Source organism: Macrobrachium rosenbergii, chromosome 5 (assembly GCF_040412425.1).
Source record: "Macrobrachium rosenbergii isolate ZJJX-2024 chromosome 5, ASM4041242v1, whole genome shotgun sequence".
In the NCBI taxonomy this organism is placed as follows: domain Eukaryota; kingdom Metazoa; phylum Arthropoda; class Malacostraca; order Decapoda; family Palaemonidae; genus Macrobrachium; species Macrobrachium rosenbergii.
In genome coordinates, this window is record NC_089745.1 from 57,820,917 (window position 1) to 58,109,274 (window position 288,358).

At 39.5% G+C, this 288,358-nt stretch overlaps 5 protein-coding genes across 14 annotated transcripts in view; 4 read left to right on the forward strand and 1 right to left on the reverse strand.

Annotated features, from left to right (window-relative positions):
- mop (myopic) overlaps positions 1–91,907 on the reverse strand; it is a 166,960-nt gene extending 75,053 nt beyond the window's left edge. For both annotated transcript variants that reach the window (XM_067104451.1, XM_067104450.1), the window contains exons 1-13: positions 91,749–91,907; positions 67,121–67,323; positions 66,140–66,317; positions 61,459–61,603; positions 57,633–57,745; positions 49,963–50,139; positions 46,011–46,252; positions 45,655–45,787; positions 45,313–45,444; positions 44,281–44,515; positions 40,751–40,947; positions 28,174–30,708; positions 10,005–10,085 (exon numbers count right to left, since the gene is read on the reverse strand). In XM_067104451.1, coding sequence (XP_066960552.1) covers positions 10,005–10,085; positions 28,174–30,708; positions 40,751–40,947; positions 44,281–44,515; positions 45,313–45,444; positions 45,655–45,787; positions 46,011–46,252; positions 49,963–50,139; positions 57,633–57,745; positions 61,459–61,603; positions 66,140–66,317; positions 67,121–67,323; positions 91,749–91,835 — 4,458 coding nt within the window. In that variant the 5' untranslated portion in view covers positions 91,836–91,907. The remainder of the gene's footprint in view (positions 1–10,004; positions 10,086–28,173; positions 30,709–40,750; positions 40,948–44,280; positions 44,516–45,312; positions 45,445–45,654; positions 45,788–46,010; positions 46,253–49,962; positions 50,140–57,632; positions 57,746–61,458; positions 61,604–66,139; positions 66,318–67,120; positions 67,324–91,748) is intronic.
- Positions 91,908–113,701: 21,794 nt separating this feature from the next.
- On the forward strand, positions 113,702–211,021 carry LOC136838828 (DNA cross-link repair 1A protein-like). 5 transcript variants are annotated; one of them, XM_067104461.1, is made up of 13 exons: positions 113,702–113,835; positions 121,722–122,602; positions 125,820–125,912; positions 129,526–129,629; positions 138,910–138,997; positions 143,038–143,178; positions 162,477–162,588; positions 162,927–163,070; positions 176,334–176,458; positions 179,135–179,310; positions 181,866–182,010; positions 210,330–210,434; positions 210,881–211,021. In XM_067104461.1, exons 2-12 carry the CDS (start codon positions 121,909–121,911, stop codon positions 210,416–210,418), a joined length of 1,911 nt encoding a protein of 636 aa, XP_066960562.1. In that variant the 5' UTR covers positions 113,702–113,835; positions 121,722–121,908; the 3' UTR covers positions 210,419–210,434; positions 210,881–211,021. The 5 variants fall into 5 exon arrangements, with proteins under 5 accessions (XP_066960562.1, XP_066960558.1, XP_066960559.1 ...); XM_067104457.1 differs by lacking the exons at positions 210,330–210,434; positions 210,881–211,021 and adding an exon at positions 182,361–183,445; XM_067104458.1 differs by lacking the exons at positions 210,330–210,434; positions 210,881–211,021 and adding an exon at positions 182,361–183,991 and having other exon boundaries at positions 113,718–113,904.
- Positions 211,022–216,158: 5,137 nt separating this feature from the next.
- Positions 216,159–234,031, forward strand: LOC136838829 (SET domain-containing protein SmydA-8-like). 3 transcript variants are annotated; one of them, XM_067104464.1, is made up of 6 exons: positions 216,159–216,265; positions 226,569–227,925; positions 228,660–228,834; positions 232,734–232,829; positions 232,969–233,057; positions 233,612–234,031. In XM_067104464.1, the coding sequence occupies exons 2-6, from the start codon at positions 226,642–226,644 to the stop codon at positions 233,723–233,725; spliced, it is 1,758 nt and encodes a 585-aa protein (XP_066960565.1). In that variant the 5' UTR covers positions 216,159–216,265; positions 226,569–226,641; the 3' UTR covers positions 233,726–234,031. The 3 variants fall into 3 exon arrangements, with proteins under 3 accessions (XP_066960565.1, XP_066960564.1, XP_066960563.1); XM_067104463.1 differs by lacking the exon at positions 216,159–216,265 and adding an exon at positions 220,503–220,815; XM_067104462.1 differs by lacking the exon at positions 216,159–216,265 and adding an exon at positions 220,807–220,886.
- Positions 234,032–239,962: 5,931 nt separating this feature from the next.
- cass (cassowary) lies at positions 239,963–282,195 on the forward strand. 3 transcript variants are annotated; one of them, XM_067104465.1, is made up of 10 exons: positions 239,963–240,132; positions 245,061–245,222; positions 245,431–245,596; positions 250,828–250,991; positions 251,147–251,347; positions 254,067–254,273; positions 258,670–258,842; positions 259,410–259,590; positions 268,251–268,431; positions 280,060–282,195. In XM_067104465.1, exons 1-10 carry the CDS (start codon positions 240,064–240,066, stop codon positions 280,173–280,175), a joined length of 1,620 nt encoding a protein of 539 aa, XP_066960566.1. In that variant the 5' UTR covers positions 239,963–240,063; the 3' UTR covers positions 280,176–282,195. The 3 variants fall into 3 exon arrangements, with proteins under 3 accessions (XP_066960566.1, XP_066960568.1, XP_066960569.1); XM_067104467.1 differs by having other exon boundaries at positions 268,251–268,422; XM_067104468.1 differs by having other exon boundaries at positions 268,251–268,422; positions 280,063–282,195.
- A 3,535-nt stretch (positions 282,196–285,730) lies between these two features.
- LOC136838939 (uncharacterized) lies at positions 285,731–287,081 on the forward strand. The gene is made up of 2 exons (XM_067104634.1): positions 285,731–286,336; positions 286,746–287,081. Exons 1-2 carry the CDS (start codon positions 285,731–285,733, stop codon positions 287,079–287,081), a joined length of 942 nt encoding a protein of 313 aa, XP_066960735.1.
- Positions 287,082–288,358: the final 1,277 nt, after the last annotated feature.

Below are 288,358 nucleotides of genomic sequence, written 5' to 3' on the forward strand. Positions count from 1 at the left end.
TGCTAACAAAATTGGCTTATTCTATCGCTCCTTGCCCACTATCACTTTGGCTGACAAGAAGAAAAAGTATTTACCTGGTAAAAAACTTTTGAAGCAACTCATGCCTGCTTTGTTAAGAGCAAATGTTTTTGGTGGGTATTGTTGAAAGCCAGTAGTAGTTGGACATGCAAAGCAACCACATGCCCTGCATGGCTTGATGGATAATCTCCCACTGAATTGGTATCACTCAGCAAAGGCTTGGTTCACCTCCAACATCATTTCTGACTGGTTTCATAACCACTTTTGTAAGGAGGTTATTCATCATCAGACACAGGACATTGGAATTGTAGACATAGATTGAAAGCTTTGCTTCTTGTGAACAATTTGCCTGTGCATCCTATCACAACCCAGTCAGTTGGTGACAAAGGCTTTATTAGAGTTGTTTCCCTTCCTAATACTGTACAACTGCACTCATTCAATCAATGGACCACAGCGTTATTGCTGCAAAGACACGGCTATACAAGAGGAAGTTCCTAGAGGATGTGCCGGTAGTGTTTGAAAATGAGGACCACACACAGTTCAGCAAGAGAGAAACAGTTTTGTTTTTATCTTTTAGGTGTATTATGTATTGTATGTAGACAAAATAGGGAAAAAAATCACCCATGTTATACAGTGATGTACTGTACGAACAGTAAACCTACCAACATTATGTATGGGCTAAGAGAGTTAGGAAAAAGTTTGCTATTTTTTTTCAGCTTTCATCATTTAGTTTTTACTTTGTGAAGACATTTTCTACTTTTACAATACAAAATAGGAAAAAAGTACAAACCTTGTTTAACAAAAATAATGTACTGTACAGTTTGTGTACTGTACCATATGTACAGTGCCCACAGTATTGTGTGTTGTGTACAATTGCACTATTATATATTGCATCACTTTATGAAATATATCATTCAGATCATATTTCTTTTTTTATAGTCCATATATCAACCCTTAAACGCCGAGCCTCTATTTATGAAAGTGTCTGCCGTATGCCGGCGGCGTTCAGGAGTTAGCGCCGAAGCGGAAAAAAAGTTTTTTTCAAAAAATCACAGCAAGCTTAGTTTTTAAGATTGAGAGTTCATTTTTGGCTCCTTTTTTGACACTGCCTGAAGTTTAGTATGCAACCATCAGAAACGAAAAAAAATATCATTATCATATATAAATATTGAAATATATGACAGCACGAAAAAAAATTTCATATATAATTGTATATAAATCGCGCTGTGAGCAAAATGGTTAAAGCTAATAAGTTTTTTCTTTGTATTTTACACTAAATTGCGATGATTTTGGTATATAACAAATTGTAAAACGATCAAGCAACACAGAGAAAATATTATCACAAAATGATGCATGAATTCGTAACGCGCGGACATAAAAAAAGTTTTTTCAAAAATTCACCATAAAATGAAATACTGTGCTAGAGACTTCCCGTTTGTTGCAAAATGAAGGTAATTGATTGAATATTACTACACTGTACGTGTTTTAGCTTACAATTGCAGTTTTCGACCATTTCGGTCGAGTTAAAGTTGACCAAAGGTCGAATTTTTTCTATTTATTGTGATTTATATGAAAATATTTCAAAACTGATAAAAGCTATAACCATGAGTTATTTTTTGTTGTATTCTACATGAAATTGCACACATTTTCATACATAAAACTTTATGTAACGACTAATATAAAATGGTGCAAACATTACGACAATGCGATGAAAGAATTTCAGAGATGTTCGGCCGAGTTACCGCGTGTGGATGTAAGGAAAATGTTTTTTTCAAAAATTCACCATAAATCGAAATATTGTGCTAGAGACTTCCAATTTGTTGCAAAATGAAGGTAAATGATTGAATATTACTAGAATGTAAGAGTTTTAGCTCACAATTCTGTTTTTTGACCATTTCAGTCGAGTCAAAGTTGACCGAAGGTTGAAACTTTGGCACTTATCATGATTTATATGAAAATATTTCCAAACTGATAAAACCTAAAACAACCATGGGTTGTTTTTCGTTGTATTTTACATGAAATTGTGCACATTTTCATATATAAAACTTTATGTAACGGCTAATATAAAATGGTGCAAAAATTACGACAAAGTGACGAAAGAATTTCTGAAATTTTCGGCAGAGTTACCGAGCGGATGTAAGGAAAAAGTTTTTTCAAAAATTCACCATAAATTGAAATATTGTGCTAGAGGCTTCCAATTAATTGCAAAATGAAGGTAAATGATTGAATATTACTAGAATGTAAGAGTTTTAGCTTACAATTGCGTTTTTCGACCATTTCAGTCGAGTCAAAGTTGACTGAAGGTTGAAATTTTTTGTAGTCGACGTAAGGTACGTCTGCTCGTCACCCGACAGACAATTTTAGTCGACTTACGATACATCCAGTCAGCATTTAAGGGTTAATTAGTTTGAGATACTTTTTTTAAAACTTGAAAAGAGGAATCAATTAAAGCGAGTAAAAAATAAAACTGCAAGAAAATTCCTCTTCTGATGCTGGTTTTCCAGCATTTTGTCTGAATTATTATGAAATATTCCATTATGTTTAGATAGGAACAGAACTACCAACTGTGATCAGCTTATCATCCTTTTAAAGATTTATCTGTTAACAAAAAATTATTTTCTGCAAATAAAAAAAATTGGGCAGTGTTTGGCATATATGATACAGTATTACCAGATTATTATCTGGTTAGAAATCTCACATGAGCAAATAAGATATAGTAGTTAATAGAAATGTTATATAAGCTATAACTTCCATTCTATGACTAAAATATAGTTCAACTGACTAATATGATTTGGACTGCACTGAAGTAGGCAGTTTGGGTGGCACGCCTGCAATGTCTATTTTGGATGCGCTTTAAGTTATAAATCTTACAGATTGCCAATTTCATTTTTTATATCATTCCAAACGTACAACTGACATATAATCTTTTTACAAAAATGAAGGAGAATTTAAATATATAAAATAAGGAAACTGGGAACATAGGTTTGCAACTGAATGGTTTAATGCAAAATCGCGGGATAAAGAAATTGGTGTGTCGCAGTAAGGAGTGTGACTAAGCATCTATTTCACAAAATGGAAACTTCCGAAGAAAAACGAAGAGCTTTCGTCAGAATGCACAACAACAACGTGAGTGCCAGAGATACAGCCAGTATATTCGGTGTAAACAAAAGCACTGTTACTAGGTGGATTCAGCGTCATAGAGAAACACAGATGCTTAAAGACAAACCGAGGTTAGGACGACCACCCTGCACCACAGCTGACGAGGATAACAAAATAGTTGAAGCAGCTCGACAACAACCAATAATTACAGCTGTAGCTATTAAACACCAAATTGGGTGTGATGCTGGAGTGCAGGTAATAAGGAAAAGACTGCATGCTTCTGGCATACACCATAGAGCACCTGCTATCAAGCCTGGATTACCTCAAGAGCATAAAGATGAGAGGTTGGGTTTTGCTCTAGAATACTATGCTGCTGATGCCGAGTTCTGGAGCAAAGTCATTTTTTATGAAGAAAAAACATTTTCAACAGATACTCATGGAAGAGCACACTGCTGATGCTTGAACAACACAAGGTAATAAATTTTGACTGTTTAGGTGGAAAGAAAAAATTAAAGTCATCCTTATATTACTTACATATAATTATTAAGTAATAGGCCTAGGCCTAGAGTTCAAGAATAATTTCTCAGAACTAAATTTCAGCTACCAGTTATATATATATATCTATATATTACATACACATATATGTGTGTGTATTTATGTATGCATATCCTTTTCCAATGCAGCTATGATGAGAACTGTGTCATGAAGTCAAAGAAGAGTGGACATATTTCAGCGGGACTCTGGGGATGGATGTGTGGCAGTGGGCCAGGTGCCTTAACCAGCATAGATACACGCCTGAATTCCGAACAATACGCTGATATTTTACAGAATGTCATGATTCCATCAGTTCGCTGTTTTTTTAATTCCCGAACCCATTTTCATTGCAATGGATAATTCCTCAGTCCACAACAGTAGCACCGTCAAGAACTGGTTTCGAGAGCAGCCAGAAGTCATAAGGATTAATTGGCCTGCGAAATCCCCAGACCTTAATCCAACTGAAAACCTTTGGTCACTCATGGTCAGGAGTTGGGATGACTGCCAAATTAAGACAAAAGATGCCTTAATATCACATGCCATGGAGATCTGAGAGTCACTTAGGCCTAGAAGGGATGGTAACAACATTTGCAAGAGCCTAGTGAAGTCAATGCCTACCAGAGTTATCGATGCTTCAGGGGGTTATACAAAATATTAGGATGTAACACTGACGATGGCTTGACAACCAATGCTTCAGGGGGTTATACAAAATATTAGGATGTAACACAGACGATGGCTTGACAAGCAATATTAAAGTAAATACTTTTTTTTTAATAAATGGAATATTTATAATCACTGTTGTTCTTTGAATATGTTGTAAAGAATACATTCACATATCATTTAATGATACTCTTTATATATATTCTAAGGGATTTGTTAAAGTTCTATTGTTTATATTTTTACTGTATCAAAAGTTTTTAATGTTACGTTACAGTTCGACTTTCTACCCACTGTCAATTATCTACTAAACCATTGTTGATGTTAATTATATATATAATTATATCATTTAATTTGCATTTTTCTGTTTTACCTTACTACGCAAAGTATAAATATTTCTTGTTTAAGGAACGAATAATTCAGACCAAATGGACAAGTCATTCACCTCATATGATCAATTATATACTTGTATAACTGTTGTAAAAGCAAATATCATTAGTTATGATGCTATAATATCATATAAAAGCCTCTTAACAAAAATATATGTAAATTATCTGATACTCCCTTTTCATGGAGTAGGTGAATATTAGTAGGCCTAGCCACACATTTATAAGTTATTATTCATCTTTCTATATTTTTCATATGATAAATATACAAAAGGTAAGTAATGAATATTTTGTTTATCACTCTACATTTGCAAAACATGCAAATTTTCTGTGATAAAATGAAAATGCTCTCCAGATCCCGCCAAAATTGTGTAGGCTGAGGCACACAAAAATTCCTTTCTTAAAAAAAAAAAAAAAAACCATAACCAATGAAAGAACAATAATCATGTAAATCTCCTTTATATGAGAATAATATATAACTCAGATAAAAATTATTAATATTAATTTGCTAATTACTGAGAAACTGTCACCACGGCACATCAAATGTGCAGTGAATGGCAGTCTGTGCACCTGCGCCACCGGGTGAATAGTCGCCAGATACCTCTAGTTGAATATCCTAGCTATGAACCTTATGTCCGAAATATTAATGCAACTGATGCAATATTTTGTAATGCAACTGTACAAGCATACCATGTATGCATAACTTGTTACAACTACTGTATGGGAAAAAGGGTATTGAGTTATGGATTAACATCCATTTTTCAGTTTGTGTTTGCTATTCTTTAAAGGCATATTTAGTGTATACAATTATTCAGTATTGAATAAGTAGGGGGTTAGGGTACAACATTGCAGTTTTATACCTGTAGTGTTTATCAAATAGGAAATTTCCATTATCCAGCATGGCCTTGGATGTATTAATTCAGGTAAAAGAGAGATTATTGTATTTAATAATACACATTTTTGGTTGAAAAATGGACAGTCACTAAATATATATTTGATTGTAAGTGCTAATTTGCATCTCCTGCATTCTGGGATTGGATCATGTGGGTTATTCACCAAATATTCATGGGGTCAGATGAGTGTGACCAATTTGAAGATTGAATAATATTACTGTGCTTCAATGAGGCATTATTTTTGGAGTGGACACCACCACAAGCAAACAGTTTGTTTTAATTTGTTACTGTCAGATTCAATTTGCCACAATTCCTGCCATTTGTTAAAGATGCCATGTTTTAGAGATAGTAACAAAAACTGACTTGAACAAGTATATCCGATCTAGTCGACATCATGTTTTAGAGATAGTACAAAAACTGACTTGAAGAAGTATATTTGATCTAATCATGGTGATTGCAGTTTTGGCTGCTATACCAATATCCTCATTTCCTTAATGCTGGGACCCACCATATTTCAGCATTTATACCAGCTTCACAAAATTTGTGAAATAACTCAATTTGTTTACGTAATGATTTTGAGAACAATTTGAACAGCTAAAGTACTTACAGTCACTGAAAATGACAATTTCTGTGGTAGCATATTTTTAATAATCTTGACTGTTGACCAATATGAATTGACTTTTAAAATTTTGGCTTTCAAGCCAAACATTGGAGAACTTTTGGCCATTCATTGCTTAAAACAGTAACAAGAAGATATGTAGAGTGGTTGGGTAAAAGATGAAGAAATCCAGTAAATAAATGGGATGTTACCAAATCACAATGTAGAGAGACATAGGAGATTCATCACTTTTAACTTGCAGATTCTGAGTCGTTTGTTGTGAACTGGTTTGAAGTTTTTTGCTCTAGATTCTGATGCCAAGCCATAAATTTGGATTCCATAGTCTCACAGACAGGACAGCTGCTTTGTACAGTAACACTGGTTGATCTGTGAGACAAAGTAGTACAGTATGTGACAGCTTTCTTGCCAGGTTTAATGCTTTCATTTTTTGCTTCTTTGTATGTAATCTGCAGTTTCCAGGTTAAGTGTATCAGAGTTTAAGCTTAAAACTTTACAGGCTGGCAGATAGGTGTCAGGTTGTTTCTTATTTTGAGGTCAATGTTATAAGTGTTTTTCCATGTAATATATCTAAAAAATACGGCTTTAGTTTTTACTACAAAAGCTGAAAGCCTACTCCACAGGTCATGGTATCTACTCTTGTGATGGAATTAAGAATACACTTGGCATGGTGTAAGTACGCAGCACTATAGAATATAGCAAAATCATCCATATACAAAATGTTTATAATTCCAATTGGTAATAATTTTGCAATATTGTTTACTGCAAGGAGGAATAATGTGCAACTCAAACCAGTTCCCTGTGGGATACAATTTTCAAACAAATGTGCAATAGATATTTTTTCCATTCAAACACTTGAAATGTGACTGTCTAAGTGACATAATGGGTCAAGTGGAGATCTATTTTTCTGTGACCCATGCTGGGTTGGTGTGATTATATTATAATTTTTATGTACTGTGTAAACCTTGATTTCACCATTTCATCCAACAACTTATACTGACAGCATGTTACAGGTACTGATCTATAGTTTGATTGACTGCTCAGATCTCTGCCAGGTTTGGTTATTGGTGCAATGATGGCATGCTACCGTTCTTTTGGAAAAGTTTTGTAGTTCAAAGTTGGTAGAAAAACTGGAATACAGGCAGTTCCCGGTTATCAGAGGGCTTGGTTATCAGCGATCCGGCTTTTTGTTGCTTGTCTAGCAAAGAAAATCAGCAATTTTCAGCACCGATATGTGCCGATTTCCAATTATTGGAGCTGATACATACCTACCAGAGGGGCCTATAACTGAAAATCAGCAATTTTCGGCACTTAATGGCGCCGATGAGTGCCAAAAATCACCGATTTTCAGTTACTGGCCATTTTCGCCTATCGTCACACCGTCGGAACAGAACCCCCGTCGATAACCGAGGGGACTGCCTGTACATAACTTCTGGCTATGGTGGCTTGATGTGTGATAAATTCCAAATTGATGCTGCCTTCTCCTGTTACATGAGGAAATAACTAATTCTAGTTCTTTAATCATTGCTGTTACATTGTTGTGTGCCCTTATTTATGATAGTTTTTACACAAAAGGTTTAGGTATTGATGATTTAAGCTCTCTGTTTTGGGTCATAATCTTAATTTCCAAAGTAAGACTTTGCTCTCTGAACTTAAACTTTCCCTCTTTATTGATACTTTGGTTTCTTGCTCGTGAAGTCATAGAATTCTCAGTTTTCTATGTTGGGGTTAGAGTTTCTATGAAGAGAGCGTAAGATGATCTGTTTATCAACAAGTTCCCTTCCTTGTTGGGTAATATAACAGTACCCCTGACACTATTCACTGTGTCATGTTTTGTAACTTTTTGATTACCAGATAGTTTTCAGAATAATTTTTAGAGTTCGTTTCAACCAACCATTCGTTAACCTCAATTTGTTTAAATGACATTTCTTGAGATGGATATTGAGTTGACTGATAATTTTCAAGTTTTAGCTTTAACCTCATCTTATCTGTTTCTAATATCACAAATCTTGACCAATTTTCATTCCCAAAGGGAATCAAAATAAATCATGGATGGGTGTGATTTGAATTTTCTATTTTTCATTTGGTCTCCATATTCAGAAGGGTACAGACTTATATGAAGTGTCCTTGTTTGGATTTGAATTTGGAGAGGGGTTGATGAAGCATCCATTTCTGTGTTTTGGTCATCAGTGTTTAATTTATTTAGTATAATCTTTAAATATCAGTTTTTATAATTCATTAAGTATTTTCCCAAGAGTACCAAGCAGTTACACCTAAAGAATTAATGAACCCCTTTCTTACAGGCCCATCTAACAGCTTCTACCTAGATCTTTGTAAAGCATGTAGTGCCTTGAGGGTGGTCAGTCCACTGAGATCAGACCCAGCACTAAAAGCACAGCTCAGCAATAGATTTTCCCCTTACTCAACCACTTCGGCTATTCAAATTCTATGGGTGAGAAGGTATGCTGTCTAACCTTACCTGCCTCCATGTTTCGCGGGCAATCGAAAATGTAGTCAAAGCTTTTCAGGCATCATTAGTCAAAGATGAGACCTGATAGGAAAGGATGGAAAAATGGAGGGGTTTGGACTTGAAGAAAGGCCTAGCTGATTTGTTTTGAGCAACTACTTAAGATCAAGCAGAGTCAGTCCAAGTAATTGATCCCTGAAGCCCCAAACCAATGGCAGAGTACTAATCTAGGGGCCCCAAATATACACAACTATTCTTAATGACTTAAGAGTAATCAGTCCGTCAAGATCAGACGCAGCACTGGAGCAGACCTGGACGTGAGATTTTCATCTCCCTTGGCCATGTAAGGTACTTGAATTCTACAGTCCTAATTATTCCAAGAGGATAAGCACCTGACATTCTACTCTATGATAATTACTGTATTCTGGTAGAATCTCTGTATTCTTATAAATTGAATCTACTGTCTTGGTTTATAGAATTTTACATGAAGTCACCATACAATTGTGGATACACTGACTACAGTGTTCCAACACCTAGTATAACAGAGAACTCTCAGCTCTTTTGCAGCCTGAAATGCCCTCTAACCTAATAGTAGGATCAATGGTCTCAACGTCATTAAAATGAAGGGTACAATCTCTTTATGTAATGAAATAAGCACATTGAGGTAAAATGATGGTTTGTATATAGTAAATTATATAAGAATTTCTTACCAATGAATCTGTCAAGTTAAAACCACTATGACAAAGATTTTTCAATGATAAAAGTTACAAAACTAAAGCAGTCACTCATCAAATCGGCACCCATGGATTAGCTACTGTACTTCCTTATTAGTGGTCCAGTCACTAACAAACATCAGCTCTTACACAGCCCCTTTCACTCTCTGATTACATGTTCTAAGTGTAATTATTAATTTATATCTTACACACAATCACACAGTATTACACAACAATCATTTGGGGCAACAAAAATTCTGCATATCATATGAACCAGCAAAATTAACAACAAAGTGAAAGCCTCACAGTCTACAGAAGATCAATAACTCAAAACTAAGATAAGCAGTAATTTTTATATAACCAATCACCCCTTTAAGCAAAAATTAAATTAAACAGGCCAGATCTTGAAGAGTAGTATATCCCCAAAAACTTTTTACAAAAAAGATGTTTACATTGAAATAAAAACATCTACATGTCACATAAATGTTATTTTCATTTCAAAAGTTGCAAGCAAAAAAGCTAGTAAAAAGAAAAAAGCTGAAGTGGGCAACGTACTATCTACAAGATCTCTTAAGCCTGTTAGTTTTTGCTTCTTTATCTTAGAGAAAGAGAAAGAAGTACCTTAGCCAAAGCCGTGAGGTCTAAGATGCTGGAGGAGACAGCACCAGATGTTTCTGAGGGAGTGCTTGTGACAGCTGTATTCTGCAATGAAACAAAGCACTTATTGGAAAATGCTCAGAGCTTACTTTATCAAGTCAAATTAACTACAGCGGTCTTAAGGAGGTTAGACAAGCAATATACCTACATAATGTACAGTACTTTTCACAAGAAAGAAACCTTCAGATGTTTAGAGCTATGCTGTAACAAAATTCACTCGTCAAAGGAATGCACATCTTATTCAAGGCTAGCTGGTTACTGGTTATATGAATATGGTAAGAAATAAACATCTACTTGACATAAAAGAAGCTTCAAGTACTTCTATTCCTATCCTATCACAACCACCTAAGGAATACACTACAGTATTATGCCTCCATCAAATGTCATCTACTATTTGTCTATATACATCTCAACAACAGAAAACAAAAAATCAGGTATCATTATTTCATTGAAATGTTAAGCAATGCCCAAGAATACATGAGTTATGGAGTAAATATAATTGTACCAATAGTCCTACCAGACGCACATGAAATTAAAAACCTTTCTTATGAATAATACACTCTTTTCAGTAAATTTTAATGTCTTCATACTACAAAATCATTCACTTTACAACCATACATTCAAAAACTGTAAAAGCCACTCCACTTTCTACATCAGACATACTGTTGGCCATCAATCAATTTTATGCCAATGCATACAAGCATATATTTAAATCATTAATTTGTGTTTGGGGACTTACCCCACATGTATAAACATAACAGTATATTTGCCTTTAGTCATTCAAGGAGAACGATGTTTGAATAAACAATCCAGGAACAATTAAAAGGACTGAATACATTCAAAATAAAGAAATAGGCATTTTGGAAATGTCCTTGTACATATTCATGAATAAAGTACAAGAGCAGTGGAAATTGAAAATAATTTCATGTGGTGTAATTGATACTATTTATTTATACAATTGGCTTAAACACATATATTCATAACTTCATTGAACATATGAATTTCCTAAATCTTTCCAATACAGTACAGGTATTATAAAGCTTAAACTGTGTAAGTAATGAATAAACTTCTGTAGTCATTTCAAATTTTTCATAATAGTACAGTATTAAGTAAAATTAAGTTTAGTTCATTATTAAATGAGTTCATCTAATCCAGCAGCATCTTATTAGAGTATTTTTCATAAAAAAAATATCACACATCAATTGTACCATACTGTAAAATATTATTATGATTAAAAAACAGGAACATGAAATGAGCAACATCAATGAATAATACAGTGTCTGGTCATCAGTTTCTGAATGATTTATCTTGAGACAATACTTGCTGAACATTTCTACTTCTACAATTTTACTTCAACCGTTTTATAATTATGACAGAAATGAATTATAATTGTTTTCACTGCCAGCAGATTATGGTTAGTAAATGGGCATTGAAGTTTCAAAACTAAAATGAAAGTAATCCTCTATGAGGACCCACCCAAAAGAAGGCACAAAAGCCTTTTCAGTAATTTTCTTAACGCATGCAATAAACAATAAACAAAAATATACAAATTAACCACAATGCTTTACTATTTGTCATATAATAGACATGAAAAATCACTTTAGTAATATAGCACTGTCATGAAAACGGGTAAATTGTATGATAATCACAGTTTGATAAGAAAGCAACCAACAATCACTTATGCCAGTTAATATCACTATGCATTTCAAAACTGTCTGGGATAACTGATGCTACTATATACGTGTACATTTCCAAAAGTGAACTCGGCAAAACATTTATGAGATATGCTCTCCAAAGGGCTTTTCATCACATAATTTTTTCTAGTAATTGCATAACCTTTCATGTTTCAAAAACCTGTATCCTAAAATAATACTGATCACCTTTTTAAATGACCAATATGTATTCCTGTCCTCAACTTACAATAACTAATTTACAAGCTCATACATGACTGGTAAGTCTAGGATTCATGGAAATGTAATTGTCTGTTTCTCCATACTTTGCATAAACAATATCTTTTAGGGATTTTAAAAGCTTATACTATAAGAGTTGTAAGTAGACATCTGAATCAAGAACAACAAACCTTCCATAACCAAACTTTTTTTTAAAACCCTGTAAGACTAAACATAATCAATACCAACAAAAGATTCTCCCAGCATTTAAATTTACCTCTGAAATGTATTCCCTGAAACATTGGTCTACTAGACCTCATACAACAAAAAGCACTAAATAAAAGACAAGAAGGTTCTTATGAATGCAGCATTTTAATATAACAGACTACTGTTTGAAGAAAGCTTACTTCAAATCTGAGATAGAAAATCCAACAAGTAATTCAGTTCTCTGTAAATTTTCTGATTAAAAAAATAAAAGTGAAAATTGTCTTTGACGATTTAGAAAAATGCCAAATTTTTAATTTGTATTTTTCCTAACATACAAACCCTCGGTCTTTACATAAGGGATTTACTTTCAGCACAAGCTGGAGCCAGCCGTTTAACTTAAAACAAGGTGGATACTGGTAGCTGGCTACTGACGAAAGGGGAGGTAATCCCCTCCATCTAGCTGGTAAGCATTCTTTACTTTTCAGCTGCGTCGGAGACAGGCATGTCTCTTCAGCTGCCTGCCATTTGACTTAATTCCTTAATATTCTTTTTGCATTTGTTTTGAGATATTTTGCCTGTTTTGAAATAATGCAACAAGTTCTTTTCTGTTACATTTTATTAATTTTCACTCTTTCTTACTGCATAGTTATTTTTCTACACAGTTATGCTACGTAGTTGTTTTCATCTCGTTTTAGCCTATGAGCCTTTCTCTTTAATTCCCTCTCTAACTTGGTTGTGCCTTTCTGATATAATGCAAACCCAGTGCATGAATTTGAGAATATCCCAACAAAATTTCCACTCAACATCTTCAAAAGAAACCAATGCTCAAAAAATACACATTATCAATATATGTATCAATGTGCATTAATGTTTATATTTTCTATATCCTGGTATGACTGAATAGGAAAAGGATACAAAGGTAAAAATCTTAAACATGAGATAAATGGTACAGTAAGGAAAAAAAATAAAAAAATCAAATTCCCAAATAAGAATGGGTTAAAATAGGACACCAAATGTCTGAATGGAGAAAACTTGAATTTGCTCCTAATGTGCAAATACTAGGAAAATCTAATGAAAAGCACTCTTATAGCCCTTACCTTACAATTTTCTGTTAACTGTCTTTTTACCAAGGGCAAAAAGTTAAGATTCACTTCAGCATTTCCTTCTCATTACAGCATGAATAAGAGTCCAACAACCACCAGTGCATCAGTTCCGAATTATTTTTAAAATGTAAAATATGCTTAAGATTAACAAGTGTATTACAAGTATAGCAAACTCCAAGTAGGGGCAATTCCATGCATTAACTTGAATATTACATAGCAACCACAGAGGTACTTAAGCAACCATTTCTTGTATATATACTGGCCTCTTAAATGTTAACAATGTGTGTACTATAACAATAAAATTAAGAATAATAACTGAAGAGTATTGATGCCTTTCCTCCACTTTCCTCTGAAGTACAAAGAGTATATATCCTTTGTGATAAAAATTCAAGGGATGCCAATCTTCTACTTGCTCTACCTCAAGACCCCAAGCCAGCATGAGGCAGTTTAATTTGCGTAACAAGTGCCTCTATTTTAATAACCATTAATCAAACCTGTCCACCAACTACCAAAGTATTTAAAAATGCTAAACTCATTTACAGCCCAACTTACCTACCACCCACTCAACATTACAAAAACTCCTCTTTTATACGATTAAGCAAATAACACCAACCACCAGCTGAGAATAATGGAAACCTCTTCTTCATAAAATTAATAAATAACATCAATCCTTTACCAATCATGAAATGTTACACTCACCCTCTCTGAAATCAAAATACCTAACATTTAGACTTAACCTATTCAGAAAAAGAAAAATTCTCTAAAATACTATTCATCCTTATCTTTTAATAACATTTAAACAGTTTTCAAAGGAAACATTAATCCTTTACCTATTTAAAAAAAAAAAAGCAAAGTCAAGACAAAAAGAATTTTCCTCAGCTTTTCCTATATTCTCAAGTACTGTAATGTTCTCCCTAAAAATTGCTAATTTTGAAAAAAAGAACACCCTCCCTAACCACTGAAAACAAAGAAGAGTAATTTTGCTAATACTGTATTTTTTTCCAGATATTTTGTTAGCTACCATAACTGAAAAGAACATAGTAATAAAAAATTACCACATGCAATACAACACCATGACCCCCCGTATTTGAGGAAATTAAGTATATGCCTAAAATCAGTTTTGGAAACTAGTTTTTCATAAAAAAATCCAACACTATCATCACACACATTTGTGGTCTTGAATGTCCCAAAATACAGTGCTTTGTCTTCTAGAAAGAAAAGAAAATCACAAGTCACTAGTAGGTAATTAGCTAACCTTCTCAGTTTTTTTATGCTGGATGTTAAACAGTAGAAAATTAAGAGATGGGAGGTGGGCACTTGCATATACAATTGATGGATTTGTATGAAAAAAAAAAAATTTTGTTTTAAAACCTTGGTTTATTTCATCACAAGCCCATCGATTATGCCCAAGTCTTACTTTACGAGGAAGATCAAGGATTTGAGTCCAAGATTGTTTAATTAATCCAGAACACTTACGGACTATACGAGTCAGAAGCCAAGGATCATGTAATCAAAAGGGTACTTTAAATAGTCAAAGCTTTAGAACCAAAAAGTCTGATGAATTTAAAATATACACTATATCTCCGGTGGCTGAAGTTGTAAACACCTCATCCTGAAGTAGTTAAGATGAACCAAATTTTTCCCCAAAAATAAGCACACATCATGTCTTCAACATTAGATGTTGTAGACACCTCAACCTGAAGAATCAATATGATGGACCAAATTTTCCCTGAAAAATAAGCACACATCATGTCTTCAACATCTGATGTTGTAGACACCTCAACCTGAGGAATCAATATGATGAACCAACTTTTCCAGAACAAAAAATCACACTATGTCTTCAACAGCTGAAGTTGTAGAAACCTCATCCTGAAGTAGTTATGATGAACCAACTTTCCAAAAAATAAGGACACAACATGTCTTTAAGACCTGAAGTTGCAGATGCCTCAACCTGAAGTAGTTATGATGAACCAACTTTTCAAAAAAAAAAAAAAAAAAAAACCACACTATGTCTTCAACAGCTGAAGTTGTAGAAACCTCATCCTGAAGTAGTTATGATGAACTAACTTTCCATAAAAAAACCACACACCATGTCTTCAACAGCTGCAACCAACTTAAAAAAAAATAGCATACACCATATCTTCAGCTGCTGGGGCTGTAGACACCTCATCCTGAAGTACTCATACAGAAATGACAAATTTTTTAAGCAATTTGTATTGTCTCTAACATACAAACCATTGGTCTTTATATAGGGGATTTACTTTCAGCTCAAGCTAGAGCTGGCCATGTAACTTAAATAAGGTGGATATTGGTAGCTGGCTAGTGACGAAAGGGGAGGAATCCCTCCCATCCAGATGGTACACAATCATTTTTATTTTTGGCTGCGTCTGAGACAAACGTCTCTCTTCTGCTGCCTGCCGTTTGACTTAATTATTCATTATTCTTTTCGTTTTTGAAGATATTTGTTTTGAGATATACTGCCTATACTGAATAATGCAACCAGTTCTATTCTGTTACATTTTTTTTGCTCTTTCTTGCTGCATAGTTATTTCCGTGGATGCAAGATAAACAGTACATGACTGCCACAACTTGGCTGGATGACTCCACTGCCAATTGAACCACTGAATGTTATGTTGGCCAGCAGTCTTCTGATCTCAATTTCTGAAATCTGAATTGTAGATGTCTATGTGTCAATGTCTAAGCCCAGGTTCAAACTCTTCATCAGAGGAACTGGGAAATACCTGAAAATAGATGCTAATAATAATTCACTCCTCACGGCTTTTAACTGCCAACCAACAAAATAGCAGGCCAACCACTATCCACTTCAGAGGACTAGCAACTTCATATAACTTTTTTGTCTGTTTATCTTAAACCACTGAAACTACTACAGTTTGATTTCAAGTCCCATAATCCACAAGTTGAAACATAAGGGGCCTTACTTACAGAGTGGCGAATCATTAACTGACCCTGATACCATTAACTACACACGGTTACCCTCATACGTTCTGCCATGGCTTTAAACATTTCTGGAGAAAGGCCACACTGGTTCAGGAACTGCCAGTGAACAAGCAAAGAAATCATCTACCCACTCTTATCTGGGTATTTGCTGTAAACTGTAACCTTTTCCCTGCATGAAAAGTGGTTGATACCTTTTCACCAAGTTCATCCTGCAGTGGTGGTCAGGTAAGAGCACCTTCAAGACACAGATGGCAATCCCCTAATGTCTTGGTTTCTGGGCTGATGAAGCTGGCGATGAATACTGCCCAGATGAGGACGAGGCATCTAATTTCATATGCCACTTTGCCCTTAGAATAATATCAAAAAACCAAACAGCAAAACCTTGAGGAGCAAGTGGGGCAAGAACAGAAAATTAGACAGGTCCCTGATGACAACATCCTATTTCTTCATCATCAAGATACACTTTCATCTGGATGTGTAAGACTGATGCCTTGCCCTATGAAAGCACCACTGTCCTGGCCTAGTGAGAGGAGCAAACTCTCGGAGAAGTCTCATGGCAATATTACCCTCACCTGGTGAGAGGGTTACATATGGGATGAAGGATGCTGGAGCCTACTTTTCTATTCCCTCTTCAGACAATGATGGGTGACTCATCAGGGATGAACATTTCTGCAACCTGTAAATCCTTCTCAGCCAATGGTCAGTTGGAGAGAAGGAATGCAAAGATGTCACTGTATTGTCAAACACAGAGCTGAACCTCCACCTTCCATACAAAGCTTGACTTCAACTAAAACACCTCTTGTAGCAAGAGTAAGCTCAAGCCTGAATAGCTGGCTGGCTGGGTCATCATCAAGGCTACTCATCCTTAACTCTGCCACAACACTAAATAGCCTAATATCCAAAATAAGTGCCCTTCCCTGCAAGTGGGCTGGGTGATCATCTACCCAACACCTCTGAGGGAGTAGCAACTATCAGGGAGTCAAAACATGAAGGGCTCTTTTGAAAAGCTGGACTTGCTGCTGCAATCATGACTGCTGGACCTGCAATCACGATTGCTGGAAGAAGAAGCATTATCAATTTGTAAGACTGGTGATAGCACTTCACCAGTAGTAGTGAAAACAGGAAGAGTGGCAGACATAGAAGGAGCAGCTGGTGCAACAGACATAGCAGGAGCAACAATTGCCACTAGGGTCACAAGAACAGCTAATACAGCAGGATTAGCAGGCTCAACTGGTTCTGTAGGATTGGCAGGCAGCATGGCTCTCTCTCTCTCTCTCTCTCTCTCTCTCTCTCTCTCTCTCTCTCTCACACACACACACACACACACACACACACACACACACACACACACACACACACACACACACACACACACACACACACACACACACACACACACACACACACACACACACACACACACACACACACACACACACACACACACACACACACACACACACTGCAGTCAAAGCAAAACATTAGTAACAACAGAAATAGAAACACTAAGAGTACAGGGGCAGAGGAGACCCAGCAAAAACCCCAATTAAAGTCTGAGAAATACCAGGAACAGCAAGAGCAGTAAGCAAAGCAGGTGCAGCAGAAACAGTTGGCAGTGAAGGAGGTGAAGGCAGACACAGTTGAGATAATAATTGAAGATGGTCCTGGATCCCCCATAACACAGAGAAAAATATCTCTTGCAACAGCAAACAGAAACTGACACTAGAACATCCAAAGCAGGGGAGGTGGAAGTAAAGCAAAAGGTTGCACTTGTGGCACAGACACAGCAGAAAAATGGCAGACAGGCAAAGATCAGGGTTAAGTTGAGCTGGCAATCTAATCACCGCACACAAAAAGCACAGCAGGATCTGTTACAGAGAGAGAGAGGTGATAAGAAGTTAGCAGACATGCCAAGTATCAAGCAGTTGCACATCACAAGAGGATTATCATTCCTTCACCTTCTGAGAACAAGGACTCTCAAGAAGCCACAAAACTCAGATGCCAAGGAAACCACTGCACTGATGTTTCACAGACAAGGGGTAGGAAAACAACCCTGGTCGTGACAGGTGCTACACAACAGGTGTAGGTTCACCCTCCAACCAAAATATAGTTGGTACCTTTCTGATGCTAATATAAAGAACAATGTCTTTAAAGCTGAATTAAATAATACAGTATACAGATTAATAGTGAATCCAGGCTTGTGAGTTTTGATGTGTTATCATTATTTGCAAAGGTACCTCTTGATGATCTGTTGGAATGTTTATCTGATAACTTAAGAGAGCAGACAGCAGGATATGCCATTTTCCAAAAAGACTTAAAGAGAACTGATTAAAACATGTAAAAGAATGTAAATTTCAATTCAACAAGAAATTTTACTCTCAAAATTTAGTACAGCTTTTTTAAAGAATATTAAACAAAATAATTCCAATAATGAACATAAAGCTAAAAAGATTGTATTAAAATTATGTCTAAAAAACTGACAAACAAAATTCAGTCTAAAAATTATACAGAATTATCCAGTCTCATAGGTACAACTCAAGCTGACAATACCTGTACACAGCAAAGGTGGAAAAGGAAAATTAAATGCAGATGAATGAATACTGTTCAATAATCCTGACCAATAAAAAAATAGGGAAATTCTTGTAGAGCTCCATACAATGCAGACACACCAGCTACAAACAAGGTAGTTATTACGTACCGAAGGCACACTTGTGAATGATCATTTTTTTGTATGGGGGCATTCGAGGCCTTGAATGTGGGCATGATGTGACTGATGAGGTTGTGATGCAACAATAACAATACAGTAACTTACAAATAAATCTCAATAAAAATCAAGATTCTATTAAATAAGAATGTAAAATTACCTAAAATTTACTTTTCATGAAATACTACAAGGCTGATATTCAAGAACAAACAAACTTTTTTTCACTTGCAACTGAAAGTGATAATCCAATATAAAATCAACACAATAAAAGCAGAGTGGCATTTACAAATCAGGTGACTTCAAAAAGGCAAAACTTGACATGAGAACTGCATGCTACTAATTGACTGAGGTAGTACACATGGGTGTAATACATAATTAAGGTACAGTTGAGTCACTTTGGATTAGAAGGTTGGCCAAGACACCAAATTCCCACTCAGACACTACAACTAGAAAAAACACGACCCTTCTAAGACTGACCATACAGTTTGATGTTGGATCCCCTTCTCTAGGTAGAGTACTTTCTGCTTCACCAGACGTGCGCACGCACACACACACAACCCCCCCCCAAATAATCTGGTACTCTACACATTCTAACCTTTCTCTTTGTATCAGATAACACTGAATATACTACATAATTTTTGTTGTCACCAAAATTTCCTGCCTGTGGGTTGTAAAACCAAAATTTCCTGCCTGCAGATTATAACACCAAAATTTCCTGCCTGTGAATTGTAAAAGTCAAAATGAGTTAATGACTCACCAACAGCCAGTCCCAAGCCCAAACAAATTTTGCTGGGCTGAGTCAGGTCAGCATGAACTTTTTTAATTCATAAAAATAAAAGACAGCCCCAATTAAAAAATTAGTACTCAAGATGAATTATCATTATCATCATTACTGATAAGTAGTCTAACCAGACCAATGAGTAAACATTCATAATTCTCACAAGGCTGGTACAAAAGTTTGTTCTCATGAAAGATATATATCATCTTACCTAATAAATTACAACTCTTTACAAAATTACATTGCAATTAAAAATTTAACAACTGGATAAAGTGAAATGAAATAGCCTTGGTGCCAAGCATCCTCTACATAGGTAGGTGTGAAAGAACCTATGGGAAAATATAAATAAAGCAACTGCATTGATAAAGAGCATGATAAATGTAGGCTCAAGAGTAGGAAAAACAAAGAATTGGTGGTTAAGCTGACTAGAAAAAAGGTTGATATATGATGCGTACAGGATGTAGGCTAAAATAAAAAGCAGACACAAAAACAATTTCTAGTGACAGGGAGAAATGCAAGTGCTGCCAGAATGATGGTAAAACTAAGACAAATTAAAGCAGGCTGTCAAAAGGCTCTTCCAAATGATTAATTCTTAAAAGAAGCTAGTCAGTATCTTAATGTAAAAATTAAATACACATTTTTCCAATGGCAAGGTCTGGCATATATCAATGTGAATACTGTATGAAGTATACTTTAGTCAAGGGGGATTTCCCAAAACAAACTGGAGAGTATAATTTGTAGTCTGTCTGTAAAGTTCAATTTGTTACGCTAAATTTTGTTAGAAAAGTACCAACAAAACTTACTATCACCTTTTCCCTAAAGATATTAAAAAAAAAACTCCAAACCTTGATTCAATAAACACTGGAGATCCAGTAACTGACAAGCTGAACAAAATTTACGAAATTGGATAAAGGATTGGATAAGACCACATGAGTGAGGAAAGTTTGATAATAACAGTATAAAAAGGAAAAGGGTACGCAGTACACTATGACATTCAAATATCAGTAAGAGTCCCTAAGCATGCTATAAAAATACTAGAAAAGTGCATGAGGAAATTGTGAAAAATTTTTTTAAACAGACTGTCATTTTGGCTTCATACCAGAGAAGTCAACAACAAAGGCACTTTCTTATAAGGTAACTAACTATTACAAAAAAGTACCTCATACAGGAAGAAAGTTAAAGTGCAAATTTGTGGATCTTGATAAGTTATAAGACAAGAATACCAAGACATGCATTCAGATGGGCAGCACAGCTTAGGGTACTAGAAAGACTGCATTAAGCCAATGACATTGTTGTACCAAAATACAAGATCTCCAGGGAAGATACAGCCAGGTGTATCAGATTTTATATATATTTTGGGATCGATCCACTGAGGGTCACCACTGAATCCTTTGCTGTTTATCGCAGTACTGGAGGAAGCTCCAAAGGTGTGCAAAAAGGGAGGCTTCTGAAAGCTGACATGTGTAAATGATCGCAGTGTTAGCAGGAGAGACAGAGCAGTAGGTTCTACATGTTTAAAAGGTGGATGAGTGGAATGGTGGAGTGAGAGCTGAAATTCAGCAGAGGCAAAACGAAGCTGATGTCAGCTATAAAGTCACCAGAGGATACCGTAGTTATGAAAGTTTTCATGTGGGTGTTGGGGGAAAGATGTGGGGGTGAACTGAGTACCAATAATGAACATGACAAGACAGCATCATAAGAGATACTAAGGATCATCCATTATACATGGAGTTAAGAAATTTTCAGTGTCAAATATATGTAAAATGAGCAAAGTGGGATGACAGGAAGAAAGGGCACAATGTTGTGACAGAAGGCAAGCCTTGCAAGAGGAAGAACATTTGTGTAATATTCTTTAGCACATAGGCAAGGGAACTGAAAAAGAAAAATGTAAGATTGCACAAAGGTGGACTTCAAAGTGCAGTGAATTAGGAAGCTCATATTATAAACGAGGATGTGGAGGAGAAATGTGTTGTCTAGCAGCTGAAAAACAGACTGAAACCTAAAAAATTATAGCAGTTTGAAAATGTGACAAGAGGGGATGGGGGAACAGTTAGTCGGAAAGTAATATATATATATTATGAAGCAGCAATAAAATGACCTGTAGGAATTTCCAAGATATCATGGAAAAATTAGAGAAACGATGGCAAAGACAAGATGTGATTTTGAGCAGAAAATGCGTGAGGCTGAAGAGTGAAAAATAATTTCATATTCGACCTATAATACAAGAAATAGCCAACATAAAAATGTAAATAACAATGATGGGGTGTTTGAATTTTCTGCATTACATTTCAATATGCTTGCAGTTGGGAACTTAAGAGTTTTCACATTTCTGTCAAGTAAATCACTAGTCGTAGTAACATGCAACTTAAAAGTAAAGTTTTACCTTTGTAACTACAGAGTCAAGAATATCAATAACAGATTTATTTTACTTCGTAAATTTTAATCACTCTCTCACTTTCAATATCAGCCAACTTATTCTGCAAATCATCGACTTTGGTATAGTATGTCTAAAATAAGGCCTGAAAACCTAAAAAGTTTTGTATTCAACTGAAGGCTTAAAGAATTAAACTTTTAAACTTATACATTAAACTAAATACCTCAGTGTTGAAGTAAGATGGGAATATTTGAAATATAGTTCAAGAACGGTACGGCCTCCCAAACAAAAACAATGACAGCACTTTAAAAACATCTCAAAAAGATTCTGCAGTTTTAACTTTAATACAAATAATTGAGGTGCATAGGATATCATTACTGGAAGTCTAAAATCAAATAATCCTATGTTTCTCCTTGGCAATGCACCCAGATATTTTTGGAAGGCAGTACTAAAATAAAATACAGTTCTAAAATATCTCATAAATCTAACTTTTGTTCAATAACTAACCTCTTAAAACTACAAGCAAAGAAAAACTACAATAAAGTTTGTCACAAAACTTTTTGAAAATTTGATGACTAACTATCTTTCATTTTTAAATGACTTAGCAAAAATAAAAGCTAACAGATTAATAATTTTTTTAATGCAAGACAAAACTCTGACATTATTTTGCTTTCAGTACAAAATTATTAAATTAATAACTTCCATATGTTAAGTACTTAAAAGTTCATGTAAATATTGTACCATCAATATAGACATTCCCAAAATTTTTACATAATATATTTTAAAATCACCAACAGATAATTACCAACAGCCTGAGCAAAATGCAGCTATTATTATTATTATTATTATTATTATTATTATTATTATTATTATTATTATTATTATTTAGTTGCCAAACCAGGCAAATCTGTAAGTATTTAAAATTTCTTCTATTACCCAACACACAATACTTACAAATACAAGGAATAATCACTTTTAAGGTAAAAATTCCATTACTGTACTTGTACTTAAGGTATGAAGAATTAAACCTTAAAACAAAAAAAAATGTACACCACCTATTCTCATGCATTGTACTGTACAATAAAAACAAAATACTCTATATAAATCAACATCCCAACTTTCTGACCACATATTACATTGCTAAAATCATAATTGCTTTGGTTGCCCATCCATGGGGAAGTTCCCCATAGGAGGGTTCAGCCTTCAGTGTACCTTGCACCATGCACGTCAGGTGGTACAAAACAACTGCATTGGTTTTTCGCACTTTTCATCTGTTCCCTTTAGTATCTTCCAACCAAGCAGTCCTACTTTTTATAAGTTAACCTTGGTTTAATTTTCACTTCTTATTAAAAAACAAATCCTTTGGGCCAGCCTTACCTAGTCTAAATAATATGATTCAACTCTTTGATTAAAATAATAATAATAATAATAATAATAATAATAATAATAATAATAATAGGAAAAGGACCATCTTTAATACAGGTTTTGTTAAACAAAATGGCAGTTTCAACAGTATTTATTTTATATAGTAAACGCTCAATTCGTCTTATCAATTGCTTTTCTTGCGCTGGAATGGTTGCAAGCAATTGACCGATATTCATATCCGGTGGTTTAGTGATGTGTAATAATAATAATAATAATAAATTTATATTTTCAAAACCCCATATTTTTCCAATCTATGCTTATCTCTTGTATTAGAGTCATCACCACCTACATCACACTTCCTCTATTAAATGTATTTTTTTTTAATACTAAAAAACAATCCTTGCCCTGATCTAACCCTTCTTCATAACAACATCCAAGACAACTTAACTGCTGTATTTCCAATAAACTACAATCTAACCCTTCTTCATAACAACATCCAAGACAACTTGACTGCTGTATTTCCAATAAACTACAATCATTTCTAAAGCATAACAGCCTTAGAATCACCTCAAATGCTTTTCTTAATGGGTCTCTTTGCTTATGCACTCAACACTCTTTTTGAAACAAGTAGTTACATCTTTTTTATGGTCATCACATTTTATCATATTCAGTTTTCTTCCACATTATCATTAATACTATAGCAGTCTTTCCCCTTCATGATATATCTGATCCACTCCTATACAGGCAGTCCTCGGTTATCGGCAGGGGTTCCGTTCTGGGGGTGTGATGATAACCGAAAATCGCCACTAGCCGAAAATCGGCGATTTCTGGCGCTTTTTCGGTGATTTTCGGGGCTTATCGGCACTGAAAAGCGCCGATTTTCGGTTATCGATGCCTCTGTTAGGTATGTATCGGCGCCAATACCCAATTATTGGCACCGATAAGCAGAAATCGGCAATTATCAGCGATTTTTGGCACCGAAAATTGCCGATTTTCATCGCTAGGCAAGCGCCGTAAAACCGGATCGCCATTAATCAAGCCCACTATTAACCGGGGACTGCCTGTACCATGTATTTCCTGTTGAGTTTAGAGTCTATTTAGCTTAAGAACACAATGTCTCACTACCTCTCATCAAACATTTGATCCCTTTGTTTCAAACAAACTCCAATATCTCTAATAATTCTAATTTCAGTACAGTGCCATACATCATCGACAAGCACCAAACTTCATTCCTTCCATTTATGGAGTACTGACTAAATTCTTTCGTTGATTCTTAAAACCCAAAGGGTCTACCAGAATTTCTCCAATACTGTTTTAATGGATTTACTCATCATATCACATTCGTTTACCTTGAACTCAGTCTTTGTACTGTGTTACCCCTCTTTTAAATCTATGAATATTTCTAAACAAGTCTTCTGTCTACCAAAGCATCTCTCTATATGGAGATGGCACTTCCAATGTACATTGCCTAGTGCACTGATTATGAGTCTAAAGGTTCTTTTCAGGGTAGCAGCAAGCCAGGGTGCAGTTTTCTACCTCCACTCTTCATTTTAACATTGAATGCTTCCTAATTTACTATCTTACTTCAACTTTATCCTGCTCAAATTTTCACTTTCTCATTGAAGAGCTAACACTTAGAACCAGCCCAGTGAGTCAAGATAACTGAATCACTGGTCCAATTAAAACTTCCCCTCAGTAACACTAATATATTTGTAGTTTTTCAGTTATTTACCCATTTCACTTAGTTAGTATTAAGCTAATATGATTAACTAAAGATGTCCCACCCCTCATTTCTGTAAATGATCAGAAATAACTTAAAAGAGCATACAAAGGAAACTGCTATAAACAGTACTAGTTAACTGTATACATATGTATATTATATATACATGTATATAAATAATATATACATGTATATATATATATATATATATATATATATATATATATATATATATATATATATATATATATATATATATATATATATATATATATATATATATATATATATATATATATATATATATATATATATATATATATATATATATATATATATATATATATACGAGGTAAGTCAAAAAGTTCCAGGAAAAAATGTTGAATGATGTATTTACACAGGAATGAAACAACCCAAATACTTGGTAAACAATTATCTGTGATGTAGTGATCCATATAGACTTGATACCTCAGTCATCCTCTTGCTACCGTGGTGTTAACATCTGCTTCAGAAAAGTAACTTCTTGAACCCATGGAAAATAAAAATTTTGAGATGAGAACTAACATCAAGTTCCTGACCAAGCTTGATTGGAAACCAGGAAAAAATTATTGAAGCTTTGCAACAAGTTTATGGAGATTCTTCTCATCTAAATCAGTTGTTTATGATTGGATAAAGCGATTTAAGGATGGTCGGGAGGACCTCAAAGACAACCCAAGAGAGGGAAGACCATCGACTGCAAAAAATGAAAGAATTGTGACTTTGGTGCAGAATCTAGTGGATGAAGATCGTCGGATTACTATCGATACGATAGCTAATGAAACTGGGATCTCCCATGGTTCCGCATTTTCAATTTTAAATGAAAATCTTGGTTTGAGTAAACTTTCAGCACGTTGGGTCCCAAAAGCGTTGCGTGAAGACCAACTGCATCAAAGAGCTGAACTTTCTCTTGCAGTTTTAACGAAGATTGAATCAAATGAATCAGAGTTTTTTGACCGGATTGTTACTGGAGATGAAACTTGGATCCATCAATATGACACAGAAAGTAAAATTCAATGAAAGCAATGGTTACCAAGAGGTTCAGCTGCACCAGTGAAGTTCAAAGTGGCGAGATCTGCCCAGAAGGTTATGGCAACAGTGTTTTGGGACTCCAAAGGAGTGATTTTGACTGATTTCCTTTGAAGGACAAAAAAACAATCACCGGAAACTACTACAAAAGTCGTTTTGCAAAGTCCTGATCTTGCTCCTTCAGATTTTTCCTGTTCCCAAAACTCAAGGAACACTTAAGAGGAGTCCGGTTTGAATCTTTGGATGCTGCTAAACATGCAGTTTCAACATGGTTTAATAGAAAGGCCCCAAATTTCTACAAAGAAGGGTTGCAGAGGTGGAAACAGCGCTTTGAAAAGTGTATAGAGTTAGATGGTAGATATGTAGAAAAATGATGTTTGAATTTCCTTAAATAAAGAGTATATTGAATTTTTCCTGGAACTTTTGACTTACCCTCATGTATATATATATATATATATATATATATATATATATATATATATATATATATATATATATATATATATATATATATATATATATATATATATATGTGTGTGTGTGTGTGTTGTGTGTGTGTGTGTGCATGTGTGTGTGATTTTTATCATACTGTGATTTATATACACTCATGAAGCTAAAAATGTCCTTTAACATACAATTCACACTACTTCGGGACTATCCCCTCCAGTTACAATTCTCCATAGGGGATATTCCTGAAGTAGTGTGAATTGAATATTAAACAACATTTGTAGCTTCATGATTATATTATAGCAAAATTACTGCATTAGTCCATTTCTCTTTTCTTAAGGGCAAAACACTGCTTATAGCTACAGGCAGTAAATGGCAATTTTGCACATTGTAACACTTCAATAGCTTAGTTGTCAACCATAAAATCCATGAACCATGAATCACTAAATCCTAATCACAGCCAACTTAAATACCCACCAAAAATGCTAACCAAACCCTAAAAATTACCTATTTCTAGCTTTATTGCCACAACAATGCTAATCATATTTTAAAATAACATTAAAAATGAGGCAAAACCAAATCCAGTTTACTAAATACATTTAAAGACTCAAAATGTATTATATAACTAAGAATTACCTCTGAGTTTTTACATTCAAAACAGTGAAGGAAACACATCAAGAGAGACAGTTTATGGAAGATGATTATACTATATATACTGATAATGTGAGTATGTAAATATTTTAAAAGCACAATATTATACCATTATTCAAAAAATTTAGATAAAGCTTTAAAATAGGATTATATGAAATAGATGAGAATAACTAGATAGAGTTACACTAGTCATTATCAGTGTTAAAACTATATGCAACCATAGATAACATGATTAAGTCAGATCAGATTTCTATTACAGTACTGTACATTATCTACTGAACTACTTCAGCATACATACTACGTACACACAACTCCTTTCATTCAGTCATGAAGCAAACATGCCTTATATCTTTTACACTGAAAAAAATTCTCTCCCTTACAAAGTGGTGTACCAAAACTGATTTTACATGAAATAAGAAAGCAGAAATCTTATGGCATTTCTCATAGGCTTCTCACAGTTTTTATTAGTAAATCTCTTTGAACTTTCAACATCTATAAAATTTCATTCAAGGTCAACATCAATCATCATACACTGTACTGTACACAACAAAGCCAATTCATTAAACTTCTACTTGCAATCTTAACATTAGAAACCATTTTGTAAGAGATAACCTTCAAGATACCATACACCATCAAGACTTCTGTCTATAAAAAAAACTGACCATTTTCTAAACCAAATAATAAAAGGCTTCCAAGTGTGTTTATCATAGAGTATCAAATAATTACTTAGTACAGTATCAACAAATTATCTGTTACTACAGTGCAGATACACATGAAATGCCAATTATTCTGCACAAGCATCTAAATCCATGCTCTTATATCTAAGTAAAAACTAGTACTATTCAATAGAAAAGTTAATCCAACAAACTTACACTAGATACAACATTGGGTAGGTTGTTCCCAATATTACACGGCAACTGGTTTGAAGAGGCTGCTGTAGAAGTCACATCAGGGGCAGTGCCAGAATGTGCAGGTAAAGCTGGGCTAGCTTCTCCCCCAGCACTACTACTAGCATCTGACGAGGGTCTCCCTCCACCACTTGCAGGCTGAGGAGTTAAAGGTGACCACTGTGAGCCTGGAGGAGATGTTAACTCGATACCGGAAAGCAGGTCCAGATTTGAGATACCAGTAGACTGCTGTGGTTGCTGTGGCTTTTGCTGTTGGGGCTGCTGAGTATAAGGCTGCTGAACTTGCTGCTGTGGTTGTTGTTGAGGTTGTTGTGGTGGAAGCTGAGGTTGCCGTTGGTGAATCTGCTGTGGTGGGTGTTGAGGTTGCTGCTGAGGCTGTTGTGATGGCTGCTGCAGTTGTTGTGGCTGTGGGTGAGCCTGTGGTAATTGCTGAGGATGTTGCTGCTGAGGTTGGCTACCACCCATCTGTGGCTGCTGATATGCCTGTGGAGTTCTGTATTGAGCCCATTGTTGCTGCTGTGTATAACTCTGATTATACTGTGTTCCTTGGTGGTATTGGACGCCAGCCTGACCTTGGGCCCCTGTAGAGGAGTAGACTCCCTGAGAAGGAACAGTACCACTGCCAGCTGATGTTGCTGTATTGGTAGTAGTGGCGACAGATGATGTATGGCTATATGGATATAAGTAATTGGTCCCATTAGTTCCACCCATTTGACTCGTCTTTGTTCCTGCTGTGCCTGCTTGACTGTTGGTATATGATGTAATACTACTAGGAGAGTATCCACTATATGCATTCCATTGTCCAGTTGTTGATAATGGATGATAAACTGATGACTTAGAGGTTGCAGCTCCTGTAGCCTGGGGAGTTGTTGTGGAAGGCTGTGCCTGGTAAGTAACTCCATTGTAGGTACCCAAGGTCTGATTTGTGTAGGATCCAGAATACCCAGGTGCTAATGGATTTGAATAACCAGGCTGTGTAGTTGGAGTATTTGAAGAATAGAATGATCCTGCTGTATTTGCATATCCAGGTTGCCCCAAATACCCTTCAGCATTCTGACTGGTGTATTCTGTCATACTGGTTGCTGCTTGACTAACAGTAGTAACAGGAGTAGTTGCAACCTGAGTTTGTGGATACTGGTATGAATATTGAGTGTTACTAAGGCTACTTGTGGATGTTGCAGATGATGGATAACTTGGGTGAGTTACAGCAACCTGTGTGGTAGAACTTGTGCTCGCCAGAGTTGTGGGAATATTACTGACAACACTGCTAGCAGTAGATACCTGTTGATAGTAATTATAATATCCTTGGGATAAATTACTTGTGTCTCCTGATGAAGATGACTGAGCTCCACCTGCACCACTTGAAGCTACTGGAGAAGTTATTGATCCATAATTATAATGCAGTTGATAAGGGTTCTGTTGTCCTGTGGTTCCAGCACTATGACTTGGGGAACCTAGTGGTAACTTAAGCTGGGAATTATTGTTACTAGATAAGGTTGATGTTGTATGAGAAGATGCCTGATAACCATAATAGGGGTGATGTGCACCGTACTGACTTGAAGGTTGACTAACAGGGGCTGAAACTGAAGGATAAGATGGTGATGTAGTAGTGCTTGGAGCAGTGGCAGCTACTGTTGAAGGATGGGTGGTGCTTGCAGGTCTGGCAGCTGTTGTAACAGCTGGGTATGCTGTAGAACCCATTTGTTGTGATGCATAGTAATGTGGGGATGCACCGTATGGACCACCTGAAATAGGTACCTTGTGAGGAGAACCTGAGCCCTGTGGTGCTGGGGATGGAGCTGGAGAAGGTGCAGATGGTTGGTAAGCCCCAGTCTGACTTCCATAGCCTGATGAATAAGCTCCAGGCAACTGACCAGCACAAGAGGCAAAAGCATCTCCTTGTTCTGAACCTAACGGAGCAGGTCGCATATTACTAGCATATGGTGCACTTGGATCCGTATAGCCATAACCAGACATTCCCATCTGAGATGGAGTGTTACTGCTAGCAGGCATAACACCTGATGAAATAGCACCTGCAACACTAGCACCACCACCACCTTTCATATGCTGTAAGAAGTCTTTTAATTTGGGTCCGCTTGTGCTGCTGGAACTAGTTGGGTCCATAGCAGAGGGCTGACCAGATGATAACATGGGTGCACCAGGAACTTTGGGTAAAGCTGCACCTCCAGTGAACTTCTTAACGTTTGCTGAAAGGACTTCTTCTCGTTCTTCATCTTGTACACGACACACTGACTTTACCCGGGCTGAAAGTTTGTTAACTTGACCCTCTAACTTGTGATAAAATTCCTGAGCATCCTCAGCTTTCTTTAAAATATTAAGATAAGCATCATAAGAAGCCAAAAGTGAAGATATCACTTCTGTTCGCTGCGCCTGAATCTGATTAGTAAGACGACGAGTTGTGGCATAAGCAGCATTGGCTTCTGACAGCGCTTGAAGTATGTTATTCTGAGCAGCCATGTTTTGCTGAAGAGGAATTACCTGAACAAGAAAAAATTATGAATTATAAATTATTCCTTAAATATAATATAAATTGAACATGGTAAATTCATAAATACATCAGGAAAGTATAAGTATTCTGATACTTCATTTTCTAAAACATTCTAATCTCAATAATTTTGTTTCATAAGCACAAACCTCTTATCCTACCATGTAAAAGGGCTTATCATATATGAAACGCTGAAGGATATTGATATATTATAGTGTTGTTTCTTTTGGGGGGGTTAAGCAGTTTGCTTGGAGACACTCTGGGCAAAGGTAAACTGAAGCTGCACCTACAATTCAGTGAGTCTGTGCTGACAAAGGCCTAGCGTCAGTATGGCTTCCCACAGAGACAAGGGACATCGTACATTGGGCGATGTGCTGGTTATGTCGCCAGGAAGTCGTCAAGATCCAGCAAGTGCGTTCACTAGTTCGCTTTCATGGGCATGTCACACTAAGCATGAACTTACCAATTTAAGTACAGGTTAGACATTTCAGAGTTAGATCTCTTTGTGCTCAGATCTGATTTTTTGGAAGATTTTGTGGCTGCCTGTGAGGTGAGCTGGGACTTTATGTTCAAGAATACCCGAATGGGTTTACAGTAAACCCCCCATACTCACGGGGGATGCGTACCACACCCCCCCGCGAATAGCTAAAACCCGTGAATACTTAGAACCCTCCTAAAAACACTTAGAACTGCCTATTTTGATAGTTCAAACACACACATAACAAACTAAAAATGCTTATACAGGTATTATCCTACTTACGATGGGGTTAGGTTCCAAAAAAAACCATCGTTTGTTGGAAAAAACGTAAGAAATACCAAAACGTATCTCAAACATAACCTAGCATACACTAGGGTATTCGGTGCCTTGTACTGTATACATATATGGTAGCCTAGCCTACACAATAAAATATACTCTTTACATACACGGTATAGTAATTATTAATATCAGCTAATTCTGGAGGTTCATGCAAAGTGACTTATGATAATTCAATACAAAGAGAAATTGAATAACAAACAAGATTTAGCTTAGCCTACACTATGGTATATTGTTTACATACACGGTAGCGTAACCTACATTATACTCTCCTCTATATTCACATATTGTATTATACAAACGTCAACATAACGAATATGCATCTTTTCCATGGATCTTTTAAAATGTTATGCCTTAATACACTTTATCCAATAATATTGTATATTCTTATATTGCTTTTGTATTATAAATTGTGATCATAGGGATCAATGTTTTGGTTTGGAAATGTTTACGTGGCGTTTATTTCGCTGCATTTAACTTAGTTCTGAGCGCTTTTCTTGCTTCTAGTTAGCATAAATGTATCTCTGGTTATTTTTTATTATATGAAGTGTTTTTAGGTCGAAATATGGCTAAAATACGTCTCGTTGTGAAATTAATTCATCTATTATTTTCGTTAGTAGATGACGATGGCCGTTTGGGGGCGTTTTTGTGTAAAAAAAATTCAAGATTCCGTTGGCTATTTTCACTTGATTTCATCATAATACAAGCTTTACGTATTTATCGTTTATCAGAGTAAAAATAACAGCAATGTGTTCTTTCATGCACAGTAGTTTTGATTAAAATACTTTCTCTCCCATTTTAATTATGATCGAGTTTAATCCATGTTGCCGATGCACGATAATTTACAGTAGAGTCATCAGCAGCCTGAACATTGTTTTCTCAGCTTCAGCTACAACTTGCAGCTTGAATTTAGCTGTATATTTCCTTGCCGATCTTTTATCCATACCGAATAAGGGTATAATGTAAAAATATATCGGTCCTATTCTACTTAATGTCAATTGTGCCATAACGTACGGTAATTGTTTATGACCGTACGATGGTCAAAATACCAGGTAAAAGGCTTTTGTTATCCGATTCGGTTATAAGCAAAACAACAGTTTCTTGGTCGGTTGTTTATGACTGCACGCATTTATGCAACAGTATAATGTTGCTAACAGTACTTTTATCATTCTCTTCTACTTTTTTAACTAGAAGATGAGGTAAAGAGATGGAGGAAAAGTTGTCTATTGTAATTTGGTCTCTCTCACTCCCTGATAACGCTGCTGCCTGAGCCAGCGCGAAATTTAAAAATATTTTACATATAATATTGTGGTACAGTATCGGTATTAATTGCTTACCCCATTGCAAAATCGAATTATCGTAAGGTGAATTATCGTAACTCGAGCATTACCTGAGTATTTTAATAGTTTTATCACAAAAAGTGCATTTAGTCATGAAAATGAGATGAAAATACAGTATTTAGTGAATATTTCTCAGTGAAAAAATATCTCGAATTGGCGAATTTTCCCCAAATAATCGGTAGATACGTTCCCAAGAGAAATCCATGAATATGTGAGTCCGCGAATCATGAGAACGCAAATCCGGGGGGTTTACTGTAATTAACTTGGTTTAACATATACTAATCTATTTTACTGATTTATTTTTATCTGCTATGTCTCCTTGATTTTTATTGATGATTTTACCATGTTTAAGATCACTAACAGGCACAACATTTCTTTTCACAGTTGGTATAATAAACTACGTGCCCAGCCTGGCACCCTGCCATATCCAACACACAAAACATACAAAACATTTATTTTTCCACACCAATAGAACACTTACTACCATCAGGCAACACTGCCTATTTTTAAAAAACAACACAAACAGCCCATTGTTACTTTTCCAACACACAGTTTCCTCAGATGTATTGAATACACAAAAAACAAAAAGCAATATAAATGGAGGGAATACTAGGCACCCCCACCCAACATAAGAGTACAGAAACACAGCTAAGATTGGAGAGAGTACACCTGACTCGACTTTCGGTCATCATCACCAATCACTAAACACCTATTTGAAACAGACATTTCCACTGTTGTAAAGATTTAGTAGATTGGTAACTTGACACTGACAACAACACAACATCCACACTACCACAGTTATGGTTCCAGTAAGCGGTGTCCTTACTTGGCATAACAGAGTCTGGGCTAATTGTGTACATTTCTTTGGGGTTGGTAACGAAAACATCCCATTTTATTTTTTTCTATGTGCATTTTTAAAAGTTGTGCTTTTCCCGTTTCCTCAGATGTATTGAACCACTTTTGTCATTTAACTTATTTTGATTTTTTTAAGTTGCAAAGATTTAACTGACACTGATAGCACTAAGTTATGTTCCTTACTTGGTTAATTGGGCTAGCAATTCTGGGTCGTAGATATTCCCATTTTATTTTCATTTCAATTCGAACCACTTGTCATTTTACATTACTGAATAAATTATATTTTTTGGTAGTGAAGTGTTTGCTGTCCAGTTAGTGACATGGATGAGAGAGAGAGAGAGAGAGAGAGAGAGAGAGAGAGAGAGAGAGAGAGAGAGAGAGAGTGTGTGTGTGTGTGTGTGTGTGTGTGTGTGTGTGTGTGTGTGTGTGTGTGTGTGTGTGTGTGTGTGTGCTGACCCAGTTCTTGCCAGAGAATCTTTGAGATATAAGATGATACGACATTGTTCGTAAAACATGTGGAAGGAGGTTATGACCCTATCTTACCTTGTTAATAGGGCATAATATATATGATTCCCTAAAGAAAACATACTTGAGGGCCAGTGGGTGATATTCCTCAGGTAGAATGAGGGTGGTGATGGTCTGACGACGGTGGGCCACAACCCTCATTGCCTGTTAGACCGAGAAGATTTTACATAATTCCAGTTAACGTCCAACGCCTCTAATATCACGAGCACATGGGTGGGGGTCCATCCTCATACACTGCGGAAATGACTCCTCCTAACCAGAAGGGGATACTGTTCCACAATACCACCTCCTTACATTTCCCTATGCACACTAAAAGATGTCAGCACTCTGGATGGAAAGGTCTCACCCTTGTAAGATAATATTTACGGGTGCGAACTCGGCATAGTAACATCTCTTCTGGTTCCTCGCTAAAAAATTCCCTAAGGAAAGGAATCGAAAGAGTAAATCTCAAATCCTGAATTGATGGGCTTTCAGCTTTGGTCACAAACTCTGGGTCAAATGAGGAGACTGATCTCCACCCTAAAGTAAGATGAACTAGGTAAGATAGGCTGTACAACTTCCCTACTCTCTTGGCCAATGGAAGGGCAAAAAGGAGAACCACTTTCAAACTTAAATCTCTGTCTGATCCCCGGGACAAAGGCTTGTATGGGGCAGTCCTCAAACTCCATAGGACCAACATTTGGTCCCACTCAGTTGGTTTTGTCTCTTGGAGGGCAGGACTGTTCAAAGCTCCTTACTAGCCAAGGTATTTCCAAAGAGGTCGAAAGGTCTATACAGTACCTTGTAACTGGAAGAACTGGGTGCAGGCCAACTCATAAGCTATAACTGCAAAGACTGATAGCCCTTTATCTTGGTGAAGAAAAACAAGGAAGGCTGCTACACGTTGAGGAGGCACTGACAGGAAAGTAACCAACCCCATTTATGATGGCCAATTTTCTACGGTAAACATTCACTGACGAGGGGAGGAGGAAGCCAGGCATTTCTTTTGCTCTTCTTTGAGAAAAGCCTTTCTTTTGCAAGAAATTCTGGATAACCTCTACCTATGAAGCTGAAGCAATTGCAATGCTTGATGGTACCTGCAAATGTATGGTTGTGCGATAAGAGTGGGTCATGGGGGAAGAACTCAGAATGTCTATGAGAGACACAATAGATCAGCACACCACTCAACACGAGGCCATGGGGAAGCCATCAGCAGTGTGAAGATTCAGTGTGACAAACAGCCATTTCAGAATTTCCCTAAGGAGATTGAACAGTAGGGATGTATGTTGTCCCACAGATGTTGAAACTTACCTTGCATCGCTGCCCACAGATCCAAAACTGGGGACCAGAAAATGGGAAGTTTGTTTTTAACCTGGTGGCAAATGGGTTGATCATCAGACATCCCCACACCATGAGCAGACTGTCCGCTACCACCTTGATGCTGAGACCACTTTGTCCCAATGACTTGAACCCATTGACTCAATTGGTCAGTGATAATGTTCTTTTTCCTGGGAATATACAGGGCTTTCAATTCTATCAGGCTGAAATCTCTATTGTCAAAAGGCACATATCGGGGAGACCATTCCCCCTTGTTTGTTTATGTAGGCTACTACAGTGGTGTTGTCACTCATGATCACCACCGAATGGCCCTGCAGACAATGTATGAAGGTCTGCAGTGCCAGCCATATTGTCATCATCTCTAAACTGTTGATGTGCAAGGTCTTTAGGCTCAGTGTCCATGTCCCTAAAGTGAGCTCTCCTCCCTGATGAGCTCCCCAACCTTTTTGAAAGGCGTCCGAGAAGAGAAGTGGGTCTGTGGGAAACAACGGTAGAGATCCCCCTCTGGAGACTTCAGAAAAACAACCACCAAGCTACATCCTCCCAAACTTCCAAGTTTACATAAACCAAATGATAAAGCAGTTGTCCAAGAAATATCCATGTCTTTTCAACTGCCATCAGAGGGAACGTAAGTGAGACCTTCCATTCAGAACTACAGTCACTACCCAACTTACAAACGAGTTATGTTCTGGGCAGCTGTTCGTATTCTGAATTGTTCATAAGTTGGTTTTCAATATGTAGTGCATAATTTTTGTTGATGTTTACATTCCTGAGTTAACTCAGGTGTCATAGATTATACTATTTTCACTGTATTTTTAATTCATGCAGTATTATAAAGAATTACTTTGGATGTTAGAAAGGTGAAAAGAAGAAAATAAAATTAGATTCATGCAATATTCAAAATTTAATTTTTTCCATGCTTTGAAAGTTATGAACTTGGAGAGAATTTCGCAGGAGCAGTGTCTGACATTGAAAGTTCATAAAGTAAACTATGCACACCACCATCTATTAACAAAAATACATGCTTAATGTTTCCTACAGGGATAGGAAATATAGAAAATGGGAATCCATCAAAGAACAAGTTAAATCAGGATGACAGAAATTATGAATATATTAAGAGTAGGAACGAGTATTCTTGTGACTGTAAGATGAATACATGGTAGTTAATTGTGAGAATACTTGGGAAAAACAGGGAAGGGATTCAAGGAACAAGTTCCTTTTCTTTCTTGTGTTCTTCTGTTCTTTGCAAAAACTCTTACTAAGCAGAATAGGTGCGCAGAGCAAAATTTGAGCTTACAGGTGGCAAAGGGGAGTGCTCTGAACACAATTCTAACTTGTGACCCTCTCTGTTCTTATCTCTGTATGTTCGTAACATGAATGTTCATAAGTAGGGTGGTGACTGTAGTTTCTCCAGATACGTGAGGTGACCCAAGATCACTTGTCATTGTTGAGCTGATTGTTTATTTTTCCATAGAAAGCCTCCTGCCACTTCCTTGAGGCTGTCCATCCAGTGGGGCACAGAGATGGCCTGAACTTTCCTGGTGTTCAGAATTGTGCCTAGAATATCTGACTGTCTGTTTGGGCACCAAACTGAATTGATGCCAGTTGACAACAATCCCAAGATTCTGGCAAAGAGACACAAGACGTTACTTGTCTCAAAGTAGCGCTGCCTCCATGGAAGCCAGAATCAGCCAGTTGCCCAGGTAATGCATGAGAAGGATTCCCTTGAATTGGGTCCATCTTGAGGAGCAGACCAAAGCAGAACACCTTGAACTATAAGACCTTCCTTTGGCACAAGAATCAAAGATAATTCCTTAAACTGTGGGAAATCGAAATAAATAAGTAATTGCTATGAAAGTCAATCAAGATCATACAGTCTCCATCTCTGACAGACCCCAACACTGAGCAAGCGGTCTTCATCATGAAGGAGGTTTTCTACAAGAAAAAGGTGGCTGTGAAAGCCTGGGGAATGGTATTGGTCATTATCAATTGCTCCCTTCTGGAGCATGGACTTGGCTTCCTCCCACATAGCTTGGGCTTTGGTTGAGTTCAGTTAGTGTATCAGGTATGAGATTGTAACTGGAGAGAGATGAGGTCAACAGTCCTTAAAGGGGAGTCTGTAACCATCCTTCAGAACTGAAACTACCCACTCCTCTCCTCCCTGATGCTGCCACACCATCCAACAGCAAGAGCAGCAACCTCCCCCTGTGGCAGCAGAGGAAGGGGGAGTGCCAATCTCAATGAACCTCCTTTTTTTCTTGTCCCTGCCCCTCTTTTGGATTGACCTTGGAAAGCAGGGTAAAAGGGCCAAGACATATACCTGCCCTTTACTGGTGAAATCAGGGTAGGGTCCTGTCAAGGTTTCTACCGCTGAAGTTTCCTTCTGCCTCTACCTTTGCTCAAGAGGCACCAACATAGACATTAATGTTAGTATGGCATCCCAACTACAAAGGATGGCATCAGCCCATAAATCTGAGGCCTGATGAACAATGAAGGTGAGGATCTTAACCCCTGAAACCAACGTCTGGCCTTGTGCAATTAAACATGAGGCCCTGTTGTCGCAATTTATCCAAAGACACACTATGCACACATTGGTGAAGTGGAACAGTGCACTGTCAAAATGGACAGGTGAGTCACATGCATCTTCAGGCATGCAATGCTCCCACTGTCTGGCCAAAGGTGGAGGGGGAGTAGCTTTCCTGACCTGCTGGTTGCAATGACCTGCAGATCAACGAGTTCACCTCGACCATAACTATGTGGTAATGCTCTGACCAAGGTAGCATTACTCATGGTTTCACCTCTGGATGGATGGATGGATGTATGATATTTAGGGCAAAAGCCCAGGCACTGGGACCAAGAAAGCCATTCAGCGCTTTAATGAAGAGAAAATAAATTTAAGGTAAATGAATTTATGAATTAATGAAGGAAAAGACACTGAGGGTAAAGGTGAAGCAGAGGTTGCCTCCTGAGACCACTGAGCTCACAAATGAACACAATGGCCTCTTGAAAACAATGGTCAAGGTCAGGAGAAGTCATGGGGGTTAGATTGGCAGTGACATGAGAGATAGTTGCCTTCTGCTCCCAGTCTTGGTTCCTCTATCAGTGACCTGGTGTTGGATGGGTCAAATGATGACTACTTCCTAAGGTGTTGCTGAAGAGAGGCCATAGTAGAAACAAGCAGGGAAACAGGGCGATGATGCGGGGGACACGGCATTCCAGTCTTTAGTGTACAAATAGTGGGGCAAGGCAAAGTGTCAGAGGGAAAACAGGAAGGAGTGGTGCTTTCTGCTCCTTCTCTTATGCTCCAAAAAGTGTGAATATCTCCAGCGTGGAAACTATGCAGGTTCACCCTATAAACCCCCTGCAGATGGCTGGGAATGAGGACTTTCCCAATTGCCAGTGTAAAACCAATCTGAGATCGGGTACACAACTAGTGAACTACTAAGCAGGTCATGCAAAGCTCTCTCCATCTCCCCCCGAGGTGTCATGGTGTGCAGAGTTGCACTGCACACCTGTCCACCAAGCTCTTTCCACCATAGAAGACCAAGAGGACCACACATCCTGGTGTTAGCAGTAAATCTGGTCCAGAGACCAGGTACACAACTGGCAAACAGGTCGCACTAAACCACACGAGTGGACTGCGCAAATCCTCTCCATGAACCCCGAGGAGTTGCAGTAGGAGAGATGGTCTGCTCACCTGACCACCACAATTAATTGTCTAACCATGGATGGACTGAGAGGTGAAGATAGCTGTAAACCCATCTGCAGACCAGGTAAGTGATTAGTGTATGGGTCGTGCTAACCCACCCTGGATGGGTCACACAAACCCTCTCTTTACAACCCCAAAGAGTTGTGGTAAGCCCAATCCACACTACCAGGGACATGGCTAGCAAACAGGCCATGCAAACCTGCACCGAATGGGATGAGCAAACCCCTCTGTGCAACCCAGAGGAGTAATGGTGAGAAGACTCACAGTGCTTCCTTATTAAAAAATGGTTGTCCGACCACAAAAGAACCAAGAGAGCAGAATACCCCAAAAGCTAGCATTAAACCCAATCTGGAGATCAGGCATGCAACTAGTGACCGAGCCAAGCAAACCCACACTAAGTGGGTCTCAGAGAGAGGGGGACAATCCATGCAACAGGTAAATGAGCCGAGCAGCCTCGATTTTATGTAAGCCCAAATGCTCACTGAGAGGCAAGACAGGAGCAGACTAGTCTTAAATACGCTCTTCCGCCCTTCCCTAAGGGGAAGAGGAGGAGGGGGAGGAGGTGAATGGGGAATGGAAAGTTCTAGAAGGACCAGGCATCACTTCCAGTGTAGGGGTATGGCTAGAAGAAGAATACTTCTTTGCTTGCTTCTGCCATCTCTCAAAATGCTTCCCAGTGAGAAGACGACCATGAAACATTTAAGGCAGGGAGAAGCACAAGAACACTCTTTCCCCCTGCCAGAAATACAAAAAGAATTCAAATAAACTGTGCCACAGGAGCATAAATGGTTACAAGACCTATCACAGCCTCCAAGGTGCCACTTGTCTTGTTGACTCTCCATGTAAGCACAAAAAACAAAGTAACACCAAACCCTCAAAAATCACACAAAATACACACAAAGCTACACTTCACTAAAAACAAGTGTAGGAAACACTGGAAAGTGAAATGAAGACATAAAACATGAACAGGCACAAAACGGGAGAGGATATGAGTAACTAGATACAATCACAGCCACAAGGACAATGGAGAGAGTTGGTGTGAAGGGGCAAATTTCTGTTACCCCCACCTCCGTGGGTATCACCCTTGTTGGCTAGTACATGGGCCAGTCCAGCGCATGTGCAGGAAAGTATACCCCATATATGAAAGGAAATAGGTTTGTAACCCTGTAGGAACAAATGTTATAGCATACATTATTCACAAACCAAAGCATACGCAACATTCAACAATTATGTACTGGACAACCGTAACACTGCTTGAATATTAATATAATCAGGTCTACTCCAAAGTAGAGGTAGGAAATGGAGTCCTAGCTCAATTCTGAACTAAATACTACCACAATGCAATGTAGGATGCTTTTGACATTCAAGATTGCTTAAATTTAAGTTTAATGATCTTTACTACAGTAAAAGATACACTCAGAACCTGCAGTGTCTCCTGAACAATAACAACAAACTTAAGATATAACATTACTCACAAGTTTATCATGCTTCTTTAACTCATTCTTGAAGAATTCTTCCATGTCCTCTTGGTTTGTGACTAACTGTTTTGTGACATCATCATCATGGAGATCTCTTCTCAGCTGATCTTCCCACCTGGCACGCTGGGCTTGCATTTCACTCACTTTACCAAGCAAACGTTTCACTTCCTGCTTGGCAGCAGGGTCTGCTTGAGCTGAAAAAGAAGCAAAACATACTGTACAGCGTAATGATGTCTACAATGGTGTGAAAGTGCAGCAAAGTTTCACAATTCCGTAAGTGAAGATAATTTTGACCAGCATTCCTAATAAGGTGATGACTGCAAAATAATAAATAAAATGTTTAAAACTGAAACAAACTAGTTTTTAATTTTAAACATTATTGTCTTAAAATACTGTATCAGAAATTACTTAAAACCAACTAATTTCCATTTTCCAAAAGCACTGTAGATTAAAATTTGGTTACTACTTTATAAAGGTAAAATACCCTACAACTAAGACATATATTGAGACTTATATTTAATAGTTATAGAATGGACTTGGGAGAGTACTTGAAAGTTATGTAATAAGAACAAGACTGAGAAAATGCTACAAAATTTTCATGTTATAGCTCCCATATAAATAATGAGAATCTTTTTCTCCACCTATTTGCCAAAGTATTAAAGCATTAAAGTTCCTTTTCATCTAGACTGTAACAAATACTGAGGCACAAATATGAGAGAATAAGCAGCTTTCATAACTTACTCCTTATGCAACAGGCGACTTTATTTCCATCAAATTCAGTTCATTACACTACAGTTTTGCTTCAATCACAGCCAGAATTCTAAAACTGCTACAATTGTCTGGTCTAGCCATGACAGAAGCACCTGAAGCAGCAGTACCAGTGATTTTGTTTCCTTTCACAAACACATCCGCATATTTAAACAGTGAAGGAATCCATAGTCCTACAGCTTGAAAATAATTGTTAGAGGTAGCAGAGATAAGAATTTACACTTTACTGCACATTCTTTATGATGTGTTACATTACATACGCAGGACAGTAAAACCTAAAAGAGGCTGAGATTATTTTGTTATGTAGCTAAGTTTGTCAAATTTCACTCCTAATAAACATTTTCTGCACAAGTCAGGAACATCTTATTGGCGTGAATTTTACCTTTAACTTTCTTGACTAACACAGCACAGGTGCTACTAAATAGTAATTAGACTAAAACAACACCAAATTACAGTAAACATATTAAATGTCCCTGTTCAGAGACACTTCTATACAATACTTGCCTAGCCATAAGAATTATTACAGACTGGTACAGTATATGGATGTCTGTCTTTCTGTCAATCCCTTTCCTCTAAATCTCTCTCTTTTCATGTACCATTACAGTACTTTATATGCTGTCACCATATAAATTTTCAAGCATGTGCTTGCACAATGAAACAACGAAGCATGGCATAGTCACTCAGAAAAATGTCCACGTAAAGAACTGTTTTACATGTCTGATTAATGATCTGCAATACTGTACTGCAATTGCCTATTCTGAAATACAGCTTGTAGATGCAGATGCATGCAATTAAATTTTGACCAAAAAGATCAGAATTTCTGGGCATATGACCAAGATAAACAAAGAGTGATACTACAATAAATAAAACGTTTTAAGTAAATTCCACAATGTACTCCAAACACATTACATTATGTAACTATACCATACAATGTGGTAAGAACTTTTTAACATGATAAAATAACAGCACAAACTTTAGCTGCATAAGTAAAAACACTCGAAGATCATGATGATAACAGGGCATAGATTCTTTATGAGGCAGACAAGACATCAAGTGAACAACTAGTGTGCTAATAGTGGGCCATGATGAGTCACTTACCCTAGAAACCAAGGATCCTTGCTCACAAGTTCAAGCAGAAAAGTGTCAGTCATGTGCATTAGTTCATCATCTGATACCTCTAGCATACTTACTATCTGCTTGAACAAATTTGAGACACCATCCAACAACTCTAGCCTACTTGCTGGATTTATATGAGAAGTATGAAATATTTCTCATATTTTTATTAGACTCAAGTGCACTCGTTAAGTAGTGAAATCTGCCAATCAGAGGTTCATTACACTGAGGTGCTACACTATATAGCAAAGTGCAGTTGTCTTAGCAACATGTGCCACTACAGTGAAATTATAAAATACTAGGAAACAAAAATAAACACAGCTAAAAATTACATTAACAAGTACTACTAATACTCTCCTATGGAATGGCCTGAAATTAAAAAAACCCAGGCCAAGACCTTTAAATGTAGTTACAGTCTTCATATACTGTTTTCTGTTTTGAAAATTTTTAGGGGTAACAATACCAAAAATATTGAATTTTGCTAACCAGGATGAGTTATATTTTATTAACTGACTATAGACTGATTAAATGAGCAGTGGAAATTGGAGCAAAGCAAAGTTAAACAAGTTGGGCAGACAAGTAGGAAGACATCAAATGTCATGGATGAAAAGTGAATACAATACACAAAAAGATACAAATTTCTGCTAACTAGAATGAGTTACTTTTTAATTAAACAATTCCATAGGGGTTAAATGAAAGGTGGAAATCTGACCAAAGCAAAGTTCAACAAGGTGAGCAAGATCAAATGGAACAAATGAAAAGTGAATACACTGAAAACAAGTAAAAAATGCGCCGAAGTTCCTTCGATGCAATCGAGTTTTCTGTACATTGTATAATCAAGGCCACCAATAATAGATCTATCTTTCGGTGGCCTCTGTATAATGCTGTATGAGCAGTTGCCCATGAAACTTTAAGCACGGAACGGTGGTGGCCTGTCCTATATTGTTGCCACATGCACGATTATGGCTAACTTTAACCTTAAATAAAATAAAAACTACCGAGGCTAGAGGGCTGCAATTTGGTATGTTTGATGACTGGAGGGTGGAATGTTTGATGACTGGAGGGTGGACGATCAACATACCTATTTGTTGCCCTCTAGTCTCAGTAGTTTTTAAGATCTGAGGGCAGATGGACAGACAAAACCAACACAATAGTTTTCTTTTACAGAAAACTAAAAAGCCACTGGGGTCAAAGGGATGTAACAAAGTGCCTCAGGTACCAATGCCTTGCAATGCACATTAGATGGTACCCATCCATTACGGATGAGGGTGTTCTCAAGATATGTCTGGCAGCCAAAAGAACAGCAGCCCGTAAAGTTGGAGAACAACTGTTGTAGATGGCTGCCTACTAAAGTAAAATTCAATCACCATCCTCATAACATTAGAGGTGCTTATTACCTCAAAACATGCCTAGCTGAAGACTGGATTTTACTTAGATGATGGTCTACAACCAATATATTTAAAGAACAGATTAACTGAAAATGCTTAGGATTTAGCTGCTTACAATCTATGGTACTGCCTGCCTGTCTAGAAAAAATAATTTCTCTAGACATATATCTAAAATTAATTGCCAAAAGGTAATGCATGGCCAAAATAATCGTTTCCTGGGACCCAAAGTCACATTTGTACACATGGAAAGTAACATACCTTCTACTTCAGCAGTGGATGGGATTGAGGCCACTATTTGATCCAGAGGCTTGGATAGTGTCTGTAGATTTGGCATGTGATTTGTGATGGCCCGATGAAGAGCTGTATTATTATCCTGTGCACTCTGATGTGCCTCTCTATACTTGTTTGCCTCTCGCTTCATCTCTCCAAGAATCATGTTTGGTGCCCTTTTACCCATCATTGTTAGAAACTCTTTTTCCTTGTGTTCCTCCTCCTGGCAATAAAGCATTTAGTATTAAAAGAAAAGCTCTTATAATATAAAAAAAACTCTATTACAAGTACTTCATACATATATTTGATGAGTAAATAATTATAACTTCCTCTTATGCAGAAACAAATAATCAAAATTCAAGCAAACAAATCATATGGAGACATCATGGAAAAAATATATAACACTCACTGTATCTTGCTTCTCTCTTAACCACTTCAAGTTACAGCTCTAATATGTTCCTTATTTTTTTTTACAATATTTAATAATAATGTTTAACCTAGCACTGTTCACATACAAAAATATTAATAAGAAAACACCGAAAAACCAGAAAGAGTTAAAACATAATACAGAAAACATGACAGTGACAAAGTAACTTTATGTCTTATAAGTAATCTTGAAGTTTAACATTTCAAAAGAAGTGCCAAGTCTGCAAGCGAGAGGGTAAAGCAAGCAAAGTGGGTAAGACTGCATTGTGGTGGTTGCAAAAAATAGCCTGGATTCTGTTCAGTTGAACATTTCAGAGTTTATCATGAACTATAAATAGAGTATTTTTTTGTTTTTGTAAACACATTTTTTTAGTTTATAAATAATGACCTGTATTTTTTCCTTCAATTATTCTTATAAATAAAAAGTAAATGGGTCATACTTTACATGGCTAGTATAACAGAAGTTTTTTTTTTTGTAAATATTTTTTTTTAGTTTTCCTTTTGAATATGAACAATTTAGTTCTTATATTTTTCTATGCATTTTACAATAACTAAATAAATAAACACTTTACATACTAGAGGCTACATTTTTACCTCAATTAAACTATGTATAGTTTTCAGTTGGGCATCAATGTCATGGTAGAAATTGGATATCTTATTCATGATATCCGATAATTTCCGGACACCACTGCTGGCACTCAGATCTGCACAGCATTCCACCAGTTCCTGGAAGAATTTAAGCAGTATGAGAAAATATTTAAATCCAGCTGATATTTGGTCCAACATTATTTTATTTGTACTAATTACATTACCATACAAATATTCAGCTATAAAACTGACCAATCACAAAATCTCTTTCAGATCTAAAGAACTGCCTCTCTAACCAAAAGAAACACATTGCACTCCTCCCTATACTCTAATAAAATAATCATTTACCTGAGGTAAAGCATCTGAGTTGTCATCTAGGGACAATGAATCTAACTGCATAGAAGCTAAATAAGTCTCCAACTCTTCATTCTTTTCTTGAATTTCACCACAGATGCGTCTCAAAAGCTTTGCTTTTTCCTCACTGAAACACATATGGGAATTAAGACAAAATTAATCTGTACATTAAAATATGCAACCTTTAATTTTGGTGCTCTATGAATTTATAAGTTAGGTTCATATACTACTATTATTGCATGTAGTCAAACCAGATCGCTATTTTCAAATATGAACAATAGAGGCTACATCAAGGTCCGCTTATCTGATGGATGTAATTTAAATTACATAAGCAACAAAAATAAATTTACCTGTACATAGAAGAATGTTGGTGAGCCTCCATAGGAACTAATTTACTAAAGATGTCTTGACCTGCTACTTCTGGGTCATTCACACTGAAAGGAATTCCCTTCACTAATGAGGCTCCCTTGACCTCAGCTAGAGATGATACTGGAGGTACCTTTTCATGGTATACAAATTCATTTTCTTTCTGGGCAGCAGTAAGTTTTCCACTCATCACATCATTGGAAAATGTCAAACTCTCTGCAATTAGCTGAAAGAAGACATGAAAATATTAAATACCTAAAAAACATTTATATATATACTGCAAGTAACTCAGGTAGGATGCAAATACAAAGAAACCACATCTACCTAAACTAATATGAATTCATGGTATCCAGCATACTTCTCCAAATACTCAGTTATTACTCATTTTCTACCTAATTATCAGAATACACTTAAGCAGTAATGTACAAAACAATGCAGTATTTGTTTAAAATTGCCAACATTTCAAAAAAGAAGTCAATAGAGCTGTAACATTTCAGGATACTGAAACACTGTACAAGAAATCCTTGTAAGCAGCTGTAAACGCTTAATTTCTCATCTCTGCCAACTACCACTACACTGAATATTTTTTTTAATAAACAATTTACATACATGTAGCAAATTACTGAAAAATACAGCAGAAATATAATCTATATAAAAGTTCCCTATCATTACAGTACACAGAGAAAGAGCAAGCTTCCAAGAAGGCAGTTCAGTGAAAAAAAGCAACTTCACTACAAAGGTGAACTACAAAAGAACATGACACCCCCGACCTCAACAGCATCAGTCTCATTCATGCACTGAGCAGCCTTGTTGAGCCTGTTCATCTCATCCTTTGATGTGAGCATATTAAAAAAAAAAATTCCATTACACAACTCATTCCATAAAAAGCACATATGGATTATCATTATCCTGTTCCAATTAAAGCAAAACATCTACAATACATGTTTTTGTAACACAAAACATGTTTATTTTCTCAAACCCATTCATCATAATAGCCTTTAACAATGTAGGACACATCCTGGTGCAAAACTCAGAAAGGTTCAAAGAGAACAGTTCCACTGTATAAGTTCAGCCAACTCTCATTTATTTAAAGTACTTTTCAAAGTTCAGCCAACTCTCATTTATTTAAAGTACTTTTCAAAGCTCCTAATTCTATCATACACCTACTTTGAGTGAAGGACATACTACCTTCCTCTCCATTTCGCCTACATTCTAGGGTAGTTATCTATTACTTTTCCCCTTGATAGTTTCACATTTTATCATCTCGTTTTAAATTCATATTCATAATACAAAGAAATTATGATTCTCCTACCCTCCAAAGGAAACCCACCAAGAGAGAAGCAACACTACTATTTTCCAATACAGTATATAGCTGCCCAGGAGATCCACATGAATGTACACTTTAAACTCAGTGCCTTGGAGGCCATCACTCTGAAAAGATCAGACCTTGCCAACCAATTCAGATACTACAGCTATACAGAGAGAGGCATGGTGTCCAAATCCATCTTCCATCCAAAGACTGTGTAGTCAAAATCTGTGAATTCAACATTGGATCAACAACAAATTGATCATTTCAAGTATACAGAGGAAAAAACGTAGAGGGTTAACACAGGTTCACTTTTTGTCTGGGTGCTCTGAACTAGCCTTGAAGATACAGTTGGGCTTGCCAGCATTGAAAAATTACACCAGCATCATCACCTAATTCTTCCTTGCACCATACAACCCCATAACTCTAACAAGTACTGGGTCCTCAGGGAATCAGGAAGAAACTGTTAGTGTTGACCTGCATTCTCTGCATACAGATTAGGTCTTGTGGACAATTCATCAAATATTCATGAATTAAACAGGTGTGACCAATTTCATTAGATCAAACCAATTCAACATGATGGTCATTGTGATGTACAGAAAGCCATTATCAAACAATAGTTTTATCTGTTAGAAATATTTCATAAAGTATGCTTTTTATTCAAAATTACAGGTTCCAAAAGTTAAAATAGTCACTGATTACGTTATGTTCATATAATTTGCAGAAGGGTTCTCCTCATTCAAAAAGTCAGTTTATATTTAGGCAACAAAATCATCTTAAATTTTTTATGTTTGGTCACTAAACAGTTGAGTATTGATAACCATCCCTTCATCATTCTTGTCCAAGTGTAACTGATTAATCTCGTAAGAAGAGCCAAAAACTACCGGTAACCTGAACACTGTTCACAAAAAAGTAATTGAAACACCTATTATGTGATAATTTTTGGGAGAGAACAATCCATAGTGAATTCCACAGAAATTCATGCTTCTGTCTTGTAGTATTCTCATTCTTTTCCTCTGGAACTCTAAATTACTCTTGCTACTGTTGGTGCAAATGTCCAGCACATTAAAATTACCTTTGGTGGGTTGTCAGAGCTCAAAATGAGGGGGTTTATAGGCACTACCTCTTCATATTTCAGTGTTCCCAGTGTGTTTTTGACAGACCTCTAGTGTCTAAGCTTACGTTCCATTGTAAGTGTCACCAAGTAACTGAGTCTGCTTCAGTGACCAGTATCAAACAAGTGAGTTTTGGTGAACAATAATGGTATCCCACTCCTATGTCTCAGCTCTCATGTCAGGTATCTGTGTCTTGGGTAATTGTATCAACTATCTGAGTCTCAATGGCCTGTATTGGGTGTTTGTACCTCAAGATTCTGACCAGATATAATTGCTCAGGCAACTGACTGAATGTTTGTCAGTTGGCATCTAGTAATGAAAATCTATTTATAACTCCCATGCTGGGAGATACAACTTCTGTTATGTACTATCTCTCCCGTATCTATCAGGGTGACCAGCACTGGCAATCATGCTTCAAACACTTGCATGTCCTCTCTAATCAGTGTGATGTCAGTCACTTTCACGTTCCTAACTTTCAAGTACCACAAGCAACATGCAGATCTTCATTTTGGGGCTAGAAAGCTTACTGCGGAAGTTGCAACACTTGGAACCACTGATTTACAAGCACTGATCAGTCTCCGTCTGGCCTCAAAACTAGGAAGACAAGAAATGGCAATTTACCATTACTCCCCATGGTTTTCAGATCCTTCAGATTCTTCATCCCTACAGGAAATAAAGTTAAGCAATTGCAACAATCAGGCTAAGGAAACCAGTGCAGGACTTAGTAACACAGTAACATATCAGCACCAGCTGTTAAAATTACTAAAAAACTATTCAGAGGCATTGGTCATTATTTTTGACAAAGGAGCAAAATAACCTGAAGCATTTTACAGTTGGCAGGTGTCCAACCCTAACATCAATAACATCTTGCCTCTCTCAGCTAAAATTCAAAGCCAAATGAGGATAACCAACAATACTATCCATACATCCCAGCTATAACAAATAAACAATAAAAAGAAGTTAATAAAAAATCAGTAGCATAAAGGGAGATATAATAGGTACCAAATACCAGCGCCAGATATTGCAGGACTGACTCTTGGGTAGTCACAGTAACTAAAGACAAATCTGTCACTGAGAGTCAAGTGCCCCCTAGTCAGAACACTTAGCTGAAAGGAGGACTCATAACTTTTTCATAACCAATTCAAGACTTTTCTCACTACTACTGCACCATTTTGAGCAATATTACATAAGCAACAAACAGTTTGTATATTGTAGGATTCTTCATGCTTAAATACAAAAATAACAATTACAAATAAATAATTACTGTGTTACTACAACTTAAACAACTTATCTTTGTCTTGTTCATCAACCAGAGTTAACATATCAAAAATTTTAATATATGAAAATCACATCACATCTTCTAAACAATGATAAACAATTCACTCAACAACTCAAACACTTCAAGATATTTTTCAGATTTAAGTAACATTCGTGATGTGAGAAAAAATATAATTACTGATATTTCAAGTACTATTACTGTGTGCTACATGGACCTGTAATTCTACAGTACAGTACCTCCTGCTTTTCCAAATTCTTTGAGAGTTTTGATGCTTCACTCAACATATCCACAGCAGCCTGATAATATGCAAGCCGTTCACCCATCTTCTGCTGCTCTTCAGCCTGCATTCCTTGATATAAAAGTGCAACCGCTCCATAATATGATATCTTGAATTCACAATATTTTCTCCACATCTGTTGAAAATAAAATTTGTGATAAAAACATAGTGTCCAAGGACTTTGGTCTCAGAAAGTTTTTTAATTACAAAATATACGGCACGCATGATAACCTGGAATAAGGTCTTCAATTAATAAGATACCAGCCCAAATACAAGTGCATTTACATGTCACAATATCCAATACCACTCATAAAAGAGTCAAGAAGAAGAGAAGATGAAACTATTCCTAATTTTAGTGATTTATATAGATAAAACAGTCAATATCTGTTGAGTTTGTGTATGCTGCATAATATCATTAGCTGGTGTGTGAATGATAATGATGGTAGTAAGGAAAGAAACAAACTTTAACCATTATAAAATGCTATATTATTCAGATGTTGGCGCACCTAAGTGCCGCAGTTTACTGAAATACAAAAAGATACTTGGCAAAAATTCAAATTTCTTTTACTAAAGCTGACAATCTAATATGTGATAAATTGCTAGAAATATACTTAAAATACTAAAGCTTTATAAGTATTACTGTCCCCAACACCAGAAACTGAGTCAAAATTTTACTAAGACACATGCTTCATTCTAAGTTCCAACTTGATCTTCTGACATTTGACTATCATGGTTTGTTGTCAGTATTCTGTCCATTAATCCTGGGTGTGGGTCATGGACATCAGGTATTTGTCATCAATCTCAACTGCACTGATGAATCTGAAGATTACTTTTCTAAGGACCTGACTATCATTCATCCTGTGTGAAACATCAAAAGATTCAATTCCTGCTACTGTCGGTGAAGTACTGAGGTAATAAGGACCTCTTTCACCACTCTTTAGCACACTTACAACATTACTGTTGTGTAGCCATTTACCTTCCTTAAAATTCTTTCTACTGCATTGTCAAAATTCCAACATGCAAAGTAGTTACATTTTGTCATTTACATTAATGTCTGTGCTCCCTGATGCATTTTCCTATATTTCTTCTGGCCTCCCTAACATAAGCAACATTACAATAGTAACACAACATGTACACTCTAGGTTCATCCTCTTCCTGCTTTCCCATTCTAGTTTTTCAAGAGGATTTTCACATGGTATTATTAAAATGAAATGCAAATTTATGCTGTTTATTCCTCAGGTGAAGAAATAGCAGAAAATTAGCTACTTGTAGAATAGAGGCCTTAACTGAATCATTATATTGTTGTTTACTGCACCAACTATAGATCACTCACTCTTCAAATAGTGCAGCTTCAAAGTTGAGTGCTTGTCTAGATTACAGATGACCTCTGAATAAAAACAGTGCAGAGTGTAGTTCACAACAAAACAATCTGAACTGGAAACTCCTTTTCCAGTATGAAATAAAGAGAGGGTACTTCATTGAGGCCAGGTAAACTGAATGAAAACAAATTATGAAATACTGAATGAATGAACAAATTATGAAATTCTGACTATAAAGCCAAGCACTGGGAGGCACTCTCAGCCATTCAACACTTAAGGCAGTAAAATGAAGGAATTGGAGTGGTTGGGCAGCAAGACAGATAGATCAACAAAATGAAGGAAATAAAACAGAAAACCCTAACTGCACTAAGAAGTAACAGTTAAAAGAGGTTGGACAGCAAAATAGAAGACAAGGAGTGGGTCACAGTGCCATGGGGATGCTACAAACAACCCCTTAATAATGGCTACAATGCACTGCATGACAGCGCCAACTCCCTACAGGGTCACACGAATCAAGACATGAAAGTAGTCACCTCCAAGGTTTACTGAAGCTAGGAAGTCCCGTTTAAGCACCATAATAAAGCAACCATTTCCATCTAGAAAGGGGTCTGCTAAAGCTACATACTCAGCACGCTGAGGTCAATGACAGGACACCGTCCCTTTCCCAATCTCCTTGGCAAACAAGAACAAGTGGCTGTAGAAGCCTTGGGAGTTGATAGCATCAATCTCATCTCACAGCCCAAGGCCAAATTATTCTGTGTCCTTTTAGCAGGCAATGAAGGTAAGTGTTTGTGATGCATGCGGAGGACTGGTCTCCCTAAACAGAAGAGTATACCCCCAACCTCCCCCACTGACATTTGTTACCCATAGGCTCAACTCTTCTCTATTACCATGACCTCAGGAATTTCTGGGAACAAGCCCCTACTGGTGGAAGAAACTTCTGTGGAAGATTTGACACTGAAACGGTTACTTCTACAACAGTGGAAGTGTCCTCACTGAGATGGATGGCTATGGCCTTCTCACCAGCACACCTTGAGTCTTGATTTGTCTACTTCTGAGACAAAGAGACTGGGTCAGTTGATGGCAGTCTCTTCGATTCCTCCTTAACCCTTTCACAGCAGAATTTATTTTGACTCACATTCCCAACTATGAGTAAATTTAGTACCAAAAAGTGAAAATTATATCGTTTCAATAAAAATATTCTTTATAACATCTTCAAGCATTATATTTTTAAAATTGAACATTTTCACTTCGACAGAAGTCATTTTTTTCTAAAAAAAAAAATTATGAAAAGGTGGGAACTAGAAGAAAATGGTGTAAAAATAGGAAAAAATAAAAATAATTTATGCAGGACTATCATGTCTTTGTTAATGACAATAAACAACCTTCTACAACATAATAACAATATATATCAAAATACATCAAAATATAACATAAGTGGTTTCTATATCCATGGCTTAAAAAGAAGGTGGAAAATGAAAAAATACAAAATACAGTAGCTCACAGAGATAACGGATTAAAGCGCCCGAACCTACCCCACTATAAAAGAAACTCCGATATATCATTGTATATATACATGAATGAATGTTTTTACCATAAAGTACAGGTATATTTATACCTGGTATGGTTGTACCCCTTAAACTACTGCAAAATGCTTATAACTGCTTATTTTAAAAGTTCACTGACTAATTTAATTGTTTAAACAAAAGTATACCTTAAATTATCATACCAAAACAATTTAATATCAGTTCAAACAAAAATACACCCCAAACCATAATCAAAATACTGAAAATCATCTTAGATTACCCTCCTAAAACTGTTACTCTTGAGTATATACAACCCTAAAGCACTTAAAAGAATGATTTACTAATTTTAAAATATTAATATGAATGCAAACACAGCAAAATATCTATAAAATGTTTAATACAAATTATAAATCTTTAATACAAATTAAATAAACCTTTAGTACAAATTAAATAAATGTCTTACAGAAGTGTGACAACTAATCGAGTTACATAGTTGTTTTTTCTCATAGTATTCAAGTTGTTCTGTTTTCTTTTTTGCTATAAAGTATATTTATATAAACAAATAGTACCTGTAAATTAAGATAAAAGCCTTATTATTAACCTGTTAAGCATCACCAATGGCATATCTCGGTTGGCCACATCCCATATCACAACACCTTCAATGGAGTAACACATCCTAACCCTTTCAAGGATGGTGCGCTGCTGAAATCAGAGGTGAAATGCTCTTCCATCTTATACAAATTGTAGGAACATCAGTTGGTAACACTATGAGGTAAATTAGTGGTAAATAGCAACTTTTTTTGTAAAGGAAAAGACAGTTTTGTTTAATCCAACTTTTCTTTTTGTTTAATCCCATAATTCCCTACCTGACCTCCAATCTTTTGCCTGAAGAGATATTATCACTACTCGTTGCAGTGAATGATGAGTGATTGATTGATTGATTATGAAATTTAAGTCTTGAAGACCATGCACTGGAACCCATCAGAATTTGTTTGAAATATATAAATTAATTATGTGATTGAGTATGAAAAGGTGAATGATAACATACTGTACAAGTAAGGTTCAGTGTTAAAATATGAACGTAAAAAATGAAGAATATTAAATAAAAACCATAAAAAATAAATACATAAAATTTTATATTTAAAATATACACTTATATAAAATAAATGACAAATTTTTAATAAATATAAAATTATATCTCATTAAAAGATCAGATTTTCCATAATCACCACAAAATCATTTAAAATTTCCTAAAATCTTTCCGCTAATAAGTACTTTACTAAACAGATTCCACAAACTTTCTGTTCAGGATAAGGGCAACCTCTCTCTCTCTAACTCTCTCTCTCTCTTTCTCTTCTCACTAAGGTGTGAAATTCAGTGTCCGGGATAAGGGAAACCCTGTGGAATTTTTTTTTATAAGTTTTTTTGATAACAAAGTCATGGAGCACGTTGTAGCAGTAAAGAACAGAATTTCCATCCAGTTTCTAGATGAAAATTTAGAAAGTTTGCCTACAACATCAAGTGCACTAAAATGGTATGACACAAATGAAAATGAAATGAAACAATTCATTAATCTACTGGTTCTATGTTTCAAGGAATGGCATTCGAAAGAATCATTTTTTTCCTTTTATGTTCATACTTATTATCTTTACAATATAAAAATGCAAAATAAATTCCTTCATCTTTTCTTATTCTACATTATTTATTTAAAAATCAATATCAATGTAAAATAGAAAACACAAATGCATAAAAATTAGCATAGACCAAATGACCTCTCTGCAAGCTAGAAAATGTGATGATACAGGAGTGGCGACGTCTCTCATAAAGGATGCTTAACAGGTTAATATGAACTGCAGGACAGTATATAGTACAGTACTGTAAAGTGAAATTACAGTGCACTGTAAGCATAAACATGTATTCATATACAGGTGATGTGCTTTCTCCCTCACTCAAACTCCCACCATTCCTTTTGGCGCTTGATTTGAAAAAATAGTTCGGCACTCAATCTGGAGGCGAAAACCCTCAAACTGATATTTCCATCTTGCACCGATATACCCGGATATAAAATATGCCACGGTCCGTTATCTCGGTGCGCTACTGTACAGTACTTTTTGATATCTTCAGTAGGGACCCTAAGCATCCTTTTCGTTCACTATCAAAACTTGTGCAGTACTCATATTTCAAACTGACAACACTTCTTGTATACTTTATGAGTGTTGTATGCCCCCGTAACAAGGAATGATACACAAAGGTGGCTTCCCCAAACACTGTTCATAGTAGCATGCTTCCCCAAACGCTGTTCTTAGTAGCAATGTGGTTAGTTTCCTTCTACTATCTCCTTTACCTTTTTTTGAACATTTTTGGGCAGAATGGAACATACTGCACATTGAGGCTTGTGATTTTTGTCCACATATTGTGACAGAAAATGCCTCTCATTTAGTCTTGCATCCATTGGGTTTGAAAGGGTTTGAAAGGGAAAGTTAAAAGGCCAATGATCAGCTGACGAAGGTAAAAAAACAATTGTTCTCTGCATGTAGAACTCCCTTGCTGAGAATAACAATATATGAAAAATAATTGTTTTATATATCAAACATATATATTGTGATAATAAACCTTACATATAAAAAATTACCTTCACATTCCATCAAAAAACAAATCCTGTTGTTTGACAGGTAGGCTAGGCTTTATTATGGCTAACAAATGTAAACAAAACTTCCCTTCAGCAAACAAGCTACCTTGTCAAGAAATATGTTAACCCAACATAAAATTTGGGTTTATATAACAAATAAAGCATCTTATTATCAAAAGACATAGTTATATATCATAATGGCATCTTTGCATAACATGAAAATTATGAAAATATATGGGATTCTTTTGAAGCTAGAGTTAAAGGCAAAGTTAAAAGGTCAGCAATCATCTGATGAACATAAACACTTGATCTTGTAAATGAAACTCACTTGCTTAGAGTAAAGTTAAATTCGAAGTAATTGTTCTGTACATCAAATGTGAATACTACAGTAATGTGATATTTAATCTTAATTATGCATCAAAATATTGAATTCACATTTCATCAAACAACTACAACAGCCTTTTATTTGACAAGGTAAACAAACTTTCCCCTTCAGCAATACAAGTATATTGTCAAAAATTACATTAATTCTACAAAAAATTTGGTTTGATATCGCAAGAAAATCATCTTGCCATCATAAAACATAGTAAATATCAAAACTACATCTATACATAACAGGAAAATGATGAAAATGTGGAATTCTTTGGAGGAAGCAGGTTAGTTTTCAGTCACTTGTTTCTAGTGCATAATTCATAAAATTATCAAAAGATAGCAGCAATATGTCGGCAGCATTGCAGAAAATGGGAATTTTTTTTCATGTGAATTGGAGAAAAGTCACTTTTCGCTGCTAGATAATACATACTCTTCAATAACTATTCACATCCACCACAGTGAAAGAGTTAATATTGTCTTCATCTAGGTCCCTAATAGCCACTCTGGTTACAGCCACAGTCAGCTCATCAGTTCCTCATCATGCCCCCTGGAAACAGGTAAGTCTCCCTTATGTAACCTTGGCATAGGTCCTTAAAATCTTAATATTTGAATATGGAATCAAGGTGGAAAATCCCTCATTACTAGATCCTTCTATTTTAAAAATGATGTTGGGCAATTTGTAAAGGATTAAACATACAGAGAGAATCATAGCTCAATCTAGAGAAGCCACAAGCACTCCACACCTTGACCCCATCCAACGAGAGCACGTTAGTTGCATACAGGACCCATTAGCGCCCACTAGCCTTGGTATCCTGCTATCTGGTCATGGTAAGAAACCCCTTCAACAAAAACTTATTGGTGTCTGCTTCAGATAATGAGAATCTTAAGAGGAAGTGAAAAGGAAATAGAGACAAGGATGCCATGGGCCTGTCATACTCCTTAATAGACCCATTTCCAGCCATTAGGGCTCTGGTATCTAGAATTCTCAAGGGCTGGGCCTGTCTTCGGGGTTTGCTGATGAGATCATCTTCCTGGGATTCTTAAATCTCTCAAGGCTGAAAATGCGGCATACCTTTCAAAGATCTGGGGCAATGGGAGCTTCTGGAATGTCGTCATACTGGCTATGGAATTAACCTTTCTCAGGGTTCTTGTCAAACCTAATTATCTTGACTGTAAAGTCAGCTGCCTTGGTTCCAATGGCAAGGAGTTAATTTCACTCAATCCTGGTCAAAGGTTCTAGTATCTGCATGGAGCCAGTCCTGGTGCTGTTTAGTGCACTTTACAATGGTCCAGCAAGTCCTTAGATGAGGCAGTGTCCAGCTTGGCCTAATGTTGCTTGGTCCCAAGCTCTTAATGGCAGTTCCTGGTGTCCTGCAGATCCTTGGTCTAATGTTCAAGGGAGTGGATCCTAGCAGCTGAACTGTCAATTTGAGGCATGTTGTGTGGCTCTTGTGTCATATACTGACAGAAACTTTTTTTTTATTCAAAAAGACTCTTTCTCAGCTACTTCAGTTATACTTTAAAATAGTGCTCAACTAAAATATGAAGTTTATCATATGAACACATTAGAGGGCATATCAAGGGTTAAATCTTAATTTATCAAAACCGAGACATCCATAATGCATTCCATTCTTCCTTACTACAATGAGTAAAAGTAATCTGAACTTGCAGAACAGAACTAAAGCCTGACAGAAAACTAAAAGTCTGACAACTAGGAGATGTGTTCAGCATAACAGCATATCAGTGAGTAAAAAGAAATAAAAAATGTTAAACTGACACATACCTTGAGTTTTTTGCTGCCAACAATCTCTGTTATGACAGCATCTGTTGACTTTGCAGAACCTAGATTTTTCATGGCAGTTTTCAAATATTCCACAACTTGCATTGCAACCTTAGCTGTAAAACAAATAATGTACAATGTAACTAGAAATAATAAAAATTTTATCCCTATAACCAATATAACACTGGTAAAATACAAGAAAAGCCTCGTTTTCAACACATACATCATAATTTGGTTTAGTAATTACTTATTCAAAATTGGTTAAAATGTTCAAGTGTATATGGTTTTAGTAAGTTTACACACACACACACACTCCAAGAAATTAACTATTTTTGGAATTTTTTTAACTCAAGTGTAGGTTCAACTCTAAGAGGTTATTGAATCTACCTTTTAAACTTTCTAGTTTACGTCCAATTTTACGGTTTTTGGCAAATTAATTCTGGGAATTGTTCTGACCACCATGGACCTCTCTTGTTACTATTACTGGGAGAAGATTTCCATATACACTCATTTGCAGCAACTGTTATGAAATTTATTGTCATTATAATCTAAAAAGGTTGTATGGAGAAAACTGCCTAGGATATGAAGTATGCTTTTCCCAATCTGCTTTACTTACATTACAATGTGGGAAGGAGTTAACTGATGGTGTTTGTGTCACAGAATAATTTGTCTACAACATGCCACTAAGATTTACTAATTATCAGTATTCAGCATAAGGAAATGTCTACTGATGTTACTGTGTTATGGGTGTTTGAAATATAAGTGTAGGTATCTTAATGCAAAACAGCCATACTGCATCTGCATTTTGGCAACTTTAATTCCAAAGAGAACTGTGTGCACTGAAGTTGCTAAGCAACAATAATGGCAGTGATAATGAAGTTACTATCATAAATTACATGTACTATTAATCAAAGCCTGGTTGGTTATATATACTGCATACTGTTATATGGTTATTTCCAGGAACTTGTTATTGCAGAAAATTTGGAATATGTTTTCTGCTAAGGACACATATGGCTGTTCCACGTTCACTGTTAGCTCTCATGGACTGATTATATAAATGGTACTAATTTGTTTATCATGTTGCCAAATGCACGGAAGACAAAAATATGAGATTATATTCTGTTATCAATCAGTGTGCTTCATCTAACCCGATCTTTATTTGAAGTATGATTACATTTCACTGGGTCATATAAGGATTGAAAACCCAAGTGAAAGTTGCCAAGTAACTATGATTAACTACTTTAATATTCTCTAATTTTTAATTCTCAATAAACCTATTCTGTTCAGCTGTAAATGTAGTTAATACTGTAGTACAGGCAGTCCCCAATTATTGGCGGGCTCAGTTATCGGTGATCTGGTTTTACAGGGCTTGTCTAGCAACGAAAATCGGCGATTTTCGGCGCCAAAAATCGCAGATTTCTGCTTTTCGGTGCCCATAATCAGGTGTTGGCGCCAATATATACCTAACAGAGGTGCCGATCTCTGGTTATTGGACAGATAAGCGCCAAAAGTCACTGATTTTCTATTATCGTTGATTTTCGCTTATCGTCACGGTGTCGGAACGGAATCCCTGCTGATAACCAGGGACTGCCTGTATTGGGTTTCTCATTTTTTAGGTGTACTGTATTGTGCATGAGCAGTCTGTACAGTATTGTGCTTCTGGTTTATCCATCAACTACGTTATTCTATTGTTACAGAAGTTTGAGAGAGCACTTAATTCTTCCATAAGAACTTCATGACATCCTCACTAACCCTTGCAGGATGGGCCAAATATAGCCCATATTAAGCACACCCCTAGACTAGGATAAATTTAAGTTTGGCCAATTTAAAAAAAAAAACACATCAATGGTAAGAGGAAGATATGCATATGCACATGGTATAAAAAAAACATTCTAAAAAAACTTTTGTACCCTCCACGGGAAGTTGAAAGTGAACATTTCCAACCCTGTGTGGGGCCTCTTTACCAAGACAGTCGTAAAAAATACACTAATTTTATTGTTATAAATGTTGTTTCTAATAATTTTTTTTTTATTTTGTAAAATTATAATTACAGCTCAAACAGTATCATAAGAGGTAAGAACTAAAATCAATAACAAATTCTGAGTATATTTATGGTAAAATATTTACAAGATGTCCTGGGATGGGGAGGTGCAGCACATTCCCCCATGAAATCTCAAGGCAAACTGATCTCTATCTCCTGTACCAATTCTCTATCAGAGTTGCCAGGCATTATTTATGGCCTGTTGAAGTGATTTGAACATTTTTCCGCAAAATTCGTTCAAACTGTATGACATGAAACATTGATCATGAAGGGATATAACCAGGAAATAACCACAAAGCTATTAATAGACATCAACTCACATAGGCTGCTCACAAAGGGTTAAGATTGAGAGGGATACTTGAGACCTCTCCTTTTGATGTCAACTGAGCAGAATTTATCTGATATTCTTTTGTGGTAATTTTCATCATGTCTGTTTCCTTTTCTTCACTGTTTGATGCTAACAGATCTTGTTTCCAGTCCTGGCTTTAAGATTAAAAGTCTTCTTGTTTACCTGAGACTGGAATTTGTTTTTCTTATCATTTCTTGCTGTTTTGCTCAGTTCTCTTTCCATCTTTTAGATTTTGCTTACTGGAAATTTTTGTGCAATTCCCAATTGGTTCTTAGCCACGTAAAATAAATCTAATCCTTCGGGCCAGCCCTAGGAGAGCTGTATTATAATATGGTATATATCTTCTACTGTTTCAAAATTTTTTATTAATTCTATATTATTTTTCTTTGTTCAAAAGTGTTCATCTAAATTACTATCACTACTGTACTTACATTTGCCTAGTTTTCTCAACTGGCAGTCCCCGGTTAACAGCAATCTGATTTTACGGGGCTTGTCTAGCAACGAAAACCGGCAATTTTCAGCGCTGAAAATCACCGATTTCCACTTATTGGTGCCAATAATTGGGTACTGGCGCCGATATATACCTAACAGAGGGGCCAGTAACCAAAAATTGGCGCTTTTCGGCGCCAATAAGCCCTGAAAATCACAGAAGAGCCGAAAATCAACAAAAGAGAGCCGAAAATCAGGCGATTTTCGGTTATCATCACACCCTCAGAACGGGGACTGCCTGTACTTATTTCTTTTGGATCAAGTGTTCTTTTCCCATCTTTTAATATGGCATGTCTAGGTGGGTACCATTTATTTTTCTGAATTTTTCCTATATTTTTTGCATGGGAGCATTATTAGAAAGTTCTGATACATATTTCCTCCACGAAATGATTCTTCCTTGAATTACTTCTTAAAATTTTGAAGATATTTTGTTATATAGAGGTTTTAATGTATCAATTTCTAATAATAATTTAGTTATTGTAAATTTTCTTCTAATAACGGTAATGTTTTATTTATTTTAGTGAACTTTCTATTCAAATTATCTAATCGTCTTCCAATTTGGTGTTTTATTTTTATTAAAATTCTGTTAGTTTTTCAGACCACCATGGGACTTTGTGTTTTGCTGGATGAGATTTTGATTTGGGTATTGTTCTATCAGCAGCATTTTTAGTGAAATAAACATGAAACCTATTTGTTTCATTATGATCTTGTACATACTCAAATGGTGGGATATCCCTAGTGTGGAATTCATATCGCTCCCAATCTGCTTTATAAACTGAGGGACATGCTACCTTTTGTTTAAAAATGACATACCGTATAGCTTTATAAATGATAATTTGTTTACAATTGTTCTCATTACTCATCTACAAGGTATCTTATATAAAACATCTTAATATTCTACACTCACTTACAGGTAATTAACAACTAATAAATTTGAAACATGAACTTACCTATAATTGTGGGCTTACGATTATCTGTCATACTCTTCTCTAAGATGCACTCCTGTGCCTGAGCCAAGCATACATTATAAAAAAACGTTAGAAGAGTCGGATTCATATCCGATTCCCGCGGTTGAGGGTACGTGTCTCGTAAGTGCTGAAAAAGGGCAAGTCATTATAAAAAGCTAAATATACACACTATTACAGAAGAAAATACAGTATACAAACAAAATTTCTTTAACATAACCTTGCTCATCTTCTAAAATGAGGATTTTAAAATTTGGGCCCCATAAAGATTTATTCATTTACTACCAAAAACATTAAAGAAACCGAGTTCATAATACTAAGCCTGTGTTCATAATACTAAGCCTGAGTTTATAATACTAAGTCATTGCTATCCTGCATATGAATTTTATCAACTGTCTGTTTTATCACACCTCTAGGTTCTGGCAAGTCCCTATGAGAAATAAGTACTTCAGATCTATTCTATGAAGCCCAAAACCAATCAAACATAGCTTTCTGGTTCAGAAGAATAAGGTGAGCCGTACATCTGTAAATTCACTGTAACATCTGTAAATTCACTGTAAAGTCACTGTTTGCCTACCTGGTAATGGGCATAAAGGGTACTTTAAGTCATGTCTGAGCACATGTTAGAGATTTACTATCAACACATGATTAGGGTTCTGCCAAGAAATATCCTCCCCATCTGTCTTCATTGGAGACATTTCCTGTTCTATTCCATGGATGCCCGTCCTGTGCCTTAACAGTTTTTTGAAAAATTAATTTTTACACAAACCTATTACTGTATATACAGTGAGAACTTTACTGTGCAACAAATTCATCTCATAACACAAAGTCCTTGCACAAACAAAAATGGCAGGTAGAATTCTGACAAGAATGTAAACATTCCAACAGCACCCAGTGGGAAACAAATGATTACAGACTGTCCATGCAGATCGGCTAAGCATTACCCTTCTGTTCATTTTGAATGCCAACTGCACCTAACAGCATAAAGCTGTAAGCAAATTTTAAGTCAGTCAGTCAAATTCATCCCAAATACTTTAGGCTGTCAAGCTAAGCACTGGGGTACCTTCACTCATTTCCGTCCTTAATATAGTAAATAAGAGGAGTCAGAGTGCTTGGACAACCTGTACCTCTGAAACTGGGCAGGAGACTAAGAATGATACTCTATGCAGTCAAAAGAAGGCATATTATCCTGTCCTCTGTAGAAAGAACAAAGAGAATGAGCATATACACAAAAACACACACAAATCACATTCAGCACATCGTGTAATGGTTAACACACCATATACTGTATAGGAATCAGGCACCAGGATTCTTAAAACAACCCAACTCATCACCAAAATTAAAGCCTAAGTTCAAAAGGGGAAGAAAAATCTCCAACAGCAGCAGCCATGATCAGTCTTAGGCTGGGTATTCACGATCAGGTTTACCTGTTAGTTCACCCACAACCATTCAATGAATGAGCATCCACACATAAGGAGTAGAACTGTCAATCGGACTGTCAACTCGAGGTCATCACCCTTAGGACTCGCCTAGCCTTCATCGTGGCAACACTATATGGCAGCAACGGAAACTCCGCTGACTGATAAGGAAGTGGAGCTACAAAGACTAGCTACTGCAGTAATTCACTTAAAAATAGGAAAGAAGCAAAAAGGCATAACAGAGTATGGTCTAAATATTGCCCATTAGAGTGAGATGTCTATTCCCATGCAATATTAATGAATAAGGTTAAATTAGACCTGGGGGTTGGACTGTAAAGCCTTCTTGTGCTAATGAAACCTTTCATAAAAAGGCAGGACACTGGCCTAGGCCTATACCAGATTGTATCACATGGAAATATATAATTTTTAAAATTTTTTATCATATGATCTGGACTCACAATGGTCTACAAATAGCGGTCTAACAATGAAAAGAATTAGGCCTATACAAAGTTTATTCATATTCTGGTCCGAGTGGCTGAGATCGTTCCCAAGTGAAATCCAGCGGCAAACTGTCATAAAATCGTTGCTTACCTGTCCACATGTGCAATCACTTGTCAGTCGGTTGGATGAACTTTACGTGATTCCATCAGTTCATCCATTCTGGCGAGTGGACTGACTCCGCCCACAAATTCTCGTCCACATGCAAGTTTTAACGTAGTTTCAACGGACTGATAGATGGACTGACAGGTGAACCTGATCGTGAATACCCAGCCATACAGAGCACACGTTTTTCAACAGCAATGAAGCCAAAGCAGCAGTGACACCAACAATTGGGTTAATGGATGAGTCCCTCATCCCCTTGATCGTCTTTCACTTGTTAACTACCTTGTTATCAAGCTTTGATGACTGGACCAGCTTATCTATATACTGTAATACCAAATTAATTTACTTGGCTGCCTTTCTATCCGTGTGTGTGTGTGTGTGTGTGCGCTTGCGTGTCCCTCCCTCCCCCCTCCCCTTCCCCTCCCCTTCACTTTCCTTCCCCTCCCCTCCACTTCCCGTCCCCTCTCCTCCACTTCCCTTCCCACTCCCTCTTCTGCCTCCCCTCCCCCTTCCCCTCCCCTAATGCAGGTGGTTCATAGTTACCACATGAGGTTAATTAAACACTTCATAAATTCGAAAGGTCAAACAAGTTATATTTATAAGACATCTTCACTACTCCAGGATCCTTTAAAGTCGTCTTCAGCTCCTGAAGCATTCCTGGAGAAATGCCCATTGGATTATAACATCTTCTTGTAGTCTTAAAGACTCCAGGATCATGTAAACTATCTTCAGTTGAGCTGAGAACAGCCCATTGGATTACAAAGGCTTCTTGAAGATGTCTTCACAACTCCAGGATTCTGTGAAGCTGTCTTCAGCTCCTAAGGAACTCCTGGACAAACAACCATTGGATCATCACAGCTTCCTGAAGAAGTCTTCAAGAATGCAGCTGTCTTTGTCTCCTTCTGCTGCAGCCTTGTGAATCTCGAAGTGTGCATTCAAACAAACAAACAAACAGTTTCATGGAGAAATCCAAAACCTGTATCCGGAATCATTCTGCCCAGAAATTCAATGGGCGTTTCTCCAGGAATGCTTCAGGGGCTGAAGACGGCTTCAAAGGATCCTGGAGTAGTGAAGACGTCTTATGAATATAGCTTGCTTGACCTTTAGAATTTATGAAGTGTTTAATTAAACTTATCTAGTAATTACGAACCACCTGCATTATACGGATCACAGTAAATCTACTCCAGTTATACAACATCAATATTAATTACACAAGAACTTTAACAAGAAACTAGCAAATGTGAGCAATAGCAAGCATCTGCTAGTACATAATACAGTACTAAAACTCTGTCTCATTTGCATGTTTGAATGCACACTGGGAATCCCGGAGGCTTCTGGGAATTCTGAAGGCTGCAGCAAGAGGCAAAAACAGCTGGATTCTGGAAGACTTCTTCAAGAGGCCATGATAATCCAAAGGGTGCTACTCCAGGAGTTCTTCAGGAGCTGCAGATGGCTTCACATGATCCTGGAGTCTTTAAGACTTCAAGAAGACATTATAATCCAATGTGCATTTCTCCAGGAATGCTTCAGGACCTGAAGATGGCTTCAAATAATCCTCAAGTCTTTAAGACTTCAAGAAGATATTATAATCCAATGGGCATTTCTCTAGGAATGCTTCAGGAGCTGAAGACAGCTTCAAAGGATCCTCGAGTTGTGAAGACGTCTTCAAGAAGACGTTATAATCCAATGGCCATTTCTACGGGAGTCTTTCAGGAGGTGGAAGAATTCGGGGCGGAATGATTCCAAAGACAGATTCTGGATTTCTCCAGAGATGGGCAGTTCTACAGGAATTCTTTGGGAGCTGAAGATGGCTTCACATGATCCTGGAGTCTTTAAGACTTCAAGAGACATTATAATCCAGTGAGCATTTCTCCCGGAATACTTCAGGAGTTGAAGACAGCTTCAAAGGATCCTGGAGTCATGAAGATGTTATAATCCAATGGGTGTTTCCCCAGGAGTGCTTCAGGAGGTGGAAGACTTTGGGGCGGAATGATTCGGAAGACAGATTCTGGATTTCCCCAGAGATCGGCAGTTCTCCAGGAATGCTTCAAGAGCTGAAGACGGCTTCACATGATCCTGGAGTCTTTAGGATTTCAAGAAGACGTTATTATCCACAGAATCATATATTTCGCATAAGGCAGACACTACAGGCTGACTTCCTCAGTCTTATCTATCTTCTTTCTATATAATAATAAAACTCTGAAATGTTTGTCTGTTTGTTTGTTTGCATACTGGAAGGTAAACGGGGCTGGTGCTGCCTGTAGACTTTTGCTGACTATTATTAGTAGGGTTAATTTAGCAGTAGGTGAGGGTATGGGTATGGTACGGATATGGATATGGGTATGGTATGATGTGGTACAGATATGGGTATGGTATGGGTACGGGTGTGTGTATGTATGGGTATGGGTATAGGTATGGTACAGATATGGATATGGGTATGGGTATGGTATGATGTGGTACAGATATGGGTATGGGTATGGTATGGATATGGGTATGGTACGGGTATGGGTATGGGTATGGGTACGGGTATGGGTTTGGGTATGGTATAGATATGGGCATAGATATGGGTATGGACTTTTTCTTAAAAATGCAGTAAATAAAAAGTAGCCCAACAGGTCACGGGTGGTCTAGAAAAGCAAGCTTACCTGAAATGCCCATGCAGCACACTGAAAATGAGTACAGCTGATCTTCATGCCATCAGGGGTATTTCTGGCATCCATGGCACCTAAATCAGTATGAAGAGCCCCAATATTGTAGAGAATGCAAGCCATTTCATATTTGATGTCAGTTACACTATACGATAGGCTTGAATAAATGTCATACCTGGAATTTTAACCATAAAAACATTAGTTGTCAATTCCATAATCATTCTACTCCCACCATTTACTCTAAATCTATTAAGCAAAGAATTCAGAAATTAGCACTTCCAAAAAGTCTTACAACTGCAAGCTTCACTTGAAACCTCAAGATAGTTCTATATTCTATTGGCCTGCCGATCCCTGTCCTTATCAGAAGCCCTAACTGACATGGACAACTTAATCTGACAATTTAAATCATGAAGCCTACAAGAAAAATGACAATTTTAAATGATAAAGCATTCAAGAATAAATGCGAATGCATTCCTTCTAGAAAGCAAAGATTGCATAATAGCAAATAACACTAAGCTTCATTTGATTCCATAACAGTGGAAGAGCAACAATGCTTTTATCCCAAGTAGTGGCAAGAGAATGTCTAAAAAAAACTCGGACTACAAAAATATTACTTGTCACATGTGACATATCACAAATTAAAATGAGCCCTAATCACTAAGAATTACTAGAGAAATTCTATCTTCAGAAATCCTTTGTATGTTTTAAAATATTAATAAAACTACAACAAAACCATAGTTTGCTAAATGACCTTGATGCATTCACTACAGTGTAACACATGGACCCATTTGATCAATGTAAGAAAAGAAACATGTACTGTACATTTTTGCAATTTCTTTGCCACTCACCCTCAGGATTTGTCTCTAGCATTTGAAAACATAAGGATTTTATAGCAAAATAAAACTTGCTTTCAAACATATCATCAAAGAACGGAATCATGTTGCTCTGTAGGCACACATACTAAGCTTTTCAACTCACCAATTAAATGTTATAGCCAGGGAAGAATTTTCTGTCAGAGGGAAACGTGAGAGTAAGAAATGCAGTTGGCAGTAGTAACGTTTCAAAGTTGAGCAACCAGTAAAATCTCTTGGAGCATGGATGGCTCCTGCACGCAGCCCTTCCAGCTCGTGAATTTCTGTGCTATAGTTGTCAGGGTCTTCATTGTAATGGTCACGAATGTACTGAAATGAAAAAAACTGAATTAATCAACATAAATATTGGGACTTTAGCAAGGAATTACATATGACAACTGTCCTTGCTTCACAAATATATTTCTTAAATAATACTGTAAAACTACCCAAGAGATTAGGCACTATCTCCCCATCTTGCTGGTCGAGCTTACTTTCAAAATCCTAAGCAGTGCAAAATTGGACACTTTATCGAAAAGGTTACTCCTTGTGAGCAATATGGTTCATAAAAATCGCTTTGGTCATTCCAGTGTACAAAATACTGCTCCACAATTTAGCGATCGATTGCACAATCAATTTAAAGCGAGTGTCGATTTTCAACTCCAGACTGGTGATGGTGGTGGGGGTCGGAAACGTGAGAGCCAGGTAAAGGAGACGGTTGCACAAATGGAGGGGATGGAATGGGATTGGAAGAAATTACAGGTGTGATTGCATCCAACTTAGTGGATGAATCCTGACTAAATAAAGCTTTACTAGATTCCTTAGCAATAGCTTTCATCTTCCCATCTCTAGCTACTTTCTGAGATGTGCATCTAAAGTCTTCCACTTCTTAATATCCCAGTCATTACACTCCTCACAATGTAAATCTACTGAACATGTTTGTCCCCTACATGGAACACAAACAGTGTGCGATCGTAAGATTCTCAGTTAGTCTAGTATTGCAGCTTTGCTACAATACCTAATGTTAGGACTACTAGTGCCCGACAACACAGAAACAAACTGAAGCTCTTCGCTATGATGTACCTTCTCTTACACCTGAAAGTGGGCAGGGCATGTCGCCATAACCATAACAAACTAGCGGACCTGCATTTTCAAAATTTTCAGCTGCCGGTTAAAAGAAACTAATAGCTATGTAATTACTGGTAAGGTACTTATATAAAACTGTGCTGTAATGGGTTTGGGCAAAAAAAATTAAAAACTTTGCTTTTTCGGTGTAAGATCATTTTAAAGATTGTATACTGGTAGCCCCTGCTTAGCAGCATCGGTAAATGGCGATCTAGTTTTACGACACTTGTCTAGTGACACCCTTAACTGGATTTTCGGTGCTGATCTCCAGTTAGAGGTGCTGATATCTGGTTAGCAGCACCGATACCAGGTTAACGGCACCGTTAAGTGGGTTATTAGTGCTATTATTTCCGATTTTCGGTTAGCAGCAATTTTTGGCTTGTAACGGAACCCCTGCCGTTATCCGGGGACTGCCTGTACAGGCAGTCCTCAGTTATCGGTGGGGGTTCCATTCTGGTGATGTGATGACAACCGAAAATCGCCACTAACCGAAAATCAGCGATTTCTGGGGCTTTTTCAGCGATTTTCGGGCTTATTGGTGCCGAACAGTGCAGATTTTCAGTTATCGGCGCCTCTGTTAGGTATGTATTGGTGCCAATACCCAATTATCGGCGCTGATAAGCGGAAATTGGCGATTTCTGGCACCGAATATTGCCGATTTTCGTCGCTAGACAAGCACCATAAAACCAGATCACCATTAACCGAGCTGGCTGCTAACTGGGGACTGCCTGTAATGGGTTTGGGCAAAATGAAAAAGAAATTGATACTCATTTTTATCCAGTAGTGTAATCTACCACACTGTGTTGTATACAAGAGAAAAACATGAGCCTGCTTTTTTTATTTTAGTGTATTTATGCAGTAAACAGTACTGTACATCATTTTGTTACAAATAATGGAAAATAAGCTCGCTAATTGTCTTTTGCATGAACATGACATTTTTCTAATAAAAAAAAGTTTTATATATAGCCTATTTACCAAGTAATTACATAGCTATTAGTTTCTATTAACCGGCAGCTAGAATTTTGAAATTTGAGGGAGTGCTGGGTGAGTGACCCCGCCCACTTTCAGGGTAAGAGAGGAACCAGTTTAGCAAACGAGCTCAATATGTTCATGCCTTCCAACCATGCAAGGGGAGAAGGGAGGGCTTTGATCATGTAAATACTTGGTAAGCATATATAAAACTTTGTTTTATTATAAAAATGAAGTTTTTATGATAAAACAAAGTTTTATGAATACTTACCTGGCAGTTATATATATAGCTTAATCCCTGTCGGAACCGGCAGATTTTTCAAAACTTCGCGGCAACCGCCAAAATGGTAGGTGTCCGATAGGTGGTTAACAACCCTTACAGGGTGGTAGTTGGAATCATTCCCGTTTTCAGTTCCTCAGATCATCTCTTGCCCGACCTGTCTCCTGAGGGGAGGAGGGTGGGATTTAAAATATATATATATAACTGCCAGGTAAGTATTCATAAAACTTTGTTTTATCATAAAAACTTCATTTTTACGAATAGAACTTACCTGGCAGTTATATATATATAGGTGATTCACACATTTGGAGGAGGGTGAAAGACAGCCAACATTGTTGGGAAACAACTAAAAGTCGTAGGTAAACACCTTGATTCCTTACCTGCTAAGGTAGCTGACTTCAAAGGTTCCTGCCTCTTGAGCCGCTTTCCTTAGGAGCGCCAGCCAGGTGAAGACCTGTTATACTGAAACAACTCAATCGAGTCTGTCAAACGGGGTGAGACCAACAACGTGACTAGACTTCTGTACTTCCTATTCCCTTCTATTACCTGTAACCTTACTCAATCTAACCACCTAACCTTGCAGACTAGATATACACCTATCTAGTTAGACTGGGGTTGCTGTTCCCACAAGGAAGCTTCCTCAGACAACCATAAAAACACCAGCCCAATTACAGGTATCCCAAACAAAAGCTAAGGTTGAGGGGGAGGCAGTCACTCCTTTACCCAATACCGAAGCTGTAGCTACATATGGGCCCAAGGTGTAACATTTCTCATAATCTACTCTTACCTCTCTGAGGTAATGAGAAGCGAAAACAGAGTCACTTCTCCAAAAGTGGCATCCATAATTTGTTTAACTGACATATTCTTTCTATAAGCCAGAGAAGTTGCAATGGCTCTTATTTCGTGAGCCTCACCTTCAACAAACCAAAGTTCTCCTCTTCACATAAAAGGTGAGCTTCTCTTATTGTCTCCTCAAAAGAATGATAACGCATTCTTGAGAGAGGGGCTTTTGAGATCCTTCACTGAACACCACAAGGAACTGGAAGAACCTCTTACGTCCTTTGTCCTAGAAATATAAGCTTTGAGGGCTCTAACTGGACAGAGTAGTCTCTCCTCCTCTTGGCCCACTAAATCAGTGAGGTTAGGAACCTCAAACGTCCCCGCCAGGGTTTGGAAGGGTTCTCATTCTTAGCAAGGAAGTCGAGCCTAATGCGCAAATTGCTCCATTACGATTGAAGCCTACTTGCTTCTGAATAGCCTGAATCTCGCTGACCCTTTTAGCTGTAGCAAGAGCGAGAAGGAAAGAGTTTTCTTCGTTACGTCTCTCAGGGTTGCTTTATGCAGATGGGTTCGAACTTCCTGCTGCACAAGAACTTCAAAACCACATCCAAATTCCAGGACGGGGTCTCAAAGTCTGCTTCTGTTGTTTGAAAGACTTTAAAAGGTCTCTCAAGTCTCTATCTTGAGACAAATCTATGCCTCTGTGCCTAAAGATTTGTGACAACAAGCTTCTGTATCCTTTTATGGTGGATACGGCCAGCTTAGAATCTTGCCTGAGGGACAAGAGAAAATCAGCTATTTGGCTCACAGAGGTAGTGGTTGAGGAAACCTTTATGCTGCTTACACCAAGATCTAAAGGTTTCCCACTTTGACTGGTAAACTCTCTGTGAAGAGACCCTCCTCGCTCTGGCGATAGCTCTTGCAGCTTGAGCTGAAAATCCTCTCGCTCTGACAAGCTTCTCGAATAGTCTGAATGCAGTCAGTTGATGACTACTAGATTGATAATCTTGAACGGAGGGAACGCATAAGTGTCTATCCCCGTCCAGTCCATCAAGAAGGCGTCCACTGCTATTGCTTCTCTGTCCGGGACTAGAGAGCAGTAGTTGGGGATTCTCTTGTTCTGGCTGGAGGCGAAGAGGTCTGATTGAAGGCCTCCCCATAACCTCCACAGTTTCTGGCAAACTTGAAGATTGAGAGTCCATTCCGTGGGCAGAACTTGCCCTCTTCTGCTGAGCATGTCTGCTCTTACATTCTTCTGCCCTGCACGAATCTCGCCAAGAGCTCCACTCTGTGGTCTTTTGTCCACAGAAGGAGCTCTCTTGCTGTTTCAGAAAGAGGTAAAGAATGAGTCCCTCCTTGTTTGCTGATACAGCCATCAATTCCTTCAACGTTGATGTGCCACTTCGTCTGTTCGAAGTCTGAGCCTGAAACTTCACCATCTCCCAGGAGGGCTCCCCAACATGGGTCTGGCGTGTCTGAATAACATTAGGTTGGGGTTCAGAGGAGAAGTGACTTCCCTTGAGGAAACTTGTCTCTTGGTTCACCGAGCCAGATCTTCTTTTATTTCCTTTGTTATTGGAAAGATGAAGAATCAGACATTTCTTCCTGTTCCAGTTGACTTTCAGGAAGCAGGCTTCTCATGTGAAGCCTTCCTGAGTTCACAAGCTGCTCCATGGGCGAGAGTCCCAACAGGCCTCATCCAACTGTTCGCAGAACAGGACTGAAGCGAGATATTTATTTTCTGAAGGCAGGGTTTATCCTTTGGGGAGGAAAAACCGAAAACCAAAGTTTATCCTCCTCCCCAAATAAGTTATCTCCTGAAAAAGCCAGTTGAGATTTTGGAAAATTCAACAAGGAGCCCAAATCCTGGGTAGAAGAAGGGTCTTGTGAAGGTCCTCACATATTTTCCTTTGACTAGAAAGCGGAATAAGCCAATCGTCGACATACAATGAAATGTTGACTCCCATCCAGATGTAACCATTTTGCCATTGGGGCAAGAACACATGAATACCTGTGGGGCTGTCGACAAACCGAAGCAAAGAGGGCTCCTGAACTGGTACACTTTACAGCTGGAGCCACAAACCTTAAAACTTCTCGAATCCTAATGAATTGGGACATGGGAGTAGGCATCTTTCATGTCTATCAAGATCATCCAATCTTCAGGCGAATGGATGCAAGGGACAGACTGGGACATCTCCATCTTGAACTTGGTTTCTGTACATACAAGTTCAAGGCACACATCCCAGAACTGGCTTCCAGCCAGATGCTTTGGGGGAATACAAACAGTTGATTGTAGAACCCGGAGATGAGGTGTCCTTGACTAAACTCGACTGCTTCTTTTACAAGGAGGCTGTCACTAACTGGGAGAAGGGCACAGAAAACTACCGGAGTTTGCAGTGAGCTGCATCAATAATACAGGCTTGCTGCTCAAGGGGGGTTTTTTTTTCCAGAAATGAGATCGAGTAGCCTTCTCTTAGAGCTTGGACAATCCAACTCTCTGCTCCTCTTGCTTCCCAACGCTCTAAAAAATGTAGGAGCCTTGCCCCCACAGGTGTGTGGAGGACTAGATCTCACTTATGTACAGGTGGTTTGTGAAGGACTTCTTGTGCTCTGGGGGTAGCTTGAGCATTTCCACGAGGTCTGGGGAAGCCTCTTTGTCTGCCTCTACCTGAAAGGGTTGGGGTTGAAGGAAGAAAACTTGTCCTATAGGAAAAGCCGGAACTCTCTAGGCCGTCGTTGATTATTGTGAGGAGGTCTCTGCATCGACTTCTGTTATTGTTGTAGATCAGTTTGCAATCTGTACTTTACAGTCAGGTGGGAAAAGTGGCCCTGGTGAAAAGGAGTGTGACTTCTGGGAGGTGAAACTCCCTTCATGGTGTATAGACGCAAACTCCCTTTTCTTGATAATACCCCATTGCAAAAAGGAGGATAACAAGAGCCATCTCTAATACCCTTATCCAGGTAAGAGACTCCCAAAAATACAAAGGCCTTCAGGGATATGAGGCACTCCTTCACTTCAGAGCAGAGCTCCTGCTGCCCAGTCGAGAAAGCTGAGCACTTTAGACTTTGATCAAATGCTTGATGAATTCCAGTCTGAGGGCGAGAACAAAATCTTGGCTGGTGAGCCGCCAACCATCTGGAGGAGTCCAACTAAACCGGGAGAAGTCTCCCTGGGAGGAGGCAGAGCGCTCCATGTAGAGCCTCTCCGATCGCGCTAAAAAGTTCCTCTTCTCTGCAACGGCAGCCTAGAGCGGAGGGCAAGAAAGGAGGCTCTTCCCTGCTCACCAAAGCCAGTTCTCCACTTCACGGAGACCTTCTTAGCTCAAGGACAGTACCATTTTGAGCAGTTTTGAAGGCATCGGGTTAGCCATTGTATGCGTCGGCCGGGATGCGGAGCTGCAGGAGAGAGTGATCAGGAAAAGTCACCAGCAGGAAATTGAGTAGGGAGGCATATGCCAACGGAGGGGAAGCAGGGTCCGCTACTTCCTCTGAAGAGATTGGCGACAGATCTGCAACGGGCTGGGGTACCAATGGGGCTTTCTGAATTAAGCCCAGGATGTCCAATTTAATTTGGATCGACTGAACAGAAGGATCCAAAACAGAGCACAACTGCCATGTAGGCGAGATGGGAACCGAGAAAGAAATGCTGAAACTGCGAAAATGGATGAAATGTCAGTTGGCAGGCGGAATTAGCAGCAGGTGCCAAGGAGCATCTTGCTGCAAGAGGGGAATGGGTTAACAGGGAGCGATGTTCGGGACCTGATGAGCACTTGAAGAGAGTTGACGGACCTTCGGGAGCCAAAGAGTGCTCAGCAAGCGCTCAGGAGGCGATGGATGCACAACAGATGAATGGGCTCGCGGGTGAAAGCAGAAGAAGCACCATGAACCACTGGAGAGAGTTCTTAGGCGCCACAGGCGACTTCTCCACCAGCGAAGATTCAGGAAAAGCAGATTGTACAGGTGCCACAGAACAGGAGTTGGGCGCATGGATGCTGGAAACAATTAGAGCATACAACCTATCTGGCAAGTCCTCCCACATGCAAAGATGCGCTTAGAAGTAGTTCTCGATGCCAAAGAGAGCACTTCAAGTAGCGTGTAGAAGAGAAGAACGTCCCACTAACACTGGCAGATCTGGAAGAAAGGTTCCAGACTGTCCCACATGCTACAGGAAGGAAGACGTTCTGGAGAAGCCTCTTTGCCTTCTTAATCGAACAGAGAGATGAGAAGCGTACCCAGCGCGATCTCTTCAGAGGATGAATTCGCCTTGCCATTGGCGCTAGGACTGGAGTCACTCTTGGAAATGCCGTTAGAGGACAGGCAGATCAATTCCATGGAGATGCCTTTCCAGTGGCACCTGTGGCCAACACAGGGTCAGCAACAGGTACAACTGAGGGCGACTGCCTGTGGGTAGAACCCACCGACCCTCCTTTGGGCTGCCAGTTTGGCTCTCCAGGTTTAGAGTTTGCCAGGGACAACAGCCTAGGAGACTTGGTGCGACAGACGCCACCTCCTCCAATAACACTTCACTGCTCACTTTTCACATTCACTTTGTCCGTAGGACTTTAACAGAAGCACCAATTTTTCTCCATCCTGTCAATGAGTAATCAAACTTGAAAGATTAATTCAAGGCTGTGTGAGGTCAGAATCAGGAATAAGAGGAGCCAGGGTGTGGGTAATTGGTACAGATTGAAAAATGGGATTAGGGAGGAACAAAGGATAAAGAATCCAGAATTATCAGACAAGATTTTGCAACACCTGACTAGTAGTCTTCATTACTACTAGCTCTGGCTGCTCTTTTCTTCTTTTATCCTGTCAATTTTATTAAGTGTTATTCAAGGTCTTCACTTTTTGGATACCAGAGACACACTCATTACAGGTCAATTCAGGAGGACATAGTTTGACCCCTGCAAAAATTACAGAGTAAGAGGGTCAAAACATACTTTAATCAGTCTCATATTGCAGCCTTTACTGCAATACCTAACACCCTACTTGAGGCCGGTCAGACATGCTGACAAATTAAGTCAAGAGATCAAATAATTGTCAAATTGGTAATACTAGCCTTCAAAAAAAAAAACCTGACACTAACTAATTGTGTGTCAATAAGGCTACCATAAAACCAGTACTTCTACCAATGATCCAAGATCAACAGAAGAGAATTTCAAAAAGCCCGCTGCTGCAATCCTGTAACCACAGCCATCACCGGCAAGAAACATGTCGGCCTGATTGCTAAGCTGGTTCCTCTCTTACCGAAAGTGGGTGGGGTCACTAAGCCTAGCAAAACAAAAGTAGTGCTACTGCGAATTTCAAAATTCTAGCTGCCAGTTAATAGAAACTAATAGCTATGTAATTGCTTGGTAAGTAGCTTATATAAAAAGGGCCACAAAGTCATTCGATCCTCTCATGTGACACCAATTTTTCCAGTACCTGTGTATTATCTTGAAAGAGGAAATGCATACAGTCCAAGTAGGACCAGTCCACCAGGCGTGTCTATGTATATATAGCCCTGGAGAGAGTAAGTGTCAACCTCTTCGTTTTCGCTGTGTGAAGAGATCTATGTCACAGGGCGTCCCAAAGTCCTGATGTGGCGTTCATTCTGTTGAGAGGACTTTTATTTCCTGCTCAGAATGTCTGCCCTCACATTTTTCTCCCCTTGGATAAAGTGGGTTACTAGTTTTACATTCTTCCTTTGCCCAAAGAAGAGGTTCTACTCTTGTTGTCTCATATAGAGACCTGGAGTGAAAACCCCCTTGTTTGCTGATGTGAATGGCAGCTGCCGTGTTGTGGTGTTGACCTGCACCTCTTTGTTCCCCACTGTGTTGAACTCCCTGAGAGCTAGAAGGATTGCAGTTAGTTCCTTCTTCAATTGATGTTTTAACTTCTCCTGCTCTCTGGTACAGGAGACCAGACTTATTATTTCCCTCGATGTTGCTCCCCATACTGAGTCGGCAGCGTCCGGATAACAACACTAGGTCTAAGTTTCCTCTAATATGAAGGGACCTCCACCGGAGTAGCGGGGGCGTTCCATCACTATAAATAAGGTCTTATTGGTTCGAAATGGGAGGATGCACTTGGTCTCCAGTTCTATTTCCTTGTCCCAGTTCGATTTAGATGAAACTGTAGGGCATAGAATTAACCTCTCAAATGGGAACCAAACCGTTCCAGCGAGGAAAGAGGTTCCCCAGCAGACTCATCTATTCCTTTGCCAAGCATGACTATCTCTTTATAAAGTTCTGAAATTTTCTTAAAGCTTGTCCTGTCTTTGCAATAAACAGAAAAGCCCGAAAATCCTGACTCTGAATCTTCATCCTAAGGTATAGAACCTCTTGGGATGGGATCAGCTGAATTTCTATCTGTTTATCAGTAGACCCTAGTTGTTCTTTGTTAGGCAGCAGTCTGCCAGTGCATCTTGCGTCCTGAAGCTAACTCCACGTCTTGGCAATATCTTGAAGCCTGGCGTCCTGGCGATCGGTGCCTTGCTTGGCGTCTTGGGGTTCATTGGCGGCAGCCGTCGCGATTGTTTCACTCCTAGATGCTTGACGCCACTGCGTCCAGCGTCTAGAGTTTCATTCACTACGTTCAGCGTTTTAAACTTCTGGACGTCTAGAAGCTTTAGTTGGACGTCTAATATCCTTCTTCTCTTTGCCTGGTTGTTACTCTTGCACCAGGGAAGACAAAGTCTGCTACATATTTTGTATTAAAGCTATATGCGGGGCTTCCTGCTGTTGGGGACAGGCTGGGGAAGCCTCAACTACGGCAATTATTTCCTCCTCATCGTCAATAATGGACCAGTGGAGGGTTCAGCAGGCAGTACCAATCCGAGGAGGAAGAGGAGGAGGATGTCTGAGGAAGGCAGCACAGTGTCCGCCCGCGCTCTTGCAGCCTGGTATCTTTGAACAGAGACTGTCGTTTGTTCTTAGTAGGAGAAGCTACCCTTGGGGCTGGAAGGGAAAGGAGAAGCTCGGGCTGCTCCAGTGGCTGCAATCTGTAGTCTATGAAGTCTTATCATGTAGCGTCCTCAATATTGGGTAACTTACTCGAGAGGTCGGCTCCAGAGCCAGGCGTCAGCCCTGTCTGTTAGGCGAAAACAGAGGGCAGAAAACTAGAAAACCTTTCTGGAGTAGACGAACTACCAGAAAATTCTTGGAAATTCAGGTGCATGGGGATGTGTCGCATTCTGGAGGTCCAATGAGGCCATCCAGTCATGCTGTCTGACCGCTGCTAGAACCAATTTTATCGTTTCCATAGCGACCTTTGTTGTGCACCAAAAAAGTTGAGTGCAATCCGTCTAGCACCAGTCCTCCTAACCCCCAAGCATTTGGGGATCAGGAATAACCGAATGTAGAATCCTGGGGAATTCGGATCCTGAACTCTCTGTCTGGTCTCCTTTTGCAACATCATAGACACTTGTTGCTGTAAAACCTTTGCCTTGGTTCTGTCGTTGCATTTGGCAGAAAGGTCGAATTGTCTGGTTACCAGAGGGGGCCTACTCAGGCTGGACAGTCTGCAGCTCCCTACACGCAGTCTGCAGGAGGAGAAGGCAGGTCCTCCTTCTTCCTGTGTAGAGCCTCTTTCTCTTTGCCATTCATCTACCCGCCCTAGAGGAACCTCTGTCCCGGAGGGCCCGACCACAAAGACTGAATACCTGAAACACAGTTACTCAGCCTTACTCTTTAGCGATGAAAGTCGTAGGTAGGACTTTTCTTGCTGTTTTAGATATTAAATCTTACGTGGTTTTCTGGGCCAAAGATTGAAGATTGAGAGTCCATTCCGTGGGCAGAACTTGCCTCTCTTCTGCTGAGCATGTCTGCTCTTACATTCTTCTGCCCCTGCACGAGATCTCGTCACAAGAGCTCCACTCTGTGGTCTTTTGTCCACAGAAGGAGCTCTCTTGCTGTTTTAAAGAGGTAAAGAATGAGTCCCTCCTTGTTTGCTGATATACGCAAGAGCCGTGGTGTTGTTGAATTCACTTCTATTACTTTCCCCGCGACAGATTCCTTTGAAGGCTTTTAAACCTAACCAGATGGCCATCAACTCTTTCCTGCTGATGTGCCATCCGATTTGTCCTCTTCCCAAGAGCCTGAAACTTCCTTGTTCTCCAGTGTTGCTCCCCATCCCGACTCAAGCATCTGAGAACAACACTAGGTCTGGGTTCTTTCTGCGTAGGGAGATTCCTTCCCCTAAGATCGACGGATCCAGCCACCAACTCAGATGCTTCTTGATCTCTGCTGGAATGTGGAAGGAAAATGAGTCCTCCTGATTCTTCCTGTCCCAGATTCTTGAAAGGAAGTGTTGCAGAGGTCTGAGGTGCAACCTTCCCAGAGAGACAAATTTCTCGAGCGAGGAGAGGGTGCCCAACAAACTCATCCACTCCCTCGCCGAGCACTTCTGCCTCTCCAGGAAATACTGAACCTTCTCGAGGCACTTGGTTTGCCTTTCTTGTGAGGGAGAAGCCCGAAAACGAGCTGAGTCCAGAACTATCCCCAAATAAAGAATCGTCTGACTCGGTTCGGTCTGAGACTTCTCCTTGTTGAAAATGAGACCCAGATCCTGAGCAATCATAAACGTCTTGTGTAAGTCCTCCAGACACCTGTTCTTCGACTGGGACCTTATCAGCCAGTCGTCTAGGTACAGGGATACTCTTATCCTCATGATGAAGCCATCCTGCCACATTTGACATTACTCTGGTGAACACTTGAGGAGCTGTGCTGAGGCGAAACAAAGAGCTTTGAACTGGAAGCATTTGTCCTGGATCACAAACCTTAAAAACTTCCTTGAAGTCGGGTGGATGGGAATATGAAAGTAAGCGTCCTGCAGGTCCAGGGATACCATCCAGTCCCTGGACGGACTGCTGCCAGCACAGACTGAGACGTCTCCATGGTAAACTTGGTCTTCTCCACAAATCCGTTCAATGTGCTGACATCCAGGACCGGTCTCCATCCACCCGAACTCTTGGGCACTAAAAACAGACGATTGTAGAACCCTGGGGATCCTAGTTCCAAAACTGGTTCTATCGCTCCTTTCTCCAACATCTGGTCTACTAGATTCAGGAGTGCCCCTCGTTTCAATGCGTTCGAGTACTGAGCCACTAGGGCTAGTGGCGTTGTTGAAAGTGGCGGTTTCCCCGTAAAGGGGATCTTTTACCCTTCCTTGATGACTGACTGAGAGACCAGGTGTCCGCCCCTCTTGCTTCCCAAGCCTGCCAAAAGTGACACAGCCTTGCTCCTACTGTTGTCTGGAGGACTTGTTTCTCAATTCCTAGAGCGTGTTCTAAACGTCCTTCTGTTAGTTCTACCCCTGTTTCTTGTCTTCTTCCTCTGAATTCAGTTCTAGAAGGAACTCTGCCCGAAAGGGCTGCTGAACTCTCTTTTCCTCCTTTTTGGCAGCTGGAGGAATTGCCGAAGAAACCTCCTAGCCGAGCGAGTAAGTAAATCTTGCGTAGCTTTATGTGCCAGAGTCTGAGAAATATCCTGACCAAGGACTCCGGAAACAAATGCTCCGAGAGGGGCGTAAAGGAGCTCTGCCTTCTGTGCGACTGTAGTAGATTTGGACGTGAAGGAACATAACAAAGCCCCTCTTCTTCAAAATCCCTGCAAAAAGAGAAGCCATCTCATTTACTCCATCCCTCAGAGCCTTATCCATACAGGCCATAATACTGGAAAGGTCTTCAATTCCTGTTGCCTGAATGGTTTCCATCTTCTTGGATAGAATTCCAACAGACCAGTCTAAAAAACTAAACACTTCAAAAGACCTAAAATTCCTTTAATGAGATGGTCTAGTTCCGTCATCGACCACATCACCTTAGCTGAGTTAAGGGCATGTCTTCTAGAAGAGTCTACTATACCAGAGAAGTCCCCTGGGAGGAGGCAGGTACTCCCAGGCCAAGAGCTTCTCCAGTGTCATACCACATGCCCGCCTTGAGCAAGCAAGCCTAGCTGGAGGAAACGAGAAGGAGGACTTTACTGCTTGTCTACGCTCCTTAAGCCAGTTATCAATCCTGGTCAGAGCCTTCTTTGCAGAAATGGAAAGTTTCATTTTAATAAAGGCTGACTGCTTCCTCGATTTCTTCCTGTTAAACTGGGACTGAGGAGAACGAGAGCAGCAGGCTTAAACTCCTCCCCATACAGCTCCAAAAGAGAGCGAGAAAGAACCTTATAGTCATCAGCCGCATTAGAAGGTTTATCTTCGTCCCTCTGAAACGTCTTCCAAATCATGCATTCCTTCCAACTCTGTCTCTTTCTCTTCTTGCTGTATTGCGCCCGGGAGGACGACGATCGCCGAAAGCGCCCCTGGCGGCGAGAGCTGGTTGCGTCCTGACAAACCGCCCTAGAAGAGTCCTGATGTCGAGCTGGATGCGTCCTGGTATCGAGCTGGGCGTCCTGGCGTCGAGCATTGGATACGTCCTGGCGCCGAGAATTGGATGCGTCCTGGCGTCGAGAGGAGGATGCGTCCTGGCGTCGAGGGAATTCACTGCGTTCTTTCCTTCCTGGGGAACCGAAGTCGTAATCTTGCTGAACAAAGGAAGAATGTTCCCGGTAGAGGAAGAAAATTCCTGTCGTTTATAGCGTGGAGAGGAGAAGAGTCGAGCCTCAGGAGAAGAACCCTGAGGTTTTGCTTGGGAGAAAAGAGAAGATTCTTATGTTCCAAGCCAGAAGTGCGCCACTTGTTGACTCGAATGGGAGAGGGATCCAGTTCTCTCTTATCCCTAGAAGAAACTTCAGCAGGGGACTCCCTTCTAGATCTCTTCACTGGTAACTTGGAGTCCTTACGTCTGACCGACTGGGGGGGAGGACGACTAAAGGCCTGAACAAGAGAAGCCAATTGGCCTTGCATGACGGTCATAAAGGATTTAGCCGCAGCAGCTGCATCTTGAGGTTCCGAGGGAGAAGGTTGTCGAGTCAAGCTGGGAGAAAGAGAAGGATTCCTCGAGAATTCTCCGGAAGCAGAAAGAAGAGAACTCTCCCTCCTCCGTACAACGAGAGGAGAACATTCCGAAAAAGGTCTTGACCTTTTTGCTGGAGAGACGTTCGGTCGTCGTCGGAAGCAAAAGATTCAGGCTAGCCTACTCCACGCACCCGAAAGGAGAGCGAGTCACGAGGTTGATCCTCTTGCTGCAACCATCTTCTTTTGGTCGGTCTCGAATCCTCATACTGCCATCTCGTCTAGGAGAGGGGCTAGGAGAAGACGCAAGCCCTTCCGACACGCCTTTCCTGTGGCGGTCATAAGCAGCCTGGGAAAAGCAACAGGACTGCTTGAGGCGACGGCTGACCGAGGATACGTCCCTCTCACCCCCTTACGATCGTCGACGTACCTTCTCCCTTGGTCCTGGGAGCTTGGTAGAGGTCTAGATCTAGGGGGCATGACAGGTCGATCAGTCGCCACCTCCACTGCACTAGCACAAACACTATCACAAACTTCACTTGTACTCTTACCTTTCTTCAAGGCTTCAAGTTGATCCTTTAATTCTTTCATCTCAGCCGCCATCCTGGCGAACTGAGGGTCCATAACAGCAGATACAGTTCCTGTAGAAGGAGCGGGGTTACCACCTCGGGAGAAGGATCTACTTCTAAGGGTGATTTAGGAATAGAAGGGTTAAAAGAAATGTCTAGGCTAACATCACTCACAGACCTAGATTTAGATTTAGAAGCCCTCCTTAACTTATCCATCTCTAATTTACGCACATAAGCGTTTCATTTCCATCCATTTCTTTTCATCCAAATCCTCGCATTCTTTACATCTTTTATCCAAGGCACACTCAAAACCCCTGCACCTAAACAAACAGTGTGAGGGTCCACCGAAGCTTTCGGCAACCTAACCTTGCATTCCTCATTCACACATACTCGAAAAAAACTTAGGATCAGACATCTTATCCAAGAACAGTCAAAAGAATAAATCAAAACAAGCCACAAAAGCGATTGCCAATCCAAAGGTCAATATCGTCACCAATAAAAGGCCCAAACACAGCGACCTAGGGAAGCGGCGAAAAACCCGACGGAGAACCAACAACGATGTTGTCAGTCCAACCGGCAGAGATGATCTGAGGAACTGAAAACGGGAATGATTCCAACTACCACCCTGTAAGGGTTGTTAACCACCTATCGGACACCTACCATTCGGTGGTTGCCGCGAGTTTTGAAAAATCTGCCGGTTCGACAGGGATTAAGCTATATATATATAACTGCCAGGTAAGTTCTATTCGTAAAAATGTCATTTATATATAAGCTACTTACCAAGTAATTACATAGCTGAATCCCACATCATAGGAGGTGGGATGCATGGGTTATCTATCCTAATACATTAAAATAAGTAAAGTAAAAGAAATAGAATTATTGCTAGCATTAGTTAAAATTGCTTGCTGGTTCCTTACCTGTTGAGAGAGCTGCTACAGGAAAGTACTGTCTCTGAATGGTACTCATCTCAACTCATAGCGACGTGGCGGTGTAGCCAGGAGTCTCCTGCTACGTAGCAGGATTCCTTTGTTGCAAAGGGTGTCCAACTGCACACACAGAATAAAGTCACCCCTGCCCTGGGCACAGTACCAGAAAAACACAACCAGAGAATAAATAAAAATCAAACCACAATCGCCTATAGATAAACATTACGGCATACCATTAGCCAACCATTGTGGATAAAAACTGGTGAGCACTCCAAACACCAAGTACCCCCAGGCTCCCCTACGACTCGATACCATGAATCAAGGCGAAAAAACAGGAAGGATGAAGGAAGCTTCCTACACTCCTTCTCCCAACACCATACCAGCAATCGAATTAGGACCCAAGGCACTGCAATTTTCATAGACAGTTTCAATGTCACATACATAATGAGCTGCAAACACCAATTTCCATTTCCAAAACATTGTTTGTATAATAGATGCAATAGACAAATTATGCCTAAAATCCAGGGATGTGGCAACTGCCCTCACTTCATGCGCTTTGACTTTCACTATGGGTAACATTTTTCGAAAGAGGGCGAGAAGGACCTTAACTGAGCACCAAAGGTTGCTTGATGGGCCACAGATCTTGTCCGTTCTCAGTAAATAGTATCTTAATGCCCTTACAAGGCAAAGGGTTCTCTCCACTTCCTCCGGACCTAAGACATCTATTAAACTCTTAATAACCAATGAGTGAGGCCAGGGGTTGGCAGGGGACTCATTCTTAGCTAAGAATCCTAAGGTAAATGAGCAGATTGCATTACCTTGAGAGAATCCAACCTTTTTATCCAAAGCGTGGAGTTCACTGACTCTCTTGGCAGTCGCCAATGCTACTAGGAACAGAGTTTTCCTAGTAAGGTCGCTTAAGGAGAGAGATTGCAAAGGTTCAAAACATGGTTCCAACAGCCACTTCAGTACCACGTCTAAATTCCAGGCTACTAGCCTATCTTCTTTTTGCTTGGTCGTATCAAAAGACTTGATAAGATCAGAAAGGCCCTTATTAGAGAGATCTAAACCCCTATGTCTAAATACACTGTCTAAAAACAGAGCTCAACATTGCTTTGTAGCATTTAACGGCTGAGGTGGAAAGGTTCCTGGTAGACTTCAAATATAGAAGGAAATCACCGATTTCCGTTATAGATGTCTTAGAAGACGAGATGTTGTTTCTCTGCACCATTCACGGAAGACTGTCCACTTGGCTTGGTAAACTTAGCTCAAGGAAAGTTGTCTACAACCAGCAATAGCGTCTGCAACTGCGTTTGAAAATCCTTTCGTTCGCACCAATCTGTCGACAGTCTGAATGTGGTCAGAGCCAGAGTGGATAGTCCTTGATGGAACCTTCTGAAATGTGGCTGTCTGAGTAGACTGGGTTTTTGAGGCAATAGTCTCGGAAAAATCCACGAGAAGCTCCAGCAAGTCCGGGAACCATTCTCAGGCTGGCCAGAATGGGGCTACTAACATCATCTTTACATTTCGATGATTTCGGAACTTGTTTAATACTTCTCTCACCATCTTGAATGGGGGAAAGGAGTAAAGATCCATGTTCGACCAATCCAAAAGCATCGCGTCTGTCGCCCAAGCTTGTGATCTGGCGTTAGCAAACAATACAAGGGGAGATGGTCATTTTTTGCAGTCGTAAACAGATCTAGAATCAGTCTTCCCCACAGCTTTCACAACTCTATGCAAACTAGAGGGTCTAGAGTCCACTCCATGGGGAGAACTTGTTTTCGACGGCTGAGTTTGTCTGCTAAAATATTGCATTTCCCTTGAATGAATCTGGTTAGGATCTGGGTTCGATTCTGATCTGCCCAAATGAGAAGGGCTCTCGCTACTTGGCAAAGGGAGAAAGAATGAGTTCCCCCTTGTTTCCTTACATAAGATAGAGCCGTGGTGTTGTCCGAGTGGACGGACACTCTTTCCGGACACCTCCGATGCAAACGCTTATAATCCCCAGTGAATTGCCGTCAATTCCTTCACGCTGATGCGCCACTTCATCTGTTCCGAAGTCCGAGAAGTTTTCAGCCCTCTCCCAAGAAGTGACAGCTCTCCTTGAAAAAGAAGCAGTCAAGCTAGTCAAGGACACCTACTCTCCGGGGTTCTACAATCGACTGTTTGTAGTTCCCAAAGCCTCAGGGGGCTGGAGGCCAGTCCTGGATGTAAGTGCCCTGAACTTGTACGTACAGAAAACCAAATTCAAGAAGGAGACATCCCAGTCCATACTTGCATCTATTCATCTGGAAGATTGGATGATCTTGATAGGCATGAAAGACGCCTACTTCCAAGTCCCAATTCATCGGGATTCGAGAAGTTTTTAAGGTTAGTGTTCCAGCGTAAAGTGCACCAGTCAGAGCCCTTTGCTTCGGTCTGTCAACAGCCCCACAGGTATTCACGCGTGTCCTCACCCCAATGGCAAAATGGTTATATCTGATGGGAGTCGTTTCGTTGTATCTTGACGATAGGCTTATTCGCTCCCAGTTGAAGGAGAAATGTGCAGAGGACCTTCACAAGACCCTTCTCACCCAGGATCTGGGCCTCTTGTTAAGTTTCCAAAAATCTCAACTGACTCCTTCTCAGGAGATAGCTTATTTGGGGAGAGGATAAACTCTCAGAGTATTTGGGTTTTTCCCTCACCCCAAAGGATAAACTCCTGCCTACAGAAGATAAACAGATTTCTCGCCCTTCAGTCCTGTTCTGCGAACAGCTGGATGAACCTGTTGGGGACTCTCTCGTCCATGGAGCAGTTCGTGTCCCTAGGAAGGCTTCACATGAGAAACTTAGTTTTCTGAAAGTCAACTGGAACAGGAAGAAACACCAGGATTCTTTTGTTTTTCCAATAACAAAGGAAATAAAAGAAGATCTGACTTGGTGGAATTCAAGGGACAAGCTTTCTCAGTGTTAGGTATTGCAGTAAAGGCTGCAATACAAGAATAACTAAAGCCTGTTATGACCCTCATTCTCTCTGTATTTCTTGCAGGGGTCAGATATGTTCCCCTGATTTGACCTGTAATGAATGTGTCTCTTGGGATCCTAAAATGTGGACGTCGCCTTCTCTTAGAACTTGGACAATCCAACTCTCCACTCCTCTTGCTTCCCAACGCTTCCAAAAGTGGAGGAGCCTTGCCCCACAGGTGTGCAGACTAGATCCTCACTTACGTGCGGGTGGTTTGTAGGAGGGCTTCTTGATAGCTCTGGGGGTGAAACTGGCATTTCCACGAGGTCTGGGGAAGCCTCTTTGTCTGCCTCTACCCCAAAAGGGCTGAGGTTGAACAGGAGAAACTGTCCTAGAGGGAAAGGCAGGAGACCCTCTAGGCCGTCTCGTTGATTGTGTGAGGAGGTCCTGCGTAGACTTCTGTTGCAGATCAGCCGCAACCTGTAGCGCAGTCGATTGAGGGAAAAGGTGCTTCTTGTCCAGCGGCAAGAAGAGGAGTGTGGACTTCTGGGAGGGAGTAACTCCCTTCATGGTTTATGAACACCAAAGCTCCCTCTTCTTGAGGATACCCATTGCAAAAAGGGAGGATAATTCAAATGACCCATCTCTAATACCCTTATCCAGGCAAGAGATGACTCCCAAAAAATCCGAAGAAAAGTCTTCAGGGATATGAGGGCACTCCTTCACTTTACGAGCAAGAGCTCCTACTGCCCAGTCAAGAAAGCTGAACACTTCCAAGACTTCGAATAATTGCTTGATAAGGTGGTCCAATTCCGAGGATGAGAACAAAATCTTGGCTGCATTGAACACAGACCGCCTGGAGGAGTCAACTAAACCAGAGAAGTCTCCCTGGGAGGAGGCAGGCGCTCCCATGGATGGAGCCTCTCCGGTCGCCTACGAAAGATATCTTCTCTGCGACAACCTAGACGGAGGGCAAGAAAAGGAGGCTCTTCCCTGATCCCTCTTGCTCGAGAGCCAGTTCTCCACCTCATGAAGAGCTTTCTCAGCTGAAGAGGACATTACCATTTTAGGAAGTCTTGAAGAAGTCGTCTGATTATCCATCATGTACATCAAAGTCGAAGATGCTGGTGCTGCAGGAGAAAAGTAATCAGGAAAAGTCACCAGTAGAAAACTGAGTAAAGAGGTATACGCTGACGAAGAGGTAACAGGGTCTGCTTCTTCCTCATCCTCCGAAGAGAATGGCGACAGATCCGCAACGGGCTGGGGTACCTATGGGAATTTCTGAATTAAGCACAGGATAATATCCAATTTGTGCTGGATCGACTGAACAGAGGGTGCAACTGTCGCAGCAGGAGCAGGTAGAACCGAAGCAGACATGGGCGCTGATAAAAAAAAAAAACGTATGAAATCAGGCGCTTGGAAGTGGAATTAGCCTCGGGAGCCAAAGAAGCATCTTGCTGCAAAAGGGGAACAGATGCCAATGGGCACTCAGGAGTCGGTGGGCACGTGGGAGCCGATGGGTGCTCGGGACCAGATGAGCGCTCTGGAGCCGACGGTGCTTGGGAACCAAAGAATGCTCGGCAAAGAGGCGCTCAAGAGATGATGGATGCACAAAAGATGAAGGGTGCTCGGAGGGAGCCACATCAGAAGCAGCACCATGAACCACTGGAGAAGGAAGTTCTGGCGTCACTGGGCGCCTTGACGCCAAAGACGACTTCTTCACCAACGAAGATTCAGGTAAAGCAGATTGTACAGGCGCTACAAGAACAGGAGTTGGGCGCATGGGCGCTGTAGAGTGTTCCGACATCACTATCGCTTTCGGCAAGTCCTCCGAAGCAAAAGATGTGCGCTTAGAAGAAGACGAAGTTCTCGATGCCGAAGAGCGCTTCCGAGAAGTAGCGTGCTTAGAAAGTTGAACTTATGCCACTAACACTGGTTGACCCTGGGAGAAAGGTTCCGGACTGTCCCAGAAGCTACAGGAAGGAAGATGTTCAGGAGAAGCCTCTTTAACCTTCTTAACAGGAACTGCAGAAGGTTGAGAAGTATCCGCAGTGCGTCTCTTCAGAGGACAAGATTCGCCTTGCCATTGGCGCCTAGGATTGGAGTCACTGCTGGAAATACTAGATGAAAGACGATCCACTTCCATAGAGACAGCCTTCCAGCGGCGCTCTGTCGTAACCTGGTAATCGGTAACAGGTACGACTGAGGGGGTGACTGCCTGTGGGCAGATCCCACTGACTTCCTTTGGGCTGCTAGTTTGGCTCCTCCCAGGTTTATGGGAGTTTGCCAGGGACCTTGGCCTAGAAGAATCGACACTAACACTTCATTATCACCTTTCACATTCACTGTGTCCAGTAGGACTTTAACAGAAGCACCAATTTTCTCCCTCGTGTCAACGAGTAACCCAAACTCAAGGTTAATTCTCGATTCAAACTGGTAATGACGGGGCCAGGGTGCAGAGTAACTGGTACAGATTGAGACATGGAATCAGGTGGAGCAAAGGATAAAGAATCAGAATTATCAGACAAAGATTTTGCTGACACCTGACTAGCTAAAGTCTTCTTACTACTAGTTCTAGCCGCAGCTTTTCTCTTTTTATTACTGTCTAATTTCGTCAAATGACTATTCAAGGTATTCCACATTTTAGGATCCCAAGAGACACATTCATTACAGCTCAAATCAGGGGAACATATCTGACCCCTGCAAGAGGTGCAGAGAGAATGAGGGTCATAACAGGCTTTAGTCAGTCTCGTATTGCAGCCTTTACTGCAATACCTGACACTTTGAGAGCCCGAGTCGGACATACTGACAAGTCAAGTCAAAGAAAATCCAAATAATTGTCAAAATCAGTAATACTAGTCTTCAGAGAAAAACTGACACTAAGTAATTGTGCCGAAAAGGCTACCATAAAGTGAATATTTCACCAATGCTCCAAGATCAACAGAGAAGAGAAATTTCAAAAAACCGCTGCTGCCAATCACTGTAACCACAGCCATCAGCCGGCAGAAACACATTGAGCTCGTTTGCTAAGCTGGTTCCTCTCTTACCCCAAAAGTGGGCGGGGTCACTCGCCTAGCCAAAACAAAAGTAGCGCTACCACGAATTTCAAAATTCTAGCTGCCAGTTAATGGAAACTAATAGCTACGTAATTACTTGGTAAGTAGCTTATATAAAACAGTATATTCACAAGTCATTAGACCATGATTCACACAGTCTGGGTAGTTGTGAGCAATGCACGTGATAATGGAAACACTAGTGCAGGAGCATGCCCAAGAAGGCTTTCCTATAAAATGGGACCATCCAATGTGCAAGCATCACCTAAGATACCCAGGCTGCTGTCCATACTGTTAGCATCCAATCAAAATACAGTAGCTCACCACAATAACGGACCGTGCTATATCGTACTGTACTTACGGATATATCAGTGCAAAGCGAAGATATCGATTTGAGGGTTTTTGCCTCCAGATCGAGCACAGAACTAATTTCATTCATTTTTATTTATTATTTTACTCAAATATTTTCCATGTTCAATGTACAGCTAGGTAAAATTTATTATTGTTACTGTTTCTTTATTAATTTACAATGCTTTCAACTCTAAAAATTATGCTAAAGCTTTTACTGTCCTGCAGTTTATACTAAAAATAAGGCTATTATCTTACTTTGCGGGTACTGTATTTGTTAATATAAATATACCCTTTATAGCAAAAAAGGACTTTGGGTGTTTTCAGATGATGGTTTGGGGTGTATTTCTGTTTGAAATATTAAATTGTTTTAGTATGATAATTTAAGGTATAATTTCATCTGAACTATTAAATTATGCAGTGAAGTGTTAAAATAGGCAGTTATAAGCATTTTAGTTTAAGGGGTGCAGGGTATAAATATACTTTATAGCAAAAACATGCATTCACATATATATACAATATAGTATTGGAGTTTCTTTTTATATCAGTGTAGGCTTGGACACTTATCTGTTACCTCAGTGAGCTACTGTACTCAAATACTCAGAGCGTTAGATAGCTGATGGTACATCAACTATCTCTCTTGTATAGACCTATAGGTAAAGAACCCTTTGATCCCAACCAATTCCTGCATATCAAGAAAAATCCTCAGAACAGAAGAAGTTGATACATCATCCGGACCTGGACTGTTCTCATAATTGTGGACACTACTGCTTGATGCCATAAGTAGAACCCCAAACCAAGATCCTAGGCAGACTGAAAACAATCTGGGCCATTATCCAGAAGCAGGTTGCAACTGAGACACAAAAATGACTACGACTATTGTTCTAGTATCCCTGACTACTGATCAACCACTACACACCAAAACAACAGATATAATTTCAAGCTTCACATCAAGTCCAGAATGATGACAGTACAGAAAAAAGACACATCTTGACTTTATGACAGCTGGGAAAAGTGGCAGTACCTCACCACTTGCCTACCACCAATTTACAAGCTTTTCACCAAGCTTCCCTGAATATTTTCAGCTCATGCTAGGAATAATCCTATACAAAAGGGTGCTGGGTTGCAATTTCATAACAGCGAACTAAGCTTAGGCCTACATTTGTTAAAGTGCTAATAAAATTAACTGTTATTAATTTACTAGCAGCCCATAACTACTTAAGGAATTTTTGTAATGGTTTCTGTTACTACTCAGTAACAGTAACAACTTTTCTTCTAAAGGATATACCATCATAAATGCAAAGCTACCATGATATTTGTTGCATAAAGATACTTTACTTTGTTTGTTTATATAAGGGATGAATAAGCTTCAAGTTGTAGTTCAGTCTCATGAGCTGCCTTGTCTCTCTTCACTGTAACAACAACAACGACAACATTTGCCAAAGCCAAAAGTTTTGTCAAATGTTTGTTACTTAACAATCAGGTGATTCCTTTCATTTTGTCTACTGGTTGGTGTTACTAATATAGAATTTAGAATCCATAGTTGGTATCTTTACCTCCATTTAAACCTTAAACTTTGAGGTTCTTGCAGCAACTGTTGAGTTTTTTAACACAAACATTACTTCACCACTATGAAAATAGTAAAATCACATTGATCATTAGGTTGATCATCCAAATGAAAATTGGGTACATTACTTAGTGTATGTTTGAGGCATTTTAGCAAAACCAGAGTAACTATATGCTATTTTCGTTTACATTATCAGGTTCAATGGTTCCAGTAAAACTTAATATACCACTGATAACTGAATTTAGAACCGAAATAAACTTTTCCCAAATTTTTTCATGCTTCAAATAATTTGATAGTAGGCCTACATACTACAGACATATATTTGATAGCAACTGAAGATTGGTTAGATTAAAGAGGGTGGGTTACTATGGAACAGGCAAAGCTCCTCCAGCCAGGTTAAGACCCACCACCTTAAGTTAGGTTAGACAGCTTAGTTAGCATACATCTCTAGTTTGCTCAATGACTTGAGGCAACTAGGTCAGGTTAAGGGGGGAGGGAGACAAGGCCACCTGGCAGGTCAAGATCCAGCACCCTATGTTACCTTAGGCATCTCTGTATCTCACTAATATGTTCCCCCTTATCTAACAGACTCCAAAAGCATTCGGGTCGTTTCAGCCGTAAGTCGTTTCGGCCGTAAGCACATTTACGTGCAAAATGGGCACCGTGTTTAGTACCAGCCCCTTGGGGATGTACATAAAACATGAAGTAATAATGGTAAATACCATACACATAACGGCAAATACCATAACCATAACGTCTTACATTGTTTTGGATGTTACCGCCGAAAGTGACTTACGGCCGAAACGACCAGGCCCGCTGCAAAAAACCGTTTTTCATTAGGAGCCCCATTACTGTTGGAGAAAACTATCTGAAAACAACTTTCTTATTCAAATCGATTATGGACATCTTTTAAAATTCTACCAAATAATCCACAGGGTATTAAACACTCGTCATTTCCCCGAGCAAAAATAAACAGGCTGAGGATTCATTACCCTTCGTGTACGGTGTCCTAAGTTGGACTATACCTATATTTAGGTCACAAACGTTAATTATACCACTCAGAGCCAGCGCTTGCTTAAATCATTCTGCCAAATTAACAATGCAGAAAGTTCCTCTGAGTGACATCTCCGTTTTCCAGCAAGAGGAACAGTAATCTAGATTGCTCGAGTAACTTCAGTAGAAGTAGGCTACGCTACGCTGAGCTTGCCTAAGTTTGGACCTCGGGTTTGGTATACTCGTTTATTTCAATAAATGGGAAGCACAATCATCTTTTTCACTGTCAACATGATGTATACGATCTTAGGCTTCGCTAAGCTTACCTGTCTAAGTTTTGGACCAAATTCGACGTTTTCTGCACTTGGTTTAAGCTCAAAGCTTAGCATAGGCAGTCTCGGTACTGCCTCCATTTTTTCAATGTCAACAAGTTCCAAGATTGTGAGACCAAGACATCTCAAAACAGCAATAAAGAACAATATTCGCTGATCATAGAATCTTTATATGCAATAACCACACATAATCAATTATTTTTAATTATAACAGGCCATTTTAATCAAAATAATATATGGCTTCTTTAATTTCTGAACACTTTTGTTTTTTATTTTGAGTAAAAGACGTTTCTTGACAGTCAGGTGACTACACAAACGTCAGAAATTCAATTAATTTTTGCTTTGTCATGTCCCCTTAAGAACTTCATTAATATTCAATGTATTATCATTCAGAGGTAATATAACTATTGATAATAAAAAACCTTTATCGTCAACTACAGGATCGTTCTTTCTTTAATTATGTTTTAATTGTTTCTAAATAATATTCCATAAAGATATATTTTTCTAAAATAACAAATAAGGGAATGACATTTAACTAATAGTTGGCCGTGTTTTTGCTTGTTTATAGACAATTGTGTTAAACAAGAAATGATTAGTTATTAATAGCCACCACAATCATACAAGAAAATTACTAATTTATGGTACTTTGACACTAGATCATTATGCAAAACAGTAGCCTATAAACTATGATCTCATATACTAGAAATTTTTAAATGAAAATCTTCAAGCTGGGAATTTTTATGCCCTCCAATCTTTAATAAATACACTATCAGTTACCATGTAATATAAAAGATATGACATAGGGTACATGTTTTTTCATGTAAAAGATAACTCTGAAGATAAACTGACCAATATAGAAAACATAATGAAGGACTGAAAGAGTTGGAGTAGCATAAAAAAACTGAAACCAAACGAATATCAAACAGAATATTTGTTAATAGGAAAAAGACAAAAAAGAGAATAATATTGAGACAGTAAAAGCAATTAATACAGAAGTGCAAATAGTAAATATAGTAAGGAATTCAAAAGAACTTATTGATAAAATATCTATGTATGACAAATTATTTATCAAACAATCAAATTATACTGGCAGTGCAAGCTGTCGGTTGTGGCCACGCCTCAAACCTCGCAGCAAAATAAACAGAGAATATTTAACCGTGAGGGCTGAATTGTGACTACAGCTGAAAAGTTGCATTGCCAAAACTTGGAGTCCTCTGTAGGTCTAGTTTTATATAAACACTATAAAACATAAGAATAGCTTTGGGCTTTTATATTGAGATTTGGTTTCTCAGTTTATTAAAGTTATTGTGTTACAAACAAAGTTAATTTCTTTAAATGCTGATGCTTTTCACAGAAAAAAACATCCTGGATTTCTTTTGTCATTTTTACCCAATGGCAAAATAGCTGTCTGGGAGATTAGAAAAAATCGAAACATTGTAAAAAATCTCCTGTTTGAATAGGATGAACTATCTGTGAGGAACTTTGACCATCCGTGATTGAAAAGGGTTTGTGGTTCCGCAATGTCAAAAGCAGCATACTAAATACTCATCCTTGACTTGAGGTAGGCGATCGGAGAGGTAGCAACACTTTTTGTTCTCATATTTTCCATTAGAACGAAAAGCGTGGCGCCAATCGTAAAAACGACACTAATCCAGCTCCAGCCCCACACGCTAGAGTACGAGGGTATGGTGAAAATAGGACACTAATTAGCAACTAAGAAAAATAGCCCTCATTAATAAATGTGTAACCGTGGCATAAGGCTGCTACACACAACAGAAAAAGTGTCATAGACACACCTTCGGCCACTTATTGCATGCATATCATAAACAGGAGAAAAACATGTCAACGACTTTGAGTGGGAAACGAATAAATAAGGACTACCAATAAGTCGTTAACTTGTGTACAGCCTGTTTGTGACGAGTGCACATTAAGTTACTGACGCGCTTATACTTAACTATATAATCAAGTTAGTATCTATGATGGCCTACCAAATTATTTATTAAAGAAGAAGTAAGCTTTAATTAATAAAGCAGCCAAACTAAAAAACGAATAGACATGTCATATTACTAAGGTATCCCTTTCTAGATGGTCACACTTTTCCTCATTATATAGGCTACCTTTTTTAAAACAAGAATCGAATTTGAAATGTTTTTTCCGTACGTCATGATAAAAAATAAAATAGGAAAATGATGAAAAAGACTCCATTCAATAATATTATTATACCACTGAAAGTATAAATACAAGCAGAGGCATAGACTAACAGAGCTTGGTGGAGCCAAGATGAAGCAAGGTGCACTGGGTGACTGGGGACCCAGACCTCAATGAGTTGCGTTAAGAAATAAAGAGGTGCTATAACTTCGCGACATTTAAGAAGAAACTGTAAACAAGTTTTAAAGAAATGTTTAAGCTATGACTGAAAGACAAATGGAGCCAACAGGATGGACCAAATGAAGGCGGAAAGGAGGGCCACCAAAAATAAACAAGAGCTTTTATGTTACTGGTGACTGCGAAGGCCTCATGTCAGCACGGTCTCTTGCTCCTGAGCAACCCGTAACTCATTCTGTTGCCCGCAGAAAAAAACAAAACAAAACGATGATGATAATGACAATGATGACGTGGAAGATTTTCCCGGGAGATTAAAAGCTATGTGGGTACTATAAGGCACGCTATAAATTGCATGCGGAAATACGGTGCGCAATGCATTCATACGCGCCTGTATCCATCCAGTTACTGATACACTGAATTTTTTAGTTTGTATGCCAAACACCATAGAGATAACAATAATGAATCATCACTGACTTTTTCCCATGTACATACAGTGATGACCACTAATTAATACACAAAATATACACAGAGATTTCTTATTCTGTGGCATACATCTACAATGTTTGATTCTACCCTCGATTATTTTACATTAAAGCAGTTTCACTGCAAGGATGCAAGCCGCAAAGCGTTGCTGCGGTACTATTACAGTAGGCTACTATAGGTTTATTTTAGAAAATACTAATAAAGAACGTGAAAGCTTCTCTCTCTCTCGATATAATATATATATAATATATATATATATATATATATATATATATATATATATATATATATATATATATATATATATAGTAGTATGTGTGTGTGTGCGTGCGCGCGCGCGTGTGTATTTTATTCTCTGTTTAAGTTTTTAACTCTGAAACTGTGGTACGACAGTTTCCCGAAGCTTTGCTTGCCTTTGCAATAAATGTACTTTGAAAGTTTTGAAGCTTCTGTTTTTAATTGCCTTTAAAGTTGCACATTTATATATACGTATATGCGTGTGTGTGTCTGTGCGTGTGTGTGTGCATATGTACGCATAGACAGACAGAAAAGTTTTCAAGTTTCTTATCAGTTTTTTCTAAGATATATATATATATATATATATATATATATATATATATATATATATATATATATATATGTTACAGTCAACATGCGTAATCAGTCATTACGCGTAATGACTGAAATTTCAGTCATCACGTAATGCACTTAGGGGACATTTGATCCCCAGGAGCTAGTACTAAACATGGCGAAATAGTGAGTCACCTACACTGTTTCGCCGGGTTTAGTACTAGTCCCTGGGGGGTCAAATGTATTTCGCCGTGTTTAGTACTATCTCCTGGGTTATCAAATGTCCCTAAGTGCATTACGCGAAATGACTGAAATTTCAGTCATTACGCGTAATGACTGATTACACATGTTGACTGTAACATATATATATATATATATATATATATATATATATATATATATATATATATATATATATTGTTTGCGTTTGAATAGCTTTGTTTTAAGTGGCTATGTGATTTATGTTCTAGTTTCATTGTTGTCACATTCTGTGTCTATCATGTCATTGCTCATGTTTACACCTTTGATTTCATTTTCAAACTTATTTTATTTTATGTTAATTTTATGTTTACATTGTTTAAACATGATCGAAAGTAGAGTTGGTTTACCGAAACCTTGATTTGCCCTCGAAATAAATGACTGCATATTGAAATGTTGCAGTTTCTGCTTATAATCCTTCCTGTTGCTAGACTGCAAGCTTTCTCCAAGCCAAATGCCGTTATACACACACACACACACACACACACACACACACACACACACACACACACACATATATATATATATATATATATATATATATATATATATATATATATATATATATATATATATATACATACATATATATGTATATACAAAGAGTATTAGATACAAGTCGATTAATATGCGATGAGAAAGAGAAACAGCGATAACAAAGAAATTAAATACTCGGCTTCAGATATATAATATAGTTTTTAATCGTCGTCACCATCTGCATCATTAGCGCTTTCGCATCAGGTTTTTCCTTTACATTGCACGGCGTTCAATGGATAATTCTTTTCACGCCTCTCTTGTGCACTTACCTCTTGCATTCCAAACTGGTCAGGGTCTTCATTTACAGCTTATCGCTGCGATTTTCTAGGCCTTCCCACTTAGGCCACGTTCCTACTGATCTTCGTTCTTCTTCTTCCAAATCTACTACTGTGACTGAATGATCTCAAAGTCTACTCATTACTCATTACATGCACGATCCATCTCCGAGATTGTCTATTTGCCAACCTCTCAACTCCTGCTTTGAATAGATAGTATTGATAATATAATTATAATAACTCAGCATTTTGTAATCACGCCTCTTTGATATATCTTTCATTTCCTTTGCATGTGGCTATGTCTAACCTGTACTGAGAACAGTCATCGTACATCCTTCACGGATTTTGCTTGGTTTATTCATGGAATGCTCTTATAGACACATTCACGCTTTGTCCTTCCTAGTCTTGCACAGCCCGCCATCTCACCTTTATCTCATTAAGTGCCGAAACATCCGATTTACTTCCCTTAAGCTAATGAAATATGAAGCCTTTCTTCTTTTCTGCACCAAATCAACGTCCATTTAAAACCCTAAGGCTTTTTTTTTCATGCCAGTATAAGATACGGGCTTCAAACCTTTTGCCGTCCGCCATTAAGTGATTTTCTCACCCCACAGAGTGGCGAGAGTATATACTATCATCCTACGACGTTCCTTTGCCATCTAGGGGTATTTCCTCCCGCCAAATAAGTGTAAGAGAGGAGGATTATTAACAATCAGCCTGATCGCAATTTTCGTTCACGTCAAACCTGGTCTGTGATGCTAGATACTGTAATCTTCAATCAGTCCACCAAGTTGTGAGTTGAAGTTAATATGTTAGTTAGGTCTAGGATACACATCAAAACGAGACTAGTGGGTTTTACCACACTACAGGGAATCCTGGAAAGCACTGATTATTAGAAGATAATCCGAGACTGAAGATGTTATGTAATTTACCACTCTAATCTTTGTGCATAGAATAATGCTGAAGAATATTTTAAGTCGAAACAACAGTTTTGCTGATAGTAATTTTGTTCAAAGGAGAGGAAAGTAAGATCCTTCAGGGAAATTATATATCCTAGGTTACTTCTCATATGAAATAAAATGATTACTGAATAAAGGAATCACTGAGGTATTTAGAGCTAATCATTACGAGTCACATTCAGATTCACTGTTGTTGATGATTAATCTTACCCTGAGTATAGCAACCACAAAATAAAGTGCACTAAAAAGCAAGTAAAAAATGTGCCGAAGTTTCTTTGGCGTAATCGAGTTTTCTGTACAGCCGCTACAGCGTATAATCAAGGCCACCTAAAATAGATATATCTTTCGGTGGTCTCGGTATAATGCTGTATGAGCCGCGGCCCATGAAACTTTAACCACGGCCCGGTGGTGGCCTGTCCTATATAGTTGCCAGAAGCACGATTATGGCTAACTTTAACCTTAAATAAAATAAAAACTACTGAGGCTAGAGGGCTGCAATTTGGTATGTTTGACGTTTGGAGGGTGGATGGTCAACATACCAATTTGCAACCCTCTAACCTCAGTAGTTTTTAAGATCTGAGGTCGGACAGAAAAGTGCGAACGGACAGAAAAAACCGGCACGATAGTTCTCTTTTACAGAAAACTAAAAAAGGACATTTACTTGATGGTCTGTGCACATCCCATCCACAGCGTAAATTTTCGTGTCCTTGTTGGCAATTAGTCTATGCTGGTGTTACTTTCACTGCGTAGATATTTGAGAAGGAAAGAGCTTGGAGCCTTCAGTGACAGAACTACTGGTTTGTGAAAACATCTCTTCATTAAGGAAGTTGTGAAAAAAATATAAAGCAAAAGTTGTTCGCACATAATTAGAAAGTTTATAGAAAGTTTCTTCCTATTTAGAATTAAGAATTCAAGAGTTATAGTTTAGGGTAAATGAAATTATATAATATTTGTGCCTAACTTTTCTATATCTTCCAACATGCCCATTTTATTTCAATAAGACATTGTAAATATTTTTTTTAATAATGTATATATAGAGTTTAAAGTATTTAATTTTAACGATTGTCAGATTAAAAAAAAATCAGAAATTTTTAAAATTTCGTCTTTCAGTTATAATATGCCTTCTAATCCGGTTTTCAATGATAAACTAAGCTGACACAGGACCAGGTTTATAGGCCACTAAGAAGCATACAGATGTCGCCTCTGAACTACCATTTGCTATCTGGCTGCATTGAAAGCCTTTTATATGAATATATTTCCTCATATAAGTAGCCGTAAAGATACTGGGATCCGAACAATGCTTAAAAAAAAAGAAACTCACTTTGGGGTTACAGCAACTTTTGCCTCGCATCGCTTGCGTTATAGCTCATATTTTTTTTTTTTTAGTCTAACAACTTCGTCACAAGAGTAGTTAACCGGTTAGCTACAATGTTTATTAAAGAAATACTTCCAAAACACTGCTTTTTGTTTAACCTTAAAACACTGTGAGGTTCACAGCGTCCACAAAATAAATGCCAAAGTCGAACAACTAGAAGTTTAAACAAATCTGTACTCACACACATTATTGAGGTTGCTCAAGATAACACTTGAAATGAACAGAATCATGTGACAGTTCCCAGTATGCTTACAAAAATGGCTTTCAGACACAAGACCTAAAATTTAAGTCATTATCAAATAAGAGATTTTTATTCAGCATCAATGGAACCTTAGACAACTCTGGTTGAAAAAGTTGTGGGATTATTGAAACTTTTTTTTCTATATGAACATGCACTGCAGACCAAATCTGTCTGCCTAAAATAGGATGCTGGTTACGGTATTGTACAACAACGTCCTGAAAATGTGAATTTACTCAGGTATTCATTACAGATTCTAAGTTCGTTGGATTTCGTCGGATTGAGTCACTTAAGAATTCGTGCCTGTGTTGAGTTGCTCATTTTGCAGGATGAAGGTTGAAAATTTCTTACACGTACTGTTTAGATCACAGCCATGCAATTTTATCCCCTTTGGTAATATTTTATCCAGAGTTTTCTTTAATACTGATGGTGAGATATTGATCAACCGAGATGTGCGTTAATGATGCTATGTAATATTGGCTCAACTACACGCGAAATATTGGATGAAATGAAATCTAGTGAAACATTCGAAATATGAATAGACTTCCTAATCCACTTCACAACAACAACAACAACAACAACAACAACAACAACAATAATAATAATAATAATAATAATAATAATAATAATAATAATAATAATAATAATAATTCCAGAGCAGATCTACCATCTGAATAGAAAATGATAATCATTTCTAGGACAACACGAAAGTTTTCTCAACCGTTGTGACCTGCTTTATGACGATTCCTCCGATTGAGAAAATCACTGGGTTGGAAATTCCCGAATACAAATCAATGTCTTAAAACACAGTTTATTAAAAAAATGATTTTTTTTTCACCATTAACAAATACATCGAAGGAAAACTAGGTCCTGAAAACTTCCTTCTTCAGAACGAGAAATGGACATGCATCTACTAGAAATCACTCGATGCCAACTGATTATGATTTCAGTTTAAATACAGACTTCGAATTCACTCGACCTTATGTAGATTTGCGTTACATTTTGTTAAAGTATAATGAAGAAGAAAAGGAATAATGAATGTGGCTGTCACTTCAAAAGCATTAAAAACTCCAAACCTGTCCTTCACCGCATCCACAGGTTTCTAGAGGGGAAGACGTCACATCAATTATTATCACCAAAAATCCAAGTAACCAAATCACAGACATCACATTGCAGCTATTATAGTACGAAGATGGTAAAGTACCCAAATGGAGACCAAATTCTAATAAGCCGTTAGAATTAGGCTTCGCAGAGAAACTGCAAGTAACAAGTCGTTTAATATTCGCTGATGCTAGTCAGACATGACTAAATATCACACAAATAGTGAATTCCGGGCATTACATGAGATTGCATTTCCACTGATATGAAATAAACATTCCGATTGCACAACCAGTCACGTAGAGGAGTGATGAGCTGATTCGCGACAGTTCTGACCAAAGCCTTCCCCGAAGATATTGAAAATCCCGCGAGCAGTAAAACGGTGACTCTTTGGATGTGCGTCTCTAAGAATCAACCGCCAAAAAAATGGGGGTATTTAAACCCCGTTCTCCCCTCCAATATCTTTACGGGCTGCTCCAGGAGCAAGAGCCCTGCCAGCACAACAAATACCATTGGAAGTTGGCGTGGGTATTCCAGTGCCATGAGTGATCCCTAGTCCTACAAGGAAAAGGCAGCCAATGACCCTTCCACGATGGGGAAACGCCAAGCCAAAGGGCACTTGAGATGATCCGGCAAGGGGACAGTTTTTTCCGGGGGTCCATAAAGAGCATTTGCGTACCGATGTGTTCCCATACATACGTTTCACGATGCCGTGCGAAAGCGAGTACCCACCTCCGTCAGGGTTTGCCTGTAATAACTAACGTAAACATAATCACAATAAGGGCGTCCTTTGTAGCTTATGAGAATATACTCATGGGCGTCTATTAGGATCTTTGGTTGTTTTATGGGCGTTATGGTAGTTTGTTTGTTTGGCTAATCCTCCCCCCCTCCTCTTATTTTCACAGGAGTGTTTACGTCTGTGTTGGCGTGGCGCCAACCTTTAGTCAGGTTCGGGCAGCAGTAGCGAACAGGTTGTTCTCTTGGGGAAGAGAACTTTTGAGTACCAGCAGCAGTTCGACTTTGAGGACGTTTCTTGGGCAGCCGGTGTTTGGGCCCAGGCTGGAGCAGCGCACCAACGAAGATGGTTGTTTGTTGGCCGCAGGTGAAGACCCTGTCGGCAGTTTTGGCTCGGGTGCAGTGGCCCGTGTCCTTTGTATTTTTGGCGAGACGGCAGCAGGACGTCGTGATAATACTGACCTGTTGTCGTTAGTTGGTGGACTTCGCTGGAGATGGCTTTTTTTTGTATCGACTGCTGCTGGTACTTCTTTTTGATATAAAGTAATATTGCTTTATTTTTGTGTTTCGTGGCCCGGACCTGGCTCATTTGTTATGGCCTTTTTTTTGTTGTTATAGATTTTTATTAAGATTTAATATTAATAAATCTATTTTTATAGCAAACTCCTGTATTTTTGTTATTCCTCCTCCTTTGTGTGTGCGAGCTGTCGATTAGCCAGAGCAGCCCCAATAATATTTCCATCTAGATCCTGTGTTTTTCTTAAGGGCCGAAAATCTCAGTTTCGTAACATTGGCGATCGTGACAGGATTGGCTCTGCTCTGGTTGTCGGAGTTTTCACCACATTGGAGGAGGTTGGTTATTTTGAAAAAAAATTTTTGTAATTTTTTTTTTCTGTCGAGAGGGAAGGTATTAGGATCTTTGGTTGTTTTATGGGCGTTATGGTAGTTTGTTTGTTTGGCTAATCCTCCCCCTCCTCTTATTTTCACAGGAGTGTTTACGTCTGTGTTGGCATGGCGCCAACCTTTAGTCAGGTTCGGGCAGCATAGCGAACAGGTTGTTCTCTTGGGAAGAGAACTTTTGAGTACCAGCAGCAGTTCGACTTTGAGGACGTTTCTTGGGCAGCCGGTGTTTGGGCCCAGGCTGGAGCAGCGCACCAACGAAGATGGTTGTTTGTTGGCCGCAGGTGAAGACCCTGTCGGCAGTTTTGGCTCGGGTGCAGTGGCCCCGTGTCCTTTGTATTTTGGCGAGACGGCAGCAGGACGTCGTGATAATACGGCCTGTTGTCGTTAGTTGGTGGACTTCGCTGGAGATGGCTTTTTTTTTGTATCGACTGCTGCTGGTACTTCTTTTTGATATAAAGTAATATTGCTTTATTTTTTGTGTTTCGTGGCCCGGACCTGGCTCATTTGTTATGGCCTTTTTTTTTTGTTATAGATTTTTATTAAGATTTAATATTAATAAATCTATTTTTATAGCAAACTCCTGTATTTTTGTTATTCCTCCTCCTTTGTGTGTGCGAGCTGTCGATTAGCCAGAGCAGCCCCAATAATATTTCCATCTAGATCCTGTGTTTTTCTTAAGGGCCGAAAATCTCGGTTCGTAACAGCGTCATTTACGGGGGGGCAACTGCCCGGACCCCGACTCCATTTGCCCCCAAGCCTCAACTTGCCCCCTCACCCACCAAAGCCCCAAGAAGTAACTGAAGCTGGTTTTCCATTATTCCTACCGAAATTCAAGTGTGTCATCACATTTGATTTATAAAGTATATATTTTCATTAAAACGTAAAAAAGGGCATGTTTTCTTTTTAAATGTGCAATCATAAATATATGAAATTTCTCGGAAATATTACGTTTCTTGATCCTTGTCTGTCTACTAACTGCCAGTGATGATGAGATAAATAAACAGTAGTGGGAGTATATAATTTTTGCTGAAATACCTTGCTCAGGTGGCTTCAAAAGCACATAAAATAGCTCAAAATAAAAACAAAAACAGCTGATTAGGCTCGTTTCGCTCGCCAAACCGTCTTTGTCACCCCCAACAAAAATCTGAAATGACGCCCCTGTATTTCGGGATATTACATTAAAACAGGGCAAAAGGAATCAGGTTCACTTTATATAATAAACAGCCAGGTAAAACCAAAGCGTTCGGACACCTCAAACATCTGACAACGTTAAGCAATCCAAACACTTGCTCTAACAGGCTCCTTATTCAGATCCAGACCTATCCCAAAATCCAATCACTTGTTAATAGTCATTTCGCCACTTTGGTCAAATTTTCCTCAAAACCTACAGATAACTGACTACGTAATCGTCATAAAACATACACATCTAACTTTCTTGCCAGAGGTAAAAATGAGAGTGCTAATTCAATTTAGCTCAAAAAGTGATAGGCTACAAAGTGATGGCAACCTTCATACGTAATTACCAGCTACTGAAAGTTATAACTAGCTGCAATTAACTAGTGTTTTTTTTTCAGTGCAACTTTTATATTAATAAATAAGATGATGCTTCAAGAATTTATATATATATATATATATATATATATATATATATATATATATATATATATATATATATATATATATATATATATATATATATATATATATATAAAGAATATGGAATATATTGTAAGGGTTACTTAAGAAGGGGTGAACAGCACAGCATATGTATTGGTTATTTGACCAGCTACTGATGTGAAACCACGGCAGTCTATGAAGTTGTTTCAAGGTTTCAACTACAAAGAATAAACTTATTGCAATGTAAACACTAGGAGTAAGTGTTTTATATGTTACTTATGGTTTATGAAGGGTGATTATCATTTTAGAAAAGTTAATATCCAAAAATTACATAGAGACAAAAGTTGGAGATGACTGATGTTGGTGTATGCTCGCTCATCAAAGAACTTGTTCAGTGGCGAGACGATGCCGAGAGGAAATTTCACTTATTGATTGTTAAGTTGACCAAGGTTAAGTAGCCAAATTCTGCCTGGAGGTTCGAAGATTTCTAACCTTAGAGTTTTCATAATGTTAGGTAGCGTATACTGCGAGTATATGTAAACTTCAGACTTTCAAGCGCAGATGCAATGCATTACTACCCTAATACTATTCTCCTTGCATTTTAATGCATTTTTATCTATTTATTAATCTATCAGATTATTCTTTCTTTTTGATAAGTGAGATCCCTTCTTTCTGTATTGCTGTACTTCCTAATGAACACCATATTCTTTGGAAGCTAGAATTCCAAGTCACTGGCCCCTGTGGGCTTGTTCCATATGAATAGGTTTCATCTTCTGAATAATAATAATAATAATAATAATAATAATAATAATAATAATAATAATAATAATAATAATAATAATAATAATAATAATAATAATAATAATAATAATTAGAGATCTCCTCTTTCTGTATTTCTGTACTTCGTCCTAATGATCACAATATTCTTTGGAAGCTAGAATTCCAAGTCAATGGCCCCTGTGGGCATGTTTCATATGAATACGTTACATCTTCTGAATAATAATAATAATAATAATAATAATAATAATAATAATAATAATAATAATAATAATAGGCCTAGACCTTGAAGTAGGTATAGCTTGAGAAAGGAATCTGTTGACCCAGTGCTTTCCTTCTGTCATGCATTGCAGCAGCATACACCATGTATTTCCCTGTATCTTTACCAGAGGCTCTGTCTGATGAAGTAACTACGATCCAGCGTTGCCAGACCATTTTACCAAATCTCTGAACATTTTCATTAAAAGATCTGTAGAAATCTGTAGAGATGAAAATGAAACCTTTACAAAATCTGCAGGATCTCCTGTTTATTCATAAACTCTACAGTCCGCGTATTTACACATAATATGGACAAATCAATACTGCTACTTTTATATGTTGAAAACAGCCGAAATAATACAGGGGATTTCCCAAGTTGCTACAAATAACAAAAATTAAGGGAGCATACAACTAGTTTTACTTCACCAAACATATTCAGAACTACAGAGGTCGCAGGTTATTCCTGTGGACTACAAGTTGGAAAAATTACAGAGGTTGTCACATAAACATCTTTTTTTTTTATCGTAAGTGTGTTGCTATTTTGTTAATAATTATGTTGCGATATTTTGATTTTGTTTTGTTTGTATTTTTTTTGCTTTTAATCTCAGTTTAAATCAATTGTGCGTGTAATTTATCGTCAAATTGTGTTAGTATTTTCAGCTATTAGATCTTATAATCAGCTCTTATTTTATATTAACAAACATTTTGATTTGTAGAATATCCCCGACCGTGTGACGACGACGTTGTCACGAAATAAAACAAATGTGAATCTCTTCGTATTCCCGCCATTATTCTGCTGGACAGTGTGAACAAACGTCTTGCGCGTCTCATCTGTGTGGTGGATATGTATATGTATGAAATTTTTATCACACCGTGATTTTTATACAATCATGAAGCTACAAATGTCGCTTAATATCAAATTCACGCTACCTCGGTATATCTCCGTTGGAGAATTGTCGCGAAGGGAATTTATATAAGTGATAAATGAATTGGAATCGTGGGGACACGAACCCGCGACGAAAGCCTATTCAGCGACTCCAGTTGGCGTAAACCATTGAGCCATCAAAGAGAGGTATAAGTCTTTTGCCGAGATGTCGTACTGCTTTTACCCGTCGTGGCGGGAAAGTGTACTAGCCTCGACAATGACCCACCTCCGCCATGACAGTTCATTGGTGCGTTTGGAACACGCAGCTCTTGTTATGAAATTTTTATCACACCGTGATTTTTATACAATCATGAAGCTACAAATGTCGCTTAATATCGAAATTCACGCTACCTCGGTATATCTCCGTTGGAGAATTGTCGCGAAGGAATTTATATAAGTGATAAATGGTGGAATCGTGGGGACACGAACCCGCGACGAAAGCCTATTCAGCGACTCCAGTTGGCGTAAACCATTGAGCCATCAAAGAGGTATAAGTCTTTTGCCGAGATGTCGTACTGCTTTTACCCGTCGTGGCGGGGAAAGTGTACTAACCTCGACAATGACCCACCTCCGCCATGACAGTTCATTGTATGCGTTTGGAACACGCAGCTCTTGTTATGAAATTTTTATCACACCGTGATTTTTATACAATCATGAAGCTACAAATGTCGCTTAATATCGAAATTCACGCTACCTCGGTATATCTCCGTTGGAGAATTGTCGCGAAGGGAATTTATATAAGTGATAAATGAATTGGAATCGTGGGGACACGAACCCGCGCGAAAGCCTATTCAGCGACTCCAGTTGGCGTAAACCATTGAGCCATCAAGAGGTATAAGTCTTTTGCCGAGATGTCGTACTGCTTTTACCCGTCGTGAGCGGGGAAAGTGTACTAGCCTCGACAATGACCCACCTCCGCCATGACAGTTCATTGATGCGTTTGGAACACGCAGCTCTTGTTATGAAATTTTTATCACACCGTGATTTTTATACAATCATGAAGCTACAAATGTCGCTTAATATCGAAATTCACGCTACCTCGGTATATCTCCGTGTTCCAAACGTACCAATGAACTGTCATGGCGGAGGTGGGTCATTGTCGAGGCTAGTACACTTTTCGCTCACGACGGGTAAAGCAGTACGACATCTCGGCAAAAGACTTATACCTCTCTTGATGGCTCAATGGTTTACGTCAACTGGAGTCGCTGAATAGGCTTTTCGTCACGGGTTCGTGTCCCCACGATTCCAATTCATTTATCACTTATATAAATTCCCCCTTCGCGACAATTCTCCAACGGAGATATACCGAGGTAGCGTGAATTTCGATATTGCGACATTTGTAGCTTCATGATTGTATAAAAATCACGGTGTGATAAAAATTTCATAACAAGAGTTGCGTGTTCCAAACGTACCAATGAACTGTCATGGCGGAGGTGGGTCATTGTCGAGGCTAGTACACTTTCCCGCTCACGACGGGTAAAAGCAGTACGACATCTCGGCAAAAGACTTATACCTCTTGATGGCTCAATGGTTTACGTCAACTGGAGTCGCTGAATAGGCTTTGTCGCGGTTCGTGTCCCCACGATTCCAATTCATTTATCACTTATATAAATTCCCTTCGGCGACAATTCTCCAACGGAGATATACCGAGGTAGCGTGAATTTCGATATTAGCGACATTTGTAGCTTCATGATTGTATAAAAATCACGGTGTGATAAAATTTCATAACAAGAGCTGCGTGTTCCAAAGCGTACCAATGAACTGTCATGGCGGAGGTGGGTCATTGTCGAGGCTAGTACACTTTCCCGCTCACGACGGGTAAAAGCAGTACGACATCTCGGCAAAAGACTTATACCTCTTGATGGCTCAATGGTTTACGTCAACTGGAGTCGCTGAATAGGCTTTCGTCATGGGTTCGTGTCCCCACGATTCCAATTCATTTATCACTTATATAAATTCCCCTTCCGACAATTCTCCAACGGAGATATACCGAGGTAGCGTGAATTTCGATATTAAGCGACATTGTAGCTTCATGATTGTATAAAAATCACGGTGTGATAAAAATTTCATAACAAGAGCTGCGGCGTTCCAAAGCGTACCAATGAACTGTCATGGCGGAGGTGGGTCATTGTCGAGGCTAGTACACTTTCCCCGCTCACGACGGGTAAAAGCAGTACGACATCTCGGCAAAAGACTTATACCTCTCTTGATGGCTCAATGGTTTACGTCAACTGGAGTCGCTGAATAGGCTTTCGTCGCGGGTTCGTGTCCCCACGATTCCAATTCATTTATCACTTATATAAATTCCCCTTCGGCGACAATTCTCCAACGGAGATATACCGAGGTAGCGTGAATTTCGATATTAAGCGACATTTGTAGCTTCATGATTGTATAAAAATCACGGTGTGATAAAAATTTCATAACAAGAGCTGCGTGTTCCAAACGTACCAATGAACTGTCATGGCGGAGGTGGGTCATTGTCGAGGCTAGTACACTTTTCGCTCACGACGGGTAAAAGCAGTACGACATCTCGGCAAAAGACTTATACCTCTCTTGATGGCTCAATGGTTTACGTCAACTGGAGTCGCTGAATAGGCTTTCGTCGCGGGTTCGTGTCCCCACGATTCCAATTCATTTATCACTTATATAAATTCCCCTTCGGCGACAATTCTCCAACGGAGATATACCGAGTAGCGTGAATTTCGATATTAAGCGACATTTGTAGCTTCATGAATGTATATGTATATATATATATATATATATATATATATATATATATATATATATATAATATATATATATACATATGTATGTATGTATGTATGTATGTATGTATGTATGTATGTATGTATGTATGTATGTATGTATGTATACAGTATATATATACATATATACATATCCACCTATGTGTGTGTGTGTATGTTTCTCTCTCTCTCTCTCTATAGGTATATACCTATTATAAATATAAATATATATATATATATATATATATATATATATATATATATATATATATATATATATATATATATATATATATGTGTGTGTGTGTGTGTGTGTGTGTGTGTGATATAATATATATATACATCACACAGGAAGGAGGTTCAACCTCTCCTTTTCAGTCCTTAGCTTCTTTTCCTCTCACTCTCTCTCTCTCTATCTTTCCTCTTTCTTTCTTTCTCTGTCTCTTTCTCTCTCTCCTTCTCTCTGTGAGAGGTAGGAAGAGGAGGAGGGGCGTAGGGCAGGAAGGAGGTTCCACCCTCCCTTTCAGTCCTTAGCCTCTTTATCTTTCTCTCCCTCTCTCTATTTCTCGCCTTTCTTCCTTTCTCTGTCTCTTTCTTTCTCTACTTCTGTCTGTGAGAGGCAGGAAGAGGAGAAGGGGCACATGGCAGGAAGGAAGGTTCCATCCCTACCTTCCAGTCTTTAGCTTCTTTTCCTCTCTCTCTCTCTACCTTTCTCTTTCTTTCTTCCTTTCTCTGTCTCTTTCTCTCTCTACTTCTCTCTGTGAGAGGTAGGAATAGGAGAATTGGCACAGGGCAGGAAGGAAGGTTCCACCCCTCCCTTTCAGCTCTTAGCTTATTTTCCTGTCTCTCTCTCTCTCTCTCTCTCTCTCTCTCTCTCTCTCTCTCTCTATCTTTCTCTTTCTTTCTTCCTTTCTCTCTCTCCGTCTCTCTGTGAGTGGTAGGAAGAGGAGAAGGGACACAGGGTAGGAAGGGATGTCCCACCCCTCCCTTTCAGTACTCAACTTCTTTTCCTCTCTCTCTCTCTCTTTCTTTCTCTACTTTTCTCCGTGAGAGGTAGAAAGTGGAGAAAGGGCACAAGGCAGGAAGGGAGGTCCCACCCCTCTCTTTCAGTCCTTAGATTCTTTCCTCTCTCTCTCTCTCTCTTTCTATCTATCTCTTTCTGTTTCTGCCTTTCTCTGTCTCTTTCTCTCTCTCTCTCCTTCTCTCTGTGAGAGGTAGGAAGAGAAGAAGGGGCACAGGGCAGAAAGGGAGGTCCAACCCCTCCCTTTCAGTAATTAGCTGCTTTTCCTCTCTCTGTCTCTCTCTTTTTTCTTTCTCCCTTTCCATCTCTTTCTCTTTCTCCTTCTCTCTCTGAAGAGAGATAGGAAGAGAAAAGGCACAGGGCAGGAAGGGGGAGGGAATGGGGAAGGGGAAGAGGAAGAGCAGGAGGAAAGGGGAGGGGAGAGGGATGGAGGGGAGATGGGAGGGGGAAGGGGATGGATGCCCCAGAAGCCTCCGGGGTTTCCAGGGTGCATTCTAACGCACTAACAAGTCAGGGTTTTAGTATTGTATGTATATATATATATATATATATATATATATATATATATATATATATATATATATATATATATGTGTGTGTGTGTGTGTGTGTGTGTGTGTGTGTGTGTGTGTGTGTGTTTTGTCACACGCAACACTCAAATAGGTTATTTAAGTCATAAAGAGCAGAGGGAGAAAGAGTGATTACTGTATATAAAGTGAAATTAAATGGTCTTTAGAAGCCATGTCCAGTATTGAAACCAGTTGAAAATATTAGCAAAGTACTTGCACTGATGTATTAAATATTTTATATATATATATATATATATATATATATATATATATATATATATATATATATATATATATAACATTTCAGGTATTGTCAGACTTTGTGCTGGGTATGGTTTCATCATATACTTAAGAGCGAAGGCATCATCTCCAGTTTCGTTTGGCAGTCTTTCAGGGGCAGGCAGGTTGGCTTCATGTCGATCAAGCATTTTGGCGAACTGTGTCTTGGCAAAGCAGACTCGGACCCTATGGCACCTACATCCACGTAAAGGAACTTGTACTCAGCGTCAACAACTCCTAGTAGAATTACAGAGTAGAACTTCTTATAATTAAAATAATGAGTTTCTGCATGGGCTGGGTTCCATATGCGGTTGTGTTTTTCGTCTATTGCTCCAAGGGTGTGTCGGAAATTCCATTGTTGCTCAGACCCACCGGCTACCTCCTTCCATTGCTCTGGGCTGCTGGGTACCTGCATGACCTCATCTCCATAGGCAGCCACAATGGCTCTACAAGTCTCAGGCACAATCAATACTGCTGATTGTGTTGGGAGCTATTCGAGATTGGTAGCACAGGCTCTTGTAGGACTCTCCAGTTGCAAGGAAAGGTAGAGTAACAGCAATGCACAGGCCTGGCTCAATGGGTCTTCTCCAGAATGTGAGTCTTCTTTATGTGGGGCATGACCTGTTCCAAATTTCATTGAAAAGCTCCTCTGTAATCCTGGTAAAATTCCGTACACTCCTGGGGTTTCAGCTGCCAATTCTTTCAAGCTGTCATAGCATCCTTTCTCCTGTCTTCTTTGTAAGTAGGGTCAGACCCAGCATCTTCTTGGTTTTCTTTACTTCTTGCGTTTTCGTTCCTTCAGGCACCTAATAATTCTTAACTGCAACATGGCACCATAATAATTCATGCTCTTGCTCTGTCTGCGACTGCAACAAGAATGATGGGTGCCCAGTTCACCTGGCACTTATATATGGTGGCGTCCATGTTCATGTCACAGTTACAGTTACGACGCCGTTGCGTTTGTCGGCATATGACGTTACTACGTGGCAACTAAATCGTCATGACTTCACGGACGTCGCCGTCCTGTCGCAACCACCAAACGTGGGCGTGGCCTAAATTATAGGCGACATGTGCGTATGACTACGTATGTAATCACATCTCGATGCACGCAATACTGTCGTAATGGTTCATTGCATATGACGTCATGGTGTCGTAATCAGCTGAGTTTTTTTTTTTTTTTTTTCGTGGCCCAAGGACCGCGACTGATGCCGATTGATCGCCAAATCCAGCCATTATGACAGTTGCGGTCTTGAATCGCCAATGTGTGACTCAGGCATTAGCCATCGCTGATCTCAAAGTAATCTTAACATTCATATATACAAACGAGTAATCCGGGAACACGATCATGAAAAACATACGTCAGAGAAAGCCCAACAATATACTAATGTATCAGAAGATTAACTAGATGAATGTTGACTCAACGTGTGATTAAGAAAACGTGATTTCTGGAAACAAAACACAACGGAAGACAGGTCACGAAATAACTTTAAATTCAGGAAGTGCTGAAATAGCGATAGATTTAACCTGATGCAAACACAACTCTTACTCAAATTCTGAGCAAGCAATTCCTTTCAGCCAAGTTCCAAAAATAGATTGTTTTCTGAACCTTTTATCTGACAGTTCGCGCACGAGATTATGGGCTGGCCCAAGGGAACTTTTAAGTTTTTTCTATGGAGGGATTATTGCTTAAAGGATTTGATGCCCTAGTAAAATAAATGCCCAAAGTTACACGTCTTAATCTCTGGGCCTGCACTGAATGTCTCTTCGTTAAGTGTTAAATCTTTTGCTGAACACTAAACAGACGATCCTTGTCCCCAACTGGAAAGAACATGTCTAGTCCTTGACTGAAAATAATAAACAGTACTTGTAATCTTAAATTTCCTTCTTTTACCCTGATGGATAAACATCAATATAAAAAATGCTCATTCAATTGGCATCTTTAAGACTGAATTGAATATAGAGTTTAGGCTAAAGGGCAAGCACTGGGACCTATGAAATCATTCAGAGCTGGAAAGGAAATTGAGTATAGGTAGGTCTAAAAGGTGTAACAGGAGGGAAACCTCGCAATTGCACTATGAAATATTTGTTAAGAGAGGGTGGATGGCGAGATGTAGAAAGATAATATGAATGGAGGTACAATAAAAGGAATGAAAGGAAGGGACGCTGCAAGGAACCTTTAGTAATGTATACAGTATACCGCATGAGGTGCACTGACGGCACTAACCCCCTACGGGATCATCTTGAAGAGATTCACCTATGTTTTGTGATCGGTCATTACTTAACTATTCCTGGTACCCCTTCGTTGGAAAGCCAACAAGATTCTTGAACTTGTGACCTACTAAGTTCATTACAACATTTCTGCTGAAGCTAGACGAAGATCCAAAACCTGTAATCCGTATTTTCATATTCTCTCTAGCATTCTTTGATGAAACCTATCTAAAATCAAGGCTTCAACCCTTCAAAGCCTCTTTCCATTTTCTTCAACCTCTGTATAAAGAAATAAAAAAAAGACCGGCAAACTCTTACCTACCTAAGCAGTTTTCCTTGCTACAGGACTTTGGATTACCCGTCAATAATTTCTTGATATCTAGAAGACATGTGATATCTGTCACATGTCTTCTAGATATCAAGATATCAATAAAGGTTATTATGGCATTATGCTTCCCTTATTTACACTAAAATCTAGTTTTCCACCACCTACGACTTTACTTCCATCTCTTCAACCATCGCACTTCTTTTATCTTTGCTTTCCAACCAACCTCTTCTGCTCACCCTCAGCTCCAAACAACGTTTTTGTTCATGTGTGTACACAGACCTCGAGGAAATGTCTGAATGGGGAACTGCTAAGGAAGATAACCAAAACCTTTATATGTTCTCTGTCAATAAATAGAACTCACATTGCTCTAAGTTGTTTCCAGACCATAATACTCAAAAGTCTCCTCTTCATTTCCGTTATATTACTAAAGGCTAATTTCGCCCTTTAAACAAACGCAGTCTACCACAGTATTTTGTTTTCCATAGTAACGTTTCTTTCACTTGCACTATGATATCCGCTTTCAATCTGCCGGAAGATGGTTCGGTTATTTTCTGCAAGAAGCTTTTGGCCCCTTTTTCGGATAAGTAGAAAGGAATCTGGTCGATACTTAAGCATTAGCAGTTAAGCACCCATCATTTACTCAACCGCATTGATGGTTCGTTAACCAGTCTGTTTCCCTCTAGAGCAGAACTGTTGAATTGTGATTCTCACCAATATTACCAAGACCTACTTTCATTTTTCTTGAAGCCTTCAAGCTAGAGAGACAACTTATTATAACACAATTAGATATCCATAACTACATACCTTCCACAAATTTTTCATTACCAAACCATGATGACTCACTAGTCGAACATGAATAGGATACACTTTATGAGAAGACGTGCCTGTATGATAATGTATTGTGGACACGGTTGCACATATATACTGTGCAGTACCCACACACATACAAACACACGTAGAACCTCATTAATCAGAGTAGGGTGGGGTGGGAAACGGAACATTTGGCCATTTCAGTCTTTTCTTATTTGCAACTGATTAGGCAATATATGATCATATGTTTGACAATAAACTCCTGGTGTTTATTTCGCATACTCATTATCAAACTTTTCCATCGCATTTAATTACTGCATGTAACTTACTCTTCTCGTGTTTCCCTTAGTAATTTGAGCCCACAAATGATCCAAATCGGGTCATTTAAATTTTTTTCACTAACGTCCTATGCTGCTGTAGTTGAGTTTAAGCTGGCTTTATACAAGCACGGGCTCTTGCTAAATGGCAACCTGTTTGAGTCATTCTGATGATATGAAAACGACATGGTTATAAATGAGTCATATTATCATACCTTCCCGAGTTGGTTTATGCGAGACCAACGAAAAGATGAGTCAAATTCTTATCTACAGTAGATAACTACGGCAGCGGGGTCCACCCGTCCTCAGTATCATAATACAAGATCAAATCAAGTTCGGTAGGCAATGAAGCGCAGTATAATGTGCCCTTTGCCAAACTAAACTAAGACTATTTTGCGTGGAATTTAGAGTATTTTCCTCTTTGGAAATTTATTGACGACAAGATATTTGACAACAATTCGTCTTTGATAAGGTGAAGACTTGCAATGATCTTTAGTGAATTTGAAATGCAGAATATAGCAACATCCATTTCAGTTCAGGAGTAGGTATTCTCGTCTTGTTCCGTTATTCCAGTTGTTCCACAGCCTTCGGTCGAGAAAAGTGTCATGGAGAAATTAGTGCTTGAAATATATGGCTTGATTTTCTTAACTCCAATTAACATGTTTCGAAAGGACGAATGTCCTTGGCAAGGTCTCTGGTCTGCGACTCTACGTACGTTGGCTAAACCCTTGTCGTTAGGCTCTGACTGCTGCTAACACCTGACCCAAGGTGACCTATCGTATGGGGGGAAGCTGAAAACAATGGAAACTATTGTTTAAGGCAAATCTAAGATTTCGGACCGTCTCTTGGTTTTTTTGTGCGTAGGTCAAGATATTTAGACTAGTATATAGGTTATGCTGTTCGCAACTCGAAAGGTGGCGTAGGGTTAATTAAGGATACCCAATACCGGTACCCTATTCTTGTTGCCAAGGCTTACTTCATGAAATAGGCTAGGTCTTGCAGAAAGCCTTCAGATATTTATGACGTCCCAGTTGAGTCAATGGCTTTTATCCTATAATTATCAGGCTGTATGAGTTCATTAACGGTTGGGATGTGCCTAGCTATGGTCTTCAGCATCCCGACGGCCTAACCCAATCATGTAACCTTAGTTGACTAATCTAGGTTATTAACTTTTGTGAATCACCGAAACTTACAGTCGTTAGCATACGTAATCCAAGATATACAAATTGCAGTAGTAGTTATAGTTTATATTAATTTTTGTCAAATATAACCAAATGTTTGGTAAAACTGAAGACAAACAGCCGCCTGGTTCCCGCTAGTTGGCGACCGTATTATAATTTACCGCCTTTTGCGTATGCTTTTCTCTATGTTTATGACGTGTCTTTGGGTTTATGGTATTTACGGTCTTTTGTTAATGTTTTTACGTTCATCCCAAGGGCTGGTACTAAACACAACGCCCATTTTGCACATAAACTGATAGTTACTGAACAAGTGGGCCGAAGTAGTAGGCCTAGGCTTCAGTTTTACCACATTTTTCTGACAGCTTTTTATCATTAGCCTAAGTTTGGTGTAAATTGCATATTTTTGTGATTCCCAGGTCAAGTGTACAAGTTGTCTAATATTGAATTCTGTATTATCAGGGGTTTTCCAATAGCTAGTGGATTTATTTCAAGCAACACAGCATTAACATTTATTGCTATAAGAAATGCCTTGCAAACTCATTATCCTTCCCTTTCTTGTAACATTTTGGGGAAACTTCATGGGAAGCCTGTGTTTAGATGGATAAAGATGAACTAGGGGAATGAAATGGAAGAGTTACAGGGGCACTTTCTATCCTAATCTAACATAGAGTGCCATGTCTTACCTATATGGTGTACCCCCCCCACAAGCATACCATATTGTACCATAACTTGTAAGGTGAAATACAGGGCTGCATCTAAATCCAATCTTCCTTAACCTACCAAGGATGCAAATTCCTACTAGAATGGAGGAAGTACAGTATAATGTAAGATATGTGGTATATATATATATATATATATATATATATATATATATATATATATATATATATATATATATATATATATATATATATATATATATATATATTACAGTATAGTATTTGTAGGATACGTTTCAGCTTAACCTTCTCCTTACTGATATTATAAAACAAGCTGCCTCTAATTATTTATATAATCCTACAAACCATTGTCTTTTTTGTAGGAATATTTCATAATTAGAGCTGGAAACAGTTGCTGAAACTCATTAACAAGGTGATAAATTTGAGGTTGGCAGGATCCTCTTTCACTTGCTGTAAGTTGGCACTATTCTTGTCTGCTGCGGTCCAGCTAAAACACCTTACTGCTTTGGCTGACCATTGAGATGAGATGTATTTCATCTTTTTTATTTTATGTATGGTGTTTGTATTTTTTGTTCATTATGGACTTGAACAAGTGAACAATGAAGAATGTGAAGGAGGCAATTGGGTGTTTGGTTGCTTTAGGCTGTGAACAACGAAGGATGTGAAGGAGGTAAGGGTATGTTTGGTTGCTTTAGTCAATGTCTTTGGTGTTGGTGTAACCTGTTTTGCTTTCTCCAGTGATAGGTCCTGCAAATAGTGTGCTGGCAGGCCTCCTTTGCAGTGGGCAGGTTTAGTAGTAGCAGAGGAAAGCCAAAAAATGTTTGCCAGTTTTGAAGGAGATTACAGGCAGTCCCCGGTTTACGATGGGGGTTCCGTTCCTACGCCGCGTTGTAAGCCGAAAAATCTTTGAAAATCTTCAAAAGTCCTAAGAAAACCTTAGTTTTAATGCTTTGGGTATATTGAAAACAGTGGAAACTGCATTTTATTGAGTTTTTCATAAAAGAACCTGCAAATGTTGATTATTCTGCCGTTTTGGAGCCATATTTCTTCCGTCGGATCGGCTTCATAACCCTGGAACATGCGTCGTAAACCAGGAAATAATTTGTGATGAATGTATTTGAAAAGCGTCGTAATCTTGGAATGTGGTAAGCCGGACCCATCGTAACCTGGGGACTGCCTGTACTCTGAGTCTGCCCACAGTAATGCTGGAGCTTTTCAACTCCATTCTCCTGGACTGCCTTCTCTGTCACTCTCTGTCTATCCCTACCATTTACTTGTTCTCAGGTTTCTCAAGGTACATATGATGAACCCACACTCTCTGCCAGGGCTGACCCAGGTGTGCTTGCTGAGCTTGACCCAGGTGGAACTGTGGCACATTTTTGTGCTTTGCTTCCCTTACCCTTGCTTTGTTGCTCACACTGTTGAGTGCTAGTTCCTTAAAGGGAACAGCAGTAGTGGTCATCTTGCCTATGGAGATACCATGGTGTTGAGCACAGGTTTTACTCCTCCAGTGCTAGTGTCTGCCTCAATAGGTCTTTTGCTCTAGCTTAAGGGAATAAGACACATGGACAGATTAACGTGAAAAACCATGTCTTGTCTGCCTGCTCCTCATCATCATCAATGTCGTACTCTTTGTCTTCTTCCTCTTCTTCCTTTTGTGGGATGAAAAAGAACTCTCAGAAGCTGTCTCACAAGTTCTGTCCAATTTTGAGTGAGCACTTTCTGTTTCCAGGATTAGCAATGGCATTGTCACCCCACCTGTGGATTAGATGTTTGTGTAATGTAGGGTTGACTCCAAGTTTTCAGAGCATGCTCATGGACCAGTGTTCCATTTCTTTCATGTACCATACAAGGACGCTCAGGACTCTTCCTCTGTTCTTGCTTCTGCCAAAATGCACAGAGAAGAGTCGTTGCTACCTTCTTGCCTACTTGGCTTGTGCATAATCCCATGATCTTGCACAATTGGACAGATTCACGTGTGACAGGTTGCTGATGTATGACACTGCTGATTATCCTGACAATCTGTATGCACATGATTATACAACCCTAGGATAGTTTCTAGTTCATTCCAGAACTCCTGATTTATGCATTAACAATGTTTGAATCTTGTGTCTGCAGACAGAGGGTTCATGCCTGAAATGTCACTACATCACATTATCACTGGGTACTGTGATTATCTGTTTTCCCATAAGTGCATGAACCCTAAGACAGTGCCTGGTTCATCCAGAACTCCCATTGTATGTGTACAGGATTGTGCAATTGTAGATAGAGGGTTTGTACACAAAAGGACCCTTTATTATGGTAAAGCTGAGGATCATGAACATCATGAACATAATTGTGTAGGCACTGGATGTTCCTGGTTCATCCAAGACTTCTGATGTGCACTTAAAGGGCAAATTAGTTTTCATCTGTAGCTAGGAGAATCTGTTTGGACCTGAGGGTCCTTCTTCAGAACCCCTTCAGCTAGAGCTGGAATGGTTTTTGCAGATCATAGGGCTCATTTGTGAGCTTAATGATCTCAGGGAGCAACCACGGTTCATAAATCAATGCAGTCATTCTCACAGCTGTGTCACTACTTGCTCAGGGTGCTTTTGATCAGGTTACCACTCTGATCTGCAGATCAAGTTTCCTACTGTCCAGCAAATTGAGCAAGTTACTATCCCTGCTATTGACACACCAGAGAAAGTTTTACAGGCCAGAGGATGCCTAGACTATGCCCCTTCAAGTTGTTTTGTCAGTCTGCAGAAGCACAGACAAGCTTCCTCGGTAGAAACTCTGAGGAAGTTCTTGCTTCTTAGTTAAGGAATCAGGACCCATGAAGTTAGAAGCCTTGACTTCCTATTTAAGTTGAACACATTCACTAACTTCCTCATCACAGAGCTCTCATCTTCTAATGAGAGGGTGAATTTCCACATTACTTTCTATGAAGAATCAAGTTTAGACAGCAGAGGAGGAAAGTTCAGGCACCTTGATCCACCATGCAGTCTCCTTCAAGCCCTCCGGGTAGCCAAAGTGTACTGTGGCCAAGTCTTCTGGGACACCTATGCCTTATGTGCCCTGTATTGGAAGGGCTTAGACCTTAGAATCATGACAAAGGATCTCAAGTTTAGGCAGCAATGGGGAAATGTCTGGGTACCTTGATCCACCATGCAGTCTCTTTCAAGCCCTCTTGAGTTGTCAAATTGTGCTGCAGCCAAATCTCTTGGGATGGCTATGCACTGTGTCTCCTGTATTGGGAAGGTTAAAATCATAAAAAGGAGCTCAATTTTCTTCTTCCTCGTGAAAGGGCCAGGAGTCTTCCCAGGCCTGGTTTGGTACCCCTATCCAGCTCTGGCTCGAGAAGAATGTAAATGGGAAGAAGAAGGGAAGGGGATGCTAAGGTAGACAGTTTTCTTCTCTAGCTGTCATGAGTAAGGATCAGTTATGTTCTTCATGATGGCAACATACTACTTTTCAAAAACTACTACTACCCCTCTCAGATGCTGATCCTATTTCAAGCCTATACTTCAGGGTCTGTCAAGCTCTGGTCCTGTTGGAAGAAGTGAGGACGATACTGGAAAAGAATTTGTTAGAAGCTGTAGGTGACCTGTCCCATCGTTTTACAATGGCTTTCTTGGTGAGAATTGAAATCAAGGGTGGAGACCAGTCACAGACTTATCTCTGTTGAGCATATTTTGTGTTGCAGACATGAAGCAGATGGAAACAACTTGTACTATGTTGGATTCCATCAGAGAGGGTAACTTTATGTAGCTGAAAGATGCATATTTTCAGATGCCAATCTATCAGTCATTGAGGAAGCACCTTCATTTTGTCTGCAAAGGAACTGTTTAACAGTTCAAAACTCTGTGCTTTTTGATTGCTTACAACCCCTTGTCACCTTGTTGTTAGCTTGGGCCCATTGTCACAGGATACGGCTTCTGTGTCATTACAATGCCTGGTTCTGGCATCATAGAGATGCAGTTGCTCCAGAACAAAGACTGCCTTCCTGCCTTTTGTAATGATGTGGGTTAGTAGTGTTCCTCAGCGTGATCTGTAATCGGTTTTTGAAACTTGGCAACAAGATAGTTTACTGTTGGTTAAAGGGGATGAGTGGCAAAACACTTGTCATCACGCAGCACTTTTACTTCTGCCGCCAAATGAAAAAGGTTAAGGAGAGAGAGAGGGAATATCCCTCACTCACCTTCAATTACCAAGAACTTTCTGTACAGCTGCTGTTGAGTGAGGATGTCTTGCTGTGCTCCAGCTGACTGCTCACTTGGAATTTGGGTTTGATCATATGGAAGTATAAACTGCTACCTTAATGAGTATCCTTCAGTGCAAGCTAGAAATGGTCATTGAACTTGGTAACAAGATGGTTTACTTGTGGTTTTGGTGGTTGAATGAGGAAATATCCCTCACTCACCTGCCATCTCCAAGTATTTGTTCTTTAATAACTGTAGAGTGAGGACATCTTGCTGCACTTTTTTGGACTAATAAATTGAACTTTTCTTCTTTTCTCCCACTGTTTGTCTGCCCCAGTGGTTGGTCAATTGTGTTTTGATCACTCCAGTGCTAAGACACCCTGACAATTCCTCTCAGACCCCATGTTGAGAGATTTTTATGATCTGATGGCTCTTGGCAATCTGTGGTCCACACCCTTTCAGGAAAAGTGGACCATCTTCTGTGAGAACAAAGAAATATCATTCCGAACAGAACTTCCATTCAGTGGATCTCCTTGACTACCTTCATTTAATCAAGCTCCTCTCAGTCATCATGATGAAAGCCTAACTGAGCATAGATCTCTAAAATTTTGAGTGAACTATCTATGCCATTTAGGAGCTTCAATCAGTCTTGTCAGCTCAGGCCTTTGGTTTCCAGGAAGGTATGTGACTTTGTCCTCCATAGTCTTCTTGGGCTCTGTTGACCTTATGAGTTAGGTCTTGGACTTAGACATCACTCATAGGACTGTCATCCCTCAATGGTATCTTCGCTGTCTTTTCTGGTACTAGGGCATTGGAGTTGCTCTTATGGTTGCTAATCCCTGGATTTGTGGTGAAAACTCAGGAATTATCAGGTTGTGGAGGACGCAAGCTCTTGTCTCCTCTCTGTGGAACTTTCTTATTCAGACAAGAGGCTTCTACGCCCAGTGTTAGCTGTGTATGCTAGGGAGTAGGTCTGACCTCTTACTTTAGGAGTGTTGGGACCTCTTGTCAGTCCCAGCAACACAGAAAATAGGTATTTAGAACTCCTCCCTTCTTTCTGGCTTTGGATGCGTCAACTGAGCTTATGACATTTCTGGCAGTTGTCATTCTTACAGCTCTGGCAAAAACTCACTGAGTCACAGCTCTGGCAAAAACTCATTAAGTCATGCCATGGATCTGCTCTTGGCATTTGGGAGTAGCTTTTGGTACACAGGTGTCTGTAATGTTGGACTACATTTACCTCATCCTACCTAAGTGGCTTAGCCCACAGGTTTCCAGATTTTTCCTCTGGGACCTGTGATGGCTGCTCAGTAGGTTCTGTAACCAACTACCCCTTACGGACACAAAAGCATCTTGCCAAGGGTATTTAAAGAGAGTAAGGCTTTGATTGAATGATGAGGGTGACTTGTTTCTATTTATTCTTTGTTCTTACTCCCTCTTCAGAGCAGCAGCTTGGTCTGAGTATGGTATGTGCTGGACCAGGTGTAGTTGTAGGTGGCTACTCAGTAAAGCAACCAGTTCTAGAGCTTGGCAACTTAGATGTGACTCCCTCTGCTCTTTCTTCTAAGAAGGTCGGTTGGGTTGGCAGTAGGGCTACACAGGGTATTTTGATCCCAAGTTATAGCTGTCTCCTGACTTCTGCAATCTCCCCAGGGTAGCATATAATACCCCAATCTTTTCTTACTTGAGTGAGGCTCTCACCCTCACAGATCTTCACTCTGGCCCAGGGTGCTACTGCTCTGTTAACCATATGCTGGGCCAAGTAGGAGTTTATAGGAGTCATTCCATTCATTGCTTGCTTTAGTTACCAGGATTGAGACATTTCCAGAAGTGTTTTCAACTTCCAGTCAGTTTACAGAGATGACCTCTCACCTAAGGAGTGGGTCTCCTGCGTAAAAGGCAATGATTTGTACTTATTTAGGAACAGATGTCAAATTTTTAGGTAGCAATTTACATATTTTCTAGGTATACAGACAGAGCCTTTTACAGCTCCCACTTCAGCAATCCCTCTTTGGCCCTGAAGCTGAAGGAATAAATGCCTAGAGTTGGTAGATGAGTGAGGAATATTTTCCCACTCACCCCCTGTAACCATCAGTTAACTACTTTGTTACCAAGTTCAACAACTGTCTCCAGCTTGCGCTGAAGTACACTCCTATATCGAAGGATCTGGTTTGTATAAGTAATACATAAAAAAATATAAATTACTTTAAGATGGTATATTTATATTTCATAAATAAGAAGTGCATTTCATCATCACAAATACATCTGTATTGATTGTTCCATATTCAATGTTTTCATTATTTTTTCTTTTTACAGATGGTCCAAATGAGTACAGATATGAAGAGCTGCATCAGTTTCATTGCATCACATAGGATTATCTTGTTAAGAAGACAGTATTTGTAGAGCAAACCATAGATAAAGAATTACTAGCTCTCCCTCAAGGGAAGGATCCTTTGTGACTGAATACTGTGTTGAAATATCCAGTGACAGTAAAAAATAAAAAATGGAAGATAAAAGAGTTGTTAATCAATGGGATAAGAGCTCAAGAGTGCCTGGATTTTATTGGGATTCTAGTGAAGGTTCATATTTGATGGACAGCGTACCTGACATAGTAGAACAGGCCCAGGATTTTAGGCTCAGAATGGTTGAAGACTCGGAAGATATTTTTTCTTTTTATTGGATGTCTTGTAAAACTGAGTTTGATTCAAATTCTCAAGGTTTTGATGGTGCTAATGTTGATGACTCTTTAAAGGATATAAGTAGGCCTACATGCCCTGCAGATCAGAAAAGTGATAAGTTAAATTCTTTACCAGTTTCTTTTGAGAATCTTAGTGAACAGAAGCATTTTATTTTGAATATGTTCTTGAGGAATCTTAGACAATTTGGTGAAAAATCTACATGGTCAGGATCATCCACTAACTGCCCTACACAGAACAGTGGTAACAATGTTGCGAAACCTGAGGCTGATGCCTCAAGTTATGTGAAATGTTCCGAGGAAGAATCTGAACTGGATGGCTCGTCATTGTGCAGCAGCGATTCAAGAACTTTTAATAACCATTTAGATAAGTACAAATATGTGAAGAAATTAGTAGTAAAAAGGGTTAAACAATGTCTGAAAGAACGAGGAATTTTGAAGTCAGGCGTGCATCTGCATTTTGGATGGCATCATGATCTCATACACAGGGAACTAAATAAAGGTGAGACTATGAAAGACTGAAGGTGGTATCAGACAATTAGATTATTATGTTGCAGGTATCCCTTGCTATCTAAAAGTAGAGCATTCATATGAAACTAGTAGTATTTTATTAGTAAACCAAATGTCATAAAGTGATGAAGTACAGTAGAGCCCGGGTCCTCGACGCTAATCTGTTCCAGAAGAAGTGTCGAGATGCAATTTAGTCGAAATCTGAATAAATTTTTCTCAAAAATAACAGAAAATGGGTTAATCCACTCTTGACCACCAGTCATTACCCCAATCTTGCCTTTTTATACAAGACATTACACATAAATTACAATTAAATAAGTCCAGAGTTATCTGTTATCATAAACTTGAGAAAAATTGCCTAAGTCACGTCGGCACTAGGCAGCGTGTGGCATGAGTGGATGTAAACACACCAAAGCTCCATCCTGGTGGCCTATCGTGGTAATAATTACATAAACCTTGTTTACGTTCAGTATTAATTAATGGTAAATTTCATACAGGGTCTACAGGAATAGTGTACAAAATCACTTTAAAACATCTTTCAGTAAATGTTATGATGCCCTAACTTTTTTTTTTTTTCCATAAAGTATCCTTGTAAAATGGGTGCGTCTTCTGTGATGGCAAATATATTATGGTAATCGATTTATATGAGATATTAAAATCTTCTTAATTTCTATACTTATAGAAGTTTTAACATATATATAGTAATAATAATGGTGACAATAACAGCAACACCTCTGAGTTAACCTCAGGCTAGCCTCTTCTTTACTGAGAAGCTTAACAAGGTGTAAACATTGTGTTCACTACCGAATGGCACACATAAACATTGCACTCGCTACAGAAACGCACATGTGCATCTCTGTCTAAAAAAAAATGAGTGTGGGACCCTGGTTGCCATGTAATACTTTCTCATCTATATTTCAGAGAGATTACACTTGTTTCCAAATTAACAGTACGTACAATATGTACTAAATTTCTATCATCTAGTATTTGAGAGAGACTATATGTGTGCATGTATGTATAAATACTGTACACAGTTACGTAATATCCAAATGTCTGAATCTAGATAGCCAGCAATGTTTTGCTTCATCGCACACCTGGCAGTTCAGTAGTGGGCAACCTCCAATACTGTTTGTTTTCCTCTACACCCTTCAAGCCAAAATCTTAAGAGGCCTACCATCATGTACCAGGTACTATGCAATATCAAAGGGGTAAAAAAATGGAGTTTATAAGGAGAGAGGAAGTACCCTACATAGAAAACACAAAATCTTAAGAGGACTACAGTACCACCTTCGTGTACCCAGTACTATGCAATATTAAAGGGGTAAAAAATGGAGTTTTGAGGGAGAGAGGAAGTGCCCTACATAGACAACACAAAAATATAATAATGACTGGTATGTATAGTAGTAAATGAACATCAAAAGGGATAAGTAAGAAAACCTGAAATTAACTCATTTTTCATATTACTAATTGGTATGAAATACTGTGTAATTAGTAAAACTAGTGTACTGTACACAGAAGGTAGGGAATGTTAATATTTTAGACAAATGAAGACATGGAATCCTTAAATACTAGCACAATCATATAAAAACATTATACACACATTGCTACTACCTAAATTAAAGTTATGTCTGGGTTTTGGAGGTGGAGTCTTTGACTTTCTGGATTTAACAAATTGGTATGACTGGAGAGCTGTTTGAATAAATAAGACTATTTTTGGTTTAATGGTTTGCAAGAAAAACATTTTAATTTGTAAAAATATCGTTTTAATCTTCATCAGATACCATTTCTGATGCTTGTGCCATGGTCTAGCAATATTAGTCCTATATACTTTTGCATATTATTGCATCAAGTTTCCCTTTGTCTTTTGTTATTCTATTCCCATCTGGTTTCATCTGTTGCATCAAGTTTCCTTTTGTCTTTGCCATTCCATTCCCATCTGGTTCCAACTGCAGTATTGCATTATCCCTGTAGGGGGTTAGTGCTGTCAGTGCTTCTCGTGGTGCACTTTAGACCTTACTTGGGTCTTTGCAGCGTCCCTTCGGCTCCTAGCTGCAACGTCTCTCATTTCTTTTACTTCACCTCCATTCATATGCTCTTTCCACCCTCTCTAAAAATTGTTTCCTAATGCAACTGCGAGGTTTTCCTCCTGTTACACCTTTCAAACCTTATTACTGTCAATTTCCCTTTCAGTGCTGAATGGTCTCATAGGTCCCAGCTCGTGGCCTTTGTCGTAAATTCTGTGTTCTGCCTTTGTTTTTTTCCATTCCATTCCCATCTGGTTCCATCTGTTGCATTAAGTTTCCCTTTGTCTTATGCCATCCCATTCCCATCTGGTGCCAGGTACGTACTTCATTAAGTATCCCTTTGTCTTTTGCCATTCCATTTCCATCTGTTTTCATCTATTGCATAAGTTACCTTTTGTCCTCTGCCATTCTGTTCCCATCTGGTTCCATTTCATGACCAATGGTTTCTTTTAGTAATTTCAGTGACTAATTATCCATGTTCTTTTAACAAATTTTAGTGCTGTTCTCAGTTCTCTTGGAGCTATATCAGTTTTCCTCATTCTAGTGTCCTGCATTGTCCTGTAGCTGTACCTGTTGTCATCTTCAGGGCTTTTCTAACCTCTTCAGATGTCACTTTAGTGGCCCTCATATCAGTATTCTTTTTATTTGTCTTTGTGAAAGTAGTGCCTGCATTGCTCTGTTATATCTTTCTTTTTAACTTTAATTTCTGCTTTTTCATGTTATAACTTGCCCCTTTCACATCGTGCATCTTCCCTGTTTGTGTACTAAGATTCTGAATGTATTCCTCCCAACTCTGCTTTTCTAAATATGTTTTGATATTCTAACCTTTTTCTTTCTTCCATTGTCAGGCCTAAAGTTTTGAAAACATAATCTCCACATCTTCCTGTTTGCCCATGGTACTTGACTTATTATCCCCCATCTTTTTTCTCTAGACATCCTTATGCTCTTTTTCTCCATGTCCGCTATTAAATCATGAAAGTTCACTCCTTTTTTTAGTTGCTCTCCATTCATATTTATTCCACCATCATATTATTTGACACAATGCTGTCTTGATCTCATTTCTAGGATGTTGGGAGTGTGGACTTCACATAGTGTCTATTACTCAAGTTTTTCAGTTTGTCAAGTGTCATTTATAGGTTCTGGAAAGGATCTTACAAGAAAAAAGTTTCATTTCTTTTTTTTCAGAGCCTGCAAAGACGCTTCGAAAGAAGTTAAGGAAGTCACTGGGTAAAACAATGCCAGATAAGGCCCAAGAGGATTGCTCTAATTCATATCATGGTAAGACTATTAGGAGTTTAAGAAGCGATTTTGAGATAGTTTCATGCGATAGAAAAATTCAAATACAAACACTTTCATTTATGGAAAGACAAATGGCTGTATTGTTAAAATAGGCTGTGTACTTTACGTTACATATCAATAATTCATGATTTTGACACTTGTTCTGTTTGTGGGCATGGTGAGCTTGAATGTGTAGCATGTGGAAGTTTTCATTTGGTACTTGTCAGTCTGTGAGTAAATTTAGCTTAAATGTTCAGGTTGTTGCTAGTACACATGATTGTTATTTCATAGGTCTGTACAGTGACTTCATTGTATGAATTGCTGTCACTTCTGGTTTTGTTATTTCACAGGTCTGTGCAGTGACTTCATTGTATGAATTGCTGTCACTTCTGGTTTTGTTATTTCATAGGTCTGTGCAGTGACTTCATTGTATGAGTTGCTGTCACCTGTGGTTTTGTTATTTCATAGGTCTGTACAGTGACTTCATTGTATGAGTTGCTGTCACCTGTGGTTTTTTATTTTACACCAGCAGTATGCTGATGTAGTACATGCTGTGTGTGTGTGTTTGAATATGCTTGATTTGTATGTTTACTTTATATATGAAGGAACCAATCACATCTGGATGGTTGTGACTTTGACTTTGTTGATCTGTGATTAGGCTAGTTTTTAGTTTATTTAATTTTCACTGGTACATTTTGTGCTTGTCTTGATGCTGATGAAAGGGCTAGATTTTTTCCTTGCTTATCCAATAAAAACTTTAGTAATACATGGTGTCTAGTGTATATATAAGAATGTAATGTGAAGGTGGTCTTTTTTTTTATGGTTTCACTTACCTGCAGTTGGAGAATATTTTGTAATGAAGTATAAAAAATTTAGAAATTACCAATTTCATTTCAAATTTAACTTACATGGCTGCCAACTTCTTAGACAGGATCTCATATGATTCATCCTTGGGTTATTGTTCATTGTTCCACTGATTCTCTGTAAGCACTTAACCTGGTTGATACAACACGAGAGTGCATGAGATAGTGCTAATGCTAGTTATGCCAAACCAAAAGAGTCCTTTGAATCAGAAAATTGAGTTCATGATGTAATATGTAAGAGAAAAAGGATATAACAAAAATGTTCATAATAATCAAGAGGAGTGAGTCATCCTTAAGAGAATTTTGTGAAGCAAGAAGAAATAATTTGTTATGCATTTGCTTCTGCCTCATCATTAGGAAGGTTTAAGTGTTTAAATTTATGGTTAAAAAAACATGAACAGAAAGCTTTGTGTAATGAGCTGCCACATGTCACTTCAGAGAGCAAGAAGCATATACTAGGACTTGAAAAAATCATATGTGGGACGAAGTGATGTAAACCTATTTGTGGAAATTAAAAGATGTCTTAATTTATGTAGCAGTTGGTATGCGTTCAGTGAAGTAAAAATACTGTAATAGGATTTGCTTCTGCTTTGGAAGCTGCTGTTGGATTTCCAGCAAAATTAATGTTGATTGAGGAGGATTTTACCTTCCAGAACTAATAACCAATTTCCACTGGGCAGTATTATTGTCGAACATGCCAAATCGAGTATAAAAGTCCTTTTACCTGTTATAATCACTCCAAAAGAAATTTACTACGAAGATGAAAATGTTTAGGGGTTTATGGAAAGGGCATGGATTTACTGCAGTTCTCTCTTCCTCCTCACATTTATTCATCAGATATTTGCTACCAAGTGTGTTTTTCCTGAATTCACTGCCTTAAGCCCCTTTTGTTAGTTGGAATCTATCTTTGGGCTTTCATCCACTGCAGACTCTTCACTTATAGGAATGCCCAAAGCTGGGACATCCTTCAGTTTGCAGATTTTTAGATACAGAAGCACTCTTTTTGGACCTGCTCTTGCCAGCGCCACTTATTTCCTTCCAGTGGATTTCTGGCTGTGATGTCTTGCCTCTCTAGACTCATCTGCTTTATTCTTCTCCTTAAAATAGCAGTTCAGGCCATGATTGTGTAATAATGCACTGTATTTTCACAGAGAAAAAAGTTTTATACAAAATTAGTTCTCATAAACTGTAATATCCTCCTCCCTTCTCTGCCCTCTCAGATAGAGAAGATTAAGGAGCATCATTAATTATCTCAAGTAATTGGGAGGTTGCTGCGTATGCATGGTGGAATAATTCTTAGGAACTTTGTTTATGCACATGGATATTACTTGTACTGAAAAAGGCTAATTTTTGATGAGTGTGTTGTAAAAGCTTGTCATAAAAACGTAATATTTATCTTGGCTTATGGATACCAGGTAAAGGAAGAAGATATCCTATCTGAAGGAGGTCTACCACCCATGGCTCTGCCCCAAAACTTTGCCACATAGCCCAATGGTTCGCCAGGCATCCCTCCACTGGTGGCAATGAGCGGGGAGGGGTGCCCACTCTATCGTCTACCTCCCCTGGCTCTGCCTCTGTTCCCCCTCCCTGATCTTGAATAGTGGGTCTGAAAGGGACATTGCTGAGGCAGTTTCTTTGGAGAGACGAAGCAAGTTGAGAAGTCTTGTTCAAGGTAGCTGGTCTTATAGGCTTCTTGGAAAGAGACTGCTGATTCTGCCTTGGAATGTTTAGGTGAGAAGGAGCTGTTGATTTACTCACTGCCTGCTGGACAAGATGATCATTATTGTCGGCTCGATGCCTGTCGATAACTGTATCCTGTTGTTCCCTTGGGAAAAGCAGCTGGGATTCCAGGATATCGCCATTCCTCAAGGACAATTAGGAGTCAACATTGACAGACCAAGCTACCTTGGGGAGGGCTGCATCTCTCCTCATCAGCAGGATATTAGCCCGCAAGTTCACACTCAAATGGATAAGGTACGATATGGACTTGGTACCAGATTACAACAATCTGATGTAAGACGCACTGTTGACAATATTTCTTGAAGGAGAAGAAGAAATTCTTGCCACTGCTGTAACCACAAGTCAAGCCAAGAAACAACTTGTAAGGCAGAAGATGCAGTTGACTCCTTGAAAGGTAAGGGAAGGACCCTCTGCTCTAACCTGATCCAATACCAGCCCCGGCTTCAATCGGACAATATCAGAGTTGGCCTGTCTATTCAGAAGAGGCGCGAGAGGAGTTGCATAATATCATCTATGCCGAGGAAGAGAGGGGACAGGGGAGAAACTTGAACAACCTGCTGGAACGAAGAGAGTTATCCTGGCCTGAAATCAAAGAATTTACATGATTCAGGACTGAGTCTGCGTGACTGGAACAAGGTAACTCAAAAGACGTTTTCGAGTCCTTTTTTGGTCCCAGCAAGGCTGCTATACCTGTCGAGGTGATCGTGGACGGAGGAGCAGCCTTTTTAGAAAGATTATTGAATTCATGAATGAGATCAATAACCTCTGCATAAGAAGAAAGAAACTCTTGATTCTCTAAATCTTCTGCCTCCTGAGCACTAGGGTCCTTGTCTGCCTTCATTGGATCTGCAGGGTTTATTACAGGAGCATAGCATCTACCCTAATGTTAAGACTGCAGGTTTGTTAGCTATGAAAAATACAGATTAATTAAAAACTTATCATTTTTTAACCTGAATAGAAGCATTAGGAAGGTCTTCCTGTAATGCAATCATTGCATCTTTTATTTTAAGGATATTCAAAAACTCTGCAGCTGGCCTCAGCAGGAGCTTGCACCTCACAAATGCAGAGAAAAGTTAGCATCGGCACAACTCAAGAGAACTCGGATATTTGCAAGGTAAACCATACTGCATATCTTTTTTTTCTGGTTTAGAATACAGCATAATCTTGCAGTCATTATAATTTGGTCTGCACCTGTTGGTTTGGAAGAAATTGTCTTGAAATAAATTTATGGAGACTGCATAGTTCTTTTTCTCCTAAAATCAGAAATTGTTTGGTTTCATTTACTTTCAGCATCTCATATTTCTAAAGGGACAGTTCTAATAGTTCTAATATTTAAGCTATTACTTTTCATGTAGATGTTCAAAAGTTTTGTAATTCTTTTAAGCATTTGAAAATTTAGATTTGAAAATCATTGATTTCAAAGATCTTTTCTTAATTTTAAGATTTTTAGAATTACGTATTCTTAAAAAATGAAAATAATATTTTCCATGTGTTCTTTTTCTGTCATATGGTTATAACATACACCATTCAGTAGTTATGTACTTTGCCATTATGTACTTTCCTGAGGAAGGGAAAGGAAATACCTTGCTCACAGCAGTCTTCCTTTCTTCTTCCAGTGTCATTGCTAAGTGTACAAGCCTCTGACTAGAAAACTATATTTATTTTTATTATAACTTTCTGTCTCTTAAGTAGTTTAAGTAGTTTTCTGGTAGTGGTCATGTGTTTCATACTGATGTGTTAACCCTTAGTTGTTAGCAGCACTTTCTTTGGGATCATTGCATTGGTAATTATTATATGGGCTATGTACATTTGTTCCTACACGAATACAAACCATCGGTCTTTACATGGAAATTACCTTCAGCGCAAGCTGGAGCAGTCTATTCTACACAACAAGGTTGTTCGGTAGTTGAACTACCGGTGGGAGAAGTGAGGGGTACCCTCACCAGCCTTCGCACAGAGCGGACGTGTTATCGCCCTCGTCTGCCGGAATGTTTGCTGGCTGTTTCTACCTGTACTTCATACTGGTGTTTTTCTTCCTTTTTGTTGTGCTTGAGTATATTTGATATATTGTTGTTATTCATGGGTATCATGCAAACCCAAGAAGAATCATCTAAACCTTGCCTGGGTGTGGTGAGTGATGTTACAATTGCTTTCTTTCACCCTTCAAAGTAGACCCGCACACAGTTTATGCCATATACCGCAAATGTATGTGTTCGGTGACTGATACTTGCTCTGAGTGTTGTAATTGGTCCCTGGAGCAATGGATGAGGTTCGCTGGAAAGAGAATTCCAGGGCTTCTCACCGTCCTCGGAGGGGTATTCTCCTCTGAAGACGTCAGGTAGCTCCTTTTCTCTTCCCAAGCGATTCCTTTCCGCTGCTTCTTCATCAAGGGAGGGAAATTACTCCTCCACATTCCCCTGGTGCTTTGGTAACGGGGCCCTGGTATTGAGGAGTGGTGACCTGTCACAATCTGATGAGGGTTTCCTCAGTTTGCTCAGGAGGCGAGCATTTTTCCCCTGGGCAAAAGGAGGCAGCCTCTTATATTCAGTCTTTTTCAGGTCTTGGGGAGATCGGGAAGACTAGGTCTTCCAGGGAAACCATCGGTGCTGGGCTTGATTACGCACCTTAATGCCTCCAGCCAGCCTCCCGTCCATGCACCCTGTCCCATTAACATCAACGTGCCCCCCAATGTCTCCCAATGCTAAGGATCTGCTCCTGGCCGAGTTAATGGAGAGCCCCCTCGTCATCGTCAGTATCTTCTCCATCTTCTCTCATCTCCCCCCTTCTTTTTCCAAGGACCCTGTTAAGCGGACAGACCTGGAGAAGAAGAAGGCAGTGGCTCTAGACAATGAGAAGACCCCTTCTTCTTAGGGTCATGTTAGGCAGACAGACTGAAGAAGAGAAGGGTGGTAGCTCTGGACCATGAGAAGTGGACCGTGAGAAGGCCGGTCGGCCCTCTCACAATGTGTCTTCATCTACTGAAGAAGCACAAAGATCTCTCTGTGTCTTTGTCCCATGTCAGTGTGGGGAACCCGTGTCTCAGGTGTCCTCGGACATCCAAGGCACGGAATATGACTCTCCCCCCATCCCAGGGCATGGGACCTGCGTCTTGGGTCTCTCTGGGCACCTGAGGCATGGAAGGTGCCTTGCCCCTATCCCAGGAAAGGGGCCTCGTGTCTCAGGTATCTCTGGGCTCCCGAGGCACAGAATGTGCCTTTTCCTCAGTTCCAGGACGGGGGGCCTGCGTCTCAGGGGCCCCCGGACATCCGAGGCTTGAAAGCAACTGCCCTGGGAGCAGCCATGACACGGCTTACACCCAAGGTACAGATACCAGAGGCCCCTGTCCCAGGACGGGGACCCTCGTCCCCGGACATCCGAGGCTTGGAATACAACTCTCCCCTGTCCCAGGATGGGAGACCTGCATCTTGGGTCTCTCTGGACACCCGAGATGCAGAAGTTGTCTTGCCCTTCCCAGGACAGGGATCCATGTCTCAGGTCTCTCTGGGCACCCAAGGTGTGGAATGCACCTTTTCCCCCTGTCCCAGGACAGGGGACCTGCGTCTCAGAGGTCCTCGGACATAAGAGCCATGGAAGCAGTGCACTCTGGGAACAGCTGTGACACGGCTGATAACCCCCGGGGCACCGATACCAGACATCTCGCATGCCTGACAAAGAACCTTCTTGTGTATAAGAGCTCCAAAGTTCCGACCTGGAGGGTCATTCCCATCACGGCAGCAACGTTGTCTGCGGGACATGACTGTGCCCCGGTCAATCCGTGCACACGGATCTGCTCAACCCTTGCCCCCGAAGGTTCTTACCCCTGGGCTCCAACAGGCCAACAGACACGCACTGCTACAATAACCGTTCACGGTCCCTGGACTGAGACGAGGCCTACAGGGAGACTGTGGATGTGCAATGTGCAGACATTGTTCCCTAGCCCAAGTCCCTGACCCGGGGCGTGGCTTCCACGAGCCGTGCCTTGGATGATCGAAGAATTGGGTCCCGAGTCAGTGACACCTACCATAGGGTTTGCACGCCTGACAGAAAAAGTCCTGCACATCATTGGGACAGACCATGCTCTCACTCAACACGGTGCAGTCGTTCTTCCAGGGGCAGCTCCCACTCACGTTCATTGGCTGCCGATGAAGCTGTTCCTCGGTGCTCGAAGCCCGGGACGAGCCCCATAGGGAATCTTTACCCTCAATAGAGCTACCGTGGTTGAAGCTTGCAAAATCAGTCTTGGCTCAGATGAGTTCTCTTGTCTCTGGAAAGGAGAACTCACTTCGCTCCAGCCGCTTGTATAAGCTGCTTCCTCCACTGCTCCCTCGTCAGACGAAATTTTACAAAACCCTCAGAGAGGTCAATCCTGACTGCACAGACCCAGGTCTGTCGGTAGAGCAACTCCGTGCAGAAAACATCATCTCACATCAGGAGTCAGAGGCAAGCAGTCTCTTGGATCGACCATTGGTCTACAACAGTAGGCAAGGTCATCACTTCCTCTTCATCACTTCCCAACGAGGAAATGGCTAGCCTTATCAGACTGTTCCTGTCTGGATGTAAGGTCATTACAGGGAGTCCCCGGTTATTAACGGCCTTGGTTACTGGTGATACGGTTTTACGGCGCTTGTCTAGTGACGACGATAACTGGATTTTCAGCACCAATCCTCAGTTATCGGCGCCGATCCCCACTTATCGGCGGCGCTGATAACCAGGGATCGGTGCTGTTATTGCTGATTTTCGGTTATCGTCACACTGTTGGGAGTGGAACCCCCGCTGATAACCGGGGACTGCCTGTACTTACCTACCCCACCAGACAGCTAACCTATAGACAAACCTGATTCTTAAGAGACAAGACACAACTCTCTATCAAGTTCTGAAGTTTTTAAGTCCCGAATCAGTCTTAATCTTGAGAAATGGACCTTTGCTGGGTTCCACTTCTCTCTTTGACAGAGAGCAAGTGGACGTTGTGGTGGATCATCTAAGGGCTGATCACAACAGCCACCTCGTCTACCGTGCAGTGGCAAAGACCTCGGCCTTGGCGTGCCACTTCATCCTGATCATCAGGCCAGGCTGATCCTTTCTCTGCAGGTCCTAGGAATGCACAAAATCCTAAGGCCCCTTGCAAAAATACCCAGCCTTCTTTGGTCCCCACCAGGAAGGATGCAAAGCAGCAGCCATTTTGGTCCTCATGCCCACCCAGGGTAGGGGGAAGAAGAAGGGAGGAGGACGCTAGGGATGGCATTCCCCTCCACATGCTGCCACTAGTGGGGGCGTTGCCTGTCAAGCCATTGGACAAAATGGCAGCGACACAGAGTAGAGTCTGGATAGTGATTGTCCTCCGGGTGGCTATTTGCTTCCCTTTGAGTCTCCCCCACCCCTCACCATTATTACGGTCCGTCTACAGATGTGAGTTCCCGGCTTGCTGAAGGACCTCGCTCTACAGAACGAGGTGAAGGCAATGCTGATTAAGGTCGCTGTGGAAATTGTGGCAGACAAATCTCCAGGCTTTTACAGCATAAACTTTCTTGTAGAGAAGTGGAAATGACTTTGTCATTGCTGGCAGCCATCAGGGAGTCCAACTTCATGCTTACGATGGATCTGCAGGATGCGTATTTCCAGATACCTATCCATCAGTCCTCCCTCAAGTACCTCTGCTTTATCTGCAACGGGACGGTGTATCAGTTCAGGGCACTTTGTTTCAGACTATCATCCGCTCCCCAGGTGTTCACAAGAGTGTTCACCCTTGTTTCGACATGGGCCATTCTCATGGGATATGTCTTCTGAGATATCTCAACGATTGGCTAGTTCTGACAAACTCTCGCTTGAAGTTGCTCCAGGACAGAAATTGCCTCCTTGAATTTTGTCGCAACCTAGACATTGTGTGAGATTGTGATAAATCTCAAGAAGTCGGACCTCATACCCAAGCAGAGGATAAACCACCTGGGCATGCTGATAGTTACAGCAGCAGTGAGAGTCTTTCCCTGACTTCCACATCAGCAAGTCCAAGGAGATAGTGCAATTATTCCTGTCCCGACAGGAACAACCAGCCCGAATTTGGCAAGTAGTTCTCGGTCACTTGTTGCTTTTTGAGTAACTGATCCCTCGTGAGCAGCTTCACCTTCACTTCTTCCAGTGGAGAATGAAGGAGTTCTGGTCCCAAGCAAGGGATCCACCATCCCTTCCTATTCCTCTCTCGAGAGAAATGAAACAGGACCTAGCTTGGCGGCTAGACGACAGGGACCTCATAATAGGAGTCCAGCTTCACACACCCCTACCCGAGATGCTTCTGTTTTCTGAAGTCTTGAGGGAGGGACAGGGGACACACCTGGAGGAGTTGCTAATTTCGGGTGCATAGAATCAGAATGTCAAACACTTGCACATCAACATCCTGGAGTTCAAGGCACCCTTTCTGGCTCTCCAGGAGTTCCAGGATTGAGTAATGGGGCATTCTGTTGTACTCATGAGCGACAATACCATGATAATGGCATACATCAATAAGTAAGAAAGACTAGTGTCTCTTCAGCTTTATCAGTTGATGGTGCAAGTGCACGAGTGGGCAATAGCACACTCAGTGGAGTTGTCAACCAAATATGTGTTGGGTAAAAGAATGTAATGGCAGACAAATGCGGCCACCAGGGTCAAGTGGTAGGGACAGGATGGTCCCTAAACCCTGATGTCTTGAAAGATTGTTCGATCTTTGAGGATGACCAGTTGTAAACCTATTTGCAACACGGCACTACAGGAAGTTGCCGGTGTTTGCTCAGCCGTCACGGACCCTTGGGCTGCAGCGGATGACGCCTTTCAGCACCCATGGAACAATCTCGGCCCATACACTTTTCTTCCATTCTCTCTCTGTCAAGTGATCAACAGGGTAATGATCACTACAAATCTCAGAATGACCCTGGTGGCTCCCAAATGGCTGCAGGCTGAGTGGTATCCAGACCTGCTGGATCTGCTATCCATTCAGAGCTACCGTTCAGCAGGTAGCGGACTTAGTCCTACGCCTAAAATACGTAGCTCTCTCTTCCTCATGGGAGATGTCCATGCTAATGAGGAGCTTCGAAAAGTCTTGCTCTCCCAGGGAACTCGGGCCCCCTGAATTGAATGGGACTCTTGTCCTTTGAAGCCTGACTTGTGTACCTTACGAGCCTCACGAGAATCATCAGACAGGGATCTGACCTCAAGACTGTATCTCTGCTTACCCTAGCATCAGCAAAGAGAGTAGGATAACTTCTTGGTCTTTTCCATTTAATGTTAAGCGCTCGAGGGGCTGGGGATCTGTTTCGAATTTATAGCAGAATTCATAGCAAGGACTCAGAATCCATCGGTTCCTGATGCCAGATTGGAGTCCTTCTTGATCCCCTCCCTACAGGACTTTGTTGGTAACAAACCAGAAGAGATACTACTTTGTTCACTTAGGGTGCTGTGGCACTGCCTTAAAAGGACTCAGCAATTCAGGCCTGAGTGTTAACGACTTTTTGTTAGCACTGGCAAGACCAAGAAAGAGGTGTCCAAGAACACAGTATCTTTCTGGCTTCATGAGACTATCAAATGGGCATGCTCAGTGTCAAGCGAGGAGGGCTCGAGTACGTTCTCCCCCAGAACTCACGAAGCTAGGGGCATCGTGCCTTTCCTCACGTTCAGGAAGAACCAGTCGTTATATCAGGTGTTGAGAGCAGGAGTGTCGTCACGTCAGATGATGTTCACCTCCTTTTACCTAAAGAACATTGCCCATAGTCCCTTAGACTCCATTTCCTTGGGTTCTGTGGTGGCTGATCAACAAGTGGTGTAGCTCATCCAGTTCCCTTGGCAGGACAGGTAGCATCTGGTCTAAGATGTATGGTAATACAGGCAGTCCCCAGTTATCGGCGGGGTTCCGTTCTGAGGGTGTGATGATAACTGAAATTCGCCGATTTTTGGGGCTTTTTCGGCGATTTTCAGGGCTTATCGGCGCCGAAAAGTCCAATTTTCGGTTATTGGCGCCTCTGTTAGGTATGTATTGGTGCCAGTAAGCTCAAATTGGTGATTTTCGGTGCTGAAAATTGCTGATTTTCATCGCTAGACAAGCGCCATAAAACCGGATCACCATTAACCGAACCTGCTGTTAACCGGGGACTAGAAGTGAAAGTGTGTGTGTGTGTCTGTGTGTGTATGACTGCCCTCCCTCCTTTCTCCTTTTAATACCTTTCCTTTCCTGCGGGCAGAGGATAGGTCGTCAAACCGTCATATGCTGGACAGACAGAGATGCAGGTGAGTGATCAGCCTTTCTATTTTTTCATGGTAATGATCAAATAGAAGCAAATCCTGCCCTCTCTCTAGCAAGGGGAGAGAGGGCTGGGCAATAAAATTAACCCATTACTCATCTAAGCTTTATTGCCTCCTATGCAATATTTTTCCAAGCCTTTTTTGAAGTAATGTTGCTTTCACACCCATTACTTTGAAAAGCCCAGAAGTCTGACAGCCGAGCACACTTTTGTTCCCCTGATCAGAGGCATGGGACTGCTTCCTCTGCTCAACATTGCATAACCAGGAAAAAGTCCTAGATGAGGCAAACCTCCAGTCAGTTAGGAAGTCTGCTCAGATCCTCTCACCAAGCAGTAAGTCTTCCTATGTAAAGACTGATGGTTTGTATTCGTGTAGGAACAAATGACAAATTTTGAAAGTAATTTGTATTTTTCCTAACATACAAACCTGAGGTCTTTACATAAACTGCCCACATCTAGCCACCCCTCCTGCTCACCAGGGCTATAAGGCAAGTGGATATGTGACTCAGCAAAGGGAGGTGGTGAGGGTACCCCTCACCTCTCCCACCGGTAGTTCAACTACCAAACAACCTCGTGTAGAATGGCCTGCTCCAGCTTGTGCTGAAGGTATTTCTTATGTAAAGACCTCAGGTTTGTATGTTAGGAAAAATATAGATTACTTTCAAAATTTTTCAATTTAGAGCAATACAGTAAAAATATGTGATTTATGAGACATTGACAGTTACAAAAAAAAAGGCAAAGTTCATAAGAGTGTATGTACAAATTGTTGATACAGTAGTTGTGGCTGGTGTGATAGAGTGGAAGTACTTGGGTAGTATGAAGTGAAGTATTAGGTAAAGAAGAAAGAAATAAGAAACTGTGTAAATTACTGCATTTCATTACACTATAATTTGCTGTTAAGGAAAGAAAGTATCAGGCAAGGCAACATTATAAATGCTAGGATAGGTTACTAAATATTTGGGGACTATTTCAGAAGCGTGCTAAAGGAACAGTTTTTTTAAGAATGATAGATGAAAGCCATAAAAGAATAAAGATAAATCCTAGACATCATGGTATGTGAGATATTTTAAACAAGTGTAATATAAAATAATATAATGGAGAGGAAATAAGAGTATAAAAAGGTAACACAAAATGTATTAGGTAAAGAAGAATGATCTATGAAACTTTTTAGATGACCACATGTCAGGATTTTATGATTCAGAGTTTTAAGGGATAAAATATCAATGAAAATAGATAAATAAGAAACTGGAGCAAAATTAGCAAGTCAAGATTGGAGTGTATTAGAAAGTTTTGATTACAAATAAAGTTAATGAGAAATGTGGAGTTCAGGGACTAGAAGTTCATCAGAGATCTCAAAGATTAAGATGGCCTGGCTGTGTGATGAGAAAGGAGAGGAGCTGTCAGTCAGAGTAGTAGTAGATATGGAAGTTGGACAAAAGCCAGAAAATCGTGGAGAAAGGGCATGAATGGAAACAGACCTCACAGAAATATAACTAGAAAGTGCACAAAAGAGAATGTGGAGGGAACCCATCATAAATCAGATCCTTTAAAGGGAAAACCAGATGTAAAAATAATGATGAAGTACCACTTAGCACTAACAGTAGCACAAGTGTTTTGCAATGTTCACTAATGAGTGGGATAGTGTAAGGTTTGCTATGTTTATACAGTAGAGTATATTTAGAGACTTCAAAGTGTTGTTAGAAAATTTGTGTATTACTTCCTTTTGGATATTTTTCTGATAGTCAGCAATGCGATCTAGTTGTCATGTAATTGTCTGCAGGTGAGATTAGATCATTCAAAATTCCTTGCATACCACTCTGTACCATCTGTTGTTACTCCTGCATATTAGTGCAGAAAAGTGTTCAAGTGAAAACATGCAAAACAGAAGATGCTAATACAAAAATACTGAAGTTTTCCCAGAAATTATTTTGGAATTTATCATTCTTCTAATATTGAAGTTTTAAATGCAAACATATTTAATAAGTGCATTGTTACGATATGTATAGTTATACCCTTGCTGTGATCACTGTAAAAAGCACAGTTTTAACTTTTAAGTATATTATCAGGTATAAGATTGAATAGTGAAATGGCTTGAATACAAATTGAATTGTTGAATACTTGATTTCTCAGGACAGTGGATTGCAAAATCATTTAAACCAAACATTCAGTGCATCAGTAAAGAAGACAGTAAATCAGTCTCCTGATAAATTTATTCAAGGTAAATGTATAAAATTAAATTTTATTCTTGTTTCTTATCTATCAATATTTCATGTTCCTTTGACATACAGCCATCATTTTGTGTGACAGTGAAGGGATTTTTTATTACAGGAATGAGCCTTGAAGGTTATTCTAAATTGCAAAGTACCATTCTTGAATGGTACTTGTTCTGTATTTTATATCAAGGCCAGCACTGCTCAACAGATTCATGATGATCTTTCTGTGAGTGAATTACAGGTGAATAACTCATTGTTACTTGTTGCTTCTGTAATGTTATGTTTAAAAGAGTCAGTTCCATTAGGGTGAAAAGCATTCAGAATTGCATTTTGTATTAAAGCATATTATATTGACAGACAATATTATACTTCAAACAAGATATATTCAGGCATTTGCCTGGGGTTCCTTACCAACAACTCATGGTGGTAACTGAATATCACTCTTATTTATGGTATATGCTTCCATCTTGACCCACCAAGCCAGACTTGACAGGACACACATTCTTTAATGATTTTAGTATAGACATTTACTCTTGCTCTCAATCCCCCATACCTTTTTAGCATGTATTTTCCAAAGAATTTTTTTACCTGTGTTTTTTCGTGTGCCGTGTTTTGTAGGCATTGTTAAAGGTTCTTTGCAACATCCAGTGGGCCTCGGCTGCCTTTCTTCCTAGGCTATCTGTTACATTCCATCCATTCCCTATTCTCTTTTCCCTCTTGGCTACTTGGATTACTTGAGTTTGGCATGTCCCTATTCCTGATGACTATCCTAATTACTCCCTGTGTTTTGCAACAGCTGTTAGCTTTTGCCTAGTAATTTCTCCATTTTAGTATTGTGTTTTGTGATCTATCCTTGGTGTTGGTGGTTGTGGGTCTGTATGTTTCATAATTACAGCACAGTTCCTCATTGTTCTCTCAAGCAAGTTTGTAGCTTGCTTGAATTGTGGTGATCCATCAGCTTTGTTAATTCCTTGTGTGTTTTTCAGTTTTTTCACTAATTTTGTTATATTACACTGTAATGGATTTGCCATAAGTTAGGCTAATATCTTGACCACTCCCATGAAACAATCTACCCTAATTCTTTTCAGAAAATCCCTCCCTGGTGTTTTCATATAATAGATAAATTCCAATTAATCAGGTTTTAAACATACAGTATATTTAGTGAGTTGACCCTCAGTTTGATATGTAGCAGATTATACTGTACAGTAAAATACCTTAGAATAGAAGCAAAGTAAAATATTGGAAAATATTATTCCTGATGAATTACTATACATTGCACCTATGTGCATAAAAGTATGTGACTTAGGTTTGCCCAAATTTTAATGCAGCTTGTTGGCAAATTCAATAAAATTTTGTTATGCTTTACATAAGGGTTACCACTCTTGTATATGATTCTAAGTAGTTGGTATGTTATGAGCTAGCACCTTTTTCTTTTACGTATCTGACCACCTCATGCTCACTAAGCCCCCATAGGCTAGTGCTGTACTAAGGATAGTACTTGGTTCCCAGCTGTATTTCTGTCCATATTTTACATTACCCACCCAGCTATCAAATTGCTCTTTGTTTGGACTCACTTTTCATCCCTCATTTAAGAACAAATCATTTTGTTCCAGCTTTATTGGAATAGAATTGTAGGTCATTGATCTGATGGAAATACCTCACACTAGAACAGTATTAAAGGCAGTACCTGGGTTACGATAGGCTCAGCGTATGTTTCGAGTTTACGATGCTCTTCAAATATATTCATAAAAAATTATTTTCTGGGTTACAGCTCATGTTCCGGGTTTACGACGCAGATCTGACAGAAGAAATATTGCTCCAAAACAGCAGAATGGTTAAAATTTTTTTTTTTTTTATGAAAAACTCAATAAAATGCAGGTTACATCATTTTCAAGACACCCAAATGATTAAAATAAAATGCAGGTTACGTCATTTTCAAGACACCCAAATGATTAAAAGTAAGGTTTTCTTATGATTTTCGGGTTAACGACGGTTTTTCGCTAACGACGCTGGAGCAGAACCCCTGGTGTAAACTGGGGACTCCCTGTAGTATAATTATAATAATGAACTAATTCCACATTTATTCACAGGTTTTAATTCACTAGCAGCAGCAGTTTAGTATGCTTGTGGTGAGCATGGCTGAAGTAAAGTTTTTTGAAAACACTTTATGTAAAAAATTTCTTGTAAATTTTAGGTTTACCCGACACTGGATGTATCATGAATATCAAAAGTTTAGTACTGTACTAATAGTATAGGTCAAAGTTAAGTGGAGAAGGATAAATATCGTACTACCATTTTTACATTCCATAATTGCAAACCTCAAGTTTTCCAGAGTTTGCTCCCCTCTTGCCCCATCTGAATGCCTGATGTGAAAAATTGTTGAAGTTCACTAAGGAAAATAGGAGAATTGTATTGATAACCCATGAAAAGTAATGACAATTTATTTTTTAAAGGTAAGATTAGTTTGATGTGTCTACTTTTCCTCATGGTGTTTTTTTCATCTAACCCTCCACATTTCTTTTTTCTCCCTTTTCTGAAATTCTATGCCATTCCCATTCAATAAATATACTGTATGCTTTTTTTCAGTCCCTTAATTTGTTGGTCCGCACAGTATAATAAAATGGTCAAGATCAATGCTCCCAGAACACAAGTTTTTAATATTTATTTCAACATCTAGTTTTGTGTATTCTTATTACTTTGCCCTTTCCTTGGAGAGAGAATATATAGTTCTGTTTTTCAGTTCTACTTGAAAGAAATTCATATTTTTTATACCTGTATTGATATTTTATTTTATCTTCCCCATTATTAAAGCTTGTCTGAAATATTCTTATCATAGTTTAGATGCTTTTTTCTTTAATTACCAGGATTAAGGAAAGGCAGTTCATCTTGTGTGGATCCACCATTACTTCTAAGGAGCCTTTTCTTTTTCAGTTGCAAGATGGTCTTAGTGTATTATCCACTGGAACTGTTTTTGTCCTTCTGATTGTGCTGAAAAGGAGGTCATCTGCTTCTCTAAACATTTCCCGCTTCACTATGTGGAAATTGGCAGTCCTCTAATTTCTTGGTTTGGTTATTGTTGCTTTACCTTGATTGCAAAGTTGTGGGGTTTTCTTTCTGCTTCAATTTTTTGCTGACTTCTTATATTATCCATTTTTTCAGTGGCTAAGTTTTTGCTATCTTTGAATTACAGGCAGCCCCAGGTTAACAGCGGGCTCGGTTAATGGCGATTCGGTTTTATGGCGCTTGTCTAGCGACGAAAATTGGCAATGTTCGGTGCCAAAAATCGCCAATTTCCGATAATTGGGTATTGGCGCCAATACATACCTAACAGAGGTGCCGATTACCGAAAATCGGCACTTTTCGGCGCCGATAAGAAAGGAAATCGCCGATTTTCGGTTAGTGGCGATTTTCGGTTATCATCACACCCCCAGAACGGAATCCCCGCCGATAACCAAGGACTGCCTGTAATCCCCATTTTGCTTTCCATCTCTTTCTTTCTTCACTCATGCCTGGGCTCATTAATGCCATTAGGTTGTCCATCCTACCAGCCTCCGTTTTGGGCTTGTGAATTGCTCTTAAATAAAAGGTGGAAAATAGAACAAGATAAATTTAACAGAGTTGGTAGCTAATCAGAAAGAGCTAGAAGAGAACAGATGAAATTTAAGTCAGTAAGTAATGCAGCTGGGATTAAAGGGATGCCACAAAAATTCTTCAGTTCAGTTATGGCTACAGTGACTAGTAAGGCATACTGCTGGCAGTACTCCCGTACATGTTTTGTCTGTCCTAATTTTAGTAAATTTACCTACTTCCATTAGTGATAAGTTAATGTTCAGAACCTCACTGTATGTAACCTCTTCATATCCCAAGTCTGTGCCCATAATTAGCTGTATTTCTTTCTCTTGGAATTAAACTCTCTCTCTCTCTCTCTCTCTCTCTCTCTCTCTCTCTCTCTCTCTCTCTCTCTCTCTCTCTCTCTCTCTCTCTCTCTCTCTCTCTGTATTAAGCTGATGATGTATGTCTAATTTTTTTTTTTTTCTCATCGTAGGAACAAGATTTCTTGTGGATCATTTTGACCATAATGATACTGGCAGAGCTAAAGGATATTTTCTAACAAGTTTTCGTTACAAAAATTACCAAGGACTGGGAAAAAATTTTAGGGATACCCTTTACTGTACTCATATAACTGGTATGTATTTTTTCTGGTTTGTATCATATTCAACTATTATGTAAATGTTTTTCACTTGTGATGTTTTTTAGGTTAATGAAGTGAACTAGGCATAGTGACCACTCAACACCATGGTATAAAATAAAACAGTGTAATGTTGGGAACTGTAAACTCAAAATTCATGATGGTTGGGGAGAATAAGGGTCCAGAAAAATTGTTACACAATTCAGAACATTCTAAGAGTGGCACATAAATTTTCCCTGTGTATGATTTACTGGGTTCTGCAAAATCTCAGATTATCTCACAGTTGCTGGGTGATTCGTCAGCAACCTGTTGGGCAGCCAGAATTTGCATCTTGGCTCTGCTTCTCTCTTCAGCTAGCTGTCGTCAAGTGCAGTTACTATAGATTTTCTCCTGTGCATTACACGTTATGTGCTTACACGAGAGACTTTTAACTCGTGCCTCATTCTCATTAGTGTGTATAGCATTACAGAAGTGCTTACTGTATGTAAAGTGTTACAGTAATGTAGGTGCTGCCCCATATGTTCTAACGCAGTGTATTAGTGCACCTGCAAGTTATGATGATCTGATACTATCCAATAGTGGTGGTGTATTCCCTTGGTGCCCTTCACCAACAGGTAGTTCTGCTGCATATGCAGAATCTAGACAGAGCATGAGATATCAGATGTTTCTGTAAATGTGCTGTGCATGTAATAGTGTAGTCATTAGTTTTTTACACTTTCATAAGTTGCAAAGATGAGAACGTGTAGTGTTGAAATTAAGGTAATTTTAATATGTCACAACAAACCCATTTGCAGTCCTAATTGTTAAAAGTATCTGCAGTAATAATTACATAGATAATTTTTTCATATACATTGTACATATCCAATTAAATAATTAAAATAGTATATGTAATAAACTATCCATTACTGTATATTCACTATTATATTGTAAGCTTCAGGATACAAACTTGACCTTCTAATGTAATAGTAGTAATGGCCATGATGATTAAGGTAGTTATACAATGAAAATAATAATTTACATACAATTAATAAATATACAGGGTATGTAAGAGAGCAGGGAAGTTAAATTTTTTATAGGAAAAATTAATCAGACAAACTAACTTAACATGGAAATTATATTTACTGATAGTACAAAATTTTCTTTTAAAATTTGTTAATTAATTTTTTAACCATTTCACACTGGAAATTTATTTTTATGTATGTAACTTACCCAGTAATTACTTAGCTAAGAGTTTCTAACTAGACAGCAGCTTCAATTTTAAAATTCACGGTAGCGATAGTTTTTCGTTTATGTAGGTGACTAACTCCGCCCACTTTCGGGGTGAAAGAGAGAAGCAACTAAGCCAAGAGCTTTACTTTTGTTTCTGCCGGCTTAACAGCAACAAGTGTTAAGCAGCAGCTTGATTTTGGTTTTCGGCTTGAAAGTCTTACCTTTTGGTGATGTATTTTCGCCTTGGTAGCCTTCGGATTTGTATTGGTTGACCGATTTATATAGTACTTTTCCTGATTTTGACTATTGTTCTCTTAGGAGATTGACTCATTTTTATTTCGACTCTGTTAACTAGTAATTATGTCAGATTCTAGCACATTGAGTATTAGGTATTGTAGCAGAGGTTGCAATACTCGTCTGACCAAGGTATGTTACAATTCACACACCCTTTGTACGACATGCAGAGGACAAATTTGTTCAATTGACTTGACTTGTGAGGAATGCTGTGAATAGGACAAAAGAAAGTGGAAGACATTAACTTCTCACCTAGCAAAATTAGAAGGGGGTCGTAAGAGAAAAGCAGCTGCTAGGGCTGAGGTTAAATTAGCTACTCTAGACGTGACTTGGGAATCTAGTGAGGTTAATGTTCCTTCTCTCCCTTCTCCTGCTAAAGTAATTCCTCCTACTTCCAGCCCTCCTCCTGCACCACCGATCTCCACTCCTGATTCCCTCGTTCCCGACCCAGATCACTACGCCAGTCTCAAATCAAAATTCGATAAGAAGTTTGATGTTCTTGCTAATGCAGAGGCACAGTTGGGTGATTCAATGCATGTCCTCGTGGATAAATTTAGTGCAAAGTGTGCTAGTGGTGTGTTTGTGGAGGAGGTGGCTACCTGTCCCACCGACGCTCCTAGGCAAGGGTCACTGCCATACTCCCCCAGCCCCGGGAGGAGACATACTGGAGGCCCAAGGGAGGTTGGTGGGGTCTGTCCACAGGTAGTCGCCCCCTCAGTCGCACCTGTGTCGTCCTGGGTGTCGATCAAAGGCAGCTGTTGGAAAGGTGTGCCTAGTGTTCATAATCTCTCGTCCAGTTCGGGAGATTCTAGCCCTTCCCACGGGTGCCAGTGGAGATTCTCAGACGAATCTTGCCCATTGAAAAGGCAAGCGCTTCCCAGGGACATGTCCCCTCAGTGTTATGGCAAGAGGTTCAGGGAACGATCCGGTAGTCCGCAGCCATCGTGCAACAAATAGAACAGTCCTGAACGTTTTTCCCAATCAGTAGCTACCAAACCATCATCTGTGTCCAGCAAGAGGGCTAGTCCTTCAGCCAATAGGGAACCTTCTCATGATAGTTCATGCTCATGTTTCGAGTGCCCGTCTGGGATCGAGGACACCTCTTTAGTGACCGAGTGCTCTTTAGTGGCCGAGCGCCCAGTAGAGACCGAGCATTCACTAGTAGCTGAGCGCCCAAAAGATAAGAAGCACCCAGTAGTGCACCCGCATTGCTTGGCGCCAGAAAACCTTTCGGCGCCAACTCACTCTCCTTTGGCCAAGTGGCAGGATTGTTTGACACCCACTCATGTTTTACGAACTTCCTCATCGAAACATCATTTGACCACTGCTTTGTCTACTCCCAGATTGGACCCTTCCATGGCACTGCTGCAGAAGCAGTTAGACAATATTTTGGGTATTCTTAAGAAGTCGACTTCTATTTCCGTAGCGCCTGAAGATCCCTCATTGTCCCCGGTCTCATTGGAGGAGGAAGATATAGGGCAGGACTCCACCCCTTCGGCTTATGCTGCCTTACTGGATAATTTTTCAGATTTCTTTGCTCCGGCAGCCCCTTCTTCTCCGGCTTCCTCATTTATGATGAGTGACTTACCCGGGGATTCATCGAGACTTCCAAAAGGGATTCTATCCTCTTCTAAGGAGGCTATGAGACAAGTGGATCTCTGGCTCTTGAAGAAAAGAAGCCAGGGCAAGGCATGCTTTAGTATTCCGCCTTCCTGCCTTTCAACCAGGAGATATAGGTCATATGTGACCGGAGAGGCCCCCCTCCCTGGGAGTGGCTGCCTCCTCCCAGGGGGATTTCTCTGGTCTCATTGATTTGGCCCTTAGGTCGGCTTTTGCTTCGGCAAAGACCATGGTCTCTGCGTTGGAGATTGATCATTTGCTCTAGAACATGTTCAAGGTGTTTGAAGTGTTTAGTTTTCTAGATTGGGCTGTAGGCTTGGGCAAAGAAGATCAGAGATTTGGATCTGCCTTAGGATATTGCTGCTTACTTGGAGGAGTGTTCTCTCCTGTGCTGATGAAGCAATTCGAGATGGTTCTTTTGAGATTACCTCCCATTATGCTATGGGGATTTTAAGAAGAGGGAACTCTGGATTTCGTTTGTATCTAAGGGCATCACTCCATCGCATAAATCAGCTGTCCTCTTCTCGCCCTTGGATAATACACACCTCTTTCCGCAAGCAACGGTAGAAGAAGTGGCTTCTCACCTTCTTAAGAAGTCTACACAAGACTTCTCTCGCAATCTACGAGGTGTCCGAGAGAGTGGAACACCCCCCCTTTCGAGTCATCGTCTCCTCTTTAGCCCCAACCCTTTCAAGGAGGCAGACAGAGAGCACAATCACGACTGCGGACTTCTGTACGTTTTGCTCCATGTGCAGCCAAGAGACCCTCCACCAGACCAGCCTGCAAGTGAGTCTTCAGCCCTTCATGCACCTGTGGGAGCCAGACCCCAACTTTTATAGGGAAGTTGGAGAATGAGATGAGCAGATCAACGGGTGATAGAAGTATTAAGGGAAGGGTATTCTATCCCCTTCAAAGAGAAACCTCCCTTATCCAGCTCTCCCATCAAATTGACGGCATCCTCTGTAGGATCAATGAAGTACTTAGCCCTCTTGGAAGAAGTGTCGTCTCTCCTCAAGAAGAAGGCGATAGAAATGGTGGAGAATATCAAGTCCAGGGGTTTTTATAACAGGCTTTTTGTAGTACCAAAAGCCACAGGAGGATGGAGACCGGTGCTCGATGCGAACGTTCTGAAAGTTTACGTAGCAAAAACGAATTTTATATGGAAACAGTCCAGTCTGTCCTGTCATCCATTTGTCGAGGGGACCGGATGATTTCTCTTGATATGAAAGATGCTTACTTCCACATTCCCATCCAACAAGACTCAAGGAAGTACCTGAGATTTGCTCATGGAAATCAAGTTTTCCAGTTTTGAGTGCTATGTTTCGGCCTGTCAACAGAACCACAGGTGTTCACCTGAGTTCTCGCCCCATTGGCAATTGGCTTCACTTCCTGGGAGTGAACATTTCCCTATATTTGGACGATTGGTTAATACGCTCGCCCACAAGAGAGAGATGCATGGAGGACCTTCAAAGGACATTTCTTTTGACTCAGGATCTAGGTTTGCTGTTGAACCTTCAAAAATCCCAACTGACTCCTTCTCAACAGATTCTATATTTGGGGATGAAGATTGACTCTCAGAATTTTCAGGCTTCTCCCTCTCCCAAAAAGGATAGAAGACTGCATTAAGAAAGTCAACCTTTTCCTTTCCCTACAGAAGTTGTGGCAGAATTCAAACCCACAAACAACAACACTCACCCTGATCTTCGGTTGCTGGAGATGGAGAAAAGGTCCACGGTCGCCAATCACAGCACACAAAACCACAAAACAAAACTGAGAACAGACCCTCCACCAACAACGAACAAAAAGGAAGAGACACATGCACCATCAAAGTTGGTACCGGTACCCAGAACAAAAAAACCAGACGAACTGCCTGTCCACTTTCAAGGTTGGACCTCAACTACTCAAGACTTCCCCAAAACCGAAAAAACTCCCGACAGACAGACAGACAGACAGCGCCGTAAACGAACTCCAACAACCGAACCACTCACAACAACAATTACACAATAATACTCGCTCTCTCTCTCTCTCTCTCTCTCACAAAACGTTGGGAAATGCTAGATACAAATTTATTCATCCCTCTATAATTCTCCCCCCTTTAGCATTTCCCAACCAACACCTTTCACACTGCATTCAAATTGCCTTACGCAACACCCACGGATGCTCACTAGCAGGTCCTCTAGATCGCGTTCGCGGGCATGCAATCATTCTCTCAGAATCATTCTCTCTTCTAGCAACATTCAAATTCACATCTTCTCCTCCATTCTCTCTCAGATTCACGCTATCTTCTTCACTATTACCACTCTCAATTTCATCCACAATCTCATCTATACCCTCTAACTCGTTCCCAAATACCTCCCCCAATTCTTCAACTAACCCATCCCATTCGCTCATTGACCTTTCCAATTCTTGCAACGATTCATTCATGCTTTCAATCACTCGTATATTACTGCTACGCTCTCTTACTCTTACACTTTTGCTCACCTCCAACCGTTCACTAACCCCTACACGTTCAGTCAACTCAGTTATATCAAACCCGCATATGCTATATGTCCTATTCATACCATCCCATTCATCCGTATTACACGCTTTATCACTCATTTTCACTTTGGCACTCACACCCCTATCACACAACTTACGATCACTCCGTTCACTTACGTTCTTCCCTTTCTTACGTTTCCTACCATACTCTATCAAAACCAATTGCTGATCCTCCTCATGCAACAACCCCTCACGTACATGCATCACACGCACCACTTGCATCCTGGAGGATCCACCCATTTGAACCCCCTTCACACTCAGTTTCCCGAATTCGCTGTCACAGTCACCCTCTTTCGTCTACATACACTTGATACATGCCCTTCCATTCCACATTCGACACACTTCGCTCTCGGTTCTGAACACATTCTTGCATAATGCCCATTCTTACCACAGTTGCCACATATTACATTCACTCGGGTACCCTACAACCATTAGCAATATGACCCACCTGTCCGCACCTGTAGCATTTAACCCCCCTATCTTTCGTACACGCCCTTACCAAATGTCCCGATTGCCCACACCCGAAACACGCTCCTAAAGCCCACCTACACTCATTCTTTGTATGTCCTTCTTTTCCACATCTAAAACACTTCGCTCGACTTCCACTCACCGACCTTCCCCTTTGTACACTACTATCCTTAACCCATCCAACCCGTTGTTCCCTTACAAACCCACCATTCATCCTCACTGGCACCTCCACATTACTTGCTCTTACACTCCTATCTATTACACTATCTGCCATTCTCATTGGGCCCCTCAACACTGCATCCCTAAAGCTTCCAAACTCTGGCACTCTCTCATCTACCCCAGCCCTTACACTTACACTTCTGCTCTCTTTTATAACCCTGTCAAGCTCATAATCTTCTACAATTTCCAAAATTTCTCCCCAAGTCAACCTTTCGCTCATCCATCTTTTCTTCTCCTTCCGCTTCAAGTTCACAAATTCTCTAACTCCATCTGGCACTGTCCCTAACAACTTCTGTACTAACTCCTTACATTCATCTATCCCATCATCCCCAAACTTCTTCCTTGCCAACGTCTCCAGCCTACAAGCATATAGTGACAAGGTTTCCCCAGCTTTCATTCTTGCCTCATCAAATTCATTCTTCCTCTTATCCAGATAACACAATCAATCTTCCTCTTATCACACTCGCTTTCTCGCTTGCTCAACTAGTCTAGCTTTCACCTTGTCATACTCAACATCTCCCCATTCATAATAACCCTATACATATCAAGCAAAAACCCAGTCAAATATTCTCCTAATTCTCGTGCCCACACTCTCTTACTTTCCCCATACTTATCCTGACAAAACCTTTCATACTCCCTAAAGAAATCATGCACATCCCTACTTCCATACTCATTATACCTTTCACACCAGGGTAGCTCCCTCACATACATAGCCTTTCTCACTTCTTTCTCACTTTCACTCTCACTTTCGCTACTTTCACTCTGTCCTTTCATACCCTCTTCCAATACAAAGAGTCCACTTCCGCACTTACATTCATCTTACTCATTACACTCTTCTTCCCCTCTTTTTATCCACTTTTATCCACTCACCTCCATCCACCTCACTATCACTACTGCCTTCACCCTCTCCCTTCTTTCCTGCCCTTCCCACTTCCTTACCCTTCTTACCAGTTTCCTTTCCCTTTCCCTTCTTCCCTTTTCCTTCCCCTGACTTATCCTTACTTTCCCTCTGTTCCTTCCCTTGCTTTTCATTCCCCTTTTCCTTACCCTGCCTTTCATTCTCTCGTTTCTTACTTCCTATTTCCACATCACTTTCATCACTCACGCTTCCATTCACTTCTTCCTCCTTTTCTTTCTCTCTTGCCCCTTCACACGTTCCAGAGGACCTGCCTCCAACAGCAACAGCCCCTTCTCCAAAAACACCCTTGAACATACCTTTCACCATTTCTTCCACACTTTTCATCATTCCCTCCAACTTTTTATCCATCCTCTCTACCATCCTGTCTTCCATTCTCTCTTCTGACTCTTTCATCTCCCCTTTCATTTCTTCTTTTGCACTCCTTAGCATTCCCCCCATCTCCTCCAACTGACTCCTCAACTCCAAATTCTCACTCCTCAGCCTCCCATTCTCCTCCTCCAGCCTACCCTGGAGTTCCCTAGCCACCCGGAGTTCCTCTCTCAGTTTATCTCACTCATCCTGACCTCTTACTCTCACTCTAGCCACCACAAACAATCCTAATAGCAATTATACAACAGCCCCACGTTGGGCGCCAAATTAATGTGGCGGAATTCAAACCCACAAACAACAACACTCACCCTGATCTTCGGTTGCTGGAGATGGAGAAAAGGTCCACGGTCGCCAATCACAGCACACAAAACCACAAAACAAAACTGAGAACAGACCCTCCACCAACAACGAACAAAAAGGAAGAGACACATGCACCATCAAAGTTGGTACCGGTATCCAGAACAAAAAAACCAGACGAACTGCCCGTCCACTTTCAAGGTTGGACCTCAACTACTCAAGACTTCCCCAAAACCGAAAAAACTCCCGACAGACAGACAGACAGCGCCGTAAACGAACTCCAACAACCGAACCACTCACAACGACAATTACACAATTACACTCGCTCTCTCTCTCTCTCTCTCTCTCTCTCTCTCTCTCTCTCTCTCTCTCTCTCTCTCTCTCTCTCTCTCTCTCTCTCACAAAACATTGGGAAATGCTAGATACAAACAAATTTATTCATCCTTCTATAAAGTATTCAGCCACTCATTGGATGAGTCTGCTGGGCACTCGATCGTTGATTGAACAGTTTGTGAGGTTGGGAAGGCTGCATATGAGACCGCTACAATTCATTTTAAGAGTCAGTTGGGATCACAGGATAAATCAGGACTTATGCATTTTCCAAATAATACAAGAGATAAAGGAGGACTTGTGCTGGTGGAACAATGGAAAGTCTCTTTTGGTAGTTAACCCCAAACTAGACTTCTCCGACATGTCGGACATAGGTTGGGGAGCTCTCCTGGAGGGAAAAGACGTTTCGAAAGTTTGGTCCCAACGAGAGAAGACTCTGCATATAAACATCAAAGAACTGAAAGCCATCCATTTGGGACTGCAACATTTCGCAAGGGAAGTACGAGACAAAGTAATTATGGTGCATGCGGACAACACAGCAACCTTAGCATATGTAAGACTCCAAGGGGGAATCACTCATTCTTCCTTAGCGAGACTGCCAGGAGTCTCCTTCTTTGGGTAGAGCAGAACCGAACCCAGCTGTTAACGTGGTTCATTCAGGGGAAGTGCAATGTATTGGCAGACAAACTCAGTCATCACAAACAAATTCTCCTGACAGTGGATCCTGGACCGTCGAGTATGCTCCGACCTGTGGAAGTTGTGGTGGATTTGTTCGTGACACCGAAAAACCACTGTCTTCCCCTGTTCTGCACACCTTTAATGGACCCACGAGCCTGGGGGACAGATGCGATGTTGCAAAATTGGTCAGGACTGGAAGTGTATGCCTTCCCTCTGTTCGGGATGGTGAGGGAGATTCTGAAGCCAGTCGCATCAAAGCACCAGAATGACTTTGATAGCACCCTTCTGGCCAAGGAAAGAGTGGTTCCCAGAGCTTCTCGAACTACTAGTAGACTTCCCACGCCTTCTTCCAACAATCCCAAGTCTACTCAGACAACCCCATTACAGGAAATTTTATCAGGACACATCCACTCTGGCCCTGACAGGGTTTCGACTGTCCGCAAACTCTTGCAAGCGAAAGTCTTTTCAAGAGCTGCGGCAAAAGCTATTTCTAAATGTAGACGACATTCTACTAACAATCTACCAGGCAAAGTGGGCAGTATTTAGACTTTGGTGTAAGAAGAATAACATCTCTTCTTCTAAAACCACTATAACTCAAGTGGTGGACTTTCTTCTTTACTTGAGATCCACCAGGGGCCTTTCTTCGTCTACGATAAAAGATATAGAGCTATGCTTAGTTCAGTCTTTAGGCACAGAGGTTTAGACATTTCTTCCAACCAGGATATCTCAGATCTTATTAAGTCTTTCGATACGTCCAAGGTTGACAAGGAGGAGGTATGCCCTTGGTCATAGATTAGTCCTCAAGTGGCTGTCAGACTCAAGATTCGAACCCATGAGTTCATCATCGTTGAAGGATCTGACTAAGAAGACTATTTTTCTGGTTGTGCTAGCCACTGCGAGAAGAGTGAGTGAACTGCATGCAATAGACAAAAGGATAGGTTTTTATCAAGGTGACGCGGTCGGTTCCCTTAACCTTGGCTTCTTGGGAAAAAACGAGAATCCTTGACAGCCATGACCTCGTTCCTTTGCTATTAAAGGTTTATTGAACATCCTGGGTCCAGAGGAAGAGAGAAGTCTGTGCCCAGTAAGGGCACTTAAACATTAAATCAAGAGGACAGAGAAGATTAGAGGCCCAGCAAGGAATCTTGGGTGTTCGGTTAAGAACCCAGCCAGGCCTATGTCTAAAAACACTTTATCTTTTTTCATTAGAAACCTGATCCTCGAAGCACACACTCAAATCGAAGAGAACGTTCTGCCTGGACTTAGGGGTAAAGCGCACGACATGAGAGCAGTGGCTACAGCAGTTGTTTTTAAGCATAATCCTTCTCTCACTTTGATCTTACAGACTACATTCTGGAAATGTAGATCTGTTTTTGCTATGCATTATTTGCGAGACGTGGAGACAACGTACGAAGATTGCAGTACACTTGGACCGTTGTCCGTGGCTGGCGTAGTGTTCGGGAAGGGAATGTAGGAAGCAACACTTCCTACTTTTTTTTTCGCCTTGTCAAGGTGTTGAGTTCATGGGGAGCCTGGAGGGTCCAAGGTATCTAGAGTGCCCACCAGTTTTTTCTGTGTAGGGTGGTGGTTATTTTTCTTTTCTATATGCACCTTTTATGTGTGGTGTAGGTGACTATTTCTTTGGTTTTGTTTTTATTGTACTGCGCCCGGGGCAGGGGCATTTTAGTATTGACTTTGTTATTGGTTGGAGATTTCTTCGTTGCAAAGTTTGCTTCATACTTCGTTAGCAATCGGAGTACTCCTCCGCTACGAAGTTGCTCACCTTAGTAGAGGCAACCCTGACCATACCGCCACGCCGCTACTCAGTTGAGATGAGTGTCAACCATAGGCAGTATCTACCTGCACAGCTCTCTCACCAGGTAAGAAACAACAAGCATTTTTTCAATGCTAAGCCTTTTTTATTCTGTTCTCATTTCATTACCATTTTTAATGTTAGAGTTAAAGTTGTCCATGAATCCCACCTCCTTCAATGTGGATTCAGCTAAGTAATTACTTGGTAAGTTACATATATAAAAATGAAATTGTTATAATAAAATAACGTTTTATATATACTTACCCAGTAATTACAAATGGAGCCCGCTCTCCTCCCCTCACATGGACTGTAAAGCATAAACAAAAGGGAAGCTCTTGGCTTAGTTGTTTCACCCAGAAAGTGGACAGGGTTAGTCACCTACATAAACAAAAAACTATCGCTACCGCAAATTTCAAAATTGAAGCTGCCATAAGTTAGAAACTCTTAGCTAAGTAATTACTGGGTAAGTATATATAAAACTTTATTTTATTATGAAAATGTCATTTTAGTTTATTAACAAATAATTGACAATTATAACCAAAATCTTCACTTCGGTACTTACGGGTGACGTAATTAGGCTAATTAACGGTAATGGATTTGTGATGAAACAAAACTAGATAATATGTAATGAATAATGATGACTTGTTCCGACATGATATACAAACCGTCAGTCCTTTACGTTAGGAATTACTTTCAGCATAGGCTGGAAATGGCTGTTGAACTTTCGAACAAGGTGGTTAGGCAGTTAACTGAGTACAGCCTGCCTGGATGTAAACATTCCAAATTTGCTTTCGGTCGCTGTGCGCTGCAGACGTGTGTTGCTCGCTCTCTGCCCTGGCTGCCCTTGAGCTTTTTTCCCTGTGGGATCATTTTGTTTTTGTTGATTGAGATGAATGTGGATAAATCCCTTAAGCCCTCCTTCCCCCAGCATGTGTGTCCTGGGGTGGGAGGCAAGAAACGTAGCACTTTTCAATCTAGCAATGATTTTCACCCACTCACCCTCTGCCCTGCCTGCAGAGGACGTGTGTGTTCACGTGCTTCTCCCTGTTCGGAGTGTTGTTCCTGGTCAGCCGAGCAGTGGGTGAAGTTTGAGGGGAGGAGGCAATACCGTAGGAAGGCCACCAAGGTGTCATCCGAGGGTAACACGCCCCGACGACTCCCGTGGTGGCTGATCCATCGGGATCGTTTCTTTCTCCTAGCAAGCTACCCCTTCTTGCTACCTCTCCTTCAGGTGAGGAGTCCCATTCACCCTCCTCATTCATTTCATTGGGTGTGGAAGGCCGCGGGGGAGCGGATGTTCAGGACATCCGCTCTGGGGCCTCTCCTCACTCCAGGGGTGAATTTTTTCCCCCGGAGCAAGTAGAGGCTTCCCTCTTTAACCCGACTTTGTCCTCAGGCTTGGGTGTGGAGGCGTCTGTTGGTGGCCAGGTATCTGATCTTGCCTCTGCCTGGCTGCACCTGGGTCTTCCTGGTGTTCCATCACTGGAGGGCCTGGTATCACATTTGTCAGGCGCTCTGGTGACGACCCATGCAGCCACTGCATCCACCACCACGACCGTCACCATGTCATCATTTGGAAAGCTTCCTGAGACAGTGGCCTCACACCTGGACACCCAGGTATCTGCCGCTCCTGCCACGTTCCACTCCGTGTCGCTGCCTCCTGTTTTCCTGGCCCTGTTATCCCTGCCTGGCCCCTTGCAGATGATGACTTCATCGGTCCCATTTATGTCCATGCCTGCTCTTGTTGCCAACCCATGCTTGTTCCTGACCATGGTTCCGGCTCTTGGCTACCCTGACGCTTGGCTCGGCCTGGCTTCCCATGCGCCACCCATGCCTCTGACCCTGGCTTCATCTACTGGCTATCCTGGCTCCCACGCTGCTGCACCTGCCCCGGTAGCTGCTGGCCTGAGCACCGTCTCAACTACCCGGGTTGCGCCTGCTTCCCTGGCGCCCCTGGCTGTGCCTGTGTCTTCTGCTGCTCGTTCATGGATGGGGGACCTGACTGCCATCCTAAGGAAGATGATGAAGTCGAAGAAGAGATCGAGGAAGGTGTTGTGGTCGTCGTCTGCTACTTCTTCGTCTCCTTCTTCTTCTGAGGCTCGCCAGCCGAAGAAGAAGCCTGCCTCTCTCCCCCCTTCCCACCAGGAAGTCTCGCACTGACAGTTCTAAGGGACTGCCTCCTTCCACAGGGAAGGCAGTGGGATCTCTCGTTAGCTCTTCCTGGTCCACGGACCAGGGAACCAATGCATTGACCCCCAGGTCAGTCATATCGGGAGCCGAGGGCATGCAAACCACGGTTTGCACTCCCCCTGCTGCGCCGAAAAAGCTTGCTTCTAAGGCCAGGGGGACTGTGTTGGACACTCATTCGCGAGCCGCTCTGAGTACTTGGGTCTTTAAGGAGACCCAATAACCCTGGTCCAGTACAGGGGAAACCTCTCTCCGTACGGGCTCGGGCACAGGACAAGAGAAAGAGTCCAGGCATGCAGGTGCCCCAACTCTTTCTGCTGGTACTTGTTTGAGTGCCAAGCCAGGTTTCCGGGAAGGTGCACCGGTCCCTTGGGTCTGGACACCTGGTGAGGTAGAGAAGAGGTCCCTTGCTCAGTCTTCCCGAGAGGTTTCAGCCTCGAAGAAGACTGGGGCACATACAGAAAACAGCGCAAGTTCTTGCCAGCCAGCCACATGCTCAGTTCCTCCCAGCCCCTGACCACGTCAGCCTGGCTTGGGTGAGCCGAGTGCGTGGCTCGACTCGCGTGAGCCTCTCTGTTCTCCTCAAGAGAATGCTTCACCCAGGAGAAAGCGTTCTCCTCGACTCGGGTTGCCGTCACCACCGCGGGTTGGTAACTGCTCCTGGCCCGCTGCTCCTTTTGGTTCTGCCAGCAAGACTAGTGGAAGTGCCCGATCCTCCTCGCCTGTCCCCTCTACCTCCTGGGCTCCTCCCAGGGGGCATGAGTCAGACAGGAAGAACTCTTGGCGATTTGTCTCCCCAGAGTTCTACCTTGGGGGTGTACATGCCTGGCTCGGTCCTTGGTTCAGCCAGGTCGTACGTCCGCCTGGTGCAGGATGGATCGTGGCGGTCTGCCAAGGTTCTCTCTCCTGCAGGGAGAGTAGATCGAGAGGACCGCACCCTGGAGGGACTCTAGGGTCCTCTTCCTCAGTACACGGACACCCCTGAGATACAGAGGACTTTTGCTGAGGTAATTGCGCTGATTCGTCAACACAGCCACCTCGGGGAAGGGACCACGGCCTCGTCTGTGCATTGTCTGTCTCGCCTCGAATCCTTTTGGGGACCCAAGAAGGAACCCAGGCTTCGGTAGGGCTGCCATGGTCCATGCTTGCCGAGGGGGTTCTCAGTCAGGTTAATGATCTTGTGTCTGGGCAGGACAATTCACTACGATCGAACCGCTCAGACAAGCTACTTCCCCCTCCTCTGCCTTGTCAGAAGTGTTTCTATACACCTTGAGAGAGGTCATTGCAGCCTGAACAGGTTGACCTGGACCTGGCTCATCTGGATCCGGGTCTCTCGTTGCAGCAACTTACTGCAGAGAGTGTCTCCCTCTCTCAGCAAGAGGCTGTAACCCTGGAAGCCACCGCCATGGCAGCTTTCCAGGCAGTCTCCTGGTTGAATCTGTGGTCTTTCACAGTATTCAAAGTGGTTGCTTCCTTGGGCGCTATCATACCTGGGGAAGACTCTGTTTTCAGGAGACTGTGCCAGTCAGGAGGTAGAGCCATCTCCTACCTTGCCCACCAGATGGAAAACCTGTGGGCTAACCTGGTCTTGAAGCGGAGGGACGCCGTTGTTTCTCGCTTCTCCAGGTCCGTGGGGCCCGAGTCAGCAGTGACCCTGCGGAACAGACCATTGCTGGGGTCTACCTCTCTTGTCCCTAGAGAGTTGGTGGATGCTGCGGTGGAGAAGCGTCCGTCGGATGACAGCGACGGCCTTGTTCACCAGGCAGTGGCCAAGACCTCCGGGTCTTCGCGTTCCACTGTGGCCAGGCCCTCGGGCCAGAAGGTGGGGGATTGCCTGTCGAGCCATTGGGCAACATGGCAGCGATACGGAGCCGAGACCTGGATAGTGGATGTCCTTCGGGAGGGATATCTACAGGCAGTCCTCGGTTATCGGCAAGGGTTCTGTTCTGGGGGTGTGATGATAACCAAAAATCACCACTAACCGGAAATCGGCAATTTCCGGTGATTTTTGGGGCTTATCGGCACCTCTGTTAGGTATGTATCGGTGCCAATACCCAATTATCGGTGCCAATAAGCGGAAATTGGCGATTTTCGGCTCCGAAAATTGCCAATTTTCGTCGCTAGACAAGTCCCATAAAACCAGATCACCATTAACCAAGCCCGCAGTTAACTGTGAAGCCCCCGTATTCGCGGGGGATGCGTACCACACACTCACTCACACACGAATAGCTAAAATCCACGAATACTTAAAACCCCTCTAAAAACACTTAGAACTGCCCATTTTGATAGTTTAAACACAAGAAAAACCCTGTAAAAATGCTTATACCTGAGTATTTTAATAGTTTTATCACAAAAAGTGCATTTATTCATGAAAATTATATGAAAATACAGTAATTAGTGAATATTTCTCAGTGAAAAATACCGCGAATGGGCGAATTTTCCACGAATAATGGGTAGATATGTTCCACAGAGAAATCTGTGAATACGTGAGTCTGCGAATCATGAGAACGAATACGGGGGGTTGACTGTACTACCCTTCGAGTCTCGGCCACCCCTCACCTACATTCTGATCCGTCTCTGCACTTTCATCCAAGGAACCCGAAGGACTCCGCTCTAGAGCAAGAAGTGAAAGCCATGCTGAGCAAGGGTGCTGTGGAAGTCATGTCGGACCGGTCCTCAGGCTTTTACAGCTGTGTCTTTCTCGTAGAGAAAGCCACAAGGGGATGGAGACCGGTCATAGACCTCTCTCCCCTGAACCGATTCGTTCACCAGACTCGGTTCACGATGGAAATGACGCGTTCCGTGCTCGCTTCCATCAGAGAGAACGACTTCATGCTTACGGTGGACATGAGGGATGTGTATTTCCAAATACCCATTCATCCATCCTATCGCAAGTACCTCCACTTTATCCCTGGGGAGACGGTCTTTCAATTCAGGGCACTCTGCTTCGGGCTCTCAACCGCTCCCCAGGTGTTCACTAGAGTCTTCTCTTTCGTGTCAGCTTGGGCCCATTTGCACGGGATACATCTACTGCGTTATCTTAATGACTAGCTGGTCCTGGCGAGCTCCTGCTTGCAGTTGCTACAGGACAGGGATCGGCTCCTCGAGCTTTGCCGCGATCTTGGGATCATGGTGAACCTTGAGGAGTTGGATCTCACCCCCAAGCAGAGGATAAAGTATACGGGCATGCTGATAGGCACGGTAGCAGCGAAAGTCTTTCCCTTGGACTCTCGTATCAGCAGGTTCAGGCAGGCAACACAGCTGTTCCAGCCAGCCCGACAATAGCAAGTCGTCTTCGGTCACCTGTCGTCGCTGGGCATCTTCACCTGCGGTATCTACAATGGAGACTAAAGGAGTATTGGTCCCAGTCCCGAGACCCCCAGTCCTTTCTCATCTCTCTCTCCGAGGAGGTGAGAGAGAACATTCGCTGGTGGATGGACGACAGGAACCTCTTGATAGGAATATCCCTGCATACTCCCCCTCTGGACATGCTGCTGTTCTCAGATGCATCGACCAAGGGATGGGGCGCACACATGGAGGAGTTGCTGACTTTGGGAGTGTGGCACCGAGACGACAAGCACCTTCACATTAACATCCTGAAACTCGAGGCAGTCTTCCTGGCTCTCCAAGAGTTCCGGGATCAAGTGTTGGGACACTCCGTGGCACTGATGAGCGACAATACTACAGTAGTGGCATACTTCAACAAACAGGGGGGTCTAGTATCCCTCCCGCTCCACCAGTTGACGATGCAGGTGCACGAGTGGGCCATGGGTCACTCAGTAGAGCTGTCAACCAGGTACATTCCAGGCAAGAGGAATGTCGTCACAGACAAGCTCAGCCACCAGAATCAGGTGATCAGACCCGAATGGTCCGTTGACTTGGAAGTCACAAGAAGGCTGTTCGACTTGTGGGGGCGTCCAGTCATCGATCTGTTCACCACCCGACAACAGAAAACTCCAGGTCTTCTGCTCTGTCATGCCAGACTCATGGGCTGCTGCAGAGGACATGTCCAGCACCCGTGGGACAACCTTGACGTCTACACCTTTCCTCCGTTCTGCCCGATTCGCAGAGTGATCAGCCAGGCGATGATCACTCCGAATCTCAGAATGATTCTGGTGGCACCCACCCATTTGGTATCCCAACCTGCTAGCCCTCCTTTCCAAGGTGCCGAGAGAGATACCCCCTGGCCCAACCTGTTGTGTCAACCCCACGTCGAGCAGTATCACCAAGTAGTGCAGTCCCTGTGTCTTTACAGCTGGAGGTTATCCACCATCTCCTGCGAGCGAGAGGCTTTTTGCATCGTGCAGCAACGGAGATGGCCGGGTACCTGAGACGATCCTCCGCAGCGGTATACCAGGGAAGGTGATCCGTCTTCTGTGGTTGGTGTCGTGGATGGGGTATATCTCTGGTCGGAGCTGCTGTTCAGCAGGTCGCGGACTTCCTCGTCTTCCTTCGCCGAGAGAAGCTTCTTTCAATTTCAGCTGTAAAAGGCTAGCGCCGCACTTGGCCTAGTCTTGCAGCTGAAAGGAGTAGATATCTCTTCCTCCTTCGAGATTTCCCTACTGATAAGAAGCCTCGAAAGGTCTTGCCCACCCAGGGACCTCAGGCCCCCTGCGTGAGATGTGACTTGTTCTAAGGAGCCTGATCCGTGCACCGTACAAGCCTTTACGAGAGTCGTCAGACAGGGATCTAACCCTCAAGACCATCTTCTTACTGGCCCTGGCATCGGCGAAGAGAGTTGGCGAACTGCACGGACGTTCCTTCGATGTTAAGCACTCGAGGGGTTGGGGATCAGTTATGCTTGATTTCATCCTGGATTTCGTGGTGAAGACTCAGAATCCTTCGGTCCCTGACGCACAGTTCGAGTCTTTCACGATCCCCTCCCCGGAGGACTTTGTAGGTACTGAACCAGATGAGATGCTACTGTGTCCTGTTAGAGTGCTGTGGTGCTGTCTGAAGAGGACTGGACGTCTCCGGCCTGAGTGTCGACGACTCTTCGTTAGTACTGGCTCGACCAAGAAAGAAGTTTCCAAGAACACGATCTCTTTCTGGCTTCGTGAGACGATAAGGAGAGTGTATTCTGCTGCTGGAGAAGACGACACCGGTACACTTTGTCCGAGAGTTCATGAAGTCTGCAGCATAGGTCCATCCCCCGTATTCCGGAAGAACATGGTTCTTCAGGTGTTGAAGGCAGGTGTGTGGTCCCAACAGACCACCTTCACCTCCTTCTACCTATGGGATGTTGCTCACAAGTCCTTGGGACGCTTTTTCCTTGGGTCCTGTGGTGGCTGCTCGACAAGTGTAGCTCACCCGGCTACTCTAACAGGACAGGTTGCATCTCGCCTAAGATGTATGGTTGTGATTGGGAGAAAGAATGTGGAGTGACTGGACTCTCTTCTTTCTGCTCATCTCGGCTTTCTTCCCACAGGCAGGGAGCGGACGTGCCTCTACATGCTGGATCTGGCGGTCGATGCAGGTAAGCACTCAACGGGAGCTCCCATTCTATTTTCCGTTCAGGTTTATAGGAGCAACCCCACTCCTTCCCCTTGCAAGCGGGTGAAGGAGACCATGACAATAAGACAAACCCAGTGCTTGTGACTGCATTAATGTCACCGACTCCATGATTGTCCTAGCCTACTTTGCATGAACTAACGATTCCTCTTTCATGCAAAGGGACCCAGAAGCCTGACAATGGATCCCGCGTTTCTTACAACCCGATCATTTGTCAGAGGCAGTTTTCCCTTGCTTGCTATATCAACCAGGAAGGGAAGACAAGGTGTGGTGAACTCCAGTCAGTTCATAGAGACTCATGCAGATTCCTCCCTCCAACCAGTGAGTCTTCCTAATGTAAAGGACCGATGGTTTGTATATCGTGTCGGAACAAATCACAATTTTTAAAAGTAAATTTTATTTTTCCTAACTATACAAACCTGAGGTCCTTTACATTACATTTCATACCCACCTCATGCCACCCCTCAATCTGATACCTGGGCCGAAAGGCAAATTGGAATATTTACATCTGGGCAGGTGTTACTCCCGCCTCCCAGATGGCAGTTAACTGCCTAACCACCTTGTTTGAAAGTTCAATGGCCGTTTTCAGCCTACGCTGAAAGTAATTCCTAATGTAAAGAATTTCAGGTTTGTATAGTTAGGAAAAATACAATTTACTTTTAAAAACTGTCTTGTATGTGTTTTAAACATGTCTCAAATTGTCATAGTTATATGTACTAAAATTCACCATGCCAGCTAAAAATGTTATATGGAAAATTTGACTGTTAGATTTTTTGTTTTCTTTTTACTGTACTGTACTTAATGTAGCAGTGGATTTTTTCAACTCATATAATTTTATTTCAGCTAAGCTAGTGAACTTTCATCTTGGTGTTCCAGTTGAATTTATACAGCCTCTTTCATTAAATAAACCTTATTCCATCTGTGATATTGAAGTTACCTTTTTAGATGCCAATCAGTAAGTACTTTGGGGTTAATGTAGAGTCCTTTAGTTATGCTAATTTTTATTATCATGGATTATATTAAATAGTAAAAGTACAGACTTCCATGATTAAGATGGAGGGAAAAATTGCCATTACTGTATATTCTATCAAGCTTGTTAGGTTGAAGTAACTTAGTAATGAAAAACTTTAACTTTAGAGTTTGACTGTGTAACTAGTACACTAAATGTAAATGTATTTGGAAGGGTCATCTATGTCACTCTAAAGTATGTAATAAAAACGTTAATCTCACAATAGAATTTTGAAAATGGATCTCTCAAGCCATTTAGGTAAGTGTTTTCTTTTTCATTTGCAGTTGCCCGGGTGCTGTGATGATCTTATTCAGATTTCCTGACGGAAAGTCCATGTTATATGCTGGTGGTTTCCGAGCACACCCAAAAATGGAATCTTATCCACCTTTCTGGAATTGTGATATTCATACTGTGTACCTTGATACTACGTATGTATAATTATGAGTCTTTAAGGTTGTTTCCTGGAAAAAAAGATTTTTATATAAGTGACTTAGCAAATACGTAATTTCATAGCTACTAGCATTGTACACGGCAGTCTAAGAATTAAAATTTCGCGATGGCGCTGCAAACACTCGTGTAGGTGACAAGGTCCCGCCCACTTTCCAGACTGATAGGTACAACTCAGCAAAGAGCTTCAATACGTTTTCTTCCGGCTCCCAATTAACATCGGTGGTTTCATGCAGTCTCACCATCATTTTTGGATATTTGTCCAGTTTCTTTTGGTGAAGTATTCAGACTTTGCTGTTTTTTTTTGGTGTGTGCTGAAGATATTTTTTCTCTATTTAGTTAATTTGTTAGTTGTGGTTAACTTTATTTTACTTAGCCAGGATGTCTGACTCTAGTTCTTCTAGTGTTCGATACTGCACCGAAGGATGTAAGACTAGATTAGCAAAGATTACTTTTGACTCACACTAAATGTGTAAAATGTAGGGGGCAGGACTGTAATAAAGATCTTACTTGTTCTGAATGTCAGGATTGGGATGACCAAAAGTGGAAAGCTTGGAAATCACACTTAGCGAAATTGGATAGGGATAGAAAGAGGAAGGCAGCCCTTAGAGTCAAAAATAGGGCTAGTTCAGATACTGATCCTTGTCCTTCTGTGGTAGAAGATAGTGCTATTTCTTCTCCTCAAATCCCTCCGTTGTCTCCAATCCTTAGTCCTCCTACTTCTTTGCCTCATACTCTGTTTACCAGGTTCCCGTGCTTCCAATCTCGACACCATTGCCAGCCTCGAATCTAGGTTTGACCAGAAATCTGAATTTTTAGCGAACACAGTTATGGAGTTGGGTGTGTCCTTTAAAGCCTTTATCGAGAGGGCTTCCAGTGTTCCCAGTGTCAGTAGTGCAGTGCAAAATGACATTGTTTTTGTATTGAGGAGGTGGTTGCCCGTCCCACCAGTGCTCCTAAACGAAGGTCCCTGTCCTGCTCCCCCGCACCGGGGAGAAGACATATCGGAGGTCCAAGGGAGGCTGGTGGTGCTTGCCCATGGGTAGTCCCCCCCCTCCGCCGAGCCTGTTGCCCATTCCCAGGCTGCAGCAGAGCGCCACTGGAAAGGCGTCTCAGTTAGTGCTGATCGTCTGTCATCAGACTCTGGTGATTCTTCACCCGACAGGAAGCGTCAGCAGCCTGAATTGTCGCCTTGGCCTCTGAAGAGGTATTCCACCGTTGCAGACAGTTCTCCTCCTCCTGTTAAGAGGTATAAGAAGACAAGTGTCAGTCCTCAGCCTTCATGCAGCTTCGCCGTTCCGTCTCCGCCCGTCTTCAGTGTGTCCTCTCCAATCTTCTTGGGGCAGCCTGAAGTTTCCTGAGGTTTTGAGTGCCCAGTGCTAGTGCCTAAGCGCTCTGATCTTCCTCGTAAGCGTCCATCACCCTCTTTTCTTCATTCTTGTGCTCCCGAGCACCCATCTCCTTCCAGGTGCGTTGCTTGTTTCGGCGCCACACTTGGCTACATCAGCCCATTCAGTGCCAACCTCGCCTCTTCCGCACTTGTCAACTTGGGAGGATTGTTCCTTGGCCCCACTTTGTCTTCTGCTTGAGGACCTTATGGGCTTCTTGAAGAAGAGGTCTTCGTCTTCCAAGAGCAAGGACCCTTTGTCACCAATTTCGTCAGATGAGGAAGGAGCTGAGCAAGACAACGCCCCTTAATCGGCTTATCCCAGTTTGCAAACTTCCCTGACTTCTTTGAGCTTACCTCTCCAGCATCGCCTGCGTCTACCTTCCTCATGAAGAAATGACCTTCGAGAGGTGGATGAGTGGTTGACATCCTTTTAAGCTACTGAGGACGAAGTACTGTTTTTATGCCACTTCCTTGGGAGGTTCTGCCTCCTCCCAAGGGGATTTCTCTGGCTTGGTCAATGCCACGTGTTGGGCTGCGTTCTCCTCGGCCAAGATTATGTTTTCCTCGCCCGGTCTTGATCACCTTTCAAGAATCTCTCTAATGTTTTAGACATTTTCAGTTTCTCGACTGAACCATGAGAGCTTTGGCAAGGAAGATTGAGGACTGTCCAGACATTGCCAAAGATTTTGCTTCTGACTGGCTAGGTGTCTTATCATGCACTGACAAAGCAGTTAGGGATTGTTTTGCCGAACTCGCCTCCCTTTTCTCGATGGGCATCCTTAAGAAATGGGAGTTGTGGTGTTCCTTTACCAAAAGGGAGTAACATCTTCACAGAAGCTGGCGCTCTTGTTCTCTCCTTTAGACAAGACACATCTCTTCCCTCAGGATACAGTTAAAGAAGTGTTGTCGGCCTTGCAGAAGAAATCAACAACAGACTTTTTGGCTCAGTCCACCAAGCATCCTAAAGAAACTCCCTCTGCTTCCAAGCCTTTCTAACCCTTGCAATCTCAACCCTTTTGTGGAGTAAGATCAAAACCTCAACCCAGACCTCGAACTAACCTGCATCCTCCTTCAAGGTCAATCAAGAAGTCAGCCTTCAAGCCCACTGCTAAGAAATGAAGTTTTTGTCCTTTGCTCACCTGTCGAAGCCAGGCTTCATCTCTTTTGGGAGGAGTGGAGTCGCAGAGGGGCGGACCCCTGGGTGGTCCAAGTATTGAGAAGAGGCTACTCATTCCTTTCAAAGAGAAACCTCCCTTGTCCAGGTAGCTGATCACCTCGATGGCCTACTCGGCAGGGTCCGAGAAATTTTTTGCTCTTGCTCAAGAGGTAGAGTCCTTGATTCACAAGGGGCCAGTAGAGGAGGTATTAGATCATTTGTCAGAGGGTTTCTACAGCCGACTCTTCGTAGTCCCCAAATCATCGGGGGACTAGAGCCATTCTAGACGTCAGCGCCCTGAGCTTGTTCGTTGTGAACACGAAGTTTCACTTGGAGACGAACCGCTCTATCATGTCCCTCCTCCATCAAGGCGACTGGATGGTCACCTTGGACATGCAGGATGCCTATTTCCATGTTCCCATCCTTCTGGACTCCAGCAGATTTCTGAGATTTGTATTTCTTGGCAAAATTTTCCAATTTCGGGCCCTTTACTTCAGTCTGTCCACGGCCCCTCAGGTTTTCACCAGGATTGTTGCTCCTCTTGGGAAATGGCTTCACCTTCTCGGAATCAATGTGTCCCTCTACTTGGGTGATTGGCTGCTCCGCTCCACGCCTGAAAAACAGTGCCCGAAGGACTTGAAAAAGACTCTTCACCTAACATAGGAGTTAGGCGTTTTGATAAACCCTCAGAAGTCACAAATGACTTGGACACAGAAGATTCCTATTTAGGGATGATTATGGACTCTCGAGCTTTTCGGGTTTTCTGTCCCCCCAAATGATCGAATCTTGCCTCCAGACGGTTTGAGAGTTCCTCTCTCTCTCTCTCGGAATGCTCAGCAGTCCAATGGATGAGTTTCCTGGATACCTTGGCCTCAGAAGAACAGTTTGTGAGGTTAGGCACACTTCACATGAGGCCTCTGCAATTTTACTTGAAAGCAAGCTGGTGCAGGAAGACCCAGCCGGACTCCTTCATCTTCCCATCTCGCCGGAGATCAAGGAGGATCATCGATGGTGGTTGTCAGAGGAAAAGCTTCAATTAGGGATTTCTCTTCTGCCTCTGAACCCCAACCTAGAGTTTTATTCCAATGGCTCTGATCTAGGTTGGGGAGCTCTTCTAAGAAGTCAAAGGGTTTCAGGAACATGGACATCGGTTCAGAGGTCCTTACACATAAATGTCAAGGAGCTAAAGGCCATTCACCTGGGCCTTCAGGCTTTTGCTCCTCTTGTAACGGGGAAGATTGCAGCAGTGTGTGTACAACACCACAGCCTTGTCTTATGTCTGCAAGTGGGGGGTTGGGGGGGGCACTCACTCCTTCAATCTCTGTGAGACGGCGAAGGACCTCCTTCTCTGGGCCGAGCAGAGTCAGGTCACGATCATTCCTCACTTTGTTCAGGGAAAGCTGAACGTCTTGGCAGATGAATTAAGCCGTTGCCATCAAGTCCTGCCAACAGAGTGGACCTTAACCCCCTAGTCTGCCTCGATCTATGGAAGCTATGAGGTAAACCTTCCATGGACCTCTTCTTGACGCCCAGGAACCACTGTCTTCCCCTCTTTTGCTTCCCGGTTCTGGACCCTCAAGCATGGGCAACGGATGCCATGTTGTTAGATTGTACAGGCCTGGATGTGTATGCCTTCCTACCGTTTGGATTGGTCAGGGAGATGATCAACAAGTTGTCGTCTCACCAGAATGTCATGATGACCCTGGTTGCTCCGTTCTGGCCCAGGAAGGAGTGGTTCCCAGACCTGCTGTGTCTTCTTGTGGACTTCCTGAGGCTTCTACCAGAAAAAACAGTCGCTGCTCAGACAACCCCACCTTCTCAGGTTTCATCAAGGGTTGTCCGCTCTGGCTCTGACAGGCTTCAGACTGTCAGGAGCCTTGTCAGAGCGAAAGGTTTTTCACGACAAGCTGTGCAAGCTAATGCTAGATGCAGGAGAGCTTCTTCCAGCAAGCTCTACCAGTCTAAATAGGCCATTTTCAGAAGATGGTGAAAAAGCAATAGAATCTCTTCTGAGATGACTGTGAGCCAAATGGCAAATTCTTTTTACTCTTCCTGAGGGCCTATAGAAAACTGTCGCCCTCTACGATCAAGGGATATAGGTCAATGCTTGGCCCTGTGTTTAAGCAGAGAGGCTTGGACCTGTCCTCTAATCAGGATCTCAGCAACCTCATTAGATCTTTTGAGACCTCCAAACAAGAGAAGCCTGGTACAGTGTCTTGGAATTTAGATGTGGTTTTTAGTGGATTACTGGTCCCCGTTTTGAGCCACTCTGCTCTGTTTCGCCCAAGAACCTCATGAAAAAGACATTTTTTTTTTTCTTGTGGCATTGGCTACCGCCAAACACATTAGCGAACTTTATGTTTTAGATAAGAGAGTTGGTTTTTCTCAAGGGAACACTGTCTGCTCTCTTTCTCTTGGTTTCCTCACCAAGAATGAGGATGTCTCCAATCCCTGGCCGTTCATTTGCCATTAAGAATTTAATGGACGTTCTTGGTCCAGATGAGGAAGAGAGGTTACTTTGCCGTGCGAGATCCTTGAGGCACTACCTCCACAGGACGGAGAAGATCAGGGGACCCTCGAATAATCTCTGGTGCTCTTTGAGAAACCCATCTCGATCTCTGTAGAGGAATGCCCCTTCGTTCTTCCTGAGGACCCTTATTACTGAAGCTTTTTGTCAGATCCAAGAGGAGGCCTTACCTCCCTTTATAGTAAAGGCTCATGAGTTTGGGCCATTGCCATGTCTCTAGCTTTTCAACACAATCTGTCTTTAGCGTTTATCCTGCAATCAACCTTTTGGAGGTCCAAGTCTATCTTCACGTCACATTATTTCAAGGACGTCAAAACCGTATTCGAAATATTAAAAAATTGCAGTACGTTAGGGCCTTTATCCATGGCTGTCATGGTGTTGGGAGAGGAAGCATAGTGGGTTCTCTGTCCCTTTACCATCCTCTCGCCTTATTGTAAGGTGTTGAGTTCAAGGGAAGTCGAGGGGTACGTTGTGCTTGGAGTACCTGCCAGTTTTGAGTGATTGGGGTGAGGTTTTTTTTTCTAGTGTAGGTGACGGTGTTGTTTTTATTCTGGTCTCCGCTCAGGGCAAGGGCACCCTTTTTTAAAATCTTGGTTAACCATCAGTGAACTTCATGCGGAGCTCTCTTACTGAGAACAACAAGCAGTATTCTAATGCTAGCAATCTTTTCTATTTCTTAGTCATTACTTTCTTAATGTCGTGAAGTAGAATATGTCCATGTTCCCACCTCCAGTCAATATGGAATCGGCTATGTAATTACTTGGTAAGTCACTTATATAAAAATGACATTTTTTAATAAAGTAAAGTTATATATATACTTACCAAGTAATTACGTAATCAGAGCCTTCCCTCCTCCCTCATATGGACTTCAGGACTAAAACGAATTGAAGTTCTGCCGGGTTGCACCTATCAGTCCTGAAAGTGGGCGGGACCTTGTCACCTACACGAGTGTTAGTAGCGCCACCACAAAATTTGAATTCCTAGACTGCCATGTAGAAATCTAGTAGCTATGTAATTACTTGGTAAGTATATATAAAACTTTATTTTATCATAAAAATGTCATATTTAAATTAGTGCTTAATGTAAAGCTTTATTACAGTAATTAAGCAATATATGAATATTCAAAGCACCAGAATAAGCATGCTCAGTCTCATTTACATTAGCGTGCAAGGAGCTATTACTAATGCTTGTACATATATTCCAGAGAGCCAACCCATAAACTGCCATGCAAGGCAAAGCTTTGTTAAAATGTAGAATTTTGACTTAAGAATATACCTTCACTTTGTAAGCATATTTTTATACAGCTTTAATTATGCTTCTATGCTTTTCAGGAGAAGTGCTTGGTTGATATTTTTTGCTTTAATCAGGTTCTTCAGTTTTTTGGTTGTAACTGGCAATTTCTGAATCTTAATTTTTTTGTATTACCTGTCATATGGGTGTAAAGTCACAAAACATTGTACAGCACTTCCAAAAAAAATGTGGCTCTGGTAAATACAGTATGTCACCTGTAATCACGGGAGTTAGGGACCACAACCACCTGCATGCTCATAATTGCCTATTTTAATAGTTCAGACACCAGGGACCCCTCTAAGAATACTTATAACTGCCTGTTTTAATAGCTCACTAACTATTTTAATAGTTCAGACACCAAGTATATCATAAACTATCACCCTGAAACACTTAAATATCCTTAAACATATATTATTGCTTATGGCTACTTGTGAAAACTTATCAAGTTAACCCTATATTCAGGCATAGCCATTTTCTCTAATACAGTGTTGAAGCTGTTCCGTTTTCATTTTACAGATAGGGGAAAACATTGAGAATTCACAAGTAGACAGGTAGGGGAAACATTGGGAATTCACAAGTAGAGTTAAGTATTGTACTTGAATATTTTAAATATGCATTGAAAAAAATACCAAATTATAAATGCAATCAACAGTGATAAAATATTCTGTTGTTTATGTACACGTTACAATGATTTACTCATTTTCAAATATTAATATTAATGTAAAGAGCAAAATATCAGTAAAATGTTATTTCACTTAAAGAATCCATTTACTGTATACAGGTAGTCGTCGACTTACGACGGCATTAGGTTCTGACAGAGTGGTCGGAAGTCGATCTCGTCGTAAGTCGACCAACCACATATGTACATGTATTCTGTACCTACCGTATATTATGACTAGCCTACATATACATTTTATATTATCCAAAAAATTTGCATGTATAGTACCTATTTTTACGTTTAGCATATGAAATCTTATCATGCTTGAACTCCTTGATTAATACTTACTTTTATTACTGTATGTAACATTTTTATTGTAGGCATTCAAACCATCTGTCTGGTCTGTTTACATTTTCTTATCCGCCATTTGCATTGCCAATCGGCTACACGTATGACGTATTATTTACTTTTGTTTATTTATAGGTTTGAATTAAATACATACCGTGTTTTGGCGTATAAGACGCACTTTTTAACAAAAAAATGGCCTAAAAAATCCCCTGCGTCCTATGTACATAATGTAGGCTCAAAATTTAAGAATTTTGGCCGAAATTATACATGAAACGTCACGTAGATGTTGTAGCCTAGCGTAAAATTCGGTGGTATCCTAATAACCTATTAAAAACAAAGTTTATTATAATTATTTATCATTATCACACTTACCATCACCGCAATTACTACTGCTAGTATTATAATCAATATCTACGTTGTTATTATCGACATTTTCATTAAAATGTTAATATCATTATCGTAGTCTACAGCGGATCGCCGCATTCCACATTTATAGATATAAACAGTACGTGTGCTGCCACCTATTGGTGATTATCTCGAGAGCTTTACGGATAACAAGGCTTCATTCAGTTGGTAGTTGGCAATTCCTGCTAACATTCTCTTTACGCACAACAACATGGCTTCGATCAATTGGTGGTTGACAATTCCTGCTACCATTCTCTTTAGGCATAATAACAAAACCCGTTGAGTTGATACTTGTAACTCGTGCTAGCATTCTCTTTTAAGAATAATAACATGGCTTTGTTCAGTTGCTCACGAGACTCGAGCTGTTACATAGGAAACACTTTTATTTATTGAATTTTACCCTTGATTGCATACTTTTATAATATATAATGGATATATATAACATATATTACCGTAGGTAACATCTTTATTAATGTTTTTGTTGATTCTGGCGGTAAGAAACAATGTTTACAAATGAATGTGTTGCGATCTATTGGTAAACCTATGAGGTAGCTTTCAGCAGCAGACGAAACATTCGATCGTAGTAAATGGCTGATTGTATAATACATATTTTGATAAATATAAATATGGTAAATAACTTCTTTATTAATGTTTTTGTTGATTCTGTTGGTAAGAAACAATATGCATATGATAACCTAATACTACAGTTTTTACTTACCAAAATCATATGAGCATAGGCTAAGAAACCTTATTTTTTTCCCTCAGTTTCCTGCTGAAATTGGGGTACGTCCTATGCAGACATGCGTATTATAAGCCATCAAATACGGTAATTTGTTATTACATTTGATTTATTTGCAAAAAATAGAAATACAAAATACATTACAAAAATATGATTCTTTTACCATTTTCGAACGACACAAACACACTATGTTGCCGAAAGCTGAGCATCTCTCGGATATGAGCGCGCTGCCGGTAGCGGGAAAAAGTATCGTACGCGCGCTCGACGTATTTTAGCAAAATATAAAATTAAATATTATATATATTATATTGTCGTAGCCGTCGTAAAGTCGGTCAGTCGTAAGTCGCATAGGTCGTAAGTCGACGACTACCTGTACTGTATGTATTATTATATTGATCTGTTATCGTAATACATATACAATATATAAAAAACCGATCATTCTGACATTTGTAATGTTTACATTCTCAGAATCAGCTGATTGAGCCTACTATCAAAAGAATTAGAAAAATAACTTTTAGTTTATAAATGAAACAAATGTATTAACCCTTAATGGACGGGAATCCTCATATGAGTAATCATATTTTGCATCATACTATTTGAATGAATTTAGTGGGAAAGGTGTTCATAGCACTTCAGTGGTCCATAAATGACTAATGGCATCTATAATAGTTCGCATGGGAGAGACATCGATCAGTATGCCTTGAGATTTCTGAGGAGAATGTGCTCCCTCTCTGCAGCTCTAGGATGTCTTTTTTATTTGTGTGCTTATAAATATACCCAGGGATTGCTGTTGGTTTCAGTTCTTACCTTTTATGATAGTATGTCAGCTATAATTGTAATTTTGCAAGGAAAAGTGCAAAGAAATATTAGAAAAAGCATGTATACCTCACAAAAAGTTACTACATCTCCCCACCCAGTAAATCTTGGAAATATTTTACAGCAAATATACAAGCAGTCCCCAGTTATTGGTGGGGGTTCTTTTCCCAATGGTGTTATGAGATCCGGAAATTGATGAATATCGGTGCTTATCGGCGCCGATAAGGGGGGATTGGCGCCTCTGTTAGATGGGTATCGGTGCCAAAAATCCAGTTGTTGTTGCTAGACAAGGGCCAAAAACCGGGGACTGCCTGTACTCAGTATTCGTTACTGATTTTAGTTCTTATCTGTTATGATATTGTGTGAGCTGTAATTACAATTTTACAAAAAAATCAAATAAATGATTAGAAAGAGCATGCATGACTTGGTAAAATTAACATATTTTTACGAGTGTCTTGTAAAAGAGGCCCCACACAGGGTTGTAAATAGTAACTTTCAACTTCCTGTGGAAGGTAGGGAAAAAATGTTTAGAATTTTTTCTTACACCATGTGCATTTGCATATCTTCCTCTTTCCATTGATGTGTTTTTCTCTTAAACTGGCCAACCTTAAAGTTTGCCCAGTCTGGAGGTGTGCTTGATATATGTTTAGCCCATCCCTTAAGGGTTAATAGAATGATTATTTTTAATTTTGTACATAAAAGTTTATGATACCAGTAATTCATATTTCAGTGAGAGAGAGAGAGAGAAACAAAAATACAAGTCATACACTAGATAGTATGCACACAAAGCATCTGAGTTACAAGCTGTGTAATTGGCTACTTACAACCTTTCCAGCCAATCAGCATTGAGAAAAGTTGATACCCTGCTGTGTGACTGGCTTTTTCAAACCCTTCCAGTCAGTAGCGTGTCGTTATGGGAAGAGAGAGAGAGAGAGGGTGAAGTGATATTATGTGTACATCAGTGAAAAGAATTGCAAGTGTCAGGACAATAATTTTTTTATACATATTACGATGATATTAGATCAGTATAATAATGCAGTATAAATGGATTCTGTAAGTGAAATAACATTTTATTGATATTTTACTGTGTTTTTTCATTAAAGGATATGTATATATACTGAGCGAGAGAGAGAGAGAGAGAGAGTAAAAATACAGCTCATACACCAGACATTAGTACACCAAGTATTCGAGCTACAAGCTGTGTGATAGGCTACTTACAGCCCTTGCAGCCATTCAGCATCAAGAAAAGTTGGTAGTCTGGTGTGTTATTGGCTACTTCAAACCTTTCCATCCAATAGTGAGTCGTCATGGAGAGAGAGAGAGAGAGAGGGGGGGATGAACTGATATTATGTTTACATTGGTAAAAACATTCACAGATGTCGGGATGATCGTTTTTTATACATATTAGATGATAGTAGATCATCCGTATAATAATATAGCATAAATGAGATTCTGTAAGTGAAATAGTGTTTTTTTTTTATATTTTGCTGTGTTTTTTCATTCGAGGATATGCATACACAGAGAGAGAGAGAGAGAGAGAGAGAGAGAGAGAGAGAGAGAGAGAGAGAGAGAGAGAGAGAGAGAGAGAGAGAGAGATTGAACTGAGATGTTGACATTGCTGAGCTGTTTTGTAATTTTACAGAATTTTAATTTAGCATTTTATCGATATTGTGCTGTGTTTACATTAACATTAATATTTGAAAATTAGTAAATAATTATTTTTATGATAAAAAATGTATTTAGTCACGAAAATAAAATGAAAATACAGTAATACCTCAATCTTACTCACTTCGAGTTGTGCAAATTCACAGACACGAACTTTTCATCAGAACCAAACTAATTGGCATACACGATTTTTTCACAAACACATGACGTTTGCAAAATCCTTGAGAAACCCTGCAGAAGTGTTTATTTTTATTTTTTGAAGTAATTTATAAGTTTTCATGCTTTTATGTATAAAATTGGTGTGAAAAATTTTGTATTTTTATTTTTGTACATAAATACTGTATGATACTAGCTTACTTTACATTAAAATACAGTAAAATCAATCAGAATCACAACAGCTGTTGATGTAAACATTCTCTCTCTCTCTCTCTCTGTCTCTCTCTCTCTCTCTCTCTCACTGAGACAAGAGAGAGATTTTTTATGCATATGTAACATGTACGAATGTTTTTTGTTTTGTGTACTGTAGTTTTATAGATAACGTGACATTACTTTGTTATTAATTTTTTCATATTTTCCATGCTATATTTACAACTTTTTGCATTTATATAGTAAATTATTTAAAATTTTAAAAGAATACATATTGGTTCCCAGTCTTTTCTCTGATCCTTTGGAGTGAGGGGTGGTTGTAACCTAACTGACGATTATCTGGACATATTGGCCATGAAAGGGACAAAATGTTGTACACAAATGGTCAAATACCACTACAGAAGGATACTGAAAAATCTCTGTCTCTCTCACTCTCTCTCTCTCTCGCTCTCTCTCTCTCTCCTTCATAAATCATGAATTTCCATCTTTTGATCTCTAATGTAAGAATAGCTTCTCTCTCTTTCTCTCTTTCCAATGTTAGTCTCTCATTGTCTGTCATAAATCATGAATACTGTAATTTCACTCTTTAACGTAAAAAAAAATTCTCTCTCTCTCTCTCTCTCTCTCTCTCTCTCTCTCTCTCTCTCTCTCTCTCTCTCTCTCTCTCTCTCTCTCTCTCTCTCTCTCTCTCTCTCTCTCTCTCTCTCTCTCTCTCTCTCTATAATAATTCATGAATAATTTCACTCTTGATATTTAATGTAAGGACAACCCCTGCTCTCTCTCTCTCTCTCTCTCTCTCTCTCTCTCTCTCTCTCTCTCTCTCTCTCTCTCTCTCTCTCTCTCTCTCGGTACTGTAATGAAATATGAATTACAGTACAGTATTAAGCTAACTTTTAAAATTAAATTTAAGTGCTTTGGTAGCGTGATTTAGTCATATTTAGGGTTTAAACTCTAGAAATAAGCATTTGCTGTATGTATTAGCATCTTTAGTGACCGTATCAAACATACGCGAATCCTTGCCTTACACAAGGGGTTATAGAACCTAACCTTGCGTAAGTTCGAGGTATTACTGTACAGTAATTAGTGAATATTGCTCTACGAAAAAATCCACGAATTAGTGGATTTTTCTGCGATATATTTGGAGATAAGTTCCACAGAAAAACCTGTGATTAACTGAAGGCACAATTGGTGATCCGCAATCTAGCTGTGACTATATACATATGTACAATATATATATATATATTACTTAGTTTTATATACTTGAAGAAACTAAAACAAAATCAGAAATGCCCTCTGGAGGATGAACAATGCTTGTCTTTACACCAGGGAAGTTTGTGGATACAGTACTTATCCGTAGTGGATATATAAAGTATGAAAATGTGTATTTTGCTGTTAATTGTTATTATTATTATTATTATTCATTTGATGAAACCTATTCATACGGAACAAGCCCACAGGGGCCATTGACTTGAAATTCAAGCTTCCAAAGAGTATGGTGTTCATTAGGAAGAAGTAAGAGGAAGTAAAGGGAAATAACTTGAGATTCCTCCCTGTTTGTGCAGGTCATTCATGCCATTAGCATCCAAAGGGTATCCTGTGGACAGTTCACATCAGTTTAGTGTATTTTGTAGTGTTTTCAGCACATCTAAGATAAGAGTTTTTACAGTGAAACACCATTTGCATATATAAGTTATGTGTACCTCTGCAAAATATTTCTGTTTTGTATTTTGATATTTGTAGATTGCATGTCAAAAATTTAAACGACAGTTATATAGTTTACTTATCTTTTGGATGAAGCTTTTTTTTTTAATAATGTTTGCTAAAGTAAAATCAAGTACTACCTAAACTGCATTTTAAGGCTCACAGATTTATCCCTTTTCTTAGGTACTGGAGACCTTTCAATGACTTCCCAAGTCAGGATGAGATTATACAAAATTGTGTCATAATTTCGCTCAGTCATGTGTTGGACAATTCCAGCTCTCTTATTGTCATTGGTTCTGGCAGCATAGGTGAGTTGATAATTTGCTATGTAGAACAAAATGAGCATTTATTTCAGCATTGTTTACTCAGTTCACACTCTTCATATATGTTCTTTTAAATATGCAGATGCTCATACTTAATGGCTTGGGTAACATGGAAGACCTTGTATAAATGTTAAAAAGAGCAGATTAAAGCTTAAGAGTGTAGGAGGTTAGGAAAAGGAAATAAATTAGAAGTGGTGGGATAAGGAAAGAGAGGGTTAGTGAATAAAAAAAAAAGTTTTGAAGTATGCTTACATGTCAGAAGAAACAACCAAGTACAGGATAGGGTTGTCAAGAAGTAAGTGAAAGAGACAGAAAAAATGTAAATATTAAAAATATAGAATAGAAGGTGAGCAACAAAAATGTAATATAGAAGATTAGCAAGAACTTCAGGAAGAATAAGTTGCAGAGAGGAGGGTTAATAAACAAATGGATCTCAGAATGAAAGATGTGAATTTTAAGATGCTGACTTATATGGATGCAGGCTCTTCATTGTTATACTTTGAAGATTTTGAATGTGGAGCACATAAAGAACTCAAGACAAGTGGAAAGGATTATTTTAAGGTTTGGAATGTTTATGAAAGTGACTGCTGATTTTATAGGGATGGTAATAAAGAAATTTAAGGATGGAAAGATACCAGGAGTTGATGGGGCTACAATTAGATACTGCAGTGATGCTGATCATGTTGGATAAGTTATGTCTGAATGAGGAAAATGTTCCAAAGTAATGTCTGAAGGTAAAGGTGATATATGTAGCAAGGAATCATTGGGGCATGATGGTACTTAGTATAACAGGGAAGGAGCATGGTAGGATTTTGATTGAGGAAATAAGACAACACAGAAGGATTGATAGGGCAAGAACAGTGCAAATTGTGACAAGGAAAAGTGACAGTGGATCAAGTGCTTGGTATGAAATACTGTAGTTATGCAAGAAGTTTGAAATTTAAAAGAAAATGGTGTTTCTATTATATATGATGATAGAGAAAAATATGTCAGGTAATGTAGACAGGAAAGTGATTGGTTCGGTGTAAAAAATGTCAGAGACAAAGGGTGTGTATTTTCTGCATGGTTTAATATTTGTAGAGATGGAGCCTTAAAGAATTCGGAGAAAAAGGTATCTTATGATTAATGGGTCTGTGTGAAATAAGGTATCTTATTTTCAACAATTTAATTATTACTAGCAAATAAAAAGCTTACAGTATTTTGTCACATCAAAAGGCCTAGTCATTAAATCATAATTATAAAGTAAATTTTATTAGTTCTCATGGTTGACCCCTCAGATTGACAGTATGCATAAAACCTCATAAATCATTCAATGAGTTTCATTTTAGAATTTTTTTTACTGTTACAGAGTTTAGTTACAAGACCTTTAGAACATAGGTGGATGTAATAAATATTAAGGTTGTTTTTTCTTCAAAAATATCGCTTAAGCTCTTTCTTGAATAGGAGTTTTCTGTCATACAGAAAATACACCAAAGTTATTCCATTTTCCTTCTTCTTAGATAACACTGTGTCATATAGTTTGCTAGTGATTTGAAATATATCCTTTACGATATGCAGACCGTTTGCCGAAAGACAACTGGTCGAAAGACAATTCTTCGAAAACAATTAGTCGAGTGATCAACAGTTGAACTGACAAGTAGTATAACGACTATTCGCGGAAAAGCTATTGAATGTGCCTATAATAGAAACAAATGGAAAGGAAATTTTTTCTTAATGCTCTGTATAGCTGCCAGTTCAAAATCGACATAAATAGAGGAAACAGTGAATTTTAGCTTGTTTTATAAAGTTGAATATTATATCATACGTCTCTTCATCATTCTGGTTTGTGAAGCAGTATATCAACAGTAATGTTTTATTATCGCCTATCAGTGCCGTCACAAAACAAGTACATCTCTGAGCTAAGAGATCTAAATTTTTATCAGTGTCAAACATTCTCACTTTGTCATGTTCGTAAAGTTTAAAATTTTCTCCTCATGTCGAGAAATTTAAATCTCATTTTCTTGCTTAACCCTCGTCCTATTTACTGTGTAAAAGAAAAGATTTTTTTGGCAGTGCTCCTGCAACCCTTAGAGGTAAAGAACTTACAGCCCGTTGTTTTATATGAGCAGTTGCTTTCAAAGCCATATTACACGAATCAATGGATGGATGAGAGTGCTGAGAAGGCTGACCATCAATCACATCATCAATTGTCTTCATTCTCACGTTAAACTCCTTGCATTTTTCACATTAATAAACCTTGCTGCAACACTTTTTATCAACCAAGTACGCAGATCCTTCGTAGAGGAGTTTTCTTGCACCTCTTTCTGTCTTGATGAACTCCATTTTACTGAGGCGATATGGTTTTGCATTTAAAACTTTTAATTTATAAGTATTTTAAAGTAAAGCTTGATAAACTACGAAAATTCTTATTATAGCCGTATCAAGATAATGTATAAAGTTGGTGAGCCAGTTGAAAAAAATTAGCCTTTTTGACTAATTGTCCTTTCCATCAAATGGTCATTCGACCCTTTTGTATTTCAGTCAGTTGTCAGTTGGCCAAACATATTTCGACCAGTTATCCTTTGGCAAATAGTCAGGCTACCATCCTTTACTACATACTTTTGTGGTTTCTTTATGTTTTGTGTGCATTGCTTTGGATATGAACTCACAATGTCTTTGCAGGTAGGGAGAAAGTAATTCTTGCTATTGCTTTGGCATTAGACTGTCATATATGGGCCACCAAGGAAAAGCAGGAAACTCTACAAAGTATTGGTAACAGCAAAATCTTGTCAAGATTAACTAATGATAAATTTTCTGCTAGAGTTCATGTGCTACCAGAGAGATACATTAAACCCAGGGTAAGTTATCAGTGGTTTCAGTTACAGTAGATATTCTTGTATATTTCAAGTCTTGTTTCATACCACAAGTGTTCTAATTAATGCTCACACTCTAATTTAGACATCTTTAGTTGTTTTGTGTCCCTGGATGGTTGGAAAATTTTTTTTATCTATGCTCATGTATCATGAGGCCCTAGTTTTCAAACTCAGGCAAATGGGAGTTGTGGGAGCATTTTGTCTTATTATTATTATTATTGAATTTTCAATTATTATTATTGAATTTTTAACTAATAGACTACATTGAGTAATTGTTGATTGGCACTAAAGTGACCAGTGACCACAGATATGTAGTCTTTGATGTCCCTCAGGGTAGTCTTTGTAGCTAGCTACTATTTATATTACATACATGATATGTGGTTTGATGTAGAAAACAGGCTAATTTTTTGTGTAAAAAGTTATTTTATTTGCATTGATCCCATTTTAAGATTTTAGACAGATTAGTGAATGTTGCAAATTACAAAACCAAGACTATTGTGGGGTGCAAATTATGGGAAATTAAGTTGATACCTCAACAAAGCTCAGAGGTCTAGCACAATAAATCCACACCACCTAGATATTTTCATTGACAGTGCTTCGTTAACTACATGGGACTCATTTAAAGTTATAGCATTTTTTATTGTATATTAGTTTTTAAGAATAATCTGTGGTCTATGTTTTTCAGGTACACAAAAAAGTAATTTAATCTGCAAAGAAATGTTTACAAGAAATTTGGCAATCTCTCTGTTTTGAGGAAATTTTATTCTTTTAATCTGCCCTGTTTTGAGTATTTCTCCTATTTGGTTTTCAGTATCTGACTCATCAGATTAATAGGCAAAACTCTTGAGTTCCACTAAATTTCTTTTTGTTGATCTTTGCACTAATCTGTGGCGCTGTCATTCAATTAAGTAATTGTGCTTGCTTCATAAAAATGTAAATAGAAATTGTCAATGTAAGGTATATACTGTAATTAGCATCAGTAGGGAAACTTATTTTTTGGCTATAGATTCTGTTATCAAATTTTATCTAGCCATTGTTAATACAGAAATTATAGTATATTTGATTTTTGCAGCAACCTATCAACCAGCTGCAGTTCTTTCTGTTTTTCACTTTTTGTCTAGATTGTGCTCTTTTAATCTAGTTGCACAACTTCAACCTCGATCTCATTCTAGGGTTTGTCCACACTGCAGTAAAACATGTCATGAACACACATTGTAACTTCTTGCAAACATGGCAACAGGGTGAATGCAAGTTATGTGTAGCAAACCCTATTTTAAGTCTAAATGTGACTCAGTGGTCTCCTTAAATTACTTTCAAATGAAAATAAATAATTATTTTTGGGTCAAGTTGAGAGTGGATGAGAGTATGATCTAGTGAGAAATATTAGCATCTCTGAAAACGTACAACCTTGAAGGTAAACATGTACTTACTAGCAAATATAGAGGCTCATTGAATTTATGTTGATCATGGTAAAAAAATTTGGTGGAAAGTAAGACAAATTAAATTTAATAATCCAAAGTAGTAATATGTATACCTCAAACATTCGTGAGGTTAGATTCCAGAACCATTGCAGTTCAGGAGGAATGGCGAATGTTTGGTATGAGTTGTTAAAAATGCTAATAAATCCTTATTTGTAGAGTTTAAACCCTAAACGTGACCAGTATCATGCTCCCAAAGCTCTTTAATTTCATTTAAAAGTTAGCTTGATACATTACCCTTAAAAAAAGAAATACTGTAAATGGTTGATGTACAAATAGAGTAGAGTATTGCCTAATGGGTATTTGCCACACTAGTGCATTTACAGTACGGTATACTAATGTTACCTCTATACAGTACTTATTCATTGGCTGCCATTTTCTTTTGCACTCACAGTAAAGTAAGACCAAGTAGCGAATGGGGCTGTCAACTTAATGACTGACGTTTCTTTGTCATTGTCAGGAGTGTAAACTAGGTAAACTTCATATGTCACAGAAGTCATATAACGAAGGTACAGTTCAATAAAATAAAGAAAACATGTATGTACTGTACACAGATCGGTGAAAAAATTGTGGATGCAAATTAGCTAGGTCCCAACGAAAATTTTGCGAATCCAGAAATGCGAATGCATGAGGTATGACTGTACTGTACTGTGAAAAGTTATTTAGAGTATCTATTTTGTCTTAATGGAAGAGGTAGGAAGTACAGTAGTATAAGAATTAAATGGTAAGTGGGGATGAATATATATTCATATGATGACTACCTTTTCTGTGCCCAGATGTCATTTTGAGTAATTTATCTTCCTTAACTGGTTAAATTTTTGTTTTGTACTCTCAGGATATTTTCATTTCCAGTGGCAGTGATAAGAGTACATTATCAGGATATGAGGAGGATCCTTGAAGTGTGTTGATTTTGTACCAAAAATCGTAGCCAATTGAGGTTCACATTTGTAGGGTTATTGAATGACTAGAATTGCATCACTTTTAGTATTACCTGTTTGTGTGATAGCTTTGTACTAAAGTGTAACAGCCTTTTTTTAACTTTGTTTTTTCATGTATTTACAGAGCCTAGCAAATTATTTAAATACCCTAGAGCCTACCTATAAAGTAGTCATTGGCCTTCGCTTGACTGGATGGGAGCATGTTGAAGGCGAGCAGAACTATTCTGCATATTTAAAACCAAAACAACTTGGGAATGTTTACATATATGGTAAGGCTATATTTTTTGCACTATTGTAATTTTGTATTGGATCTGTAGTTTATTGGTAATTTTATGTATTATAAAATTTCATTGATTTCACCTGCCACCTCTTAATAATTTGGAGTAGAGTAGATTTAAATTCAAATTTTTAGTATCTTTAGCATGATTTGTGCACTGAATTGCTCTTTCTGTCTCTCGCTTTTTCAAGTTTTGCACAAGTTGTGATGTTTTTTCAGTTTGAAAAGTTTTTGTTTATGCACAGATTGCAGTATTATCTGTTTATGTTTTATTAGTATTTTGTAGTAGTTGAACAGAATAGTTTTCCTTTTTCAATGGAACATGACATTTAATTTTTTTAGGTATTCCGTATTCAGAACATTCAAGCTATGGAGAGCTCAGGAGATTTGTGCAGTTCCTTCACCCTAAGAAGATTATACCAACAGTTTTTCCTAGGAATAAATGTGCTTTAGAGCAAATGAGATGTACCCTTGTAGAGTGGGAAAAAGCAGGAAATAATATTCATTGCAGAGATATCAGTTAACAGGATGAAATTCAACCTCTAACAAATCGTTTTCCTTGTGAAAGAAGTTTTATTTCACATTATAATGTTGAGTCTTCTGAATTTGGATGCAATACAGGTATGTGATGATAGGAAAGTCCATTCTGTGAGTTGACTGACTATAGGTTTGGAAGGCTCCAAATTTTACCAAAGAAGCAAGAGTGAAAGCTCAGGTAGAGCAAGTCTAGTAGACCCATAGCCAAAGATTTTTAGAGTATTTTGCAAAGTACAGTATAGTTGCTTTATCCATCTCTTATGTAGCCCATATTTGTGGTCTTTGAGTGCCCTCAGACACTGCAAACTGTTGTCCAAGGATCGAAGAAAAATCAAACAATGTACAAATACTAGTTGTATTTAATTTTGCACTGTAATAAGGTTTTTTCTGTTCCCTTTACCAGTTAATGTGATTTGTGTATTACAGGTATACAATCCTTTATCTGAAATCTTTGCAGCCCAATGTGTTTAGGTTTTTGGATTTTTTCGGATTTCGGAACTGTGGGGTCAGGAGTATAATCAAACATCACTACTGCAGCAAAAACATTTTTTTCCTTTTTTCATGTTTTTTCATTATAGTTATTTATTCGTTATAGTTTATTATTATTTATATTAATACAACGTACTGTTAAATAACGTGAGATAATTAAAATCATCACTAATATATAATCAGTAAAAACATTCTATAAAATACAAAAATATACATAATTGAAATAATTGTAATTCGACTTGTGAATTTTAATGATAAGTAAGACTATAAAGTACATTTGTTCATACGCGGAACAAACCTTCGGTCTGAACATTAGGATAAATCTTTAGGCGCCACCTGGAAACAGGTTTAAAAACAATAAAAAATTGCATATGCAAGAAATCTGTGGCATCTGGCATCTGATATGCAGATGAGGTGGAAGCGGGTCAGAGACCCAACTGGAACCTCGTGACGCATTCAGGCTCTCTTCAGCTGCTGTGGAGAGCGGACGTTCGCTTTTGCTCTCCTTTCTCCAAGCCGTTTATTGTCTTTCATCATAACAGTCTTGGAGAGGTTTATTCTTTATTGTCACTAATGTCGTCATCAGTTTGCAGTCATGCATTTGAGGATGGTCCGGGAATGGGATTCGCAAGTGGTGAAACATTACTACGACACAGTGTGTGGGATTTTCCATACCACTATATTAAAGTTAAAATTATTGTTAAATTCTTGCTTTCACAAAGAAATAATTATATAAAGCAAATTATTGAGTAATTTTTGCCATCACCATGGCAACTAGTCAGCCAGTCAGGTTTTAGCTGTATTTTGCCTGAGAAAGAATGTTTTGCTCACGTGAAGCTGACGATGATGTGTGTGTGTTTTGAATACAGGCAGTCCCTGGTTATCGGCAGGGTTCCGTTTCTGAGGGTGTGATGATAACCGAAAATCGCTGCCAACTGAAAATCAGCGATTTTCGGGGGTTATCGGTGCCGAAAAGTGCCGATTTTCGGTTATCGGCGCCTCTGTTAGGTTTGTATTGGCGTCAATACCCAATTATTGGCGCCGATAAGTGGAAATCGGCAATTTTTGGCGCCGAAAATTGCCGATTTTCGTCGATAGACAAGCGCCATAAAACCGGATCGCTGTTAACCGGGGACTGCCTGTACAGTACATAGTTTTTAATAGCCTATGTATTTTACTAATTATGTGAAGAATAGAATGAATTCATTCTCGTTACTCTGAGTGCAACAAAAGAATTTTTTATTGCTTCAGAAGATATTTACTAATGCTGTGTTGACATACCTTCAAAACAAAATTAATCTCTTTAATCTCTCGAGGAATGTTAATCCGTTTCTGTTTATGTGCTGGTCACACCCTTTATAGTCCATGCAACTGACAACAACTAAATTTGTTTGCTTTTTTTATGTCTTCCAAAGATGTATTACCTGTACTAGACATTTTTAAAACATTATGAACATACAATTATTTTAATATCTTGGGATTTTTTTTTATTAATCTTGGGATTTTGTAAGGTCAAATCTTGGGATTTTGTAAGAAAAATAATTTGAGTAGCAGCACACACCAAAGTATGGTGCACCTTACTTATCTGTGTAGGATCTCCATCCTGAGGCCACTGAACAAGCTTGCCCTGTTATCCTTTTTCAGAATGGAAACAGTTGGCTTTGGCATGACATTTTATCAGGATGGGACTTTTGATATCCGTGGACCCCAGAGATTACTACTTCCTTGTATAATACACCCACCTTTGAGAATATATCTTAGGTTTGCTGGGTTGTGGTGTACTAATTTAAGATTGTGTAGTGTAGACTAGTGATTTTTCCCATGTTTTTATTGGGACATTGGCCTCAAATATTCATGTTTTCCAGGAGCTTAGTCTTCCAGTCAATGGGACAATTTGGATCTGGTGCTATTAAGAAATATACATACTTTACTTGAGGATGGACATAGACACATAGATAGTTCAACCAATGGGGGACAGTATCAGGAAATTATTTACATCTGGAGTTCCACCACAGCTTATGTTCCTCATCCAAGGCCTGACAATCCCTGGTCATTTACCTGGTATCTTTGGAAAAACTGTTTCCCTTCAGCTGTTTGAGGTTGATATCACTGCATTGTTCTTACACAAATACAAACCCTTGGTCTTTATACATGGGATTAACTTTCAATGAGCTGGAAATCTGACCATTAAGCTTTCTGCAAGGTGGTTATGGTAACAGTTACCGAAGGTAGGGGTGGAGGTAACACCCACAGTCTGAATGCATTCAGTTCTAGTCAGTTTACTTTTGGCCGCTGTCTCGTTGAGATGCACTGTACTTCTCTGTTCTGCCATTTGGCTTTACTTATGTGTTGTATATTTTTACATATATACTCTGATTATATTGAAACATTGAGTATTTTGATATATTGAAACTACAAAATTTTTTTGTCTTTGTATGATATATTTCTTATTCTTACTGCATAGTCTGCATGAGTATTGGAGTTTTTCTCCATTTATGTATCGTTTTTGTTTTTCCAACACCTTCTGCTTGGTGTTTGTTTGTGTTTCATGTTCTTTTTCAACTACACAGTTTCTTGGAACGTGGTAATGTTTGGTCTTTCAGATGTTGTGTAGAGGGGGAAGATTGAGACGTGAAAGTGCGATGGTCCAGAGTCATTCTCCAGGACCAGTAAGAGGTTTGTGTCTGCTTTCCCTGTCTTTTGGGGGGGTGGGCGGGGTGTGAGTCGTTGGCTCACTCCCTCCCTTTCCTTCAGGATATATTACTGCTAGATACTGCCCTTCTTGTGAGAGAGAAGGCATGTTATCTGGTTCTTTTCAGGCTCGAAGGTTCAGAAGCTGGTTGGTGTCTGGATTTCTCTAGACCTCCTAGTTGTGCAGCAGTTGTCAGCCCTGCTTCTTTCCTTGAAGAGTTGGAGCCCTCTACATCCTCTCGGCTCATCCAGGTAACCACTCGACCAACTTAGTAGTTTTACGGCAGAAATTTTGGCTCCCAGCCAGATTTGACGGCAGCATGTTGTTCTCAGAGCCTGTGAACCACTTGTAAGTGCTGTCTTCTAGCATATATCCCCCTCCCAGGATGGTAGGGGTAACGACATTTTGTTCCTCTGTTCCAGGTTCAGATGCATAGATGATGTCGTCAATTTACAGTAGTACGTGTTGGCCCCTCAGGAGTACCAACATTAGATGGCCTGCTATTTCCAGTGTTGGCTCTCCTCTTCTTTAGGTATCGTTCTATGCCATTTCGTCACGACTGGGTTGGGTTATTTCATCATATGTTGCTCCCCCCCCTGATCTCCTCCATATGATTTCAAGTAGTACCAAAGGCTGTGTAAGAGTTTGTCTCGTCAGTGGTGTCACAGCTGGGATTGTGACGCACGGCTATTTCTGCTATGACGTTATCCACCTCTGATGATAGATTCGATCGTTCGACTAGGTCTGTTGAGAGAAGTATGGATGTATTCTTTGAGAAGAAGGGGACCATTCTGCACCATTTCTTCACGTCGGGGGGCGCGTCACTATTTTTGTCATTTGTTACAAGTTTGGATGCATAATCAATTTGGGTCACTTCTTGTCCTGCTCACAGTGACAACAGCAACCTCCACACGTTTCGTCTGCCTTAGTAATGTCGCTGCCAGACTTCTGTGACGTCACCATCTGCTCGGATTGAAGAGTACCTCATTCAAACAGTGATGGAGAGACTGGACTTAGTCTTTGAAGGGAAGTGCAATAGTGCTAGTAAGAAGAGATGTGCATCATCTTCTTCTACCTCTTCTTCATTATAGTCATCAAAATAGCCATCGACTGCTTCTATTGTATGTTATCCCCTCAGATGATGGAGGATTAGGGATTTTGTTTCTGATCCTAGTGCCAAGAAAAGAAAGGATGTTTCTTCTTATTCCTGGAGCCAGAACAGCCACATCCCAGTCCATATTCATTTTTCGAAGTAAACATCAGCCCATGGCCCTTGCTCTCCCACGAACAGTCAGTTAGTTGTTGGAGGATTAGGGACTTCGTCTCTGATACTTGTGCCAAGAAAAGAAGGATGGTTTCTTCTTCGAGCCAGTACAGTCACATCCCAGTCCATATTCGTGTTACCAAGTTGACATTGGCCCATGGCCGTTGCTCTCCTACGGACAGTCGGATGTTGGAGGTGTAGGGACTACGTTTCTGATCCCAATGTCAAGAAAAGATGGACTGCTTCTTCTTCGAACCAGTACAGTCACATCCCAGTCCATATTCATGTTTCCAAGTCGAAATTGACCCATGGTCGTTGATCTTCCACGGACAGTCGGATGTTGGAGGTGTAGGGACTTCGTTTCTGATCCTAGTGCCAAGAAAAGAAGGACTGTTTCTTCTTATTCTTTGAGCCAGGACAGTTACATCCCAGTTTTTTTTTTGTGCTCCCAAGTTGGCATCGGCTCATGGCCATTGCTATAGTTCATCGTCGTAGGGATTTTAACACAGTGAATGATCATGGCTCCTCCATTATTATCCACGATTGGGATTCTTCTGATGAGGACCACGTTGGGATCTCTTCGGGAAATGTACAAGCCTCAGTAGATGGGCATGACCGTTAAGATGGATTCGACTGAGGTTCTCACTAGATGATGAAAGTTTTAGAAGTGGAGATTTATATGGTCGTGTAGATCAATGTTTTGTGGCCTGCACATTATTCGTTTCTTCAGGCACATCTACACCATAAATTTTGTGGCATACTTTTATAACACTTTCTCCTGCATTGTGTGAAGGATGAATAAAGATTTATTTTATTTTTATTTATGGAATTCACCATTGAAAATTACCAGATTTTTAACACCACAACTGTAACACAACCCCATAACAAACGTGTCAGTTACAATAACTTACCTCAGCAAACTGTTGTTTTTTGATTTTATTGTTTATGGCAGTACTTGCTATTGTTTATGCCAGTGTCTTGCACACAGTAGTAAGTGGTTGTTAATTATAAGTAATAGTAATGAATTCCTACACAAGTCAAAATGTTGGTAAGATTTAATGTACTTAAAAATTCACATTTAACTTAACCCTTAAACACCTACTGGACGTATCATACGTCGACTAAAATTGTCTGTTGGGTGCCAAGTGGACGTACTGTATGTCGACTACAAAAAATTTCAACCTTCGGTCAACTTTGACTTGACCGAAATGGTCGAAAAACGCAATTGTAAGCTAAAACTCTTACATTCTAGTAATATTCAATCATGTACCTTCATTTTACAACAAAGTGGAAGTCTCTAGCACAATATTTCGATTTATGGTGAATTTTTGAAAAAACTTTTTCTTACATATGTGTGTAACTCGGCCGAAAATTTCAGAAATTCTTTCGTCATTTTGTCGCAATTTTTGCACTGTTCTATATTAGCCGTTACATAAAGTTTTATATATGAAAATGTGCGCAATTTCATGTAAAATACAGCAAAATACAACCCATGGTTGTAGCTTTTATCAGTTTGGAAATATTTTCATATAAACCACGATAACTGCCAAAATTTCAACCTTCGGTCAACTTTGACTCGACCGAAATGGTAAAAAAATGCAATTGTAAGCTAAAACTCTTACATTCTAGTAATATTCAATCATTTACCTTCATTTTGCAACCAATTGGAAGTCTCTAGCACAATATTTCGATTTATGGTGAATTTTTGAAAAAACTTTTTTCCTTACATCCACGCCAGAAATTCTTTCGTCACGTTGTCGTAATGTTTGCTTCGTTTTATATTAGTCGTTACATAAAGTTTTATATATGGAAATGTGCGCAATTTCATGTAGAATACAACAGAAAATAACTCATGGTTGTAGCTTTTATCAGTTTTGAAATATTTTCATATAAATCACGATAACTGCCAAAATTTCAACCTTCGGTCAACTTTAACTCGACTGAAATGGTAAAAAAATGCAATTATAAGCTAAAACTCTTACATTCTAGTAATATTCAATCATGTACCTTCATTTTGCAACAAACTGGAAGTCTCTAGCACAATATTTCGATTTATGGTGAATTTCTGAAAAAAAAACTTTTCCCTTATGTCTGCGCACGGTAACTTGGCCAAACATCTCAGAAATTCTTTCGTCACGTTGTCGTAATGTTTGCATCGTTTTACATTAGTCGTTACATAAACTTTTATAAATGAAAATGTGCGCGATTTCATGTAGAATACAACAGAAAATAGCTCATGGTTGTAGCTTTTATCAGTTTTGAAATATTTTCACATAAATCACGATAACTGCCAAAATTTCAACCTTCGGTCAAATTTAACTCGACCGAAATGGTAAAAAAACACAATTGTAAGCTAAAACTCTTACATTCTAGTAATATTCAATCGTTTACCTTCATTTTGCAGTAAATTGAAGTCTCTAGCACAATATTTCGATTTATGGTGAATTTTTGAAAAAAACATTTTCCTTACGTCTGCGCGGTAACTCGGCCGAACATCTCAGAAATTCTTTCGTCACGTTGTCGTAATATTTTCACCGTTTTATATTAGTCGTTACATAAAGATTTATATATGAAAATGTGTGCAATTTCATGTACAATACAACAGAAAATAACTCATGGTTGTAGCTTTTATCAGTTTTGAAATATTTTCATATAAATCACGATAAATAGAAAAAATTCGACTTTCGGTCAACTTTAACTCGACCGAAATGGTAAAAAACTGCAATTGTAAGCTAAAACACTTACAGTCTAGTAATATTCAATCAATTAGCTTCATTTTTCAACAAACGGGAAGTCTCTAGCACAATATTTCGATTTATGGTGAATTTTTAAAAAAACATTTTTTTACGTCCCTGGCGTTACGAATTCATGCATCATTTTGTGATAATATTTTCTCTGTGTTGCTTTGATCGTTTTACAATTTGTTATATACCAAAATCATCACAATTTAGTGTACAATACAAAGAAAAACAAAATAACCCGTTAGCTTTAACAGTTTTGCTCACAGCGCGATTTGTATAAAATTATATATGAAAAATTTTTTTTTGCGCTGTCATATATTTCAATATTTATATATGATAATGATATTTTTTTTAATTTCTGATGGTTGCATACTAAACTTCAGGCAATGACAAAAAAAAGGTGCCAAAAATGAACTCTTAATCCTAAAAACTAAACGTGCTGTGATTTAAAAAAAAAAAACTTTTTTTCCGCTTCGGCGCTAACTCACTGAACGCCGCCGGCATACGGGAGACGTTTTTGTAAATAGAGGCTCGGCGTTTAAGGGTTAATGAACTTTTCCTTCTAAGCCTATTTATTAGTTAAAAGCTAACTCAGGTATAATGTACATTATCAGTGGTATCTATCGAAAATGAGACAGGCATAGAAAGCTTAGCCAAATGAAATTGCTGAAAATACATCTCACACTATACACAATGTACAGTATGTGAAGAATTCATGTTTTTTGATGAAATGTTTATTTTTGAGTTTCACAGAATGTTTTTGTTGGAAATAAAATGTCTGTGTATTTATGGAGCAAGCTTCAGTTCCAAAATCTGAAAAATCCAAAAATTGAAACGACTTGTGCCACCTCCTTTGTAGCCGCATGACAACTAATGGCGGCTAATTCCAAAAAGTCCCGGACTATGGGAGTTGCCAGACTACAGAGTGCTGGATTTAAGGGATCGGACTGTAATTGTAGCTGCACTGTAAAAATTATGCTGCTTTGCCGTGATTTGATCTTATGCACAAGTAGATTTTCTGTTCAGCAGAAGTTTGTTTGGCAAATTAATCGTTATCTGATTTGTGATATATCTGTCACTTAATAAATAATTTGCAACAGTTCATTGTGACTATTGCAGTACATTTGAGACCATCACATTTTTGTATGCCAATAATTTTGTGATAATTGCAGCACTAGTATGAAACTGTTATTGTGTCTTACCTAATTGCAGCATGCTAACTACTAGTTATAAATGTTTTGTTTGGAAAATTGGTAAAGATACTGCACAGTAACAAGAGAACACTTTGATGTACAGTAACTGCATTTAGTTGTTTTCCTAGAAAATTTATAATTTTTTATTATTGCATATTAAAAATTGCTGTCTGCTATTTATTACTCATAAAAATAATTTTCATATTGTAAATATGTCTGGTGCTGTTTATTTCTCATAAAAATAATTTTCATATTGTAAATATGTCTGGGGTAACTTGTCAATGGAGTCATGCTGTGGATGAAAGGAGACATACAGAATAAAAAAACAGGTTAGCATGTGCATAAATGAAGCAGTTGAGAGGTGAGTCAGGAAAGTGAACCACAAAGCATGTTGGTGAACTCAAATACCATTAAAGTGGGATAAGATATAGAATTTTTTCCAGATATTCACTGCTTAATACTTTTAAGAATTTTTTTTGAGAGATGACTCTGGTAGATTATTTGTTGAAGGGATTAGGAACTTTCAGGTATTGGCTTTGGGTTTCATGATGTTTTGTCTAATATTGTTCAATTAATTTGACATTAACATGTTGGCAATGCTGTTTTTTGTTATTGGCTTTACTTCAATATTTTTTAGAGGCAGTATTTTTAATACTATACTTTTTTTTGGCTGTACATAATTATTTTTAAAGTGCAATATTTTTCAAGAGATTTTCAATACTGTATATAGATTAAGTTAAAATATTCTCTTTTACAGATTTTCAATAGTATACTGTTTGATGTTTTAGCTTTGGAAATCATGGTATACTTTATGTGGGTATCTTACATTTATTTGAATATTAAGTAAGTTCAAAGGAGGTTATGTGATTGTGTATTGAATGATATTATTTGCCTTTTGTCCCTACACGATATACAAAACATCGGTCCTTTACATTAGGAATTACTTTCAGCGAAGCTGGAAGTAATTCCTAATGTAAAGGACCTCAGGTTTGTATAGTTAGGAAAAATACAAATTGCTTTAAAAATTTGTGATATTATGAAAAAATATTCTTATACTGTACATGCGGGAAATGGTTATGCATCATGAATATGAACCTCAAACTAGAAAGGTATGAAGCTTTAATATTTAGTCTTGATTTAAATGCATTAATTTCATACTCTTGAAATACTTTTCTGATCACGATTGGAGAGTGAAACAGGGAAAGAATAGGAATACAACAATATCACAGCTGTTGAGGGGCTTGCTGATGCCATAATATCCAATTATAATGTATGTTGGTTCTTTGGCCGTATATTAAAAAAGATTTATGTCAAATTTTTACACATCAGGAAACCAGATAATTCAACCCCTTAAGTTTATGTAATTTCCCTTTTAAAAAATATTATACCATTTTTCAAAATGAATTTATAAAGATGTAGAAGCTCAAAATACTTTTTCCTAACACTAAAATTGACTTCTATTGTTAAAGTTTTATTGAATTTTGTGCAGTTATATCCAAGATTTTTACTTATGTAAATTAAGTCTTGGGAAAATGGCAAAATAAAAAAAAAAAGCATTGCTTATTTTGCAGTGACTTAAAAACTCTGAAAGATGGAAAGCTAATTTTTTTCAGTGAAAGTACTTCTTTGTATATGAAATATACCCGATGAATAACTGAATCACGAAAATATGGAACGTGATGAATATATAAATAAAGGTAAATGCCACATAGGAAAGTGAAACAACAGAATGGTGCTAGGCCTTTCGACTTACTGTCCTTTTCTTAGCAGTCTGCTAAGGAAAGGACAGTAAATCGAAAGGCCTAGCACCACTCCGTTGTTTCACTTTCCTACATGGCATTTAAATTTATTTACACCCTGATGAGTTTATAGTGATTAGAAGAAAAGAAATGTGCTTCCTCTTGTTTGTATATAACCTGAAAATATAGTTAGATTTTCATACTTTGTAAACAGTTGACATAAACAAGAATCATATAAAGACACAATAAAAGTTAATAAAAAAAAAATGGAATTTTATTGCATCAAAAATACCATCCTCAGGGCTTGGTCGAGGCAGAGGAGACCAGAGGACAGAGGATGGCAACAACTGCATTACATCACAAGCTGACTAAATCAAAGGATGACGATCGTCAGTAATTGACACTATTCTTTCCCAAACGAGCATCATTATTGGAAGTTGTTTCCTTTGCCTTTTGAGTTCGTCATACAACTGTTGTAGCAGTGTCATTGCCTCAGGCATCATAAAGGTGACTTTGATACTCCATTACATGGAAGGATTGCAATCCTTTATTCTGTCTTTAGCCATCTGTATAATGCTGAACACTTCGTTCATCTTCTTCAGTGTCCATTTTGGTAGTTCAACTTCACTTTCCAATTCATCTTCATCCTCTGATGTAAATTGGTGATATGTGATGATGTCTTGTAGGAGAAGACTGAAGGTTGCAGGGATGGAGAAATAATATCCCAAGTCATAAGTTGCTTTATTCCATACAGCAAACAGCTATACACAGAGAGGGTACTGCAAGGCATACCACTTGCGCCAAGAGAAGCAGGAAGAATAATCGTGCGCATGTGCAAAGTGCAGATTCATGCGCACGTGTTAGCAAGAGACAATGTTCATGAAATAGAGAATGCATATACATACAGTAATATATACAGTAATCCACACCTCCCCTCACCCTTTTGTGTTCAAAGAGGTATCTTGAACGTACTATGCAAGCTACATACAGTGAACTATCAAGTAATAGTGTGCAAAGCAAATAGTATACAGTGAGTTTATCAAGTAATAATGTGCAAAGCAAATAACATACAGTGAATTTATCAAGTAATTATGTGAAAAACAAATTGCATAAGTGGCACATCTGAGCTTTGTACACTATGTAGGCCTGTTTAATCTTGGAGACCTGTGAGGGGTTTTGGAGGGAAGTGACGACTTTTCCATGTCAGGGCTAAGGACCGCAGGGATTAGAGTTGGGAACTTGACCAGGATCAGGCACTGGATATAGGAAGCGACGGTTCCGATGTAGCACTCGACCACTTGGGAGGCTGACCTTGCACTCCTGTGATTGTGTGCCACCCATGATGATCCTAATCTTGTCCCATTGGTGGGATGTCGGTTCTGGATGTGGACATGTTGGCCCACATTCAACCTGGGCAGGGGCCGGGTGTGGGCGTTGTAGTTGCGCTGCACTTGAGCTGCTCTGGCAGTGGCTTGGCAGTCACAATCATGGGCCTTTTCTTGCCAATCTTCTGTGAACGACTGAGGATGGGCAGGCACACACGTACGGAGAGGGTGACCATACGGTACCTGGGCAGGAGAGCGACCAGAGTGGTTGGGCGTGTTGCGTAACTCGAGGAGACCACGATCAAAGGCTTCGCAGTTGATGTTTCCTGTAGGGCCCATTTTGAGGATCAAGTGCTTGACAGCCTTGACAGTGGCCTTAGTGTGTCCACTAGACTGCGGGTAGTGTGGCAACGAGGTTATATGGTGTACACCCCAACAGCCTGTGAAGTCAGCGAATTCTTTGCTGGCAAACTGGGGTCCTCCATCGGTGCGTAGGCGAAGGGGAACACCCACCTCTCTGAAGTAGCAGCAGAAGTGCCGTATGGTTGAGGCGGTGGTGTTGCCCTTGCAAGGGACGACCACAGGCCAGCCGGAGAGGCAGTCGGCGACCACAAGAAAGGACTTCCCCACTACCTGGAAGAATTCCGCCAACACTGACTCAAAGGGCTTTGATGGGTGGTCATCATTGTGAAGCGGCTTCTGCTGTTGGCTGGGACGCAGGACCTGGCAGGGCTCGCAGCCGGCGATGGTGTTGGCGATGTCCAAGTCTATCCCAGACCAGAGGACGGTTTGTCAAGCCCAACATTTGGTAGCCTCAACACCTTGGTGGCTGTTGTGGAGTCTGGCGAGTGTGTGGTGACGTAGAGCTGCAGGAACCAGTGATCTTGCTCCGTAGAGCATGAGGTCACCATCAGTAGAGAGAACTTCTTGCAGCTTCCAGTACGGTAGTAGGGAGGCGTGCAGGTCGCACCGATTTGTGGGGAACCCAGAACTGATGCAATCACAAAGGCGAACATAAGTGGGGTTGGCCTGTGCTGCTATTGACATATTTGCAGGGTCCAGTCAGCATTGATGGTTGGGGCATCCTTGTCCTGGGAAGCTGTTGCAGTATTGATGACTGACCTGACGAACGCTGTTACCTCAGTGTAGCCAGTCATATCCTCAGAGGTCGGGTAGCTGACTGGTGCACGGGAGAGTGCATCTGGGATGCATAGAGACTTGCCAGCATGCCACATCGCAGTAAATTGGTATTGCGACGTGCTCCTTCATTCGCTGAAGCTGTGGGTTTTCGACCATGTCCAGTGTGTAGCCGTTGATAATGGGCACCAGTGGACGATGATCATTTTGCAGGGTGAAGGTTGGCAGTCCTTTGAGGTATAGGCAGCACTTTGTGAGGGGCCCAAGATACTGCAAGCATCTCCAGCTCAATCGTCGCATACCTTGTCTTGGTGTCTGTGAGAAAGCGGGATCCACATTATTGGACTACTCGGAGACGACGAGAGCCATGGTCCTGGAGGAGGGCGTAGCGTATCCCGTAAAGACGAGATGCGTCGGTCTGGAGAATGGTTGGCAGTGTTGGGTCAAAAGACGCAAGAACAGGTGGGGCTTGAGAGTGCTTGCTGCACTCGTTTGAAGGCCTGGTCATGGTCCGGTGTCCACATAAAAGAGCGCTTGGGGCTCATGAGTGGGCGAATGAGCTGTGCAGCCAGGGCAATATCTGGGGTAAACTCTGCCCACTGGTTTACTAACTCCATGAAGGAACGTAGGTCCGTCAGGTTGGACGGCGGCGTTGGTAAGTCTTGTAGAGCAGCAACTCGTCCTGGATCAGCAGCAATTCCTTCTTCAGAAAGAGTGAAGCCACTGAAATTCACTCAGGTCTCTGCCACTGTGAACTTGTCTCTGTTGAGGGTGATGCCGTGTTTGCGGCAGCAGGTGTTCATGGATCCTGTGGTAGTGTGTCAGTATGTCGTCGTCAAAGATGAGAATGTCATCGACAAACTTGACGCACTTCTTCATGCCCTGGAGAGCCAGGTCACCATGATAGCAATAAGCATCGCCATTGGCAGCAAAGCCTAAGGGTCCCCGGCAATGCTGGAAGCGTCCGTAAGGCGTAATAAAAGTGGTGAGGTGATGGTCCTCTTCTGCTAGCTCCATCTGCCAGTAGCTGTGTAGAGCATCTGTGGTGGCGAAGAACTTGCCGGTGGAGTCGACAGTGTGGACAGCAGCTAAGGGTATGGGTGAAGGGTGGGCTGGTCGGGAGACTTGTGCGTTCAACTTGGTGAGATCCACCGTGATGCGAACTCCCTTGGCCTTTGGGACAACGACTAGAGGGTGGCACCATTCCGATGACTCATCTCCAAAAGGTTTAATGGTTCCGTGCTGGACCGTGGGGTGTGGATGGCAAATGGAACTGCATCCTCGAGGTGAATTTTCATGGGAGTTCCTGCCATCGGCCTTAAGGTCTTCCTTAGACACGAGCACATCCTGGAAGGCTTGTAGGAAATATTCTCGGGCCTCAGCAGGGGTCGTGTTGGCATGGAGGGGTAGCTCCTTACATCAGTTAACGTGGGTGACCTGTAGGATGGGCTGTGGAAAGCCTGGCGGGATGATAGCCAACTCCCTGCAGAGTGCATATGACAGGAGTGGCATCTGAACGCCTTCATGGACTTGAATCGTGGTGAGGCAGGACCGCTTGACCAATGACAGGGTGGCCTTAAAAGTACCTAAAGCTGGTGTCATCTTTGACCCATCTGCTGTGAGGGTCACTGACATGGCAGGAGGCTGTAGCTCAGTCTTGGGAATGTGAAGAAGTTCTAAGTGCTGGGGCCCCATCATTGATATATCAGGTCCTGTGTCAGGCAGCATCATAATCTTGGATGTCTCATCCCTATAGGTGAGAGTGAGGGATATGGGCGACGGACGGTGAGGGGCAAGTTGTGGAAAGGGTCTTGACCTTGCCACAGTTGGAGGACTTGTTAGAAGGGGGCGTGGCATTGGGCAGGCCGCCTTGCTTGGCACTCATCTGCTGCCGGCAACACCTGTCGTAATGGCTCACTCTGCTGCAGTGTCTACATGTGGTCTTGTTGGCAGGGTACTTTGGGGTCCTGCGCCAATGTCCCTTGCCGCTACAATTCCCACATACACTATCAGTGGCTGGGCACTTGTCTGCAGAGCTGTGCTTCCTTGTGCAGGAAAGGCATGAAGTGTCCCTGTTAGGGGTTGGGTGCACGGTAGCACCCTTGCTGCCATGTCTTTTGGTTTTCTTATAAGTAGAGACAGCACACAATTTAGAAGGAGGGGTATGTACGGCATTGGTGGTTGTCCGTGTGGCCTCATAGGAGTGACATTTGTTGACCATGGTGGCCAGTGGAGCTGCAGCATCCAGGGCAATGAGTTTCTGGGTGAACTCCTTGTCCCCGACTCCCATGATGATGATCATCTTTGGCTAAGCCTCTTCGTAAGCAGCAGAATGGCCAGACAGACGTCGATTTCCTTTGTTTCATGCTTCAGTCGGACGTAGAAATCATCGAAGCTTTCCCCTTCCCTCTGTTTGCAGGAAAGCAGGTCCCTGAGTCGTAGAGCTTCATTCCGCAGGTTCTTAATATGTTCCTGGAGAACATTCAAGACCTCATTCACACTCCGATCCGTGTCTGGTGGTATGTTGAGCGTGTGTTCAAGTGTCCTTTGTGTCTCCAGGCTGAGGCACATACGAAGTTGTATTAACTGGTAGGCAATGCTCCTATGTCCACCATCACGATGTAGTCATCCCAGCGTCTACGCCATTCCCTAAACACCTGGTATGTAGCGTCAGGATGTAAGGGTGGCGGGGTCTGCGCGATGGCCTTCTGTGTGGGTGGTGGCTGGGTGGACGTTGGCACTGAGGGTTGTGTAGGAAGTTGTTGGGAGTCCGCTGGTGTTGCTTGCTGTTGGGCAGGGCTGACTGTAAGTAGCTGCAACAGGGCGGTGAAACGTTGAGCTTCCTCCTCTCTTCTTAAGTTGTCCTCTTGGAGGCGTAGATCCTCTTCGTGACAGCGTTGTTCCTCCTCTCTCCAATGTGCAGCCAACTCCGCCTGTCGAGATTCCTCAAGGTATTTGATTAGGAGCCTTAACTTTGCATTTGGAGCTGTGGGAGGCAGCAAAGTCAGGTGTGGTGAGAGCGAAGGTGGGGTTGCTAGTGTTGTAAAACCTGGTGGGATTCGACGGTCTGTTGGTGAGGTTGGGTGTGAAGGCCAGTGGTGGTCCTCAGGGTCCTGGTTGTGTTGTATATCATCAGGTTCGTCTTGATGTGAGGCAGAAGCCATTATGAACCGTTTTCAGCAGTGTCATACACAGTTTAAAAGAAGAGGAGAAAGATGAGGGAGAATTTCTACAGTTTTAATTATAAAAGTTACTGTAAATAATTCCACTGTGTGGCGAGCGAACACTGGCAGACGGGGGAGAGCCGAGCGGGTCTGGTAGGGTTCCTGGGGGATGGGTGGTCGGAAGGGTCCAGCCACACGCCTTGATGGTTGACTTGAATCGAAAAGTCAGCAGTGTGTGCTTAACGATGAATGTGGGTGGATGTGCCTTGGGCTCTGTAGCTGGGTGGGGGTAATGGGGTCCCACTGCGTGGCTGGGGAGGGGCACAAGAGAAATACAACCCACTAAAATCAAAGCACTAATATTACACTGCACTGGCACTTCACAAACACTGAAGGCCCTGCAGAAACAACACACCAACACTGTAAGATCCTCAGGCGATCAAAGAATATCCACAGGTGATCGTAGAATATCCACAGGCAATCGAGGGTAATGGCGGCTCGATTTGAATGCTGGATTCGATGTTCCCTTGAAATGCTGGTTGGTTAACTCTGCTCCATGGTGATATGTGATGATGTCTAGTAGGAGAAGACTGAAGGTTGCAGGGATGGAGAAATAATATCCCGAGTCATAAGTTGCTTTATTCCATACAGCAAACAGTTATACACAGAGAGGGTACTGCAAGGCGTACCACTTGTGCCAAGAGGAGCAGGAAGAATAATCATGCGCTTGTGCAGGGTGCAGATTCATGGGCATGTGTTAGCAAGAGACAATGTTCATGAAATAGAGAATGCATATACATACAGTAATATATACAGTAATCCACATAAATGACTTGATTAGATCTTTCAGCTCCTTGGTCATCAGTTTGACATCCTCTTTGAGATGTTTCCCATTCTGTTCCCACCTACCATCTTGTCTTGGCAAGTCATCCATTGCCCCTTAGAATTCATCTACAATGGTGAATTCTTTCCAGCAGTCCATGATGTTTATGTTGGGTCAGCATCGATAGCTGTGTGGATCATGTCGAAGACCTGCTGAGTCTAGGCAGCCTTGACACAGCGAATGATTCCTTGGTTAAGAGGCTGGAGAAACATGGTCATGTTGGGAGGCAGAAACACAACATGCACGTATGGGTGTTTGATGCCAATCGATTGAGGATGGCTAAGAACATTATCTATTGTCAACTGAATTTTGAAAAGCAGGCCTTCCTTCTCTAAATAACTCTTCAGGGATTAAGCATTGAACTTTTATCTAAACTACACAGTGATCCATGCCTTGATTCTGTATTACATGTAAATGGGAAGAAGCCTCTTACTTTGCTCTTCAGAGTACAGGGATTTTTTGTGTAGTACATGACACTAGGGTTTATCATATGGCCAGCTGCATTGCCACTTAGCATTAGATTCAGCTTGTCCTTCCATGCTTTATACCTTGGAACCTGCTTTGCTCTTTGGTGCATATAGGTTCTGCTACACATTTTTTCCAGTCCCAGTTCATCACAACTATAAACCTGCCTGGGATGGTAGCCTCCGTCTTTGATTATTTTTAGTAATAACTGTGGGAAACATGTTGGCAGTGTCTGTGTCTGCATTGTCAGATGCAGTTTCTCCTGTAATTTTAGTGTTTTTCATGTTAAATCACTTCTTATATCATTTTAGTCATCCCCTACTGGCTGCAAATGACTTGACTCCCTCCTTAATATTGGCCTAAGTACTGAATTGCTCATACAAGGATAAGGCCTTCTGCTATAAAATGTTTTTGTTGATGGTGATCCTCTGTCCACACACTTAATGCTTTTACCATTTTTACCAACACTTCATTCCACAGTGCAGAACTCACTTTTGCACTAGCTAGTTCATTAGCAGGCTTTTCTTGAATGCTTTTCCTATGCCCTTCTATGTCAGAGGATGAAGGTGAACTGGAAAGTGAACTATCAAAATGGACACTGGAGAAGATGGGCAAAGTGTTCAGCATAATTTAGACGGCTGAAGATAGAATAAAGGATTATAATCCTTCCATGGAATGGTAGCGTTAAAGTCACCTTTATGATGTCTGAGGCAATGACACTGCTACAACAGGTGTATGACGAACTCAAAAGACAAAGGAAACAACTGCCAATAATGATGCTCTTCCAAAACAAGGGAAAGCTTAGTGTCAACTACTGACGATCCTCATCCTTTGATTTAGTCAGCTCATGACATCATGCACCTGTCACCATCTTTCCCTTGGTCTCCACTGCTTTGTCCAAGTTCTGAAGATGGCCTTGATAACCCTTCTGCTGTTTCATCAGGTCAGTAGCTCAAATGCAGTTCATACGCCATCATTCATTTTCGTTTCATTAGCATAGGCACTCTATATTATCGTTGTCGTCATATTCATTGTCACCATCATCATCATTATCATCTTGGCCGGAGTACCAAAGCATAAATCAGAAATCAGTCAGTAAGTACCCAGAGTTTTTCACTTTTATTGCTTTTATTTGTGTGAAATAATCTACAGCATTTTCATTCCACCCCACTTATGGTATCTCATTTTTATTTCTTGGTATTTGTCATAATTTCAGTCCATGAAACGATGAAAAACAATAAAAAAGATATTGCTAGATCATCGCTTCCAGTATAGACTAATGTGCATTTAGTGTTATTGTATCTACAGTACATTCAGTATCATAAATTGTTCATTTACTTTTATTTTGAAATATTTTCTCTTAATATTGTAAAAGAAACTCTATACCCGTGAACCTTTTTTCATTGCCTTTTGCTTTGTATAACCAATAATGGGTACAGTATTATGAGAGAGATATAAAAGTTAAAAGTTAAGTATATCTTAGTTTAACCAGACCACTGAGCTGATTAACAGCTCTCCTAGGCTGGCCGAAGGATTAGATTTATTTTACGTGACTAAGAACCAACTGGTTACCTAGCAACAGGACCTACAGCTCATTGTGGGGTCCGAACCACATTATGATGAGAAATGAATTTCTGTCACCAGAAATAAATTCCTCTTAATTCTTCATTAGCCAGTAGGAGAGTCGAACGCTGGGCCAACAGCATGCTAGATATAAAGTATATATATATATATATATATATATATATATATATATATATATATATATATATATATATATATACTGTCACAAAGCATACCAAGTACCTGGTTATTACACAACTGATCACAGAATTCAAAAATTTACCTCACTTCAACCAGATACCTGAACTCTCATAACAATAAAGATTACATTCACCTACTCATTATCAATCATATCATTAATTTATATATTTCACCTTCATTACGGCGCTGAATAATCCTGATGGGTTCCAGCACTTGGTCTTCAAGACCTAAATTTCATAATCAATCAATCAGTCAATAAAGATTACGACTGAGTACTCTAAAGGTAACATTGATCCCTTAAAAAACTTATCACATGAAATATCAAACTAAATTTATCAAAATGAGTGTGAGGTATCAACAATTAAACAAGAAATATATACTAGAGTAAAAGGGCATCACTCCATCAAACAACTTTAACTGTTTCCCTGGTCTTAGTTTACTTCAGCAAAACTAAAGGAACAAAATAGGTTTATCACTTGGCCTTATGCACACAATTAATCCTATTTACTGGTGGTCAACAACTGAAACACTGTTTTTAAAAATACTAAATACAAAAATTTATTTTTAAATTCAAAACTTGTAATTAGAATTCACAATCTGAAAAAATTTACAATTACTTGAAAATAACACAAAAATGTAATTAATTCTTGAGTTAAATTATTAAACAAAACTAATTTACAAAACTTTAATTTATCAAGAAATTAAGTTAATCAGACAAAATTTAAGCTATCAAGACTTACTCAAAATTTTAAAAGAAAATCTTAGTAAATGAAAATTAAATCAAGTACACAATAGCAAATTATCAGGAAATATTTAAAATGTAGTAAATAAATGTTAAATCACCAGTATATAAAATGTGAAAAATCAAGAGACTGCAAACATAATGACACACAAAAATACACAAAAGATTTATCGATAATAATTTCACTAAGGCAAAATTTCCCTAATATACTTTATTATACCATGGTAATAATAAGTAAAATTCACTTTACCTTACACAAGCTTATGAAAACTTTGGCAAAGTCCACAAAACACACTTTTTTGTCAGGTGCCGTTACCAAATACACTTTTCTTACATTCAGATCTCAAAAGCTAAGTTTAATACCAATGACCACACAAATATTCTACGTTAATAACTTTTCTCTTTTGAAGAAAGAGAGAGAGAGAGAGAGAGAGAGAGAGAGAGAGAGAGAGAGAGAGAGAGAGAGAGGGAACCAACACTAATGGTCTCTGAAATCAGAATGAGCAAACTTCAGGATTCTAGTGGGAAATGAAACAATCAGACGACATCAGAACAACATGTGATCAGAGCAACGCAATCCTACAAAACATGACTTAATCGATCGAGATACATGCATCAACTCTCAAAAAGACGTATGTGATTCGAACAAAAATTGGTGTGGGACAAAGCTTTTAATGAAATCTCAACACGATAAAAACAGATGGCAACTGGCCAGCCACAAACGGCACGCTCTCAAAACAGACGAAGAACCAAAGTTGGTTTCCAGAACAGTACATGAAACGTTGTGAAATTATTCCTCTTCTTCTCGTATGGGACAGAGCTTTTAGAGAAGTCTTAACATGACTTGATTGCTATTCCTGACCCGTCAACACATGAATCAAAACAAAGCGCTTGTTTACTCGTCATTTCTCACAACAATAACTGAACCAAAACACGACATATGAAATCACGAGTATAGAACACTTGTTGCTGGGTGACAAAATGTGCGATCACATACTACATTACTATTAAATGCATTACCAATTTTAAATTATGCTCATAAATTACCAAAATCACTAACTCTTTTGAGATCTGACGTTACACTACATATGATATTTAAAATATTATTATTATTACACAACACAGGATAAATAGAAGAGTAAATATATGAAAACTTTAGGATGTTATACATATTACAAGGCAGCATCATGAAATTCCTCCCCCAGAAGATTAGTTATCCCGGGTTGGAATCCAACGATTCACAATGGGATAAATAATTGGCAATTACATTTTTCTTTCCAAAAATGTTGTCTATCTCTACACAGTATGGTTATAAAATCAGTCGGGAGCTAATACGGCTGAGAAATTCGGACAGAATTGACGATAAAATCTGGCCATGCCAAAAAATCTTTGTAGTTGTTTCCTGGTAGTAGGTGGGGTAGCCTTTGGGATACTTTCTACATTAGTGTCAACAGGAGTGAGAAGGCCTTTTCCAACTTCAAATCGTAAATACTGAGCAGATGCCTTTCCAAACTCACTTTTTTGTAAGTTGATTGTTAGTCCTGCTTCCCATAGTTTCTTGAATGCTTTCCTTAAAATCTTCAGATGTTCTTCCCATGTATTAGAATAAATCACAATGCCATCAAGGTAAACACCTACTCCTTCTATGGATCCTAGAGGTTAATCCATCACTTGTTGGAATGTTGCAGGTGCATTCATCAGACCAAACGGCAAAACAGTGTATTGATACAGTCCAAAAGGAGTAATGAAAGCTGACAGCAACTTAGCATCCTCATCTAAGGGAATTTGATATCCTTTCAACAGGTCTATCTTGGAAACAAATTTGGCTTGCCCAATATTATCAAGTAATTGATCAATAAGAGGTAGTGGATAATTATCAGCCACACTGATGGAATTCAGTTTCCTATAATCAGTACACATCCTAAATGAGCTGTCTGGTTTCTTCACTAATACACAAGGAGAATTATAATGACTTGAACTGGGTTCTACTAACCCATGCTGCAGCAAATACTCCACTTCTTTCTTCAAAACATCTTGATGAAAAGGTGGTAAGTGATAAGCTCTCTGTTTAAAAAGGCTTCCATCTTCTCTGAACTTTATCTCTTGCTTTGTCAGATTGGTACACCTAGGTACATCTGCAAAAATTTCATGGAAACTTCGAATCACCTCACTTAATTCACTACTTTGCTCAACACTCAGATGTTGTAGTTTATCCACCAAAATCTTCCAATATGGAAGAATTGTTCATCTTGCTTTCAGCTCCCAATTCGTAGCCATCATCATCCTCTGTAGATGAAGTTGTCTGTGTTATTGATACTGTTTCAGTTTTAGTCTCTGAGAAGCAAGGTTTCAAAAGATTCACATATACTTTCCTCTTTCGTTTCCTTCTTCCTGGTGTTTCAATCACATAAGTTCGATCACTTAACTTTTCTATTATCCTATAAGGACCTTGAAACTTATTGGTAAGGGGAAATCTTTTCACTGGTAAGAACACTAGAACTTGCTGTCCTACACTACAACTTCCTAGCATAGTCTTAGCATCGTATCTCCTTTTCATTTTCTCTTGACATTTTTAGATTTTCTGAAGAGAATTTTCTAATTTCTCTTAACCGTTTCCTCAAGTTCTTCACATATTCTCCTTGGATTGCCTCCTGATCTTTCCAATTTTCTGCAAGAAATCTTGAATGGACCTCTCACGTCTCGACCAAAAATAATTTCATTTGGTGAACATCCCATACTTTCTTGATAAGCATTCCTAACTTCAAACAACATCATGGGCAAACCAGTATTCCATTCTCTTCCTGACTCATAACAATACTTAGTTAATATACTTTTCAATGTTTGGTGGAACCTTTCCAAGGCTCCTTGAGTCTCTGGATGATAAGCAGTTGATAACTGTTGTTTCACTCCTAACAAGTTCATCACATCCTGGAACAGTTTTGAAGTAAACTTTGTTCCTCTATCATTTTGCACAATTTCTGGTATTCCAAACTTGGAGAAAAACTCCTCCAACTTCTCAGCAATTACCTTTGCACTTGTACTTCTGAAGGAATCGCCTCAGGATACCTTGTCACTGGACACATTACGTTAACAGATATTCATTTCCTTTCTTTGTTTTCAGAAGAGGCCCAACCACATCTATAATCATCTTGCTAAAGGGTTCTCCTCTAACTTCTATGGGTTGTAGGGGGGCTTTTTGAATAGTTTCATTTGGTTTTCCAGCTATCTGGCATATGTGACACTCTGCAAAACCTGCTAACATCCTTGTGAAGTCCAGGCCAGAAAAAATACTTCATAATCTTCTCAATGGTCTTCCTGATTCCCACATGCCCAGACTCATGCGCTACTGCTACCACTTGCTTGCTCAATGGATATGGAATCAGAATTTGATGATATTCACCCCACTCAGCATTTCCTGGTATATCTGCAGGTCGATGCTTCCTCATTAGCAATCCTTCCTTTAGATAATAACAGGTATGAGCTTGTTGCATCTCTTCGTGATCAACAACTCTGAAGAACAAATCAGCTAATGCTGTATCCTTCTTCTGCAGTTCCATTAGCTTCTCTCTAGTCACTTGACCAACTTCAAGGGCTGAACTCTCAATATCTGCTAACTCTGCTACTGTAGTTTCACTATTATCTTCAGGAACACTGACTACTCTGAGTCTCTTCAATAACAACAGGATCCTCTTCTTGGGAAATCTCTTCATTACCAACACTAGGGGAAACTTTGCTTTCCTGGAACAGCGCTTCTAAGCTCAAGGATCCTTTGCTTGATCCTTCTTGTGCAGGTAAATCCTCAGTTTCTTCACTTACAGACGTGGTTTTCTTCATACTCCTGGTAGTTACACAACTTGGAAACAGGTGGGGGTTTTTGCTCTCTAAATCTACCATAGGACTAATCCTCAACAGTTTGTCTGTCACTATAGGACAAGGAACAAATGGTGCACCACCAGCTTCATTACCCAGTAAAACATGCACACCTTCAACAGCTAGTGAGTCCTTTACAGCAAAATCAACATTCTCTGTCACCAATTCACACGACAGGTGCAAGCTGCATATGGGAGTTACCTCTGCTCCTCCTATACCCTTCAAAATAAATGAATCTCCGGTGAGATTTTTCTCCAACTGTGGGTGAGCACCACGAACTACCACATTGGTTACTCCCCTTATTACGAATACCTTGACTGGTACCTGCACACTCCCTCCTTGATTTGCCAGCATACCTTCATAGATATATGGCTTAAAAGCCTCCAAGCTGCTCAGTCACTCACTGCTTGAAGTTACATTTCCACTGGTTGCTAAACACTCAGATTGTTTAGTCTCAGTCTTCCCAACTGTCTCAGTCTTCCCCACACTGCTCTTTGTAGTTTGCTTCACCTGGTTACCTTTAACCATTTGACCAACTGGCTTGGTCTGCTGTTGTGTCTGATAACAATCTCGACTGTAGTGTCCTGCTCTTCCACACTTGAAGCAGACAACATTAGTCTTCTGTACCTGTCTTGAGAAACTGGATGACGAGGATTTAATATTCGATTGCTGAGGGGTATTACCTGGCTTTCTACTGGCATTGCCACTAGAAGGATTCCCAGTGGTAATGTTCCTGAAATTTGGATAAGACCTAAAACCTGTGCGTTGTTGGTTCTGGTACTTGACATTATAATTCCTTTTGCTACAAATTATGTTAAAATCTTCACTCAGTGTAGCAGCTTTGTCAAGTTTCTTAACCTCTCTCTCTCCTAAATAGGGTCTTATGTGTTCAGGAATTCCTCTAAGATATTGCTCTAGGACTACTGACTCCTCAAGTTCATCCATAGATTTAACTTTAGCAGCCTCCAACCATCGTTTGAAACATCTTACTTTGTAGGCATAATCCAAGAAAGTCATATTGTCATCCTTTCTCAAAGATCTGAATCTTTCATTGTAAACATGTACTGTTGCACATCATGTTTGAGTACCTTGCACTCTTTACACTGATCAGCTGGTAAGGCTAAATAGGCACTTCTTCCTTTACCAATGAGAACACTCTGTACCAAGACTGACCATTTATCTTTGGCCATCCCATACCTGACGCCACTTTTTCAAAGTGATCAAAAAACTCATCTGGAGCTTCTTCTTTAAACTTTGGAATTAACTTCTGCACTCTTACCACATCAAATACAGGCTCTTGTGTACCTTGGATAGGGTTAGATGGTGTTACAGGTAATGTGGATCAAGCTTTTATTAACTCCATCTCCCTTTCATATCTTGCTTTCTCTCTTTCTTCTTCCACTTTTTCTCTTTTTGCCCTTTCTTCTCTTGCTCTTTCTCTTTCTTCTTCTTCTGCTGCGTTTTCTTCTTCTCTTTCTTTTCTTTCTCTTCTCTCTCTGTCTTCTCTTTCTCTTTCTGCTGTCTCTCTCAGCCTGCATCTTCAGCTTAATCAAACTTTCTTCTGCTTCTATGCACCTAAGCTCTGCTTCTGCATCATTTTTCTCTTTCTTTTGCTCTTGCTTATCTATAAATTCTGCCTCAGCCGCATTCAACAACTCTTGTGCCTCACCTAATTCTTCATCTATTTTACCAGAGTCCATCAGTGCTTGGATTGCAATACATCTGATTTGTACCTTAATCATACCTCTAGACACATTTCCCCCACATGCCACTGCTAAAGCAGTCCACTGTGCCTTAGCCAGGTTGGATGGATGGAGCTGCTAAAAACTTCTGCACATTGAACTGAGCCATTTTCTCTAAGTTACTCAGCTGAATAACTCACAATACAATACAAAAAATAATTATGTGGTCACTCTCCTATCAAAATGTATCCCTAACACCACCAGTATAAAACATAAAGCAAAGTGATATTTTGTTTTGTTCCTGGGTCTGGGCACCAAAATGTCACAAAGCGTACCAAGTACCTGGTTATTACACAACTAATCACAGAATTCAAAAATTTACCTCACTTCAACCAGATACCTGAACTCTCATAACAATAAAGATTACGACTGAGTACTGTAAAGGTAACAGTGGTCCCGTAAAAAACTTATTAATCACATGAAAAATCAAATTAAGTTTATCAAAACAAGTGTGAGATATCAACAATTAAACAAGAAATATACTAGAATAAAAGGGCGTCGCTCCATCAAACAAATTTAACTGTTTCCCTGGTCTTAATTCACTTCAGCAAAACTAAAGGAGCGAAAACAGGTTGTCAACAAATGAAACAGTGTTTTTAAAAACACCAAATAAAAAATTTATTTTTAAACTCAAAATTTATAATTAGACTTCACAATCTGAAAAAATTTACTAGTACTGTACTTGAAAACAACACAAAAATTTAAATTAATTCTTGAGTTAAATAATTAAACAAAACTGATTTATCAAGAAATTAAGTTAATCAGGCAAAATTTAAACTATCAAGAATTACTCAAAATTTTAAAAGAAAATCTTAGTAAATGAAAATTAAATCAGTACGCAATGTTAAATTATCAAGAAATGTTTAAAATGCCAAGTAAATAAATGTTAAATCACCAGTATATAAATTGTGAAAAATCAAGAGATTGCAAACAAAATAACAAAAATACACAAAAGATTTATCAATAATAATTTCACTAAGGCAAAATTTCCCCAATACACCTTATTATACTATGGTAATAATTAGTAAAATTCACTTTACCTTACACAAGCCTGTGAAAACTTCGGCAAAATCCACAAAACACACTTTTTTGTCAGAAGATGTTACCAAATACACTTTTCCTATGTTCAGATCTCAAAAACTAAGTTCAGTACCAATGACCACACAAATATTCTATGTTAATAACTTCTCTCTTTTGAAGAAAGAGAGAGAGAGAGAACCAACACTAATGGCCTCTGAAATCAGAATGAACAAACTCCAGGATTCCAGTGGGAAACGAAACAATTGGACGACGTCAGAACAATACGTGATCAGAGCAACGCAATCCTACAAAACATGACATAATTGAGATATGAGCATTTACTCTCAAAAAGGCATATGTGACTCAAACAAAAAATGGTATGGGATGAAGCGCTTAACGAAATCTCATCACGATAAAAACGGATGGCAACTGGCCAGCCACAAACGGCACGCTCTCAAAATGTAGATGAAGAACCAAAGTTGGTTTCCAGAACAGTACATGAAACATTGCGAAATCATTCGTCTTCTTCTCGTATGGGACAAAGCTTTTAGAGAAGTGTTAACATGACTCGATTGCTATTCCTGACCCATCAACACATGAATCAAAACAAAGCGCTTGTTTACTCATTATTTCTCGCAACAATAACTGAACCAAAACACAACATAAAATCACGAGTATAGAACACTTGTTGCTGGGGGACAAAATGTGCGATCACATATTACTATTAAAACGCATTACCAATTTTAAATTATGCTCTCAAGTTACCAGAATCACTAACTCTTTTGAGATCTGACATTACACTGCATATGATATTTAAAATATTATTATTATTACACAACACAGGATAAATAGAAGAGTAAATATATGAAAACTATAGGATGTTATACATATTACAAGGCAACATCATGAAAATATATACATATACATACATACATACAGTAAACCCCCGTATTTGCAGGGGATGTGCACCACACCCCTGCGAATAGCTAAAATCCGCGAATACTTAAAACCCCTCTAAAAACACTTAGACCTGCCTATTTTGATAGTTCGAACACAAAAAAACCCTCTAAAAATGCTTATACCTGAGTATTTTAATAGTTTTATCACAAAAAGTGCATTTAGTAATGAAAATACAGTAATTAGTGAATATTTCTAAGTGAAAAATACTGTGAATTGGCGAATTTTCTGCAAATATGTGTATATACATTCCACAGAGAAATCCGTGAGTAGGTGAGTCCACGAATCGTGAGACCGCGAATACTGGGGTGTTTACTGTATTATTCTAGCAGTTCAACCTCTCTTCCTTGCCTCAATTGAAATATCAGAAGCTTTCTCTTTTTTAAAGTAAGAGGGAATACCACGTAGGAAGAAGCAAACGAGCAGAAGTTGTTTTGAATAGATCCCAACTGTCAAAAGGGGTTGGAATTTTACTTTAGAGGGATACCAGACGGGATAGGTTTTGCTAGGACCAACCGTAGCTAGATTGTACCCTAAGCTCACTTTTCTGTGACCTTTGTACTGCTGAGTTTTTTGTAATTTTACAGATGCTACCTGCTCCCACGCCAAGGCGGTTTTGGGGGAGGAGTTTAAAACAAGCACCCAAGCCTCTGACCCAGCTTCAAGAGAGTCTTAATGCAGCCTTCGTAGAGGTAAGAAGTATATCGGGCGTCTCTCATAACCCGCTTTGTCCCCCCCCCCCTTTGTATAACAGCCGGGGAAATTGCCATTCCAATGGACCCAGGGGCTTCTGATGCACGTGATCACCGCATTACGGTATCTGTTCCAGCAGTAAGTCTGAATTTGACAATTAGTGTATATTCCCAGTTTTCTTTCCCTTCAACCTTAAACTCTCATTTTCATGTTTCAGATTTCTCTTTCTTAAACAGTCACTGACTAAGCAAATATTAGCAAAACCATATCCCATTTATGAAATCAAATATATTAAGTACAGTTGTTGTTGCCTAGTGGAATTGCATAAGTTATCCTCCATGGTGTTAGAATAATATTCTTGATCTAAGAATCATCCCATGCAGTTAATTAATGACAAGTGAGAGTTTCTGTAATACTGGAGTGTATCTGGATATGTCTCTTCCAGAATTGTGCACGCCTTGGACCTGGCCACCCTCTTGTTTGGAGAAGAATTAGCATTGTAAGAGCCCGACGCTGTCTCTTCCAAACACGTTTGTGTTCGTGTGTTCGTCAATCGTCATCCATCGGAGTGGACAGGACAAAGCAAGCGTCTCGTTTTCTTTCTCTGGCGGAACGCAGTTTCAACCATACAATATTTCCGTCTGTTTCTCCCTAACCATTGTTGTCTCGATTTGTGTACAATCACCATTACTTGCATTGCCATGCAAGCATTCTAATCATATACTCATAATGTTCCACCGAATCTTTTGTACCAAACTGTATGTGTGTTTCTGTTTGTGAAGACGCCAAACATCTCTCCATTTTACATATATTATGCTACTGCATTGTATTCATTTATCTGTCTTGAATCTCATGCAATTGGCCATATGTAGAATTTCCTGGCCTTTCCATTGATGTATGTTTCATCACTGTATGTTAATCATGTCTATCAACATCGCCATCTGTTTGTCTGCCGACAAACACAGATGCCTGAGTCTGTATCTCTGTTTTGCTCTGTCTGTATGTAGATGCTACGTGGCGGTCCGCACACATCAATAACATCTCCACAGATTCTGTACAAAAATCTTAGTAAGGAACTACCAATAAACCAGTAAACACCCAGCCAGTATGTCACTCGATTCCCAGTCCTTACACTGGTGACCCTGGAGTGACCCGAAGGACCCGGCTGACCCAAGATGACGACCCACGCGCCGACAGACCCTTCGCCGCCTCGCTGCTTCCCGTAGTTCCTGAGTTCTCAGTAGAAGTCTGACCCTCCGAGATTACCCACCCCACCACCGGAGCCCTGGATGCCTCCTCCAGGAAACCTGAAGCCGCCCCCGCACTCGTACTGGACGAGCTGACCAACGAAGGACCAGCCAACGTCATCCTTCAGCCTGCTGCCGCCCCCCCTCGAGCTGGCTACCAAGGATCAGCCGCCGTCATCCTGCAGCCCTCGAGCCGGCCACCGAAGGATCATCCAACGTCACCCTTCAGCCTGCTCCCGTCCTCCTCGAGCTCCTGCCTGCCGGCGCCACCCTTCAGCCTCCTACCCGCCCCTAGCCCAAGCCCTTCAAGCCAACTACAATTGTCGGCAAGACAATTTCCGCATCGATGCCTCGCTTGTGGGGGGAACATTGTAAGAGCCCGTTGCCCCAACGCCGTCTCTTCCAAACAATCAAACGTTACCCACGTCTTGGGGGAGAGTATTTGTAAGAGCCCGACGCTGTCTCTTCCAAACACGTGTGTGTTCATGTGTTCGTCAATTGTCATCCATCGGAGTGGACAGGACAAAGCAAGCGTCTCATTTTCTTTCTCTGGCGGAACGAGATTTCAACCATACAATATTTCCGTCTGTTTCTCCCTAACCATTGTTGTCTCGATTTGTGTACAATCATCATTACTTGCATTGCCATGCAAGCATTCTAATCATGTACTCATAATGTTCCACTGAATCTTCTGTACCAAACTGTATGTGTGTTTCTGTTTGTGAAGACGCCAAACGTCTCTCCATTTTACATATATTATGCTACTGCATTGTATTCATTTATCTGTCTTGAATCTCATGCAGTTGGCCATATGTAGAATGTCCTGGCCTTTCCATTGATATATGTTTCATCACTGTATGTTAATCATGTCTATCAGTTTGTCTGCCGACAAACACAGATGCCTGAGTCTGTATCTTTGTTTTGCTCTGTCTGTATGTAGATGCTACGTGGCGGTCCGCACACATCAATAACATCTCCGCAGATTCTGTACACAAATCGAGACAACAATGGTTAGGGAGAAACAGACGGAAATATTGTATGGTTGAAATCGCGTTCCGCCAGAGAAAGAAAACGAGACGCTTGCTTAGTCCTGTCCACTCCGATGGATGACGATTGACAAACACACGAACACACACGTGTTTGGAAGAGACAGCGTCGGGCTCTTACAAAAATCTCAGTAAAGAACTACCAATAAACCAGTAAACACCCAGCCAGTATGTCACTCGATTCCCAGTCCTTATAGCATCCTTGATACCAAGAACCTTAGTTCACATGCTTGAAGTAAATTGCCTAATAGAAGCATCACAAGAGCCCCCGAGCCATTGCGTTATTCACTCCTTTATGTTTAAATATCTTGTGTCCGAATTGGAACAAAGTTGGAGCCGTTGTTAGCTCCCATAAGAAGTCGGTTAACACTTTTATTTTACTTTGTTGAAGCTAGGTGTTTGAGTAACGTTGTTGATTTAGGTCAGTGTGTTTCAGAATGAATCTCTATATTCAGTAACTAGTCTCAGCTGGCAACCTGAGCTATTAATCAGCTGAGTGGTCTGGTTAAACTAAGATATACTTAACTTTTTGCTCAAAGTTTGTTTCTTGTCTGTCTTTTTTTTTTAGGTAACTTTCAGCCTTAATTGACAGGATTACGTGGGTCTTAGGTAAAGCAAGGCAATGTAAATCACCGTAATTAATAATTAAACTCATCAGCCGAATGACCCACGTAATGATATATATAAATATATATGATTTTTTTCAGTGTGATTAATGGGTTTGTATTTATCGTTATTTCATTATTTTATTTATTTACTTTTATTTAATACATAAATTTTGAATTGCTCCAGCCTTGAAAAATTTAAGTATTTGAACGCATTGTTTTGAGAAAAGAAATTGTTCTGAAATCGACTATTTGCTTGGCACTCTACTAAAAAACAACCTGCTAGAACATGTTTGAGATGAGGTTTGTGACATTGGTGCATTTCCCAGCTAAAACAAAGGAAAAGTAGTCAGTTTGTTCGTAGCATAAATAAGTCACCATTGAGCCTTATAAGTTTAGGGATAACAGCAAATTGAAATGGATATTGGGTAGAAAATGATAGGTTTTAAAAGGAACTAATAGCAAAATATGAAAGTGGTGTCCCCATATCTGATCTTGCTGCCGAGTTTTGTATACCAACATCTAGGACCTCTACATTACTGCAACAAAGAGGCCATCAAAGGAGCTAATGTTGCTAAAGGAATGGAGTGGTTACGAAACTAAGAACATAGACAGTTGAAGAGGTTGAGAAATTTCTGTTTCTGAGGCCATCATTTCCTATAAAAGTAAAACCAGTGTGTGCTTATCCCTTGAAAAACTCCACTGGAATGAGTGCTGATTATGAAATGTTCAAAGCCAGCCATAGAAGGTCAGAGAAATTTAAGAGAAGTGGCATACATAGTGTGATGAAACATGGGGAGGCTGCCAGCTCTGACGCAAACAGTGGCAATATTTTTGTTAGGGAGTTTAGGAACGATGTAGAAGCTGAAGATTTTGTTCCTGAACAAGTTTTATCTGTGGTGAGACAGGCTTGTGCTCGAGAGAAGTCATTGCCAGGACACAAGCCAATGGAGGACAAACTTTTGTTGTGTGGGGGTGCAAGTAAGGATTTAAAAACTGAAGCCTTTGCTTGTGTACCACTTAGAGAAGCTTAGGTTTTTAAAAATAGACATTCTAATGAAAAATAATTACGTGTGATCTGAAGCCTTCTTCTTATGGACATTGCTTCCTGCTGATCCTCTAGGATTGGAGGCTAAGTTACACCAGGATTTTAATTTCATTGTAGCTAAGCTCTTGCCCACTAATATGACTTTTCTCATCCAGTCCATGGATCAGCAGGTCATCTCTAATTTCAAGTACTAACTCTGCGCCAAAGTATTATTCCAGAGATGACCTCTGATACCGAATTGACCCATCAGGAATCCTAGAAGAACCTCTTCATCATCCTCCATTACATAAGCCTCATTGACGAAGCCTGGTAGGAAGTCTCTGACAGGACCATTAACTCTGCTTGGAGGGAACTGTGACCAGATGCTGTAGCAGAAAGGGGCTTGGAGGTGAGTAATGATGGTGTGGAGAAATTAGTGGCAGAGCACAGAGCAGAGTTTACTGCAGTAGAACTGCAGGACTTACAGAGGGAGCAGCAGCAGCAGGCGGCAGCTAAGGAAATACCTTCAGAGGGGTGGAAGGAAGGGAGGATGCCCCTAGTTCATTAATGAAAGAAACTCGTGCAAAATGAGGGAGTGCAAAGTTTTCTTGACATATATCACCCTGACAAAGCTGTAGCAAAAAATGTTATAAACCTGCTGAAACATTTTAAATATAGGCAAAAATAAGCGTCATTGGACAGGTTTTTGTGAGACAGAAACCCAGTGTCTTAAGAAAAAAGTAGGAAGAGACAAAAAAGAGAAAGTATTCAGAAGCGCAGTAACCTGTCATTTTCATGGACGGGAGGCTCTCCTTCCAATCAATAAGATCTTTCCTTTTCACCTTCCTTATCACTTCCCACATATGCCATCAGCTCTCCTAAATACAGGTCAAATGAACATAGATTTACATTTATTTCATCTCGTTATTGTGTTTTAGGCTTTTGGTATGATTTCTGCATGCTAGGCCTGTAAACTTGACAGGTAAATTTGATTTAAAGTGTTTTAATTTTTGTATTTTTTGGGTGTGGAACAGATTAATCCAATCTACATTCTGTATGGGAAAAAATCGTTCAACATTCGAACTGATTGGCACGTGAGCAGCCTTTTGGAACTAATTTAAAAGTAGTTCATGTTGGATCTTATGTTTTGAGAAAACAGTTAATGTACACCAGCTGTTCCACTTTTTTCAAGGTAAGAATAACAATTTTTCCTTTAACTCAATTATTGCACCCAAAATCAACAAAAAAATACAGTCACTCTAAAACGCCTCTTCTGAATTCTAGCTAATTTTTAAAAATGTGTCTATACAGGTATGAGAGGTGCTCATATTTTGGATAGCTCGATAGCAGTAAACAGCGAGGTTAGCTGATTAAAAACAATGGAAATAAAAGGAAAGAACTCTTTATTCTTGTGGGTTGTTAAAATGCACCCAGTAATAGAAAAGTACAAAAAATATTTCCTTAGCATGTTCTTCTGACTTCTAGTCAATTTACAAGTAAAAAGTATCTATATAAATCTGAGAGAGATGCGCCTACTCTTGATAGCATGGAGTTCTGATGGCCAATCTAATCGTCCTGGTGATCTCCCAAAACTATGGTGATTGCTGAAGTGCAGTCTGGTCACCTTGGCGCTCCTACCCAAAAGTCCGGCGAGTGCTGTTTAACAAATACTGCCCCAGGTGGTCTGCCTGGCACACCACTGGGTTCTTGTGGCCGTTTCAGTTGTCCTGCTACTCTGGTACTCTCCCCGAAACTGACTTGAGTGCTGGTTTGTGATCTAGTCGCCATAGTGCTCCCACTCAAAGTCCAGCAAGTGCATTTGAATGATCTGGTTGCCCTGGTGCTTTCACCAAGTTCAGCAAGTGCTATTGAACGAATTAGTGGTGCTGATATAATCACCCTTGAGTATGTTATAATATGTGTGAAGTGTTGGAAGAAAGATCAGTAATTATCACTCGTTGTATTCCAGAGAAATCAGCTACAGATGTAGCCTTTATAATGAAACAGCTGTTGACGTGCCTTCCGAAAAGGAGGATATTACACCACATATTTGGGGATCTTGAGAAGGCGTTTGACAGATTACCAAGAAAACCAATTTTATGGGAATAAGCAAACAAAAAGCAGTGGAAAGTCTCAGAGCTAATGATGTTAATGTACCTTCAACAAGATCAAGAGTGATGACTGGGTGGTTTATCATAAGAATATGACATATGGTATCCATGAATGAGTCCTTTGCGATTAATCATAATAATGCCAAGGAGTAAAGAAAGAGAGGTGCTAGAAGCTTTTGTCACACGGGAGTTGCACGTGAGGTGTAGATGGTGGGGTGAAGGGGTTTATAATCTAATTTCTTGATTCATTATTAAACGGGAAAAACTTTTACAAGGCTTTGTTATCTACAGTACATGGCAGAGACAAGCAGTGACAGAAAATGGAAATTTTGAAGATAAGACAACAAAATGCTTGGATTCGTGAACTTAATGCAGTGGGAAAGAGCATATTAAACTAGGGGAAGTTTACTGGGAGGTGTCTAGCAGTGGGAAACTAAATTACTTGTCAGATATGTTTTTGGCATGTATTAAGAATGGGAGGCGAACAATCAGAAAAATAGAATAAATGGAAGTCGCAAGATGCAGACCAGTAGGACGGCCCAGGGGAAAGGCATATTTGAGGACAGACCAGATCAGAAGTTAGACCGAGAGTGGATAGACCTCATTACATGTAACCCTAAAAAGAGTGACGTAACTAGCGTACCCGCTTTGACGGATTGAGACAGTCTTTCCTCTTGCCCTTCTAACTTCTCTGGGGCATTGGACAAAGTTCGCCTCATGGTGCTCTTAGCCAGAAACTTCATGGCACACTCTCAGTGATGTTATTTCTCATTTTTCATAAAACGTCTTCATATCTGCTATTAATGTACCTTTCACATAATCAGTGATGTTTCTCGTGCTCGTGTCTTTCATCTACATATTTTAATTCTCCTTTATCGATTTTCCCCCCTACATCTTCAGTAAATGGGTATGCCAATGAGTCACTCTCCTTGCTTCTGACATCACCCGCAAGGACATGCAGTTCATTCAGATTTGAACTGCACCTTTATTCTCTAGTAGTTTGGGTCTCAAGAAGCAATTTAGTTCAAGTTCAATGCTTCTAAAACTCGTGTACTTAAAGTATTTACAGTATCTCTCTCTCTCTCTCTCTCTCTCTCTCTCTCTCTCTCTCTCTCTCTCTCTCTCTCTCTCTCTCTCTCTCTCTCTGCTTGTGTGTGTGTGTCAGAAGAAGGAAGACCTCCTAGCATAACTTCTGTGACCATAATTCTTAAAAAAAACTTTGTTGATGATCATAACCCACATCATTTCAATCCCAGATACCTTCCCATTCCCTTTTGCCCTCGTGATGATAAAATCTAACTTCTGTGTCAGTTTTGGAGAGTTCAGATTTACTTTTCATTTCTAGGAGAGATCATGCAACTCCCATTGTTCAGTATGTATTTGAAGACTGAAAACCAGCTTTTATTTAGATGGTGTAATTTCCATTATAATTCCGTCTACCAACGCTTGAACATTATTGTTATATATGAGCTTGTTGGTGCCTGCTACGCATGCTGGAATCCGGGGCTGATATCTCCCTACCCTCCCGATCCCCTTCCTACCCCGCTCCCACCCGGGGCGGACATACAGGTTTGCATGAGGAGGGTAGATGTCTCCCCTACCCTCCCGTTCCCCTACCTACCTCGCCCCCACCCGGGATGGACAAACCGGTTTGCAGGGGTGGGTTGCTGCGTCATGTCTCCCCTGCTGTCACCCAGGGGAGGACAAACAAGATCAGATTCTCTCGGATTTTATTATTATAGAAGAATGTTTGCACTTTCCTGTTTTGTTATGTTGTTGACGGGATACAATCAAATATAGTTCATCAGCACCCCAGCAATTACTAAAGCTTCTTAATCTCCGCCATGTACTAATCATACTGTCTTTTTTGTAGGTAGTATTTTCGTTTTCGGTACACCAAACTGACAATCTTCATCTCAGGCGTTTTTCAAAATCCCTTGGAAGAGATCTGCAATTCTAAGCTTCGACTCCGGTGTCTTTTATTCCCTCTACTGCCAGACTATGTTTTTGTTTTCCATTATCTTTAGAAACTAAAACCATTTCAGAAGTTGATCTGTCGCCTCCACGATTAGGCTCCATTTCGTCTTCCTTCTGGCATGGGATGGACATTCTCTCTCTCTCTCTCTCTCTCTCTCTCTCTCTCAACCTGTTCTATCGATTCACCATCTCTAAGCTTTATTCGATTATTGATAAATTCCTATTAGGATGTTGCTAAGTGTGCCCTGCCTTTTATAAGTCGTCATGCTCTGGTGCAGTGTAGTTAAGATCTTGTGAATTTTAGTAACCATTTGAACTACGGTGTCTATTTAAGGTTTGCAAATTGGTTATTTCCTTCAAATATGATTCCTGGTTGTTTAATAAAAAGATATCTCTATGAGCAGCAAAATTAAATTTAGCTTTGTTATTATACATGCCGTATCCATGGCCACAGAGCATCAAATTCCTTAAGGAGCACGATGAAGTGTATCAGGTGTTTTGAAGGTGCTGATGAATTTTATCAAACCACTCATCCCCGGAAATGATTAATGCACTAAGTAGCGACGACTTACTTCGTTCGCTAAATCTAACTTTATCATGTGAACAGAAAGCTGAACTTTTAATGTTAACATGACTTTCGTGATAACGCAGTAAATTCACCTTGAGATGGCTAAGATATAACGTTGTTCATTGGGACTAGAGAAAGATGTAAACGTTCCTGAATTAAGTTAGCGAAGTCAAATGTTCGCTTCAACACTTGGCAGTTTACTACGCACGTTTCTGAGCATTCTGCGCGAGTTTTCTCCCTGTCGCCGCCAGCATCTTCTCACAAATTTCGGGTTTTGTTATTTGAGGGTGCCTGCTTGATATCGGTGAAAACAATGATTTTGGTTGCATGTATTCATTTCATAAGAAGGAATTCAATGTGACAGTTTGAATGAAAAAGGAATTTGTGACTATATATATATATATATATATATATATATATATATATATATATATATATATATATATATATATATATATATATATATACAGTATATGTATATATATGAAATTTTTATCACTGTGATTTATATACAATCATGAAGCTACAAATGTCGCTTAGCTTCATGATTATATATATATATATATATATATATATATATATATATATATATATATATATATATATATATAATATATATATATATGTATATTAGTCAGAAATTTTTTTCATTACAAGCTACAACATAGAATTCATTCTTAAATGAAGAGAAGCAAGTAATTCTGTCAATTATATATATATATATATATATATATATATATATATATATATATATATATATATATATATATATATATATATATATATATATATATATATATATATATATATATATATATATATATAAATACTTTATACAGTATATATTTGTATGAAAGTGAAGTTAAGGAGCTTGAGTGTGTGCATTACGCATTATGATTTTACGAGGGGGACATGATGACCAGTGTTAAATAACCGGAAGTGGACATGTGGGAACTGTATTGATAATCGATGACTGAATTTGATGAAGCAGACTACCAATGCTTTAATTTCTCTCTCTCTCTCTCTCTCTCTCTCTCTCTCTCTCTCTCTCTCTCTCTCTCTCTCTCTAGAGGGATTTTTCTCACTGGAATGACATCCCTTTTGATTATCGCAAGATTCATATTAGGATAATCACCCATCCGCCCTCATCGGACCTAAAGAGCTCCACTCCCCTCGTCCCTATAGCCCTCTCCCTCGTTTCCCCGGATCTGTATCCCTGCCCTCGCAGAAAGCGTTTTCTGTCCCCTTGCGGGGAGTGGAGCGTTATCCCACCTCAGTTCACTTCCGGACGCGCCAGAATAAAACGAAGCGTCCCTCTCTCCCTCCTTCCCCTCGGGTCCTTAAAACCCATTCATACCTTCATACTCCAAGGTCTGACGTCTAAGGCCATAACTCGCAACTCGCTCTTCGCACTCCCCCACCGTCTAGTCCAATACTTAGGTCTAGTCTCCCCCACTCCCTGGCCGTCGTCAACGCGCCCCCCATATGTGTGTCTGTAGCGACACGAGCGCGTTCTTGCCACCCCCAATGTCTCGACTCCAATTCTCATCTCCCCAACTCGCTCTTCTCACTCCCCCATCATCTAGTCCAATACTTAGGTCTAGTCTCCCTCACAAACCTCGCTGTCCTCAACGTGTGTGTCTGTAGCGACATGAGCGCGTTCTTGCGACCCCCAATGTCTCGACTCCAATTCTCATCTCCCCTGTGTGTCCCCCACGACAGCTTCAACCTAGGCGACCAGATGGGACAACCCTATATATAACTCTGAGGCGACGAACGCACTCACTAGCAGTACCCAGGTAAAAATTCTCTCGGGCTGTGTCATTCAGTGTGGGTGTGGCTGAGTTTGTGTCTGGTACATTGTTTGGAGGTGAGTTCTCTTCCCTTCAGACGTCATATTCTTCTTATCTCTCAGCATTGCCTATTGGTTTAGCATTTCGGCAGGTTTCTGGTGCAAGCATTGCATTGTGTCATGTAGAATACAGCTGAGGAAAGTATTATACAGAAAGAAATAAATATATATATATATATATATATATATATATATATATATATATATATATATATATATATATATATATATATATATAATATATATATATATATATATATATATTATATTATATATTTATATATATATATATATATATATATATATATATATATATATATATATATATATATATATATATATATATATAATGGCATTGTTAACCAGAATAACTATTTAATTTGGTAGTAACTTGTATGAACGATGGCATAGCAAACTAAGAATAACTTGAAGTTATCCCTTGTCAAAAAATGACTGTTACAGTGCTTTCCAATGGCACTACTAATGTTTAAAAACTGGTGCAAACTTAAGTATTGCATTGTCTTATAGTTAAGATATAGCACAAGAATAAACTGATTAGGTCGACATCCTTAGGTGCAGTTTTCCTTGTTGTGAGGCCCCGGCTACCGCTGAACTCCTTGCCTCTGGAGATGCAGATTCTTTTTACCAGTAATTCTTGATAGCGTGAAATTCGCGGATGTTTGTTCAGACTAAGTTACCCAATAGATTGTGAGCATCCCTACCGTGGGGGTCCCAAATAGTGTTTGAAAGTTGCCAGGAAAAGGAATTAGGGGTTCTGTGCTTTGTAATGTCTGCGTTCGCTGTTTTCCTTTTTTTTTTTTTTTTTTTTTTTTTTTGGCTGCTGCTTTCTCGGCAACTATTCAAGAGTTGAACAAGTGACCACCAGCTCGACGCAATACTAGTGGGAAAGACGGAATTACCTGAAGTCTAGACTGTGTGGCGAACACTGGGATTGATCAAGTCGCTTGGTATTTTTGTGTGAAGAGTTTGATGCTGTGTATATATATATATATATATATATATATATATATATATATATATATATATATATATATATATATATATATATATATATATATATATATTCATATATATAATTTTGTTTATACACTGATGAACAGAGAGAGAGAGAGAGAGAACTGACTGGTTACCGCACTTGGGAAAATTTGCCGGTGTGAGATGATAAAGCCTATGGTACAGTACAGCTTACGTTTGCTGCCTTTGACGGTATGATTTTTTTTTTTCTCATGTTTGTGGAGAAATTTAGTATTCCTTAATTAGCCACATGCACAGGTCGACACTCCGTATCTAGCCACTGAAGAAAAAATATTTAATCTATGTTTATTTCATTAATAACGGAAAATTCTCTTCATCAAAATGAAAACTTTAATAAAAAAAAAATGTGACTTAGTTAATAATGAATTTTAAACACCGTCAATTTATTTTGACATACACTTCAGTAGATAAATTATGAGAATTTACAATAAATACTCTTAACCGTAAGATATACACCCCAAATAACCATACCGTCTAGGAAAGCATACCGACGTTGCTTAGATCTTCACGTAATGCAAAATCTTCGTTAAATACAATAGAACGAAAAACTCTTCACAGATGTAAGAATGTGTGAGTTGAAATTAGGTATACATTAATTTATGGTCATTCATAATTATTACAAAAATAAACGCACTACAAGAAAGCATATTGAATTACCGTATGCTAAATTTTCCTACGTACAAAAAGAAATAAATAAAATCCGGCTAAATTTGCGCACGTATGATGCCTGTCACTGTAGTTTTTTTTTTTTTCCTCCCCGGCTTTCACGTTTGTATGAGTGGCCATAGAATTCGTATGCTTTGTCTGACGTGTAAGGGAGTTCAATTGGTACACAAGGAGAGTGAGTGACCTTGGGTGACCTTTTCTACGTAAGCTTCCCGCTTAAAATTGATGTCTTCGTTCAGTGCATCAACGTTGTCTCACTTCAACTGTTGCCAAATTTCACGCCTGTATGGCTGCCATTGCAAATATTAGTTTTTGTTGCTGCCTCTCGGTGCGTCCGCTTTTTTTTTTTCTTCTTGACTGTCGTGACTGTTGCTGCTCTGCGCCCTTGTGCACTTCTTCTTGCACCCTTACTAAATATCTCTTTTAAAATTAGTTATTACTGTAATTAGTATTTAAACTTAATCGTATGTAGGCTATGGTATCACTGTAATATACTGCTACTTGTTCAGTTATCACTTCACCAAGAGTCTTACTGCTTTTCACCTTTCTGTTGCCAATATTAATTAGTAATAAAACTTACTAATACTCTTATGTTCAGATTTCCATTACTACTTTACTTATTCTGTCACTGCTGCTCCTTATGCTTCTGCTGTTGATCGTATTATTAATGCTACGTAAACCGACACTATTAATGTTATTTCTTCATCTGTCCCTGTTACTTTTATTTCTGCATTTATTACTGTTTGTTTCTTTACTGCTTGAACTAAAGCTCCTGTTGCTGATGCTACTTCTGCCGCCACTTCTGCCTCAGCTCCCGCTGCTAAGAAGTTATCTTGTACGTAGCAATGGTAAAGGTATACAGAATCAAGACGCTCTCTTTCGCCTTCAAAGAGAAGAAGAAGAAGAGAGCAAGGACCAGGTACAACTTAAGTGGGTTCATTTATTCTGTCCAGGATCTGCGAGGGAGTTGTACAGACACGCAGATGACTATAGCGCAGAGAAGAAAAGGACTTGCCTGTTGTTTTACTCTTATTTGGACCCAAATGAGCGAAGCAATTTTGTCGGTAGATTTTGAAGGATATCTTCTTTAAAGCTTTTGTACGTAGTGTGCAGTTTTATTATTGGTTACCATAAGGAAGCTTAATTAACTAACGTCTTTCTTATATCGTATAGTTCAGTCCTTCAGTGTTTACTCTTAAGTTATGCGTAATGATATCCAAAACATTTGACTGACTGCCAGTGCTGGCACTAGGAAGACGTTGCTGCTGGGCTATTTAAGTCAATACATTCGTCTTTGAGGGCACGGGGCGCACGTTGACTTCAAATGACCAGATTACCATAAGTACGTTTAGCTTTCTTAAATATTTAGCAAATTAGATTAAATCTTTTGACCTGAGCACTTAAGGATTTGTATTGGATAACATTTATTCATACATTAGACCTGTTAAAAATTTATATTGTAATGGATTACGTTTATTCATACATCAGCCCGATTAAAGGTTTGTATTGTAATGGGTACCATTTATTCATACATTAGTATGTTTGAAGATTCGGATTGTAGTGGAAAACATTTAATCATACATTAATGGGGTTAAAGATTTGTATTGTAATGGATCTCATTTATTCATACATTAGCAAAGTTATTTGTACATTAGCACGGTTAAAGATTTGTAAATTTTATTGTAGTGTATAACATTTATTCATACATTAGCAAATGTAAAGATTTTAATTGTAATGGATAACATTTATTCATGTAATGAATAAAATTTATTCGTACATTAGCAAAGTTAAAGATTTTAATTGTAATGCATAACATTCGTTCATACATAGCACGGTTAAAGATTTGTATTGTAATGTGTAACATTTATTCATACATTTGCAGAGTTAAAGATTTGTATTGTAATGTATAACATTCATTCAAACATTAGCACTATTAAAGATTTGTATTACCATGAATATCATTCATTCATTCATACATTAGCATGATTAAAGAGTTATAATGTCACGGATATCATTTATACATGAAAACGGTTAAAGATTGATATTGTAATGAATAACATTTATTCATACATGAAAACGGTTAAAGATTTGTATTGTAATGAATAACATTTATCCATACATGAAAACGGTTAAAGATTTGTATTGTAATGAATAACATTTATTCATACATAAAAACGGTTAAAGATTTGTATTGTAATGAATAACATTTATTCATACATGAAAACTATTAAAGATTTGTATTGTCACGGATGACATTTATTCATACATGAAAACGGTTAAAGATTTGTATTGTAATGAACAACATTTATTCATACATTAGCAAAGTTAAAGATTTGTATTGTAATGAATAACATTTATTCATACATGAAAACGGTTAAAGATTTGTATTGTCACGGATAACATTTATTCGTACATGAAAACGGTTAAAGATATTTATTGTAATGAATAACATTTATTCATACATTAGCAAAGTTAAAGATTTGTATTGTAATGTATAACATTCATTCATACATCAGAACATGAAAACGATTAAAGATTTGTATTGTCACGGATAACATTTATTCATACATGAAAACGGTTAAAGATTTGCATTGTAATGAATAACATTTATTCAGACATGAAAACAGTTAAAGATTTGTACTGTAACGGATAACATTTATTCATACATTAGCACGGTTAAGATTTAAGTTGTAATGGATAACATTCATACATTTACGCTGTATTTGTATTGTAATGGGATTCATACACTATTAGCCAGACGAAAAGCTCGAGGAACACCTTTTTCCTCCAAGTGTCACAAGGTTTTGCCCAAGTGATTGATCAGTCATCTTGCAGAGACTTAACTCTACAATAAAGGATTTTCCCAACTGCATACGTACGCTTTTAACTTTCAAATGAAACGTACATTTATTCAGTAAAGGATTTCTACAACGTGCGTACATACAGTATATATTCAGATTATAATATACTACTGTCATTCATATGCATTGAATAACAGGACAGTTTGACGAACTTTAATACACTGTTTATGGAATATTTCTTATATTTTTCAGATGTGCGTTGTTTAAAGATTACAAAAATTCCGTGCATGCATTTCAGTGAACAGTTTCAAAGCTTATGACTATACTGAAACGAAGGAAGTGTTTGTCGTAATTTTTTTTCTTTAAATAGCAACAGATTCTAGCCCCAAAAATGGAATTTGCTTAGGAAAACGGCCTACAAACGCATGGTTACGAATTAAGAAGTGTAGATTATACCTAAATGAAGTTTATTACCTCGTCGCAGAAATGTTTCTGAGAAAGGTGTATGTTAACACTTAATAAGGAGGTGTACTTTTAACTACATTTATCAAATATTTTTTTTTTCATTTAAATCCCGAATGATCATTGTATTTTGTCATTATATACACATACACACACACACACACACACACACATATATATATATATATATATATATATATATATATATATATATATATATATATATATATATATATATAAAGACAAAATCCACGAAGGAAAGAGAAACAGTGGAGTGCCGCAAGACCTTTCGACTTATAGTCCTTGAGTGCTAAGTAAAGGACTATAAGTCGAAAGGCCTTGCAGCACCATTGTTTCTCTTTCCTTCGTGGATTTTGTCTTTATTTATGTATTCACCTCGTTCCATATTTTCGTGATTCAGCTATATATACATATACATACATATATACATATATATAATGTAATATATAATATATATATGACAAAATACAATTATCATTCGGGATTTAAATGAAAAAAATTGTTTGATAAATGTGGTTAAAAGTATATATATATATATATATATATATATATATATATATATATATATATATATATATATATATATATATATATATATATATTATATATATATATATATATATATATATATATATATATATATATATAATATATAAAATGAAACGTTACTAAATAATATTTTCCTTTTGACTAGGTCGACGACCTCTCACTGTAAGAACAGACCCTGTCACGAAAAACGGCGGAGTTCCTTGGTCGAATGGCTAGTGATGATGGCTTCCTTTAACGATGTTGGATCCGTACCCGATGCTCCTGGAAACAGATCGATGGAGAACCATGCTAGCAGCAATAATATTGCTGTTTTTCAAAGATATTTGATACAGAAGTTGTTGCATCATAACCCATGGTGGCTAAAGGACGCGCCGGAATGGTGTAGGGACAAGAGAATTCCAAACGAGACCATGGCTGTGAAAGCAGCTGAATTCTTAGGGAGCGTTCAGGAATTCATGCAAGCACCTGATGCCTTAGCTTGTCCTATGAACATATCAGTCAGTGAAACCTTTGGAAGGCATCTGGTAGCGTCGAGGGACATCCTTCCGGGAGAACTGCTTTTAATAGAGCCACCTTTAGTTTTGACTGTTAGGCCAAGGTCGCCGCCATACTGCACGTTGTGTTTTAAAAGAGCCGAGCAATTCACGTGTCCTTCTTGCGGCTTCTTCCTCTGTGGCCCCGAGTGCATGACGGACGAACACAAAGACGAGTGCTTGTTTCTACAGCGTTACGGTTTTGCCGAAGCAGAGAGAGAGAAACTGCAAGACGAAAGGCTTCTGTGGGACCGCATGTCAGCCATGCCCCCGGAACAGCAAGAGCAAGCGCGGGTCATTTTGAAGCAAGCGCAAGAATCATCTCTCTTACAGAGGCGGTTTAACATTTTGCAACAGTACTCCGTTGTGCCTTTGATAAAGACTCTTGCCATGATGAATCGCAGCGAACTATTACGTGATGTGACATTGACCTTGCAGGGAAATTGCACCGAAGATTCGCAACGATATAGAATTAACCAGCGATCCATTGTTGATATTGCTTTAAACAAACTGCAAGTCCCCATAGATAAATCGTTAGCACACCAGATATGCGCCATCTGGGACACAAATGGCTTTGAGGTTCCGCTGATATGGGGCACTCGAGTTCATGGACTGTACCCATTTGCTTCCCTACTGACTCACGATTGTCGTTCCAACACACAGCAGTGGTTTACAAATTATGGAGGTCTGGCACTTCGAGCCGTCGACCACGTACGAATGGGTGAAATTCTTACCACGTGTTATACTGACCCCCAGTGGGCCACTATGCTTCGTCAGGATCACCTTAGGGTCTCCAAACAGTTCACCTGTACCTGCAGAAGGTGTAAAGACAGAACCGAATTTGGAACATTCCTAGGGTCACCATTGTGCTCGAATTGTCCAGGACTGATGGTATCCTCAGATCCTACAGATCCTAAAGCTCACTGGTTTTGTAATAAAGGATGCTCGCAGACAGCAACTGCAGGGGAGGTATCATAAGTGAATGTTTTCCTGTATTTCTTTAATAACGAATCATTTTAGATTTAGACTATTGGACTGAGAACTTGTGACATGACGCAATTCTCATAAAATAAGGCATTATTTTGTATGATGATATTTTGTATGATAGGAGACCTGAAATCAAAGCTTACGCATTACCTGAAAGGATCACGAGCTCCCTTGTCATTTCAGTGTAGCAAAAATCAAGTCAGAATACAGTTAATTACATGATTTTTATAAGGTAATGACTCCTAGTTATCCTTAAGATATAAATTAGCTATTTTTCCCGGACGTCATATTTATTTCCTTGTGTCATTATGCATATTTTTAAAGAATTATCTTGATTCTCCTATATTATAGGAATTACTAAATTGAGACAGATGAGGGGAGATATAAGTATCAAAGCAACAGAGGGGGAAAGCAACGTAAACTAACGTCGAGAACAGAATGGAACAGTCTCGTTTGTTATCAAGTTTTTTTTTATAAACAGTATCACATTTAATAATGAGTTCTTACCACCAAATTTTTTTTTCTTGCCTCTTTGATTTCTCCTCATCTACAGAATCCAGGCTCCCCAACGCTTGCATTGCTCTAAAATACACACACAAACAAACTTTATTGTATCAAATACAGTACTTATTTTTCATCGTTTCATAACTGACTTCCAGATGTAACCACAACTGCCATCGATTACCTCAACTCAGGTCAATTGCAATCTCTGGCAGGTCGCAAGCGTGGGGTCAAGCATAGCGACGGATTTGAAAGGACTGGACCCAACGGACATCCGGGCCATTGATGGTCTCGCTGACAGGCTGCAAAAGAAGGTGCACCCGACACACCACGTCCTGTTCCAGTTGCACGTCTCCAACCTGAGAAATCTGGCCTCCAGGGATGTTTCTGGTGAGTGGCTGTCAACACTTTTCATTTAACTCTGCCTCGAAAGCTTCGACATCAGTTACATTCCGTGCAGCTAATGAGCCGCTAATTTTTCTACGGCAGCGTGACTAAAGATGTGAAAGTACTCGTTTTGCAGATTGCAATACTTACCTATTTATTTATTTATGTATTTATTTATTTACAGTATTGTTATTTCGCTATACGCAACCTTTTGGTACACACCGATATCTGACCATGTGATGAACTGCGATAAGATATTTGAATACTTTAGTTTTCTGATGTTTAAATATAAAAAGTTAACACTGGCTTCAAGATTAACCTAGAAAGCAAAAAATTTAGTTTTTCCGCAATATTACTCTGATCAAGTTGAGAGTTTTTTCATATCTGAACACAAGCAATTTATATCATATCACTAACTGGGAAAGCTGTTTGTTGACACAAAAAAAGTAAGTATAGCTTAGTTTTACCAGACCACTGAGCTGATTAACAGCTCTCCTAGGGCTGGCCCGAAGGATTAGACTTATTTTATGTCTCTACACAAAAGCAGGACCATGTGATACCCATTATTATTTAGTTTTCAGTTATTTTTCAGAGGCAAAATACGAATAGTGATATAAAAGACACATCTAAAGTAAAATGGGCAAGAATTTCCTAAGTGCAGAAACACTTTCTGACCAAACTTACAGCATAAGTTTCGGATTTTGTCTCTGCTCTCTTTCCCATACTCAGCTGTATGCATGTTAAACAGACATTTTTCTTTCTCTGAGCCCCTCAAGTGTAAGTCATTGACTGACAGAATGCTCCCGTCCCCCGAAGGGTGTCTGCAGCGTTGCTTCGGCCCCCAGCTGCACCCACGTTTTAGCCTTTACTTATCTCCATTCCCGCTTCCTTTCTTCAATCTTGCTGTCCAACCTCTCTAACTCCTTTTCTGTGTCTTAGGGTTAAATGGCCGAAAGTGCCCAAGTGGTTGGTTTGACAGCCTAAATTTCATAAAATTATTATTATTATTATTATTATTATTATTATTATTATTATTATTATTATTATTATTATTATTATTATTATTATTATTATTCAGAAGATGAACCCTATTCATATGGAACAAGTCCACAGGGGCCATTAACTTGCAATTCAAGCTTCCAAAGAATATGGTGTTTCATTAGGAAGAAGTCAGAGGAGGAGATAAAGGGGAATACGGGAAGAAGATTTCTCACTCATTAGAAAAGAAAGAATAAATCAGCAAATTATTAAATAGATAAAGATTTAAGTAAATTATTAAAATGCAAGGAGAATGGTATTAGGGTAGTAATGCATTGCATCTTCCCTTGAACTATTGAGGTTCCAATTGCACAACATCCTCAGGGAGGCTGTTCCACAGTCCAATGGTATGAGGAATAAAGGACCGCTGGAACTGAGGTCGACATCGAGGAATATTTACTGCATATTGTTGCTGCTGTTCAGCAAATCTGATTACTCTCGGTGGGAAAATGGGATCAGGGATCAGTTGTGAATGTGAAAGATCTCTGTTAAAATACACCTTGTGAAAAATCGTTGGTCCAAGTCGTAACTGCTAATATTAACTGCTTTAAGCAAGTAATACTCCAGTGTTGGAACCTAGAAAGACATTGCCACTCTCAGTACCGTTAGAGAAAGTTGTGGTATGAATTTCTGTAGTTCTCAGTGTTTTTAATCTAACCAATTTTTACAAGATAACATTTTAACCAATTATTTATAGAAGGAATTTTATATACAGTTAGATATGTTTATTTTAGAAATTTATTATTCCTCAGACCTCGATGCCTTGTTCATGATATATGTCAAACAATCAATCAGCTTCTGGAGTCCTGTATATAATTACAATCATATTCCATTTACATGAAACCATAAATGCTTCGTGAACTCTTCTCCAAATCAGAGCATTTTTGTCAACTTATTCCAAGGCATCCCTTGTTAAGTTTTAGAACTAAGAACATTTGTAAACCACACTTTGCTCTTTGTTTAACTTTCGGCCTTGAAATGTTAGTAAATTCTTCAACAAGAAATTGTCGGAGAGTTTTCTAAAAGACAGTGGTTTAAACATCTATAAGTTTTCGACCCAAATATTTTAGAAAGCGCCCTGTCGTTTGTCCACTTTTTGTCATTAGTCCAAAACTTCATACCATCGTCTTTTATTGCTTCCTAATCAAACAAAACATTGGGAAATATTACGTCGCGGTCCTTGTGATGAAGCAAGATAGTGATTTTGGTGTTGTTTGTGAAGCTTAAGTCGAAGTACAGTCTGGAAAATTTCCAAGTGTCTGCTTTGGGGAACGTGGAAGGATGAACTCTGTACTGCGTACCAAATGTAACAGTTGGAGTCACGAGAGATACCCAGTTTTACAAAATATAGATAGGGTAAGAGATATTCAATGGCCAAAATGCACGAGAGGAGCAACTGATGAAGAGAGGGAAGTGGAAAACCATGTTGTGATAGATGGAAAGGTCTAAGAAGAGGTAGAACATTTGTTACCTTTAGAGCAGACAGGACTGTGAGGCAAGGAATGAAATTGCAATAGGGAGATGAGTAGTTCAGCTTGGATGATATGGAAAGAGAGTTAAACCCCTGGTAAATAGAAAATATCCCATCAGAGAGACAGCAAAGACGCGATGGGTACATAATGCCTGTATTAATCTATGCAACAGAAATTTGGCACTGACAAAGAAGATGGAGGAGATTTTGAGAAAACGCGACCATATAATGTTGAGATTCATGGCCATAATGCGATAGGAAAGACAGTATTACAAATGAGGAAGTGGCAGAGAGAAGTGTCCAGTGGTTAGAAAATAGAGTGAGATCTCAAAACTTCAGAAGGTTTCGGACCTGTGCTGAAAAGGGGTAAGGAACATTTTGTTAGAAAAGAAATACAAATTGAAGTAGCTATATAAAGACCTGCAGGAAAAGAGCCTTAAATGAAGATCTGTAATAGGTGGTAGTTCAGGCAGAAAGGGAGAATTGACAAAAAAGAATAAGATGATGTTGGTGACTTACCAACATTAAAGATTTTCATGGTTAAAGCAGATTAGGTATTACTTTTTAAAAAGTAGTTCCATTTTAAGCCAGATTAATAATTATTATTAACATGGGGCACAAACTGCTGTGGGACCAGACGAGAAATCGACGACATTCATGTTATATTACAGAATGTTATATTTGAGAAGACAAAACAGCCGAGAGAGGTAAACAAAACTTGAAATGAATGTTGGGGTATAACACATTATCTTTGGTATTGGGCAGTATGACGTCATGACTCCTCAGAGGACTAAGAATGCATACACTACAAACAGTACCACGCAGTAGATGAGGGAGTTTAACCATATACAGGTTGATATGCGTATAAATAAACCATATGGGAAATGGTACCTTGGAATTTTTTATGATGAAAATAAGTCATGATTATTATTGTCATGAAATAGAAAACCACTTTCTCTAAACGTTTACTTGTTAGAAGAGGTCCAATCCATTTGGACAATTACCCTTTTTGTATTAGATCCTAAGCCCCCCACCCCCACTATTTTTGCGCAACCCAGAAACCCATCTCTCTCTCTCTCTCTCTCTCTCTCTCTCTCTCTCTCTCTCTCTCTCTCTCTCTCTCTCTTGCATATTATGTAGTATATGTGTAATTTTCAGTTTTGTAACTGTCTTTCTCAGTGCAGCATGTACGTCTGTAATGCCGTTTATTTGTTACATGTTTACGTTCATAACGACAAACGTAAAAAATCAGTATTTATGAAAAGTTACTGCTCGCCATTCTGGCACTGTAATTCAGAATCTTTTCATAGTACAAAGAAACACCTGCTCTTAGGTATAATGCCATGTGTCCTGCGAAGAAGGTATTGCGATCAGATGCAATTTTCTCTTACAGAACTGACGGAAGAAGATCTGGTTCACATGTCTAACATGGCAGCGATTGTAATGGACGTTGCGAGGCGGATTGAAGCTCCATATGCTCGCCTCAGAAGTAAGATTTACAAAAGGACTTGTTATTAAGATTGTATATACATATTGACGTCCAAAAGATGCTTGAAATTGTAATTTTGCAATAAGTGTGCTGAAAAATGTACTTTTCTCTAACAGAGATTGTTGATATTTCCTTTCAGTTCGGATGGCTCGGGAGGATATACGGCTTCGTCTCGAATCTCTGAAACGATACAGGAAATGTAATCCCAAAATTAAAGAACAGCTGCAGGTTGGTATGAAATCCATATCAGTACATTAGTTTACCTTAAGAAATTAAATTAACCAGAACCATCATAGAAAGCTTAGTTTTAACGATTAGTTTCGGTTATGTGTTTGTCCTTAAAATAGAACGGCTGTTTATAGTTTAATATTATTAGTTCAAGTTATTCATTAAAGGTTTAGTAAGATTTGGAGGTTCGTTTATCATCTTGTATTTTACAGACTCTTCAGCCGTAACGTAAAACAAGAGTACGCTAGTTATAAACCCATAAATTTTGTACGGGAGTTTTTTCTGTTAAATCATAAAGGCTTGTTACGAAATATGCATCCATCTTTATAAGATATACATTATCTTTGCTGCATATTCTACGATTAGACCGATGCGCCTTTAACTTTTACTCATTTCAAGATTTTAGCAGCGCATTGGCAATTGCTGGTACAGTATCTCATATGAACAGACATGCAAGTTGCTATTCAATTTAGATCCTTTGTCCGCATTATGTTTCTATCCCAGTAGCTTAGCTAACATTCCATAACTTTCTGAACTTCTTTATTCCTGTGCAGGCACTTGCTCAGCAGGTGCAGGACTGCGACTTGGTGCTTGGGTGGGACGAGCGTGTGCCGAGCTGCAAGCCTGTGGTGCAGGAATACCAGAACCTCTTGAATGACTCTCTATGAAGATCGCTGGTCCAGTGGTTGTTCCGGCTTACCTATGAGAATGGCTCCTACCCCGTCACTTCGTCAGATATATAATAGCGTAGAGGGCTTTTGATATTTGTTGATTTCAATAAGAATATAGTGAGAGTTGCTTCTATTACTTTGGCCCTGTTAGACTTAATAATTTAGAAGATTTTTTGATATTCGTTGAATTAAATAAACTCAAAGAGACACCTTTATTTTTATTAATTTTATGTATAGAAGTCGAGAAATTTGTATCATTTTGTATTGCAATCTTGTTTGCCTGATAAAATGTCGTTTTCGAAATTGTTTTATTGGGCTTACGTGCAGTACGAAAACCTTTTATTTACCATCTTTTTCTTTATTTATTTATTTATTGCTAAAACCTTTTTGGCAGGAATGTTTGCATTCTATGAGTGCTTTAAAGTTTCATGCCTAGCTCGCTACGGCGATGATGTTTGGTTCCGAACGTTTTCTCCGATCAGGTCGTTAGGCAAGAATTCCCATTCTTCTCGTGTCTTACAATACTTCGGCGCTCTGTATCGATCAGATAACAGCTTACATAGTGAGGATAAGAAGGAGAGTGATATTTCTGATAGAAATAACATGTGAATTCAGCAGGCTCTCGAAAACTAACGGTATTACTTTTGACTCTTGTGTTTTGTTAAATAAACACTCTTGGATTTTATTCACTAATCTCATTATTGCGAAATAATTTTTTTACAAATGATTATGATTCTAGTTGATTATTACTTACAAACGAAGTTCACCGATATGCCTGATGAACTGTGCGCATCTGTTGAGCATAATCGCACTCGTCAGACAACTATTATAGTGGTCCTCACGCGATGGAAAAGGCGGAAAAGCTCCTTTGTTATTTAATGACTTTCAGGTGTGATGGTCGTATTGTTATGTTCACAAAAGCTTTTGTGGCTATAAATATTTATGGGACTTGATGATATTACAAGAGGGGAGAGATGACTGTGAATGAAGAAACATGTGAGACCAAGAGTCACATTTGTATAAATACGCATAAAGTAAAAATTAAAAAATATATATATGACTGAAGAAAATGGGAACTATTGTAAGAATCAGTAAAGACGGTGAGTAAAATTGGTGAACTGGACAGCAGATCAGTGAACTGGACAGCAGATCAGAACGTCATTTTTTGCCCAAATTGCGCAAAATAATTTTTCGTTTCCATGATGACATCAATAATCGTATAGCTCAAGACCATCACTATAGACATCGTACTTCTCGACGAACACTTGAATGTCTTGATTTGTCGCCGGGCATGGGTGCGTTGAGCGTCTTTTTTTTGCATTGGTTGAAACTGTAAACTGTTATCAGTCCATGTCGAACTCTTGGTACAACCCGCGTGTTTTTTCTTGTTGCTGACATCAACGTAAAATACAGATAAACTTATCACTGTAGCCTGAGAGGTGATTTAAGAAGTTTTCAGAAATTTCAAGTGTTGGGGTTACTTATCAGTACTAAGCAAAAGCTTACAACTGATTAAAGAATCGAAGAGATGGATTTCATAGCCGATGTTTTGCCCCGACTTCTGGAATCACTGTGTACTCTTTTCGGGAAATATATGGGAAACGCACCAAGCCGTCACTATCAGTATATATATATATATATATATATATATATATATATATATATATATATATATATATATATATATATATATATATATATATATATATATATACACATACATATTACTGTATAGATGTATCTCAGAAAACAAATTCACCGGGTAAAAGTTATTGCTTCCGTAGAGTATCTCAAATATACAGGTTAAGAAAAGGGAAAGTGTTATATTTCCAAGCTTTCAGAGGCCAGTCTGCCATATTCAAAGAACCAAATAAAGAAAAAATGCGTACGTGGTCCGATGTAAATATATTCCCAAGATGGTCAATGGCTTCCTTTCCCAATCCAAGCCTGTGACCAGGGTATCAGGTCTCGTCGCCTGTGGGTCGCCCCTCGTGACCGTAGCAGCATACTTTCGCCTTCTGGGTGTTCATGAGCTTGGTTAACCTTTCCACGTGTTTATTTAGCCTTTTCTCCACGCTTCGGAAACAATCCGGCAAGTGGTGAAATCCTCAGAATTGCTTGCTACATTTCCTTATACGGTTGTCGTAGAACGCATCGTGAGATGTGTGGTTTTCTCTGAATTTGTTACCCCAATCCATTTTGTGATTCTTTTCCCAACAATATTTTGTCACAGCCGAGTCCTGATTGAAATAGCTGTATGGCTCTCACTCCGCAGGTGCTGCTGGTCTTTTCGTGTTATGTCTCTTCATGACTGTTCAGGGTGTTAGATATAACCAAAGCACTCCTTGTGTATAATCCCCCCTCCACCCCCGTCTTTCCTCTTCTCTCCAGGCGAACAATATTTTTTACCACTTTGTTTCTGATAGTATTTTTATAGTTCCCTACCAGGCTGTAATATTCTGGCTTCTTGAGCAGTGTGATCATGCTTTTATTTGGAATTTCTATAATTTTAATGTCTGCTTTTCCGCCTTTTGTTCTTCCACGTAAACTTGCCTTCTGGCTTCGCTATAGGTCTTGTTCCACCAGTGATGTGTGTGGCCTAAAATCATAAAACTGCCCTTTAAATGTGGCGGGCTAAAGATTCAACTAGCCCTGCCATCATGCATATTTTTGAGCTATGGCTTGTAAAGATGTATGTATGTACAGAATGAGTTAATGTGAACTGCATTGACCCTATATTCTATCTGATATGTATATGTATATATATATATAATATATATATATATATATATATATATATATATATATATATATATAATGTGTGTAGGGTGGTTTGACGTGCTGCTGATGACTTGTATATTTGTATGAAACCATCAACATTGTGGAACATTGGGAACATTTACTGCACTGGGAGTTCGTCCACGATTCTACAGTTAAAGTATGAATGTGGTTGTGACTCCTGGACTATTTTGCATAGGAGCAACTTCCTATTAAATGGAAACGTTCTATCGTTTATATATATATATATATATATATATATATATATATATATATATATATATATATATATATATATAACTGAATCAGAAAGATATGGGACGTGATGAGTATATAAATAAAAGCAAATGCCACGAAGGAAAAAGTGAAACAACGGAGTGGTTACTAGGTCTTTCGACACAAGGTCCTTTACTAGTAAAGGCCTAGCAACCACTCCCGTTGTTTCACTTTTCCTTTGTGGCATTTGCCTTTTTATATATATATATATATATATATATATATATATATATATATATATATATATATATATATATATATATATAGACATACATACACACACACACACTTACCTAGCAAACAGCATGTGTTAGTTAGAATTAAACAATCTTTACTGCTGTTCCTATTGCTCTAAAGAGTGAGCAGGTGTGTTAAACGAAAACGAGCACGCAAACCCAGCAAGATATGTTCTAAATTATTTCAGAATCTCATTAAGTCTTTTAAAAAGCAGGAATTGTTTATGAATGAAACCTGTGCATGTGAAAACTAAATTAGAAACTCCTTCATTTGATGAAAAGAAGCTCATTTTTTAATACTGCTGGGAATCGTTGTTTCAAACAGGTTATTTTACTTTGTTAAGGAACTTTAGGTATGGATAAATGAATTGACGCGCGTTATTGATAATTAAATGAACCACGAAACACTAAACGAGTAAATATTCTTGTCTGAAGTTATAGAGTCAGTATTTTATCACGGAACGGTCAGTGACCGTTACTCGCTTATCGACCAGCACACCTGAAAGTTAAGGAATAACCAAATTGTATTTTAAGAAGCTGACGCTCCCAGAAAATCTCGCTCTTGTTTATTTCTTCTTGGACAAAATGCTATTGCATTTATATGCCAACTTCTAACAGGAGTGAAAAGTGTCAGTACCATTGCCCTCAGAAGCTCGTCTCTTATTTAAAGGAAAATTTCCTCCTACAAAACACACATATATTGTATGTGTGTGTGTATATATATATATATATATATATATATATATATATATATATATATATATATATATATATATGTATAATGTACCTTAGATGACCGTATAAATAAAAAGACTCATTCATGAACGTAAAAATGTATAGTGTAATAGTAATATCTTTCCATGTCTTATTAAGAACTCTCTGAAGTCTCCCATCCGACATTCTTTTGTTCTTTCCAGGCCTGTTCTGCGTAAAGGTAACTGGTTGTTGTCTCAATCCTGGTCTTACTGACCTTTTACAAGCGTCATTGTTTCACAATGAACGATCACGGTTCCAGCATTAGAGGTCAAGCAAGATGATATGGTTAAAAAGAATAAAAAAAAGTAGTTGCGACAGGTGGGAATGACCACCCATCAGTGGCCAATCCCAATAATTTTATTTGTGGAGAAAATACATATGATATACGGAGACGCCTTTAAAATGGGAATACGAGTCACACGATATGAGCTGGCTCCAATACCTTAAAAAGTTTTTTCTATAATCTTTCACCGAGCTGCCAACTTGGAACTTTTTTTTTTTTAGTTATTAGATGGTGCCGAGTGTAGCAAACCATAGCTGGATTAATATGGAAAGCTTAAAAAGATAATTAAATAAAGCGTCTGAAATGTAAGTTCCTGTATATTTAGGTGAAAAATCTTACTCGTGTTAAGTGTGAACGCTTATAAATTTAGAATAAAAATATATAAAAAACTTAAAAACACATTCCCGTTAGACATTTTTTATATTTTTCCTTTGCACAAAACTCGAATACTACTTTGACAAATACATACACACATTTATATATATATATATATATATATATATATATATATATATATATATATATATAACTGAATCACGAAAATATGAATATATAAATAAAGACAAAATCCACGTGGATTCTGTCTATATATATATATATATATATATATATATATATATATATATATATATATATATATATATATATATATATATATATATATATATATATATATATACAGAATATAAAGACTATAAATTTGAATCTCAGGGTTCTCCTGGAAGATATCTCACGATATCATTTTGCTGTACCTCCGTTCATATTATCCTTCCATCTTACTTTCCACTTCTCTTAACTATCGTTTCAGCATTATTTTCATCGCCGAATGACCTCATGGGTCCCAGCGGTAGGCCTCAATTTTATATTCCAATTAAAGTTTCTAGAATCGTGACTTCCTAGGATATCCTTGAAAGAGTAATCAACATGTCTGTTGAATGGTTTTTCATCAATAGTTTTTCAATATTAAACAAACAAAAAATGTGAGCAACCTTTTTTTGTCGAGAACACATTTCAGAATCATCGAGATTTTAAAAATTTTTTGGGAGAGCAGTTCTGATTTCCAGAGTCCTGAATATTCCACGGGATTGGGGAGTCTACTTTTTAGCCAAAATCTAAAGTTTCTTTAGATCTTGCTTTTAACGATAATCGTAACCCTACAAGAAGACCAGTCTAGGAAACCATGATAAAAAGAATGTTCCATGTCTAGACGGGAAAGTATACATATGCGTTTTACTGAATACACAATATGAATTGAAAATGAAGTAAAGATACAGCCAATTTTATAAGGAAAAAAAAGGGCGAGTAAGCAATATGGCTAGTAAAGTTTGTAAGACAAGACGGCTTTGAAGCTGACGCCAAATTGAACCTTAACTAGGTACAGAATGGTTATTAGAAAGTAAACAACAATAACGAAGAACTCTTTACCAGCTTATTATATAGTGTAAATATTAAACAGTAACTCGTTATCTGAAATATTAACTATGAGGTGTTTATAATGAGATTTGTATAAAAGACATTAGAGAGACATTTTGAGGAAATATAGGAATTAGGCCTTCACAGAAAAAAAGCAACGTTTCTTCATATAAATTATAAATAAAAACTATTTATAACGTAATGGCACATTTTATAGTCTTATAAAAAGAATAATTATTTATTTTCTAGAAGAAAATAAAAACTCAAAAACTATTCATGTCTTTTGTTTAGTAAGCGTGGGTCTTGCATTGTTACCATATATTTTTAATTTGTTGTCACATTTCAATATATACCTGAAGATTTTAAAGTAAGTAGATGTATAATAATTTTTTAATTAATAAATAAGAATATAATTTTATCAAATAAATTTATTAAAAACATGGTAGGTGAAAATTTTTTAATTATTTCATTTTCAAGATGTCAAGTAACAGATCAGTGGAAGATTGGCAGTACTTAACGCGCTTACCCAGCCTAAGTTCGTTTGGTCGGTTGTGGCTTGTTAGGTGTTGTGCATTTTTCCAAATTTAACAAACATGGCGACTGTTGATCGTCTTTATACGTTGTATAACATCATATCAGATGCCAAAGACAAAGCGCCCGAGGTAAGTTTGTAGTTTTGTTTCGAAATATGGTTATATACTGGAGAGATTAGTGAAGGAAGGTGAGAATTTACCGGTCGTGTCCACGCGGCAGTTGAAAACCCAAACATTTTTCATGCTAGGATAATCCAGGTTATTTAGACCTACAAAGGGTTCGTGTGGCGCAGTTCTGCAGTTCTTCGTGAACTGAAATTCAGGGTAGGGCATGGAGGAATGTGCACGTAGGGTTGTATCTAAAGTGCGGGAAAGTTGAAGGCAACCCGTGGTGTTTATCTGCGTCGGCTAAGCTCGAATGACGCAAGGCACAAACTAGGCTCAATGTTAATCTTAGTGGCATTGTATGGGAATGTTCTGGGTAATTGCTCTTCGAAAACAGTAATATACATGAAAAGCTATAGCCTACAATCCATAATGTATTCACCTATCCTAGCGTAGCACAGGTTGTTTTGGCAAGTGAACCGAAACCACTTAGGCCTAAGGTTTACCGTTCACGCTTAAGCTAGGCAACCCACCCCTAGAAAAACTTGCTGGTAATGAGACCCAACACAAGCATTGTAGTTAGGCCTATAGTACTTAGCCGTTTACCCCTAGCTGAATTTCTAGCCATGTATTTGATTGTTGTGCATAGAGTTTGATCTAGGGGTAGGCTGTAATAATCTGTATCCATGCCTACTCATAGGCTAGTTGCAGGATTGGGAAAAAACTGAAGACGACTACTGGACTACATCCTGGTACCTGCCAGTTGCCGATTGGATTGTTTACCTTTTGTTTATGTTCTTGTTTGTATTTTTTTGGTTGTCTTTGTTTAGCCTTATGTTATTTGTTGTTCTTTGTTTAGCCTTATGTTATTTACTGTTCTATCCTACATAGCTTGACTCCCGGGAGTTGCCGATCTGAATATTTAGGCCTACCTTCCTTAGTTTTTATTGGTCTTTTTGGGTATAATGCAGATTGGAGGGGTCATGACTTAACCCTTAAGGGACGGGCTAATTATATATAATGCACATCCCCAGACCAGGCAAACTTTAACGCTGGCCAATTTAAGAAAAAACTTATCAGTGGAAAGAGGAAGATATGCATATGCACATGGTGTAAGAAAAAAAAAAACATTCTGAAACATTTTCCCTATCTTCCACGGGAAGTTGAAGGTGACTTTTACGGTCTTGTGTTGGGCCTTTTTTTTTTTTTTTAATACAAAACACGAGTAAATTTTACCTATTTATACGTGTTTCCCAATAATATATTTTATTTTGGTAGATCTAAGTAGTAGCTCCGCGGCGGCGATTTCCTTCTAACTTTACTACTACAGTTTTTTGGTTGCTAATCATGGATTTACCTTCAATTTTTGTCGCATGCAACAAGGGGTTTCCATAAGCAATCTTCACAAGACAGAACACGGGTACGTCTGTTTGGAATCGTTCATATTCCGTCCGGCAAGTGCAATAACTTGTCAACGTGTGGGTAACCCCCCCCCCCGGCCAGTACTAAACACGGTGAAGGGACATTCCATTTGGCCAACAACAAACAAATCCACCGCCAGTATCAGAAGCCCTAAAAGTGTAGAAAAAACCAGTTTCCAAGGTAAAAATAGGTGTGGAGCTAATACTTAGAATTGTCTTTATTTTTTTTTTTTTTTTTGTAAAATTATAATTACAACACACACAATATAACAGATAACTAAAATTGGAGCATGTGAATGTCCGCAATACACCCAATTTGCCGCCAAAAAAACCCTATAGAAAACACAACGAGAGTACCTCGTTATGTGTGTGATATTTGTAAAAAAAAAAAAATAAATAATTGCTGTATTCGGTGGCGCAATGAAAAAAAAAAAGCATCTGGAGAACTACTAACAGTAAGGGGGACCCTGTTGGGAACTGGGGTTTTGGGTGGGGGGAAGCAACAGACGGGTTTTACGCAGCCCGTAATGTACGGATTCTCGATTTTCTGACCTGCTAGTCTGTATACATGAGGCTGACAAGCTACTCTACATACGTGAGGCTGACCCGCTACACTACATACGAGGCTGACCCGATACTCTGCACATGCACACAAAATGTTGTCCCGCCACTCTACTTGAAACAGGCTACAACATTTGGCACCGTTAGTCGTTATGCTAGTTTTGCTTAAATTTTGTTCTGTTAGGTTTGGCACTGGCTATGATCTAACCTAACAGAACAAAATCTAAGCTAAACTAACATGAAGTGTCCTGACCAAACCTAAAGCAACCCAGCCTAACCTGACTTAGGGCACCGTGCCCTGACCTGGCCGGATTTTTAGCGCAGGTACTCAGGCGGGTTGATTGGCCTAGGCCTACCCCTTAACAGTACTAGGTCCAGAAAACTATCTTAAGTGAACCAGCTACTGTATAGTCAAAAGTCTCAAGTTATGGAGGGCCGCACATCTGGGTGTTAGAAAGACAGCGTCAGTAAAAAACCAAATGCAAAATTAGTCTTGTATATTTAACTTACGAAAACCTCCTGTAGTTACAAAAATGTTTCACAGAACATGTGAATTTAATATATAATACAAAATTAAAAAAAAAATCCTCCTTTGACCTTTGTCAAGCAAATTATCTTTAGAACTAAGATTCTTAATATTCCCATCCTAAGCAAAATACTCTTGATTTCTCACCCAGCTACACATCTGTATTTATTATTATTAGATATGGCTGTAGTACATACACAGATAACGGAGTACTTAAGTTGATAGGAATACCCTAACTTCTTTAGGAATACCCTAATCTAGTGGCATGGCTGACTTTACATTTGTTGGACCAACTGGTCAATATCAGGCTGAATGGCTGATGTGGCACCGTAGAGTGCATTCTAAGTGTTCATCATTTAGTGAGGACCAAAATTTATTTTTAACCATGCTCATTTTCAAAATATGGTTGTATCGAAATCAGTTGCTAACCCCATCGCAAAATCGAATTATCATAGCTCAGAGACTATCTGTATTTAAATTTTTTGCTACTATCATAAACTCGAATTGTCGTACGTTGACGCCTGTCTGTACTGTTATATTATCAATATAAATTGTCATGTTGATGATCAATATAAGGTGTGAGGGATTTTTGTAATTAATAAGCTTTCAGATGCATTACTAAAGAAGTAGTTTGCATTTTTATCTTGGTAAACTTACGATATTGAAAACGTTGATTTCAGCCAATTGGGAGCTAGCCATGCAAATTGCCACTGCTATCAAAAATTATGATGGTGGTGGACAAAGAGAATGAAATGGAATATAGAAGGGTGTGCAACATGTCTTGCAGCAAATAGATAACCTGTCCATGCCATAGGCTAAATTTGAGGATGCTCTGTATGGGTAGAATCCTGACATGGTGGAAGGATCCCCCATCCCCAGCCAGTTATGGGCACAGCGTTTTAGGTAAGGTTAGGTCATATTTCCACTGAAATGCAGGTTGAATATAGAGTGAGGGGTCACGGCCTACTTAAGGGGGAGAAGAGGTGAAAGGCCTCCCCCCACCCTCTGTCAGGTTAGGACATGGCACCCAAGGTTAGGTTAGGCAAAGGTAAGGATGGGTAGGTCACATTCCCTTTGAAATGCTTACTTGGCCTACAGTAACCCTGACCTAGGTCAGACCATGTGACCCCACCTTCTACATAGGCTCGGCTATTTTCCCATGATGTAAATACTGTTTTGGATATAAGGTACTAGGCCCAAAAGATGTCTTCCGTCAATCTCTGCTGTAGCTACAAACTAGTTTTGCAAACAGTTTGGTAATGCTCATAAAATAATACAGGTATGGTTCAATACAGATTTTCTAAATTAGAATGTGCAATTGCATTAAACAGCACAGGTTCACAAACCATTATCCAAAACCCTTTGGGTAAGCTGTCCTTTGGTTTTCAGATGTTTCTCAGCCTTTGGAACTAAAGCATGCTTCCCCAGTGGGGTATGGGCCATATACTACAGAAGAAAGGTGAATACTCACACTAAATGGTATTAACAAAGTTTACAAATATTTTATTAGCTATTCATTTTACTGATATGTGAAATGGGTAATGAAGGTCTTTTATAAAAAATTAGTAAAAAAAAAAAAGAATAGATAATTATGTTCATAATTTTTACTTTTAACAAAAGCTTTTTGTAAAACTTAGAAATGTACAAGATCAAGAATTATATACCTGTGTGTCTTTGGACCCTGAAAGTTGTCCTCAAAACATTATTTCTTACATATCCTATGTATCATGTGAGTTGCATTTCAAGTAGGTAACACTAGACTGTACATAGGTGAAAGTTTCATTTTCAGTAGATTATACTAGGCTAGGCTTAATATGTTTCACTTTCAGTGGATTCCATTGATAATGCTTACTACTACTAAATTTTGCTTTTGACTGACTAATAGTCTTAGAAGCATTAATATAAGTTAGGCTTATCTAAAAATTCATTACTGTTTCATATGATTAACAACCGCATACTTTTTCGTGAGTACTACTGTGCAAAACACTGCCATAAACAACAGCAAGTAACAATATAACTGAAGTAAGAAACCGCTGTTTGCTGCCTTGTTAGTTACTGTATTACACATGTGTATTAATATAGAGTTGCATTATAGCAGTTGACTTGTTAAAGACTTAATAATTCTCAGTGGTGGCTTCCATAAGGAAAAATGTAAATAAGTTTTTCTTATCCTTCATGCAGTGAAGAAGGTTTTAAAGTACAGTGCGACCTCTTAAATCTGGCACTCTGTGATCCAGGAACTCTCATGATCTGGGAAGTTTTTGAATCAGATGCCATTAGTTCTTTAGCAGCAATGTTAAGGTGGGAGTGGGCATTCCAGGGGAAAAAAGGTCATTAACTGAGAGGGATTAGTATTGAGGTATTGTCTCAATACAGTAGTTTAATTATAGATGTTGGGCAAGATCTTTCGTCATGACTAATAACTATTGAATTTTCTTTTACAGCATAAGAAGGAGTTTGCCGAGATACTTACAGGTGTTAAGGGAGGCCCTGGAGAAAGACGGCTTACTTCACAGTTCATTGCTAGATTCTATACATACTTCCCTGAACATCAGGATCAGGCACTGAATACATTATTTGACCTTTGTGAAGATGATGATGTTGCGGTGAGTAGTGTTGTCAGCATTGCATAAGTTAGAATATCAAAAGGAAATTACATTATGTACTGGAGGTCTTCTGCAATTTAGAACAATTCAGATTGATCTTTCAGTGTTAGTTTTCACACCCTGTAGAACAGTTACTGATTTTTATGATTTTGCTGAAATTCAGTATTTCATGAAAAATTTACGTAATTACAATTTTTCATTTTATCAGATTCGCAAACAAGCCATCAAAGACCTACCCACACTATGCAAGGGGAAAACAGAGTTGGTTCCCAAGGTAGCAGACATCTTGGCTCAACTGCTTCAAATGGAAGATTCTGGCGAACTAGCCACAGTGCAAAATTCTCTTGTGCAGCTTCTCAAGACTGATGCGAAAGGTAATTGATTTGTTTTTATGAAGCAGTGTATTTCCTTTTTAATTATTTTGTAATTTGGTAACTTATAATTAATATGTAAAGTGCTAGAAAATATATAAAAAAAACTGTTGCAAAACAAAAAATTGAACATTTTTAATACACTTAATTGTTTCAGTCACATGAATTGAAACAACAATGCTATTGAGTACCATTTCTTACTGAAGGTGGTATTTCAAGGCTTGCCACAGATGAATGAGTATTTTTTTGTGATTTTATAGGAGTATATTCAGGGTAGAAAGGGATTAAGGTGGTTTTAATTTTAAGTCTCTTGGAGCAATAGTGTGTTAATGTGTTAAGTGCAAAAGGTTAATATATTTTTTATGGCATTTTACATAAGTGTTCCATAATTTTTTTACAACAGCATTGATGTAATTTCTGTAAAATATTCTAAATTTTCTAATGTGTATTATTTATGGTATAGAAATGGTCAGAAATATAACTATTGCCATTGCACTTGAAAGCACACAATGCATGCATGACAACAGAGGAAAAAGTTACTTCAGATAAAAAGCTTAATGACTAACATTTGGGGAGTCGACAGATCAAGCCCAAAGTTACTTAAATCCAGTTCACAGTGAAGACTCAGAATATGCACAGGAGTATGCAAGCACACACATATACACAGGTGCATGCACTGCAATGAAGACTCGGGCAAGTGACACTTGTGAGCTTTTCAGTCAAAGATTTTTAGTCTTTTACCACCATTCCCAATTGCTAAGAAATTTTAAATTGTACATTTCCTCCATCACTAAAATTACCTTCTTAGAATATGCACAAAGTATGTCTCTATGCATTTCTACTATCTACCCAAAAATTATGCATATATCCCTGAACAGTGCAAGTAACATGCAATAGTTCTTGTAAGTTGTAGAGGCCTTCATTACCCCAGTCTTAACAGACAATCCGAATCTTATGTGCTAGTTTTCTTGATTCAGTAATTCATTTGTTCTCACGGTAGGATTGCCTTACTATAGTCAGCGGTCATGATTATTAAAACCATAACAACACAGATATTTGTAATTTTATGTGACTAGAAATTATTTTAGAGACCATTTAAAGTATTTTCCAAAAAGCTCATCTGTTCAGCAAATTGTTTATATTTAACAAAATTATATAGAGCTAGTGTAAATGTTGGAGCATGTTTGGTGTGCCAGTACCTTACAGTAAAGGGAATCAGGATGCTTGTAAAGTAACCAAAGCTGCAATCATATCTTGATCAAGTATGCCTCTTCTTTCTGAGATTTGCTATCCAAAATTTATCGTCCTCAGTAAATGGCCAGATTGTGGAATAAGTAATACGACTTAAAATATCAGTTTCACATTGAAGTGATACTATTCAGTTTGTTACACTCATCTGGCCCATGAGTTTTTGGTGAATAACCCAAATGCCTAATCCCTGAGTGTAAAGAATGCAGAGCAGCACCCAATCATCATCAAACATCAGTAATTGTCCAACTTTTAAATAACAACAAGCATCATAAAAATTTTTAAAGGATTGCGATATATTAAATAAAATTAAATATATGGAAGACAAACCTGTGGACTATTCATTTAGGAATTTGGAATTTAAACTCTCTTTGGTCTCCTTAAATTAATAACTCCTCTGAAATCTATTCTCCCCCCCATGTTATGCTTATTTGTACAGTTCATTTTTGATATTGTGGTTTTTATTATTTGGGATGGATCTTACCTACTTTGAAGTTAGCTTGCATCTGTATGGCTTTAGGTGCGATCAGCATTCAAAATAAACAAAAGAATAAGGCTTAGCTGACCAAGATGGGCTATTTGTACTGTCGGCCCTTCCTTTGCTGGCGTTTCTGGTGGTGTGCAGATGGCTCTTACTGTCTTCACTTAGGCGAATTTGAAACTTCATCTTTCGGTATTTGTTGCAGCGTGAGGCAGATAGTTTGTTGTATGTGCTGACACCATACAAGAACCCCCTACCTTCTCCCATCCAGCCCTTTGTTGCATCCCATCATCATCCCTTGATGTCTGTTGGTGGTCCCAGGTACGTCTAGCGCAGATGTACCTGTATATCGCATCATCTCATTCCATGGATTTGCCGTTTTCTACCGCCTTGGTTTTTCCATTAAACTTGATGGATTTCAACCTTGATTCAGATTCTCCTTCTGTTTTTTAAGTTATTCATTGTTTGATTTGCTTTACCCTTCTCCTTTTTACTGATGTTGAATCTGTTAATCGGTGCTCTTTTGTATGCTTCTACCTCGGCTTTTGTCAAAACAAGAAGTTGAAGCTATCTGATTCTGTTGAGATGCATTTTGAGGCGATTTTAAAAGATAGCCCTTAAAGTTTGTTCTTGGAATGTCACTGCTTCATTTTCTAAGTTTTTTTAACCTGCTTAGAGATATGTGAAATTTGTTTTGGCTGGCAGAGATACTTCTTTGGACGGTCTCTAAACAACATTCTTTTACCACAATTTGCCCCAGGGAGAAAACCTGGAATGTGCTATCATAAACCAACTTGGCAGGCAAGGGCATTTTCTGTCAGAATGGTTTCTTCATCCACAAGTGTGTATGAAGCAGTCGATTCTTCAGTGAGTCCTGAACAATGATCTGTTAGCAACTGCGCAAAACACAAAATTGCCAATTTACTGCGCTCCATGTCAGATCAAATCTGTTTTTTTTTTTTTTTTTTTTTTTTTTTTTTTTTTTCACTCTCAGTTTGCACTCTTGAAGTGGTGTGTGTCTGGGAACTGAAGCTTTTAGTGGCCCCAATGGAAATGGTTTCCCAAGCTATCTCTCCAGATGGTAAAGGTTCTTCACCTGCTTATCAGGAGGAGTGATCTTTATTCGCATTTGATAAGATTCCATCAAAACCACCACATGCTTCATATGACTGTGTACAAACTCATCTGTATCATTAGAGGAAGAGGCTTTTTGAGAGCAACTTGTGAACTAATTCTTAGGTCTAGAAGGGCCTTGCTGTTAAACCTTAACAGCAGTAATCAGTTTGTTGATATTGTTGCTTGTCTTAGGGATTTCCTGGACTTGTACCTCTGAAGATAACCTGATTAAGTTTTGCCCTTAGCTCATGCACAGAAAGAAATTTTAAATTCCAGTGCTTAAAGTGCATTACTTTGTTTTCTTCAGTTCTGGGACATGAACCAGTCTTTTGAGGTGGAAACCCTGAAATCTTATTGTTGAAGATGGATTTTGGATGTAGCCCTTAAATTTGATGTTACCTCAGTTTGAGCCTAGGGGTAAAGCTTCATTCAAGAACTTTCCAAACACTCTTTTAGCTCTTGCTTTATCAGAGTGTATTAGTGCTGCAGCTTGATGGATGTGGAACTTGGTTTTTTCCTTGCTTTATTTACAAGTATTTACAAGACATTATATTTCATATGTGAAATGTCACTAGTGTTGGACTGTAGTGATGGACTGTCTGTAATGGGCTTTTGACTGGCACAAAAGTCGCTGTTACTCTACAAGACCAGAGTCCTTTTCCCGCTTAAGGATCCTCTGACAAGTCTTGCAACAAGGACCTTACTCTGGTGTGGATCCACCATGTGGTGACTACTTACCCGGAAGGATCACACAACAGGCAATAATGTTTATAAGCTTTTCCCTTTTAAAAAGTGCTTTTAGTTTCCTTGACTGATTGGATGTTTCTCTGGCTGCCCTAACCCACCATTCCTATTCCATGTGGTAGTCAGATAACTAACAATAGGTAAGATTCATTTCAATGAAAATTATGCTTAAAAAAATATGAAAATTATGCTAATGAAAATTATGCTAAAAAAATTTTTTTAGATACTTACCAAGTGTTTTAAGTGGAAACCCACTCAGCTTCCCCACATTGTGGCATGAAGAATTCTTACTAAAAGAATGTAAACATTCCTGTGAACATTCCAACACCACAAGGTGGGAAACAGGTGATGAGACAGTCCATCAGGGTCAGCCTAGCAATTTTTTTTTTTTTTTTTTTTTTTTTTTTTTTTTTTTTTTTTTTTTTTTTTGAATGCTGACTGCATCTAATGGCACAAAGATGTAAGCTAACGTTAACACGAGGTTAGTATCCAAAAAATTTATTCCACCATAGAATTGTTCCTATTACTGAATTTCATTTGTAAGGTTCTTATTATTTGTAAACTGACAAAATTTGACAAGACGAATTTTTATTAGTGCAAACTTTGTGTGGGGTGTGGGAGTTTGATATGTTCTTTGTTTTGATTGTATTTTGTATGAAGAAGACTACTATTGTTTGTTACCATATATTTGTCACTTTGGTAAGTTTATTGGTGCTGTATCTCTGAAACCTTTGGTTGCAAGCAGCTTTGCCTCACCTAGCTTGTGGGGGGTTGATTGGTTTTTTTGGGGAGCAGGGCTGGCACCCCTAACTTCTTGTGAGGTTGGAGGGATAGAAGTAATGATGGGTATGTAAAAATTCTACCAATTTTTTACCCAGTTCTATCCTAATAGTCATTACAGTGCCATAAAACGTTGTACTGGGTTGCTGGTTTAAGTGTTAAGTGTTAGCCTCATCACTCTGATAAACTATTTATTAACACTCCTGTTATAGCTCTAATTTGTATAGGCATGAGTTTTCTAAAAAGTAACATTTATTAGATGTAGCTGAATAGATTTAAAACGAGAGTTGATGTTTATTACCGAGTGTAAACAAATGTGGCTTACCATATTTGCAAGATTTCACTACGAAAATATGAGAACTAATTGTTTTATGGAATGTTGGGAGTAATACTGTATAGCCTATTGGGACAGTCCCTCTGCAATGCAGATAGAGTTTGGAATACTTAACTTCATTTGGAGTAGGTTGTAGCTTTCCCATCATTATCAGGCAATGAGTGAGGGAGAAGTGGGTGTTATTTGAATTATTGCCGGTTAGTTTTTTGTGATTTATTCGTTTCTAACATATTTTATAATTTCTTCTGTTTTGTGTAACCATTTTGTTGGTGGTGTGTGCTTTTAATTTTATATTTTTGGTGGGCCTGCACACTTGTATATAATATTGTGGTTATACCAAATGGTAAGTAGGTGTAATTCATGTGGTTATACACACTTGCCAATATTTTTTGTCTTGGGGCAACCAGAAATATCACCTTGCCTGGGCCTGGAAAAACTGGTAAAAACCTTAGAAAGCTTGTACTTGAGTGATCTGTTTTGGTTAGTTGGAAAGAAGTTTATGGAAAATTTATTTTTTTCTGCTTTGAACAGGAACACTTACGGGGCTGTTCTACCAGATACAACATAGTGAAGATGAATTGGTCAGAGAACGTTGTATCAGATTTCTTCATTCAAAGATAAAGATTTTAGGTCCTAATGTCTTTAATACAGAAGTTGAAAACCTGGTTTTGACTGAGGCTAAGAAAGTTTTGACAGTAAGAATCTGTCTATTTTTTACTGTTAACTGAAAAAAATTGAGAATACAGTAACTGAAAATTATGAATGTGAAAATAATTTTGTTATATTGTATGTAAAGTAATTTTGATGTTTTGTCTATTTGTAAATGTTTGAATTTAAGCATTGTTTTCAGGCAGCACTTTCTGAAGATGAGTTTGTCCTTATGATGGGAATTCTGAAGGAGTTGAAAGTTTGTAAGAATGTTAAGGGCTACCAACAAATGGTGGAATTGGTTGCTGAACAAGTAGACTTTGCTCGTCCTTTGGATGCCACTGATCTGGAAAGTGTTCACCGTTTGGCAGCTTGCACCAAGCAGGCTCTTCCTTATTTCTCGGTAGGTTCATTCTATGTAAATTAGATAAAATTTAGTTCAAAATATTAATGAATTCAGAAGTCCCAAATTTGAGTGGATCAGGTCTTTATATTTACAGTACAGGTAGTGCTTGAGTTTCATTAATTTACCTTAAGAAAATTCGAATTAGCGATGGGGTTAGCAGTTAATACCAATACGACAATATTTAGAAAATATTTTAAAATTTCCTGCGGGTGCAGGCAGCAGCATACAATCAGGCAGCGAGAGACCAAGTTACAATAGACCAACTTCTTTTCCTCCATCTCTTTATCCCATCTTCTAGTTAAAAAAGTAAAAGAGAATAATAAAGGTATTGTCAGTATCGTTATACTCTTGCGTAAATGCGTACAGCCATAAACAAACGATCGAGAAACTGCTGTTTTGCTAATAACAACCAAATTGGATAACAGCTGTTGTGCTTGTATTTCAACCATCATACTATAGTAAACAGTTACTGTAGTTATGTTACAAATAACATTAAGTAGAATAGGACTGATATGTTTTTTACATTATACAGTACCCTTATTCGCTATGGAGAAAAGATTGCCAAGGAAATACAGTAAACCCCCCGTATTCGCGTTCTCACGATTTGCAGACTCATGCATTCGCGGGTTTCTCTATGGAACATATCTACCCATTATTTGCAGAAAATTCGCCCATTCGCGGTATTTTTCAATGAGAAATAATCACTAATTACTGTATTTTCATATAATTTTCATGAATAAATGCACCTTTTGTGATAAAACTATTAAAATACTCAGGTATAAGCATTTTTACAGGGTTTTTCTTGTGTTAGACTATCAAAATGGGCAGTTCTAAGTGTTTTTAGAGGGATTTTAAGTATTCGCGGATTTTGGCTATTCACCGGGGGTGTGGGACGCATCCCCCGCGAATATGGCGGGGTCCACTGTATACTGCTAAATTTAAGCAGCAAGTTGTAGCTGAAGCTGAGAAAACAGTGTTCAAGCTGCTAATGACTATAAGTTATCATGCATCGGCAACATGAATGAAACTCAACTGTAAAGAAAATTGTAGAGGAAGTATTTTAATCAAAACTACTGGACGTGAAAGAACACATATTACTACTGTTTTCACTCTGTAAAACATGAATATGTAAAGATTGTATTATGCTGAAATCAAGTTAAAATAGCAAACAGCATTTTGATTTTTTTTTTTATACATAAAACAAACATGCCCCCAACGGCCAACGTCATCTATTAACGGTAAATTTACAACTAGATGCATTTGTTTTATTTCGACTTAAAAACACTTCTTATAACGAATAATAACCTTGTCCCATGTAAATAAAATATCTTAGAGATTCAATTATGGTAACTAGAAGCAAGAAAAGCTCTCTGAACCGAGTTAAATACGGCGAGATAAACTACCCGTGTAATCAGTTTTCCAACCAGAACATTAATTGCTATGATCATATTTTACAATACGAAAGCAATATGAGAATACATGCAATATTATTGGATACAGTGAAGTAAAGCATAACTTTTTAAAAGGTCCATAGAAAAGATGCATATTCGTTATGTTGATGTCTGTATAATACGATATTGATGTATGAATATAGAGTGCATAGAGTGCATAATGGTGAATGTAGAGTGCATAATGTAGGCTAGGCTACCATATATGTATGCGATATACTATAGTGTAAGCCAAGCTAATTGTTTGTTATTCAATTTCTCTTTGTACTGAATTATCATAAGTCAGTCTGCATGAACCTCCAGAATTAGCTGATATCAATAATTGCTATACCGTATATGTCTACCATAGATGTATAGATGGTACTGAATACCCTAGTGGGCCAGCTATATGGCAGATAAGTTTTTTCCAGCAAACAGTGGGTTTTTTGGAACCTAACCCCATTGTAAGTAGGATAATACATCTACCTTGTAGTGGGTATTAGTAAAAATAATTTACCATGTGTGCCACTGTATAAGATGCACCCCTATTTTACAAGGATGTTTTGTGGAAAAAACAATTTTAGTATGTTTCATCATACTCTTAAGATATTTTAAAGTGATTTTGTTGGGAAAAATAATTGATTGGAATAAAGTATGAAATCAAATGTAAATTTACACTCATCTTTAAACGAAACTAAATGAAATTTACTGTAAATAAACAACAGTTATCATAGCTCCACCCTGGTGGCCTGCAGCGGTAACACATAAATGTTGTTTATGGTAAATTTCATTAAATTTCCCCTAAAGGTTGAGTGTAAATTTGCATATGATTTCATACTTTATTCCAGTAACACAATTTACTGTAATAAATAGGCTTGTTTTTCAATGTGTCATTATTAACAACAATTTTTGTGCCTACCCAGTGTGCTTGCCGTGGGCTAGGTCTAGCACTTGTCCTGTCATCCATAGTACAGCTGCATTAAATGCGGGGCAGGTTTTTGGTTACATTTAAAGATAAAGAAAGTGCATCTAATACGCCAGCAAATGTGGTATCATCTGCAAGGTTGAGTACGGTTTAGTGATATTTTCAGTGAGAATTTTCAGAAAAATTAACTCCATTTAGCCAGTTTTCATGAAGGAAGACATAATCATTATGTTTATGGTCACTTGAGAATTAAGTTGAGTGAACTAGAAATATATTGGACAATTACTTTATCTGTGTTAACCTAGTGTTATATTAATCTGGGTTTAGTGTATGAAAACTACTTCATAAATTGATATTGTTTCAGCACACTATCAAGTCCACAAAATTTGTTGAATACATGTGGCGTGAGGTGGTGCCAGCCTTGGACACACTGCAGGCCGGAGCTACTGAAGCTAACAATAATGCTGCATTGATCCTAGACTTGCTCAAGGTCATGGCTGAGCTTGTCCCTTATGCTGGAACAGTTGAAAGTCTAGAAGCCAAAGTCAAAGCTATATACGCTAAATTACTGGTAAGGAACTATATGTATTATGATTTTCTGTATCTTTTTTTAGATTAATCCTAATGTAATTTTTATTTACACTTGTGTCCAATTCAAATATTGATGAATCATCAGAGTTACATGACAGAGCACAGCTTCCTGTTTATTGCACGTGTGTTCATCAGGTATGCCATTCCTCCTGTATGGTGTTCCCCCTCCACTCCACCCAGATAATCCTTTCCTTGCATGGCTCCTCTTGCCATTGGATGCATTTTTTTGACAGGTCTGGGCTTTCCTGTTTTATTTCACTATCCAATGCTCTCAAAATGTAAATCTTTTTAATGAAAAGTTACTCAAATGCAGACACTTCTCGAGTTGCGACACGTTTAGGTTCGTGAAAACCTGTCGCAAAACGGAAATAATCCAGGTCAGAAGTAACCCTTATGTCCCTCTGGTAGCCAATTTGTTCATGTTGTATTTTCAAAAACAAGGTAATACATGTGTCAAAGTTAAGGTAAAGATATAAACTATATATGGTAGTACTGAAACTCAGACACTCAGAAAAAACATTTCCTAAAAATACTTGTAAAGAAAATAGATTAAATGAAAGGGAGTGCCAACAGTGTACTGAATCTATTATTTTTACATTGGAAAGATAATGCCAGTAATTTACTAGGTCTGCTTTTACATCAAGTAACTTGTTTTAGTTTTTGGGAAGATAATGCCAATAAATTTTTAGTTCTACTTTTACTTCACGTAACTTGTTTTAGTTTTAAATTAACATAAAAATGTAATATTCACAGTAAGCAATCATATATTTCCTTAGAACATGATTGAATAACAAGGTGAACTATAGGAGTGCATTCTGTTCCCACCAATGAACAGGATTTCCATAGCCAGTGTTAGCACTGAAGAAGAGGAAAAAAAAAGACTGGACTCACAAGAAATGAAAAACAGTAATATACTATAAATGCACTCTTTTTATTCTTCATAAATTCTATATCATAAACAGCGTAATTGTTTTTTTTTATATTGATAAAATATTTTGAAGGAATATTAACTTTAATCAAAACTTGTAAAAAAAAATTGTACACATTCTGTGCATGTTTGTGTTGGGCGGGCCTTATACTTATACAGTACTAATAACATTTTGTTATGGGATCAAAACTTGAAGTAAAATAATGATAATCATTGCAAGAGTTAGAGATTGTGTTGGGGGTTAAGTGAACAGGCAGATGTTAATATGATTGCTCATGGAGGTGGTGTACATGTAATCAACAAATGAGCAGTGAGAATAATGTATACATATAAATTTAATGATTTTCAATACTGTTAATCACAGCATACTAGTGTAATGTATATGCTGTCATTAATACTGTAGTGAAAATTTAAATGCATGTGCTCTCAGTTCATCCTTACACCATCCAAAACCTGTTGTAAGCTACATGATTTTAGATGTCTCTCAATGAAACATTGAATAAATATATAATGCAACTTAACTGATATGAACACTTAAATTAATCACTTTTTATAAAGGGTATTAACTTGGTCAAAAATGGATAGTAAAATAACAATTCACAATGCAAGGGAGAGGGAGTCAAGACTTGACATTTATACAGCTGCTCACATAAGTGTAATTTTTGTCATGTAAGTTGCACTTTTTTGAGTAACTTTCTTAATGTCAGTTTTGTTTACTTTGTATATTATTTAATCTTGAGTTTTGATCAAATTTTTGTGTATATCAGTAAATATATGGTGCATTGCACATTCATTCGGTTTCAGTCAGACATATGACAATCAGTAAATATATGGTGCATTGCACATTCACTCGGTTTCAATCAGACATATGACACTCAGAGGTCAAATATCTTAAGGCAGGGTTTGGGTGGTATGAGAATTTTACAAATGTTTGTATGCCATACTAATTTAGTAACAGAACTTTAATATGCACACAAGCAAATAAATGCACTCTTATGATCACCTGCAGTGCGTATGGTGATGTTTTATGTTTATTATTATGCATGCATCTACAGTATTGTTGAATTTGTTGCAGCTTGCAATACTCCTAGAAAATTTTCATTGTGTGCACATGCTTAAATAGAACAGGAATTGTAATAAGATACACCTTGAGTTGAAAATTGATTGATTTTAAAAAAAGACAAGAAATGGTTGTATTGACATTTTACGAAATTAACTGGCTGTGTGAGACCTGTTAATAAAATAATCATATTTATGAGCATCTGTTTTACAAGGTTAGACAGTCATGTGGTGTTTATGTTTGTTTCAGGATCCGCTATGTTTAGCTCACTGACCAGATTACTCGGTAAACAATTTTTTGGGGGGCTCGATATAAATCTTAAGTGGAGATGCTGGTGTTAAATCAAAATATATTTGAACATTTTCCCACTTTAAACAACAATATATAGGCATCTGAAACTAATCCATCGACAACAAACCCTTCAGGCCAACTAGTTATACAGACCCTTGCTTGCAACAATACTGATTTGCAGGTATGAATGCAATGTTTATGTGGATTTGCTGTGAAGAAACCTGAGAGATGTTCATAAAAAGATGACCTGTCATACTCAAAAGATGAAAGTCACACTCAGATGAATGACCAGTACAACCTTGGCAAGGATTTAAAAAAAAAAAAAAAACTAGCCCTTAAGGAGATTGTAGCTTACAGAGTAAGAAAAATAGTCTTAATTGTCTTTACAAAACAATTTATTGACCTAAATTGAGATTGAACAAACATGCATTAGCAAGCATGCATTCATCATGTTATTGTTGTGATTATCAGCACTGCAATGAAGGGAAAAACTAAAAACTAGAAGAAACTATCCTTATCACCCCTTTGTTAAGGAAAAGGCCTTGAGCCAAGTAATGGGATCTCTGCTGTGGGAGCGGGTGAGAATATAAAAAATGTATAGAGGTTTAAATATGATGAATCCCTGTTAAAGTATTTGTTGAAGATGTTGATGTTCATTAAAAAAAAAGTTATCATTAACCCTCTGGTGATCCGATGACGCGAAACAGCATCAATAAATTTTTTGCCGTAAGTGCTCCGATGACGCAATTTAAGTGTCATCCGTAAATTATTTTGGGGGGGAATTCACCAAAAAAAAAAAAAACGAGTCATCCGAAGAACACGAGAACTGCACCATTGCATGGGTAGATCTTGGATCTACAAGAAAACGTAAACAGGAAACCGATAGGTATTGCGCATGTGCCGCATTCCTCCCCCAACTCAAGCAGTACACCTCTTGCTTTGACCAAGTTCAGCACGTCTTTTTAGCGTTCTCATTTTTTGCTTTGTCGTCATTTATGTGCGTTTGTGAAGTGCTTTCACTTTAGTTAGTTATAAAAGTGATTTGTTGAGTATTTTGAATAATATTTCAATTGTTTTTCGATAAGATAAATATTGAAGAATTACAGAGTTATTACAAAAAATGTCAGCATATATGTACACGTCGAACGCCGTGGTTCGTCCGGAATTTATGCATGCGTAGATAATTTATTGTACGCCTGTTTTTGCATCTGTAAATAACTTCAATGTGCATGTCTTATATATCATTCGAATGGCCATTCTTTGTAGTTTATCGTGCTGAACAGCAAAATGTAAAAATATCAGCGTTTCTATACAGTAATCGTTGCCGTATATTTTCTTAGGAAAAAAAAAAAGATTGTCCGTAACCTAATGACAATTACTCAATTTTATTCAAACAATACATATATCTTTCTTTTGTGTGTTTTATAGGAAATTTATTCAGCTTTCTAATGCCACCTTTATTTTTTTCTATCTTTATTCCTTACTCAGATACAGTGCGAAACGTCAACCTAAGTAGGTTGGAAAATCTGAAAATTGCACCGTAAAAAATTAGCCTTTTTTAATCCGTAACAGCTAATTGGCAAACATTTATAGCAAAATGATTGCTTCCACATGAAATTTCAAACGTTTCCACACAATATGCTTATAAAATAAACTCCCCAAACCTAATTTTTATATTTTTCTTGATTATCTCAAAAAAATATAAAAGACTTTCCATAAAATTTCACGTCCATCACTTTTTTATTATTTCTATGCCTTGCAAAGATTTTGATTGGTTTAGGAAAAAATTCAATCATTTGCTGACATCATAAAACAAACCAGAAGCGTATATCATTTATAGTTTGGACATATTGATTTTTACAAAGAAACTTTTCTGCACGAGCCCCACTTTTCCCTCCACGGCGTAAGTTGCATACCAGGTAGTGCTATAGGAACCCCTGTAAGCACGAGGGGGTTAAGTATGTAATAGCCTGTTGTTGAAATTGTTCTAATTTGGTATTTTGTTAATGTTCTAATTTGGTAGTTTTAGTAACATTTTATAAAGTAACATTGACATGCAGTATGGTGTGGTTGATGAATTATATTATTATTCCACAGGATGTTATGCCTCTACCCCCAGAAGGGGAGGCAGCAACACAAGCCTTGGAAGGAGGTGTCAGTCTAGAATTTTCAAGAGTTGAGTGTCTCCTTTTCATTTTCCATCATCTAGCCAGAAACCATGCCGATTTCTTGGCAAACGATGCTGATCGATTGAAGGACTTCCGGACCAGGTATCGCAAATAGTGTATTGGGTATAATATTTCTTGCTAGATTTTTCCAGAATATTTCCTTTAGCAGTAGTTTTCTAGAAGTGATATGCCTAATTCCAGCTTTAACAGGCCTTAAAGAAATGGTGATTGAGATGCAATATCTGAGATATTGTATGCCATAAATGTGAAACAGATTATCTTGCATGGTTGTGAAACCCTTACAATGATAAAAAGTGTGATTATTTGGATTGTTAAAGAAAAATGCAGCCACAGATTGGTTATAATGTTCTCCTTCACAATGAACATCAAGTGGATTTCAGTTAAGTTGTCCATCCTACAATGCAGTGTCAAATTAGAAAACTTATTTGTCTGTAATTTCAGCCAGCAGTTAGTGGCTCATGTTTGACAAAAGTTAATTGAATAAACATTTTTTATTTTGTGTAATGATAGCAGAATTGCTCAGGTTATTACCTTGTTGGATAAGTGTTACGTTTTGTAGTGTAGAGAAATGAGAATTAGTATGTATAATCTATTATTTAGAATTTAGTCTTAGAACCCGTAAGTAAATTAATTTATATTATTTTACAGGTTACAATATTTTGCCCGTGTTTCACAAGCTTACCAGAAGCGTTTGCGTGAGGCAGTGTCAAATAAATCAGGTGCAGAACTGAAGACTGAAGAAAACAAGATAAAACTGATTGCTTTGAAGACTACAGCAAATATAAACATCCTAATTAAGGATCTGTTTCATCAGCCACCATCTTACAAGGTACAGTAATATCATTTGTAAATCACACACCCCTTATCTGCACTCCACCTATGAAAGCACTTTTTTTTTTCTTTTCTTCTCTTTCCATGATATCAACTCCCAACTGTGTTTTTGTGCCTTAGAATTTAATTTATTAACAATTTGAGAAGGTTGAATTACCAAATATTTACTGGATCAGGCTTACCTTTTATTGCTGCTAGGTGAGTAAGTGGTATAGGATTAAAGAAGAGACATTTGCTTAATATGAATGTATTTGCAGGATAACATAAACTGAAACATTAACCAACTTAAAGCAAATTACATAGCAGAAGTTAGAAAAAAGCAAATTAGATAACAGAAGTTAGAAAAATTATGTAATGAGAGAGAAGTGAAAAGTAATTTGAAATAGAAAATCATTGCCTGCACCGCAGAGAAAGAAGGGTCAACTAAGGCTTATTTGAAAACCAACAGAACAAAATTTGGTATTTTGTATCTTAGTATTTAATGCAAATTCTGTAGAAATAACAAAGGACATAAGTGGGAACATGAATTGCTAATGGCTTGGTTGTTTGCATAAATATCTTACGTTAAAAGAAATCTGCAATTTTACATTTTAAAATAAGAAAGGTATTTGGTGCTACAACATGCCACTTCTTTTTTTAAAGCTCTCTAACCTTAGATTAAACTTAGAAAATACAATATGCCCAGAGGCACTCTTAATACAGTGGGAGAAATGCTCTGTAAAGAGCACCCCGGAAGTGTCCCTCCTGCCTACCAACATTTGGTGGCCTGTTAGTCATGAAACAAATTGTCCTACACCAGACACTTAGGGAACTGGCATTCTGGAATGGGACTAAGATTCTGCGAGCTGCCTGGTGACCAGTCAAAATATTTGCCAGTTAATACCAGCTAGTGACACCATAAACCAGACCAGCCATCAGCAATGCTGCAGCAGGAAGACCATCAGTAATGAATTTTTTGCCTCTGGTGATGTCTTGTCAGCCAATCACAGCATGAGTTTTGTCCTCAGCCAATCAGTGGTCAGCAGGGATTCAACAACCCCTGCTGACCCTCTTGTATATAATGAGCATCACTTGTCACAATGGGCAGTACACTCATGTCTTTCAGCGTTAACATGCCCATTTGAGCCTGAGAAGAACATAGCCTAGAACAATACTTAAGACATTTTCCCTCAAAGAAGGAAATTTACATGGAAGATGGAACAACATTGTTCAGTTATCAGCATAGTTACTGTCAACTGTTAATGTATTCTTCCTAAATAAAACTACCCCAGTTTGCAGCTATTTTCTTCTCCGAAGAATGATGGATATCAGCGAGTTACTGACAAAATATGCAGTAGTAACCCTGAAAAGAGGGTCTTTTAAATAATATCGCTAAAACTTATTATAATTGGTAAATGGCAGAATAATGTATATAGTTTCACTTAAGTGATCTACCAAGTAATTGCATAGCTAATGTATCTAACTCGCGCGGCAACTTCTTGAATTTCGTGGTAGTGCTTCTTTGTTGTTTTCCCCATCTTACAGGCCTGCCCAATACCAGGGAAAACAGGAACAACCTGGCAGCCATTACTCAATGTGTTTCTGTTGGCCATGGTGTTAATATCGCGCCATTTGCAGCAGCTTTGTTGGATTTTTGTTCTGGTTAGTTCCCAGGCTATAGTCAGTTTGTTATAATTTGGATCAATTTTCAACAAAATTCAGAAATATGATATGTTGGATTATAGTGGTTCTAGTATTTACTACTGCAGCGAGTTAGGCTGCAAGGCTAGGCTAACTAAAGCTTGTTATGATTCTCATACAATTTGTTCTAAATGTAGAGGGCAAGATTGCAGTATGGATAAAACTTGTATTGAAAGCTCAAAGTGGGATAGTAATCAGTGGACAGTTCTTAAGTCTCTTTTAGACAAGTTAGAGACAGAAAGAGGAAAGCGACTTCTAGAGCCGAAAAACGCTCTCTTGGCATAGAGGCTACACTTAGAGGTTAGCCCTATTACTCTCCCTTCATCTCCTATTCCTACTTTTTTGCCTAATACTGGCCCCCCCTCCTGAACATCTCTCTACTCCTCAGCCTGGCTCCCTTGCTTCCAATCCTAATACCATCGCCATTCTCTTATCTAGATTCGATAAGAAAGTAATCTCGTTTTAAGTACCATTGCAGATTTGGGAACCTCCATTAAAGTGATTATGGAAAAAGTGTTTTCTGAAAAAGTGCAAAGTGATAGTGCAGTGTATGTGGAGGAAGTGGCAACTCGTCCCATCGGTTCTCCTAGACCAAGGTCACTCCTGCTCCCCCAAACCTGGGAGAAGACATATACTGCCTTATTGAGATATTTGATGGCAAACTTTCCTTTTCGTCTTCCTGCTTTGATCTTTTTAATGAGGAGCCTGATGGATGGCAAAGTCCAGATCCGAAGAAGAGTCCAGCACCTATTGAGAGGTACAGGCTCTCTCTCCTCAGTCCCAGACCGTCCTGCAGTTATTCTGTGGACCCTGATTTTTCTGCTTCTGTCCATCAGCACCCTCCTCTGTCTCCTTTGGACAGGGAGAACTTCTCACCTGTACGCTCGACTTGTGAACCTGGGCATTCGTGCCAGGCTCCCAAGCGCCCTCTCACAAACGCCATCCAGTTCCAAGGGCACCGCTCTGCTTTCTAAATGCCCAGCGCCTGCACCTGAGCACCTGGAGCCCATTCCCCAGATGCTCATCACTTGTTTCGACCTCTCAGAGACTGCGGTCTCTTTCACCTCCCCAAGTCAGACCTTCAACTTCATCTCCTCCTGTGGACCCTGATGAACTGCTCTGGCTCCGATTAAACGTCGGCTCAAATTTTGACTTAATGAAGAAAGCGCCTCCTATTCTTAAGCCTGTCCAGAATGACAACCTGTCTCTGATTTCTTCAGAAGAGGAGGTCAACCAAGAACCTGCGGCTCATTCAGCATATGCTACCTTATTGAGATATTTGATGGCAAACTTTCCTTCCTTTTCCGTCCCAGCTGCCCCGTCTTTCTGCTTTGACATTTTTAATGAGGAGCCAGATGGATGACTGTACACGACTCCCCAAGATGGTCCTTTCCTCCTCATCTAAGAAGTTTATTAAAGAAATGGTAGGATTAGCTTTCCACCAAAAGAGACCAGGGTAAAGCAGCTTTTGCTTTTCCTCCTCCTTGACTAGTTCGCAGGAGGTACTTGTCATGTGTGACTGGGGAAGCTGCTCCTTTGGGTGTCACTGCCTCCTTCCAAGGGGACTTCTCTGGTCTGATTGACTTGTCTTGTCATTTGGCTTTTGCATCAGCCAAGATTATGTTCTCGTCGGCAGAACTTAAACATTTGTTCAAGGACGTTTTCAAAGTTTTAAGTCCTCAGTTTCCTTGACTGGGTTGTGGGTACAGTAGCCAAGAAGATCAAGGACCATCAGGATCTTGCTACGGACTGGCTCAGGATTTTTCCCGTGCAAACAAAAGCCGTTAGATATGGCTCTGTAGAGCTTTCTCCCCCCGTTACCTTTCGGGTACCCAAGAAACGAGAACTCTGGTGCGCCTTCACTTCCAAGTCAGCTCTGATCTCACCTCTGGACAAAAAAACATCTCTTCCCTCAAGACATGGTGAAAGAAATAGCTTCAGATCTGCAGAAAAAGTACGACGCAGGACTTGCTGACCCGCTCGTCTAGGTGCCCCAATGAATCATCTTCCTCCTTTCAATCTAGGACCACCTCCCCCCTCCAGCAACAGCCCTTTCGTGGAGGGAGATCTAGAACATCTTTCAGGTTGTGTCTGTCCGTTTTGCATCCAGGACTTAAAAAGACTTCTGCCAAGCCAGTGCAGAAAAAGTGAGCCTGGAGTCCTCCATGTACCAATAGGAGTCAGACATCTAGAGTTTGGGAGAAGTGGCTGATAAGAGGAGTATAGCATTGACTGAGTACTCAGCAGGCTCCGAGAGACATTTGGCCCTATCAGAGGAAGTCTCCTTCCTCATCCAGAAAAGAGCCATAGAGGAGGTTCAGAACACCAACACGGAGGGGTTCTACAATCATCTCTTCATGGTTCCCAAAAACATGGGGGGTTGGAGGAGACCAGTCCTCCACGTAAGCGGCCTCAATCATTTCCTCTTGAAGACAAAATTCAAGATGGAGACAAGCCAATCAGTCCTTGTTTCCATCATTCACCAGGGCGACTGGATGGTATAGATTTGCGGGATGCATTATTTTCATATTCTAATTGATCATCAAGTGTCGGAAAATATCTAAGGTTTGTCTTCCAATACAAGGGGTACCAATTTTGGGTCCTTTGCTTTGGCCTTTCGTTGGCCCTGCAGGTGTTTGCCCCTCTTTCGAAATAACTCCACTTAATAGGGATCAATGTGAGTCTTTACCTAGACGACTGGCTACTTTGATCCCCGTCGAAGGACAAGTGCATGGAGGACATGCACAAGATTATTCTTCTAACCCAGGAGCTTGGCCTTCTTTTAAATCTTCAGAAGTCCCAGTTGACTCCTTGACAAGAAATCCTCTGTCTGAGGATGATGCTGAACTCTTGGGCATTTCCGTCCCCCAGGAGGATACCCAGCTGCCTTCAAACAGTCTGGAATTTTCTATCCCTTTCATCTTGCTCAGCTCAACAAAGGATGATCTTATTGGGGACTCTGGTCTCCATAGAAACCTTTGTCAGACTGGGCAGGTTACATATGAGAGTTCAACAGTTTTACCTGAAGGCCAACTGGAACAGAAAGACAGCCAGACAGTCATGTCTTCCTGATCACCACAGAGATGAAGTCGGACCTGCAGTGGTGGCTGTCAGAAGGGAAGTCCCTTCATCCTCCGAACCCTGACCTAAACCTCTGTTCAGATACCTTGGACCTAGGCTGGGGAGCCCTGCTAGACAATCAAGAATTCTCCGGGATGTGGACCCCAGATCAACAGGGCTTACGGCAGTTCATATAGGCCTTCAGAGTTTTGCCTCCCAAGTCTGCGACAAGGCAGTAGAGGTCTACACGGACAACACCACGGCCTTAGCCTATATCCAAAAGCAAGGCAGTAGAACCCATTCCTTCTCTGTGTGTCAAGCAGTGAGAGAATTACTGCTGTGGGCAGACCAAAATTGAATGACTGGTCACCAGTTTTATCCAAGGGAAATGAAATGTGGTGGTGGACAAGCTGAGCCATCAAAAGTAGGTCCTCCCCACTGAATGGACCCTGGACCCCTTAGTTTTTCTAGATCTGTGGAAATTATGGGGCAAGCCAGTGATAGACTTGTTTGCCACCTCCAGGAACCATTGTCTTCCTTTGTTTTGCTCACCAACCCCAGACCCTCTTGCATGGGCCGTGGATGCCATGCTACAAGATTGGTTGAATCTAGACCTGTACGCCTTCCCTTCCTTCAGTATGATCAGGGAGGTGCTGAACAAGTTTCAAGTGCACCACAATGCGACCATGACCCTTATAGCTCTGTTTTGGCCTCTTGAGAGAGTGGTTCCCAGACTTTCTTCGTCTATTGGTTGACCTCCCAAGACTGCTCCCCCAAAAACCATCTCTACTTAGACAACCCCACTTCAGAAGACACCACCAAGGGTTGTCCGCTCTTGCTCTGGACGGGCTTCAGACTGTCTGTAAGCTGTTCAGAGCAAAGGGGTTTTCAAGGGTAGCTGTAGAAGCTATTGCACAGTGCAGAAGATGATCTAGTCTCATCTATCAGGCTAATTGGTCAATCTAACGACAGTGGTGCCACTACTGTGTAGCAATATCTCGTCTTCTGAGACCAATGTAACTCAGATTGTGGATTTTCTCCTTTTTCTGAGAAATAGCAGGAACTTGTCTTCCTCTAGCATTAAAGGCTATCAGGCTATGCTTAGCTCAGTCTTTAAACATAGAGGGCTGGATCATTCTTCAAACTCCATCACCAAGGATCTGTTAAAGTCCTTTTGATATGGCACAATGGAAAAAGGACAATTTTTTGATGTCCTTGAATCTGGATGTGGTCCTTAAATGGCTGACAGGCCCATCTTTTGAGCCCCTTAGGTTGGCTTCTCTTTGGAATCTGACATGTAAGACTTCCTCTTTGCGTCAGCTACAGCAAGATGCATCAGTGAACTTCAAGTCATTGACAAGAAAGTGGGTTTCTCTTAAGGAGATGCAGTTTGCTCTTTCACTCTAGGCTTTCTGGCAAAGAATGAGGACCTGTTTAGTCCCTGGCCTCGTTCTTTTACAGTTAAGAACTTAACAGATATTCTAGGTCAAGAGGAAGAAGAGAGAGTCCTCTGTCCAGTCAGAGCTTTGAGATACTACCTGAAAAGGACAGAAAAGGTCAAGGGTACATCTAGCAACCTTTGGTGTTCTGTAAAGAACCCATCTCGTCCTCTATCAAAGAATGCCTTGTAGTGCTTTCTGAGAGATTTAATTAAAGAAGCACATGTCCAGATCTAGGAGGATTTTTTACTGAACTTTAAAGTAAGGGCGCACGACATCAGTGTGGTGGCTACTTCATTGGCGTTCAGACACAACATATCCTTGTCCTCTATTATCCAGTTGACTTACTGGAAGTGCAAGTCCAGTTTTGCTTATTGCTGTTTGAAGGAGATAGAAATTGTGTTCGATTGTTGCAGTAACCTGAGGTCATTGTTGGTGGCTGGCATGGTATTAGTTGAAGAATTGTAGAAAGCTCCTCTCTCTCTCTCTCTCTCTCTCTCTCTCTCTCTCTCTCTCTCTCTCTCTCTCTCTCTAGTCTTAGTCTTGGTGGATAGGTTGAGGTTTTTATCAAGTATTTTCAGAGTAGGTGACAGCGATGTCTGGTTTTTAATTTCGGTACGGTGCCCAGGGCAAGGGCACCTTGTTGTATTCTTTGGTAGCCATCAGGCATATCTTTCTGCTACAAAGCTACCACTGAAGTAGAGGTGCCCACAGCTCAACAGCCACGCCACTACAGGTAAAGATGAGCACCAACCAGAGCCAGTATTCACCTGTGGTAGCTCTCTTACCATGTAAGGAAACAACAACCATTGCATTCAATGCTGACAGCTTTTTATATTTCAAAGTCATTATCATGCCTTAATGTTTTTGGAGTAGAATATGTCCATGTGTCCACCTCCATAAGTAAGTTATGTGAAAATATTTTCATAAAATGTTTCATACATACTTATCAAGTAATTAGTAGATTAGAGCGTGCCTCCCCTTCATGGACATGAGGGCACAACAAATTGAGTAATGGCTTCCAGGTTGTGTCTGTGTTAAATATGTCATTTTATTATGAAAATATCATATAAATGAATATGATAGTATCAGATCAATATCAGTGTTGGAAAGTTTCATCCTATCAAAAGGAACAACTCAAAAATAAATTTGATTAATCTTAGAATTGAGCACTCTTGTCTGACTTGTGGATGATTCAATTCCCTGTAGGGATTGGTGGCTAGAACTATCAGTGCACCTCATGTGGTGTGCTGTAGGCATTATCAAAAAGTGTTAGTACCATCCCACAGGTCTCTAGCTGTCCCCAGCTTTTAGCCTCTTATCACCATTCCTGCTTCCTTCTGCAGTCTTGCTGTTCAACTTCTCATGACTCCTGACTCTTACTTGTAAGTGCAATCTCTCCCTTGGCTGAGTCGGTTGAGCTTCAGACCGTCGCTCGATGGGCCGGAGTTCAATTCCACCGACTGGCTGATGAAGAGTTAGAGGAATTTATTTCTGGTGATAGAAATTCATTTCTCGCTATAATGTGGTTCGGATTCCACTGTAAGCTGTAGGTCCCGTTGCTAAGTAACCAATTGGTTCTTAGCCACGTAAAATAAGTCTAATCCTTCGGGCCAGCCCTAGGAGAGCTGTTAATCAGCTCAGTGGTCTGGTAAAACTAAGGTATATTTAACTTGTAAGTGCAACTCTAGGTTTGTCTCCCAATTCCACCCTTAGAACCTTGTACTGCATTGCCTTTATTTTCTGTGGCTCTTATCTTGCTTACCAACCACTTGTAATCCCCCCATCCCCTTTTTTTTTTTCTCTCTCTCTCCACTGGTGTGGAGTGCTGAATGGCCTGAGTGCTTGGCTTGACTGCCTAAATTTCATAAATCAATCAGTCAAGCACATGATCTAATTCCTAATGTTGAGGATATAAAGTGACATTACTGTAAAAGTTAAACTTTTTGTCTGACTGTCCAAAATATAATTTCACAGTAAATGTTGAGAATTGGACATAAATTTTTTCTCCAAATTTTTGATCCAAGATTGTGTATTAACCCAGTTATATTTTTTGAAAGCTGTAATTTAACCTCTATAATAGAGACAAATATGGGTGGAGTTGTTACTTCTCTTAAATTTGTCAATACATCAGTTGTCAGTGTGGCTGGAGGGATTTTAGTTGTAATTTATCTCCCTTTAACCTCTATAATAGTGTATTCCATTTGGTCAGTTAACCTTAACATCAAATGATAATCCTAAAGAATATTGGAAGGTTGTGCTTTTTATGACCTACTGGTTATCTTTAACTCGTACCTCATTCCTTTTCAAGGGTTTTAGATTTATGACATTTGTATATTATATTTGCTTTTTAGTACATTGAAATATCCAGTACCCTAACTATAATTATAACTGTTGAAAGAAGAATGGTTACACTGGACACTGCTCCGAAAAATTTTTGACGTCATTTTTAATTGAAAGAAATCTACCAATATTTCAGGCAAAGATATCACTTTCGTGGAAACCTGTGTCTGGGTCATCTGCATCCAATGTTGCTAATGGTACTGAGAAGAGACACACACCTATAAAGTTTGATGAGAAAGATGCAAAGAAGCCAAAGACTGACCGTCAGATTTATGCCCCACCTCGCGACAAATACAGTCAAAAAGCAGGCCAGTACTGTAAGTGTTTTTTAATAGGCTTTGATTATAGATCCTTTGTTTAAAGTACTTTGAACCCTATTTCAGTCTTTGCATGAAGTTGGGTTTACAAAATAATAATGCATTCCAGCCATTAACTGATAAATACAAGTACCTTCCAAATTTTTTTGGGCTGTTGTCTTAATTTTTATGTAATTTTATTCACAATTTAATGCAAAAAATATGCTGTTCAGAATGAGCTATACTTTTATTATAATTAGCTTTTGAGCTTTCAGTATTTATTTTGCACGAATAAAAGCTGTTTATTGGATCTATAAACACTGCCTTAGTTATAGTATCAGTGCATACGTTTGATTGACAAGGTATCTGAGATTTACATATCACTGTTCCTATAGGAATATAGACCTTCATCTTTTATGTGGATATACCTTGGGAAAAAGCTGGTCTTGTCTTGTAAACTTGCTAACAAGGTAGTTAACTAATAGCAGGTGACAGGGAATGGGGGAACCACCCTCTCACATTGTAAATATTGTCCAGATTTTGTTTGGTCATTTCGTGCCATGCTCTGCATAGCTGTTATTGAAACTTTTTACATTTTCCTATGGTTGACTGCTGTAAGAATGATAATGTCCCAGCTGGAACTATCATGTTTACGGAAGTCAAAACCAAAGAAATACTCAATAAGCTTTAACAACAGCCATGAATAGCATAGCACAAGATGACCAAACAAAAGTTGGACAATACCACCTGTTGCCAGGTGAGTCTACTGCTTAAGAGAATGATTTTTCAGTGGTCAGGAGTGCATGTTGTCTGTGAATTGTTTATAGTATCCTGGTCACCTGCCCAGTGGAAAAGATAATGATAGCATAGGAAAAAGTCAAGTAAGACCATTGTCTTTGAAGGGTAACACTGCCTTTTTAGCAGCCTCTTCCCCACTCTTCACCAGCTTTAACCCCTGCCTATGCTGCTGGGATGGTGGCTGCCTTTTCTTCCCTTGGACATTTGAAGGAGGTACACATGAATCGGGTGGTAATCTACTAGGGTTCACTTCCTGGCTGATTCAGTGTTTGTAACCATAACCCCCATTGTTCCTTCCTTTGGTTGTGCAGTGATTGTTTCATGGCATCCCAAGGAAACAAAGGAGCAGCTGAAGCCATCCTGGAACAGTTTATTTTTGCTTGAAAGTTCCTTGCATGCACTGGTCTTGGTGTATTTCACTGCTTTGTCAATTGCATCTCCCATCAAGACTGTGCTTGTGGACACCACTGCTATTCCTGTTTCTCCTGTTACTGCTTTGGCAGCCCTGGCACTTCTCCCTTTCGGGATCCCTGCCTTGGCTCAGTTCCTGGTTGGTGTTGCGGAGGGTGGCAAGACCTTTGACAGGAGGAAATTGAAGTAGTGCTACCTTGCTGTACCTTCCTTCTCTTACTGACTTTCCTCCTTGCCTTTCTCCATCTTCAGGTCAATGGAAGTGTCCCATCATGAGTGGTAGCAGTGTAGGTGGGTTAGCTCACGATTTTTTTAGTGTCCAATAGTAAATAGTAAGTGCATGGGTCTGCTCATGTCCAGTCCTTTGTTGCTTCAGTTCACCTGCATGGTCTTGTAGTGGCACTGTGCCCATTAGTTTGGCTTCTTGCTTGAGATTTTTTACTGTGTCTGAGGCTTGGCCTAGGCTCTTTTCATGATCCTCCAAGCAAGTGCAGGGTCAGCCCTTGCTGAACTCTATGCTAAATTGCTCTTCTAACTAATGTCTGTCAAGTAGTAGAGGCATTGTAGAATATCCATGAGTTACGAGTTCATGGGTGAGTACAATGGCCTTTGGGAAGCAACCAAGTCTACTCTGTTGCCCAGTGTCATCAATTGACTACACCTTGTGAATTTCTATTGAGGTTTTCCCTAGAGGCCTCACTGCCTGGACTCTCTGTAGCTTGTTTGAGAGGAGATGGAGAAACTGATAAGAGAGCACATGACGTACTTCAGTTTCCCATCCAAGCTGCTTTTCCTGCCTCTCAATAGTCAGCAGAGATACTGAACATTAGAGGATGAAGACTCCTTCAGGGGGAACAGCTTCATGCAGAAGGTTTTTTTCTTCTCTGTCCAAGCAGGAGCTGCAGTGTCAATCATCATGGTATTGTTTTGGGCTTCATCTTTAGAGTTTTGGCTCGGTTTGGTGGCAGAGTTGACTTTGGTGTGTCCTTTGAGGCACAACCTAAAGTTTTGAATGTTGGTTTGGGAAGGCAGGCCATTAACCTTCCTCTTGCTTTAATCTGTAAACCTCATCTTAAAGAGGTGCAGTTGCTTGCAGCTACTTCTAATAGATTGCAACAGTTTGTCACTCACTTTAAAAATGTGTCAGCCCTGATTACATCGTCTTTAAGAGAAACGTTGAGGCTACAATATTAAAACCAAATCGATGCTTAGGTGCTGTTATCCCTCAAGTTTCAGGATGTTTGGAGGTTGCAGCCAAGCCTTCTAGTGTGGATCTGCCTGCAACCTTGGGCCTAGGAAAGGGCCAGACCTCTACCAGAGCCTGATCATTACCCAATATTGTTCCTCAGGGAAGGGCCTGAGTCACCCGAGCCCTTTCGGTCTTGCCCAGACCATGGGCTATAAGGGAGGAGAATGTTCAGCTAGTGATCCTCTTCTGTTGCCACAAATTAGGGGGTGCAGTCTTGCCATTAGGCAATGTGGGAGCATTGGGGCCCAGAGCTCTTGGAAGTCTGTCTCTTATTGGACAGCTACAGACTACTCTCCAGTGACTGGTGCCTTCCCCTCCCTCACAGGCTGATCCTGGTAGTGACCTGTTCTCCAAGATTGTCCAAATATTTAGCAGTGTTCAGAGATATGAATAATTGTGGAGAAAGATGCACTGGAATTTATTTATAGCTGCTGTACAAGCTTCTACAGCTGTCTTCCTGATGGGAAAGCCTATCAGGTAACTGGAGAATAATCTTAACATCACCTTGGAGTGAGTTTGTCAGACTTCAGGATGGAAACTGCTTGTTACAAGTTGGCTACAAGCCAACTTGTAACTGAAGGCTGTGTTTCCAGATACCCATCCAGTATATCAGTTTTAAGTTTTGTGTTCCAGTTTGTTGACTGGCTCACGATATTCACAAGTAGGCGCAGTTGCTCATGATCTTTTTTATTGCCGTATCTTGACGACATTGATCCTTTCATCCTCCCAGGTGCAATTGGTACAGGAGCAGCATTTGCCTTAAGTTGCAAGTTGCAATTTGGGGTCATGAAGCCCTGATTGCTAGGAAAGTGGCAAGAATCTGTCCCACAGATTATTGGTTCAGAGGGTTTCAGGGAGGTGTCAGCCCAGTTTCTTACCTGACAGGGACAGCCAGCTTGGTTTTTGATCAATCATTATCACCCCTTTCTTTAGGGAAACCTACTTCATAGTCAGATCCACCTGCTTTTGCTTCAGTGTATGAAACAGCACTCGTCAGCTGCTGCTGAAAATTCTCTCTCTCTCTCTCTCTCATGTATACTGTAGCTTGTTGTCGTGGAAATGAGGACTTGATCCTTGAAGTTGATGAGGCACTGCTGGCTTTGCAAAAATTTCAGGATTAGTTGATGGTCACTTAGTTGTGTTTGAGTGACAACATGATCTTGATGGCATACATCAACATACATCAACAAGCAACAGATATATTCGGGGCCATCAGTATTTGTTTGCAGATCTGCTCATTTACTAGAGTATTTAGTGTCTCACTCAGGAAAACTCAGAACCAGCCCATGATTAGAGGTTGGAGCTATTCAATCCCCATCCTTAAAGACCTTGTTGGTGGTGGTGATGATGATTTGTTGCAGTGTTTACTAGCTGCAAAGGACTCAGTATTTTGGGCCTGAATATTGATGAATGCCTGTTAGTACTGGCAGAATCTAAAAGGCAGTATCTAAGAAAACCACCTCATATTGGTGTAGAGGTCATTAAGTGAAGTATAAGTTGTATGGTAAGGATGACTGCTCCATACCTGAGTGAGGGCTCTTGAAGTCATTTATTGTTCATACCTAAAGTTCGGGAGGAATTATTTATGTTGCCAGTACTGAGGGCAGGTGTGTGGGTATAAAAACACCTGTACTCTTGAATACTTGAGCAACTTTGCCCATTAGATCTTTTGATACATTCATACTCCTTAGTTGTGTAATTGCCTGATCTCGGGTAGGATGGAACAGCATCATGCATAAGGTTGGCAGTGCAGAAAAGTCAGATTGTAGAAAGGTGACTGGTACTTTTCTTCATTATACTGGCACCTGTAGAAAGGTGACTGGTAATTTTCTTCATTATATTGTGCCAGTAAGCAATGGTATTCATGCTGAACTTTTAAGGTGCAGGGGTGTCAAGAGTTTGGTCTGACTTGCAGAAATGAGTGGAAGGTTTAGAGCGAGTCTCTGGGAATTGATGCTACCTTATCTGCTGGTCTTTCATGCTACATTTAATCCAGAAGTTGTTTTTTGTTTTCCTGGTGTTAGGTTACTGTCAAGCCATACTATGGGACAAGGCCCTGTCAGCCATTACATCTTACACCCCTGGCTGTACAGGTGGTTACTTTTAATCCATTCCCTGCTATCATGTGATCTGGAAGCAAACATTCTGGGTGGAAGAACAACTGCAGCCATCTTAATTAGACAATACCGCTTGTAGGAACAAATCACAAGTTCACGATAATGTGCATTTTTCTTAAATCTGCGAATGTAAAGTTTATCCTAACCCTACCTGAACCAAACATTTTCTTTTTTGCCATAAGAAAAGTGGATGCTGTGTACTGGTGGTTTGTACCTTACACACACCAGCTGGTACTTGACTATCTTCCCAAGCTTTGAACAACTTGACCAACTTTTGCTAAAGATATATCCATGTAAAAGACTAGAGGTTTGTATATCTGGAAAATCCAGATATCTTTAATTTGCAATAAATATTTCTGGTATTTGGTGTCTTACAAAAGTTTGTACTTGATTTATTATGGCATTGCTGTATACTTTTTGTATTGCTAATTTTGAGTGATTCAACAAAATCACTGGCATAGTACTTGGAATGCTAAGATATATGAAAGTATGATGAGTGGTCAGGAATCCAGTCAACTGTTTGGTGAGTTGGTGCTTTAATGGATCTTAATTAGGGGAGGAGAAAAATTAGTTCTGGTTTGGAATAGTTTTGTGTAAGGATGCCATTTCATTCAGTCAAAATTTTCCCATCGCTTTTTGTATAGGTAATTGAAAAGTGCTGAAGGCATGATAATTATCCCTTAGAGCTTAGGATTCACACAGTTTTGTTAGTTCCATGTTTCCTGTTGGTTGGGAATGTAAGTTGTTTGCTGTTATGTAAGTCGTTGAGGTAAGGGATTCATAGTTTTGTGCACAGTGAATATAGTAGCATGTCTAGCTCTTGTGGTTGGTTGATTTTTTTTTTTTTTTTTTTACATCTGAAGATAGTATAGTGGGGTACTTGTTAGGTTTGGAATTCAGTTGAGTGTTGCCAGAATTCAGCAGTTACTGAATGCATTATTCAGATTTTTCTAATCCTGTGGATTAATTTCTGTAAGGGATACTGCATTGTATCTAAGGAAGAGCATGAAATCCTGTTGAATCTTGATTGCTTTTGAAATGTTAGGTTTAAATAAAAAATTTTGGAGGCTTATGTGTGAGTAATATATTTTCGAACAAAGATTTATCATGTGGGTTATTATATGCATGAATTTCATAGGAACATCATTTTTTCTCAGGATGCTTTCACCAGTACATGTATCTCTCTCTCACTCTCTCTCTTCAAAGAACGAAGATAGATCTTCACTAAATTGCGTACCTGTAATCGGTTCCTTCATTAAATCATCATGCTCTTGAATTTTCCACGCCACCTCACTGATACGTTTGGTTGCACTTGATCTGTTGATGTACTGGCACTCTGCCACACTCACTCATTGTTTTCTATCATTTTTTCCATTTATTTACTATTTACAATAACTCAACCCACATCAAAGTTTATATTAAATTAGGCTTTTAAAATATTGTACCAAGATTGGCCGTAACATCTCTCCACTGGAAGGGAAAACAGGAATAAAACTTGAGAAATGCACGCCTTAGCACCAACAGAGGCTGCATTAAATGCGTGTCCTATGCTACCTGCGTAACGTGCAAACTTTTTTTTTTTTTTTTTTTTTTGTCATACAGTATACATATTTGTATTTTTATATATTTGGAAACAATTTTTGCAAAGTATTTTCCAGACATTCATGTTCTGGAAAATAGCAATGCACAATTTGGGAGAATGGGAGGTTGTGTGACCAAAAAAAAAAAAAAACTTAGGGTGGTGGTTGTTAAATTGCTAACTAAATTTTTTAACAATATTTTCTGTACTACTAGTTGTGCAGTTCTGTTCATGTTCTTGAGTTTGGTAAGCATCTCTGCTTACTGTAAATGTAATTGGCTTGTGTGTTGCTGGTAGGTTTTTATGTAGTTTGTTCAAGAGTGGTAAAAAGGTCATTTCTTCTTCATTCATCTAGAAGAAATTTTATAAATTTTTGTTGGATACATCTTGACTGAAATCTTGCTAATCGGCACTCTTGAAGCCCCAGTAGTGTCTGAATCTGCTTTTACTACTCTACTTGTCTGTTTTTCCCTTTTTAAATCTCTTTGGAAGATTGTTAGTGAACTTTCTGTCTGTGGTTTTTCTTTGTAAAATATGGTTTTTCATGAAACATAGTGAGGTGCCTTTCAATACTGGATCGACTAGTCTGATACCTTGTTAAACTTTCTATTAGTATTAACTTGTAGAAGTGGATTACTGGGATATGGTTGTGCCACAAAATAGTATTGGTCATACTGAGCTCTGGTACATAAGGAAGTAGGAAGTATTTTGTCTGTATTCTACATACACTTTATCCATAAGACAATGAAAATCCACTCAGTTACAAGAAGTGAAAGAAATGGGCTTTGTAGTATCTTGCTGTTTCAGCTCCTTCAAATAAGTTTTTTCATTAGCTGTTCCTCCTCCTATCATGACTGCATCATTTATATAAATGATATAAAAGCCATTTCTTCATGCCAGTAGTTCTTCAAATGGTGAGTACAAGCATGCTGGATAGTATAGTTGATTATTAGGACTCAGAGTAGTGATAAATTTTGTGTTGGGCATTGTGTTGCATTGCAGGGTGTTCTATTCCCTTAGTTTTATGATCATAGCTTGGGGATATTTCTAATTTCGCTGGCATAAGTAGCTGGGAAACTGTGTAAGTGAATGGTGGTGAATAATTTTAAATGCTGAAAGAAAACCATGTGTAAAAATGTGTTTGGCACCCATACTTTTGAGCTAATTGTAATGTGAAATTGATGTAATGAAAGTATAAAAAAATCTTTTGTAAGGAATATCTTCACCGATAGCCGGTCTAGTTGTTGAAGCTAGGTATACAATCTAATGTGATTGAGTGTGTGTGCCATTGCCCCTCATTGTGTTCATCCTCTCTTAAATGTCTTGTTTTGGTTACCTGCCCAGGGGAGAAATACAGCTCAAGGAGGGAAAAAGTGAAGGTTCCCTTCATGTCTTATGGCACTCTTGTTTTCCCAGTACTGTACCTATCCTGAGATGTATTACATCCACTGGACCAGTGTCTTTATCCGTAATGACTGTTGCTTGGTCTATGGTGGGTTTCTGTGGACTAGAGTGACTGCTGTTCAGCCTGTGTGGGTGTGGTGGCAAGAGATCCTGTCTCCCTGCCTCTGCTGGTTCTACACTGAGACAACCCCAGGAGCCATTGAAGGTGCTAGGGCCTTCCCTGGGCATCTCTGATGACTCAACATTGTCTTAGATAAATGTGATGTTCTTGCTATCCCACTTGTTCCTGTTCCTGTCCTTTCTGGGATGTCTTTCTTGACAATGGCCTTGGCAGACATGAAAGAGGACAAGAAACCTGTGTGTCGCTTTCCTCCTCTTTGGACAGACAGGTGTAGGAAGAGTGTCCTGAAGGCCAAGATGTCTTCTGATGGCCATTGTTCCCATGCGGCGAATGATGGCATTCCCAGCACCCATCAGTGCAGGTGGTTTGGTTAACATTGTGACCAACCTTTGTTCCATGGTCTTTCCCGTGCAGCGACCCCAGTGCACACCCTGGTTGCTTCCATTCATCAGTGTATGCCTCTTGGGAGAGGAGGACCTGATTATATGTTAGTTTTATAAGTTAATCATCATTATTTTATTTTTATTTTCTGCATTAGTGAAATGGTATGGGCATTACAAAATGTATAAAAAGCACATGTTTAATTTTATAAAATGTTTTTATAGCAAAGCATTCTTTGTTTAAAAAGTATCTGTTCTTGTTGTGACATCATAGGACAAAAATAGTGGGAGGGAACAAAAATGTAAAATGAAGGCGGGAGTGTTGAATAGTGTAGTGCGGTAGAGAGAGCTCTCTTATGGATAGGTTGATAATTTTGGTTTTTAAGTCTGTTTTGTGGCTTTTGTAGTTGTAAGCTGGATTGTATAATAAAAGAAGAATGTGAACAGGTGGGTGGATCGCATAATTGAAGTGTTTTTGGACGGGTTAGGCTAGGAAAATTTTCAGGACCAACATCTTGCCTCTACCTTTTTTTTTGCTTTTCTACGAAAGCACATAAGGAGCTTGCATTTTTGTGGACTGTTGGCCATAGTAGCCCCTCAAGATAACCAAGGCCCATCCCAAGACATTGTTGTGATCGATCCCTAGACCATTGCATTTATGACTACTGTACATAACACTGGCTTGACAAGGTTGGAGCATGTGCAGCCCAGTGCTTTCCTGGACCATACACTGCTCAGTGTGGATCTGCAAGGGACCAGTTGTGCTCCTGCTCACTTTTTGGGTGATGGGCCAATTTGGCTGCTACTTCTTGTCTTCTGATTGATTCTCTACCTTGGGCCTGTTCCAGGTGCTTGTCCCTATTCCTTGAGCTTGGGCAAGGTCTGATTACTGATACCTTCTTTTGCAGGGGCCCAGTTCACCCTGCCAGGTGATTCTTCTACCAGACATGCTGGTCCCCTATATGTGGAACTCGTGCAGTAGGGAATTTTGTGAGATATTTGAGCTCATTTGTGTGCAACAGTTTAGGGAAGCAACCGTAACCAGGGTGTAGTCCAGGGAGAGCACCTTGAGGTTAACCCCATAGCCCACACATTCCATGTTTGCCCTGGTCCCCACTTTGGAGAATTCATTGATTCTCCACTCAGTCATTGGAACTGCTGTGGAAGCATTATGACCAGAGGCAGCCCTGACTTGCCCTTTACTGTTTGACTCATCAGTCTTCAGGCTGATGCGGTTGGAATGGCTTTTGCAGATGGGATCTTGTACTCCTCCAAAGTATTGGCCATGCAGTTGGTTGCCATAGGTTTCTTCCAGGCTACTGTGTTGGTGGACTTGCCAAGCACAATGGCAGATTCTGCATTGTTTCCAGGATCTTTTGGAGAAGGAAAAGATGAAGATTCCAAGATTGTCGTGTCCTCCCCCCCCCCCACACCTCCCTCCCCCTCCACACACAGTGAACAACCTTGTTACCAAGTTTCCATGACTGCCAGAGGTGTTCGTATAAATGACTTGTGGTTTGTATATCTGTGGAAAATGTAAATGACCTTAATTTGCAATTTCTAGTAATTTCAGATTTATTTTATTTCTGCATAAAAGTAAAAACTCAAGCTTATTTGTGTTGAAAATAGTTTTTAATAGTTACAGTACAAGTATGATTATATGCATAGTGTTTAGTTTTAACCTCATAATTTTTTTTTTTAATCAGAATACCCTACTTTGCTTTCGCAGGATGACATAGCTTTTCGTATATGTCTGGATCGGAGTAGTTGGTGTTTTGTTTGCAGCAGCTACAAGTACCAGTGATTCATATGTTATCAAAAATTATTTGGCAGTACAGTAATTCACTTGGGTTATCTGGTATTTATGTGGAGTAGTCTTCAATTTAAACTTTAAGTGTTTGCTCTTTACTGCAAATATTCTTGAAAAATGTCCATTCCTTATGTTCTGTATTTTGTGAAATATAGTTGATAAACTTGCTTTTTTTTATGTTTTGTGAAATGCTATTAAGAAAGAAACTTAAAATATTGTAAGATTTAGACTGGATGCTAGGAAGGGGGTAAGAGCATTTAGAATGGTTGAAAAATACTGCACTCTTGTCCAAGGACTTTTTAAGAAAACGTAATTAAAAGTCCAGAATGTTTTGAGAACTGCACTGTCATATATTCATAGTTGCAAACCCAGTGGGATTTGTTATTCTACTTGCCATTGTTTATGGTTGGGGTCTAAGCAAGGTAAAAAAAATATAAGAAGTTGGATAGTTAAACAGCAAGATACCAAAGGAAACAGATGAAAAGTATTTTTGAACAAAGCCTTAATATAAGATTGTGTGTCATGTAAAGAACCTGTAGTAGTCTGCATTTATCTTGCAGCATATCTGCCAGGGCCAAAGCAGTATTCCTGAAAAAGTCTTGAGTATGCATGGTAGGCAACTCATTATTCACCAACTTTCCCAAGACGGGTAATGTTCTTATGTAGGTCTTGAGTAGTGTGCAGTTGGACATAAATGACAACAAGGTCCACACTACAGTATACACTTACAAGTCCAGCTATCCCTATGGTGTTGGATTGATTTTGCGATATCTTGGGATTGGTTGACATTTTTTGTTCGTTAATGTGGTTACTCTTAAGGAAGAGTATACAAAAGAGTGAATTCTAATCTTTAATCCATGCCAGTGTAGTAGTTCATCTTTCTATGACAAAAAATGTTTCGCCTGGTGCTTGTCAACACTGTAATGTTAATCTTTTTTCTAGGCCTATTTCCTCACAGTGAAGCACTGTTTTTATCTATACAGTTCTTTTCAAGTTGCTGTCATTATACCAGTGAAGGTTAAAACATAGTGTTTTTAATTTGTCATTACTGGAGATGGTCTTGCACATGGTCTATTTGTCAGTGGGGGACTTTTGTGTTATGTTGAATATTTCTCCTTGATATTATATTGAATTGGGTGATTGTGAGGAAAATCTCTCTATCTTGATTATGTGGTGCCATATTAACAAGAGGGTTTAGGTTGCATTGCTAGGAGAATCTAGCAGGGAGGATGGATAAATGATTTATAACAAACTATCTGTAGCAAGAATCAAGGAATGTGGTCTTTTTGTTGGAAAATACTGTTCCTTTCTTGCCCTAAGAAGTGAATTAAGTACCTTCCAAGTCGGTTGTCTAAAGTGGTATATGGCAGGCTAAGGAGAGGAAAGTGTATTAGGCGAAGGTGATTAATCTTCCTTCAAAATATAAACTTATCTCTCTCACTCTCTTGTCATTATGGTACAGTTGGTAAAAAAATCACCATATCCTAATGAGAGTAGGTGGGTTTTGGTGATATGTGAGCCTTAGTGCAACACAATGGATGTAACCATTCATCAGTCTCCCAACCCCACGTATCCTCTTATATATTAACCAGAGCAAGTTAGGGTTATATGATACATTTCAGATATTACTTTCAGAAGTCCTTGTAAAAGAGTGCATTATTTTAGCATTAGTGTCTCCTTTGGTGTTGAAATTTATGAAAGCATTCTGTTGTGCAATTTTAGGGTTTGGATGACTGTATAATGGTGAGTTGGAAGGCATTAACTGTAATTTTTTTCACAGCAGGTGGTGGTGCACGTGGCCGCAGCAGGAGCCGTGGGAGAGGATTTGGATCCAATCGAGGAGGATCTTTCAGAGGTGGATTCAGGGGAAGACGTGGTGGATACAGAAATTATTAACTTATCCCCTTGCTGTCAAAATCACCTATGTGGGTGATAGATTATGTAACATTTTGAACTTCTGTTGAAATTACAAAACACAAATTTCGTAAGGTTTGCAAGTTGAAAGTACATTGAATGTCAAGTGAAAATGTTAACTTTATCAGTGATATATATCACTTCTTTCTGGATTTATTTCAATAGATTTATTTACTTCGCAGACCCCAAAGGTTTTTTTTGTTTAACCTTGTAACAAGGAAAGAAAATTAACTTAGGATACCTTGAAGCTAGTATTTGTATTGATGAAGGAGATGCTGTATGTGTATTTGGCCTCTCCATGCAAATTGAGAGAGGTCTTAACTTTACTGTTGAAGGCATTAAATCCAATTATAGGTTTAGTGTATCCTTTTGAAAATAAGCTAAGTCTTGGGACCATAAGGCCAATTGTCAAATGCTTCATTTGAAAATATTTTCCTTCAGTTATCTGCACTTTGTTCTATGCCCATTAGCTAATAATCCTCTGTTTTGGTAGGTTTACTTGTAGCACTGCGGGAGGTAAAATGATTGAATATGCCCCTCTTTTGGTTTTTCTAAAGAATTAAGATTTATAAACTTTCTGGCCTGTGGAATGTCCTTATTACAAGACATCCCTTTCAAGAGTACCTGTGTAATGAATTGAAGCAGTTAGTTGTAAGCAGTGAATCAGATATTGTTTTAAGATGGAAATAATTTATAGATTGGTGTATTAGCCTCAACCACAATTTAAGTTTAGAAAGATGTGGCTCCTTCCCTTTTTCCTACTCCCTCTTCCCACTTAGTCATATTGTGAATGAGACTTTGAAGTACAGTACAGTATGCAACAAGAAGCCGTCAGGGATTTTCAAGTGGTGTGATAACTAGTGGTTCATGCTGCCGTTGCTTCGAGGTTTAAGGAGAGCAGAAGATTCTGCGCCTCGTCTGCTGTGTAGTTCTGCCACAGGCTTCGCCACTTCTGCACCATGAAGTCAAGTTAGAAATTTGTATGGGAAATGCATGTAAAATCATACTCTTGCTTTATGTGAATCCTTAGTTTAGATTTTTTGACATATTTCCAGGAATATGCTTTGTCTTTAAAAAGTTTCCTTAGGTGAAGATGGAGGTGACCAGGTTGCTGGCTTTTCTACTTAGCCTTGTGTGGCCTGAAAATTGATATTATGATACTTCCTCAGTAATAGTTGTGAAAATTGATATTATGATACTACTTCAGTAATACTTTAATGGCATGTAAGTGTATTCAGGATTTAGTATTAAAAACCCATTGCTGATAAAGAAATATATGTAAAAAATGGACATTGCTACTGAAGGAGTATTTTAATATATTTCTTTGAGTATTGACTAAATAAGGAAATATTAAAGCTGGAGTATTTGATTTTTTCAGACATTAAAAGTGGGAGAATAGTGCTGTTTAATAAAAAAAAACTTGAAAAAATGTAATTTTTGTATGTTGAAGGTACACAACTCGGCGGTGGTGTAGGATAAATATGGACTACAGATTTCTCGTATTTTGTGAGTTCTTGTAACCTGAAACTTCTTTCATTTTTAGGTGCTTTTTTTTGTGAACTTTATCGGCTGTTACTTCTGACTGGTGTTGCAGTTAAAGACCTTGATTGTGGAGGAGGCGCAACTTAATTAATTTGTTCCACTTTTCTCTCAGGTGCTGTTTTTTCCTAATTTCCTGATTTTTTCCGAAGGTGGATTTTCTTCAGAGGGAGCAGCAGGAAAATGTGTATATAAAATATTTCTTTAGTTTTAAGGATGTGAGATTTTTTCCAGATTTGCTTGTTATATGCATTTATAAAGTACTGTAGGTCTGCAGCAACATAAAGAGTATGATTTTACATGTAATTTCACCAAGCTGTAATTTTCATTAATTTTATATTCCCTTTGTGTAGAACTTGTTGAAAGCATCAAAGAAATCTTGTTATTGTTCATAAAATTACATCCAGCAAAACTGTATTGTGTAACTTTGGCACCAGTAAGAATAAATATTTCTTAATGTACAGTATGATGTTTCTTTATCCAGGTTTGTGCTCTGAATCTGTGATGGTCAGGTAGGAGAAAAGTAGCCATCTTGTCATGATTAAAAATGTTAATATTGGGTGCCCTGCAGGAAAAACAGGGAGGAAATCTTTTTGCCAAATGGAATTTGAAACAAGAGAGATTTTTAAACATGTTTTTAAGAAGTAATGAATTTTCACGAGATGGGTTCCTTTTAGTTTACGGGAAACAGTGACGGGAAGTAAATATTGCCAAATAAAAGGTGTGATGGAATTTCATCCCAGTCTCATAACCTAGGCCTCTGTACCATAATGCTGCTAGGAAAGTGGGTCCAGTTGTGTTAAGAATTAATAAAATGCTTGAGCATTTTGCAGCTAACAAAAAAATTTTAGAGGTATAACCCTTAAAGACTAAAAAGGCTAATTCAAATTTAGTAAAGCTATTGAACCAGGATGGTGCAAATATAGTTCTGTGTTATGCAAATATCACTTCTTGAGGAATTTGGCTAAAATGCCAAGATCATGCAGTGTTAACTTCCATAAATATTTGGAGTTAAATGTATGAATGAATGACTCCCATTGATAATTACTGCTTGAAGGGCAAGCACAACTTAAAACTATCAAATGGCCCCTCATCCAAAATAACCACCATCAAACGCAGACACTGAGGCCTAAGAAAGATCTACGGAGATTGGTAGGTGCCTTGGGTTATGTTCCTTTGAGGTAGAACCACTAAGAAAAACCTGAACAGTTAAGGAATGGTACCAGTAGTTTGTCAATGGTTCGTAGTTGAGCCTCGTCTTTCGAGAGGTGGCCATACAGCCTTTTACTAAATTGTTTCCACAAAGCAGTGGAATTGTACCATAGGTTGTACACCAGCCCCAAGGGGACTGGGAGCTAACTGCCTTAAATGAGACCGCAACCAGCTCAGTTTAGTTCATCCTTTGTCCAAGAAGCAGTGAAAGTAATGCCATTAGTGATGTTAATTGCTGCTGAAAAGGTTTAAATAGTGAAATAGTCTCACCAATGTTCAATAGAAGAGTGAGCACGAGTCATTTCGGCACCAGGTTATTTTTAACCCAGTGTCTCTGACACTAATGGTATAGTAATACCTTGACTTACGAGTAAACCAACTAACGTGTTTTCCGAGATGCGACCTGTAACATGGTCGATTTTCTCCTTTGAGATGTGAGCCAAGATTTGAGTTACGAACTAGATAGCCCAGCGAGTGCAATCAGGTCACGTAGTTCTCTTGGCATGCAGGCATCTTTCATAACTCTCTTGCTTTGTCTTCGCACTTTGTTTATGGTATTTTGGAAAAATTCTATAGTTTTAACCATTGGTCCTAAGAAAGTATTGCCAAGATCAGTGCTGAGAAGAAAAGGATGATGTCCTTGGATAAAAAGCACAAAATCATCGAAAAACATGGCCGAGGTGTGTGTGTTGTCGACTTGGCGAGCCAGTACAATTGTAGTACTATAATATGTACGATTTTGGAGCAGCGGGAGTCGATAAAAGAAGGTGCGACAGCTAGCCAGCGGTGTTAAGAATATTTCAAAGCTCCGGACCTCTGTCCATGCAGAGGTGGAGTTTTTGTTGGTGTGGTTGACGGAGAAGCAGCTCGCAGAAGATACTGTGACTCAGAGCATCATCTGTGAGAAGGTATGAAACATTTATGGGGGATTTGGTGCAGAAGACGGCGGGAGCATCACTGGACGAGGCTTCGGAAGAGTAATTCAAAGCCATTTGGGGATGGTTTGATAATTTTTAAAACAGGACTGGCATTCACTCCGTCATCAGGCATGGTGAGGCAGTGACGATTTTATCATAAGGTTTGCCAAACTGATAGAAGCTGAAGAATACAACCCTCATCAAGTCTTCAATAGAGACGAGACAAGAGCTCTTCTAGAAAAAGATGCTAGGTAGGATGCATATAACGGCAGAGGAGAAGAGTATGCCAGGCCACAAACCTATGAAAGATAGGCTAACCCTTGTGCTGTGTGCGAATGCGAGTGGCGACTGCAAGATTAAGCTGCTACTCGCATATCACTGAAAACCCCAGAGCCTTTAAGTCTTTTAAGATACTTCAAGAAAAACTGCAAGTTATGTGGAGGGCAAACCCAAAGGCGTGGGTCACCAGGGACTTCTTTGTTGAGTGGGTAAACCTGTATTTTGGTCCTGCTTTCAAGAAGTACTGTAAAGTCCCCACTCAATGGGTTGGTTCTCTATGATAAACATCCCGTTTTCTACAGTGCCTTCACAGCTGACCTGAGGTCGCACGTACACTATTATCATTGTTGTGATTTGTATATTTATTACCTGTTCATTTGCCCTTGTACATAGTATGTGTGTTAGAGTATTTTTTGTGTCCAACCAGCTATTGTTAATCATCATGTTTTCTATATATACCTGTCCTGTTTTGTGTAGAGAAATAGTTTGACCTCGGGTCACTTATAAATTTTGTACTGGCGTTTGTGTATACGCCGACATCCGCACGCCGCTTTATAAGCGGGTCGCTTCATCAATAAACCAGCAGTGCTTGTCTTCCTGCTCTTTCTTTAGCACCTCTCACAGTGGTGACCCCCGGAGTGGTTCCCGGAGCCATTAACGGACCCAAACGGCAACTTCGTCTTGGCCTGATGAACCAACCCACGTCCTAACGGACCAACTACAGCGCTCTAACAAAGCATTCGGGCGTTACTGACCCTCGTCGGCAAATCACCGGTGCCATTAGCGGACCCACACGGCACGCTCCCAAGCGTGTATTGACGCGAATGTTCCCTCACACTCCAAGGGAGAGTGCAGAATGAGCATAAAGCTCCGCCGTTCACCCATCAGAACCCGGCGTCTTGGCTCTACAGGGTCGAGGGGCAATTCAGGGTGGCAGGCCTGACCAACAAGGTGTTGAAGGCGGACATCACTATCAACGCCCTACCGGAAGAGGTATACAGGAAGGTCGCCCCGTGGGTGATGTCAACCACGAGCCCTGCCACCTTCCAGGAATTAAAGGCCACTCGTCGAGACCTGCTCCCTGCCGGTCTCCGAGAGGGCCTCTTGCTCCCTCGACCTCGCCATCAACCCCCGGCAGGACACGAACCTCTTGGAGACGCGACATGCTCTCCAGGACCTCCTCCTCCTCCCCGAGACGGACAGCAGCGGCAGGCACAAAGAGATTATCCCGTCGAGGGAGATCCTCTTGTGGCAGCTACTCCAGGAAGTCCATGGACAGATCACGGAGCCCTACACCCTGCCAGTCGAGGACCTGATAAGAACAGCGCAGCAGCTGACGGACTCCACGAGGGCGGCGAAGCGGGCACCCATGCCTGCACAGCCCATCAACTGCCTTCAGCCGGAGGACCCCACCACACAGTGCATCAACGTCGTTGCCAGGAGGCGGCCACCTGACCACCAGAAGAAGGAAAGGCCGGGGCTTTGCTACTACCACCAGATGTTTGGTAAAGAGGTCCGGAATTGCGAAGCCCCCTGCCTTTTCGCCCATCCAAAAAACGGGGGAGGCGGCGGCCACCCTCACAGGCTGCCATGGCAGCAGCATCCAAAACACCCAGGAACCCTGCACCAGTAGGCTCCTACGTCCTCGGCACTATCTCTGGCAGGATGATGCTGATCGACACTGGGGCAATGCGGTCAGTGTTCCCGCCTTCCAGAGAGGACCGCAGGCGCCCGCCAGACCTAGCTGCCTCCCTGACGGCCGCCAACGGGTCCCCCATCCTCTCTTACGGCACCAGGCTCCTGTCGGTCTCCATCCTGGGCCAGAGATACAAGTGGAACTTCATTGTCGCAGATGTTAGGACTCCGCTCCTGGGTGCGGACTTACTCGCCCACTTCGGACTGGTAATCGACATCGGCCGCAGGCGCCTGCTGGACACCGAGTCCTGCCGGTCCCTGCCCCTGTCGCCGGGCCCCAGGGTGCCCATAGTCTGTTCCGTCGCTCCCCACCAGTGCGCCTCCCTCCTGAAGGAATTCCGGAGGTATTCAAACCCGAGCTTCGTCAGGTGCCCGGGACCCCCGCCAAACACAGGATACATCATCACATCAAGACAAGGGCCCCCCAGACGCATGCAGAGTTCCGGAGGCTTCCCCCACAGTGCCTTCAGAAGGCCAAGAAGGCCTTTGCCGAGATGGAGTGTATGAGCATATGCAAGAAGGCCCCCAGCCCATGGCCCCCCCTTCACATGGTGCAGAAAACGGACGGCTCCTGGAGACCCTGCAGTGACTACAGGCGCTCAACCTCGCTACAGAGCCCAACCACTACCCTCCACCAAACATGCAAGACCTGACAGCCTCCTTCCACAGGGCCAAAATATTTTCAAAACTAGATCTCTTAAAATCATATTTCCAGGTACCAGTAGCTCCAGAAGACATCCCCAAAACCGCCATCATCACGCCCTTTGGGTCCTATGTCTTTGCCTTCTCCACCTTCGGCCTGAGGAACGCAGGGGCGACCTTTCAGAGACTGATGGACAGCATCCTGGGGGACCTGAACTTCTGCGTCTGCTACGTCAATGATATCCTAATTTTTTCCAGGTCCCACAAGGAACGCCTTCGGCACATCCAGAGGGTCCTGCAGTGCTTGCAGGAGAGTGGCCTTGTCATCAGGTTCGACAAGTGCACCTTCGGCGTCGATAGGGTTGAATTCCTGAGCCACAAGATATCCCCGGGAGGCGTCCACCCAGTTGCATCGAAAGTCGAGGCTGTCGTCAGGTTCCCCACCCCTACCTCCGTCAAGGCCGTACAAGAATTCCTCGGGATGGTCAACTACTACAGGAGGTTCATCCCCGTTGTTGCGCACACCATGGCCCCCCTGACAGAGATCCTCAAGGGCCTTCCGAAGATCACAGTGTGGGGCCCCAGCAACGAGCCTTCTCCCTGATGAAGGCCACCTTCGGCAAGGCAACAGCTTTGGCCCACCAGGACCCCAGCTGCCCCCTCCAGCTAACAACGGACGCCAGCAACGTCGCCTGTGGGGCTGTCCTGGAACAGGTTGTCAACGGAGCTCCTCAGCCCAATGCCTTCTTCAGCAGGAAGCTCAGCCCCACTGAGTCCTGCTACACCACCTTCGACAGGGAACTCTTTGCAGTGTACCAGGTGGTACGCCACTTCAAATTCCTCCTGGAGGGTACGCCCTTCACAGTTTGGACGGACCACCAGCAGCTGGTCCATGCCTTCACAAAGATGGGGATGTATGGTCCTCCAGGCAGCAGCGGCACCTAGTGGCCATCGTGGAGTTCACCTGCACCATCAAGTACCTCCCCGGCAGGAAGAACCCAGTAGCCGACGCCCTCTCGAGGATCGAAATCGATGCAGTGCAGCTCGGGATCGACTATGAGGACCTCGCCCGGGAACAAGCCGCCGACCCAGAGATTACGGCTTACAGCACTGCCATCACGTCGCTGAAGTGGAAGGATGTGCCCCTCGCCCCTTGGGAGCCAACACTGCTGAGCGACGTAAGCACTGGCCATCCCCGCCCACTGGTGTCCGCCTCCTGTCGTCGGCTGGTCTTCGACGTCATCCACGGACTGTCCGGGCCCTCTGGCAGGACGACGGGCAGGCTACTGGCGAAGTTCGTCTGGCACGGCATACGGAAGGACGCAACACCCAGGCCAAGGCAGTGCATACAGTGCCAGGCCAGCAAAGTAGGGCGGCACGCCGAATTGGGGGCGGGCAACTTTCCCCAGCCGGGGAGACGTTTCGGGCACATCCACGTTGACGTAGTGGGTCCTCTTCTCCCATTAGGGACCTGATACCTTCTGACAGTCGTCGACTGCTCCACCAGGTGGCCCGAAGCGACACCCATGGAAGAAGCCACCTCCAGTGCACACGCAGAGGCCCTCCTCTCCAGCTGGATCAGCCGGTTCGGTGTCCCAGGCCACGTAAGTACGGACAGGGGCCCAACCTTCCTTCCAAGTTGTGGACCACCCTGGCACACCTGCTGGGGACCACTCACCACACCACCAACGCCTACAACCCTGCAGCCAATGGAATGGTGGAGAGGTTCCACAGGTCCCTAAAGGCGTCCCTCATGGCTCATTGCACCGCCGACAACTGGAAATACCAGCTGCCCTGGGTCCTCCTCTGGCTGAGGGCCATCCCCAGAGCCAACGGCGACCCGTCTGCAGCAGAAAATGTTTTCGGGGAGTCCCTCGTAGT

Bases quoted from the DNA above. Each gene is read 5' to 3' on its own strand.
- LOC136838828 (XM_067104457.1), top strand. From the start codon at position 121,909: ATGGAAGATAAAAGAGTTGTTAATCAATGGGATAAGAGCTCAAGAGTG. The intron at 163,071-176,333 runs GTATGTATAATT...CCCTTTTCTTAG, and splicing joins ACTGTGTACCTTGATACTAC to GTACTGGAGACCTTTCAATG. The intron at 176,459-179,134 runs GTGAGTTGATAA...ATGTCTTTGCAG, and splicing joins CATTGGTTCTGGCAGCATAG to GTAGGGAGAAAGTAATTCTT.
- LOC136838829 (XM_067104464.1), top strand. From the start codon at position 226,642: ATGATGGCTTCCTTTAACGATGTTGGATCCGTACCCGATGCTCCTGGA. The intron at 227,926-228,659 runs GTATCATAAGTG...AATCTCTGGCAG, and splicing joins AGACAGCAACTGCAGGGGAG to GTCGCAAGCGTGGGGTCAAG. The intron at 232,830-232,968 runs GTAAGATTTACA...ATTTCCTTTCAG, and splicing joins TCCATATGCTCGCCTCAGAA to TTCGGATGGCTCGGGAGGAT.
- cass (XM_067104465.1), top strand. From the start codon at position 240,064: ATGGCGACTGTTGATCGTCTTTATACGTTGTATAACATCATATCAGAT. The intron at 245,597-250,827 runs GTAATTGATTTG...TGCTTTGAACAG, and splicing joins TCTCAAGACTGATGCGAAAG to GAACACTTACGGGGCTGTTC. The intron at 251,348-254,066 runs GTAGGTTCATTC...ATATTGTTTCAG, and splicing joins AGGCTCTTCCTTATTTCTCG to CACACTATCAAGTCCACAAA.
- LOC136838939 (XM_067104634.1), top strand. From the start codon at position 285,731: ATGGCAGCAGCATCCAAAACACCCAGGAACCCTGCACCAGTAGGCTCC. The intron at 286,337-286,745 runs GTATGAGCATAT...AGGTCCCACAAG, and splicing joins GGCCTTTGCCGAGATGGAGT to GAACGCCTTCGGCACATCCA.